Here is a 255,348-nt window from a genome sequence, read left to right on the forward strand (position 1 = left end):
TCCTGCTGCCATTGTACTGTTTTGTTTTTTTAACTAGCATGTGGATGGCCCAGATATATATGTTTTGACCACATGTTAAGAAGTCCTATCCCCTCTATGCATTAAAGTCGCTTCAGTCATGTCTGACTTTTTGCCACCCCCATGGACTGTAGCCCATCAGGCTCCTCTGTCCAAGGGATTCTCCAAGCAAGAATACTGGGGTGGGTTGCCATGCCCTCCTTCAGGGGATCTTCCTGAGTTAGAGATAGAACCCATGTCTCTTCACACCCCCATGGCAGGCAGGTTTCTTTACCACTAGTGTCATCTGGGAAGGGATTTTGTTTCATTCCACAGGTCCATATACCTGAAAAGATGCATAAGAAACTGGAAAGAGAGGCTGTTTTTAGGAAGAGAGGGAGTATGATGGCTTGAGCACAGCAGTGAGAAGGAGACTTACTTTTCACCGTATACTCTTGTACAACTTACATTTTCTGTCATATATATATGGAGCCCTATACCAAAGTCAGTTCAGTTCAGTTCAATTGCTCAGTCACGTCCGATTCTTTGTGACCCCATGGACTGCAACATGCCAGGGTCACAGAACAAAAATCTCTGGAAGTGACCAAGCCCCATAGCAGCTGTTGCCATGAGCCTTAGTATCTAAACCAGCTGGTTCCCTAACCCCATACTAGGTAAAATTCCCACCCTCTAGCATCCTAGCCAATCACCTAATGTCTCCCTTCCAGGAGGAATTTTCTGTCTTGAGGCTATAAAAATGACCTGTGAAAGGGGTGGGCTTTCCCTTGAGCCAGCCCACTGTCCTAACAGTGTCTCTCACTCGTACACTTGGTTTTCCTCTCATTCTGCCTCATGACTGCAAATTCTTTTCCAACCCCCACACAGACCCCGACAATAGATATTTATTAAGATTCAAAATACAAATCATAAAAAATGCTGAAAAATTACTCCCCTTTTAATAGGTATTCATACTAATAGATGGTTAAGAAAATACTCATATGATTTTCTTTAGGTTCTAAGGTTTGTAAACAGTATAATGTGGGACTAAAGGAAGAAATATTTAACCAATTGTCATGTTTTTTATTTATTTTTTATTATTTTTTGGTCACACCATGCAGCATACAGATCTTAATTCCCTGACTAGGGATAGAACCTGTCCCCCCTGCTGTGGAAGCATAGAGTCTTAACCATTGGACAGCCAGGGAAGTTCCTCAGTTGTCATGTTTTTTATCTTAAAATTTATATTCTTTACAAATTATGCTTATTAGCTTGAAATTCATTTTACTTGGCTAGAAAATAGCAGTAGAACTTAATTTTTAAAGTTCATTCCCATTTCTATAATTGCATGAAGACTCTAGAATAAATATTAGAAGTTTTCAATATTTCTTGTCACCCTTAACCAAAAGTCCCCCCAAAAATTAAAGCAAAAGTGGAAATTCCCTGGTGGTCCACTAGTTAGGACTGAACTGAGTGCTTTCACTGTGGGTCCCAGCTCAGTCCCTGGTCAGGGAACTAAGATCCCATAAGCTGAGTGGCAAGACAAAAAAAAAAAAAAAAGCAAAAATCAAAATAGTGTATCACTGAAGGGCATAACAATGGAAAACAATGTCCAATTCCAGGCAACCCTGATGATAACAAAGTATTCTTGGTAAAAATTTGGAAATTTCAACAACCTGCATATGAGCTCTTAGAGTAGACACTGCACTTGCAGCAATACCCAGATTCAGCAGAATTCTGGAGAGAGCGCTGTAAATGAGAGCAAGGCAGTAATTCTTAACAGCTCTCTTAGGAGGTTGGGGTAAATAATTCTTACCCCTGGCTGAAAATTACTATTTGACATGTTATGTTAAAAACAACTTTCCAATTTAGATCATAGGGTCACCTCTCTAAGTGGGAAAGGTATCAATTGGGTTCTAATTAATAGTTACCTACTAATAGATTCTGCTAGCTTTAGAAAACCAAGTAATTTTTTTTTTTACAAATGAATCCTCACTTGAATCTTCAGTTGAATCCTCACTTATTATTTTCTCTATAAAATCTGCTCCAGCCCCTTTCAGTGCAGAGAAATAAAACAGAGAAATGGAAGGGCCAAGTCCTCTCTATACTCTTCCAAACATCTCTCAAAGAATTCTAGTACTCATCATCCCCACTGCCAACAACTCAGTTGGACTCAATTTAATTCACCTGTACTGTAACAGACTTTTAGTTGGTCTTTCAGATGTTAATGTCACTATCAATTCCCCTTCCACATCATTTGCCAGTGATCTTTCTAAGATGAAAATCTGATCATGCAAATTCAAGTGTTTAAAAAAAAACCTTTAATAGCACCAAATTTGTTTAAAAACGGTCTAGTTTCCTTAATATGGTTTTCTAGTCCCTGTTCCTAACTCCCCTATGCCATGTGCCCAGTCGTGTCCAACTCTTTGTGACCCCATGGACTGTAGCCTGCCAGACTCCTGTCCACAGGATTTTCCAGGCAAGAATACTGGAGTGAGTATTTCTCAGTATTTCTCCCTCCAGGGGATCTTTTCAACCCAGGAATCAAATCCGTCTCTCCTGTGTCTCCTGTATTGCAGGCAGATTGTTTACCCTCTGAGCCATCTGGAAGCCCCCTTTCTAACTTAATTTCCCATTATTTTCCTCTCCTTCATTCCTGCCCCTTACACTCTTCTTCCTAAGAAGCTCTTCTGTGTACAGGCCCACAGTTCACACTCAGCCATCCCCTACATACCCTTCAAATGTCAGTTTAGGTGTCACTGGAAAGGAAAGAGAGAAATGTGGAAAGAACAAATACTATTCCTTTACAGAGTTCCATTATAAAAGGAAGGAGAGAAATGGGTCAAGAAATAAGTTTGGAATGGGAGTGGGGTATTGACAAGGGGAGAAATAATAGCATTTTTGAATGTTGATGTTCAGTTCAGTCGTGTCCGACTCTTTGTGACCCCATGAACTGCAACACACCAGGCCTCCCTGTCCATCACCAACTCCTGGAGTCCACCCAAATCCATGTCTATTGAGTCGGTGATGCCATCCAGCCATCTCATCCTCATCTCCTCCTGCCCCCAATCCCTCCTAGCATCACAGTCTTTTCCAATGAGTCAACTCTTCACATGAGGTGGCCAAAGTATTGGAGTTTCAGCTTCAACATCAGTCCTTCCAACGAACACCCAGGGCTGATCTCCTTTAGGATGGACTGGTTGGATCTCCTTGCAGTCCAAGGGACTCTCAAGAGTCTTCTCCAACACCACAGTTCAAAAGCATCAATTCTTCAGCGCTCAGCTTTCTTTATAGTCCAACTCTCACATCCATACATGACCACTGGAAAAACCATAGCCTTGACTAGACGAACCTTTGTTGACAAAGTAATGTCTCTGCTTTTTAATATGCTGTCTAGGTTGGTCATAACTTTCCTTCCAAGGAGCAAGCATCTTTTAACTTCATGGCTGCAATCACCATCTGCAGTGATTTTGGAGCCCCCAAAAATAAAGTCAGCCACTGTTTCCACTGTTTCCCCATCTATTTGCCATGAAGTAATGGGACCGGATGCCATGATCTTAGTTTTCTGAACGTTGAGCTTTAAGCCAACTTTTTCACTCTCCTCTTTCATTTTCATCAAGAGGCTCTTTAGTTCTTCACTTTCTGCCATAAGGGTGGTTTCATCAGCATATCTGAAGTTATTGATATTTCTCCCAGCAAACTTGATTCCAGCTTGTGCTTCTTCCAGCCCAGCGTTTCTCATGATGTACTCTGCATATAAGTTAAATAAGCAGGGTGACAATATACAGCCTTGACGAACTCCTTTTCCTATTTGGAACCAGTCTGTTGTTCCATGTTCAGTTCTAACTGTTGCTTCCTGACCTGCATACAGATTTCTCAAGAGGCGGATCAGCTGGTCTGGTATTCCCATCTGTTTCAGAATTTCCCACAATTTATTGTGATCCACACAGTCAAAGGCTTTGGCATAGTCAATAAAGCAGAAATAGATGTTTTTCTGGCACTCTCTTGCTTTTTCGATGATCCAGTGGATGTTGGCAATTTGATCTCTGGTTCCTCTGCCTTTTCTAAAACCAGCTTGAACATCTGGAAGTTCATGGTTCACATATTGCTGAAGCCTGGCTTGGAGAATTTTAAGCATTACTTTACTAGCATGTTCTATTGCTAAGTCGCTTCAGTCGTGTCCAACTCTGTGTGACCCCACAGACAGCAGCCCACCAGGCTCCCCTGTCCCTGGGATTCTCCAGGCAAGAACACTGGAGTGGGTTGCCATTTCCTTCTCCAATGCGTGAAAGTGAAAAGTCAAAGTGAAGTCACTCAGTTGTGTACGACTCTTAGCGACCCCATGGACTGCAGCCTACCAGCCTCCTCCATCCATGGCATTTTCCAGGCAAGAGTACTGGAGTAGGGTGCCATTGCCTTCTCTGACTAGCATGTGAGATGAGTGCAATTGTGCGGCAGTTTGAGCATTCTTTGGCATTGCCTTTTCTTTGGGAGAATGTTGATGGGGATCCAATAAAAGGAGATATTTTGATGATGTTGGAAAGAAATTGGAGAATTAACTAAGTTCATATACTTAAGTAGGCCAGAGGTGATGGAACCTAGTGTCCAAGTAGAAGGGCTTGCATTAAATAGGATTATGGAGGGTTCGTCCCCAGTAACTGAAGATAAGGTGTAATATTGAATACAACCAGGGCTGTGATTTAGTCAAGCAAATTCCTGAAAGCAAAAGAGGAACCAGGGAATGAATTTAGGATGTGTGTTAAGGAGTGAATATAACTTATTAACCATGAATTCTAACTGGGTAAAGAAGAACATGAGGATTTGAGGCACAGTGCAGGGGGTGGTGGGGTGGTGGTAATGATTGTAAATGATAGTGAAAAGGTGTTAGGTTAAATGCAGGTCCCTATAATAATCATAAGTCCCTATAGTTTTGAATGATTGTTGAGTTTGGGATAGCAGAAAAAATTGAATAGATGGCAGTGGTAGTCCAGGTAAATTGATAGAAATGGAAATTATGAGGAATTGACAATATTGGTAATGATAAGGTCAATGTAGATTTCCCAGATAAAATACAGGGTGCCCATTTAAATTTTAGATAAAAAGTGGATGGTTTAATGGCACCCCACTCCAATACTCTTGCCTGGAAAATCCCATGGACAGAGGATCCTGGTAGGCTGCAGTCCATGGGGTCCCTAAGAGTCGGACACGACTGAGAGACTTCACTTTCACTTTTCTCTTTCATGCATTGGAGAAGGAAATGGCAACCCACTCCAGTGTTCTTGCCTGGAGAATCCCAGGGATGGTGGAGCCTGGTGGGCTGCTGTCTATGGGGTCGCACAGAGTTGGACACGACTGAAGCAACTTAGCAGTAACATGTTCCAAAATATGCTTAGAATGGGTTTATTTTCATCCATTATGCTGATCTTGCCATGGGTCCCTTCAGCCTAGTAACCTCTGTTTTTCAATTGGGGGATATTTTCTTAAATTAGTTGGTTATTCCTTCCCTTCATTTTCTCTGCTTTTTTCTTTCTGGAATCCATAATTATATTGATTTTGTACCTCCTGTCTTACTTTTCTTCTCAAATATTCTACCTTTTATCTTTTTGCCCCATTATCTGGAAGATTTCCTTAACATCTAATCCTTTTATTGAATTTATTTTTGCTATCATGTTAAAATTTCCAAGAGATCATTATTTGTTTTTTGCTCTCTGACATTTTATTTTTTATTGTATCTTACTGCTGTTTCATTAGTGCTGTATATTCTGTTAATGTTTTGAAAATATTAATAGGGTTTTTGTTTGTTTGTTTTTGAAATTGTCCCTTGTATATAAACACCATTTATTTTTTCCAGTTCCATTTTTGTGTGTTATATCTTAGAAGCTTTCTTCAAAGAGAAGATAATCATTAGTTTTCTGCTCATGTTTAATAGTATGATACTAAAAATACAGTTGGACACTCTGAGCACGTAAGTGGATTTATTAAATGACACTTGCATTGTAGGATAATCTGGCTCTGCTATCAGGAAACCCCAACACCAGTATATTTGAATGTTTTCTCTTGGGGCTGATCAGATTGCTCAGAAAAGTGTCTTCTAGTCTCCTGGAATCATGTGGTAGGGAAAGTGTTGACAGTCTCAGCATTCTACTTGCAAACATTCACTGAAACACCATTTTCAGTGTGTTACTGATACACATCCTCTATTTTAACGGGTATCATCCAAGTCGGAGACCTCTGTTTTACTCTCTCCAAAGAACACACCTCGTTTTTCTTCCAGAGCCAGGGGAAAAAAAATTGCCCAGCTACATGAAATAGAGGAGATGTGTGACTCTTCATGAATGATAGGATTAGAAAATAACAATTTTGTAATTCCAAAAGAAATAATTGGTTTAGGCAATGATTATCAGTGTATAAAACCATTAAATGAGAGGAGGGCTTAAGGTGTCAGCACCTGAAATCATTGATAAATGTTAGCATTACTAAAAGGGCTTCCCTGTTGGTAAAGAATTTGCCTGCCAATGCAGAAGACACAGGTTTGATCCCTGGATTGCCAAAATCCCTGGAGAAGGAAATGGTAACCCACTCCAGTGTTCTTGCCTGGAGAATCCCATGGACAGAGGAGCCTGGTGGGCTACAGTCCGTGGGGTCACAGAGTCAGACACGACTGAGTGCAGCATGGCAGCAGTAAGCAGCAGCATTACTAAAAGTGCGACAACAAGACATCACAGGCCTTTCAACATGGTGCAGTGTGAAGTACAAAGCACCATGAAGTGTTCTTGAAAAAAAAAGATTACCTTAAATCTCATCAAATCTAGAGTATGAACTTCTAACAATGGGAAATATGAAGGATGAAGATCTTCAATGATGCTTGAGGGAGGAAACTTAAGAATATGCAACATTCTCAAGGACAATTGAATTGCTCTTGTAATAAATCAATAGCATAGGGGAGAAAATGTGAAACAAAGAGCTGCTCTAAATTAGAAGAAACTTCTGTAATGTGACACCCAAATCTCACATTTATTGAATTGGGATCCAACTTATTTGGATCCCAATTCGATAAACCAACTAAATAAGACATTTGTGAGTCAGTTGGGAAATTTTGGTTGTGAACTAGATATAAAATGATATCAAATAATTATTTTTTTTTCAATGTGATAATGGCACCATGTCCATAGTATATATGCTGCTGCTGCTGCTGCTGCTAAGTCGCTTCAGTCATGTCCGACTCTGTGCAACCCCATAGATGGCAGCCCACCAGGTTCCGCCATCCCTGGGATTCTCCAGGCAAGAACACTGGAGTGGGTTGCCATTTCCTTCTCCAATGCATGAAAGAGAAAAGTGAAAGTGAAGTCTCTCAGTCGTGTCCGACTCTAGCAACCCCATGGACTGCAGCCTACCAGGCTCCTCCATCCATGGGATTTTCTAGGCAAGAGTACTGGAGTGGGGTGCCATACATGCTCTAATTTGAAGAAGCCTGATTTTCACCATCTCAATTATTCAAGAACTATTTATTAAATAACTATGATATGCCAGGCACCATAATAAGCTATTGGGGTTAAAGATTAATATTTGAAACATTCCCGGTATTTTTGGTGCCATTTTATAAGCTTTCCTCTTACAAAACAAGTTAATTATTTTGAAAGAATGTCTAAGAAAGAAAATCCATTAATCCTCAATTCAAAGTACAACAAAATTTCTTGGAACTGCTTTAATCACTCTGCTTATACAAACAAAGGATTTGCCAAACATTTATGAGGGTCTAATTTAAATGACAGGGAAATTGTACATAAAGTAAACATTTCATGTATTGGCTCTCTTTTTAATTGTTTTAATACTTTAATCAATGTTAATTGTTTTAACTCATATGTTGCCCATGTTCTTCAACTTTGAGTCACACTGTTGCCTTCTCAGTTGCCCAGGGACTTAATGCTGGTGGCAAAACCGTTCAGGGAGAAGTCAGAGTGTGATTAATGTGAAAACAATTATGTAAGCCAAATATTTGGACCTAGTGAAGTAAACAAAGAATCTTGATTAGCTGATTAATTAGTTTGAGGAAGAGATTTTGTGAAAGACCGAATCATATATAAACTGATCTCTATTATTAGTGACAGATTTCTCAGTTGTGTTTTACTGCCACAAGAGGTAATACAGCATAAGGGTTAAAGACATAAACTCTGGAATTAGACTGCCTTGGTTGCAACCCTTACTCTGCCTTGTGCCTTAGTTTCCTCCTCTGAACAGTAGGGATGAAAATAACAGTATCCAGTTCATAGAGTTCAGAGGACTTAATATACATTTAGTGAATAGAGCAATACCTGAAAGATAGAAACCACCCAACAAAAGCTCACTATTCAATGTTCAGAAGTAAGGACTCCTGATGCTTTCCAATTGTTTTACTATGGAGCTTACTTTTACTTATCTGCATATAAACCTCTATACTTATTTGTGTCAATGTCAAGGTGAAACATGTTTAAAATAATTATAGGAAATCATAAAACCTGGCTAGTGTCAGAGATAGTCATCATTTATAAACTGTACTACTTATTGGTCGCTTTAGATGTAACTTACAGTAAACTTACAGCATTCCAAAGATATATTTTTCTAGGTTAAAATTAAGCCTCTTTACTGTTAAATACCCGAAAGCCACAAAGAATTTGCTAATGTTTAAATAGTTGCTTTACAGTTGCCACATCCCTACTGTAGCTGTTGATGAGTTTAAATCAACAAAATGTGCTTCTGAAAATTTCCAAATGTAAATGGAACACCAAATACTGTATATATTTGTTAACAAATTTAAATTATAAAAACAAAGAAGAAATTGTGGGCTAATCATTGACATTATTTTGATTGAGCTTTTGTTTTTGTTTTAATCCATTTCTCCTCTTTACAGTTTGAGAGCTATATAATCTATTTCTTTTCTCTCGGTTCTTAATTTTTTTAATGTACTTATGAAACTGGAAGTCTAAAAACAGAATGGCTGTCTCTATTTCCTTCCAAAACAATGAAAGAGCTTTGAAATAATGGTCTTCAGATATTTTTGTTTGCATATCACTTAAAATAAATTTGAAAAGCTACTAGGGATGGATGGGTTAACTATACTTATTGTGGTAAACATTCTGTAATATATACATATATTAAATCATTATGTTGTACTCCTGAAACTAATAAAACCTTACATGTCAATTATATCTCAATAAAATATGTTTCAGTGTAAAAAAAGCACTATGTAACTCACACATTTTATCATAATTTAAAATATTTGCAATAAATGTAATTAACAAAATAAAATTTAGAAACTTTTAAATATAAACTTTATCACTTGGATTTTAAATATTATTTGATACTCATCGCCATTCACTTAAAAAAAGTAAACTCTTCTTCAAAATTAGAAAAAAAAATTTTTTTTGGCCTTGCATGCAGCATGTGGAATCTTATTTGCCTGACCAGAAATTGCACCCATGCCTCTTGCATTGGAAGTATGGAGCTTACACACTGGACTGTCAGGGAAGTGTCCCAAGTAAGAAATTTTACGTTATTCTTTTTCTGTCCTTGACTTGTGTTTCTATTCTACTTTCCCCATATGATTTTTTTAAAAATTAATATATTTTATCTTTAGTTTTACATTTATGGAAAAATTGAGTGAGAAAGTATAGAGAGTTCTCTTACACCCCTTTCAAAACCCTCCCCCCTCCCGAGTTTCCCCTACTATTAACATCTTGCATTAGTGTTGTACATTAGTCACAATTGATAAGCCAACATTGATACCTTATTATTAATTAAAGCTCATTATTTACACTGAGATTCACTCTGTGTTGTATATTCTATGGTTTTGACAAATGTATAATGACATGTATCCTCATTACTATATCATACAGACTAGTTTATTGCTTAAACATGCCCTATCCTCCATCTATACATCCCTCCCTCTCTCCTTTCAAACCTCTGGCAATCACTAACTTTTAAACATTTCCCTAATTTTGCCTTTTCCAGAATGACACGGAATTGGAATCATACAGTTTTTAGCCTTTCAGACTGGCTTCTTTCTCTTAAAAAATATTTGTTTCCTCTATGTCTTTTCATGGCATGATAATTCATTTATCACAGAATAATATTCTACTGTGTGGATGTACTACAGTTAGTTTCTCTATCCGTTTAATGAAACACATCTCGATTTCTTTGATTATTTGGCAATCATGAATAAGGCTGTTGTTAACAACTATTTGCATATTTTTACATGGACAAAAGTTTTTACCTCATTTGGGTAAATACCAAAGATCACAACTGCTGGATCCTAACAAAAGAGTATGTTTAGTTTTTGTCATACTATCTTCCAAAGTGTCAGTACTATTTTCCATTCCTGCAGCTACACATTTTTTGCCAGTAAGTGGTATTGGTTGTTGGGAGGTCTCAGTCCCTTGTCACATGTTCCACTTCAGAGGCTGCTTGAGTCATGACATGGCAGCTGGTTTTCCCCAGAATTAGTGATCTAAAAGAGTCAGGGGGAAGCCAAAAATGTCTCTTATGGCCAAGCTTAGAAGTCACACATTGCCATTTTCACAGTATCCCATTGATTACACTGATGAGCCCTATTCATTGTGGGAGGAAACTACACAAGAGTGAGAATACCAGGAAATGAGGAACACTGAGGGTCCTACGGGAGGTTGACTAACACAGCTACTAAGACATTTATTTTTGGTATAAGTTAGGCTTGTATCCATCTCTAGTCCCACTAGACCAGTGTTTCTCATCCTTTTTCTCATGATCACTCCACTATGGAGTCTTTTTAGAGATGTTTTTCCTAATTCCATGCTCCCTTCATGAAATGTTAATGTTTATGTATTGTGTGTATATCTGTGCTAGATATATATGTGTGTATATATACACACATATATAAAGTAATATTTTTCACCACTCCCCCAAGAAGCAATTTTCACTACCTTGAAGGAGGTGATGTCATCCCCTCTGAGGTTAAGAATGTATACACTAAACTGAAAGCTAAAAATCCAAGAGTTGGTACAATACCAAAGCTTTACATCTTTTTATATTTCATGAACTTCACTTGATGTTTTAAATAGAGTATAGTAGTAAATGTTTAATTGTTGCAAATAACTGGGCAAAGGTAGGGAGGAGAATGAGTATGTGATCCAGTGAGAGTGGAAAATAAAGATGCCATTGACCAAAATGGAAACAGAGCCTCTATGAGAAAGAAGTGAGAGAAGAGAGCATTTAATGAACTTTTTCTGAAATATTGCATTTCTCCATCTTGTTCAGCACTGAATATTGAATAGGACTGTTCTTGATATATTCTTAGGAATTCAACACTTTTTTTTGGAATGAATAAATTCATCCAGCAGAACTGACAGCTCATTGAAGGTCAGCATATGTGAACTTCAGGGCTGTCTGGTCACCTGTAAACTACAGAATTTATTTTCAGTAGTTCAATTAAGGTATTGGCTGGAAAAAAAAAAGCACAACATAAAAGTTGAGAATTAGGTTTTATTTGAGGACATTACTGAGTACTATAGCCTGGAAACAGCCTCTTTGACAGCTCCGAGAAACTGTTCCAAAAAGGTAAGGGAGGAGTCAGGTTACATTGGAGTTTTGCTGAAAAAAAAAAAAAAATAAGTAACTGAACATCAAAATATTACTGCTAATTACAAAAAACAGACATCTTAAGTTAAGGATCCTATGTATGGGAAGATGCAAGAGTCTGGGCTCATTGAAGTAATTCCTTTGATCCGCATCTTAACTATCTGGAGCCAATATCCTGTCTTTCTCTGTCCTGAATTCCCCTCAGAGCACAAGGTGGTAGTGGCTGATGGCTTGATCATGGGCAATATTTGTTGTTTACTGATATGGAAGGCACAATTTCTAACTCTAGACTAAATGTTCCAATTTTCCAAAAAGTTTTGGATATCAAGTATCATGGGGCGATTCTTATTTCCTTTCTTAAAAAATTCTTTTTATTTATTTGGCTGGGCCAGGTCTTAGTTGTGGTATGCAGGGTCTTTGATCTTCATTGTGGCACTCAGGATCTTTAGTGGTGGCATGGTCAGCATGTGGGATCTAGTTCCCTGACCAGGATTGAACCTGGGCCCCCTGTATTGGGAGCACAGTCTTAGCCAAACTTTCTACACCAGCCAAGCAAGGGGACTTTGGTGTACAAAAAGGCCAGAGACACAAAGACCACGGAGAACAAAGCATTCTTTTCTGGGTTTCTTTTTTTTTTTTTTTTTTTGATCTTCTGCTTTGTTTCTACTTTTCAGATGATAAATTCCCCAAAGGCAGGAAGTATATAGGCCCTGCTGAGATCTAGATGATAAACATTTAGATCCCTTCCCCAAGAGGCTGACAATCTATCTAGTAGCAAGGATATGACACATTTTAAAACATTTTTTTACCTTTGGTCCCACTCAATAAGGTATCTCAGATGGTTAAGAATCTGCCTGTAATGCAGGAGACTTCGATTCGATCCCTGGGTCAGAAAGATCCCCTGGAGAAGGGAATGGCAACCACTCCAGTATTCTTGCCTAGAGAATCCCATGGACAGACCATGGGGTTGCAAAGAGTCAGATACAACTGAGCAACTAACACTTTGTACTTTCTTTTTCTACTTGATGAGGCATACCTTGTTTTATTGCACTTAAAAAATACTGTTTTTTTTTTTTTTAAACAAATCGAAGGTTTGTGGCAACACTGTGTTGTCAGATGCTTAATATTTTTTAAGGAATAAAGTATTTTTAAATTAAAGTATGTGCTTTTTAAAGACATAACGCTACTGTATACTTAACAGATCATCAGATCAGATCATATCAGTCGCTCAGTCGTGTCCAACTCTTTGCGACCCCATGAATCGCAGCACGCCAGGCCTCCCTGTCCATCACCAACTCCCAGAGTTCACTCAGACTCACGTCCATGGAGTCAGTGATGCCATCCAGCCATCTCATCCTCTGTCATCCCCTTCTCCTCCTGCCCCCAATCCCTCCCAGCATCAGAGTCTTTTCCAATGAGTCAACTCTTCGCATGAGGTGGCCAAGTACTGGAGTTTCAGCTTTAGCATCATTCCTTCCAAAGAAATCCCAGGGCTGATCTCCTTCAGAATGGGCTGGGCTGATCTCCTTCAGAATGGGCTGGTTGGATCTCCTTGCAGTCCAAGGGACCCTCAAGAGTCTTCTCCAACACCACAGTTCAAAAGCATCAATTCTTCGGGCTCAGCCTTCTTCACAGTCCAACTCTCACATCCATACATGACCACAGGAAAAACCATAGCCTTGACTAGATGAACCTTTGTTGACAAAGTAATGTTTCTGCTTTTGAATATGCTATCTAGGTTGGTCATAACTTTCCTTCCAAGGAGTAAGTGTCTTTTAATTTCATGGCTGCAGTCACCATCTGCAGTGATTTTGGAGCCCAGAAAAATAGTCTGACACTGTTTCCACTGTTTCCCCATCTATTTCCCATGAAGTGGTGGGACCGGATACCATGATCTTCGTTTTCTGAATGTTGAGCTTTAAGCCAACATTTTCACTCTCCTCTTTCACTTTCCTCAAGAGGCTTTTTAGTTCCTCTTCACTTTCTGCCATAAGGGTGGTGTCATCTGCATATCTGAGGTTATTGATATTTCTCCCGGCAATCTTGATTCCAGCTTGTGTTTCTTTCAGTCCAGCGTTTCTCATGATGTACTCTGCATATAAGTTAAATAAACAGGGTGACAATATACAGCCTTGACGAACTCCTTTTCCTATTTGGAACCAGTCTGTTGTTCCATGTCCAGTTCTAACTGTTGCTTCAGATCATAGTATAGGGTAAATACATCTTTTATATGCTCTGGATAACAAAAAAATTGTATGACACAGATTATTGCAATATTCACTTTATTGCAGCGATCTGGAATGGAACTTGAAATATCTCCAGGGTACATTTGTACTTAAAGCTTGTTCACAAGTATAGCGAAAGCCTGTTAGGAAAAACAATGGGTGGATCAATTTTGTTGAAGAGAATTGCCTACTTCAGGGACTTCCCTGGTGGTCCAGTGGCTAAGACTCCAAGGTCCCAATGCAGGGGTGCCCAAGTTCCAGTCTTCTTTGGGGAACTAGATCTCATGTGCTGCAACCAACAGATCACACGTTGCAACTAACAGTTCACATGCAGCAACTAAAGATCCTGCATACTGCAACTTAAGTTTCCATATGCCACACTAAGACCTGGTACAGTCAAAGAAATAAACTTTTAAAAATATTTAAGAAAAGAATATTCTACTTCAGTGAATTGAAAGTTATAGCTATGCTGGCTGAAAGAAGCCAGATTCCCCTTGTCCCTCAAAAGTACATAGGGCATAATTTCATTACATAAAACTCTATGCTGGAGAAGGGCTTCCCAGGTGGCGTTAGCAGTAAAGAAGTGAAAGTCGATCAGACGTGTCCGGCCCTTTGAGACCCAATGCACTACACAGTTCATGGAATACTCCAGGCCAGAATACTGGAGTGTGTAGCCTTCCCCTTCTCCAGGGGATCTTCCCAACCCAGGGATCAAACCCGTCTCCAGTATTGCGGGCGGATTCTTTACCAGCTGAGCCACAAGGGAAGCCCAAGTGGTAAAGAACCTGCATGTTAACACCAGTGATACAAAAGATGCAAGGTTCGAGCTCTGGGTGAGGAAGATCCCCTGGACAAGGGCACGGCAACCCACCTCAGTATTATTGCCTGGAGAATCCCATGGGCAAAAGAGCCTGGTGAGCTACCGTCCTCCATGGGCTCACAAATAGTCGGACACGATTTAGTGACTGAGCACGAGAATGTGCAAACTGATCTATAGTGACTGAAAGCACATTAGTGGTTGTTAAGAGGGCTTCCCCAGTGGCTCAGGTGGTAAAGAATCAGCCTGCAATGCAGGAGACCCCGGTTCCATTCCTGGTTCAGGAAGATCCCCTGCAGAAAGGGAAAGGCTACCCATTCTAGTATTCTGGCCCAGAGAATTCCACGGCCTGTATAGTTCATGGGGTCGCAAACACATAAATGACTGACTGCCTTTCACTTAAGAGGCGGTGATGGGGAGGGACAAGATGGAGGAATTAAAAAGAGTGGAAGGAAATTTGGGGGTAATGAATACGTTCACAATCTTGAGTGTGATGATATCCTGGATATATCAATATGTCAACACTCGTCAAATTGTATATTTAACTACGCATAGGTTATTGTAGGTCAATTATTCCTCAAGAAAGCAGTTTTTAAAAGATTTAACAAAGAATCACATCACACACGATCAGACACAGGAACTCCTGACGCTTTTCTGGAGTATGAAAAGCAACATTTAATAAATTATCCCTAATTGTCAAACCTGGGCTGGTGCAAGAGCAAAAGAAAAAAACCCTGCACTCTGGTTTAGGTGTATGCGTGCCTGTGGGTGATTTCTGAGGAAGGAAAGGCTAGTGCCCACAGTTAAAGACAGAAGAATTCTTGCTAGCAGAAACAGAGGAAGCTAGAGGAAGAACATGATTTGGGGTAAGACAATTTTGCATTTTGGACGAGGAGAGAATAACTTCTAAGGCCTCCACCCTCGCTGAGGCACAGCCAAAGGGCTAGGGAAAGCTGCTCAGAATGCAGACAGGGGCCAGGCCGAGTAAGCAGAGATGTGACCATGTCGCAACTCCGCCAGGGTCCCAGAGGTCTGGAACCTTAACCCTCAGCTATCGCTTCCTTAAGTTCCACTCCCCAAGCTGAGATAGACTTTTGTAGAAGTCCGGCCTACGTAGTCCACGCAGCCCTGGGGAGAACAACCTACCCAACTCGGCTAACACGGGGCGGTGCGGGTAGGGCGCTCGTGCCCAGCGCGTGCGCGCGCGGCGCGCTAAGACGCGGCCTGGAAACGAGGGAGCGCGCGCCCTCCACGTGACCCGGCCCGCGGGCGGCGACGCACACGACGCGCCCCTCACGTGGTCTGTCTCCAGCCCCGTCGCCGGCGGAGGCGGGCGCGGGCGCGTCCCTGTGGCCAGTCACCCGGAGGAGTTGGTCGCACAATTATGAAAGACTCGGTTTCTGCTGCTAGCGCCGGAGCTGAGTTAGTTCTGAGAAGGTTTCCCTGGGCTGTCCTTGTCCGGCGGCCTCTGCTGCCGCCTCCGGAGACGCTTCCCGATAGATGGCTACAGGCCGCGGAGGAGGAGGAGGTGGAGTTGCTGCCCTTCCGGAGTCCGCCCCGTGAGGAGAATGGTACTGGACCCACTCAGGCCCCGGTTGGGGAATGGCCCGGGGGTTGCGATCAGGGAAGCGGGAGGACTCGGCTGGCAAGTGTGTGAGCGGGGCCGCTCTTTCTGGGGCGAAGGATCTCGGATTTGCGTTGAGGCTTCCGGACTTGCCCTGACGGGACAGGAGTGCGGATCTTTTCGCGGGTGAGGGGCAGGAAGCAGGTAGCAAATCTGGCGCCACAGCTTATTGCGGGAATCCCCTGAGCGGAGCCTGGGCTCCGGGGAGGGCCCCTCGAGGCGGCAGAGGCGCGAGCCGGGGAGGACCTGGCGGAGCTGAGCGGCCGCAGCGCGCCAGACGCAGCGCTCAGCCTCCAAGCTCCGCATCTCCCGGGAACGTGTTCCTCCTGGCGCTTGTTGCTGGCTGATAAGGGAGCCAAATGCTCTGCTCAAGTTCCGCAAGGAAGGGGAGGGAGGGCTGAGAAGGGAACAAAAAAGGGATAGAGGATACGGGTTTGGAACTGTGCCTTGTTTGCTGCGCAACGTGTACTCCACAGGTACATTTTCTTTTAGAGCCAAAGAGGAGGGATTTGACGATATTGACGCTAGCTCTGATTTGGAATTTTCTTTAGCAGGAATTAAGGGTTTTTATTGGGCTTCCCAGGTGGCTCAGTAGTAAAAAATCCGCTTGCCAACGGAGGAGACGCGGGTTCGATCCTTGGTGTCGGGAAGATTTCCTGGAGGAGGAAATGGCAACCCACTCAAGTAGTCTTGCCTGGGAAATCCTATAGACAGAGGAGCTTGGCGGGCTACAGTTTATAGGATCGCAAAGAGTGCGACACGACTGACCGACTAAAACAATAATAAGGGTTTTATTGGGGCGCTGCTGTAGGTACGCGAGACGATGCGTTGTCTGGGTTTGTGTCGAACCACCTCATCCGTTGCCGTAGAGAAGGGTTGGTCGTGTTTTAAACCAAAGGTGCGGAGAGGGATGCGGCGCATTGCAGCTTTTTGATAGAAGTTTTTGTTAAGGCCAGGAATAAATTAGAAAATTTCTTACAAAAAAAGTCATTTAGATCAGGGACTTGAAAGAGCGGGTAGGTGTTCCTGGTCAGTACTTGAACTAGATAGGCTTCAGGCGAACAACTCTCCCTCTGCTGGAATCTGGCAGGTATACTTTTCTCTAGAAACTAATTCAAATGCCATACAAAACTGAAACCACGAATATAGTTACACTGACTAAATAGTACATCTTTCCATTATTTTCCACCTTTTTGGGTAAATGTAAAGTCAATAAAAATGTCATTTTACCTTTTTTCATAAATTTTAAAAAGAAGGATTTAAGTTCATCTACCAACACTAAACTTTAACATTTATTAGTTAAGTGGATTTTAAGGGAAGCTTTTTTTTTTTGGTGGTGGTGAGGGGTTGAATCAAACTGGTTTTTATAAAAAAAAAAAAAAAACAGCAAAGCATTAATAATGACTCTTCAGTGATGTGTCTCATTTTCTTAAATGGTAAATAGCATACATTGAACATACCATTTAAGTATTTAGAAAAAATTTAGATACATTAGAAAAAGGAAATGGAGGTGATTCATCATCTTCAAAACCATTGCTTCCTACTGTTTTGTTAAAGCAACCAGATGACTTTATTTCTAGTGACTTTCTAGTGAAAGTCAATGTCTTAGTCTTACCTTAGGTCCTGTTCTTAAGTCCAGCCTCTTAATGTCTTGCTGTTTACATACATTGAAATGCAGCTTTCAAAATTTAAGATGTGTTTTTCTTGTGTTTGCTGTGTTTCCACTTTGTCCTGTCCTTTATATATGTATATATAGCAAATGCACTCTCCCAGACAACATGTTTGTATACAACATTGTTGTTTCTACAGGGAGAAATTCTCACTTTAAAATTTGACAAGAAGAATCTGGTTTTATTTTTTATGTTTCTTGGGTCCTGACTGCTGTTGAGTCCTGTGATTTTCCCTACAATTTCCAATTATAGTGAAACCTTCGGATAACCTAAGACTGAGGTTCTCCAATAATGATAATTTGTTGAGCCTCCTGCACTTTAAAGTCAACGTTGTGACCTGAAGGTTTCCCGAAGTATGCTGTAGTTATAATTCCTACTATAAAATCTTCTGTTTCTGGTAGTCATTTTCTTCTTTGACACTAAGAGAAAGTGTACAAGAATGTTCTGTACTGCTTTGAAACTAATCAGCCAAATGACCAAAAAAAAAAACCAATAAATACAAGTTAAACTGGCATGGAATAAAATTTCTTACAAAATTAAAAACTATGGTTATTAGAAGTATTTGTTTTATTCATTTGGTTAACACTTAGTATTTACTAAGGAGAAGGAAATGGCAACTCCAGTATTGCCTGGAGAATCCCATGGATGGAGGAGCTTGGTGGGCTACAGTCCTCGGGTTGCAAAGAGTTGGACACGACTGAGCAACTTCATTTCACTTTAGTATTTACTATATTCTAAGTACAAAGAGTAGGACATGACTTGAAATGACTTAGCATGCAGCATGAACAAGCACTGGAGTGGCAGAGATGTGATAGACAAGCTTCTACTTTCAAACCACTTACATTCTGGTTATTTATATAAGAACTATCTGTCTGTTGTCAAAGGAAGATGCCTACCTTACTTCACAAAACAAATACTTAAGTGTCTACTGTGTTGTAGATTCTATGATACTCTGTCTTGAAGGGCAGTATAGATATGCAGAAAAGCAAGAGAGTTCAGTCTTTCAGCCATGTCTGACCCTTTGCTATCCCATGGACTGTGACACTCCAGGCTTCCCTGTCCATCACCAACTCCCATCGCGTGCTCAAACGCATGTCCATTGAGTCGGCGATGCCATCCAACCATCTCATCCTGTCCTCCCTTTCTCCTCCTGCCTTCAGTCTTTCCCACCATCAGGGTCTTTTCTAGTGAGTCAGTTCTTCGCATCAGGAGGCCAAAGTATTCAAGGTTCAGCTTCAGCATCAGTCCTTCCAATGAATATTCAGGACTGATTTCCCTTAGAATTGACTGGTTTGATTATTGCACAGATTACTGTGAAAGTATAGGGTAATCAGACAGAAAAGAAAGTCTGGATAGGCTTGCAAAGGAGCTGATATTAAAGGTGAGTCTTGTACCATGTGTGCTAAGTTGCTTCAGTCGTGTCCAACTTTTTGTAACCCCCCAGACTGTAACCTGCCAGACTCCTTTTTTCCATGGGATTCTCCAGGCAAGAATACTGGAGTGGATTGCTATGCCCTCATCCAGGGGATCTTCCTTACCCAGCGATCGAACCAGTGTCTCTTACATCTGCATTGGCTGACAGGTTCTTTACCAGTAGGGCCACCAGAGAAAAGGCAATACTAATTAATTAACCTGGAAGTAGAAGAGATGTAGAATTGGTGGTTTTAGTTTGAGGGAACTGAGCTTTAGAAGAGAAGCATCCATAGTTCATCTGACATCTATTATACTGTACATAGTTTAGAATGAATAGAGTATGAGATGATATAGTGTACTAGTGCGAGTGTTATAAAGATAGGCAGGGACCAGTTTTCTGAGGGCAATGTATGTCAGGAAGAGAAGTCTTGATTTTGTTCTGGAGATTAAGGATCCACTGAAGGAACAGTATGGAAGGTGAATTGCTGTGTGTTTAAACTAAAAACGGAGATCATAAGAAGTCTTTAGCAAGACTCTGAGCAAAATATTTAGGACTTGAAATGAAGATGGAAAGAAGGAACCAACTGAGGTGTTTAGTAGGAGTTAGAATATTCAGTACTTGGTTCCTTCCGGGAAGGGTGTTTGTGTGTGTGTCGGCAAATGTCAGTAGTAAGAACCAGATGTAAAATGAAAACATGAAATAGTTGAAGTCATTACTTTAATACGTGCACAGTGTAATGTTTAAAGGCAGTACTTAAAATATGTATTTTTGATTTTGATTTTTAAATAAAGATCTATTGATGCAATAACCTCTTAAGATTTAATTTTGAGAATTTTGCCAGTCATAGATATTTTTGATACAGTGCTCTGACATTCTCTTTCTTTAACATTCTAATGTGGGAAATTTGTAACATATAAAGGTGTAATAGTAAAATGAATCACCATATACCCATGACCCATTTCAACAGTTTGAAACATGTGAATATTGTTTCTTTTATTAACTCTCTCATTCTCCATCAACTGGATAATTTAAAAACAAATCCCAGACATGGTCCATCTATAAATACTTCATTATGTCTATCTGTAAATCCACAGTACTGTTGTGCTCAGTCGTGTTCCATTCTTAGCTTCCCCATGGACTGTATCCCACTAGGCTCCTTGTCCATGGGTTTTTGCAGGCAAGAATACTGGAGTGGGTTGCCATTTCCTATTTGCAGGGATCCTCCCAACCCAGGGATCAAACCTGAGTCTCTTGCATCTCCTGCATTGGCAGGCGGGTTCTTTACCACTGCACTTCCTGGGAATCTCTTACAGCACTATTAGCACACTCAAAATTAATAATTCTTTAATATCATTAAATATTCAGCATATTGCCTTAATTCTTTTTTTTTTTTTTCCCCATTTGATTTGTTTGAATCAGGATCCAAAGAAGTCTACATAGCATTTGGTTTGATAAATAATTCTCAGTCTCCGTATCCCCCTGCCCACTGCTTTTTTTCCAGTCTTGTGATTTACCATTTAATAGGGGGAAAAATGCATTTCCTTTGCCCTGCAGAATTTCTCACAGTTGGGATTTTGTTGCATGTGTCCGTGTGGCATTGTGTAGCATGTTCCTTTCTCCTCTGTATTTCCTGTGAAGTCGTGGTTGATCTTAAGACTCTTAGATTCTTGTTTGATTTTTGGTAAAACTACTTAACAGGTAGTGAAGTATTTTGTATTGAATTACATTAATAGGCACATACCGTGTGGCAGTTTTTCTCTTTTAGGTGTTAAAGATTATCTAGTGGGTTGCTCAGAGAAGGCAATGGCACCCCACTCCAGTACTCTTGCCTGGAGAATCCCATGGACGGAGGAGCCTGGTAGGCTACAGTCCATGGGGTCACTAAGAGTCAGACATGACTGAGCGACTTCACTTTCACTTTTCACTTTCATGCATTGGAGAAGGAAATGGCAACCCACTCCAGTATTCTTGCCTGGGGAGAATCCCAGGGACAGAGTAGCCTGTTGGGCTGCCATCTATGGTGTCGCACAGAGTCGGACACGACTGACTCGACTTAGCAGCAGCAGCAGTAGCAGCAGCAGTGGGTTGCTGTTGTCAGCTGCCTGATCTTTTAATCGTGAAGTTTCCCATCATATGTTCACATAATAGTCGCAATTGGTGATTATTGCCATTGCTTAGTTATTTCATTCTAGATATCTCTTTCTCCTTTTTGGCAGGGGTGATGGGGGGAGCCTTTCAGCATGTGATTAAATTGTACAGTTTTTTGGGGGGTGGGTAACAGCTTTTGAAATACCTGTTTTAAGTTTGGTGCCTGAAAACACTTCAGAGTGGTTGAGATTTGTTTAGAATATGAGCAACATTTGGCTGTCTATGGGAATTTGAACTGAGTCATTTATGTGAGTTAGTATTAAAAAAAACTTAGATGTGTATCACTTTTATAGCGTACTTTGCAAATTATTAGATTAGTTTGAATATGAGTAAAAAGTGTGACTTGGAGAATTGGACCTCTTCTAGTTTATAAAAACAATTGGTTTAATTTGGTTTAAGCTCATACATTTAGATATTTTGTTCACCCTTTGGTTTGGTTCACCTTGGATTTAGAAAATTATTCTGAATCTTTTGGGGGAACATGTATTTAGTTTCCTGACCATTTAAAGGTTTTAGAACCCTGTTAAAGAAATTTTAGATATGGAGGTAAGCAGTTCTTTGAAACTGATAAGACATGCCTATTCACTGAAGCATTTTTTGCCAAGTCACACTCTTTTACGAGCATCACTGTTACTGTGTCTGTGAAAGGCAGATGATAATCTTTTTTCTACTTGACCTCAGGAGCAGTACTCGGATTAAAGTCTGTGAAACACTGTCCTTCCTTGCGTCATGAAAACATGTTCGTAACACCTCAAGTATCCCAGCTACCACACTTCTGGAAACTTCAACCTTTGGAAACCCAACTCCTCATAGAAGGGAAAAAAAGATTTTGAGCCAAGCCATTATCAGAAATATGGCAACCTTGAGCCCAGAGTTCACTGGTTGAAAAATATGTGCAAAGTGAAATTTAATAGGCTTACTTACCTACTTTGCTCTGACAGTTTGGTAGTACACTAGAAACGATAGAAGTTATCTGGGAAGCAGACTGCTACTGCAAGGAGGAGACTGGAGAAACATTCACTAGAATAGAAAAATAGGACTGTAAATTACCCTTTAGTATGTGAACCAGTTCTTCCTTGTTTTTGAGTATTTTACCATACCCAATACCTGGAAGGGCTTCCCTGTAGCTCAGGTAGTAAAGAATCTGCCTGCAATGCAGGAGACCCTGGTTTGATTTCTGAGTTAGAAAGATCCTCTGAAAAAGAGATAGGCTACCCACTCCAGTATTCTTGGGCTTCCCTTGTGGCTTAGCTGGTAAAGAATCTGCCTGCAATGTGGGAGACCTAGGATTGATCCCTGAGTTGGGAAGATCCCTTGGAGAAGGGAAAGGCTACCCACTCCAGTATTCTGGCCTGGAATATTCCATGGACTGTATAGTCCATGGGATCGAAAGGAGTTGGGCATGAATGAGCCACTTTCACTTTCTTTCACATTTTCAGTACCTGGAAGATACTCTACCCAGAAGGTACTCCTGACTAAAAAAACTGTGTGATAGGCTTTAGACAAATTTTCACAATATTAGCTAACATGTATTAGCATTTTGGAGAAGGAAATGGCAACCCACTCCAGTATTCTTGGCTAGAGAATCCCATGGACAGAGATTCTAGCAGGCTACAGTCCATGGTGTCACAAAGAGTTGGACACGACTAAGGGTCTAATATTAGCATTTAGCTGTCATTGTTCTAAGTGCTTTGAAAAAGTGAAAGTGTGCCTGGCTCTTTGTGACCTCATGGACTGTCGCCCACCAGGCTCCTCTGTCCATGGAGTTGTCCAGGCAAGCAAACTGGAGTATGCCTTTGGATGCTTTTGTAGTGTTGCTACATAGAGTATATATACTATGTTATGGTCCTTTGGTGTTCCTAAGTTTGGTATATATAGAATTATGTACATCTTTTTATGGATCTTGGTTTTTTATTGAAGTATAGTTGATTTAAAATACTGTACTAATTTCTCCAAAGAAGACATACAGATGGCTAACAAACACATGAAAAGATGCTCAACATCACTCATTATCAGAGAAATGCAAATCAAAACCACTATGAGGTACCATTTCACACCAGTCAGAATGGCTGCCATCCAAAAGTCTACAAATAATAAATGCTGGAGAGGGTGTGGAGAAAAGGGAACCCTCTTACACTGTTGGTGGGAATGCAAACTAGTACAGCCACTATGGAGAACAGTGTGGAGATTCCTTAAAAAACTGGAAATAGAACTGCCTTATGATCCAGCAATCCCACTGCTGGGCATACACACTGAGGAAACCAGAAGGGAAAGAGACACGTGTACCCCAATGTTCATCGCAGCACTGTTTATAATAGCCAGGACATGGAAACAACCTAGATGTCCATCAGCAGATGAATGGATAAGAAAGCAGTGGTACATATACACAATGGAGTATTACTCAGCCATTAAAAAGAATACATTTGAATCAGTTCTAATGAGGTGGATGAAACTGGAGCCTATTATACAGAGTGAAGTAAGCCAGAAGGAAAAACATAAATACAGTATACTAACGCATATATATGGAATTTAGAAAGATGGTAACAATAACCCTGTGTACGAGACAGCAAAAGAGACACTGATGTATAGAACAGTCTTATGGACTCTGTGGGAGAGGGAGAGGGTGGGAAGATTTGGGAGAATGACATTGAAACATGTAAAATATCATGTATGAAACGAGTTGCCAGTCCAGGTTCGATGCACGATACTGGATGCTTGGGGCTAGTGCACTGGGACGACCCAGAGGGATGGTATGGGGAGGGAGGAGGGAGGAGGGTTCAGGATGGGGAACACATGTATACCTGTAGTGGATTCATTTCGATATTTGGCAAAACTAATACAATTATGTAAAGTTTAAAAATAAAATTAAATTAAAAAAAAAAAACCATAAAAAAAATAAATAAAATACTGTACTAGTTTCATGTGTACAGCATAGTGATGCAATATTTTTATAGATTATACTCCATTTAAAGTTATTATAAAATACAGGATATAGTCCCTGTGCTGCACAATATATCCTTATAGCTTATTGTTTTGTTTTGTTTTTTCATTTTAATGAAATTAGGTTTTGGAGATTGTCATGTTGATACATGTAAGGTTTAGTTTATCCCTTTGAGCTGCTATATATTATTCCATTGTAGGAATAAAAATAAATAAATATAAAATGTTATCCATTTTACTATTGGGCATTTAGGTTGTTTGCAGTTTTTTATTACTGATGTAACATTCTTGTGTATCGTGAGAATTTTTCTAGGAAGTATATAAATAGAATTGCTGGGTCACAGGGTAGGTGCATCTTGAACTTTGTAGGTATTGCTGGAGTGTTGAGTAAAGTAGTTGTGCAGTTTCCACTCCCTCTAGAACTGTGTAAAATTCCCTTTCTTTTTTCCAACATCTTTGCCAACGTTTAATTGCTTAGGTTCTTCTGTTTTGCCCGACCCATAAATGTAAAGTAGTTCCTCATTGTTCTAATTTACATGTCCCTGGCCATGAATAATGTTGGTTTTTTTTTGGGAATGAATAATGTTGTGTGTCATTTCAGGTTAAAAGTTTTTGGCTATGGTTACTTTCCTTCTGGTGAATTCCCTTTGCTCAGTTTTCTAATGAATTACATTTTTCTTCTTTACTTGTAGAAGTTCTGTATGTAGTCTGGACAGTATTTTTTATTGTTTGTTTTTTGTTTTATGAGCTACAAATATCTTCTCCAGTCTCTAACTTGTTAAGTTTTTATTTTGTTAATGGTGGACTATTTACTTGTTTTTAGATTGTTGATGTATATTGGTTTTTAGTGTAATAAGTTATCAGTATTTGAGCGACTGATCTGATCTGATCTGATCTGATTTTCTTTATAGCCTGAACTTTCGCTTATTTTGAAGTCATAAAGCTATTTATTTATTTTTGGTAGAAGTTGTAAAGTTTTGCTTTTTCACATTATGACTTAACCCATCTAGTATTCATTTTGGATTCTAGTGTAGTGGTTCGTATACATATAATAATCATACTGTCTCCTGATTTGTACTGCTCTCTCTGAAATCGCTGGGTCGTGTCCAACTCTTTGCAACCCCATGGATGGTAGCCTACAAGGCTCCTCTGTCCATGGGATTCGCCAGGCAAGAATACTGGAGTGGATTGCCATTTCTTCCTCCAGGGGATCTTCCCACCCAGGGATCGAACCCAGGTCTCCTGAATTGCAGGCAGATGCTTTACCCTCCAAGCCATCAGGGAAGCCCATTGCTCTCTCTAGCACTCACCAACTTTTCTTAAGTGCAAGTTCCTGTTTTCCAAGTGATATATTCCATTATTCTGTTTGTCTTTTTTGTCAATGTATTTATTTGGATTTTTAGTAATCTTTAGGTGTCTACATAAAATTTCTTGACTTTGTATAAGAAATTAAATTTTTTGCCAACATATGTATCATCCTTTTTCTCATAAAACAATAAGTTTTGATCCCTTTTCATTTTAATAAAAGTTCTTTATGGTAAAATGATAAATTATTCTGAGTTAGACTTTATTTAGAATACTTGAGAAATAAATTACTGCTGTTTGAGCTAAATTAAAGTTGGTCACTTTTTAGACTCAGTGTCTGATCTTCAGTTATTTAATATGTTGGACTCCATGGAATGACACAGTGGCAACTGCTCATACTTAGCTTTATCAGACATTTTCTATCTTTTAAATTGGAGCAGTACTGTAGTGGTAAGCAGGTAGGGTAGCAATCTCCATGAGGTCAGCAGGGCAGCAAAACCAACAGAAAATAAGATTAAATGTAGAAGTTGGACTCTCTTTGCAGACACAGTCATGGTATGAATCTGATTCTTTTTATTTATTTTTGGCAAAAGTCTAACAGTTTATTGGAGCAGACTAGAAAAGTAGTCACTAAAATGACAAAAACAATTTTTTAAAAAACTTTTGATTTTATATTGAAAACAATTAACCAAGTTTTATTTTTTAATGTGTAAAACTTTGCCAACTATTTATTACTCCACAGAAGCTTTTCAGCAGTGTCTTTAAAACCTGTTCGGAGAGTTCACATCTGAATTATCAGTAATATCTAATTAGTTAAGTGATTGGCAGCCTTTTAAGCATAAGAGCAGAACTCTATAGAGTAGGGGCCTGAGTGCCAGGTCTCCTACAGAGGAAATCAAAGAATGCCAGCCATTTTCAACATTTTGCTTCAAGCTAGCCTTAAGTTTTCTTTGTCATTATGCCTTTGCTGACGGACATGTTGTCCAATGTACAGAATTACCACAGAACTCAGAATTTCTACATCTGTAGTTTCATTTAACTTTTGTAAGCTGTTGCAGTTTATTAGTAGGCAAGCTTCCTTTTAATTTGATTGGCTTTTCTTTTGAATATGGTCACATTTTCCTGTTTCTTCTTATATCTACTAATTTTTGATTATATCATAGATGTTGTGAATGTTATCTTGGAGAGACTGTGAGTTCTGTTTTAGTCCTCTGAAGATTATTGATTTTCTCTTTTAAAGTAGTTGCTACCGATTGAATGTTTATGTCTTCCCAAAATTCAGTGTTGATGTTATTTAAAGACAGGGCTTTGGGAAAGTAGTTAGAATTAGAGGGGGTCATGAAGGTGGGGTCATTATACAAAGAGACCAGAGAGCTTGCTCCCTATCCCCACCTTGTGAGGACACAGTGAAAAGACAGCTGTCTGCAATCCAGGGAGGGGGCTCTCAGATGCAGACCTTATTGGCCCCTTAATCTTGAATTCCAGTTTCTAGAACTTGGAGCAAATGAGTTTTGGTTGTTGAAACCAAAGTTGTCTTATTGTATTTGTATGGCAGTCAGGCTTCCCCACTCCAGTACTCTTGCCTGGAAAATCCCATGGATGGAGGAGCCTGGTAGGCTACAGTCCATGGGGTCGCTAAGAGTCGGACACGACTAAGCGACTTCACTTTCACTCTTCACTTTCATGCATTGGAGAAGGAAATGGCAACCCACTCCAGTGTTCTTGCCTGGAGAATCCCAGGGACGGGGAAGCCTGGTTGGGCTGCTGTCTATGGGGTCGCACAGAGTTGGACACGACTGATGCGACGCGGCAGCAGCAGCAGCAGGCTTCCCTGGTGGCTCAGAGGTTAAAGCGTCTGCCTCCAATGCGGGAGACCCGGGTTCCATCCTGGGTCGGGAAGATCCCCCGGAGAAGGAAATGTTAACCCACTCCAGTATTCTTGCCTGGAGAATCCCATGGACAGAGGAGCCTGGTAGGCTACAGTCCACGGGATCTCAAAGAGTCAGACACGACTGAGCGACTTCACTTCACTTCACTTTTCACTTCATTGCAGTCAGAGCACATTAGGATAGTAGTTGATTAACCTGACTGTACTCAAATTCCAAACTCTGACTCCTTCAATGGGCAGTAAAAATATCTGTTCAGTTAGTTACTCTATTCTTAACTGACCTGCTTGGAATCTGCCCCATGTATGCATGCTTCATGGGTCAGCTAGATTTCAGCAGTGTTAATATGCAGTATTTAGGGTTCCCTTTTTTTGTGACTCTGTCCTATGCAGGACTTTTCCCATCACTTTCCAGCTGCTGTTGTCACCTCTAAGTTTGTATTCTGGTTCTTCAAGCCAGTAAAACTATGGAATTTCTATTGGAGTTTTAGCTACTTAAGTAGGTATGCAGTGGGGCCTCTCTTAGCCATAAAATAGGAAACTCACTCAGTACTGTTCCTTTATCCTGAATACAAACTTCATCTGATTCCTTCCTGCTTTTGGTTGCCTGTTCAGTGCTGCTAAGTAGTTTTCTTTTTTTTAATTTTTATTTTATCCTGAGTTTATGGTTATTATCTTTGGAGCTTTAGTCCAATAGAAGCTCCATAGCTGGAGGCTCCTTTCTAATATTAATATATAGAATTGTTGGGTGTATTTAGTTGTAAAAATAGATTGATTTTCAGTGTTACCTTGAAGTAGAACTTTTAAAGCAGTCCTTTTTTTTCCCCCTCAATTTTCACTATCAGTATCTAGTCAAGAAGGATGTGCTGGTACTGATTTGTTTGAAGAGTAGAATGTGGTTAGCAGACTTCTTTGTAGCATATATGCCCCTTATTACTAGGAGACAGGAGGAATCTAAAATTGAATTTTGAAGCATTGTTGAGATATGACTGTGTGGGGCGCATTTTGCTAAAAACATGGATCATAATCTTCAGAGCAACTTTGTGAGATAGGTATATTATTCTATTTTATGGGTGAGGAAACAGAAGTTCAGACACTTAAGGTTGCATTAATAGAATAACCAACAATGAACAGGTTATTCTGAACTCCAGAATCTGATCTCTTTTACCACTGAAGATCACGTTTCCTTCTTTTGCTAACATTCTGTGGTTATAGTTTTTACTTTATCTAGAACATTTAAGTTTAGGAATTTTCAGATTTGTGTTTGTAGTGTGCCATCTTTTGGTAAAATACAGTAATGCAGTCTAGCAAAATAAGGATAAAATTAGGAATTTTTATATGTATTTATAATCCAGGGCACATTTTATTGGATTCTTGATTGTAGAGCAGAAGCTCAGAATTTCAAAAATTGTAGAAACCTATTATTGGGAATGATTTGCCATTATCAGCTGGGATATGTCACTGTCAGGCATAGGAAGCCAATCCCTAATGTAATCAATGAATGCCATAAATGACAAAACTGCTGTGTATGGGGAGAATATATTTATATTTGGTGTTTACACAAACAGGAGAGATGGTAAACTCTTGAAATAAACTTGGTGAATAATGAAGGTAGGGGAAACTGTGATAGTCTTGAAGCGTGGTAATGTTTCTGTATGTCTCTGTAGGCACAAAATTTGATAAAAATTTGTGAACATCAGAGTGACACTATTTAAGTGACTTAACCAGTTCAGTTCAGTTCAGTCGCTCAGTCGTGTCCGACTCTGCATGTGACCCCATGAATCGCAGCACGCCAGGCCTCCCTGTCCATCACCATCTCCCGGAGTTCACTCAAACTCACGTCCATCGAGTCAGTGATACCATCCAGCCATCTCATCCTCTATCGTCCCCTTCTCCTCCTGCCCCCATCCCTCCCAGCATCAGAGTCTTTTCCAATGAGTCAACTCTTTGCATGAAGTGCCCAAAGTACTGGAGTTTCAGCTTTAGCATCAGTCCTTCCAAAGAAATCCCAGGGCTGATCTCCTTCAGAATGGACTGGTTGGATCTCCTTGCAGTCCAAGGGACTCTCAAGAGTCTTCTCCAACACCACAGTTCAAAAGCATCAATTCTTCAGTGCTCAGCTTTCTTCACAGTTCAACTCTCACATCCATACATGACCACAGGAAAAACCATAGCCTTGACTAGACGGACCTTTGTTGGCAAGGGTTTACTAAAGTTTTGGATGGATTTGTCAGAGACTACTATGAAAGATTTGAAGTTGTGAAGAGATAGTACTGGCTGTTTGTTTATTATTTTTAATAAGAGTGATAAAATGAAACTAACTATGAGTACATTTGTACCAGTCCTGCAATTTAACAATGTACCTGTTTGGGTAGTTTTATATTTTATCATAATAGACAAATGAGTACCGAAAGAAAGTGAAAGTGTTAGCTGCTCAGTTGTGTCCCACTCTTTGCCACCTCATGGACTGTAGCCCGCCAGGCTCCTCTGTCCATGGAATTCTCCAGACAAGAATACTGGAGTAGTTAGCCATTCTCTTCTCCAGGGGATCTTCCTAACACAGGCATTGAACCCATGTCTCTGCATTGCAGCCAGATCCTTTACCGTCTGAGGCACCAGGGAAGCCCTAAATGAGTACTAGAAGGGACTCAAGTGTTTTAAGTTGTTGGTGATTGAAAGTGACCATTTCTGGGGAAAGAAGCTAGGTATATGTACTCGAACGCTGGATATTTTTTTCCTCAGTAATGTTTACATTTCATGTTTACATCTATTTATTTAATGCCTTTTCTATTGAAATTCCTGCAGAAAAAAATAACTTTGTTCATGTACATCTGAGACTCTTTAGCCCCTTCTTGTTTTTCCTGTCTTTAGAAAGCAACTCTTAATACAAGGGTCTACTGGGATTGTAGGCCTGGTAGAAGGGACGCTAATTATATCCAAGAAACAGTGCAGGGGAAGACTCTGAAGGACATAGCATAGACTTGTTAGATGGAATTGGCTCAGTGGAATTGTGAGATTTTTTTGTGGGACGCTTTTGTGAGATTTAGAGCATGGGTTGGCAAACTATGCCATGTATACCAACTCTGGCCAAGGCCTGTTCTGGCCAGGGCCTGAGCTCAGAATGGTTCCTATATTTTTTAGTGGTTGAAAAACAAAACAGTAGGTGATAGAGGCAGTAAGTGGTCCAAAAAGCCTAAAATATTTACCATTTGGCTCTTAATAGAAAAAATTTGTTGATTGCCCATATAGAGTATAGCCGTACTTCTCTAAGTGCAAGTCGCTCAGTCGTGTCCGACTCTTTGCGACCCTATGCCTGAATACTGGGGTGGGTGGCTGTGTCCTCCTCCAGGGGATCTTCCTGAACCAGCATCTCTTCTACTGCATTGGCAGGGAGGTTTTTTACCGCTAGTGTGCCCCTTGGAAACCCCACTGTTGTGAATGGAGTATTCTATGAGTTCCATCAGGTAAAACTGACTGATAGTGTTTAAGTCTACTCTGTTCTTTCTAGTTTTCTGCCTACTTATCCAATCAAGAAAAAGAGGAGGGGGGAAAAAGGGGCTGTGAATTGTACAAGATTGCATTTCTTAACCTTTATCTAAGCCGTATATTTTCAAGTTCTCCCTAAGATGTTTTCCTCTTGACAAAACTCCTTAAAAAGGTCCACTGTATTGTTAATTAATAAATTTGCTCCTGTTGTGTTCACTTTTCACCCATCTTTCATTCATGCTGTAGGCTTTAGGCCTATGCTCATGAATTGCAAATAATTTAGTTTTTTAAAAAACATGTAGTTCATACTGAAGCAATCTGAGTGCGTCTCATGCTTGTATATTGCTGCTGTTTTAGTGTGTTATTTGCATATGTTGAATGTTTAGTTCTAGAGTCTGATTTTGATGGACTTCATTACTGTATCATGGGACTGAGCTGCCTTTTTGTTTGCAAATAAGCTCACAGAGAGAAATTCCAAACAAATCTTTTGTCTTGCTTTAACAACCAGTAAAAATATAGCAGTAAGTACAATCACTGAGCTGTTCTCCCCCACCCCAGCACAGTTCCAGTTTTTCTAAAAGAGAGAAGCAACCCTTTAAAAGATAAATCACAGTATAATTTTTGTTATTATAAACCCTTTTTATAATTTAAAATTTTATTTATTAATTTGGCCGTGCCAGGTCTTAGTTGCAGCACTCAGAATCTTTAGGTGCAACGTGTGAAGAAATGTAGTTTTCTTGGCCAGGGATTGAACCCAGGCCCCCTACATTGGGACACGGAGTCTTTAGCCACTGGACCACCAGGGAAGTCCTTGCATTTAAAAAATATGTATTTATTTATTTTTGGCTCTGGTGCATCTTTGTTGCTGAGAGGGCTTTTCTTTAGTTGTGGCGAGCAGGGGCTACTCTCTAGTTGCGGCTTCTCATTGTGGCTGCCTTTCTTGTTGAGAGCACAGGCTCTAGGGCACATGGGCTTTAGTAGTTGCAGCACGTGGGCTCATCCTCTGTGGCACCCGGGCTCTAGCGCACAGGCTCAGTAGTTGTGGCGCACCGGCTTAGTTGCTCCGTGGCATATGGGATCTTCCCAGACCGTGGAGAGAACCTGTGTCTTTGGCACTGGCAGGCAGATTCTTTACCCCTGAGCCACCAGGGAAGCCCCCTGTGATTTTTAATAATAGAAGAGGAGCATGATAAAAATTTCATGAGTTTAAAGTGTAAGTTAGTTTTAGTAAAAATTCAACCTCACATCATCATGTATTAGAACAGCCTACCAAATGATTATTTTTAAAGTTACAAACAGAAGTCACATGAATAAATGTCTCCCAGTCCAGATGCGCTGCCTACCTTCAGTGTACTATGGTTCTGGAGTGGGAGAAGGGTGTAGGATAGCAGTAATATCAGAAATCTGACTGACATGGCCAGATCTTTTGGTTGTCAGGACAGTGCTCTCACTGTGATCCTGGGGATGGTTCCATTGTTCTGTAGTTGCATAAGCAGTAGAGGGAATCGTGATTGCATATCCTAAATAGTGTAAGCCTCTTTGGTGGGCACATTTGCTTCAATTTTCTGAGTGAAATGAGAAGTAGGTCATCAGTTGAGAATAAGAATGGTGAATGAGGGTTGGAGGTTTGAGGAGAGGAGGAGATAGTGTGAAATCGTATAGGAGAATGAGAAAATGGACATCATTAAGGGATGTTTGTGGTTTTAAAGTGAAATCAAAAGGTGTTGTTTTGTTTGTTTTTTCCTGTAGTCGTATTAACATAGGCAGTTATGGAATGGATGAGGAATTGGATTGAATCAGGATTGGGTTTGCCGGGTGTATTCTTAGTTCAGTAAAACTGAAGAGAGTCCTATTTTTTTTTTTTCCCCCATGAGAGATATGTAGGTAAAGCAGATTCTTCAAAGGAATATCAGACTTTAGTTAGAATAAGAATGTGGTGGAGGGACTGTGTTAATTGAGCTTTAGGGTGTAGGACATTTTCCTGATGAAGGGTCATGGGTTCTAGAGGGCATTCTGTGAGTTTTAAAAAATTTGTTTATTTACTTTTGACTGTACTGGGTCTTCAGTCACTGTGCACAGGGTTTCTTTAGTTGTGGCAAGTGGGGGCTACTCTTCTTTGAATTGCATGACTTCTCATTGCACAATGGGCTCTAGGCACATGGGCTTCAGTAGTTGGAGCTGCCAAGCTCTAGAGCATAGGCTCAATAGTTGTGGCACACTGGCTTAAAAGCTCTGTGGCATGTGGGATCTTCCCAGATCAGGAATCAGACCCGTGTCCCCTGCATTGGCAGGTGGATTCTTAACCATTGGACCACCAGGGAAGTCCCCATCCTGTGGTTTTTGTAACTAGGGGATCATGGTACACTGCTTAAGTGTACCATTCACTTAAGCATGGATCACTGCTTTAGTGAATGTATTTAAAGGAGAACCATTGACCTAGAAAATGGACATTTTGAATGAAGAGACAGAATTTTGCAACCAGAATTAGATTAAAGGATATGCTAAGGTTTATGATTAGAATATCTAAAGGATTTGAGAGGAACCTGCAAACTTCACCATCATAATTCTGTTTAGAATATCTCTTCTCCTAGGGGCTTCTTTTTTTGTTGTTTTTGATTTGGCCCCCTGGTTGGCTTATGGGATCTAATTTTTCCAACTAGGCTTGTACCCTTTGCATTGGAAACTCCCCTGCCTAACCACTGAACTGTAGAGGTTTCATTAAGGAATATAGGCTCTTCCTTTTTGTATTGTCCTGGTAAGAAAGAGGCAGATAGAGAAGGGAAAAGAGATTCTGATAGAGAGCATGCTAATATCTATATTTAATATATAGTAATATCTATAGACATATTAGATATATAATTAATATTTTCTATATATCTAACATATATGTTATATGGAGGATGAAGCTCAAGATCTTTAATCTACTCAGTCCTAATTTGTGGAGTTTCACCTTTTTCAATATATAATGCCCCATCTCTTTCTAATCAGTCACCAGTAGTAGGGTACAGAGGCTAGGGATCCAAGCAAAAACTTAAGTAGTGGTATAAACAGTAATTTTTAAAAACCTTTTAAACTTGAAATTGTTTCAGACTTACAGTAATTGAAGGAAATGTGTTAATCTTCCACTGTGATCCTAGATTTGTCTTACTCTCCCTGTTAATTTTTGTGCTGTATTCATTTTAGGACTGTCATATATAAGATTGTTCTAACAATCTGGTGAATCATACATTTGAAATCATGTAGTAACCTATTGCTGTCTAGCATCTCTTTTTTTCTAGTATTATTTTTCTTTTGATTAGAATTTGCTTGATGCATTTTTGGGTGCCTGTGCCATTAGCCATTCCATGCCCCTGTACTTTAGGTATTTATCTTAGAAACAGAACAGAATATATCTAGGGGTTTCTTTTGGCTGTGTCATGCAGCCTGTGGGATCTTAGTTCCCAGACCAGGGCTCAGAGGACCCAACTTGCGCCCCCTTCAGTGGAAGCACAAAGTCTTAGCCACGGGAATGCTTGGCAGGTCTCTGACAGTCACTTCTAATTGGCTGTAAAATGATCCACTTCCCAGGATCGTACCAGCCCCTCTTGAGGTTTTTGGCTCTGCATAGCACTGTTGATTTAGTATCTGCATAGTACTGTTGATTAGTAGTCTCAAACTCAGTGGATTTAAATGGAATGATTCTCATATTTTAGGTGTGCTGTCATCAGTAAACATGTTATATGTAATAAATAGTGAACTAAAAATGGAATTTTTTAATGTATTTTTTATTAAATTTTTCTTTGTAATATTAATTGGTTAATTTATAAACAGTCTTTTTAAACTTTCTGTTTTAGTCCCAGAAATCCTGGATAGAAAGCACTTTGACCAAGAGGGAATGTGTATATATCATACCAAGTTCCAAAGACCCTCACAGGTAAGTATACTTCTCTTTATTCTGAATTCTTATAGAAATTTAGATGTAAATTACATTGCTATTTTATTAAAAACTAAAGTTATTAATTATTTGTAGTTACTGTTGGGTGAAGGAAATGGCAACCCACTTCAGTATCCTTGCCTAGAGAATCCTGTGGACAGAGGAACTTGGTGGGCTGCTGTCCATAGAGTCGCAAAGAGTCGGACACAACTGAAGCGACTTAGCATGCATGCATGCATTGGAGAAGGAAATGGCGACCCACTCCAGTGTTCTTGCCTGGAAAATCCCAGGAACAGAGGGGCCTGGTGGGCTGCTGTCTATGGGGTTGCACAGAGTTGGATATGACTGAAGCGACTTAGCAGCAGCAGTAGTTACTGTTAATTTTTGTGTTTACTGTTAATCTTTTAGGATTAGGAGGAGATAGTAGTAGCAAGATATCAGCATTCTGCAGTTCTTAATTGGAGAAGGCAATGGCATCCCACTTCAGTGCTCTTGCCTGGAAAACCCCATGGACAGAGAAGCCTGGTAGGCTGCAGTCCATGGGGTCGCTAAGAGTCGGGAACTACTGAGCAACTTCACTTTCACTTTTCACTTTCATGCATTGGAGAAGGAAATGGCAACCCACTCCAGTGTTCTGGCCTGGAGAATCCCAGGGACAGGGGAGCCTGGTGGGCTGCCGTCTATGGGGTCTCACAGAGTCGGACACGACTGAAGTGACTTAGCAGTAGCAGCAGTTCTTAATGACATTTCACAACATGAAACCTCTCATTCAGAGTATTCTTCCTTCCCTGATCTTCCCCCATATCATACTAGTGTATTACAAAGATCAGACAGTTAAGTCTCTTTTTTAAAAATTTGATTTATTGATACTGAGAACTTAAAAAGTTTATGTATCTGTTTAAGGGGCATCTATTGAGTACCCAACACTATAGTTTATGCTGAAGAAACCAGTATGAACCTAATGGTTGCTATTTTTGTTTGCCAGTATGTAGCTGCAGATGAGCACCTATTGGAAAACCCGTCACCAGGAATTTGTTGGCATTTCTGATTGTCCTTTGGTCTTAAAAATGGCATTGATACTAGAAAAAAAAATTAAGTAAAGGACATGAGTTAGAATTCAAGAAAAAGATCTCTTGAGGTATTTATTGAAGAAACATTTTTCCTAATTTTCTTCTTTTTTCTGAGACCTAAAAATAGCAAAAAGCTTAAAAGGGTACCTCAAAGATATACTTACTTCCTGGACTACAAAGCACTTTTCTTCACAGGCACTTAGGACAAATTAATTGAAAAAGGTGTTTACTGGAGTTTTTAGTCATCTTACCGTTCCTGTCTCCTGTTAAACCTTGTCTTCTATGCAGTTATCTTCTCTACAGCTTTTACTTCCATTTGATATATGGCTCTTATGCCAAGTAAGCAATCTTTTATTAACTATTTTAAGTTACAGTATGTGTGTGTTCAGTCGCTCAGTCATGTCTGACTCTTTGCTGCCCTATGGATTGTAGCCCGCCAGGCTCCTCTGTCCATGGGATTCTCCAGGCCAGGAGTACTAGAGTGGGTTGCCATTTCCTTCTTCAGGGGATCTTCTCGACCCAGGGATCAAACTGGTGTTTCCTGCGTTGGCAGGCAGGTTCTTTTACCACTGAGCCACCTGGGAAGCCCAGTCTTTTATTAATTGATGTATATTAAGTTATAGCACCTGTCCCTATTATTATGATATCATAGTGAATTCTCGGTAAATGTTTGTTGAATAGAATTTCTAAATATTTTGTTTGTATATTACATAAACCTTCTGTTTGAAATTCAACATTTCTTTTTATATTAATGGCAAAAAAATTTTAGTATCTGTCTCATTTATACAAATTTTCATTATAAGAGAAATGTGCATGATAAATTTTGCAAACTTGAGATGTAGAAAGTTGGCTGAATATTCAGAGTATCAAAACATGAAGACAGTCATTAATAACATTTATTGCGCCTATTTTTAATCTTTATTCAATGCATAGCTTTTGTTTTTAAAATATTGCTAAATTCAGTCTATATGTAAAACATTGTATCTGTTTTTTTTTTAACAAAATGTTATAGTAACTTTATTTTTCCATAATATCCCTTTAAGAGTAGTAGTTAATACTCTGTTGGTCTATATACAGTTCATGTGCATATCCTGCTATTGGGCACTTGAGTTGTTTTCAATTTTGAGCCTATTTTAAATTAAAATTAGGTCGTAATGGAGGTCTTAGTGGATAAAAACTATTTTTGTGTTTCAAGTTTTATTCCCCCTTAATATATATAATGCCAAAAAACTTTCCAAAAGATTAAAGAATATGACGTACATTGTCACCAGTAGTGACGAGAATGCCTGAATATTGATTAATGTTAGCCCTCATCTTCAAGAAAGTGATTAACAGAAAATTACGTATTAAATTTGCATTTATTTGATCACCATTAAGAAAACATTTTTTGTATTCTTTAATATTCCCCCAATTTTTAGTAATTTCTGTAAATGTCTTTTTAGATCGTTAAAATAGATAACCTTAGTGTCTCTTTCAATCATTACTCTGTGATTTATCTGAATTTCATACTAGTTATTAAAGATGGGTTTTGTTATAATATCATGTTTTTTAATCAGAGAGCACCAATGACATTTCCCAGGTCACATTGTTCTTTGTTCTTAATTGTTGCATCCTTACTAATTATATATCTGGATCATAATTTTAATATTCCCTGATTGATGGACATTTTAGCTAACCTGTTTTCTTTTTTGCTATTAGACAAAAGTATTCTGTAGTGAATAACTTTATTTTACACATATTCTATAGATATTTTTAACCTTTACTCTTAAGTACTGGAATTAAAGTTTGAGAGTACATTTTTCGTTTTGATGAGTTTTGCCAAATTGCCCTCCATTTGTACTCCTACCAGCAGATATAAGACTACTTTCTTCTATATTCATACCAAGACATTGTCTTAAAGGATTAAATAATTTTCTTCCAATCAAATATCTTTTCATATGTATGTTTTTACTTTGAATTATCTGTTCATATGGACTTCCTAGGTGGCTCTGTGGTAAAGAGTCCATCTGCCAGTGCAGGAGATGCAGGGGACATTGGTTCAATTCTTGGGTCAGGAAGATCCCCTGGAACAGGAAATGACAGCCCACTCCAGTATTCTTGCCTGAGAAATACCATGGACAGAGAAGCCTGGTGGGCCACAGTCCAGGGGTTGCAGAGTGTACACGACCGAGTGACTGAGCACACATGCATATATCTGTTCATATATTTTCCCATTTTATATTGATTTGATAAATATATTAGGGAAGCAAATACACTTTTTATATTATATATTCAATTCAGTCTCTCAGTCGTGTCTGACTCTTTGCGACCCCATGAATCGCAGCATGCCAGGCCTCCCTGTCCATCACCAACTCCCGAAGTTCACTGAGACTCATGTCCATCGAGTCAGTGATGCCATCCAGCCATCTCATCCTCTGTCGTCCCCTTCTCCTCCTGCCCCAATCCCTCCCAGCATCAGAGTCTTTTCCAGTGAGTCAACTCTTTGCATGGGGTGGCCAAAGTGCTGGAGTTTCAGCTTTAGCATCATTCCTTCCAAGGAACACCCAGGACTCATCTCCTTTAGAATGGACTGGTTGGATCTCCTTGAAGTCCAAAGGACTCTCAAGAGTCTTCTCCAACACCACAGTTCAAAAGCATCAACTCTTTAGCGTTCAGCTTTCTTCACAGTCCAACTCTCACATCCATACATGACCACTGGAAAAACCATAGCCATTAGGGAAACTTTATATATTATATTTATATTTAATATATTATATTATTAGGGAAGCTAACCTTTTTTCTATAAATATTTTTTCTCAGTTTATCTTTGGACTTTTATTAGTGACGTGTTTTTGCCATATAAATTTTTTTTTTTTTTAATGTAGTTAAATCTGTCTTTTGTGGTTTCTGGGTTTTATGACACAACTAATTGTATTTAAAAAATGAAAACTGAGTTTTTAAAAAAGGTACAAATGACCTAAGATATCTCTTGAAAAATATATAATATTCCTTTGTTTTGTACTTTTTTAAATGGATTATTATAGTTTAGTTTAAATGAGAAGAAAAATGATTTTTCCTTTAAGTAATAGATTTACCTTGTTTTATAGATGCCTTCCAGGATGTCAGATTTGTCAGCAACTTGTCAGGTAAGTATCATAACAATAACAGTATCACACACATTTTGGAAAATAAAACTAGTATATGAAAAAAGTCAGAATACACTGGGATAAAATTCACAGGCCATTATGTTTAAGCATTACTTAACTCACACTTGGGAGATAAAGGATTAGGCAGAGTTACTTGAAACTCAAGTGCAGGTGCCTGAGCAGAGTGCTAAAGTTGAATATGAATTAGCTGGTTAAAGATTGAGGAAAGGGATTTGAAGCAGAGAGAACAGTTTGTGGGCAGGCTTGGCAGTGAAAGAGATTATGGTTATGTCAGGAAACTGCAAGCTGTAGAAGGTATTAATAGGATGGATATTGAAAAGATCTGAGTCTTGAGAAATAAATAGGGCCAGATCATTTTAACTTTTTGTATACTATGCCACACAGTTTTGATTTCATGTTAAAAAGATATTATATAGGGAAGTAGATTTTCTTTTTTTTCCCCTCAATAAAAGCAGTTGGCATTTTGAGGAGATTGGATTGAGAGGAAAATATAGTTTGGAAGTTTTTAGAGTAATTCTGGCAAAAAATAAGAGCCTGAATTAAGATACCTATGGTAATGAAGAGAAATAGGCATATTTGAAAAGGGGGATCAATCAGATAAACTCAGTAGGATTGGTGGTGTGTGGGGAAAGGGAACATTTGAGGACAGTACCTAAGTTTCTTACTCGGGCAACTAATTAAAGAGTAATGTTATTCTTTAAGATGTGATGAAGGAATGTAAGAGAAAGAAGAGAAGGTCTCCGGTTGGCAGGCTGAACAGCAGAAGTGTATAGAATGAGTTCATTTACATATATTGAATTGTTGTACCATTTCCAGGCCTATTCATTCCTTCCTCTAGATGGGTAGTTCGATCTGGCGTCTGTCTTCAGGCTGAAGAGCTTCCTTTAGCTTTTGGTATAATGCTGGTATACTCGATGGACATGGGTTTGGGTGGACTCTGGGAGTTGGTGACGGACAGGGATGCCTGGTGTGCTGCGGTTCATGGGGTTGCAAAGAGTCAGACACGACTGAGTGACTGAACTGAACTGGTATACTGGAGATGAGTTTTCTCAGCTTGGTTTATCTGAAAATATGTTTATTTTAGTCATTTTTGAAGGATGTTTTCCCTGAATATGAAATTTTGAGTTTTCTCATTCCAATGATTTGAAGATACCATTCTGTTGTCTTCTGGCTCTTGTTTCTAGTGGGAAGTCAGCTGTCATTAGTGCAGTGGTTCGTCTGTGTGTAATGGGTCTCTTTTTCCTCTGGCTGTTTTAAGGATTTTTTCCCCTATAATTTTGGTTTTTAACAGCAGGCCTGTGATGTGCCTGAGAATGGTTCTCTTTTTCCTTCTTTTTGAATAAATCTTGAATCAATTCAGTTCAGTTCAGTCTCTCAGTTGTGTCCGACTCTTTGCGACCCCATGAACTGGAGCACTCCAGGCCTCCCTGTCCATCACCAACTCACGGAGTTCACTCAAACTCCTGTCCATCGAGTCGGTGATGCCATCCAGCCATCTCATCCTCTGTCGTCCCCTTCTCCTCCTGCCCCCAATCCCTCCCAGCATCAGAGTCTTTTCCAATGAGTCAACTCTTCACATCAGGTGGCCAAAGTATTGGAGTTTCAGCTTTAGCATCATTCCTTCCAAAGAACACCCAGGACTGATCTCCTTTAGAATGGACTGGTTGGATCTCCTTGCAGTCCAAGGAACTCTCAAGAGTCTTCTCCAACACCACAGTTCAAAAGCATCAATTCTTTAGCTCTCAGCTTTCTTCACAGTCCAACTTTCACATCCATACATGACCACTGGAAAAACCATAGCCTTGACTAGACGGACCTTTGTTGGCAAAGTAATGTCTCTGCTTTTTAATAAGCTATCTAGGTTGGTCATAACTTTGCTTCCAAAGAGTAAGCGTCTTTTAATTTCATGGCTATAGTCACCATCTGCAGTGATTTTGGAGTCCAGAAAAATAAAGTCTGACACTGTTTCCACTGTTTCCCCATCTATTTCCTATGAAGTGATGGGACCGGATGCCATGATCTTAGTTTTCTGAATGTTGAGCTTTAAGCCAACTTTTTCGCTCTCCTCATTCACTTTCATCAAGAGGCTTTTTAGTTCCTCTTCACTTTCTGCCATAAGGGTGGTGTCATCTGCATATCTGAGGTTATTGATATTTCTCCCGGAAAACTTGATTCCAGCTTGTGCTTCTTCCAGCCCAGCGTTTCTTATGATGTACTCTGCATATAAGTTAAATAAGCAGGGTGACAGTATACAGCCTTGACGTACTCCTTTTCCTATTTGGAACCAGTCTGTTGTTCCATGTCTAGTTCTAACTGTTGCTTCCTGACCTGCATATAGGTTTCTCAAGAGGCCGATCAGGTGGTCTGGTATTCCCATCTCTTTGAGAATTTTCCACAGTTTATTGTGATCCACACAGTCAAAGGCTTTGACATAGTCAGTAAAGCAGAAATCTTGAATAAATATCTGCAAGTTCGTGTTTTTCACCAAATTTTAGCCACTGTTTCTTAAGATCCTTTTCTGCCCCTTCTCTGACTCCAGTACTCTTCCCTGGAAAATCCCATGGATGAAGGAACCTGATAGGCTGCAGTCCATGGGGTTGCTAAGAGTCGGACACGACTGAGGGACTTCACTTTCACTTTTCCCTTTCATGCATTGGAGAGGGAAATGGCAACCCACTCCAGTGTTCTTGCCTGGAGAATCCCAGGGATGGGGGAGCTTGGTGGGCTGGCGTCTATGGGGTCGCACAGAGTCGGACACGACTGAAGCAACTTAGCATCAGCAGCAGCAGCCCCTTCTCTGTCTCTCCTCCCTCTGGGAGTCTGGGTATATTAGGTTGCTTGATATTTCCTGCAGGTCACTGAGGCCCTGTTTTATTTTTGTTTAATTAAAATAATTTTTTCCCATTTATCAAATTATATCATTTGTATTGATCTGTCTTCAGGTTCACTAACATTTATACATTCTCCAAAGCTGTAGATGGGGAAACAGTGGAAACAGTGTCAGACTTTATTTTTTGGGGTTCTAAAATCACTGCAGATGGTGACTGCAGCCATGAAATTAAAAGAGGCTTACTCCTTGGAAGAAAAGTTATGACCAACCTAGATAGCATATTGAAAAGCAGAGACATTACTTTGCCAACATCCGTCTAGTCAAGGCTGTGGTTTTTCCAGTGGTCATGTATGGATGTGAGAGTTGAACTGTGAAGAAAGCTGAGCACCGAAGAATTGATGCTTTTGAACTGTGATGTTGGAGAAGACTCTTGAGAGTCCATTGGACTGCAAGGAGATCCAACCAGTCCATTCTGAAGGAGATCAGCCCTGGGTGTTCTTTGGAAGGAATGATGCTAAAGCTGAAACTCCAGTACTTTGGCCACCTCATGGAAGAGCTGACTCATTGGAAAAGTCTTTGATGCTGGGAGAGGTTGGGGGCAGGAGGAGAAGGGGACGACAGAGGATGAGATGGCTGGATGGCATCACTGACTCAATGGACCTGAGTCTGAGTGAACTCCGTGAGTTGGTGATGGACAGGGAGGCCTGGCGTGCTGCGATTCATGGGGTCGCAAAGAGTCGTACACGACTGAGCCATTGAACTGAACTGAACTGAAGTAGATGCCTCGAACTAAGTTTATTAATAGAAGCCTGTATCATCAAATATTAATGTATTTATAGTATTTTAATGCTATGGTTAACATATTAACTTACTGATATCCTAAAATCAAAAAGAGTATTTTCATATTCTTCAAAAGTTCCTTTATTTTCAAACAGTTTTTCATTGACTGATTTTTTTAAAAGATCTTTTAAAAGTTTTATTATTTTTTTCCCTTAGGTGTTTTTGTGGTCGCTTGGTCAAGCAACATGCTTGTTTTACTGCAAGTCTTGCCATGAAATACTCAGATGTGAAATTGGGTGACCATTTTAATCAGACATTAGAAGAGTGGTCTGTGGAAAAACATACAGAACAGAGCCCAACGGATGCTTATGGAGTCATAAATTTTCAAGGGGGTTCTCATTCCTACAGAGCTAAGGTATATTGTGTATTAAAGTGTCTTACTTCATTTACCTTTTAATTAATTCCAGCTCTTTGCAACTCCATGGACTAGAGCCCACCAGGCTCCTCTGTCTGTGGAATTCTCCAGGTAAGAATACTAGAGTGGGTTGCCATGCCCTTCTCCAAGGGATCTTCCCGACCCAGGGATCAAACCCAGGTGTCCCACATTGCAGGAAGATTCTTTACCATTTGAGCTACCCAGGAAGCCAGTTAATTAAATAATGTATGTTTATTATCTGACAGCTTATATAATAGTGTGTCAGAAAATCAGTTTTAGTCATTTCTTTATTTTGAAGTTCTTTGTATTGGTACACACAAATACAGAATGTGTTTTGGTGCATTGAACCTTTTTTAGTTTCATTTACTATTTCACTTTCTCTTTGTTCCCTTTTTTAATCTTTTTGGTTAACGTATTTTTAATTATTGCTTTTCTTTATAGCATCTTATTTATATATTTTTCTGTTCTGCAGGTTAATTTTATAAATACTATAAAATACATCTTTAACTGGTTACTGTTACAGATTAGTACTTTTACTACTTCCTGGTCAATGCAAGAACCTTTAAAATACTTGTGACTGCATTTATTTCCCTCATGACTTACGTGCCTTTGTTGGCATAAATTTTATTTGTGTGTGTGTGTGTGTTTTTTGAAAACTCCCAAATTGATCCTCTTTGGTGGATCAGTGGTAAAGAATCTGCCCGCCAATGCAGGAGACACAGATTCGATTCCTGATCCTGGAAGATCCCACATGCCACAGAGCAGCTAAGCCCATGTGCCACAACTATTGAGCCTGTGCTTCAGTGCCCAGGAACCACAAGTGCTGCACCCACATGCTGCAGCTACTGAAGCCTACATGCCCTAGAGCCAGTGCTCAGCAACAAAAGAAGGTACCACAGTGAGGAGCCCAGAGCACTGAGGGAAGAGTAGCCCCCGCTCGCTTCAACTAGAGAAAGCCTACGCAGAACAAAGACCTGGCACAGCCAAATATAAATAAATAAAAATGTTTAAATCCCCAAATAATAATTTATGATTCATTTAGACTTGTCTACATTTTACCTTTTAAGTTACTGTCCCTGGCTCCCTCCCCGTCTTGATTTGCTAAGCAGTGTCATATGATGGGCCTGTCTCTCTGGGTTTTTCTGTTCTTTTGGATCCTGACACGACAAGTTGTCACAACTTTGGTAGCTTACTGATGTCTTAATAACAGGGGTCGTTAATCTAGTTTGTCTAGTTCCTAGGGGCAGAGTTGGTCCAAAACAACATAGTCCATCATTGTTGAAAATGGAATTCCTCATTTATTACTAACATAATCTCTTTTTTTTAAATTTTATTTATTCATTTATGACTGTGATGGGTCTTCATTGCTGCGTGAGGGCTTTCTCTAGTTGCTGCAAGCAGGGGCTACTCTTTTTTGCAGAGTGTGGCCTCAGTAGTTGTGGCACACAGGCTCATTTGCCTCACAGTATGTGAAATCCTCTTGGACCAAGAATCAAACCCATGTCCCTGCATTGGCAGGTGGACTCCCAACCTCTGGACCACCAGGGAAGTCCCATAATCTGCTTTTTAAATTTATTAACTTTAGATTATTTTCCAAGCACCACTTAATGAACCCAAGTATAATGATAAGTTAAACAAAGCTAATACTTAAAGACTTAGAAGAAATCTCATTACAAATCATTGTTAAGGGAATCTGGAGTCTTCTCAGTTTTATATAACTTATGATATTTGGGGATATTTTCCCTTGGTGTTTGATCTCTGTAAAGGAATGGCTAATATATTGTTTTGGAAAGAACCTTTATTAGAGAAGATTAAAAGTGTTTTTTTCCCCCCAACATCTGAGTATTATAAGATTTGATATGAATATTTTTGATTTCTTCTTACAAGGCAAGAAATACTGTGGACAAATCTGTAAACCAGGTGAATGGTAATTTGGTTTATATAATCAGAAGGAGTAACAAATTTACATCTTAAAGTTTGAAAATTAGAGTGCCACTATTTCTCTAGCTCTTACAGAATGATTTTCCAACCTTAAAATTGTTTGTTTGTTATTGCTTATTCTTAGGAGTATAAATATATTACAAGTAGCCTATGAAATCTACTTTATAATAATCTTATGCAAATAAAGTTTTTCTTAAGTCATGTGATGCTGCATTATGAAACTTATGAATTATTATTTTTTAAAAATCTTTCTTGTTAGTATGTGAGGCTATCATATGACACCAAACCTGAAATCATTCTACAACTTCTGCTTAAAGAATGGCAAATGGAATTACCCAAACTTGTTATCTCTGTGCATGGTGGCATGCAGAAGTTTGAGCTTCACCCACGAATCAAGCAGTTGCTTGGAAAGGGTCTTATTAAAGCTGCAGTTACAACCGGAGCCTGGATTTTAACTGGAGGAGTAAACACAGGTAAACAGTAATAAAATTGGTATAATATTTATTTGATGTGTTTGTAAATTTTTCATATCAGATATTTGAAAAGTCAACACAGTATAAATGTATACTAGTCTTCTGTTAAGTAATCTATAGTTCTTAAGTATAAATGCTAACTGAAAAATGAATTTGGTTTTTGTTTGTTCTTTTAAAAGAATAGTATGCTTTATCATTTACTTTTTTTTTTTTTATTAAGACTTTGTTTTTGGCTGTGTCTTGTGGCTTGCAGGATCTTAGTTCCCCAGCCTGGGCCATTGTGATGACAGTGCCAAATCCTAATCATTGGACCGTCAGGGAATTCCCAAGAATAATGTGCTTTGGAGCAAGGGTTTGCAAACTATGGTTCCCTGCACCAAATCCAGCCTACTCCTTGTTTTTGTAGATAAAGGTTTATTGGAACACAGCCACGTTTGTTTTTGTATGGTTTTGTATCACACTTCTGTGCTATAAGAGCAGAGGTGGATAGTTCTTAGATTGTGTGTCTTGCAAAGCCTAAAATGCTTCAAATTTGGTCCTTTATAAAAAGTTTGCTGACCTACTGTATAGCAAAGTGTTATTCTTGTCACTTTGTAACTGCTGGTAAATTGAGAAAAGAATGGCAATTCATTGCCTGCTGCTAAGTCGATTCAGTCGTGTCCGACTCTGTGTGATCCCATAGACGGCAGCCCACCAGGCTTCCCCGTCCCTGGGATTCTCCAGGCAAGAACACTGGAGTGGGTTGCCATTTCCTTCTCCACTGCATGAAAGTGAAATGTGAAAGTGAAGTCGCTCCGTTGTTCCCGACTCTTAGCGACCCCATGGACTGCAGCCTACCAGGTTCCTCTGTCCATGGATTTTCCAGGCAAGAGTACTGGAGTGGGGTGCCATTGCCTTCTCCGATTCATTGCCTAGACAGTGGTAAAAAAATAGCTTTTGAAGTTAATTTTTAATATAATCTTATATTCTAAGTCTTTCCTTTCACATACACAGTTTGGATAGAAGGAAGGCCAATTAATTTTAATATCCAAAGTAAAACGTAGTTATTATTTAAATTAGTTTGCAAAAATATATTTCATTAACAGCAACTGTTTTTTGAACCTTATTGTGGCACTCTTCTAGGCACTGAAAATATATCGTTACACAAAATATTTGCCTTCATGGAGCTTATATTCTAGTGGGAAAGATGTAGAAAACAAACAGATAACTAAGTGTATAATAAATTAAATAATAAGTGCTTTGGGAGACGCATAAAATGTAGAGGAGGGATAGTGAGGGATGGTCAAGGAAGCTTTGTTCATAGGGTAACTTTGAGTAGAAGTGGAAGGAAATGAAGCGAATGAGATGAAGAATAATGTGGGACAGAGCATTTAAAGGAGAAAAAATGGGAAGTATTGGAAAAATAGTAAGAAAGATCCAATGTAGCTTGAGTAGAATGAGCAAGGACTGCTGGGTGATGAGATAAGAAAGTTACAGGTGAGTGGTGATGGTGGGTTTGACAGGGTTTGTGGTGAATATCAGGAGCAACAGATAGATCATCATATAAGGCCTTGCAGGCCATTATAAGCACTTTGACTTTTAATCTGAATTAGAAGGGGAGGTTTTAAACAGAGTTGACAGGAGCAAAGATATCTTGAATGATGGTTTAAAAATAGACTATAAACAGGCAAAGCAGCAATTGGAAGAACAGTAAAGATGCTATTTCAAATATCCCTGTGAGATATGAGATCTAATGTGCTATAAAAATCTAATTGAGTGATGCATTGATTTGCTAGGGCTATTAAAATACCACAGACTGGGAGGCTTAAACAAAAGAAATTTATTTTCTAATAGTTCTGGAGACCCAAGATCAAGATGTTAGCAAGTTTGATACCTCCTGATGCAGCTCTCCTTGACTTACAGATGGCCATCTTTTCACTGTGTCCTCTTGTGGCCTTTCCCATTGCATGTGCATCTCTGGTGTCTCTTTTGTGTCCAAATTTCCCCTTCTCATAAGGACACCAGCCAGATTGGATTAGGGCCTACCCCAACATCCTCATTTTCACACGATATCCTAAAGGATCTATTTCCAAATACTGTCACATTCTAAGGTACTGGGGTTAGAGTATCAACATAGGAATTTTGGGGAGGATACTGTTCAGTCCATAACAAGTGGTAATGAGAAGTTATGTGCTCTTTTGAATTATTTTTTCTGTATACTTTCCTCCCAGTTTTTGACTCAGTTGGAAAACTGTTGTAGTTTTTTCTGAGTTTGTATGTTTTGCTTATAGTCCTGAGCCATACTCTTCTTTTTTTTTAGATGATGTATAGAGCAGTAACAAAAACTACAGTTAACATGAGGAATCTAAGAGAGGAGACTAGGCCTAACAACATGGTAAAAGTTAGTTTTACGTGTGTTTCAGGCAGTTGTAGTGGTTTGACATTGTGGGTTTTTTTTTTTTTTTTTTCCTTTCTTTTTCGTCCTTGTGTTTTCTTTTGAAAGTTTGTCTTTTGGACTTTGTTGCTATTTGTGAAAAAAAAAAAAAAAAACCTAGCATCAGTTGTAACGTTACTGAGAATAGGATTGTTCTGAACACAATAAAGACTTTCAAATAAAGTGAATTTAATTTTATATGAACAGGTGTGGCAAAACATGTTGGTGATGCCCTTAAAGAACATGCTTCCAGATCATCTCGAAAGATTTGCACTATTGGAATAGCTCCATGGGGAGTGATTGAAAACAGAAATGATCTTGTTGGGAGAGATGTAAGAGTGTTTTTAAAAATTTCTTTAAGCTTATGTCAGAACAAAATTAGAGTAAGAATAGTGCAAAGTCAACCTAAAATATTCATGATCATACTACAGTCCTTTTGAAAACACCATCATAGATTTAAACAGTTGTAATTATAGTGTTAGTACATTTGGTTTCTGCCCTTTTTTGTATAACTATTTCACACTTTTTCCATATCATGCCAGTCTGTGTAATTAAGTTTTTGATGATTGCATGATGTTAAGAATTAATTGTATTGTCTGTGAAAGTAGTAATCAAATGCTGGTGTTTTATTCAAGTAGGTTAAAGACATGCGAATTGGTTGTAGATATTTTTTCAAGAGATTGTTAAAAAGGAATTAATTATAATGATCATTTTCAAATGCAGTTGAATTTCTAACATCAATTTTAAAGATTCTACTTATGACTGGAAAAGTAGCAATATGACATTAAACTGCTTTTATTCAATGTCCTTTATATATTGCACGTTATTCCCTAATAATCTAAGAGTTTCTTAACATTCTTTATTTATTTGCTTATTTGCTGCTGTTTCCTTTGCATGGGATGATGAAATATGATATATTCTGCAGTGAGAGCCAAAATATAATTGTTTGGTTTAGCCCATTATTGAATAATCTTCAGTTGCTTAAAAGCTCATGCTTTTTGATACATTCTTTTATATTTTGTATTTTTGCCTTTACAGATTATTTCAAAATTTGTTTTTACTGTATGTTATATTTAATCCTACCCACTAACTCTCATGTTTGTTATTGTTTAGGTGGTTGCTCCTTACCAAACTTTGTTGAACCCTCTGAGCAAATTGAATGTTCTGAATAATCTGCATTCCCATTTCATATTGGTGGATGATGGCACTGTTGGAAAGTATGGAGCAGAAGTCAGACTTAGAAGAGAACTTGAAAAAACTGTTAATCAGCAAAGAATTCATGCTAGTAAGGGCATTTATAAATTTGTTGTTAAAATTATTCTGGGCTGTATTAATTGCCAGCAGCATTCTATGAAAGGTAGAATGTTCTTTTAAGTCCTCATTTCCTTAGTAGCAGGATGACATTAAACAACAAAGAGTAACTGACCCTACACAAAATGAGACCTAGGAAAGGAAGTTTGAGATTAAACAGGATACTCAAATATCAAGGCCAAAGCCACAAAAGTTCATTGGAAGCTTTGTTGCTACTGTAATCCCATTGCATCTCAAGGAATTCAGAAATATTCTTAATGTATGATATATTCCAGTACATGACTTTGAAGTTCAGGATTGAAGAGGAAAAACATACTTTATTGTGAAGTAAGAATCACTTTACATAAAGTTGATAACATAAGTAGGTATCACTCTTTGGTAGATATGTCTTAAAAATTGGTATTCTAGAAACACATCTTTTCTAACCATGGTTAAACTTTCTGGTTCAACATCTAGATTTTTATTTCAAAAAGAAGAAATTTTGTAATTTTAGGACACCAAGAAGGTGAGCTCTATGATGAAGTGAAATATAAGTACAAAAATTACAGGATAGTATTTTCAGATTACGATGGAGTCATAGCATCTCCTAAAACTTAGGAATGTTTTAGAACTTTGAAAATACCTATATTTTGGATTTTTTCACTAGGTATCACTAGACAAGGTATTCCCTAAATTTCTTTTCTGTTACTCTTAATAGAGGTCTTGATTTTATTGATCTGTTCTATTTATGTAATCCTGATTCTGTCATTAATTTCTATACTAATGTCTCATTGCATTTGGAATAAAAAAGTGATTAAAAATAGAAACATTGGAAGTTCAACTCATGCCATATTAAAAAGCAAACTGAAAACCAACTTGGTGTTTTAATTTCTAATCAAGAGTTAAAGTAGAGAAATATGCAAAATAGTTACTGCTTTCCAGTGAATATATGTTTTAGTGTATGCCTTGTTATATATTGAATTTTCTAATTTTGTTACTTAGAATAGACTTAAAAGTCAGTGTAAAAGTAATTGTTTTAGTATTTTATTTATATCAGACTAGTATCATGTTGAGTACTTTAATCCAACACAGTCTTTTAAGAAATTTTATTTTGGCTTTTTATTGTTTTTGATTGAGATAAAAATAAGATTAAATTATTGAATTTTGCCTAATATCATAATTAATCTTTTTACTTTTTTAAGGAATTGGTCAAGGTGTTCCTGTGGTGGCACTTATATTTGAGGGTGGGCCAAATGTTATCCTCACTGTTTTAGAATACCTTCAGGAAAGTCCTCCTGTTCCAGTTGTCGTATGTGAAGGAACAGGCAGAGCTGCAGATCTACTAGCATATATTCATAAGCAAACAGAAGAAGGAGGGTAAGTGTATGATTACAATATATTTTTAATAATTTCACGTAAAGAGGGCTGAGGGGGCTTCCTAGGTAGTGGAGTGGTAAAAAATCTGCCTGCCAGTTCAGGAGACGAACAACATGCAGGTTTGATCCCTGGGTCTGGAGTAGGAAATGGCAACCCACTCCAGTGTTCTTGCCTGGAAAAATTCCATGGACAGAGGAGCCTGATGGGCTACAGTTCATGGGGTCGCAAAGAGTAGGACACAACTGCGCACCCTTGCATAAAGAAGCTTGTGGCTTCTAGAATATTAAATTCATTTCGGTGTTTTATGAACATGAAAATACCTTCCTAAGTGTTGAGGAAAAGGCCTGTCTGACACATTATTAGAATGAGTTAAAATATAACTGTCTTTGTTATGGACAATTTTGCAAGATCTGTTAAATATACAGAGGCACGTATCTTTTGACTTGATAGTTTTATTTCTGGTAATTTTCCTACAAATGTACACATATGAAGTAACTTACATAAAGTTATGCATTACAGTGTGGTTTGTCATAATAAAAGATTGGAACAATATAGAGCATATATCAAGGGGACTAGATAAATAACATGGTACATCTGCACAGTGGAATAGTTTGCAATAGTTTTATGTATGGTTTTAATCTGGTTAGTAGACTTGAGAAGATTAACAATATATATGTAGAAAAAGGAAAATGTACAGTAACATATATATTATGGTGCCTTTCATGTGGGAGAAAAGCAGAATTGTATGTATGGAAAGAGATCCTGGAAAGTTACACAAAATAATAGTGTTTCTTGAGAGCAGTTGAGATGGAATGGACTGATAGAAGACAGTGAAAAGGACACGTTCACTATGAATTTGCACATCTTTATATTTTATATCAAACTTTTGAGCCATGTAAATATATTCCACTTTGAGAAAAAGAAATAAAAATGCAAATGTGCTGATATTTAACACATTTTGGTGAAATACTGGTTTACACATCATAATATCTTAAGATTATACAAAATCTTATAGAATGTGAGTACTGATAATGTACTCACATGCCTTATAAAAAAATGTTGGAAATAATTCAAAGAGAAAAATCACTCCATTTTCCATTTTTCACCCTTGTGATTTGTAGTGGGAGTCTAATGAAGCAGATTTCACTCACGGTTGAGTATTTAGTTTTTTCCCAAGTACTTAATACAGTATCTTTAAATGCCTTGCCTGTCCAATAGTACTTGATGATACTAGATTCTTCAAATTGCAGAATTTGAAATCAGTGGATTAAGTTGTGTTTCCTCTTACTTCAGGAATCTTCCTGATGCAGCAGAGCCCGATATTATTTCAACTATCAAAAAAACATTTAACTTTGGCCAGAGTGAAGCAGTTCATTTATTTCAAACACTAATGGAATGTATGAAAAGAAAGGAGCTCGTAAGTAGATTTCATCAGAATAAGCCTTTTTATTTCATTCAAAGCACATTCTAAACTAGAGAAATACTTTTAAAAAATTAATTTTTGGCCACCTCTGTGGGCTTGTGGGATCTTAGTTTCCCAACCAGAAATTGAACCCAAGCCCTTGGCCATAAAAGCACGGAGTCCTAACCACTGGACTGCAGGGAGAATTCTCAGTTAGAAAAATATTAAAGGTTTGAATATACTTGAATTTTATTTGGTAAATGATACAGATTTTTAATTTTGGGGTTTTTTTATTATAATGAAATTATTTCTGACCTCCCAAAATTGTATATGCCATGTACTTTGAAATTACTTTGTGATTTATGTGTGATTTATTTGCTTTATGCCTTAGCTTTTAAAATGTAAATGCATAATATTATGGATTAATCTTTAAATAGATCACTGTTTTCCACATTGGATCAGATGAACATCAAGATATAGATGTAGCAATACTTACTGCACTGCTTAAAGGTAAGGTTTCAAATTTATTTGTTAGGTCTTTCATTTACAGTCTTTATATAAGTTAGTGTTTGTTAATTTGAGAATTAAATTTTTCAATAATTTTTCTTTGTAAAAGACATAGCATTCACTTTCTATGACAGCAAATTCACTTTTGTCTTTATAGTATATAATTTTTTTAAAAGTTCAAACTAGAATTTATGCCATTAGGCCTGTTATCTTGTTAAGGATGTATAAAATGTGTTACATTTTTAATTGGCTGAAAAATAAGTGTTTAAAGGTAATAAGGTATTAGTTGATAGAAATTAAAGATAGTATTCTTAAATGTGCGATTTTTATTAGGAAGGAACGTTTGGAAAGAAAACTTGTATCTTCTAGGACTGAGGGGTTATTATACTTTCACTTGAATTGTTTTTCTCTCATTATCTTTCCAAAGGCATCCAACTGATAAACAGTATTATAGTGAGAAATCTTTTCAAAAATTATAAACTAAAATGTTGTTCCATCTAAATACCTGACAGTGTGGAATGAGGTAGCAGAAGCAGAGCAAGAGGGTGTTGTCTTATCATTCACAAGAATTTTGCAAATGTTAGGCCATAATAAATTGCCAAAAGATCAAACATTTTAAAAATACTATAATAAATATAGCATGTTTACGTCATCTAAGAATAAAGATCATAAATAATAGGAAGCCTAGAAACCATAAAGGGAAAGGTCAATAAGTATGATTTCATAAGTATAAAAAATAAAAAGAGAGCACTAATATTTGCTATATTCTTTCTGTGAACTAGCTACTGTGCTTTAGTAGTTTATGTTGTTTACTCTTGCAGCAGCCCTAAGAGTTAGATTTCCTATTTTCTTCATTTTATAGATGAGATAACTAAGAACAGGAATGTGGAAAGATCACTGGAAGGTGTTAAAAATTAGTGATAAGCAGATGAATAATCCATGGAAAAATGAGTCAGAATTTATGTAATAGATATTAGCAGAAATGTGGAAATTTGGAAATGATAGAAAGATGTTAAAACAAAGAAACCCTATAAATTGGGGGTGGGGGGAAGCTTTTTATCCTCCTACTGGGTATTTGTATACTCCTGAAGGATGGTATAACATTTCTGGAATTTATTTTGGCAGTGTATCAAAAACTTTATATATCTTTCTACACAGCAGTTTGACTTCTATAAATTCATCCTATTAAACATGTACAAAAATGTACTTGCCAAAAAATTCAAATAAGTTAAATAAACTTGTCAACTGTTTTCTTTATTCAATTAGGCACTAATGCATCTGCATTTGACCAGCTCATCCTTACATTGGCTTGGGATAGAGTTGACATCGCCAAAAATCATGTATTTGTTTATGGACAGCAGTGGCTGGTATGTAAATAATGTATACAAGCAATGTATACATTTAGCTTAGTAATTAAGCTGAATTATAACACAATATTTGCTGAAACTGTGTCCTAACTTGACATTTTACCTGTCAGTCAAAAGTGCAAAATTACTGTAACGAAACATTTCTGCAGCATCCAGATCCATTTAGAATTTAGTAAGTTCCGTTTGCCTCTTGATAAAAACTGTGTTTTTTTAATAAGGTATAGATCTCTAAAAATTCTATAACTTGCATCTGTGTTTGTCTGGAATGTTTTCCTGTAATTGCTTTTTCTGGTGGCGTCCTTGTCTGATTTGGGGCTCAGAGTAACTTTGGGTTCATAAGATAAATTTGGAAGAGTTTGAGAAGGATTGGTATTAATTCTTCTTTGAATGTTTGGTAAAATTTACCAGTGAAGCTGTCTGGTCCTTATTCCTAATTAATCTGTTCACAATTTCTATTTCATCATGATTCAGTTTTGGTAAGTTTATGTTTCTAGGAATTTAACTGTTTCTTCTAGGTTGTCCAGTTTTTTGGCATATAATTTTTATGTTAACCTCTTATGTTCCTTTATATCTCTGGTATCATTTGTAACATCTCTTTCATTTTTTATTTATTTGAGTCCTCTCTGTTTTTCTTCTTGAGTCTAGCTAAAGGCTTGTCAGTTTCTTTTTTTTATTGGAATTATAATAACTTCACACTGTTGTGTCAGTGGAAGCTGTACAACGGAGAATTAGCCATATGCACACATGTATCCCCTCCTCCTTGAGCTTCTCTCCCACTGCCCCGATCCCATCCCTCCAGGTCATTACAGAGCACCGAGCTGAGCTCCCCGTGTTATACAGCAACTTCCCACTAGCTATCTGTTTTACACATGGTAATGTATATTTTTCAGTGCCACACTCCTAATTCGTCCCACCTTCTCTTCCCCCTCTGTGTTCACACATGTCTATTTTCTACATTTGTGCCTCTACTCCTGCCCTGCAAATAGGTTCATCTGTACCAGTTTTCTAGATTCCTTATATATATGTTAATATACAGCATTTGTTTTTCTGACTGACTTCACTCTGTATGACAGACTCTAGGTTGATTCACATTACTACAGATGACTCAATTTCATCCCATTTTATGGCTGAGTAATATTTCACCATACATATGTAGCACATCTTCTTTATCCATGTCTTGGCTGTTGCATATAATGTCTTGGCTGTTTCATACAATGCTGCAATGAACATTGGGGTACAAATGTCTATTTGAATTATTATTTTTCTCTAAGTATATGTCCAGTAGTGGTATTGCTGAGTCATATGGTAGTTCTATTTTCAGTTTTTTAAGGAACCTCCATGCTATTCTCCATCATGGCTGTATCAGTTTACATTACCACCAGTAGGGCAAGAGGGTTCCCTTTTCTTCACACTGTCTCCAGCATTTATTGTTGACAGATTTCTTGATGATGGCCATTCTGACTGGTTGAGGGGATACTTCATTGTAGTTTTGATGTGCATTTCCCTAATAATTGGCTTTTCAGGTGACACAGTGGTAAAAAATCTTCCTGCCAATGCAGGAGATGCAGGTTCAATCCCTGGGTTGAGAAGATCTCCTGAAGGAGAAAATGGCAACCCCAGACAGAGGAGCTTGGCAGTCTGTAGGGTCACAGAGTCAGAGACAATGGAGCATGCGTGCACAGTTGCTTTGTTTGCAGGTATTTTCCTCCATTCTGAGGGTTGTCTTTTTGTTTTGTTTATGGTTTCCTTTGCTCTATAAAAGCTTTTAAGTTCCAAATGTTTGGGCTTTCAGTTTTATCTTTTCGAAGAACTAGCTCTAGTTTCATTATAGTTGTCTTTTCAATCTGTTTCATTTATATCTGTCTAATCTTTGTTACTTTCTTCCATCTGCTGACTTTGAGTATCATTAATTCTTTTTTGTTCTGGTCTCTTGAAGTATAAAGTTATGTTACTTGAGACATTTTTTGTTCTTCTGTGAACTTCCGTTTTAGAACTGCTTTTGCTGTATACCATAAATTTTTGGTATGTCATATTTTCATTTTTGTTTGTCTCAAGATATTTTTTTATTTCTATTTTGATTTCTTCTTTGACCCATTTGTTGTTGAGTAGCATGTTGTTTGATCTTTACACATTTTTAAATTTTCCAGTTTTCTTTGTATGATTAATTTCTAGTTTCATATCACCGTGGCCAGAAAAGATGCTTGGTATGATTTCAGTTTTCTTAAACTTATTAAGACATGTTTTGTGGCTTAACATTGTCTGTCCTATAAAATTTTGTGTACACTGTAGAAGAATGTGTATTTGTTGCTTTGAGGAAGGAACTTTCTGTATATCTGTATTAAATCCTAGGGTCTATTTTGTCATTTAAGGCTTATGATTTCGTACTGATTTTCTATCTGAATGATCTATCCATTTATGTAAGTGGCTATAATTTTGAATTGCTGTCTGTTTCTTCCTTTAAGTCTGTTACTGTTTGCTTTATGCATTTAGGTGCTCCCATGTTAGGTACAAAAATATTTACAAATGCTGTATCTTCTTGTTGAATTGACCACTTTAACATTATGTACCATCCATCTTTGTTTCTTATTACAGTTTTTTATTAAACTCTCCTCTATCTGATATAGGTAAGCTTTTGTTTGGTTTCCATTTGCATGGAATATCCTTTTCCATTTCTTTACTTTCAGTCTGCGTGTCTTTACATCTAAAATGAGTCTGTTATAGACAGCATGTAGATAGGTTCTTACATTTTTATTCATTTAGCTACTCTTTGTCTTTGAATTATTGAATTTAGTCCATACTCCACTCCAGTACTCTTGCCTGGAAAATCCCATGGACGGAGGAGCCTGGTAGGCTGCAGTCCATGGGGTCGCTAGGAGTCGGACACGACTGAGCGACTTCACTTTCACTTTTCACTTTCATGCATTGGAGAAGGAAATGGCAACCCACTCCCATGTTCTTGCCTGGAGAATCCCAGGGACAGGGGAGCCTGGTGGGCTGCCGTCTCTGGGGTTGCACAGAGTCGGGCACGACTGAAGCGACTTAGCAGCAGCAGCAGCAGCAGCACATTTAAAATAATTATTATAAGTATGTACTTACTGACATTTTGTTAACTGATTTCTGGCTGTTTTTGTAATTCCTCTCTGTTCTTTTCTTTTTTTTCCTCTTGCTCTCCTTTTATAGTTTGATGACTTTCTTTAATGATATGTTTATATTCCTTTCTCTTTATCTTTTGCATATTTACTGTAGCTTTTTGCTTTGTGGTTACCATGAGAGTTACAGATAATAACTTATATCTCTTAACAGTCTGTTTTATGTTAATAACCACTTCTTTGATCCCATTCTAAATATTAACATTTTCATATTACCCTTCCTGTTTTGTTTTTGATGTCACATTTTACATCTTTTTACTGTGAGTTTCTCTTAACTAATTACTGTAATCATGGCTGTTTTTACTACTTTTGTCTTTTAACCTTTATTCTAACTTCATAAGTGATTAATTTACTACTTTACTGTATGTTTACCTTTCCACTGAGATTTATTCTTTCATATGTTTTCTTATTACTAAGTACCACCTTTTCTTTTCAGCTTAAAAGAAGCTCCTTTAACATTTCTTGAAAGGCTGGTTTAGTGATGATAGACCCCTTTATTTTTTGCCAGTTTGGAAAAGTCTCTCTCTCCTTCAATTCAGATTAAGAATTTTTGCCAAGTTTAGAGTATTCTTCATTGGAAGTTTTTTCTTTCAGTTCTTTGAATATATCATGCTACTCCCATCTAGCCTGCAGAGTTTCTGCTGAAAAATCTTCTGATAGTCTTATGGAGGTTCCCTTGTGTGTTACAAGTTGTTTTTCTCTTATTGCTTATAATATCCTCTCCTTGTCTTTAACTTTTGGCATTTTCAGTTATGTATCTCTGTGAAGGTCTCTATTAGTTTCAGTTCAGTCACTCAATCGTGTCTGACTCTTTGCAACCCCATGAACTGCAGCGCACCAGGCCTCCCTGTTCATCACCAACTCCTGGAGTCCACTCAAACCCATGTCCATTGAGTCGGTGATGCCATCCAACCATCTTATTCTCTGTCGTCCCCTTCTCCTGCCCTCAGTCTTTCCCAGCATCAGGGTCTTTTCAAATAAGTCAGCTCTTCGCATCAGGTGGCCAAAGTATTAGAGTTTCAGCTTCAACATCAGTCCCTCCAATGAACACCCAGGACTGATCTCCTTTAGGATGGACTGGTTGGATCTCCTTGCAGTTCACCTTATTTGGAACTCTCTGAACTTACTGTATCTGGATGTCTGTTTTCTTCCTGAGATTAGAGACATTTCAGTCATTATTTCTTCAAATATGATTTCTACCCTTTTGTCTCACTCTTTTTCTGGGAAACCTAAAATATGTTAGTCCATTTGATATTGTCTCGTAAGTTTCTTAAGCTAACTTAACTTTTTGAAAAATTCTTTTTGCTACTCTGATTGGGTGAATTCTACTGCTTTATCTTCAAGTTGACTGATCCTTTCTTCTGCTTCATCTAGTCTGCTGTTGAACCCTGTTAGTGTATTTTTCAGTTTAGTCTTTTATTCTTCAGTTCTGTGACTTCTGGTTGATACGGTCCTAGATTTTCCATCTCTTCATTGAAGTTCTTGCTGTGTTCATTCTTCTCCACAGTTTGGTAAGCATCTTTATAATAATTACTTTGAACTCTTTCTCAGGTAAATTACTTACCTCCATTTCATTGTTTTTTCTTACTCTTTCATTTGGAACATATTTCTCTATTTTACTTGACTCTGTACTGGTTTCTATACAGTAGATGAAATAACCATCTCTTCCAATTGTGTGGTTTTTTTTTGGTCATGTGGTGTGTGCAGAATCTTAGTTCCCTACCCAGGAAGCAAACCCACACCACTGGAAGCATGGCATGTTAATCACTGGACTGCCAGGGAAATCCCCCAGCTCTTCTAGTGTTGAAGAGGTAGTCTTGTGTAGGGGATGAACCTTGTCAGTCAACTTTGCCCCAGCTTTTTGTTCTCTCTCAAACCTTTCTGCTTCTTCAAGCAGCATATTATATTTTTACTAGCTCCCAGTAGTTGAGAATGTGCCAGTACCTTTTAGTGTCCTTAAGGGGAGTGTTTTAGCATCCAGATTCAGACAGATGGAACCCAGTTGCTCAGACAACAACTTCTGAGAGAAGATCTTAGAAAAGTGAATTCAACAATATACCATAATCAGGTGGGATTTATTCTGGAGATCTACAAATCAGTCAAGCATGATACATCACAAAAAATGAGTGATAAGGGCTTCCCTGGTGGCTCAGTGGTAAAGAATCCACTTGCCAATGCAAGAGACACAGGTTTGATCTGTGATCTGGGAAGATCCCACGTGCTCTAGACCAACTAAACACATGCATCATGACTATTGAGTTTGTACCCTCTAGCTCGGAAGCATAACTGCTGAGCCCATGGGCCACAACTACTGAAGCTCCATGTTCCCTAGAGCCTGTGCTCTTCAACAAGAGAAGTCACCACAATGAGAAGCCTACAAACTACAACTAGAGAGTAGCCCTCACTCGCCACAACTAAAGAAAAGCCCATGCAACAGTGATGACCCAGCACAGCCAAAAATAAATAAAGTTATTAAAAAAGAAAGTGAATGATAAAAATTGTGTAATCAATTCAATAGATGCAGAAAAAGTATTTCACATAATTCTATATCTGTTTATGATAAAGACTCAACAGAGCAGGTATGGAGAGAATGTCCTTCAATATAATAAAGACATATATGACAAACCTACAGCTAATGTCATACTCAATGATGAAAAGTTGAAAGCTTTTCCTCTAAGATAAAGAATAAAACACCCTTGCTGCTTTTATTGCACATAGTGTTGGAAGCCCTCACTATAGCAGTTAGGCAAGAAAAAGTAATAAAAGGCGTGTAAGTTGGAAAAGAAGTAAAATTGTCACTCTTTGCTGATGATGTGATACCGTATGTAAAAAACCCTGAAGACTTCACCAAAAAACTGTTAGAACTAGTGTGTTCAGCAAAGTTGCAGGATGCAAAATCAGTATGCATAAATATATTGTGTGAAATGCTGGACTGGATGAAGCACAAGCTGGAATCAAGATTGCCAGGAGAAATACCAGTAACCTCAGATATGCAGATGACACCACACTCATGGCAGAAAGCAAAGAGGAACTAACGATCCTCTTGATGAAAGTGAAAGAGGAGACTGAAAAAGTTGGCTTAAAACTCAACATTCAGAAAACTAAGATCATGGCATCCAGTCCCATCACTTCATGACAAATAGATAGTGAAATAATGAAAACAGGGAGAGACTTTATTTTGGGGGGCTCCAAAATTACTGCAGATGGTGACTATAGCCATGAAATTAAAAGACGCTTGCTCCTTGGAAAAAAAGTTATGACCAACCTAAACAGCATTAAAAGCAGAGACATTACTTTGCCAACAAAGGTCTGTCTAGTCAAAGCTATGGTTTTTCCATTAGTCATGTATGGATGTGAGAGTTGGACTATAAAGAAAGCTGAGCGCCGAAGAATTGATGCTTTTGAGCTGTGATGTTGGAGAAGACTCTTGAGAGTCCTTTGGACTGCAAGGAGATCCAACCAGTCCATTCCAAAGGAGATCAGTCCTGGGTGTTCATTGGAAGGACTGATGTTGAAGCTGAAACTCCAATACTTTGGCCACCTGATGTGGAGAACTGACTCATTAGAAAAGACCCTGATGCTGGGAAAAATTGAAGATGGGAGGAGAAGGGGATGACAGGATGAGATGGTTGGATGGCATCACTGACTCAGTGGACATGAGTTTGAGTAAGCTCTGGGAGTTGGTGATGGACAGGTAAGCCTGGCATGCTGCAGTCCATGGGGTCACAAGGAGTCGGACATGACTGAGCGACTGAACTGATTGTGTGAAAATCTCATTCACAATTGCATCAAATAGAATAAATTACCTAGAAATAAATTCAGCCAAGGAAGTGAAAGATGTATGTGCCGAAAACTATAATATGTTGATGAAAGAAATTGAAGAATGTATACAGAAATGGAAAGATATTTCATGCTAATTGATAGAAATCAATATTGCTAAAATGTCTGCACTACTTAAAGCAATCTGTAGATTCTGTGCAGTCCCTATCAAAGTTCCAGTGGCTTCACAGAAATAGAAGAAGCAATTCTAAAATTTGTATAGAACCCCTGAAGATCCTAAGTAGCTGAAAGAGTCTTGAGAAAGAAGAATAAAGCTGAAAGCATTATGCTGCCTGACTTCAAACTTTTCACAAAGCTGTAGTAATTTAAACATGATGGTGGCATAAAAATAGATACATAGATCAATGGAGCAGAATAGAGAGCCCAGATATAAACTTATGCACATATTATGCCAATTAATTTTTGACAGTAGTCAAGACTATACAAAGGGGAAAGGACAGTATTTTTTCAATTATTTGTGTTAGAAAAACTACACAGTTGCATGAAAAGACTGAAACTTGACCACTGTCTTATACCCCACACAAAAATCAATTCAAAATGGATCAAAGACTTAAACATAAGACTTGGAACCATAAAACTTATAGAAGAATACATAGGTGGTAAGCTCCTTGACATAGATTTTAGTGATGATTTTTTTAATCACACCAAAAACACAACCTAAAAGTGCAAACAGGTAAGACTACCTCAAATTAAAAATCTTCTGCACAACAGAAGAAGCCGTCAACAAAATGAAAAGGCAGCCTACTCATGGAAGAACATATTTACAAATCATAAATCTGATAAGTGACTAATATCCATAACACATAAGGGAAAGCAAAAACAAGCAAAAGATAAAAATCAAACAAAACCAAAAAACCCAACTGAAAAATGGACAGAAAATCTGAATAGATATTTTTCCAAAGAAGGCATGCAAATAGCCAATATATTCATGAAAAGACGCTCAGCATTATTAATCATTAGGGGAATGCATATCAAAACCACAATGAACTATCACTTCACACCTGTTCAGTTCAGTTGCTCAGTCATGTCCAACTCTTTGCAACCCTATGAATCTCAGCACGCCAGGCCTCCCTGTCCATCACCAACTCCCGGAGGTTACTCAAACTCATGTCCATTGAGTCGGTGATGCCATCCAGCCATTTCATACTCTGTTGTCCCCTTCTCCTCCTGCCCTCAATCTTTCCCAGCATCTGGGTCTTTTCGAATGAGTCAGCTCTTCGCATCAGGTGGCCAAAGTATTGGAGTTTCAGCTTTAACATCCGTCCTTCCAATGAACACCCAGGACTGATCTCCTTTAGGAGGGACTGGTTGGATCTCCTTGCAATCCGAGGGACTCTCAAGAGTCTTTGTTTTATCTCAGATTTGTTCTACATAGTATTATCTATTTGATTTTATGCTTGTGCTGTGTGCTTAATCACTAAGTCATGTCTGATTCTTTGTGACCTCATGGACTTATAACCCTCCAGGTTCCTTTATCCATGGGATTTCCCAGGCAAGAATACAGGTGTGAATTCTTTGAATACAGATGTAATTCTTCTCCAAAGGATCTTCCTGACTTAGGGATCAAACCTATGTCTCCTTTATCTCCTGCAATACCACTGAACCACCTGGGAAGCCTGATTTTATGCTTCTTCACCCTGAACGTAGTCTGCAGGACAGTTGTTTTATATTTTTTACTTTTATTTTTGTTAGGAGTTCAGTACGCACTGAGTATGTAAACAAATTCTGTTTTACAGACTTGTTTTTTAACTAAGCCTTTTTTCCTCAGGTGTGAAAATTTTGGTAGGCTTTGTTACTGTTCTAGGTCAATGATTATAAACCCAGTTGGCTAGAATACTTCTTTTTTACAACAAAAACTTTGTTATACCTTTTTTTATTATGTGGAAAAGAAATTCGGTAAATACCTACTACACAAATTGTTTTGAAAAATACTATAATGCCCTAATTATATTGAAGATAGGGAAATGAAGATGATTTATAGTAGAAACATATTTCAATAGAGCAAATGTTGTTAATGTTAGAATAAGTTAATTGCAAATCAGATTTGTATGTGATAAGAGAAAGTAGGATGTAATCTTAAACTAACATAGGAATAACATGCTATGATAAGTTACAGACTGTTAATATTTAAGAAAATAAGTGTTACATTCTTATAAGTTGTGCCTTGTTTTTAAGTGCAATGTCAAAATGTATTCCTTCTTATGAGGTAGAACTGAATGGTGAAAAAAATCACAGAAAATATCTTCCATCCATCCATCATGTGTTAGGCATGCATTAATACTTAGTCTGTATACTTAAAAAGATTTTGGAGACCATACCCTTTGCGAAATAATAGAAATCGATGATGGATTGATGAAGAAATAGTACTAGAAGCTGCTGTAAAAAGGTTATATAGTTGTAAACTTTTCTTAAAATTTATTTTTAATTGGAGGATAATTGCTTTACAATGTTGTTGATTTCTGTTCTATAGTAGTGTGAATCAGCTACAAATATACATATACTCCCTTGCTCTAGAGCCTCCCTCCCACCTTCTCCCTCATATAGTAAATTTCTGAAGATAGAATCGGAATAAGATTAAAACACAACAGGTGAAAAAAGCTAATGATTTGCTATTGATTTTCATCAGAGTTTTTTTTATTATATGATACCAAAATATTTTAAAATATGCAAAAGCAATGAAAAGATACTAATATAACAGTAGTATTAAATATACTGTTTTTAATGGATTTTAGATTCTTGGTGAAATTTCTCTATTTGCGTCTCCATTAATTTTAGGGTATTTGATTTAGAGTCTGTTGAAGCCTCTAAAAGAGTCTGTAAACAATTACAAGTGTTGAAAAGTTGTTAGTCACTCAGACGTATCTGATTGTTTGCAACCCCATGGACCTTAGCCCACCAGGCTCCTCTGTCCATGGAATTCTCCAGGCAAGAATACTGGAGTGGGTAGCCATTCTCGTCTCCAGACTCAGGGATCAAACCTGGATCTCCTGCATTGCAGGCAGATTCTTTACCATCTGAGCCATCAGGGGAGTGCCACAAATACTGATACACGTGTTATATTAAACTACAGCGCTGCATGTTATGTTGCTGTTAGAGATGTGACTTTTCTCTAATGGTGAATGGTTTCTTTTAAAATTCTAAAGAAAACTAAATATAATCTTGTCTGATTTATTCAGTAGTTGTATTTTTAGAAAGTCTGTGGCAATACTTTGTGTTTATATGTAAAGCAAAATTACTGGATTTTCATTTGTTCGTCTAACAGGATAATAAAAAGTTGTATAAGTGAAATTATCTGGCATACTGCATGATTTCTGTTGTCTTTTGACCCTGTCCACTAAATGTAGTTGTGGCCCCTAATTATTAAAATGATTCCTCTAAAAAAACCTTTCCTAAACACTAAAAATCATTGCTCTAAGCTATTTCCCCCCAAATTTACTTGATGATGGATTTTTTCTTATACCTCCACCCCCTTGTAACCCTTGATCTGCAGAATGTTCTTTTGGGAATACTACTCTAGATAGGTCTGTTTATCTATTCCCTATATAGTTTAAGTCCTAGCCTTCTAGATTTTGCATCTTTTAAATTTTGTTTTAAGTCTGTTCAGGAATAAATATGTGTAAATCCTAAGGACGTGCACTTAGAACTGTTTGTGTAATCAGAATGTGTGAAACATATTTATTAATTTTGATGCTGTTTTAGGTTGGATCCTTGGAACAAGCTATGCTTGATGCTCTTGTAATGGATAGAGTTGCATTTGTAAAACTTCTTATTGAAAATGGAGTAAGCATGCATAAATTCCTTACCATTCCTAGACTGGAAGAACTTTACAACACTGTAAGTATATGTTAAATTTCTTTGTGGACTGTTTTATCGTCTTTGAAAAGTGTCATTTTACTTGAATATATTCATTCCTATTGGTAAAACCTTTAATATTTTGCTAGATTACCTGAAAAAATTGTATCCAGTCTTTGTATAGATTGTTTATGACAGTCTGAGGCCCTTTCCCTGTTTCTGGAGACCTCCTCTGTTACCATAGCTACATAGGAAAGAGATGTAGTGTTAACAACCCTTTTTTCACCTCACCCCCCTTTTAAAACTTGTAAGATCAGCTTCTTAATCATAGAGCCATTGTATTTCTTCTATTTCTTGGTGGTCATATGTTACACCAAATTTGTTTTCCTTTAACGAATGGAGAAATTACACATTGCTTTTTTCATGTCTCCTTTTTGTTGTTTCTATTTATGATTTTGACCTTGTGGTATCTACTGTTAGCTTACATACTGTTTTCCATTTTTTTCTTTTAAAGAGCTCCTGAAAACTAATTATTCCCTTTACAAAGCTTTTCTCATTATGTTTGAAATATCATGTCACTAACATTCAGAGGTAAATAACTACTACTCTTACAAATTTTTGTTACCAATAGCACTATACCTTGAGGAGTACTATGACCAAATCCTAGTTGTCTAACTTTGACTTCTCTGCTAAGCTGTTTCCCTTTATTCATCATTTTCTACCTCTTTATCTCTACCTTTGCATTCTTAATGTTTTGTACTATTCAATCATTTCTAGCCTTTACTACTTCAATAATCTAATCTCCTTGTCTATCTTCAAATCTTTAACCCAAATATTCTTATAGTCACATATTTTATCATAGCTTTCCCAGTTTAGAGTTTTTTGATGGCTCATTGATATGTATACAATAATACTCAGGCCTTTAGACTAATTTTCAAAGCTCTCTGGCTTTTGAAATTTTGCCTCTGCTATTTCTGTCACTCAGCCTCTCAATTCCTAACTCACATCTTCCTATAGAATGGCTGTTGCAGCTATATCATCTACCTACTATTTCCCTTAAATATAAGCTTCTTTAGAAAGCATTTGCTATTTACACAGTGCTGGTCTGCATTTTTCTTCCAAACTACTTACCCAGTTACTGGATTTTATTCTTTGTTTAAACTTATTTCAAATGCCAAGGCATTGGTACAGTAAACCCCAGTGTCATAGTTTGTTAAGTACAATTTTATTTTCTACTATGGACCGTAAATTTCCTTTGAGTAGGGATTATATCTTTTTTCCCCCCATTTTTTTTCCTTTAATAGTGTCTAACACAGTCAAATTGAACTTTGTTGGCATTATACTGTCTCTAGCGAACAGATATAATATTAAACGGATTATTCATTGTGCTGAAGTAAGGTTTATTCCTGAAATGTAAAGCAAGTATAAAACAGTAAAAATAAAAATTGATCCGATTAGCAAGGCAAGTAATGTTTTAATAGTATAACTCAAAATTATTAAAATAATAGTTAACTTTCAGCACCAATTACTGATAAAATTATTTAAAGTTTAAGGGATTATATATACCATGATACAGCAGTGGTTCTCAAACTTTTTGGTATCAGGGTCCTATTATATGAAAATGGAAAAGTAGATTGAATTGATTACTAATAATACCTCAAAAAATTAACTATAACACAGAGAAAGTTTTTGTTTGAAAAATTTGGTGGGAGAAAATTTTCATTTGATATTTCTTTTAAACATCAGATTTAAAATATTGACAGAAAGTCTCTTGATTTATGCTGCATGGAATTAATTGCAGTAAATTTTATATAGATGAGGGCATTTCTAAAAAGTTTAGAAGAATATATTTTTGACTCTTTTATCTCAGTCTTGATGAGAGAGATAATAGTGGGTATTTTTTCAAAATATAGGATACCCTCAAAATAAGATTATGTAAAAATGAAACTTGTTTAGTCTACTGTAATATTTCATTTACATAGAGTTAAGATAATAGGGAAAAGACAGCATATATAAATGTTAAAGGTTTCTTACCCAAAATATTTAATATATTGCTGAAACTTGATGATTAATAACAGAAACAGAGATGGATATTTTAACAAGAGGAAAGAGAATGTGTGCTTCTACTCTCAGTAAAATATGAATTAAATTTAACATAATTGTGAAGCTTGCAGTGTTTGCATGACTGTTAGAAAACAAAAGCTTTTGTGTTTTTGCGTAAATAAATGTAAGAACATAAGAAAGTATACATCCTGTTTAAGGTAAATATGACAGTGTGAAATGGGTATATCTTTTTCTTTGTTCCATTTTATGAACAGAATTTCTATAACTCAGAAACAGTGTAATTTGTGTAAGAACAAAAGTCCTATAAGTAACAAAAACGTTATTTTAGAAGAAAAATAATAGTTTGCTCTGATTTTTTTTCTCATTAAAGAAACAAGGCCCAACTAATCCAATGCTATTTCATCTTGTTCGAGATGTCAAGCAGGTAAGAGATTATTTTTGTTTCTGAAAAGTGTTGTTTTAAAATCATTTATACTTCATGTGTTTCTAAAAACATTTCTATACATCTTAAAATCAGCAATAAGATCACTTTTTTTAAGATCAAAATAAAATGAGATAAATTTGTGATAATATAGGTGTAGAGAACATAATATATTAGAAATCAAGAAAAATAAAGTTTATGAAATTAAGACCTGAGCTTCTGGTCATCCAGGATAGAGTATGATGAACTTCATGATGCTCATTTGTCCATAAAGGATGATCATTGATAGGATGGATCTTCTTTCTCTGTGTTCAGAAGAAGTTTGTTCCCTGGACATTTAAAGGACATTAAATAAAAGACATTGAGAGAAACACTGATTGATGATCTTCAGTGGCAGATTTGCCAATAAAAAGGCTGAAAATGCTCTCTATCTTTCTCCCTATGTCTGTCCTCGTCCATCCCCCGACTCCACCCCACCCCGCCTATTGCCGCCATCTCTCCTCCTTTCTCCCTCTCCCCCTTTTATATTCAGTATTGGTAGTAATTGCATATGTAACACTGCCCTATGATCTAAAGCCATTCTGTGGTGACTAAATTTGATACACTGATGTTTCTCTTCTCTTCTACTGGATACTCTGTGAGTTAATAGTTTTGAACATTTATTTTTAAAATCTATAACAATGTAAACTATTGATGTCCAACAGTTTTATTTTACTTGATGAAAAAGTACTTGTATTTAGTTAATTGAATTATTTTTAAAGCTTCTGCATGAAAATGCTTACTTTCCAAAATTCTTTACTTTTTACTTGCTAATAAGTGTGAGTGTGCTATTAAATGGTTGAAAACTGGATAGAAGTGTCATTTTCTGTGTTGTATAACATATCTAATAAAACTGACATTTCATAGAAAGAACTTTTAACTTCACTTAAAATGTCTTACTTTAATTCATTTTCCCCCACATGCTTATCTTTTTAGTTTTATTGAAATGTGTTTCACATACCATAAAATTCATCCACTTAAAGTGTATAGTTCAGTGAGTGACGTTTCTGTATTCAGGGTAGTGGCTACCTTTACCACAGTTTTAGAGTATTTGCAGTAGTCCCCTAAAGTAACTTCATATCTATTAGCAGTCTCTCCTCCTTCCTGTTCCTTCTTTACTCCTTACTTCTGACTTCACCCTCAGTTCAGTTCAGTTCAGTCGTGTCTGACTCTTTGCGACCCCATGAATTGCAGCACGCCACACCTCCCTGTCCATTACCAACTCCCAGAGTTCACCCAAACTCATGTCCATCGAGTCAGTGATGCCATCCAGCCATCTCATCCTCTGTCGTCCCCTTCTCCTCCTGCCCCCAATCCCTCCCAGCATCAGAGTCTTTTCCAGTGAGTCAACTCTTCGCATGAGGTGGCCAAAGTATTGGAGTTTCAGCTTTAGCATCAGTCCTTCCAAAGAACACCCAGGGCTGATCTCCTTTAGAATGGACTGGTTGGATCTCCTTGCAGTCCAAGGGACTCTCAAGAGTCTTCTCCAGTACCACAGTTCAAAAGCATCAATTCTTCGGCGCTCAGCTTTCTTCACAGTCCAACTTTCACATCCATACATGGCCACTGGAAAAACCATAGCTTTGACTAGACGGACCTTTGTTGGCAGAGTAATGTCTCTGCTTTTGAATATGCTATCTAGGTTGATCATAACTTTCCTTCCAAGGAGTAAGCGTCTTTTAATTTCATGGCTGCAATCACCATCTGCAGTGATTTTGGAGCCCCCCAAAATAAAATCTGACACTGTTTCCACTGTTTCCCCATCTATTTCCCATGACGTGATGGGGCCAGATGCCATGATCTTAGTTTTCTGAATGTTGAGCTTTAAGCCAACTTTTTCACACTCCTCTTTCACTTTCATCAGGAGGCTTTTTAGTTCCTCTTCACTTTCTGCCATAAGGGTTAATCTCCTTGCCCTCTCTATGGATTTTCCTATTCTGGACATTTCACACTAATTTTTGTTTGTTTAAGTCATTAAAGCTTCTTTTTTATTCTCCCCTTAGAAAGCCTGAGTAATGGGGGAGACTTTCAATACTTTCTTAAACACATTTGCATTGTGATTTACTTAGGTGGTTTAGCAGAGCTATAGTTAATTCTGGAAATCTCACATATGAGATTTGTTATATTAACTACTTTTACATTGATGACTATAGTAATTAGCCTAATTTTTCTACTTCCATAAGTGAAAAATCCTAAAGTACAAGCAGTAACTGAGTATATTCTGATTCAAAAAAAGTTTTATAAGAGCTGTATGTATAGTTTGAAAAATTGAATCTTTTTTTTAGGTAATTCACATTATTTTCCTTAATTTATTGAAAATATTTATTTTATTTGTTTGGCTGTGTTGGGTCTTAGTTGTAGCATGTGGCATCTTCATTGCATTGTGAGGGATATTTCATTGTGGCAGGTAGACTCTAATTGGCACGCGGACTTAGTTGCTCTGTGGCGTGAAGGATCCTAATACCCTGACAAGGGATTGAACTGCATCCCCTGCATTGCAAGGCAGATTCTTAACCCTGGACCACCAGGGAAATCCCTGTTTTTCTTAATTTAAATATTTCCTATTCAATTGAATTCACAACATAAGGGTATTTGTCAGATTTTAAAAAAACAAACTAAGGTATCTATCGTACGTGACATCTTCAGTCATAAAACATATTTTGAGATTGCTTAAGATAAAATAAAAACAAAAATCTTGTATTTAAGGTGAAAATATGTTTTTATTAGTTTTTAAATTGGTGACCTAAAGAACATAGATGTCTAGTTAGAAACTTCACAGGTGTAGCTAAAATATAAAAAGTATAAGCATTTTAAAAAGTACTAAGTTCATAAAATTACAATTAGGGGGATGAAAGAATGTTGACTATAGTAGGGCCGAATTGGTTAATATATATAAATTAACTGATGATTGAACTCTTTTAAGATTATTTAATGAAATTTAACAATACTTCTTTCTGAGACAGTCTTTCCAAACTCAAAAATGGCTTATGTTCCAATTCATAAATTGATGCCCTAAAAAGATGTCTTAACTCTGAACAGTGTTGTAGGTGGTAGTTGAATTTTAGTCAAGGCTATACAAATTTGTGTAATCTATAATATAGCCAATATAATTTTGGTTTAAAAATAGTAATAAGTGTTAATGGTCCCAACTGAAAACATTTATAGCATTATTTTTGCAGGAAAATACAACTTATGTGCCATGGTGAGATGGAACACTTGGCACTTAGAGCTTTCTTTGCTTCTGTGTGAAGTATTATTACAGTGGAGAGATCAAATTTTCTTCCTACTGTAAGTCATACTCTTGTCCTGAGCCACACTGTTGGGACCTCAAACTTCAGAATCCCTGTTCTTACAAAAGGAAACAGAAGCAAGTCACTCTTTTCTGTAAAGGTAGCTGCTGGCAACTCCAGCTTTCTGTAGCAAGTGAACATTTGTTATTTTGGAGAATAATAGACAGGTTGCTAGGCATGGCTTGGAAACATTGAGAAATACAATTTTGCCTTTTTAAAATTAATGTTTTGTTTCCAGGGGAATCTTCCTCCAGGATATAAGATCACTCTAATTGATATAGGACTTGTTATTGAATATCTTATGGGAGGAACCTATAGATGCACCTACACTCGGAAACGTTTTCGATTAATATATAATAGTCTTGGTGGAAATAATCGGGTATGTAATATTTGGGGGAAGTGCTATAGATGTTCTTTAAAATGAGCTTTTAAAAATTAACTCAGAATGGTAAAAGTATTGACAGAATTGTCTTAAAAACAAGATTTTCAACTAAGAGTACTTAGAAATATTTTCTAATTGAAATTCTAAAGAAATCATGTTGGGTTTTGTTTTTTTTTGGTGTGTGTATATGCACATTTATATATACATGTATATGTAAAAATAGATTTTTAATTTTTATAGCATAACAGTGTATTTAAAATAGATTTTTAATTTTTATAGCATAACAGTGTATTTAAATCTGTAAAAACTGATAAACTTTTGCTTTCAGAGGTCTGGCCGAAATACCTCCAGCAGCACTCCTCAGTTGCGAAAGAGTCAGGAATCTTTTGGCAATAGAGCAGATAAAAAGGAAAAAACGAGGCATAATCATTTCATTAAAACAGCACAGCCCTACCGACCAAAGGTATTTTTGTTTAAATATTACCTGTTCTGGCTTTTGGATTTTATTCTTTTTAAGTTACTTGGTATTATGAAACAAAAAAGTCACTTGTTTTAGTAAGAATTATCTTTTGTTTTTAGATGTTTTATAGTATTCCTCAATTTTTCATTTTCCTATATACCAAAAAATAATATGAGGTAATAATTCTATTAAGCTTTTCATATTTAGCTATGATAATCAAAATTTTTAGATATTTTGGTCAGTGCTTAACTGCCTTCTTTTATTCCATATTTACTTGATTACCAGCATGCAAGACAAAGGTGGTACCAAACTTTTCCTTCATTAGAACTGTGTTTTATCGGATGTTAGTGGAAATATTGAGGCCCTTTCTCTCATCTTGGAAAACTTTTACAAAGACATTTTTGTGGAATAACATTTCTATAAAATGAATTTGAATTGTAATAAAAATCAAATATATAAAGTTTATTCTATTTTCATTTGTACATTTATCTGAAAAATCAAATAAAGGACATTTCATTAAAATTCTTACATGAGTGTCATATGGCCTTATTTTAATGAGCCTTATAATTATTTCCTCTTGAAGATTGATACAGCTGTGGAAGAAGGAAAGAAGAAAAGAACCAAAGATGAAATTGTAGATATTGATGATCCAGAAACCAAGCGCTTTCCTTATCCACTTAATGAACTATTAATTTGGGCTTGCCTCATGAAGAGGCAGGTTATGGCCCGTTTTTTATGGCAGCATGGTGAAGAATCAATGGCTAAAGCATTAGTTGCCTGTAAGATCTATCGTTCAATGGCATATGAAGCAAAGCAGAGTGACCTTGTAGATGATACTTCAGAGGAATTGAAACAATATTCCAAGTAAGTTATATTTTATCATTTGAAACATTTTAAAAATACAAAATAGATGGGGTTTAAGTGGAGATTATAGTGCCATGCACTAATTGGGTATGTGTATATATAATTTTATTGGTAAAATTAGGAGAAATCCACTTTCTAAATGTTTTAAGTCTTTTTTAAAAAAATTCAACAGTATACTAACGCATATATATGGAATTTAGAAAGATGGTAACAATAACCCTGTATTCGAGACAGCAAAAGAGACACTGATGTATAGAACAGTCTTTTGGACTCTGTGGGAGAGGGAGAGGGTGAGATGATATGGGAGAATGGCATTGAAACATGTATAATATCATGTATGAAATGAGTCGCCAGTCCAGGTTTGATGCACGATGCTGGATGCTTGGGGCTGGTGCACTGGGACGACCCAGACGGATGGTATGGGGAGGGGGGGGGTTCAGGATGGGGAACACATGTATACCTGTGGCAGATTCATTTTGATGTATGGCAAAACCAATACAATATTGTAAAGTTAAAAAATAAAATTTTAAAAAATAAATAAAAATTAAAAAAATATTCAGAGACCTAGGCATGTAATAAAGAGGTTATTATATCATTTACAATTCAAGAGTTAAATATTTCAGCAAGAAAGAAGAAATGCCAGATGTCAGTTTATTAATTAGTTGCACATAATAGCAATTAGATTAGGTAAACTTCCATTTGAAGTGGTAGAGGAAGGAAGGAAGGGAAGCTTAAGCTGTTTTCTAAGGAAATAAATTTAGTTCAACTGGAAAGGCATTGCATATGGTGGAGCTACATGTGTAGAAGACTGAAACAATTCCCAGAAGTTCTACAGTTTACTTAGGGGAGTAATGGAATATTAAGCTAGAACAGTAGTTTGTATTGATAGAAAGCTTTATAATAGAGAATAGGACCTCCCTCCCTGCAAATGGCCTCTCTTTGGAAGAGAATAGGAGTTATTAGGAAAATAGCTAAAACAGAGATCCTATGATCAACTCACCAGGGATTGAAGATTAGGATATTTTTCATACTAGGTTAGTCCGTATTGACATTCTTTTTCTCTATTAGGTACCAACCTTTTCTACTCTTTGAAATACTACATAGAGACTTTTTGAACAGAGCATCTGAACATTGTCAGTTTTAGTTTCCTGTGAGTCTGTAGGTTTATTTCTATGACCAGGGGAAAGTGCTCTGAAGTCACATTTTCAGTCTTGTTCCTAATGTGACATATTTTAATACTTTGTAATTTCCATAGAGTAGTGGATATCTGAAAACATAGGGCTATTCTGATGCTTCACAATTCCCCAAGTGTGTCTGAAGATATTAAAAAATTGGAACATGTTATGAATGACCCTAAAGATAATGGTTTAAAACTGCAATGTGGTAATTTGAATATGTTTTGGCTTTTATCTTTTGATAGTGATTTTGGTCAACTGGCAGTTGAATTACTGGAACAATCCTTCAGACAAGATGAAACAATGGCTATGAAATTGCTCACTTATGAACTGAAAAATTGGAGTAATTCTACCTGTCTTAAGTTAGCAGTTTCTTCAAGACTTAGACCTTTTGTAGCTCACACATGTACGCAGATGTTGTTATCTGATATGTGGATGGGAAGGCTGAATATGAGGAAAAATTCCTGGTACAAGGTATACTTTGGAAATAATTTAATATTAAGTATGTGATTAGATAAAAAGAACAGAGGAATTAGCCCACCAGTACAGTAGAATGTAAGGGCAGTAAGAGTTGTTGTGTTGGCATTTTATTTTAAGTGGCATTAAATGGCCTCCTTTTTCCCCCTTCACTCTGAATTCTTTTCAGATGTGGTGTATAATGATTATTTTCCCAGTTTGAGCCAGATGCATGATTGCAACAAATGGGAGTGGGAGTGTTGGCATTTATATAGCCCTGTGCAGCCATGAAAAAAAGTTGGTGTTTTATGAAAAGATGATTCCTAGATTCTAAAATTCTAGATCCTGGCCCATATCTACTAACTTAATAATCTGTTACTTTTCATTTTTACTTCACACATACTAGATCTGCTTGGTTTTTATGGTTAAAATTTTGGGTAAAATATTAACTGGTACTCTCAGTTTCATTATAGTGAGAGATTTTGCTTTAAACTTTCCTTTTTGTTGTATCTTAAATAAGGCACAGAAATACGGGAGGCAGAGATCATGCAAGAAGTTTAATCACAGACCATTATAAGTGGATAATAAATACTAATCATACATTAAAAATAATGGTGAAAGATTAACCTTGATATACAGTTATCATAGAAACCCTGATACACAATTATAATTTCTTTGTGCTTTTAAGATTTTGCAAATAATACATACAAGTTTAGAAATAAGCCTTTTTGTTTATAGGATACAACTTGAGTAATCACATTACGAATGGAACACTTGCAGAGAGATTTAGGGTAAAATTAAGCACATAGCAATTTCATAAGGCTTGAATTTTATTTATAACAAAAATGTATTCTCTGAACAAATTGTAATCTGATTCTTTAATGGGACAAGTCTATATTAATTATTAATTTTTTTCTATACCCTTCTAATACTAAAATGTTTTGTTATTCCTTAAAGCAGTTCCCCTTGGGCCTCTTTATATATAAGTGAAAAGTGAAGTTTTTTTTTTTCCCTATACTACCAGGGGCAAAATGGCTAACTAATAACCAGGATTTTTATACCTTTTTATTGCTTTTATTATATTCTTGAAAGTCATTAGTTTTAAAATGTGAACTTATCTGTTTCTAAAATTTTTAGGTCATACTAAGCATTTTAGTTCCACCTGCCATATTAATGTTAGAATATAAAACTAAGGCTGAAATGTCTCATATTCCACAATCTCAAGATGCTCATCAAATGACAATGGAAGACAGTGAAAACAACTTTCAAAACATAGCAGAAGAGATTCCCATGGTAAGGAGGAAAAAAAATTTAAAGTAAATGTAAATTTATTGTGAGAAAATGTACCATAATGTTATTTTTATTTTAGGAAGTATTTAAAGAAGTAAGACTATTGGACAAGAATGAAGGGAAGAATGAAATGGAGATACAAATAAAATCAAAAAAGCTTCCAATCACACGAAAGTTTTATGCCTTTTATCATGCACCAATTGTAAAATTCTGGTTTAACACGGTATGGTTTCTTTTTATTGAAGTATAATTGATGTACAATAATATATAAATTATAAATGTATAATATAGCAATTCACAATATGATCCATTTATAGTTATAAAATACTGGCTGTATGTCCCATGTTGTACAGTATATGCTTGTAGCATATTTCATTTTTTGTAGCTTATCTCATACCTAATAGTTTGTACCTCTTGGTCCCCTACCTTTATGTTGCCCCTCCTCTCTTTTCTCTCTGCCCACTGGTAACCACTAGTTTGTTCTCTACAGCTGTGAGTCTGCTGCTTTATTGTTACATTCATTGGTTTGTTGTATTTTTTGGATCCCACATATAAGTAATATCATGCAATTTTTGTTTTTCTGTGTCTGACTTATTTCATTTAAAATAATACTAAGTCCATCCATGTTGCTGCAAATGGCAAAATTTTCATCCTTTTTTATGGCTGAATAGTATTCCATTGTAAATATTTACTACATCTTTGACCATTCATCTGTTGATGGACACTTAGGTTGATACTATATCTTTGCAGTTGTAAATATGCTGCTGTGAACATGGGGTGTATGTATCTTTTTTAATTAGTAATGTGGTATGGTTCAAATAGTATGAGCAAAATAGATTTTTTTTAACCACATTAAAAATCATTCAGTTTTATTAATAAATTCACACATGGTCTAAGCAAACCTTTATTCACCTATGATCCTCTTAACAAAATATAGATTATAGAAATTCAGAAGAATTCTTCTAATAGACTGATGTGAGAATTGTGATTTTTATGGTTTATAGAGAAAAGGCTAGTTATTTGATAAACGTGGATATACAGTAATTTTATAACTTCTAATGGAAGGGTTACCTGTATTTTTCTTAGTTTTCAATGAAAATGTATTGTTTCAAACATGCCAACTAATATTCATGACTTCTGTTGATTTAGTGAATGTTTATCAGGATTTTAATGAACTACCATCTTTTTATCCTTAAAAGCAAGTGGACACAGCTTCTTAAATTTAGAGTGATTCTCTTTCTTTAGAGTAAGTCCCTGAACACTTAACTAATAGTCATCATAAGAATGATTTAAATAAACAACACATGTCATCTCCATTTAGATTTTCATTATACATTTTACCTTATAGTCTTTAAACATACATGGAGTAGTGAAAATAAATGATTGCCCCCTAATATAGAACTTCTTTTATCTCTGAGGCATCAATAGTCAAACACATGAATTTACATTCACACTAGAAAGAAAGGCATATTGTGTAATTTGGGAGTTATATTACTTTCAAATAACCTTAAATAATACTAGTATAAAAAAGATACTGATAATAGTTATACCTGGCTCAACATCAATACCAACAATAAATTGGATCAATATCTGTGATCAGTACAACAAATAAGTTTTACAGGTGCTTCAACTTTAGATTATTTTCTAAATAATAGAAAATATTTCCAGAGTAGTGCTGGAAAGTTATTGATTTTAATGCTTTCTACTGTGTTTGCTGATATTTATTTAGATTTGATTTTTGATTGAGTGCTTTTACATTTTTTTCATCTTTCAAGTTTCTTTCCACTATGAACTCTTTGGCTGTTTTCTGAAGTATATACTTGGGACTAATGTCTTTCACCACTTACTATGTTTGTAGGATTTCTATGATTTTGAGTGAGGTAACAGCTTTGATTAAAATTTTTGTCACATTCTCTGCATTTGTACAGTTTTTTCCTACTATGTTTTTTTTCCTACTTTTCTATGAATTTTGTTATTCTTTGTGAGCCAGTTAAAGGCTTTGCGACATTCTATACATTGGTGAGGTTTCTTCCAGTATGAATTCTTTGATGCTGAGTAAGATATGGATTTAAGGCTGAATTTGGTAATAAGGAGTTCATGATCTGAGCCACAGTCAGCTCCTGGTCTTATTTTTGTTGACTGTATAGAGCTTCTCCATCTTTGGCTGCAAAGAATATAATCAAACTGATTTTGGTGTTGACCATCTGGTGATGTCCATGTGTAGAGTCTTCTCTTGTGTTATTGGAAGAGGGTGTTTGCTATGACCAGTGCATTTTCTTGGCAAAACTCTATTAGTCTTTGCCCTGCTTCATTCCGTATTCCAAGGCCAAATTTGCCTGTTACTCCAGGTGTTTCTTGACTTCCTACTTTTGCATTCCAGTCCCCTATAAAGAAAAGGACATCTTTTTTGGGTGTTAGTTCTAAAAGGTCTTGTAGGTCTTCATAGAACCGTTCAACTTCAGCTTCTTCAGTGTTACTGGTTGGGGCATAGACTTGGATTGCTGTGATATTGAATGGTTTGCCTTGGAAACGAACAGAGATCATTCTGTCATTTTTGAGATTGCATCCAAGTACTGCATTTCAGACTCTTCTGTTGACCATGACGGCTACTCCATTTCTTCTGAGGGATTCCTGCCCGCAGTAGTAGCTATAATGGTCATCTTAGTTAAATTCACCTATTCCGGTCCATTTTAGTTTGCTGATTCCTAGAATGTCAACATTCACTCTTGCCATCACTTCCAATTTGCCTTGATTCATGGACTTGACATTCCAGGTTCCTATGCAGTATTGCTCTTTACAGCATCGAGTAGGGAAAACCACTAGACCATTCAGGTATGACCTAAATCAAATCCCTTATGATTATACAGTGGAAGTGAGAAATAGATTTAAGGGCCTAGATCTTATAGATAGAGTGCCTGATGAACTATGGAGTGAGGTTCATGACATTGTACAGGAGACAGGGATCAAGACCATCCCCGTGGAAAAGAAATGCAAAAAAGCAAAATGGCTGTCTGGGGAGGCCTTACAAATAGCTGTGAAAAGAAGAGAAGCGAAAAGCAAAGGAGAAAAGGAAAGATACAAGCATCTAAATGCAGAGTTCCAAAGAAAAGCAAGAAGAAATAAGAAAGCCTTCCTCAGTGATCAGTGCAAAGAAATAGAGGAAAACAACAGAATGGGAAAGACTAGAGATCTCTTCAAGAAAATTACAGATACCAAGGGAACATTTCATGCAAAGATGGCACAATAAAGGACAGAAATGGTATGGACCTAACAGAAGCAGAAGGTATTAAGAAGAGGTGGCAAGAATGCACAGAAGAACTGTACAAAAAAGATCTTCACGACCCAGATAATCACGATGGTGTGATCACTGACCTAGAGCCAGACATCCTGGAATGTGAAGTCAAGTGGGCCTTAGAAAGCATCACTACGAACAAAGCTAGTGGAGGTGATAGAATTCCAGTTGAGCTATTTCAAATCCTGAAAGATGATGCTGTGAAAGTGTTGCACTCAATATGCCAGCAAATTTGGGAAACTCAGCAGTGGCCACAGGACTGGAAAAGGTCAGTTTTCATTCCAATCCCAAAGAAAGGCAATGCCAAAGAATGCTCAAACTACCACACAATTGCACTCATCTCACATGCTAGTAAAGTAATGCTCAAAATTCTCCAAGCCAGGCTTCAGCAGTACGTGAACTGTGAACTTCTTGATGTTCAAGCTGGTTTTAGAAAAGGCAGAGGAACCAGAGATCAAATTGCCAACATCTGCTGGATCATGGAAAAAGCAAGAGTTCCAGAAAAACATCTATTTCTGCTTTATTAACTATGCCAAAGCCTTTGACTGTGTAGATCACAATAAACTGTGGAAAATTCTGAAAGAGATGGGAATACCAGACCACCTGACCTGCCTCTTGAGAAGCCTACATGCAGGTCAGGAAGCAACAGTTAGAACTGGACATGGAACAACAGACTGGTTCCAAATAGGAAAAGGAGTACGTCGAGGCTGTATATTGTCACCCTGCTTTTTTAACTTATATACAGAGTAGTACATCATGAGAAACACTGGACTGGAAGAAAGACAAGCTGGAATCAAGATTGCCGGGAGAAATATCAATAATGTCAGATATGCAGATGACACCACCCTTATGGCAGAAAGTGAAGAGGAACTAAAAAGCCTCTTGATGAAAGTGAAAGAGGAGAGTGAAAAAGTTGGCTTAAAGCTCAACATTCAGAAAACTAAGATCATGGCATCCGGTCCCATCACTTCATGGGAAATAGATGGGGAAACAGTGGAAACAGTGTCAGACTTTATTTTTGTGGGCTCCAAAATCACTGCAGATGGTGACTGCAGCCATGAAATTAAAAGACACTTACTCCTTGGAAGCAAAGTTAGATAGCATATTCCCAACCTAGATAGTATATTCAAAAACAGAGACATTACTTTGCCAACAAAGGTCCGTCTAGTCAAGGCTGTGGTTTCTCCAGTGGTCATGTATGGATGTGAGAGTTGGACTGTGAAGAAGGCTGAGCGCTGAAGAATTGATGCTTTTGAACTGTGGTGTTGGAGAAGACTCTTGAGAGTCCCTTGGACTGCAAGGAGAGCCAACCAGTCCATTCTAAAGGAGATCAGCCCTGGGATTTCTTGGGAAGGAATGATGCTAAAGCTGAAACTCCAGTACTTGGCCACCTCATGCGAAGAGTTGACTCATTGGAAAAGACTCAGATGCTGGGAGGGATTGGGGGCAGGAGGAGAAGGGGACGACAGAGGATGAGATGGCTGGATGGCATCACCGACTCGATGGACGTGAGTTTGAGTGAACTCCGGGAGACGGTGATGGACAGGGAAGCCTGGCGTGCTGGGATTCATGGGGTTGCAAAGAGTCGGACACAACTGAGCGACTGAACTGAACTAAAGATATGGATGCTGATCAAAGACTCTGCAACATTCTGTACTTGATAAAGCTGTGCAATATGAATTATCTGATACTGCTTAAGATTTAAGCACTGTGTAGAGGCTTTGCGACATTCTTTACATGTGTATGGTTTCTCCCCAGTGTGAATTATCTGATGTCTGGTAAGTTTTGAGCACCATATAAAGGCTTTACCACATTCTTTACATTTATAAAGTTTTCCTCTAGTGTGAATTTTCCTGTGTCTACTTAGATTTTTTTAAAGACTTTCCCAGATTTATTACACTTGTAATGTTCCTCTATAGTATGAACGATTGATTAAAACCCTTATCACATTCACTACATTTGTAAGTCTTTTCTCCATATGAATCCTCTTATATGTAGTAATATTGAGCTTTGATAAAAGACATTTTTTTATTTATTACTTTTAGAATGGTTTTCTGAAAATTCAGTGCCCTGATTCATAAGATTTGAGTCTTGGTCAAAGTTATTGTCTGATTTATTGCAAGGATTGCTTGTCATTCCATTATAAATGCTGTTGTAGTTATTGAATAACAGAGCTCTTGCTTAAGATCTTACACAATTTATTGCAGTTTAAATTTACAAGGTGACAGCTTTCATGTTTTCCCAGCAGCATTTTTTTGAAACAGATCTTCCACACCTACATTTTTGGTCATCAGAACCTGGGTGTCATAATAAGACAAAGCTTGGTATGTGGGCTGTTGTCTCTATTCTCTTCACATCCTAGAGATCCTTCTTTTGTGCACAAAAGGTGACCACATGTCTGGCTGACAGTAAGACCCAAGGAGACCAGGTCCCAGTAGTTCTCTTAACATCACGTTCCTGTGTAATTCCCAGTGATTTTGATCCAGGCATTGCCACTCCTCTTGAGAGAAATCAGTGGCCATATCCTAAACATCCACAGTCCCTGAGAGGCTGCCATTTCCTCCTCTTCTTCCTGCTGCTGTGTGCTGTGTTCTTGTTGGTATCATGGTGAGGAATCACACCAGGATCTTAGAGCACACCTTCCCAGGTGTGTGCACTTCTCCCTCTCTGGCTCCTGTCACACCCACAAGCCAGGCTGTCAAAGCTGACTTTGAAATGCTGAAAGGGCCAGCCTCTCCGAGTGTCCTTTGTCTCAGGAGAGATTCAGGAGTTTGGGTTTTGGGGGGTGTGAACCAAGCATGGCCCTGCAATAAACCTTTCTCTGCTCCAGATTCTCCTGTTTAGGTACTGTTTGGCTGGGAATGTGGCTGCAATGGATACCACTCTACTCAGTTGGGGGCACCCTCTCCAGGACTCCTACCTGCCTTGGGGTGGGGCAATGCATTCTACTCCCAGCTGTTCCCTCCAAGGAGGGCCCCCCACCACCGAGTCACTGAGGGTGGAGCAGCCCTGTCCCTACCACCCAGAATGGAGCCCAGGTCTCCTTGGAGCCAACAAAATGTTTAAAGGATAGGCTTTAAGGGTACTTTTGATTGAGTCCATACTAATCTTGATACAGAACTTATGATACACAAATATAATTTCCTTGTGCTTTGGGACTTTGTAGATAATATTACAATTTTAGAAGTAAACCTTTTTAAAGTGTTAGTTGATGGTGATACAAGTAATCTAGATCATTCATACAGTTTTATTTTTCAGTGGTATAATAGCTTATTTCTTTAACTGTAGTACACGTTTGGTTATCTGTCACATAATTGGTTTTTTCCTTGCCAGTGGAAAGACAGATTTTACTACCAGCTTAAAGAGCATACATGTCAATAGATTAATGGATTCTATCTGAGAAACATGAGATGGGTTACTTTTATCCAGGGGCTGAGTGACTTAAGTTTTTACTCCTCTTACCAAGAAAAATTTTCAGTTGTTTTTAATTTTGTTGTCATGTTTGTTGTGTTTCATTTTCATCGCTGTCAGGCTTTTCTTGAGTTGCCAAAGTAGGCAAATGGTTTTATGCTGAGATGAACATTTGAGAATTTGTTTCTTTGATCATTGCTTTCTCACCCACACACAGGCCCATTAATCTAAGAATAATTCTATACATTTCCTTCTCAGTATGAAGATTTTCTTGCTTGATCTTGTTCTGGTATTAAAATTACAAATCTGGATTATCTAATATAATCCCCAAATTCTTTCTCCACTAATGGAAATAACATAGGTTTCATATGTTTGCATTTGTATGAATGACTAAAAGTGGACAATTCATGGGACTATAGGAATTTCTTTTTTTCTTTCTTATTGCATTGTACTTCCCTTCCCTGCCATAGCTTAAATCAAAGATATGACTTACTTTAAGACTTGTAGATGAGCTACAAGTGATGAGCTACAGTGATGAGCTAAAGTGATGAGCTACAGTTGTTCAGGGGTCAAAGAATTTGGGTTTTTCTCTGAAATGAATTGATTCTTCAGAAGTTATTTTACATTGTTCCTTATTATCTCCTTATAATTTTTCTTGTTAAGAGTCTGAAAGGTGGGATGTTCTTTTACCTAGGAAGAATGTTTTTCATTTTTGTTTCCATTTCTTGGGATTCAGCCTCAGTGACCAGGAGCTAAGAAAATACCAGTTGTCTTTCTTAGGAGTACTACTTGGTTGGAAGAAGGAGGAGCTAGGTAGTATGCATTTCTGAATGATGGTGATGAAATTCTATAGTAAGTTTAAAATGTTATGGTACTTTAGGTATAAGTGAAATTATGTGGACTATACTGAGAACATAAAGCTGGTATTATAAAATTCTTCCTGTGGGAAGTACTAAAAAGTTAACTAAAGTCTAGAATAATACATTTATACCTTGGGGGCCATTTATAAATGACTGGTTGATAAATGGAAAAAGAGTTAACCTCTGAAACTTTTCTAATGGTTAAAGCTGGGAGATACTTCACAGGGACTAGTTTAGTCTCTTTTTGTGTGTATGTTTAGAAATTTTCATAGTAAATTACATTTTATAATCAATTTTATTCATATCTTGTTTTTTTGTTTTGTTTTTTTACTAGTTGGCATACTTAGGATTTCTGATGCTTTATACATTTGTGGTTCTTGTACAAATGGAACGATTACCTTCAGTTCAAGAATGGATTGTTATTGCTTATATTTTTACCTATGCTATTGAGAAAGTCCGTGAGGTATGTCTTTAGTTTTTCCTACCAGTAACTTAGTTTGTAATTAGAGGGTGTTTTGTTTGTTTCAGTTATGTGTATGGGTATGTGTAGGTGTTATTCATAATTTCAGTAGGTGATGATATTATTAAAGTGTAGAATGTTTGGTTTTGCTATTCTAAAAGTGATGACCAAAGAATAGAGATTAGTGTGTTGTTAACTTTGTCCTAATTACAAAGATAGTGATTGTCTCAAAAAGTAGATTAGATTTTTATTTCCTCAACATTCATATTTATGATCTTTGCCACTCTCAAAGAATTTTAAATATACTAGCTAATCAGTTAGGTAAGTTATAAGTAGTTTCTTATTGTACACTCCTCTAAAGCATCTTGTGGACTTCCCAGGTGGCTTAGTGGTAAAGAATTCTCCTGCCAGTGTGGAGTTGGGAAGATTCCCTGGAGTAGGAAATGGTAGCCTACTCGAGTATTCTTGCCTGGAAAATTCCATGGACAGAGGAGAGTCGTGGGCTACACAGCCCATGGAGTCACAAAGAGTCAGTCTGAGCGACTAAGCAAAGTGTACTATATTGCCCATTGAATTGTCATTTAGATTTAGATCCCTGTGTCTATCAGAGTTTTCAGTGTAAAATTGTAAATTTTCTAATACCCTGACTTCGGGGGGAAAAAAGTTTTAAAAATCTTTTTACAATTTTCTGTTTAAAATGATACCTATATATATGTTGTTTTATAACATACTTATTTAAATACATCAGAATTATTTCATGTCTCTGTGCTTTACATTTAGAGAATACATGAAATTGCAAAAATAGAAGGCATTGTACTTCTCTCCCACTTAAGTATTGTAGGATTTTATCTTATTAAATAACTTACTATGCATTTTAAATTCCTTTGAGTGCCATGGCCACTATATTTATGAAATCTATTGTTTTACTAATATGTTTAAAGAAATTAAGTTGTTAAATGGTAAAAGCAAGTTGCAAAGAATTCTTTTAAATGTATATTCATAAAACAGCTCTGCAAGAATTCATTAGATAATAATAAAAGTGGTTGCCTCTAGTCGGAAGGGGAATCAGTTGACTAGTGGAGAAGAATGGGAGACTTTTCAATATTTATGATTCACTATGATTTTGAAGCTGTAAATGTACTACCATTTCCCACATAAAAAAATTTTTTTTCATTTTATATCAAAGAGAAGAGCTAAGTATAGCATTTTAAACCATTGAGTTGTTTACTTTCTGCAAATAAGGCACTTTTGGAAGATCCTGCTTGAATGTCCTGGTGTTGTTTCAGTGAAAAATAAAACAACTTTTCAAAAGTATCTCACATTCCAAGCCTAGGGATCTTTGTTCTAATCCAGAATTTACAGCGTCTTAATTGGATGATCTTGGTTGAACAGGTTATTTATTTGTGGGTCTTTTTCCCCCCACACACAGAAAATGAGGATAAGAACTGTGTCTCTGATATCTTACTGAATTGTTTTGGTGATCAAATACCAAGACAGTCAAAAATACTTTGAAATATTAAAAGATATATAAAATTTTATTGTGCTGTTATAACTGAATTCTGTTTTAATAGGAAGAAATTGATTATTATTATTTTTTAACCTTTAGATTTTTATGTCTGAAGCTGGAAAAATAAGCCAGAAGATTAAAGTGTGGTTTAGTGATTACTTCAATATCAGTGATACAATTGCCATAATTTCTTTCTTCATTGGATTTGGACTAAGATTTGGAGCAAAATGGAACTTTGAGAATGCATATGATAATCATGTTTTTGTGGCTGGAAGATTAATTTACTGTCTTAACATAATATTTTGGTATGTGCGTTTGCTAGATTTTCTAGCTGTAAATCAACAGGCAGGACCTTATGTAATGATGATTGGAAAAATGGTAAGTTGGGAGGTGTCTGATAATACTTGTGGGTTTATTGGTATTTTTTTCTTAGAATCATAAAAATGTTGCTAATACAGTTTTACTTGAATCAGAGAATAGATAGTTCATGTTTATTTGCCTCATATTCGAAATAAACCATTTCTTAGGATGTTAACTTTTGAAGAAACTGTTTAATAGGATAAGGTTACAAAATCTTACTTGTTTTATCTTGAAATACTTTAATTTTTAAATGCTACTTTTAAATGTTAGGACTGTTTGAAAAAAATAGACATTTGCCAGGTCTAATCTGTGAATTTCTTTTCATCTTTACTGCCACCACACTAATCCAATCTGTCATCATCTGGTAGCAGCAATAGTCTAGTAATCTGTTTATTCATAAGCAGTCTGGCCTGTCTTCAATCTATATAATAGCTAGAGTAATATTTCAAAATGCCAATCTGAACATGTTACTTCTCATTCTTAAAAAAATGTTTTTTTTGATGGTTTTCCATTACTCCTAGAATCAGTGTACTTAATGAAACACATAAGCTCTGCCCAGTTTGACTGTTGGTTTCCTTCCTTTCTTCCTATCTCTCTCCCCTCCTTCCCTCCCTTTAAATTTTGAAGTAATTACAGATTTACATGCAGTTGTAAGAAATAAGAGCAATTGTGTGTACTCTTTAGTTTCCACCAGTAGTAACATCTCCTTGCTTTCTTTCTGAACCTTACTTACCCTTACGTTTTTGACCTCTTTCCTGTGCTCTAGTCACACGTGCCTTTGTCATTTTTCTTTAACAGAGCCCCTACCAGAGAACCAAGAATAGCTCTTTTTTTTTTTTCCTGTGTAAAATGGTCATACTCATCTACACTCATATCCTTAGGATTTTTGAGTAATTAGTTTTGTTCTTCAGATCTTGACTCTTAACATGATTTTTTTTCAGAGAATTTTTTGTCTTTTTCAACTGGATGAAGTTTATTATCTGTATAATTTTATGGCACCCATGTTCTTCCTTTTAGAATATTTATCTGTGTCTAACTTTATTTTAAACTACATTTTTATTGGGTTATTTACATTCTCCTCTAGACTTTAAATTCATTGGAGTAGGAACTTTGGTGTTGATCTATAGTGCTTATCATAGTCCCTGTCACATAGAATCTCCTTACTAAATATTTGTTGTTTGGATGGATAAAGCCATTTCAAGTAGTAAAAAAACAATGTAAAAATAGTGAACATTAATTGTACTTTAAAAGGTTGGTTCTTAAGATTTTTTTCTCTGATTTTTATATCCTTAACAGATTATGCATTTAAAAAACAGTAAAAATTCAACAAGTAGTTTTTAGTGTTCATTATATTCTCACTGCTATGCAAGACAGTGCAAAGGTATTAGGGATATTGTCCCTGAACTTTGTGAAATCACATTTTTCTTTTTTGACTTTATGAGTCCTGTCATTATTTTTAACAGTTACATAATCTAGCTTGAGGGGCCTGTCCTACATAAGGGATTTTAGGAAATATGAGATATTAGTAAACTATCAATGTGGTTGATTAAGTTAATGAGTAGGGGATATAGGGATTCATGGAAAAAGAAAAGTCTATAGAGGTTTTTCTTATAAAGCAATGAAATGTGAACTAATCTTCGAAAGCTTGAGATAGATGGGAATAAAAAGGAGCAGCCTGTCTGGAACTTCTTTTATGATAAGGTACAGTTTGTTAGCACATTGGATAGAAGAGAGGGCATAGCTTCGAGTATATAGAACATTGAAAAGTAGGACTTTAGAGAAGAAAAATACAGGGAAACCATTGAAGAATTTTCCCCCTAAATTTTGATTTTTCTTTACCATAAAAGAAGTACGGTGACACTTTTCTGTCTTTCCTTATCATTTTGAAGTTACTTTTCAGTGTGTGGATTTGAAAGCAGGTAAGTCAGGTTGTTATGATGATTTTTAACCAGAGGGTCAGTCTGAAAAAGTCTTGCAAGGATTATGTGCAACTCCAATTCACCGCACTAATCTTGTCCCTTTAAACAAATACCGTCATGGTTTATATCTTTAGATAACTCTTTCTTCCTCTCTTTACTGATCCAGACTATTTTTAAAGTTTATAACCAGAACGTCTAATCTTTTCCTGATATAATATGCCCACTATTTTGCTCTTTCTCATAGGCTTAACCAACTGGCAGATTCTGTTTTTTAAATATAGATGTCAGATTTAATGTGCAATCTTTATGCATTGAACTGAAAAAATCTAAAATGTATTGGGCCTACTCCTGCCATAAATAGCTTTCAGATTTTAGGGTATAAACTTTGTTATGCTTCTGTTGCTTTTGTGAAAGTAACTTCTTTCCTTGTTCTAAAATTACTATTCAAAATTTTAGCAAGAGCAGACAGACTACCCTCCAGAGATATTCAGTGTTAACAATTTGAAGTAAACCTTTCCATTCTTCAGGAGATATATAGGGAAAAAAAGACGTGTATATGAATACATGTGTTTATTTGTGTTAAATTTCACAAATGGGCTTATATATTATGCTTTTTCTCAATTCTTTTAAAATATCTACCCCTTTATAAAAATCTGTTCCTAGAATTTTTGAAACCCTTTTCCTTAATCTTGGAAGATTGGTTTTCTATATTAAATTTATCTTCTAAGTGACCCTTCTAAGTAATCCAATACAGGATTACCTGCATTGCTTTAAATTATGAAAACAGAATTTTTACAGTTTTTGAATATAAAGTTTTATTATTATATTTGCTTTTTCACACTATACTTTTTCCCTCTAGGAGAGTGTATCCAGCTCTCCCCAGTTAAAAATTACTAGTTTACTATTTGTTACATTAAAGGAGTACTTACTATTCATCATTTTGCATTATTTCATGAAGTAGTGGTATTTCCAGGAAAAGCAGGGGAATTAAGATTGTCAAATAGGCTTTACATGAATAGGTATGAAGTTCTGAGACCTCTGAATCATCAGCCAATACACCTTGTATAATTTTAGGATATTTCAGGTTTGGGTTTTGATCTGGGCATTTTCTTTAATTACAGATATATATTTGGGTTTCAAATTATAGCGACTGCCATGAATAATGTTTTGATGAATTATTTGCCTTTTAAAATCTTTTATCCCAAGATTTTGTTTATTGAATGCATACATTCTCTTAGTAGTGCTCTTAAATGGTCAACTAAGATATTATTTAACTATTTTATAAGTAAAAAAACTGCATCTTGGGAGAGTGTATTAGGATTCTTTGATTGCAAGTTACAGAGACCCTGACTTAATTTTAAAAGGAAATTTATTAGCAGATCTAACAATTTTAAAGCTAAAGGATCAAGACAAAATGATTATATTTAAGTAAATGTTTTATAATTTCTCCATCTATTCTAGATTTACTGTCCTCTTTACTTTTCACAGTCTCACCTTCCATTTCTACTTTCACTGTATACTTGTTCAAAACATATATGAAAATGTTATAATAACTTACTTTAGGTTGATTTATTACTGCAATTATTTTTAGTTCATAGTAGATTAAAATACAGACTTATTATACATGTAGTCTCTTGAATGGGATTTTCCCCTTATTTTCTGTGGATGAATACTACTACATATTGCTAGAGTGAGACTACATTCACTTTTTTATATGTAATTGCTGAATACATGTATATATAATAAGTGGATAGAAATTAAAGTTTTCTTATTACATTTCACTTAATTATTTGAATTCCTGAGTAATGATGTCAAAATTCACATTGTGATTTAGCAGTAAAAATTGTTTTTTAATGATTTATTGTGTGATAGCTCAGTTAGGCTCTTTTTAATTTTGTTGAAATTAAATAGTTGCAAACCATCTGACTTGCAAAAGGGTTTTTTAACCAGATATGGGGATCAGTTCTTTTTTAGACACACATACTGATAATTCAGTTTGTTGTTGTATTTACCTCTTAGAAGGTTTCACAGCCCAGGAGACAAAGCACCATGATAGAGTTCAGGATGGAAGAACATTCACGGAAATTGATTCCTTGCATCTGCCCCTTATGTCTATACTTCTTTAAAAGGCTTCATGGACATGAGATAGGCAGACTCTGGTTTCAGCCTGTGTTATGGTTCAGTATATAGAAGATGCCTATGAGTTGCCTGATGTCACAGATCAGTTTTTATATAATTTCCTTTATGTTCAGGCTTATATAGTGATGAGATTTCCTGAATGTTACTGCTAGGAATAAAAAGAAACTCAAAGATTCAAACTATCTATTGGAATGTTAGAAACTTTTTTAAGATGAAGAATTATCTGTGTGTATAAATCCCCATGTATTTTAACAGTGTTCATTTTTTAACAGGTGGCCAATATGTTCTACATTGTAGTGATTATGGCTCTTGTATTACTTAGTTTTGGTGTTCCCAGAAAGGCAATACTTTATCCTCGTGAAGCACCATCTTGGACTCTTGCTAAAGATATAGTTTTTCATCCATACTGGATGATTTTTGGTGAAGTTTATGCCTATGAAATTGATGGTAAGGATTTAATGTGTATGAATTTATCTTATGTTAAAGTCAGAATTGCATTTTAATAATACTGTGTATTTGCAAAAATTAAGGTGTTACAACCTTAGCCTTCTCACAATATATTAATCTCAGAAGAAACATAAACATTAATTGAAAAAAGTATTTCAGATTTTTTTTTTTTAGTTGCAAATAATGGAATTTAGCCTAAACTGGCTTACACAGTAAGGACATATATTAATTCACATAACAGAAAGTGCTAGAGTGTCTTTGTGATGGGTTACCTGATAGCTAAGGACACCTGTTCTTTTTCATCCCAGTGCTCTGTAATCAGTGTCTGATTCAAAAAGGGTTTCCTTTACAATTTTAAGACTCTCTAATTAGTGGCGGGAGGAAAGAGACACTGTTTTCCATAGTTCTCTCCAGAGGAAAATGTCTCATATCCAAGATGCTCCCTATTGAACCTGTATTTTTATCTCATTAGCTCAAATTGGCTTCAGGTTACCTATGTCTAAACAAGGCAAGCATAATGGAATTGATTAGTTGATTGTATCAATCAGTATATACTATTGAATTTTAAAATTCACCTTTCAATACATTCTCTGCATAAGGTTATTCTGTTCTTTTAAAGAGGCAAGTGGGCCTTAGGAAGCATTACTATGAACAAAGCTAGTGAAGGTGATGAAATTCCAGCTGAGCTATTTCAAATCTAAAAGATGATGCTCTTAAAGTGCTGCACTCAATATGCCAGCAAATTTGGAAAACTCAGCAGTGGCCACAAGACTGGAAAAGATCAGTTTTCATTCCAGTCCCAAAGATGGGCAAGGCCAAAGAAAGTTCAAAATACCACACAGTTGCACTTATGTCATGCTTGCAAGGTAATGCTCAAATCCTTCAAGCTCGGCTTCAACAGTATGTGAACCAAGAACTTGCAGATGTACAAGCTGCATTTAGAAAAGGCAGAGGAACTAGAAATCAAATTGCCAACATCTGTTGGGTCATAGAAAAAGCAACAGAATTCCAGAAAAACATCTTGTTTCATTGACCATGCTAAAGTCTTTGACTCTGTGGATCACAACAAAATGAAAAATTCTTAAAGAGATGGGAATACCAGACCACTTTACCTGCCTCCTGAGAAGTCTGTATGCAGGTCAAGAAGCAACAGTTAGAACTGGACATGGAGCAATGTACTGGTTCAAGATTGGGAAAGGAATACATCAAGGCTGTATATTGTCACCCAGCTTATTTAACTTATATGCAGAGTACATCATGCGAAATGCTGGGCTGGATGAAGCAAAAGCTGTAATCAAGATTGCTGGGAGAAATATCAATAACCTCAGATATGCAGATGACACCACCCTAATGACAGAAAGCTAAAAGGAACTAAAGAACCTCTTGATGAGGGTGAAAGAGAAGAATGAAAAAGCTGGCTTAATACTCAACACTCAAAAAACTAAGATCAGGGTATCTGGTCCCATCACTTCATGGCAAATACATGGAGAAACAATGGAAACAGTGACAGACTTTATTTTCTTGGGCTCCAAAATCTCTGCAGACGGTGACTGCAGCCATGAAATTAAAAGATGCTTGCTTCTTGAAGGAAAAGCTATAATGAACCTAGACAGCGAATTGAAAAGCAGAAACATCACTTTGCAGAGAAAGGTTAAAGGTCTGTGTAGTTAAAGCTCTCGTTTTTCCAGTACTGATGTACAGGTATGAGAGTTGGACCCTAAGGAAGGCTGAGCGCTGAAGAATTGATGCTTTCAAATTGTGGTGTTGGGGAAGACTCTTGAGAGTCCCTTGGTCAGCAAGGAGATCGAACCAGTCAATTCTAAAGGAAATCAACCCTGAATATTCATTGAAAGGAGTGGTGCTGAAGCTGACACTCCAATACTTTGGCCACCTGATGTGAAAAGCTGACTCATTGTAAAAGACCCTGATACTGGGAAAGTTTAAGGGCAGGAGGAAAAGGGGGTTACAGGATGAGATGGTTGGATGGCATCACTGACTCAGTGGGCTTGAGTTTGAGCAACTCCAGGAGGTAGTGAAGGTCAGGGAAGCCTGGCATGCTGCAGTCCCTGGTTTTGCAAAGAGTCAGACACAACTGAGCAGCTGAATGAGAAGACAACTTGAGAACATAGATGATAATGCAAACTTTCAGGGATGTTCTTCTGACCTCCACATTGAGTTACAGAATCTTATTTTTGTTAGTTTGCTTGTGTTCTGTCTTGCTCTTTCTCTTCCGTCTTACTTTACTCCTCCCTCTCCCTATTCCTGTGTTGTTCTTTACCCACCTATTTATAGGTGATTGGAACAGGGGATGGTAACATAGTGGTCACCAGTTGTTACCAGATGTTGATTAAAACAGATTTTACCAGCCTGGTAAAATTTTGTGTTTAATGGTTTCCTTTTTGGTTTCTTTTCCAGGTTTTTATTGTCTGTTCTTTTTCTGATGTGGTTCTAGTTTAGTTATAAAGCATTAGATAAAGTTTTTTAGTCTCCTGCATTCTCTTTCTTGGGTATTTGCTTCATCAAACTAATCCAAATAGAATAGAAATAGTTTGGAAAATTTTTTTAAGAGTGAAAGGACTATATGCATCAGTTTGCCCATAAAACCATTTATTTGAAAGGAATGATACAGCCATGATGAGAATTTCAGTGGTGTATATTTTTAAAATGCATACAAGCACTTCCCTGGCAGTCCAGTTAAGACAGCCCTTCCACTGCAGAAGGGATAGGTTCGATCCTTGGTCAGGAAGCTAAGATCCTGCATGCTGCAAGATGAGGCCAAATTAAGTAAAATGCTTAGACAGTACCAGGTGCTAAGTGTATTATAAATATTTGTATAAAACTTGTCACTAATTGATGATTATTTAATTTTAATCCTTGCCATACTTGAATTTATTTTATCTTATTCCTCATAACTCTCTGGTGGGTATTAAAGCTCTTCCCTTCCTTAATCCAGGTATGTTATAGCTTCAGAAACATTCCAGGTGGAGGCAATAAAAAGCAAGGAATTAAAATCTAATCATTGTGTATTTGGGAGACCCTTTAACCATTCCTTCAACCCTGTTTTGTGGCATTATAAACTAAACTCAGTAGTCTACATGTTTGTAAATGTACCATGAGTTTATCATACTCTTTTATGGTTCAGTTATTTTTCTTATAGAATGTGTGGCTGAATCTCAGAATTTTATTCTCCTTAATGTTCCTCTGGCTAAACCCTACCTTGAAGGGTGGACATAATATGGAAATACACTTCCTTGTGTGGAATAGAGTGGTAAAATTGTACCTGCGTCCCTCACAAAATTCTTCTGTGTTTATATGGCTGCCTGCCCAGAAACTTTTGCTAGAATCTGTGAAACAGATTTATACTTAATCAAAACTTCCTTCAAACAAATATAATCTAATACTGACTAGAAGCAGTTAACTGCTAAATTACTGTGTTTTAATTCTTTTTTCTTTGTCTCTAAAGTTTGTGCAAATGATTCCAGTATCTCTCATATCTGTGGCCCTGGGACATGGTTGACTCCATTTCTTCAAGCAGTCTACCTCTTTGTACAGTATATCATTATGGTCAATCTTCTCATTGCATTTTTCAAGTAAGAATTTTACTCAGCTGCTTATTGTAATGAGATCATTTAATATACAGTTTTCTTTTTGAAGGAACTATACAAAATTTTAAATATGATTATACTGAGGCTTAAGCTACTAAGAATTATTTCTGACAAATATAAATAAAGCATGCTTTTTCAAAATCACATCAGCTCTAAGTTTGAGACGCTACCTTTCAGCATTCCATTCTTTTATAAATTTAATATTTATTTGGGATTTATTACTCAATGGTCAGAGAACACATGTACAGTATACAAAACAGAAAGGCAAATAGAAAATTCGTAAGTAATCCCATTCTTAATATTTTGATGTACATCTTTATCTTTTATGAACATATATGAACCATTTTTTTCCTTCAAAAACAATGTTCTTATAGTTTTGTGTACTATTTTTAAATAAGCAGAACATGAATTTTTCCTACATTAATAAATACTCCTCTCCAGTTTTTTAATGGCTGGCTAGTATTCCATGATACAGATCATGAGTTTTAAGCTAGTATGTTTTATTGCTGCATTTGATTATTTATAATTTTTTCTTCCCCAAGACCACATTGTGGTTAAATTTTTGATCAGTCCTTATGTATTTTCTTAGAGTGTTTTCCTGAAAGTAGAACTATTCAGTATATTTATATTTTGGGCTTCTTGCACGTAAGTCAAAATCTGCCTGTTTCCCCAAATCTGTGCTAATAGGAGGTGTTATCTTTTTGATGGTTGCTTATTTTTTATAGCACATAAGAGTCTTATTTTTATTTGCAGTTAGTGTGTTACTTCAGATTGAATATTTTCTTTTGTTTTTGTCATTTATATACCATTTTAAAAGCTTAAAATCATATTTTCTGCCTATTTTATGTTGGTTTGTAATTAAGACCCTCAACAATATCAATATGTTTATGTTTTTGCTGCGTATGTTTTTTCCAGTTTCTCATTTGCCTTTTAGTCTTTTTTATATTGGGATACTTCTTTGAATCCTTGTTTAGAACATAATTACAGTAAAATTTTAGTACTTCAAACTTTAAAATGTGCTTATCTAAGTTTGTTTATTCTTTGTTATTTAAGCAATGTGTATTTGCAAGTGAAGGCAATTTCCAATATTGTATGGAAGTACCAACGTTATCATTTCATTATGGCTTATCATGAGAAACCAGTTCTGCCTCCACCACTTATCATTCTCAGCCATATAGTTTCTCTTTTTTGCTGCATATGTAAAAGAAGAAAAAAAGATAAGACTTCGGATGGACCAAGTAAGTAAAGTATATTAAGGCAAATGTTTTTATCACATGCCAGTATTATACTGAAAGATAAATATTGATTTTAGTCAGAAGACTTAATTGGTTAATGTTATTGTAAAGGCTTTTGGATTTGCCTAAGCATAAAGTATTTTTAAGTGCAATATGGTTATCTTTAAAAGTAAATTTAGTATTAAACTTGCTTTTTGATATGGCATCTCAATTTAGTTTTCTTAAAATGCTAATATAAACCATAACACTTGCTGTTTTACAAACCATTTTGACTGCTACATAAAGAATAACACTTTTAGTATATTTTGTAGACTACATGATACAAAGTCAAACTCTGCCTAAAAATTTACAGTGACTTTTTGTTCTACCAATTCAGTGTTTAAATTCTTCTACCTGAGGGAGAGGTGAGGGAGAGGTGAGAGAGACAGATGAGAAAGGGTGTTTCACAGGAAAAGGAAATTAGAAAAGGGGGAAATACCATTTTCTGCTGACATCACACTGTGAGTGAAGAAAGAAGTAGAAATGACTTATGTATGGCTTCAGAAACAGTAAGTTGTTTAATAAGAAAACATTTGCAGATGATTTACATGATCTTATGAGCTCTTATTGACTTCCCTGGTGGCTCAGACAGTAAAGCGTCTGTCTACAATGCGGGAGACCTGGTTTCAATCCCTGGGTTGGGAAGATCCCCTGGAGAAGGAAATGGCAATCGACTCCAGTACTATTGCCTGGAAAATCCCATGGAGAGAGGAGTCTGATAGGCTACAGTCCATGGGGTCACAAAGAGTTGGACACAACTGAGTGACTTCACTTTCACTTTCATGAACTCTTCAGCTAAAGTTTATCTTGATGTCTTTATGTTTTTTTTTTCCTTTTCCCTCCATAGAACTTTTTTTAACGGAAGAAGATCAAAAGAAACTTCATGATTTTGAAGAGCAGTGTGTTGAGATGTATTTTAATGAAAAAGATGACAAATTTCATTCTGGGAGTGAAGAGAGAATTCGTGTCACTTTTGAAAGGTTCAGAAACTCTTTAATTATAACTGATTTTATGTCAGAGTGGGTTCTGTTAGTTATGTCTCTCTTACATGGTCATTTTGCAATTTGTGTTTGTCAAACAAGTAAGTTTAGTAATGGTTTTACATTATATATTGGGAGACAGATCAGTTGTTTACTTCATGTAAGTCAGTCAGTCTCTTAATGTTTTTGGACCCTTGTTACAGGGGGCAGAAAAGAGTTAATATTCTTTACTAGTTGGTGGAGAAAAATTACTGTTTAATTATTTTAAATAATTATGTCTTAATTATTATATCTTTAATTATTTAAAACATGTGTTTCTTTCCATTAGCTTTGCTACATTCTAAAAGTATATGGTGTTTGTGTAGTTACAGTAGTGGTAATAATAGTTCTATATTATATGTAGAATATAGAATATGTATATTCAATATATGTAGCTGAATACTCTTGTGTTACTCTGATGTGGGAATAAATAGCCTGTGGCACAAAAGCGTGTTTTGAAATCTTGTATTTTTATTGCAATAGGATTTTTCTTAAACATAAGGTATGCCTTGTTATAAATGAATAATTGTACAAGATTTTATATTTTACCTTGTTTGAGTGCATGTAAAATTTCTTTTTACCAACATCATTTATTAAGATTACAGAAATAATTTCTAAACTAATAATTTTTAACATTTGTAAAATGCCTGTGTTTCCGTTACAGAGTGGAACAGATGTGCATTCAGGTTAAAGAAGTTGGAGATCGTGTCAACTATATTAAAAGATCGTTACAATCATTAGATTCTCAAATTGGCCATTTGCAAGATCTTTCAGCCCTGACTGTAGATACATTAAAAACACTCACTGCCCAGAAAGCTTCAGAAGCTAGCAAAGTTCACAATGAAATCACACGCGAATTGAGCATTTCCAAACACTTAGCTCAAAACCTTATTGATGATGGTCCTGTAAGACCTTCTGTATGGAAAAAGCACAGTGTTGTAAATACACTTAGTTCCTCTCTTCCTCAAGGTGGTCTTGAAAGTAATAATCCTTTTCTTTGTAATATTTTTATGAAAGATGAAAAAGATTCCCAGTGTAACATATTTGGTCAGGATTTACCTGTAATACCCCAGAAAAAAGAATTCAATTTTCCAGAGGCTGGTTCCTCTTCCAGTGCCTTATTCCCAAGTGCTGTCTCTCCTCCAGAACTGCGACAGAGAATACATGGAGTAGAAACCTTAAAAATGTTTAGTAAAAATCAAAAACCAGGCAGTTCATCTAACAGTATACCACATCTATCATCCCCACCAACCAAATTTTTTGTTAGTACACCATCTCAGCCAAGTTGTAAAGGCCACTTGGAAACTGTAACCAAAGATCAAGAAACTGTTTGTTCCAAAGCTGCAGAGGGAGATAACATAGAATTTGGAGCGTTTGTAGGTAAGTTTTGAAAAACTGATATTTGTCGTCAACAGTATTTTTATAAAATTACGATTATCACCATAGAAATAAAAGTAAATTGCTGATTAATAAAATTATGTAATTGTGTGAAAAGTGCACTATCTTTTCATAGAATATAGTCCTGAAGTTTTTAAAGGAATCAGAAGTAGGGGAAATAGGTTGAATTGGGCTGTAATAGTTATATTAGCACATAACCTCTTTGGTGCAACTTACTATGATAGTGATTGTGTGGAAAACTTATTTGTACTCTGTCTTTTCTTTTCAATGTAGGATAGTCTCTTAATAATCAACTTTCATTGAAAGAACTAGAGTGATGTGTAAGTAAGTTTCAAATACTGAGGGAAAGAGGAGGCTAAAAGTAACTGGCAAAGAACAGTGTTTTATAAATAGGATGACCATATAGTTTTTCATTCAAACTAGTACACCTTTGAGAATGAAAGGTTATATTATTTATATAATATATTTACATTAGGACTATAGGGAAAGCTAAGATTCTGCTTGAAAAATGAGTATTTATGGCCAACCCATTTATGTACCCAGAGGAGAGCATTTCAGAAAGGAATGATTCAGTCTTATACCTCACCTGAAATAAAATGAGGACTGAAAATATGTATCTTTTGGCAATGATAACATATCAATGACCTTGGTGAAAACTGTTCTGGTGAAGGAAGTGATGTAGGGAGAAGCCAGATTATAGTGAAATATAGTGTGAATGGGAGGAGAGAAAGTAAAGTACCAGTGGAAAGGGGGCTGCTCAAAAACTTGGCAGTTAAGGCAAGAAGAAAGAAATAAGTAATATTTTGATTTGTATATTTAAGGCTTTATTTGTTTTGTTTTTGATAATGGTTTGTTATTTAAATGTTGACATTATGCCACATGAAAGGAAAAGGTGAAGAGAGGATGCTTTACAGAGCTAACCAGATCCCAGATATGTGTAGAATAACATATCTAACAGCCTTCCTCTTAGATTATTAAAGATAAAAAGTATTTAAGAAAGAATTCTTAGAAAACAACTGGAGTTGTTTGTGGACATAACCAGAGTGTTCCAAGGATTGAAGGAGGCCCTCTGTCTCTTTGGGTTTGAATTTTTCCATGAGGTGGCTTCTTAGCCTTGTTTTTAACACCGTATGTAGCTTCCCAGCCTAGGAATTTACCTAGTCATGGAACATGTATAGAGATTGTTCAGAGAATATGTTACATCTATGTGAAGTCTCCACATTAGGGCCAACCCCATGATTTATCTAGGTACTGAGCATGCTGGTCTTTATTGCTAGACTGTGGTTTATAGAGACGATTTTTCCTACATTAAATATATCCCATTTCATTTTTAAAAAACACATTTTAGTCTATTTGTTAATATATTGCCACTGGGATGGATACAGATATCCTTACGTTTGATGTCTGTATATGTAATATGCATGTGTCATATGTATAATAAGCATCTTAATATATAATGCTTTTTTATTGATAATAAAAGCTTCCCTGATGACTTAGACGGTAAATCTGCCTGCAGTGTGGGAGACCCGTGTTTGATCCCTGGGTCAGGAAGATCCCCTGGAGGAGGGAATGCAACCCACTTCAATGTTCTTGCCTGAAAATTGTGTGGACAGAGGAGCCTGGCAGACTATAGTCGCAAAGAGTCAGACACGACTGAGCGACTGACACACACACACACACACACACACACACACACACACACTCTGATAATATAATGATTGTTCCCCTCTTCTTTTAAATTTTAAGCAATTCACTTCATATCACTTGTAGGACTCTTAGGATCCTGTTACTATAAACTGAACAGCTCATGTTCTCCAACTTTTAACAAGTATTTTCACTATCAGGAAAGCTACAGAAAACGGCAGAGCCATCAAAACTACTTACAACATAACGTAAATCATGTGTTTGAATAGACTAGGCAATCAGATTATTTTGATAGATCAAAATAAACAAGTACTTTTTGTTGTAATATTTCTCCCTCCTCTTTTTAAGGACACAGAGATAGCATGGATTTACAGAGGTTTAAAGAAACATCAAACAAGATAAAAGAAATGTTATCTGTAAGTAAATCCTTACAGCAGTGCAATTTATTTGGTTGTTTTGGGGTTTAGTTCAAAATAGAATTAAACATGTTTTTCAGTAAAAACAGTTTTAGCAGAGACCATCCATCATCATGATGATCTGAAATATGTTAAGCTCAGCAGACATATTTCTTTTCCTCCTGTATTTCCTGCCTCTGTTAATAATGTCAGCATTCTAGTTTACGAGGGCAAACTTGCACTCTTACTCCTCCCTTCCAATCAACAGCCAGGTCTAACTGGTTTTGCTTCCTAAATGTTTTTTTAGTACTTCTGCTTCTCTTCGATTGTTAGTAGTAGTTACCCTGACTTAGGCTGTTATTCTCTAACTTATACTTCATTGAGCTCTTAATATATCTTTAACAAGGTGTTACAGCAACAGTTGAAAGAATTTATCATTACACTCTGATGGCATCATTTTGCTGTTATGAAGTACTTGTTATATATGGGAAATCATTTAGGATAAATGGACATTTCCTAGTGGGAAACGGTAAATGTTAGGGTTTCCCCACAGATTGCACCTTTTAACAGTGACCCTATTAAATGAGCTTAAAGCCAAAATATACTGAAAAATTTTAAGTGTGCAGATAGCTTCCTGCTAAAAACAAAAAGAAATAAGTTTCTCTGAGTGGCAAGAAAAGTGGTGGCTATGTTTTCAGTTTAACAATTTTGAGTAACCTACTTAGAGAAAAAGAACTATGCTAATAGAATAATGAGTTCTAGCTCATGTTGGTCAGAGACTTTGAGTTCTTAAACATTTGTGGGTTACATCCCTTTGAAAATCTAATAAAAACTTTAGATCACTCCAGGAAAAAATGCACATATGTTTCTGCTTTTAAGGTATAGAGTTTACAGATACCTGAAGTTCACTCTTCAGTCCCATACTGGAATTTCTGTCAAACATGATTCTATAAAATTGATGTGTCACTGCATCAAAGAGTATATCAAGGAAAGTATTTAAGCAAAACAGAAACAAAAAATAACTAGAACTGGTTCCAAAAGAAGCAACTAAAATCAGAAAGGAAATTAGAGTTGCTTTGTGACAAAAGGAAGATTAACACTTTTTGTTCGCTAAGTAAATCAGCTGTAATGTGAAGAATGTGAAGCATCAAAGGTAGAAAAGTTTAATTTTCTTGAGATATGTTAAATTTGTTAATGAAAGTAATAGTTTATTTTGGTAGTAATATTTTAAAACCCATTGTTTCTGAGGGGTGGTAGAGGTTTAGAAATATTTTAAAGTCATAATAGTGTGACCTGTTTATAGTTAAAAAGAAACAAAATGAATTTATCAGCTTACCCTCATTAGTTTAATGAAATTCATTAGTTCATCTGGAAAAATGAATAGGTAAAAAGAAAATGAGGGGGAATTAGTTGTTAGATACTAAAATATCTATACAGGTGGTACAGTTGAAACATGAATATTTAGTAAAACATTTTAATGACTCTGAAATAACTCTTCTACAAATTAGAATTTAGTAAGGGTAAAATTAGAAATCAATGAGAAAAGGAATGCTTCGTCAGTAAACACACAAATTGGACAACTGGGTGGAAATTTGGAAATACCTGTTTCATATCACTTTATAAACTCAATGAATTCCAGATTTAATGTAAAAATTCAAATCATAAAAAAACCTAAGAAAATAGAAATATTAAGTCAGTAAGTCAGGAATGCTTTTTAAACAAATATTATGGGAACGATGTAGAGAGATGAGTACTTAAAAATATGAAGCACAGATAAATCTTAAAAAAATAGAAATCTGACAAATAATGATCAGATAAATCTTTGGTATACAAATCGCTTATACAGATCAATAAGAAAGCTACTGAAAATCCCCCAAATAAATTTCCCCTCCACTCCTTTACCTTCCAAATTGTTATCACTTTTAATTTTAGTGTAAAATAGTAGTTTTTTTCTTTTTTAGGTTAACTGATAATGTTTTATTATTTTCCAAATTGTTTCCTTTTTTTTCCCAAACTTTTTTATGAACTTGTATTACTATGGAAAAGGATTCATTCAGGTGGATTTATGAACAGTAAGCAAGTAGGTTATTTTGATGGCAGTTTTTGAGATTGATATTGAAGAAAATAATTGTAACTTGTAATATACTCTTTGGAGTCCAGGTAGATTAAAACATACTGAGCTAAATACATCCAGAGACTCTTATACTACTTAGAACAGTGATTTGAAATTTAGTTAAATTGTTTTAAAATTGTGTATGTGTACCCTGTGCAGAATGATATTCCTTCTGAAAACACTTTGAAACATGTGAGTTCTCACGCTGGATTTACTGAGTGTCACAAAACTTCTATTCCTCTTCATTCAGAACAAGGTGAGTGTTTTGACTACGTGAGTTATATTAAATAAAAGATATTTTATGTATGTCACACACCTGAGCAGTGAATGTTTCAGGAGTCAGAAAATGAAGATTCTGGTCCGTCATTGTTGCTCTCAACCTTGAATAGAACATAATCTTAACATTCTAATAGTTTTTCTTTTTTAACCAATTGTTTAGTCCTAAAAGAAATGCAGACTTACTTTTTACAAATCTGCTGATTTTAACTTTTACGAATGCATCTGCTCTGTTTTAATCTGTATAGTCATTTAGTCAACTTGTTTTTCTGATTTAATCTTTAAAAATAGCTAATACATTTATTGACTCAAAATTAAAATACACACAAGCACTTGGAAAATCGTTGTCAGTTTCTCACTTTAGCCCCATACGTAACTACTGTTATTTTTGCTTTTCCTCTAGAGTTTCATGCTTATATAATCATATATGACAATAAGTCTTTTCTGCCTCTCATTTTTAATACAAAATGTAGCATACTGTACATGCCCTGAACCTTTAGTTTTTTATCTAAAAATCAAATGGCCTGGGGATGTTTCCATATCATGCTTTTTTTTTAGTCATAGTTATCAATATTATATGTATATAAGTTTATTGTTACCTAAGTTTTCAGTTAGGTACATATAATCTTTTTAAGATTTCTTAAGAAAAGCAGTACTACTATATCGCCCTCCCCATCATTTCTCCTTTCTCTTCAATTTAGGTTTACTCTAGGAGTGCAAATGGGTTTAACATTCAAATATAATTAAGGCATGATGATAACAAATTAAAGGAAAAAAAATTATCTGATCATCTTAATAGATGCAAAAAGGCTGACTTTGATGAAATTCAACATCCGTTCATGATTAAAAACTCTTAGCAGATTAAAAATAGAATGGAGTTCCTTAATCTAAATAAAAGGTATCTTAACAAAAATTTACCACAGATACCATACTTCATAATGAAATATTAAAAGCCCCAGAAGGGAAAAAGGATTCTGGCTTTTATCATTTCTATTTAACATTTTAGCCAAAGGAAGAAAAGGAAGAAAAATTGGTAGAAGGATTGAGAGGGAAGAAATAAAACTCTTATTTTCAGATAACTTGGATATTATTACTATCATTAGAATGCCTGTAGTTTTACATCCTCGTGTTTCAGTTTTTGGCAGTATCTATTGACCTCCCAGTAAAGAAGATAAGGGCTAGGATTATAGCAAGAATTTGAAATCAGGCCAAATGTCCATTAATTGTAGTTTGGTTAAACAAATCATTGTATGTCCTTTGTATGAAGTTCAATGTAGCATCCAAGTAGAATAGAAGAATCTTCTGTGTATTGATACTGAAAGATCTCCAAGCTTAAAGTTCAAAATCCAACAACAGGGACTTCCCTGGTGATTCAGTGGTTAAGACTCCATGCTCCTGATTGAGGGGGCCTGGGTTTGATCCCTGATCAGGGAGCTAGATCACACATGTCACAAGTAAGAGTTTGCATGCTGCAACTAAGACCTGGCACAGCCAAATAAATATTTTTAAAAACCACCAACAAAAAAAAGTCTGTAAATTAATTAAAAAAAAAAGTCTGAAGATATATGATTAGCATTTATGTTTAAATAAAAAAAAGGAAAGGCAGGGGTATATATACAAACACAAAGTATCTGGAAGGATACACAAGAAATTTGGAAACAGAAAGAGCAGGGTTTTTTTTTTTTTATACTATTCTGTTTCATGTTGCCTATTCACAGAAAAACTGAATAATTTGGATATCCTGTCAAGAGACCCACGGGCCTCGTGTAATTCTTATGTTTAGCACTGTTAGGGAAAGGATACTTAGCCTTGGAAATTTTTATATTATGCCTTGAAATGCTTGTGTTTCGTTCAGTTCAGTTCAGTCGCTCAGTCGTGTCTGACTCTTTGCAACCCCATGAAGCGCAGCACACCAGGCCTCCCTGTCCATCACCAGGTCCCAGAGTTCACTCAGACTCACGTCCATCGAGTCAGTGATGCCATCCAGCCATTTCATCCTCTGTCGTCCCCTTCTCCTCCTGTCCCCAATCCGTCCCAGCATCAGAGTCTTTTCCAGTGAGTCAACTCATTGAGTCAACTCAACTCATGAGGTGGCCAAAGTACTGGAGTTTCAGCTTTAGCATCATTCCTTCCAAAGAAATCCCAGGGCTGATCTCCTTCAGAATGGACTGGTTGGATCTCCTTGCAGTCCAAGGGACTCTCAAGAGTCTTCTCCAACACCACAGTTCAAAGGCATCAATTCTTTGGTGCTCAGCTTTCTTCACAGTCCAACTCTCACATCCATACATGACCAGAGGAAAAACCATAGCCTTGACTGCTGCTGCTGCTGCTAAGTCGCTTCAGTTGTGTCTGACTCTGTGCAACCCCATAGACAGCAGCTCACTAGTCTCCTCTGTCCCTGGGATTCTCCAGGCAAGAATACTGGAGTGGGTTGCCATTTCCTTCTCCATTGCATAGAAGTGAAAAGTGAAAGTGAACGGACCTTTGTTGGCAAAGTAATGTTTCTGCTTTTGAATATGCTATCTAGGTTGGTCATAACTTTGCTTCCAAGGAGTAAGCGTCTTTTAATTTCATTAGTTGGTATTAAAAGTTTGTTTTAGTTGTAAAACTTTTTTTTTTTTAATTTTCTCTTAGTGGAAAGTAGCAGCAGAAGGTCATCTGCAGAAGAAACTCATGAAGTAGATTCCAAAGCAGCTTTGCTACCGGTTTGTACATTTCAATTAAACATATGCATAGTATAAAATCATATTTATTAGAAAAGAGCTAAAACATGGTGATATTTTATTTGAGATGATGTGTAGCTTTAAAAAAAATTTTTTTTAACTGAAGGATAATTGCTCTACAGTGTTATGGTGGTCTCTGTCATGCATCAACATGAATCATTCATAATTACTTATATATATATATATTTATATATAATATATATATTTTGAGCCTCCCTCCCTCTTGAGCCTCCCTCCCTGAGCCACATCCCACCCCTGTAAGTTACACAGAGTACCAGGCTGGCTCCTTGTGTATAGCACCTTACTAGTTATCTGTTTAACACATTATAGTGTATAGATGTCAATGCTCCTTTCTCAAGTCATCCCACCCTCTTATTCCCTCACTGGGTCCACACGTCTGTTCTCTACATCTGCACCTCCATTTCTTCAATACTGTTTTTCTAGATTCCATATATATGTGTTAATATACGATACTTTTCTTTCTCTCACTGACTTACTTCACTCTGTATACAATGAAATAATACTCAGCCACAGTGTAACATAGCTTATAATTAGATGGAAAATGTGTTAAACATTAAAAATATGGAAAATACTTCTGAATTGACCTTGGGAGACTAGATAGAATTTGAAGAGATTATAAACAACTTACAGTTTTCCAAAATCATGAAATGTATGATGATTCAAATTCAGGAAACATGAGTCCCAAACTGGGAAAGTAACAATAAATTGACACTTAGAAACGTAAAACAGCTGAATAAAACCCACTACATACACACATAATATGCCTGTTACTAGTGATTTCTTTGTCACAGTTTGCATGATTTTAATTTTTTTTCTTTATACTTTGATACATTTTTCTTTTGGCAGCAAACACATTTTTTTCAGAGTCATAGAAACAAATGTGTATTTTAAGAAGAGAAAATTGTTAACCGACAACTATAATTATAGGAAATAACACTTGTAAAATTCTTTATTCTACTTTGTGGAATGGCCTTATGGTAGCTTTTATAGCTATTTTTTATTCTATTGGCTCAGTTGTATAAACAAAATTCATAGTAACTTCTCAGCCCTTTATTCATAAAACGTATTATAGGATACAAAGCAGAGATAAACAGTTATGCTTTGTCTAGAGACTTTTTCTTTTAACTTTTCATTTGTGTTTGTTTCTGTCTAAAGGACTGGTTACAAGATAGACCATTGAATAGAGAAATGTAAGTAAGCCTTGTCTCACCGTTAGTGTGAAAAGTACTCCAGTTACTGAATGTTGTCTTTTTTCTGCTCTTTGCATAGTAATCTCTTTAATACTTCTTGCAAGTGTTGATGATTTATTTTGGGATCTCCTGTCTTTACATTGAAAAGATTGGGGAATCATTTGTTATGAGTCAATGTATATATTTTATGATTTTATATAATTATACTATAATTATGTGCATATTGTAGTCACAACTTGACTAAGATTTTCCTTATAATGATAGAATTATGATTTTATTATTTAGTCCTATTTCCAGGTTTCTTGCAAAGACCTAGTTTGACACCTTAGTTAATTTCTCTGCCCATTGTTCCAATCAACAAGTCTTTCTTCTTGCCTTTGGAAAGCTTAGGTGATTAGAGCAGTAATACACAGTGTACCTTAGAAAGCCTGCATGCAGGGAAATGCCCTAGAAAGCTGATGTGGTAGAAACAGAAGACCATCTGACAAGTAGTCATCCCGAGAAAGTAAAAAATTTCAGTACAGATTAAGCATAAGAATCAAAGATTATGTGTTTCCCAGCCTAGAAATTAGTATTTTAGGATTCCAAAGGACATTAAAGTAATCTTGTTTTGATACCTATTTGATATAGGAAGCATGCTTAAGAAGGGAAGCCAGTTTGAGGGAAATTATTATATATTATACAGTGTTTAGCCTATTTCCTTCTCTATATCAGACATAGATGCAAGAGTATAGAGAAGAAAATAAACCAGATGTTACATATGTATGCAGCTGGTCAAATTTTGGAGATATCCTGGTCCTGACTGGTACTTGAAAGACCTGTTTATAATGAAACCGCTTCAGAGAATAAATGTCTTTTGTAACTAGAACTGTAGGGTGTAAGTACAGATTTGGTACTTAAAGTTGGTATTAGTTTAGCTAATGAGAGAAAATTGAATTACAGAATCTTGACCCAGAGAAGTACCCACAAAGGTAGAGTTGGCAATACTCTTTGGGTGGTAAGAAAAGAGTGCTTTATCAATAGTAGAGAAAGGGCTAATGCTCGGTCAGAGTATTTCCTGTAAGAAAATATTTGTGTTATTAAGGTGAAAACCAAACATCAGAATCAGAATGTTAAAGCTAGAAAGAGATTACCAAGTTTCTACTTCTTCTACTCTGTAGGTCCTTTCAGGATCTAGTCCTTTAGTCCTGAGCAAAGCCACATAACTGTTTAATGGGAGAACGAAGCTTCTAATCCATTTTCTTTATTCCATTCCACTCTCTTTTCCACTATACCTGTCTCTCTAATCTGGACTGTAATCTGTGGGATTAATAGACCCTCTACTTGGTACCAGTATATGTTATAAATAAATTATGTTCAACATTGGAAAGAAATGTTTTTCAACTTTAGCAGTTGAGTTTTGCAAAATGATACTTAATTACTATTCTTTCAGTTCTTTGCCTATCAATTCTGTTGAATTTTTATAGTCTTGCACAGTCATTTCAAGGCATTGTATAAAAGTACTGGAGTGAACCTCTATAATAGAGGAGTCATGGAATATATTACTCTATTAGTACTCAACCTTCAGTTTGGCTCCAGACTACTACTGATATTTATGTAGGCTTGAATTGGAGGTATGAGTTATTGATAATGGGTTTATACATATCTGTGTGTGAATTTGATGCTAACTTAAGGGAAATGGCAAATACTCAAACAAAAATGAATCTGAATCTCAGAATTATTTTAATAATGTTATATTAAGAATTTATAATAACTTCATAAAATAAAGTTTTATGGTAGCCAAAACTAAAGCTGTAACTTAACTTATTATATTTTTTGGTGTTTTCCTTAAGGCCGCCTGAAGAAGGAACCTTAAATGGTGAGTGTGCAGTAAATATAATGTGAAAAGCTAAGGATTGTATATAATGTATTTTATTTTAGCAAATACTAACATTGTCCTAGAAAAGAAATATTAGGCTTCGTATTTGAAAAAAGCCAAGGAAGTAGAAAGTTGTTCCCTCAATTCATTTCTCTTTATTATATGTGTTTCACAAATATGGTAATTCACCATGTAAATGATGATCTTTTTGCAGTCTTCCGACTTCCCTTCATCCTTGCTGCCCAAACTGCTTCTTCCTTATATTCCCTGTGTTACTGAATGGTACTCTTTCATTCAGCTAGGTGAAATCTGAGAGGACGGTATTCTTGACCCCCTTGACCTTGCACTCACAAAGTCCTATTATATTTACCTCTTAAAACATTTCTGGAATCCATCTTCCACTCTGCATCCTGCTGCTGCTTTCAGTTCAGACTGTCGTCATTTTTAAATCCTTTTATTGATGCATATACAGAAAATATGTAGTAAGTGAGCAATCCCATGTAATCGGCACCCAGATCACAAAATACACGTTGTCAGTATCTGAGCTACTGTATCATCTTATAACCTCTGCCCCTTAAACAACACAGATTGATTTTATCTGTGTGTATGTACATGTTTATCTATTTTTCTTTATTTTATGTATATACATTTGTGTGTATTTATATAAAATATATAAATGGAATCTTACAGTGTGCACTCTTCTTTTGTGTCTGACTTTTGTCCTAACACATGCTTATGAGATTCATAAACATTGTTGTATGTAGTGATGGTTTGTGCATTCTCACTACTATATAGTATTTTCTTATATGAATATATTCAGTTTATATATCGATTCTACCATTTGATGGGTATTTCAGTAGCTTCCAGTATATGGCTCATATTGATAGTGCTGCATGAGCATTCTTGTTCATGTTGTTTGGTAAACGGGATGTATTTATTTTCATTGGGTATGTACACAGGAGTGGAATTGCTGGTGGTAGGGTGCATGTGTTCACATTCAGTAGTTACTGCCAAAGAGGGTTTCAAAGTAATTGTGCCAGTTTGGGCTCCTTTCCAGTCTCTTTTCTACTCTACCACCAAAATGATTCTTTTCAAAAGATCTGATCTTGTCACTACTCTACTTTCCATTTTTCCACTGTTTTTGGATAAAATCAGCATCTTTTCATTTTTAAAGTATTTTAAAAGTTTTATTTATTTATTTTTGGCAGTGCTGGGTCTTTGTTGCTGTGCGGGCTTTTCTCTAGTTGTAGAAAGCAGAGGCTAATCTCTAATTGTGTTGCATGAGTTTCTCATTGTGGTGGCTTCTCTTGTGGAGCACAGGCTTTAGGGTGCGTGGGCTTCAGTGGTTGCAGCACATAGGCTCAGTAGTTGCAGTTTCTGGGCGCTAGAGCTCAGCTCAGTAGTTGTGGCATACTGACTGAATTGCTCCGAGGCATATGGCATCTTCCTGTATCAGGGTACCCATGTCTCCTGCATTGGCAAGCAGATTCTTTACCACTGAGTCACTAGGGAAGCTCCCGGTGTCTTTTCTTAACATTGCATATTTGGCTTTTAACAATTTGGTATTCCCTGCTTCTGTAGCTTTATTTCCTACTGGTATGCCTGTACTTTTGCTCATTAATGTAAGATCTTGGTTGCATATCCAGATACGTGGTTATAAATCCAAATCAGTTGTATGCTGACACATACCTGAAGAGTTAGAATATTTTGGAGTGAGATCTGGGTAAGTCTATGTTTGAAAAGCCAGACAGGTGATTCTGATATATGGATAGGTAGGTAGATTGGTAGGTAGGTAGGTAGATAAATAAATAGATAGATGGTGTTGAAAACCACTGTTCTATTCATATTAAACAGGTTTCTGTTTCTCAAGTGTAGCAAATGTTACCCTGACCATGCCACACCTTCCAAACTACTCGCTTTTCCCTTCCTCTTTTCTCTGAGACATTCTTCAACCTTTCTTCAACCAGGAGACATTTGGTACCTCTCCTCCACAGTCCTATACTCTGTGTGTGAGAGAATATGCATACACACACTATATTTTATACAGTTTATCACACAGTGTTATAACTGTTAACTGACTTCCTTCTCCTGTAAGAATGTAAATAAAAAAGAACCTATTCTTGCACTTACATTCTAGAAATTTCTAGAAGCTTAACACGTAGCAGGTTCAATGTATTCTCCATCTTTCTCACTATAGTTAAGTGAAGTCCTCACAGAAATTAACATAACATTGTAAATCAACTATACTTCAATAAAGAAAATTTTTTAAAAAGTGAAGTCCTCAAATATATCTAGAGATGGAGGAAGGGGTTTTTTTGTTACCTTTCACATTTGTTCGTGGTTAACCTGCTAAAATGGTTACAGGGCTATGTCTCCACACCCTGAAGATATGACACTTCTCTGACACTTTGAGTAGGAAATAAAGGGAAGAATGTAGTTTATGACAGGAGAGTGTGAACTATCATATGCTTTTTGAGTGCACAGTTACCACTAATCTGCCTTATCTGGCAAAATAAAATATGGTAATAAAGCACATGAAGGACATAATTTATCACTTTTTTTTATTGCAGAGAGCTTACCTGCAGACAGCTTGGAATGATTAAATGAGAATGCCTGAGCAAAAATTTATGCTGTATTATTATTTTTAAAAGGGTCTCATTTGTTTATTTGCTATTTTAGGTCTTGCTTCTCCATTTAAGCCAGTTATGGATACAAATTACTATTACTCAGGTTAGTAATAGTAAATATTAAAAACAAAATTTAGTAATGCTTTGAGCTTTGGGGGATTTCATTATTTCTCTCTCATTTTTTTATGCAGCTGTGGAAAGAAATAACTTGATGAGATTATCCCAGAGTATTCCATTTACACCTGTGCCTCCAAGAGGTAAAACCAAGAAGTAAAAATAAAAGGAGAAATAAACCCTTAATTAGTATGTGGGTTTAAACTGTAATATAGAACATAGGTGGTGACAGAAAGAGGAGAAATTGCATTAAGAAGTGTTAACTTCATGTAAGTTTTAATCAGCCTGATTACAAGAGTCAGGTATATTTAAATAGACGAAGGCATCAGAAGTATTGATTTTTCTTTAATCTGACATATCCAGAAGCAGTGGTGTATTTTAATTCAGAAAAGCTCTTGATCTTTAGTAAGATCTTGATCTTTAGTAATGAAAGCACTGATAAATTGATATCACAGGATTTGTGGAACAGATCTAACCTCCTGTCTGAAAGTTTAGCTTACAAATGCTTAGAAGTCTAGTTACTTTCTAAAAATTTTTCTCCAAAATGTTCATGATTTCAAAAATGCTTATCATTACCAAATACATGTGAACTTAGAGATATTAGATCTTGGTTTCTGAATATTTCTTGTCCTTAAACTTCTTTTATAAAACTACAACCTGGTCCATCTCATTTTCTATTCCTTACTTAATCTTAACCAAAGATACCTGCCAATTGTTGCTCCATGCTTTTTAGAGTCATATTTTGACCTTAAAATGTGTCCATTCATCTTGCAGGTGAACCTGTCACAGTGTATCGCTTGGAAGAGAGTTCTCCCAACATACTGAATAACAGCATGTCGTCTTGGTCACAGCTGGGCCTCTGTGCCAAAATAGAATTTTTAAGTAAAGAGGAGATGGGAGGAGGTTTACGAAGAGCTGTCAAAGTACAGTGTACTTGGTCAGAACATGATATCCTCAAATCAGGACATCTTTATATTATCAAATCTTTTCTTCCTGAAGTGATTAACACATGGTCAAGTATTTATAAAGAAGATACAGTTCTGCATCTCTGTCTTAGAGTAAGTGCTAGTGAATGCATACAGTGAAGCATTGTTTGAGCTTCTTGTTTTCACTGCTAAAGTATAATTAATAAAGTCTTAATGTCAATGTTGAACAAGGGTTTCTTTTTTTCTGTTCTGTAGGAAATTCAACAACAGAGAGCAGCACAAAAACTTACATTTGCCTTCAACCAAATGAAACCCAAATCCATACCATATTCTCCAAGGTAAATCTTTACAAACTTCTGAGATCTTTTAGTGGATAGCATTCTCTTTTGACCTTCATTATAGATGCTGAATTTCATTATTTACCCATTTTACAGATTGATTAGAATTTTATTAACAAAACTGCTAGTAATATCTCTAACTTTCTCATAAGGTTCCTTGAAGTTTTCCTGCTGTATTGCCATTCAGCAGGACAGTGGTTTGCTGTGGAAGAATGTATGACTGGAGAATTTAGAAAATACAACAACAATAATGGTGATGAGATTATTCCAACTAATACACTGGAAGAAATTATGCTGGCCTTTAGCCACTGGACTTACGAATATACAAGAGGGGAGTTACTGGTACTTGATTTACAAGGTAAATTTATTAAAATATTGCTGAAAGGAAATTATGCATCAGGTTCTCATCTATTCAATGTACAGAAATCTGCTTATCTGTAGATACGTAAAATCTTAGGTCAGTAAAAGCTGTTAAAACAGCAAGTCAATAATGGCCGTAGTATATGGCTATCAGGGCCCTGAAGAATAGGGTCTGGCTATTTTAATTGTTATCTAGGCAGTGCAGATGTTTTAATAAGCAAAAACATGTGAAATCCCCTATTTTACTCATAGATCTATAGCCTTAGTTTTTTAAAAGTATAAAGATTATTTCTTTAAAACAATAAGTAATCTTTATTGTTTCTGGAGTACCTGCTATTACTGTCAATTAAACTACCTAAATATTTAGTGGATTAAAAAAAATTTTGCTTTCACTTTTTTGGTTCAAGAATTTGGGGCTGGGTTATCTCTGCTGTACCCTTGGAGAATTTGAATGGCTGGATACTAGTTTGGACAGCTTGACTGAAGCCAAATGTTTTAAGTCTCTGTTTAAGACAGCTGAATTCTTCAGTTCTCTACCCAGTGATCTCTCTACATGGCTCGCTAGCTTGGACTTTTCTTATAGCATGGTAGTTTGGGGTAATTAGACTTTTTAGGTCTCATTTAGCTGGCTTCTCCAGAGAGAAAGCAGGAATTCTTACGTTAGGCCCAGAATGGGCCCAGATCCCTTCTGCCACATTTTACTGGTGAAGGTAAGCTGTAAGGACAGATCAGATTTAAGAGGTAAGGAATAGATTCCAGCACTTGGTTGGTGGAGCAGCATGTATACTAGGAGGGAAAAACTGATCGTAGCCTCTTTGTAGACAGATTGTTTCGTATCTGTAAAAAAAAAAGAAGAAACTGGCTGCGAAAGAGCAGTGATTTGCTTTTTTCCTAAAGAGTAGCTTTAATTTCAACTGTTAACAGAGATCAGAATTCAAGTCACCTAAGAACAATTGTTCAGAATATTTATTACTTGATGACTTCTTTCATTATATAGATATAAGATTTATTGACAAGCCAACATTTGTTATTTCAATACCAACTCAGGAAAATTGTATAAAAATAGCTATTGTTTTTTCAGTTATTCATTTTACATAAATGATTAAGTGGTGTATATATAGTGAAAACTCTGATATATTTTATTAGATGGGCCAATCCATTTCAAGTGTGCCTAGGAAGTAAGGCCAAACTATGAATATTGATTAAGAGAAGGCAGTTACTTTTAATAATCAGGGTAATTTTGATGTTCTCTATAAAATTAATGTTATGGAGCCATTTTTAAATAAAAATATTGTAAGATAATTACTACAAACAAACGACATAGAAATGTATAAAGAACAGAATGCTCCCATCTTTACTGTTTCTGTACTTTTGTGAAGACAGATTCACAAATTTTTTTTTCTTTAATCATTTTGTGTTGTGATTTTTCTCCAACTGGAATCATGCTATATGTGTGTGTGTGTGTATGAGTATGTGTTTGTGTTTCACTTGTTTTTTTCCCTACCTAACAGTATATGATAAACATCTTCTGGGTTATTACTGATAAATTTGAGTCATTCCTTTTAACAGCTGTAGTATGAAAGCATAGAATGATTTAAATCCTCTGTTGTCACACAGTCACCCTATTTTTTAGGTTTAGAGAGTGCAATTTTAAGAGTGCCTGCCATATTAACTTCCAAAAGGTTGTAGGAATTCATACGCAGCACTGTGCAAGCACTCATCACTGCCCATGTCTTCATCTGTTCAGTATGGAATATCTTTGCCAGTCTGAGAAGAAATTAGTATCATATTTTAATTCTAGATTTTTCTGTTGTGAAATTCTAACCAGTTTATTAGATTTCATTCTAATGGGTAAAATATTTTATGATTGTTCAAGTATCAGTAGTTGTTCTTTCTTTATGTGAATGAATAGGTAAGACTGAAGAGATTTAATCTCACATTTAACACCTCTGGAGAGGACTGGAGGTGAAAAAAAATGTTCACAATCTTATTCTTTATGTAGTCTGAATCTTTTTTGAGCCAGGTGTATTCATATGTTAGTGATTTTTAAAACTCCAGGATACTTTTAAAATGGCTTGTAGATCATGCCTTCATGTACTTAATTGTTTTTTGCTAACTAAGGTGAAACAAGGGCAAATTGTAAATAAGGAAATATTTACTTGCAACCTTGGCCTTGTTGCATCAGAAACTGGTGCAATCAGGAACTTTCGTTGTCTCCCTGCCAACTCTGACATTTAACTGTTGTTCATATTGCAGGAACTGTACTTGTTGCTAGTGCAATGTTGAGGTCAAAAGAGAAAAACTATACTCTTTTTGAACAGCTTAAAACTGTGTAATGGTAGATGATACTGTAGAATCTCCTGTGACCTTTTTATTATGTATGTATTAGTATTTTATATCAATTACATAATATGAATTGTCTTCTTTGTATATACATATAAAGGTGTGGGTGAAAGTTTGACTGACCCATCTGTGATAAAGGCAGAAGAAAAGAGGTAATAAGTTTTAATAATTTCATGAAAATCTTTTTATAATTTCAGACTGTACATTTCTGTTTGCATCAACTGACTTTTTCTTTTAACTACCAATTCCACAGATCCTGTGATATGGTTTTTGGCCCAGCAAATCTAGGAGAAGATGCTATAAAAAACTTCAGAGCAAAACATCACTGTAATTCTTGCTGTAGAAAACTTAAACTTCCAGGTAAGCGTTTTCTTAATCAGTATAAAGTATATAAATTGTTAGCAGTTAGTTACTGCAGAACTTCATAAGGCCAGAAACATAAATGAATCTGTGCTTTCTTTCATTACTTACAGAAATATAGAGTTCATTCTCTTGATATATATTTATTATGTGTCTGGTGGATGCTAGAAATTGTGTTAGATTTTGACGATATGATAGTGAATGAGGCAAACTAGGTCCGTGCTCTCAGTGGAGTTTAGTCAAATCTTAAATACTAAAAGATTAACAGAATTATAGGACTATCATAAATATCAAGCAGAAAAAATAGACCAGGTAAACAGATCACTTAACACAAAGTTAAAGGTCAAGGAATGTTACCTATGGAACTAACAGATTTGCCTAAAACCGAAGGAGAAGGCAGTGGCAACCCACTCCAGTACTCTTGCCTGGAAAATCCCATGGACGGAGGAACCTGGTAGGCTGCAGTCCATGGGGTCGCACAGAGTCGGACACGACTGAAGCGACTTAGCAGCAGCAGCAGAAGGATGCATAGACTTTCAAGTTGGCCTGGAAAAGAGTATTTCATGAAACAGAAACAAGGAATTGCAGATACAGTTTCTCATTATAGTAATTTCATCTTTATATTTGAGAATTACAAGTTATTATTGAATTGTAAGTTGTTTCACAGACCAGTGGTTCTCACTCTTTGGTGTGCATCATCATCCTCTGTGGAACTTTTCCAAAATTACAGGTGCTTGGCACTTTCCCTGGACCTGTATTTCTGAAAGTTCCTCTCATTATGACCAGTAATGTCGTAATGAAGAACTTGGGCCTGGGAGCCAGACTCCAGGTCCTCAAAGAATATCTACATCATGGAGGTTTGTAGTTTTTTGTTTGTTTGAGGTTTAAACAAGTTGGTATTTGTGAAGTACTTCTGGAGCAGTGCCAGGGACATAGTAAGTATGTTACTACTACTGTCCGTAATTTTTTTTAATCGTTCATGTTAACAGATTCAGAAATTATTTATTTTTGTATATTGACCTTGTATCCTGCATTCTTGCTGAACTCACTTAGTTCTACGAAGCTTTTTGATTTGGTTTAGTTTTGTTTTTTGTTTGTAAATTCTGTGTAGACAGTAGAGACAGTTTTGTTACTTCCTTTGTGATTTGTATCCCTTTTATTTATTTTTCTTGACTTTTTTCACTGGCCAGGAATTCTAGTACAGTGTTCAATATGAATAGTGAGAGTAGACATCCTCTTTCACACCTTATTCCTTGAAGATGCTTATCCTGAATGGACCTTGAATTAGTCAGATGTTTTTTCTGCATCTGTATTTTTTGTTTGATCATTTGGTTTTTCTTCTTTAATTGGTTACTGTTACATTGAATTACACTAATTGTCTTTTTAAAATGTTGAGCCAGTCTTATATTCCTAGGAAAAACTCCACTTCATCTTGATATATTATCTTTTTTTGTGTTCATTTGTGTGTTCAAATTGTATATGGATTCAATTTTTTAATGTTTTGTTGATCATTTTTATATCTATGTTCATGAAGAATGTTGATCTGTGAGATTTTTTTCCCCCCTTGTACTGTCATTCTTGTTTTCGGATAATACCTTAAAAATAAGTTGGAATTATTTACACCTCTTCTGTTTTGGGGAATAGATTGTATAGAATTGATACTATCCCCACTTCAAATGTTTGATGGAATTATCTAGCAAAACCATCTGTCTGAAGTTTTCTTCATCAGATACTTTTTAACTAAGAGTTTATTTTTTTAGATAGATACTGGTTTTTTGAGTGAGTTTTAATAGTTTGTGTCTTTCAAGGGGTTGGTCCATTTTATTTGTTTTGAGAAATAGTTAATAATACACCTGTGTAAGTTTAAGGCATACAGACAGCATGATGGTTTGATTTACACAAACTGAAGTGATTTTACCACAATAGATTCAGCTAACATTCATCTTTTCATATACATAGAATAGAAATTAAAGAAAGAAAATATTTTTCCTCATGGTGACTCTTGGTATTTATTTACTCTCTTAACAACTTTCCTATGTATCATACATCAGTGTTAGCATAGTCATGGTATTCTACATTATATCCCTAGTGCTTATTTATTGTGTAACTGAAAGTTTGTACCTTATGACCGCCTGCTTCCAGTTCTTCCTCACCTCACCCTCCACCTCTGGTAACCACAAGTCATCTCTTCCTGTCAGTTTGTTTTCTTAGGTTCCATATACAAATGAGATTGTGTAGTATTTGACTCTGTTTTATTTAAATTGGCAAATTTATGAGCATAGTTCGTTTTGTGATACTATTTTTTAAAACGTCTGGGATTCTGGTGAATCCTCTCTTTTATGGTATTATATGCTTTTTTTTTTTCAATCTGGCTAAAGTGTATCTGTGTTATTGGTACTTTAAAAGAACCAGTTTTTGTTTTCATTGTTTTATTCTATTACCTGTTGTCAGTTTCTTTGATTTTTTTTTCTCTATTATTTCCATTTTTCTGCCTGCTTGCTCTGGGTTTAGTTTGTTTTTTCTCTAGTTAGGGTAAAAATTTAGATTATTGAGACTAGTGCTATAGATTTTCCTGTAAGCATTGTGTTAGCTGCATTTCATAAATTTTGTGTTAAAAAATATAGAGGAATATGTATTATTTTTGTTTTTAATTTTTTTAAATATAGCTTATTTCCCTTGAGATTTCCTCTTTGACCTATAGATTATTTACAAATGTCTTTTTTAGTTCTCGAATGTTTGTAATTTTTCCTGGTAAACTGATTTCTTGCTTAATTCCATTATGATAAGAGAACATTCTTTGTATGAATTTGATTTAAAGAAAAATTGTAAACCTTATAAAGATACTGTCTGTAGTGAATGAATGTTATATTTCAAGAGAATAGTCTCTTCTTGGATAAAGTATTTGATTAATGTTAATGACAAAGTTTTTTGATAGTGTTGTAGTGCTTTTTTATATCCTTGCTGATTTTCTGTGTACTTACTCTGTTTGTTACTTAGAAAGGAGGTCTTTAATTGTGAATTTGTCTGCTTTGCTTTCAGTTTTCTCAGTTTTTCCTGCATATATTTTGAAGCTTTGCTACACTGATTTACAGTATATATAAAGATTTTTATATATATACAAAGATTTTTACCAAGACGTTAAGGCTTCTTGATTTAATTTTTATCATTATGTAATGCTATGGTAATTTCCCTTGTTCTAAAGTCTACTTTGTCTGATATTAGCATAGCTTTTGATTGGTGGTTCCATCAGATATCTTTTCCTATTATTTTTACCTGTATATATTAACTATTTTTAAAGTGATTTTCTTATAGACAGCATAAAGTAGTTAGTTCCTAGGTTTAATCTGTTTTTCTTAAATCTAGCAATTTCTATCTTTTAATCGCTGTTTTAGACCCTTTATGTTGAATGTAATTATTGGTACCGTTAGGTTTTTATCTGCTGTTCTGTTGTTTTCTGATTGACGTCTCTGGTGTGTTTTGTTGTTGTTCCCCCTCCTTTTTATTTTAGTATTCTCTTTTATCTTTATGTTGTTGTTTTTTAGTGGTTGGTCATAGGTTCCCTTACCTAAGAACATATTTTGCTTTCATTCCTGAAGGGTATTTTCACTGGATCTGGAATTTTAGGTTGACGCTTTTTCTGTCAAAACTTAAAAAATGTTCTGCTGTCTTCTGGCCTCTCTAATTTCTGATGAAAACTCCACAGTCGTTTGAGTTATTCTTCCTTTTTACATGATATATCATTATAATATATCTCCTTTCAAGATTTATTGCTTATTTTTGGTTTTGAGCAGTTTGACAGTTTGATTTTATGTCTAGTTGTAACTTTCTCTGAGTTTAATCTTGTTTCAACTTTACTAAGCTTCTTAAGTTTGCAAATAGATGACTTCTGTCAAATTTGGGGAGTTTTTAGTTACTAGTTCATCAAATATGTGTCATCAACCTTTTCATCTGTTCCTGGACTCTCATAAAAAGAATGTTAGACCTTTTGATAATTGTCACCCAGGAACTTGAGACTCTGGGGACTAACTTAAAAATTAATTTTTCTCTTTTGTTCAGATTAGATAATTTCTACTGATCAATATACACATTCACTGACTCCTTATTCTTTCTTTATTCTGATATTAAGCTTTGCACTGAATTTTTTATTTCACGTAAATTTTTCAGAACTATAATTTCCTTTTGGTTCTTTTTGTGCTGACTATTTCTCTTCTGAAAACTTGTTTTCCTTTCATTTCAGGTCTTTTGTCCTATATCATGGAGTATGGTTATAACAGTAGCTAAAGTCTTTAATTCTTCCATCTGGGTTATCTTGGGATTGGCATCTCTTGGTTGTCTTTTTCTTTGAGAATCTTTTAAATGTTTCTGTTTTTTGTATCTCTAGTAATTTTAGAATATGTCCAGGATATCTAGAATATTATGAGATTTGAGATCTGATTAAAAATTCTCTAGAGAATTTTGAATTGTTGAATCCTCTTGAGATTTTTGATGTTGTTATATAACCATTTCAGTTAAATTCAAATCACAGTCTGTCTTTTGTGTGACTGTGAGTCCAATGTTGGTTTGGTTTTTAAAACCTTTGCATTATCATTCAAGTTTCTCTAATGTGTGTCAAACAGGGTCAAGTCTGGAACATGAACAAAGGCCTGCACCATAGTTTAATTCTCAAAGCCTATGCTGTGCTATCTTTCTACATATGTGCCACTCGGGGGGTATCATGCACAAATTGAGGGTGTCTCTCCATTTTCCTCTTCTCCATGATCTTCCATACTTCGTGATTCCCAAGGGCTTCTTTTTTTCTTTTTTGGTACACTGACTAGAAAGCCAGAATTTTGGCCTCCCTGTGCTATCATATACTTTCTGTAATGTAGTCCATTTCTGGTGCTGACAGTAATACTTTTTGGATCATCAGATCAGATCAGTTGCTCAGTCGTGTCCATGAATTTGTGACCCCATGAATCGCAGCACGCCAGGCCTCCTTGTCTATCACCAACTCCCGGAGTTTACGCAGACTCACGTCCATCGAGTCAGTGATGCCATCCAGCCATCTCATTCTCTGTCGTCCCAGGGCTGATCTCCTTCAGAATGGACTGATTGGATCTCCTTGCAGTCCAAGGGACTCTCAAGAGTCTTCTCCAACACCACAGTTCAAAAGCATCAATTCTTGGGCGGTCAGCCTTCTTCACAGTCCAACTCTCACATCCATACATGACCACAGGAAAAACCATAGCCTTGACTAGATGGACTTTTGTTGGCAAAGTAATGTCTCTGCTTTTGAATATGCTATCTAGGTTGGTCATAACTTTGCTTCCAAGGAGTAAGCGTCTTTTAATTTCATGGCTGCAGTCACCATTTGCAGTGATTTTGGAGCCCAAAAAAATAAAGTCTGACACTGTTTCCACTGTTTCCCCATCTATTTCCCACGAAGTGATGGGACCGGATGCCATGATCTTCGTTTTCTGAATGTTGAGCTTTAAGCCAACTTTTTCACTCTCCACTTTCACTTTCATCAAGAGGCTTTTGAGTTCCTCTTCACTTTCTGCCATGAGGGTGGTGTCATCTACATATCTGAGGTTTACTGATATTTCTCCCGGCAATCTTGATTCCAACTTGTGTTTCTTCCAGTCCAGCATTTCTCATGATGTACTCTGCATATAGGTTAAATAAACAGGGTGACAATATACAGCCTTGACATACTCCTTTTCCTATTTGGAACCAGTCTGTTGTTCCATGTCTAGTTCTAACTGTTGCTTCCTGACCTGCATACAATACAGGTTTCTCAAGAGGCAGGTCAGGTGATCTGGTATTCCTATCTCTTTCAGAATTTTCCACAGTTTATTGTGATCCACACAGTCAAAGGCTTTGGCATAGTCAGTAAAGCAGAAATAGATGTTTTTCTGGAACTCTCTTGCTTTTTCCATGATCCAGCGGATGTTGGCAATTTGATCTCTGGTTCCTCTGCCTTTTCTAAAACCAGCTTGAACATCAGGAAGTTCATGGTTCACATATTGCTGAAGCCTGGCTTGGAGAATTTTGAGCATTACTTTACTAGCGTGTGAGATGAGTGCAATTGTGCGGTAGTTTGAGCATTCTTTGGCATTGCCTTTCTTTGGGATCGGAATGAAAACTGACCTTTTCCAGTCCTGTGGCCACTGCTGAGTTTTCCAAATGTGCTGGCATATTGAGTGCAGCACTTTCACAGAATCATCTTTCAGGATTTGGAATAGCTCAACTAGAATTCTATCAACTCACTAGCTTTGTTCGTAGTGATGCTTCCTCGGGCCCACTTGACTTCATATTCCAGGATGTCTGGCTCTAGGTGAGTGATCACACCATTGTGATTTTCTGGGTCGTGAAGGTCTTTTTTGTACAGTTCTTCTGTGTATTCTTGCCATCTCTTCTTAATATCTTCTGCTTCTGTTAGGTCCATACCATTTCTGTCCTTTATCGAGCCCATCTTTGCATGAAATATTCCTTTGGTATCTCTAATTTTCTTGATTTTTTTTTTTTTGGATCATAGAGGTATCTATTCTCAGTTCTTCTGGTCAGAGAGGTTTTTCTCTTGGAGTTGTGGGTGCTTTCCCTGCTTCCACCAGTGTAGGAATGCCTCTTCTTGACTAGAGCTTGTCTTAGGTAAAGGGCAGAAGAGCAAAAAGAAAAATTAAAAAGAGCATTCCCCTCAACATTTTCCATCCCACAGGACCTCCTTCTTATCCTCAAGCTGGGAACTCTTGGAGCTTTTTTGTCCACATTCATTCTGTGATTGAGCTATCTTCAAGTCTAAGCCTAAAATAAGAGATGAAAAAAAAAAACCAAAAACAGGAAATTCACCACCATATAGCTCATTCTTCAAGTTCAGATTTTCCTTCCTATATATCTGCTGTTACTTTTCAGAAATCTCAGGTAGTTGCTTTATATATCATGTAAAAGGTTGTAATCAGTGAAAGAGAAGATGGAATATACTTGTCTGTTTTAGCCAGAAGTGGAACATGCAGTGGTGAATTTAACAGGCAGCCCAAATACAGTTTTTATTTGGTTTTTGATATAGTGCAATTTTAATAGCATATCTGTTTTTTAAATTATCATTATAAGCAGGATTTCACAGCTTAATAGGGACATTAAAAGCAGTCCAGTCCAAATCCATTGTTTTGCAGAATATAAAATAAGAGTTTACATGATTTGCACATGGTTACACCATTAGTTAACACTGCAGTTGTGAATTGAATTATAATTATGTTTCTGTCCATTGTTCTTTGTGTACAGTTCATCTGCAAATTAATTTGCATTCCTTAGGCCTAATGCAAAGTCTTAAATTTAAAGTTTATCAAAAATTGTTCATACTGTAGTAAGTATGTATTTGGATCATTGAACATAGACTGTTGCTGAAATTAAAATTAGCAGTTTATATTCTGAGTGTTAGTTACCTCTTATTTTTTAATTGGAGTATATTTGCCTAACTGTGAGCGTAAGTTCGGTTTTATATGGAAATAAAAGTAGAAGAGTTTATGGACAACTCTGGTTTAAAATATAAATTTGATTCTACTCCCTTAAGTTTTTCAATTCTGCAACCATTGTCATATGTGTCTGTAATGTCAAGTTCATCCTATCCCATAGCTATATATGCAGTTCCCATGCTATTAGTACCAAATTTAACTGAAGACTAACTTTTTTGCTGAGCTCCTGTTTCTATATTCCCTTTCTTTCATTGGTACTTGAATTACCTTTTTTTTTTTAATTGGAGGATAATTGCTTAACAGTGTTGTATTGTTTTCTACCATACAACAATGTGAATTAGCGAAAAGTATACATATATCCCTTCCCTTTTGAGCCTCCCTCCCACCTCTCCCCAATCCCACCCTTCTTGGTTGCCACAGAGCACTGAGCTGAGCTCCCTGTGTTGTATAGCAGCTTCCCACTAGCTATCTGTTTTATACATGGTAGTGTATATATGTCAGTGCTACTTTCTCAGTTCATCCCACCCTCTCCTTCCCCTGCTGTGTCCACAAATCTGTTGTCTGTCTATGTCTCTATTCCTGCCTTGCAGATAAGTTCATCAGTGCCATTTTTCTAGATTGCATAAGTATATCCATTATTTGTTCTTCTCTTTCTAATATACTTCACTCTGTATAACAGGCTCCAGATTCAAGTAACATTTTCACTTCAGAATTCTTGACTTTCATTTCCCTTCCCCACAAAACTCTACTTCCCTGTCTCATTAATGGTTACCAAGTTGCTCAGGCTCAAAACCTAAAAGCTAGCCAGTTCCTTTTTTCTCTCACTTTTCATAACCAATCTGTCAAATTCTGTCTGCTCAAATTCTGAAATCTCCCTAGAATTTATCAATTTCTTTTCATCGTCATTGCCACTATTTTGTTTCCTAGAATCTTACCATGTGACAATTGGAATGGTCATTTTAAATAAATGTGATTATGTTGCATTCCTCCCTTAAGACTGCTTAATACCTTCCAGTGGATTTTACTGTAATGTGTACTTAGCTTTGCTTGTGTCCCCTGAATCAGAGGTCAGCAGAGTTTTCTGTAAAAGGCAAAAGAAATAGGGACTTCCCTGGTGGTCCAGTGGTGAAGACTCCACACTTCCAATGCAAGGGGTATGGATTCAATCCCTGGTTGAGGAACTAGGATCCTGCATGCTGCATGGTGCAGCCAGGAAAAAAAAAAAAGCAAAGTATGTATTTTAGGCTTTGTGGGCCATGTGACTTACGTCACAGCTACCCAGCTCTCCCATTGTAGTACAGAAACGGCCATAGACAATCTATAAACAAATTTGTATGGCTGCATTCCAATAAAACTATGTACAAAAACAGGGCAGACCAGATTTGGCCCACGGGCTGTAGTTTGACGACTATTGGTCATTAACTGTTGCTTGACCTCATTTTTTCCTAGTCTTTCCCTATTTGCAAGCCATGCTGCTTCTTGTCATTCTTGGAACACACCAAGTCTATTTCCTTTTTATAGTCTGTAATCAACTTTCTCTCTGCATAGAGTACTCTTCTTCCTGGGACTTTGATAGGTCATTTCTCAATTGATGTTATTGTTCAGTTGCCAAGTTGTCTGACTCTTTGCAACCGCATGTACTGCAGCACTCTAGGCTTCCCTGTCCCTCACTGTCTCCCAGAGTTTGCCCAAGTTCACATCCATTGCATTGGTGATGCCATCTAACCATCTCATCCTCTGTTGCCCACTTCTCCTTCTGCCTTCAGTCTTTCCCAGAATCAGGGTCTTTTTCCAGTGAATTGGCTGTTTATATCAGTTGGCCAAAGTATTGGAGCTTCAGCTTTAGCATCAGTCCTTCCAACGAATATTCTCAGTATTTCTCAATATTCAAGTCTTTACTCATATGTTATCTCCTGCAGCTCTTCTGCCCAGCCCTGTCTAAAAGAATCACCATATACCATCTCCCACTTGACCCTCTTCACACTGTTTTCTTCAAGGCACTTGTTACTGCTTATAATTCTGTTATTTTTCTGTTTGTTTTTCTTCACCCTTAAGAACATAAGCTCCATTAGAACAGGGACCTTATCTGCCTTGTTCAGTGCTGCATTTCTATACTTACATGAGTTATTAACTCATAGTCAGAACATAATTATTTGCTGAATGATTTCGTTTTTATGCATATACATTTTGTGACTTTTGAATTTATGACAATATTGTAAAAAATAGATCTGGCATGTTTCGAGGGAAATTGGTTTAGGAAATGTTCTTAATTTTCTTTTTCTAAGTAATACTGACTCTTTTTTTCTTTTTTTGTTGGGGTTGTGAATATAGATCTGAAGAGGAATGACTATACACCTGATAAAATAATATTTCCTCAGGATGAGCCTTCTGATTTGACCCTTCAGCCTGGAAATTCCACCAAAGAATCAGAATCAACTAATTCTATTCGTCTGATGTTATAATATTACTGAATCATTGGTTTTGATTACACCTCACAAAAATGTTACTGTGTCACTTTTCATTAGGAGGAAATTGTTTGATAATACAGAAAAGTGTGTGCTGAATCTAGCACAGTTAAAAGGTCAATATTCTTTTGGCCCAATTAAACTAGTCAGTCAAGAACTCCCTATATGATACAGCTGGCAGCTGTTAAATTTTAAAGGTAAAGAAAAATTAGTATTTATACCTTTTTAAAGGGCTCTTTTTAACAGAGAATTTCATTTGACTTTGTTCTGATGAGGGTAATAACCCTCTCTTTGTGTGGTGCAATACCATTAACCAAAGTTAGGTGTCTGTGCAGATTTTCTTGGCAGCTGGTTTACTGCCATTCAGCGAGTGAAATGAAGTCACCAAGTCTTTTGGTTAAATGGCAGTCAGATGTCTTCCTCAATGTGTTTTAGTGTGTTCAGTGATAGTGTCACTAGTGCCCAACTAGATGCTTGTTGGCCATGGGAAAGGAGAAGGCTTCTTATATAATTCTAGATCTACAGGGATATAGGAAGCCCAGGCTGAAAACCATTTTCTAAGAGGGACTTTATGAATCAGGGTTAGGCTCCTATTTAAAAGATAGAGCCAGTTTTTTGTTAAATAGAGCCCAAATTGTGCAAAAGTATAATTTTTTTTAAAAACATTGTTTTCTCAAGACATTGTTAAATAGAAGAAAGCCATGTTAGATTGCTATAACCTAAATATATCAAAGGAAAAACTTAACTCACTGTTCAAGAGAAGTTCCCTTGTGAGAAAAGTTAAAGTGCTTTTTTCCTATCATATATATAGTGACAACTTGGAAGTTACATACTTCTCAAAAGATTTTATTGACCAGTATATCAAATCAGAATGTAAACATGAATTCTTGCATATATTTAAAATTGTGTAGGATCATTTGAACATGAATATTGTCTGTGGTACTTAAGAAATTGAATTGGATTATCATTATCTGATGTTGGGAGATTGCAATGCAACTTTATGCCAATAAAATGTAATTTAACTGCCCCAGATATTGTTGAATGCTCAACAATAAGAAAAGCTTTTCATCTGTCTAAAGTTCTGTGCTTTGATTTTTTTTTTCTTTCCTTTTTTTTCCCCCTAGGTACTAATTTTAATTTTTATTTGGGAGGGAGCAGTGTAAATCTTATTTGTATTCAGTAGTGTATCTCATAGATACAGACAAGGCAAAAAGAGATAAGCTGTTCAAATAGTGTTTAATATTGATGAGGGGGGAGAAAGAAAATGTATTAAAAATATACTATATACATTTTGTATATCATTAAATCTTTAAAAGAAATTAAATAAATTTATTCTTGTTTACAGATGTTTTACTGAGTTTAATCATTCTGAAAAACAGTATTTTCAGTGTTAATTTTTTCGATTTTTTGTTGATTATATCCACATGAAAATAACAGTAATAGAACATTTATTTAGTACTTAATATGTATCTGATATTACTCTAAATACTTTACATATATTAACCCATTTAATCCTTAAAACAATCTTATGAAATAGGTGTTATTGTTATCCTGTTATGCTGGTAACAGGATAACAAGGCATTAAGTAAAGTAACTTTTCTCAGATTCTTACACTTACTAAGGAGCAGCACTAGTATTTGAACCCAAACAGGCTTTTATCTACATTCTTCAGCCCCATGGTATATTGACTTTCAAGTATAATGACTGATGATTTCTGTACCAATTCCTAGTCATTTTTTGGAAACAAATCTATTCATTAACTTTTTTGACTAATTCTAGAAAGTAACAGTTTACCTGAAAACTGCATTTCTCATTCAAAGAAGTGTTGTTTTTAGATTACTCAAGTTCATCAGTATTACTCCATGGTCTAAAAGTGTCATTTGCTGTCATCTCTTTGATACTTCTCAGTCTCATCCTTCTCAAAACAGAATTCCACCTCTTTACCAAATTACTTCATAAAACATCTTCTGCAAGTGTTCTCTAATAATATGCCTTCCTCAGTGTGGTGGTATATGTAAGCTACTATTATTTTTAAAGTAATGCATGTTGATTGTTGGGACATACAGAAACAATTTTAAATGTAAACAAAAATATAAAATTACCCTCCTTTCCCACCTTGAAGTTGAAATACGCTGTTTTCATAGTCACTGTCTTTCTTTTTACCCCCATTAGACTGTACAATTCACAAAGGAAAAGAGACCCCTAAAATTTTTCACTCCTTTAACACCCACTCCCTACTTGTATACTGCATGCTTTGTGATAGACATTCCATAAAATTATGAGTTTTTAAATGTGTTTCTACAATATCAAAATTTCTCTAGGAAGATAGATCAAAATGATAAAATATTACGTATTTAAGCAGACAGTCAAGGCAAGAGCACCCAATAAATAGCTGTTATCACTTATAGTATATATCACATTATTTATTTGCAGGAAGGAGATGTATCATTGAGCAGGGATTTTTGTGATCCTCCTCATTTATCATATCTGTTCTGATTGTTTCCTAGGTAGTTGTCACACAAAGCATCTGTCTTTGAGGAACCCAGATATTCAGATCTGTCACAATTACCACGTAGTTAAATAAATAACTCAGTAATTACGTATTAGAGTAAAACTATACAACCACTGTGTGTCTCTCTCAAAACTAGATTGTCTGTATTACCAACTAAGAGATGTCTTATTTTTGTATTTCCCTTAGAGCCTTGCTGGAGCTTGTAGCAAACAAAATATAGGTACTAAATAAGTACGTGTTGAAGAAGTACCACAGAATATTTTCAACATTAGATGATCTGTGAGCTTTTTCTTAGAAAAAAAATCCCAGGTAAGGTTCTAATTCTCTCTAGAATATGTTTTCCTTCTAGGTTTATTGGAATTCCTCAAAGCAGAGTTTTTTCTTGGGGTCCTTGATTCTACTTTAGTGGATATGAGAGGGGCTGGGAGAAGGTATGGTTATTCTTCAGAAAAGTTACAATACATATACCAGTTTACAATAAACAGCACCTTTTAGTAGGGTACTTTCTTTAGTGCCCTGTCCTAACCTACAGTTAGCACTTGTTTTTTACTTGGAATTTCTGAAGTCCTGGAATTTTATGAAGTCCTGAATTATGGAACTTAACTTTCACTTTAAATGTTTTAGTATGTGTTTCTAAAATACCAGAACTATAGTATCTTCATATCTAACAATTTAACAGTTAGTTAATATCAGAGAATGTAATCATTCTCAAAACAAATTTTTAAAAATAATTTGCTTGAATCAGGACACAGATAAGCTTCATATATTGCAGTTGCTTGATTTGTCTTTAAAGCCTCTCTTAATATATAGGTTTCTGCTTCCACTTTCTTTTTTTTCCAGTTTATTTTTTGAAGAACCAGCTCTTTTGTTCTAAAAAGTTTCCCACATAAAAGGTTTTGTTGATTACTTCCGTAGTTGTCGTTTTATGTTTCCTGTTTAGTCCATAAACTAGTTGTTACGTATAGAGACTTGGTCACATTCAAGATTGATTGTCTGACAGGAATGCTTCACTGGTGGCATTGTGTACTTCCACTAGGAAACACAGGTCTTAACTGTCTTTTGGGTGGTCATTGCCTAGATTTCTTCAATAGATCAGTGGTTCTCAGTGTGGACCACAGCCCCTGACATTCCCCACTACACTTTCTTTGGCCTACAAGGTCAAAACTTCTCATAACTGTAAGTTATTATTTGTCTTTTTCAATGTGTTCAAAGTTTTACTGTTGTTGCAAAATCATTGATGGGTAAAAATGCTGCTACCTTAGCATGAATCAAGGAAGTAGCATCAAACTGAACTAGTTGGTTGTTACAGTCTTCACCATCATGCCAGTTTTTCTTTTTTTAATCCATTTCATTTCAAATGTCACTGATGAAGGAATAAGTCAATTTTTAATTAATTTTAACCTTAAAACATGCCTTTAATATTCTGTGGGGCAAAATGAAAAATAGGCATAAAGTACTTTGCTTCATAAGGAAATGGGATGATTGTTTTAGGAAAAGGCAATTATGCAATTGTGTGAGTTACAAACTGGACTAGTCACTTTTTTCATTGAACATGTCTGCTTGGAAGAATAATAGACAAACCAGGGTTCTTCACACTGGGAGTGTTTGGTGGAAAACTAACAGTACTTACTAAAATTTGAGCTTTCAAGAGAAAGTTGCAGTTTTGGAAAACTTGCCTCTTAACATGGTAGCATGACAACATCCCGATACTTTTCCAATAAAATCATTGCTGATTTAACAATTTATTTTTTATAGTGTATAAAGAAATGTGTCAACATTTGTATAATCTGTGAAACAATCAATATTCTCCAAATGCTCTCTGCATGGATTACAAAATGGTCCATGAGTGGAAAAGGGAGTAAAACTCTAGCAGGGTAGAAGTTTACAGAATTCCAGATTCTACACTGCAGCTGACCTTTAGGAAACCACCATTTGTCCATTTTGGTACTGTTTCAAATATGAATATCTAGGTGTTCAGTCGTGGCTGACTCTTTGTAATACCATGGACTGTAGCCTGCCAGGCCTCTCTGTCCGTGGAATTTTCCAGGCAAGAATACTGGAGTGGTTTGCCATTTTCTACTCCAGTGAATATCTATGGCTGTCTAAAAAGGCTATTAAAATGTTCCTTCCCATGTAAACTTGACAAATGAAGACAGTGTATTGTGGCATATAGATTAATAAAATAGAATTGAGAGTCCAGAAATTTGTGGTTAATTGATTTTCAACAAAGGTGCCAGAGCAGTTTGATGAGGGAAGAATAGACTTTTCATGAAATTGTTTTGAAACAACTAGATACCCACATGCAAAAGAATGAAGTTGAACCCATACCTCACATCATATACAAAAGTAAACTTAAAATGGATTGCAAACCTAAACTTCAGAGCCTGCATCTTGAAACTCTTAGACAAAAATGTAGGGGTAAATTTTTATGACTTTGTATTAGATGATAGTTTCTTAGATATGACACCAACAGCAAAGGCAATGAAAGAAAAATGGACAAATTGAGATTCATCAAAATTTTTAAAATTTTTGCTTCGAAGTACACAATCTGCAGTGAAAAAACAACTCTTATGGTGGGAGAAAAATTTTGCAAGTAATGTATCTGGTAAAGGATTTGTGTAAAGAACTTGCAACACAAGAATAAAAATATAGCTCATAGGACAAGGCAGTTTTCATCTTTCATGTATGTTTATACTCAACAGAAGTGGAAATATCTACACAAAGCCTTGTACACGGATGTTCATAGCAATTACTGATAATAGCCCAAAAGTGGAACAACACACATGTCCATTAGATGAATGGATTAATAAAATATGATATATCTAAAAGTAGAATATTCTCTGCCTATAAAAAGGAAGTATGGTATATCCTACAACATCCCTTTCAGTTCTGGAGCTACTGTGTATGCACGCAAAATGAAGCTGGATAGACTTGGATTCTTGTTCTGTCACTTCATGATTAACCAACTGATTGAGCAAGCCTCTGTGACAGTGTTTGTCCCATACTGTAAAGATTCAGTGAGTTACTGCTGCCGCTGGTCAGTCAGTAAGTCATGTCTGATTCTGCAACCCCAAGGACTGTAGCAAACCAGGCTCCATGGGGTTCTCCAGGCAAGAATACTGGAGTGGGTTGCTATTTCTTTCTGCAGGGGATCTTCCCAATGCAGGGACTGAACCTGCATCTCCTGCACTGGCAGGCAGATTCTTTATCTGAGCCACCCAGGAAAGCCATATACTCGGCAAACAACAGTACTCAAATAATAGATCTGTTCATGCTACCCTTTTTTCTTAGAAGTTCCAAGAAAGAGAAGAGGGTATGATGGAGAATCAAGAACATTCTGAGAGTGATTTTTTTCTTTATAAAGGAACTTATTATCTTGCAGATTCTTTTGTTAGTGTAGTCAAAATAACAGCCCACGCTCAAAAGATATGTGTATGTGTATAATGTGCTCAAAGTGTGTAAATTTTTTCCATATTCATCTCTTAACATTTGAAGCATTTTAGGTTACCCTTTAAGATTTTTTAAGAGTGAGAGAAGGAAAAAAAAAGTTGTCAGAAAACAAGTGTAAAACTAAAACAACAAGAAAATTCAAGTAAACTAACCATAAAAGTGCTTGGTCATATACTAGTTCAGTTCAGTTCAGTCGCTCAGTCATGTCCGACTCTTTGCGACCCCATGAATCTCAGCACTCCAGGCCTCCCTGTCCATCACCAACTCCCAGAGTTCACTCAGACTCACGTCCATCGAGTCAGTGATGCCATCCAGCCATCTCATCCTCTGGCGTCCCCTTCTCCTCCTGCCCCCAATCCCTCCCAGCATCAGAGTCTTTTCCAATGAGTCAACTCTTCGCATGAGGTGCCCAAAGTACTGGAGTTTCAGCTTTAGCATCATTCCTTCCCAAGAAATCCCAGGGCTGATCTCGTTCAGAATGGACTGGTTGGATCTCCTTGCAGTCCAAGGGACTCTCAAGAGTCTTCTCCAACACCGCAGTTCAAAAGCATCAGTTCTTCGGCGCTTAGCTTTCTTCACAGTCCAACCCTCACATCCATACGTGACCACTGGAAAAACCATAGCCTTGACTAGACGGACCTTTGTTGGCAAAGTAATGTCTCTGCTTTTCCAATATGCTATCTAGGTTGGTCATAACTTTTCTTCCAAGGAGTAAGCGTCCTTTAATTTTATGGCTGCAGTCACCATCTGCAGTGATTTTGGAGCACCCAAAAATAAAGTCTGACACTGTTTCCACTGTTTCCCCATCTATTTCCCATGAAGTGATGGGACCAGAATGCCATGATCTTCGTTTTCTGAATGTTGAGTTTTAAGCCAGCTTTTTCACTCTCCTCTTTCACCTTCGTCAAGAGGCTTTTTAGTTCCTCTTCTCTTTCTGCCATAAGGGTGGTGTCATCTGCATATCTGAGGTTAAGTACAGAATAACTAGTACAGGTGTACAAAAGTCAGAGTAACTGTTCTGTGGGAAGAGTTGGAGCCACAGAGAATAAAAGTAGTTAATAGAGGGTGAACTATATATATGAAAGTGAGATGTGTATTTTATTCACTATCAAATACCCAGCACAACGACTGGCACAAAGTAGATTTACAATAAATATCTTCTAGATTAGTGAATGAGATATAGTGACTATTTAATAAAGCATTCCAGATTAAAAGATTAGAAGAGAGGAAATAAGTGAGAAAACTGCATAATTAATTGCATTTATGTTACTCTGCAAGAAGCAAAAAGAAGTATACAAAGGAAAAAAACATCAGATTGACACAAGAATTTTTTTTACCTGTACTATAATATTTGGGGGAGACAAAGCAATATGAAGACAAAGGGAAGAGTTTGAACCAAGCTATTTAATGGTATTCTCAGAAAATGTACAGTTTTCTTGGAAAATATTAAGGATAAAATCAGAAAAATAAGGTCTAATTCTTGCTGCAGTAGTGCATATTCTAAAGTTGGAATGATAAAGGGCATGGCTCCTGCCCAAGGATGACACAAATTTTGAACTGTTCCACATTTCCCCTCAAGCCCTGGCCATACCTCTGTCTCCCTCTACCCCGCTCCCCCCTCCCCCCGGTAGATTTCCATTGCTCCTAGGAGAAGCCCAGCTCCCTCAGGGCCCCTTGGGTCATGGACTTGCCCACATAATGGCAGCAACCACCACTGAACTAGGAAGAAGCGATTGCTTGCAACTGAGAAGATGTGGCACCTGTTCATTTCATGTCCAGCTCTCCAACTAAAGCAACTGGGCACACACACTGCATAGGGCTACTCCCACCCAATGATACACCAGGAAGACATTTGATTTCATAGAGACAAACAGAATTCAAAGCAATATGTTCCAAACAAAAGAGCAAAATCTCAGGGTGGAAAAAAACTAATGAAATGAAGGTAAGTAATTTACCTGATAAAGAGTATAAAGACAGGGTCATTAAAATGCTCATTGAACAGGATGAGATGGTTGGATGGCATCACCAACGTGATGGACGTGAGTTTGAGGAGGCTCCAGGTTTGGTGATAAACAGGGAAGCCTGGTAGTCCATGGGGTTGCAAAGAGTCAGACATGACTGAGCGACTGAACTGAAGTGAACTCAAGAGAAGAATGGAGGAACTCAGAGCTTCAACAAAGACTTAGAACATAAAAGAATGAATCCCTCCTGTGATCCCTCCTGTGCTCCCTCTGATACTTCGGTTCCCTGTGTTTACAGTCCAGGAATATGGATAGGGACTTACTGTTTAACACATCAGTGTTACAAACTACAATGGCGTCGATTCCCTCTTCAGTGACTCTCTGCATTATTCAAAGGATAATGGTGTTTCCAGCTTGTTTTTAAACTCCTAAAGACACATCGTGTTTGAATAAACAGACAAAAGCTTGAAAAAAAAAAAAATCAGAACTGAAGAATAAATAGCTGAAATGAAAATTATACACTGGAAGTCATTAATAGCAGATTAGATGATACAGAAAAATGCACAAGTGATCTGGAAATTATGTAGAACAGTGGGAATCACCCAATCAGAACAGAAAAACAAAAATTTAGTGATAATTAAAGGGACTTCTGGGACAACATCAAGTGTACTAACATTCACATTATAGGGATCTCAGAAGGAGAAATGAGAGAGGAAGGGCTAGAAAATGTATTTAATGAAATTATGACTGAAAACTTCCCAAACCCAGGATACCCAGGTCCAGTAAACACAGACTGTCCCAAACAAGATGAACCCAAAGAGACATCAAGAAATACCATAACTAAGGATGGCAGGAATTAAAGAGAATGTTAAAGGCAGCAACAGAAAAAGAGCCACATCTGAGGTATCCCCACTAAGGCTATCAACTGATACTTCAACAGAAACATTGCAGACCAGAAAAGGGTAGCACGATATATTTAAAGTGGTGAAAGGAAATAATCTACAATCTAGGATACTCTACCCAGCAAGATTACCATTCAGATTTGGAGAGAATATCCCTGACAATCAAAAACAATTGAGTTCATCATCACTAAGCTGACCTTAATAGAAATGTTAACATGGTAGTATTCTTTTAAGAAAAAAAAGGCTATAATAAGAAATACAATACACGAAAGGAAAAATCTTACTGGCAAGTGCAAGTAACAATAAAGGCAATGGATCTGCCAATGAAACAAGCTGATATGAAGATTAAAACACAAAACTGTAAAATCAACTGTAACTACAGTAAAGTACGATAAAGTGGGCTTCTTTGGTGGCTCAGACGGTAAAAGAATCCACCTGCAATGCGGGAGACCAGAGTTTGATCCCTGGGTTGGGAAGATCCCCTGGAGGAGGGCATGGCAACCCCCTCCAGTATTCTTGCCTGGGGAATCCCCTGGACAGAGGAGCCTGGCGAGGCTATAGTCCATGGAGTTATAAGGAGTTGGAAACAACAAAGCACAGCACAGCACAATATACAGTAAATGGATAGACATAAAGATGTAAAATATGACATCTAAAACATAAAATGTGACAGGGAGTGAATTTTAAAATGTTTTGAACTGAAATGACTTAGTTTAAAAAAAAGTAGGTATAGATCAATATATGTGAAATTCATGATAGGCACAGATCAAAAATCTAAAATACATGTGAAAATTAAAAAGAGGAGGCCAAACAACAATAAAAATCATTAAACCACAAAGAAGAGACTAAAAAAACAAAAGAACTACAAAAATAACCAGAGAAGTAACAAAATGGCAATAAATACTTATCTATCAATAATCACTTTAAGTGGACTAAACACTCCAAAAGACACACAGTGGCTGATTGGATTTTTGAAATGTCGAACAAGACCCATGTGTATGCTGCCTACAAAAACTCACTTCAGAGCTAAAAAACAGACTGAAAATGAAGATACGGAAAGAATGTTCCATGCAAATGGAAAGAAAAAAAGCTATGGTAGCAGTACTCAGATTAGACAAAGTAGACTTTAAAACAAAGTCTATTTTCTATAATAAAAGATAAAGGAGTCAATACAAGAAGAGGCTATTAATTTGTAAATGTGCACCTGTCTGCACTTAATATAGTAGCATCTAGGTATGTAAAGCAAATATTAACAGATACCAAGAAAGAAATTGACAGTAATATAGTAACAGTAGGGGACTTTATTATCTGACTTATATCAATGACATGTTAAATGACATGTTAGAAGAACTTAACAGATATGTACAAGTTTCAGTTCAGTCTCTCAGTCGTGTCCGACTCTTTGCAACCCCATGAATCGCAGCACGCCAGGCCTCCCTGTGCATCACCAACTCCCGGAGCCTACCCAAACCCATGTCCATTGAGTTAGTGATGCCATCCAGCCATCTCATCCTCTGTTGTCCCATTCTCCTCCTGCCTCCAACCCCTCCCAGCATCAAGGTCTTTTCCAATGAGTCAACTCTTTGCATGAGGTGGCCAAAGTATTGGGAGTTTCAGCTTCAGCATCAGTCCTTCCAATGAACACACAGGACTGATCTCCTTTAGGATGGACTGGTTGGATCTCCTTGCAGTCCAAGGGACTCTCAAGAGTCTTCTCCAACACCGCAGTTCAAAAGCATCAATTCTTCGGGCTCAGCTTTCTTCACAGTCCAATTCTCACATCCATACATGACCACTGGAAAAACCATAGCCTTGACTAGATGGACCTTTGTTGGCAAAGTAATGTCTCTGCTTTTGAATATGCTATATAGGTTGGTTGTAACTTTCCTTCCAAGGAGTAAGCATCTTTTAATTTCATGGCTGCAATCACCATCTGCAGTGATTTTGGAACCCAAGAAAATAAAGCCTGACACTGTTTCCACTGTTTCCCCATCTATTTCCTATGAAGTGATGGGACCAGATGTCATGATCTTCGTTTTCTGAATGTTGAGTTTTAAGCCAACTTTTTCACTCTTCTCTTTCACCTTCAAGAGTCTTTTTAGTTCTTCACTTTCTGCCATAAGGGTGCTGTCATCTGCATACCTGAGGTTATTGATATTTCTCCCGGCCATCTTGACTCCAGCACAAGCTATTCCATCCCAAAACAGCAGAATACACCTTATTTTCAAGTACATGTGGAACTTTCTCCAGAGTAGATTACATGCTAGGTCATAAAACAATTAGCAGTAAATTTAAGAAGACTGAAACTATATCAAGATTCTTTTCCAGTTACAACAGTATAATACTAGAAATCAAGAGAAGAAAAAATGGAAAAGCATACAGAAACTAAACAACTTGTCCCCAAAAAAGAAAGAAGCCAATGGGTTCATGAAGAAATTGAAGGGGAAAACAAATACCTTGAGACAAATGAAAATAAAAACACAACTTCCCAAAATCTATAGGAAGCAGCAAAAGCTGTTCTAAGGAGGAAGGTTATATTGATACAGGCTTAACTCAAGACATAAAAAAAATCTCAGACAAAATGGCAGGCTTGTGGTGAGCAGTAGTCAAGAAGCAGATTTTAAGAACAGTTTCTCTTCAAATTATTTCATGCTGACAAGCATCTTGATTCCATGGCAATGGCAGCAGTAAAATGGGCAATGTCAAACAGAACTAGCTTGAAACATTATTTTCGAGTTCAAGATGGAACCTTATATTGTGTTTGTCATAAATCTACATAGTCTTCTCTTCCAGATGACTATAATTGCAAAGTAGACAATTTTGTGACATCTGATGGCAGGATAATAGTATGCTATTACCCTTCCATGGACATCCCATATGAACACACAAAACCTATGCCTCAGCCAGATCCTGTACGTAATGAAGAAACACATGATCTAGGGCTGAAAACCAAATTAGAAGAAAAAAGGGAACACTTTGAGCAAGGACCCACGATAGAACAACTTAGCAAAATGTTCTTTACTACTAAGCACCATTGGTATCCTCATGGACAGAATCATAGACATTGTAAGAAACCCAGTCCTCCAAAAGACAGGTGATAATGAGGTTTTCAGGATCCAAAGGGAAATATTATCCTTAATCTCATTTGCCGTTTGAGAAAATACAATTGGGTATGCACATGTGTGTGTGTGCTCAGTCGCTTCAGTTGTGTCCAACTCTTTGCAACCCGGTTGACTGTAGCCAGCCAAGCTCCTCTGTCCATGGGATTCTCCAGGCAAGAATGCTGAAGTGGGTTGCCCTACCCTCCTCTGGGGAATCTTCCCGACCCGGGGACAAACCCAGGTTTCCTGCATTGCAGGCAGATTGTTTACCCGTGAGCCACCGGGGAAGCCCACAATTGGGTTTATCACTAATATATAGTAAAATCATCATAAAATGTCTTCACATACAAAAAATAAGAAAAAACTCAAATAAGTGACCTGATTTAGAACAAGCAAAGCCCAAAATCAACAGAAAGAAGGAAATATCAGAGTGGAAATACATAAAACAGCAAAAAAAAAAGAAAACAAAACCAAGAGCTCAATTTTTGAGAAGATAAGCAAAATCAATAAACCTTTATTTAGCCAGACTCATTAAGAAAAATGAGAGAGGGCCCAAATTAGAAGTGAAAAAAGTTATTAATGTAACCAATATCACAGATATGTAAACAATCATAAGAGAATACTACTAATAGCTATATACCAACAAATTGGACAGCCTGGAAAAAGTGAATAAGGTTTTCAAAATATACAATCTTCCAAGACTAAACCAAGAAGGATATAAAAAATTTGAACAGACCAATTTCTAGTATTAAAATTGAATCAGTAACCAACAAACTTCTAACAAAAGTCCAGGACTAGAGAGCTTCCCAGAGGAATTCTACCAAACATTTACAGAATAGTTAATACCTTTCCTCAAACTATCAAAAAAATTGCAGAGCAGAGAACACTTCAAACTTCTCCTATGAGGCCCGCATTACCCTGGTACCAAAACAGAAGACACTTTAAAGAAAATTACAGGCCAATATCCCTAATAAACAGAAATGCAAAAATCCTCAACAAAATAATAGTGAATGAAATTCAACAATACATGAAAAGGATCATACATCAGTCATGATCAAGTGAGATTTATTCCAGGGATACAAGAATGGTTCAATATCCATAAGTCAGTTATTGTGGTATATCACATTAACAATACCAAGACTAAAAATCACATGATCATCTCAATAGATGCAGGAAAAGAATTTGACAAAATTCAACACCCATTCAAAGGTGACATAGAGGAAACATACTTCAACATAATAAAAGCCATTTATAATAAACTTACAGTTAACATCCTCTAACATCAAGAACAAGAGAAGGATGCCTACTCTCAGCATTTCTGTTTAACATGATATTGGAAGTCCTTGCCATGGCAATCAAACAAGGAAAAGAAAAGGCATTCATATTGGAAGGAAAGAAAGAAAACGGTCACTATTTGGAAATGACATGATAGAATGGAATATTATTCAACCATAAAAAGGATGAAATTTTGCCATTTGCAACAACATGGATAGACCTGGAAGGTATTGTTCTTAGTGAAATTGGTCAGAGAAAGACAAATACGGCATGTTTTCACTTACATGTGGACTGAAAAATAAATAAAACAGACTCACACATACAGAGAACAAACGAGCGGTTGGTTACCAGAGGAGAGGGATGAAGGAAAGGGCAAGACTGGTTAAGGGAATTAAGAGGTACAAACTATTATTAGATGTAAAATAAGATCCAAGGATATAATAGCACAGGGAATATAGCCAATACTTTGTAATAACTTTTTATATGAGTATAATCTGTAAAATACCAGGTCACAGAATTCCTTGGCTGTCCAGTGGTTAGGAGTTGGCAACTTTCACTGCCATGTCCCTGGTTCAGTCCCTGGGCAGGAAACTTAAGATTCCACAAGCTGCTCAGTGTGGCCAAAAACAAATCACTGTGTTCCATACCTGAAGTTAATATGTCAACTACACTTCACTTAAAATATAGGATTGAAATAGGAAGACCTGAAATAAAAGATACAGAGGTGAGCAAAAGGTTATGAAGTATACAGATTTAAATACTTGCTGAGAAGTGTTTATGTGTGACTTAATCTTTTTAAGTAAATTAGAATAAAATTTTTTTAATTTGTAAAGAGTATTCAGGGGAAGGTGTAGTAAAGCATATTTATCTCACCTTTTGGGGTAAAGTTATATATTTTAATTTTTGACATTGAAAAATAATTTTAAGTATGAGTAGCCCTTGCTATCCTGACTTTCACTGTATTATCTCAAGACACTGGATAAACTTAGTTTTCACACAAACTCATTACAAACCATCCACAGGTTCAAAACTAAATAGTTTGGGATAATACAGTATCCCTTGGTATTCAAACCTTGGATCCAAATATATTAAGGTAATAAGGGCTACTTGTATATTTGTTGAAATATGTAAAGGAAACATAGAACATAAAAATAATGTACAGCTTCCAGAAAGTTAGAAAAAAGGAAAAATGGGAGAGGAGAAAAGAGGAAGTTTTAAAAAAGGTAATCCATCCTTTCACTCTTCTTTGCTTGGTTCATGTCTTGATGTAACAGTAGCTCTGAGTCTGAAGGGAGACTCCCCAGACCACTAAGGACTTGGCAGGGTGTATGCACACACTTGTCAGGGCCAGCTGTGTGCACTCACTGTGTCCGAGTTCTGGCTGAGGCCTCCCTGTCCTGGACTACGGTGAGGATGGATGCTGTGCACAGGGTCTAAACTGGCTGTAGTGTGAGAATGTGTGTGGACATCTGCTTTGAATGTCCTCAGTCCAAGGTGGGCACAGACATTGGCAAGGACATGGAGGGCACAATTTGCAGGAGAGACCTGTGTTTTTTGGACTCCTCGCATGACACACTGTGAGTGGGCATTACTGGCCTCTGTCAGAACACCTGCAGTCTATCCAAGTGTGTCACAGTTCTGCTCCCACACTTTTCTATAGACTGTTCTCCTTGGAAAATCCACTAAAGCATTCCTACAGTTGCCGACAGCCGTATCCCACCCCCACACCTGAATGCTCATTCTCAGGTTAAAAAGCTCTGTTACTTATGTTTCTGTAGCAGTTTAGTGAACTTAAAGCAATCTGAGAAGAGACACACACGAAAGGTAATCCATCAAAATGAGAAGCAGAAAATAACAGGGAAAGCCTGCTTGCTTTCTTCTCTTCCATTATTTATTCACACTTTGATCTAAAAAAAAGCCATAGTTGAGACCAATCTAGTTAGGCTTCATATTGTGGGGCAGCAGTGGCTTGACGTTGGGTATCAGAGAAGCAGAGTAAGTAAGGATGGTGTCTGTGTGTAGTGTAGTGGGATGGGGATCAGGGGTAGTAGCAGCAACAGGAGATAAGTTGCATGCAGGGAAGCTGATCAAATAAGGAAACAAAGAGAGGATAATGGGAGCCTGTGATACTGCAGTAGCATGAGTACACCTAGCTCCCAGATCTTGGTTTCTAAATACTGTTCTCTTCCAACAGGAACCAGGGCTCTCTGAGAAATGGCTGACTTCAGGACTGGTACAGAGTTAGTAACAAGGTAAGTGAAAGATCTTGCTGTGTTAAAAAGTAAGAAGGTGCTCCAAGAGTCAAGTGGGTACAGAAAACATTTTGAAGGGCCTCCTGCTGGCTAATCTTGAGACTCTTTGTACATCAAAAATAAATGATGGTAATAACAGATTCTAGTCCAGTGAATTTTAAAGTGGAAATTTGTGAGTCCACAAAGATGAAAACTTTTTAAAAATAAATAAGGAAAAGGGAAAACTTCTCTTTATAGTAGAGGACCAACTGATGAATGTAGTTGGAATTATGGCATTAGAAAATCGCCATTTGGCAACCCCTGTAGTGTTGTAAGTCTTCCCTACAAAACACTGATTATGTAAAGGAGAATATAACTAGAAATTCCCTGATGGTCCAGTGGTTAGGATTTTGCACTTTAAAACTGCTGAGTGTTCGGGTTTAATCCCTGGTCAGGGACCTAAGATCCCACAAGCTACACAGTGCAGCCAAAAAAAAAAAAGGAAAAGTAACTATGATGGAGAAACCTGGCAGGCCCCACTTTGAGTGATTTAGAGTTAACATTGCCAGTGTTGGGACAGATCAAAATTGTGTTGCACCTAATATCTAATGTGAGGCAGTAAGAAAACATTATCACTTCTGTGATATTTGTATGTTACAAATGCATGAAGTGAATCTGATCATGAGGAAAATCAGACAAACCCAGATTGAGGGATATTCTTCAAAATACTTGGCCAGTAATCTTCAAAGGTGTAAATTCTTGAAAGTCAAGGAGATTTATAAGAACTGTTTCAGGTTGAAGGATCCTAAAGACACTTGACAACAAAATGAAATATGTGATCCCAGCTAAGCCATGCCTGGACTCCGACCTACAGAAACCTTAGTGGTTTTAAACCACTTAGTGGTTTAAACTACCTTAGTGGTTTTAAACCACTAGGTATTTGGTAATTTGTGACATGGTAAAGAATACTAATCTGTAGGAGATTTTACTCAGTGAACGTAGATACAAAAATCTTGAACAAAAGATTAGCAGACAGAACCCAGCAATTCATGAAGATGATACTATGTCACAAATAAGATAGATTTCTCTTAAATGTCATGCCCTCCTCCAGGGGATCTTCCCAACCCAGGGATCGAACCCAGGTCTCCTGCATTGCAGGCGGATTCGAGAAATAGAAAGTGAGTTTAATGTATGACCATCATCAATAATTAACCACCGTAACAGAATAAAGAAGATAGAATCTCATGATTACCACAAAAGATACAGAAAAACCTCATCACACTCACAATCCATTCATGATTGCTACTCTCAAAAAACAAATTATGCCTTTAGTAAGTATTATTTTTATTTATTTTTTTTTAGTAAGTATTATTTTTAATGGTGAATTATTTAATACTTTTCCTCAGTTCAGGAATGAGCTATGGATACCTACTATCTCACTTTTATTCAGCATTTTATGAGAGGTGCTAGCTAGTTTGAAAGATAAAAAATAAAATGCATAAGAATTGAAAGGAAAAAATCTAAATAACCTATATATTAATAAAAATTATACTAAAGTTTAGAAAGCTTCCTGGATATAAGATCAATATGTGAATATGAAGTTTATTTTTATCTTCCAGCATCAAATATAAAATGAAATTTTAAACCAGACTACATTGATTAGGAGAAACAAGGTCTTGGGAGAAATTAATCTACAAAAAGAGCAGGATGATAGTATTCAAGTCCTCCAGAACCACCACTGTGGTGACTTCAAGAAACTCATCTGTAAATAGACTGCAAAGTTCAAATAACTGCAAGAGTTAGCCTCTCTAGTTGCCAGGATCCCTTTTTCAGGCGTCATAAATGATGCCTGAATTCTTAATGTCTTAATGTATTCTTAATGTCTTTGTGTAGCCTGAACATAAATATAAAGGTATATATTAATGTACAAATATCTATATAGATAGATAACCATTTGGATATACTACACGCAACTCTAAAGCATCTTGCTTTTTGACTTAACGGTAATATATCTTGGCAATAAATCCAAATGACAAGTATATCTACTACATTCTTAATTTTGTAACTGTTTGAGATAATTCAAGCTTACAGAAGAATTGCAAGAAGAGTACAATGAACTGTAGTATACCTTCACTCAGATTCACCAGTTGTAGGCATTTGGGCTACATTTGCTTCATATTTGCTTTATCACTCCCTTTTCCCTTCTTTCATTATGTTTCTGTGTCTGTGTATTTTTCTGATCCATTTGAAAGCAGGTTGCTTAAATCATGCGCCTTTACCCCTTAATCTTTCAGTATGTAGTTCTTAAAAACAAGGACATTCTCTTTAATAAACAGAATACAATGTTATAAAATTCAGAAGATTCAACAAAATACAAAATTACTCATATATAATCCATATTCTGATTTTATCAATTGTCCTAATAATACCCTTTTATACTAATTTTCTTCCTGATCCAGGATCCCACTCAGGATTGAGTATTTGGTCTTGTTTCTCTAGTTTCTTTTAAATCTGAAATAGTTGTCAGCCTACTTTCTTTCCTGATAATGACATTTTTGAAGAGCTTTTTCCATTTGTATGCTTGTATAACTGATGCTTAGTCACTCAGTTGTGTCCAATTCTTTGCAACCCCATGGACTGTATCCCATCAGGCTCCTCTGTCCATCAGATTTCCCAGGCAAGAATACTGGAGTGGGTTGCCATTTCCTCCTCCAGGGGATCTTCCCGACCCAGGAATCAAACCCATGTCTCTTGTGTCTCCTGCATTGGCATGTGGGTTCTCTACCACTGAGCCACCTGGGAAGCCCCTTCTGTAATCTCATTCATTTTACTTGATGTAGAGTTGAGAAAAAAGGAATTGAATTGGCCCTGATGGCTCTTTCTTTACCTACTGCTTACAGATTCTGTTTGCTTAGAGGAAGAACAGGTTGGTATTAGCTTTGTAGACAGAGCATAAGGTGGGGGGTTCTTTGCAAGGGGTTCCCTCTCTACTGAAGTTCTTTCTTATGCATGGTTCTCTATGAATAAAATGAGAGCTCAGGAGACCATGTGTGCTTTGCTATTTCTCAGCTTATAAATTCTTCTATGATGAACACTTTATTTGCCCCGTGTGGCACTAGTGTGGTGTGTGTGTGTGAATATGAACCTCTTTTGCACTCTAGTTGATGAGCATGAAGGGAAATACTCTAGTCTGTCCTAATGTTATATGTTTTGGGAAGCAGCAAAAACTGCTGTCTCCCTTTCCACCATGGGAAACAGTCCCTCAAAGGCCTAGAAGAGGTGTGGTCACTGGGTAAGTGGATGAGTGCCCTAAGCACTCATAGGGTAGGGTTGCCATAGTGTCCACTGATGTGGAGGCAAATCCTCTGTGAATGTGTGTTTGTGAGAATGTATAATATATACATACAATAAACACTTGGAAAGATGGAGGAAAAGGGGTCATATGTTCTGTAAATTCTCTGAAATCTAACCTTTGAAAGTTTTAAAGCAGCCAAGTTAACAGTATCAATGGCAACATTGCAGAATCTTGAAGTATAATGTAAAGGATTATGATGTATGGGAAATCCAAGTTGGAATGTAACTGAAGTACAGATGAAATCAGTTTGCAGCTACTGAAAGTAGAGAGGAACATACAAGTTGTTTATTAGAAACAGAAAGAACCCGAGTAACAGGCTTGGAGAAATGAAGCTAAAAGGATTAGACACAGCTCCTAAATAGAAGTGAAAGACCAATGTGGTTTCATGAAATGGCTTCACAGCGGTCTTTCCCTGAAGACGACTTCAGTATCTACTATGTCCTGTGAGCTTCTGTCTACTATAGTTTTTTAGATAAGCTTAGTTAGGGTGGTAGGAGGAAGCCATGCTTAAGGGGTCAGGAGGTACATGCCGCATTTTGAATGATTTTTCCAGGTTTGACTCATTGGGGGTTCCCCAAATGGAAGGGAAGATGTTATTTAATATCCAGCTAATAGTTATGCCTAAAGAGTGACAGGTCTAGGCCTCCCATGATATTGATAAATAAAAGGGAAATGTCCATCCAGGTAACAGAGAGAACTTGTCAAACTGGCAGAATTGTAAGTAGAGGTACTGAGGTGAGGTAGCTGTCTCCTGGAGACCCAATTTGAGATAGTAAGCGTGGAAAGAAGAATCGAGGGGACAAAGATACTGGGCTGCCTGGTGCAGTAGCCCAATCACAGAAAGCAGCTCTGTGTGGAGAAAGGACTCTCTTCTGTGCGGGTCTGGTTGATCCATATGGACATATGAATTCCATAGCTACTGTTAAGGATATTCTGGATCAGTCATTTCTTTAAAAATTTAGGTTAAGTTGCCATTTATTAACTATGTAATCTGTGCTTCACACCTTGCATCATTTAATCCAATCCTTAGAACAGTCCTGTAAGCCAAGTAACACTATCCTGTTTTATAGATGAGAAACAGACATATAAAAGTCCCAGATCATGTAACCAGTAAGTGCAAGAGTCAGAATTTAAAGTAAGATCTATTTTTTTTTTTGCAAAGTATGTGCTCTTTCTCTCCCTCTATGTATGTTTGTGTGTTTATATGTATATGTGTATAATTTATATTATATTCTTGAATGTATATATGGCATATACATGTGTACACACACATATAGACTCCTAATATTTGATATATAAATCCAAATAACTTGACAGACAGATAATGGGTAGGTAGATAGATAAATATCCCTTCTCTCTACAAGTCACTGCACATGCCTTAGTATATTACCATGAGCAAATGACTAGCCCATTTACATATGATATCTCACCTGTAAAACAGGATTCAAAAATAACTGTACTACCCCATAGAATTGTTGCAAGAATTAAATAGGAAAGTTCATATTAAATGCTTAACATAGTGCCAGTTAATACATGATAGCTGGCTTCTTTGGTGGCTCAGACAGTAAAGAATCTGCCTGCAATGTGGGAGACCCAGATTCGATCCCTGGATCTGGAAGATCCCTTGGAGAAGGGAATGGCTACCCACTCCAGTGTTCTTCCCTGGTGAATTCCATGGACAGAGGAGCCTGGCAGCCTACAGTTCTTGGGCTCACAAGTGACTAACACTTTCACTTTCATTTTTACTCTGCACATGCTCTTGGTTGTGTCTGACTCTGTGACCCCATGGACTGCAGCCTGCTAGGCTCTTCTGTCCATGGGATTTCTCAGGCAAGAATACTGGAGTGGGTTGCCATTTCCTTCTCCATCATTGTTATTAACTGCTATCTATTATTATTATTACTAGTAGTAATAATTAAATTACTTGTCCAGCAAAAATGTAAATACTCTAAATAGTATTTAGAAAGAAAGTCTGCATTTTTAGCAGATTCTAGGACCCTGAAAAGGCAGTGTTTTCTGTCCTCTTGCTTTGGTTTTAGGAAGAAATTTTATCTCTGTTTATTTGGCTGCAGGCACTGTTCAGAGTTTCCTGGTGGCTCAGATGGTAAAGCGTCTGCCTACAGTGTGGGAATCCTGGGTTCAATCCCTGGTTTGGGAAGATCTCCTGGAGAAGGAAATGGCAACCCACTCCAGTATTCTTGCCTGGAAAATCCCATGGACAGAGGAACCTGGTAGACTGCAGTCCATGAAGTCGCAAAGAGTTGGACACCACTGAGCGATTTCACTTTCACTGTTTAGAGAGTCCTGAGCCAAGTAACACAGTTTTAGACTCCAAGTCCAAATACTTCTGTCTTTGATAGGGAATGTATTTGGTATAAATTTTATGAAGAACTCTTTTTTGTGTCATGAGGCTGAGAGGGCCTGATTTCATTTGTGCATATTTTGTTTCTTCAAAATGCTTTCCTTTCTTTCCACATGGCACCGACACAGTTCAGAGTGCGCAGATCACTATGACCCGTGCCCAGTTAACGAGGCTGAAGAGAACCAGCCGCATCTCCAGGGGGTGACTGGCCTGCGGAACCTGGGCAACACATGCTACATGAACGCCATCTTACAGTGTCTCTGCAGCATCTCACCACTGGTGGAGTACTTTCTCTCGGGAAAGTACATTAATGCTCTTCAAAAGTAAGACCATTTGCCTTACCTGTGGCCCGGCCCCCACCCCTGCTCTCCAAGGTGAGGTTAGGGAAGGGACCTTCTGGAAAGGGCTAAACCAGTTAGTAGAGGCTGCAGCGCCCCAGATCCCATTTCTAGGGTGAGTAAAACGAGAAGGTCAACCAAGAAATGAATCGAGCTTGGGGTCTGATGCCACATGATCAGCCAGAAACATTTCCCCTCCTTCTTAGGGACTGCAGTGAGGTTGCCACTGCCTTTGCATATGTGATGACAGACATGTGGCTTGGAGACTCTGACTGTGTCTCACCAGAAATATTTCGGTCAGCTCTTGGCAACCTCTACCCGGTATTTATGAAAAAGACGCAGCAAGATGCTCAGGAATTCTTGATTTATGTCCTGAATGAACTTCATGAAGCTCTGAAAAAGGTAGGTAGAATTAATGGTGGGAGACGTGGGCAGGAGGTGTGATGAAATAAGCTGCCAAAGCAGAACCGACTGAAAGCATAGCGCCTTTAGAACATTTCGCTAAGGCTGTAGAATCACTGGACAGTCAGAATGTGCTCCCAGAAATGCTGTTCCTGGGCATCAGCTAGATTCACATCAGGCTTGTAGCCTAACAAAATTGGGCCATCTCAGGAGTTTAACATTTGCTCTTTAAGAAACTTTTTTTTTTTCCCCTAACAATAGGAGGCTAGAGAACATAACCTGAAGGGACTGGAGGAAAGATCCAATTCCTTTATCTTACCGCTAGATAAACTTGCATGACCGGAAGCCAGTTTGCAGCTTACCCTCTTCCCAGGAAAACCCGCCTCCAGAGCCCCATATCACAGGATCATTGGCTGTCAGCTTATGGCACCATGGACATGGATTTTACCAGGGTTAGGGTATCCTCATCCTCAGCTTCACTTAAAGAGGCAAATCAATGAATTATCAGAAATTATACCTATTATATACTCTTAAGATCTTATTCTATTTATTATCTGAATCCAAAACTAAAGTTTTGGGTAGCATTTTGATAGAAAAATCGGGTCATTCTATTAAAACAACTTTGATAACCAATAGTTGATTTGGCATGAATTTGTCCCTTGATTAGTACCACCGGAGAAAAGCATATGAAAAAAGATCCATTCCAAGATGCTGCAGGAAGATGATCGCCAATGAGTCCTCCATCATCACCCGGCTGTTTGAAGGGCAGCTTAGTTATAGCATCGTATGTTTAAAGTGTGAGAACTGCACCTACAAGAACGAAGTTTTCACCATCATCTCCCTCCCCATTCCATCCGAATACGAGTGCTCTCTTCAGGTAAGAATTCTTACTCCTGGAGACCTCTTTTGTCTCTTTCTGCCCCAGCCCTGGATTTTTCTCAGCGTTGTTTCCTATAGTTTCTAGTATAAGGGGAGCCACTTTATAACTAAAAAAAATTGGAAGCCGATGATGACAGTGTTTTATAGAAAAGCGACATATAGCCAAAAGTTACTGTGAATTCAGTTGTATCTCTGATGACGTTCAGTAAAACAGCCTCACCGTAAAATAGATAGGTGGGCTTTATTCAACCTATTGAGATGGCTTGGTGCATACAGGAAATTTAAACTTATAAAAATTCTATGGCCCCTTTTCATCCCAGAGGTCTGTAGGTCTAGATTGAAAACTAGATAGAAATAAATCTGACTTTTAGTCTTGAGCCACTTATATTTGGACATAAGCTGAGGAATTTGAGGGGGAAGATAGAATGGAATGGTGTCTTAGTTTACCTCTTGAATTTTCTTTATTGTAATACCAAAAGTTAATATGTAAATGGAGTGGGGAGGGTCAGGGAGTGGGTGGGGGGTTGGCAGGGGTGGGAGGTGTTGGTGAAAGGTAGGTGGCTGTTAGGAGGCAGGGAGCAGTAAGTTTCCTTGCAGAAAAACACACATTAATATTTTTTTCCTGCAATTATGAAAGCACATCTATTGCTAAAACTTTTTTCACATACCAGAATTAGAGAAAAGAATTCTGCTTATTCAGACCTGGACTTTTTCCTCAGATCAAACTGCTAAAGCCTGCTGGAGATGAATTCCAAAGCCTCTAAATGAGGCGCTGGCAATCTGTGCTCACTTCTTTAGGCCAGTGGTTTGCAGAGCAGGGGGCTTGGATGGTTGGTGATGTCTCCTGTGGGCATGAGATCTGATTCTCTCTGTTCTGCTGTCTTTTTTATGGGCCACCCCCAGATACTGGGATACAGCCATTTTTAGTCACCAGATCACTTTTGTGATGAGACAAATAAAGCCTGACTTGGTTAGTGGAAATTGCATAGTTGGTATTATTCTGAAACAAATCAGAAATAGTAAAATGATGATTCAGAGATTAGAAATGAGATGGACATTTGGATCCCTTGCAGTAACTAAGTGAGAAAGCAGCACCTCCTTTGCCAGGAGGATTCTATCCAAACTGCATCTTGTGGTGCTGGCATCTCTTGAACTTGACTTTGAGAAAAGCACCGGGGATTACGTTTCTGCAGCTCTTTCAGAGTTCTAATATAGACAGTAGCCCAGATTGCTGTGGATCCAATTTGGTCATCAAATGCGTTTTTCCTCAATAGGACTGTCTCCAATGTTTTTTCCAACAAGACACATTGACCTGGAACAACCAGATTCACTGTTCCTTTTGTGAAACCAAGCAAGAAGCAGCTGTGAGGGCCACTATTTCCAAAGTGCCAAAAACAATTGTCTTTCACCTAAAAAGGTATGGATTTTAACATTTTGTGAGCAGATTTTTGGAACAGCTTTAACATGTAACTCACATACCATGCATTTTACCCATTTAAGTATACAATTCGATGGTGTTGGGTATATTAATTTTTTTAAATCTGTGGTAAAATATACATAATAAAATTTGCCATTTGGGCCATTTTAAGTGTATAATTTCACTGGCATTAATTACAATTCACAATGTTGTATATCAGTATTTCCGAAACTTTTTCATCACCCTCTACAAATACTCTGAAATCATTAACCACCCCTCATTCCTTTTCCCTTTAGCCTCTGGTAACCTCCAGTCTGCTTTCTGTGTCTGTAAATTTGCCTATTCTGATACTGAACATAAGTATAGTCACACAACATTTGTCCTTTTTGCTGACCTGTTTCACTTAGCATAATGTTTCCAAGGTCGGATATCCTTGTAGCAGAATTTCATTCCTTTTTACACCTATGTAATACTCCATCATATATATGTACATCATGTTTTCTTTATCTTTTTAACTGTTGATAGACATTTTGGAGCTCACTTTGAGTGCTTTTTAAAGATAGATTCCCTAGCTCCACTGGAGACTCTAATCCCATAAGTCTGACGTGGAATCTGAGCATCACTATTTTAATTTTTAATCTCTACCCCCAGCTCAGTTTTTATTTTTAAAAGTTTTATATATACAGAAACATTGAAAAGGTATACAATGAGTATCCATATACCCTAAAATCTTCACTAGTTGGTGCCACTTTTTGACATTTCCTTCCATTCTTCCAGTCTTTCTCCCTCCAGCTCTCCCTTTCTCTGTCCCTTCCATTTTATTGGCTGAACCGTCTAATGTAAGATGCAAACACCAAGGTATTCCATGCTTAAATACTTTAGCATGTATCTATCACCTGAGAAAAAGGACATTCTCCTACATAATCACAACACCATTATCAAATAGTCCAAAAAATGTAACAATAATTTTGTATCACCTAAGATACAGTCCGTATCTAAATTCCCCCATCCCCAAAATGTCTTTCATTACTTTTTTTCCAATCCGTCCAGTCAAGGGTCATACATTGCATTTGGCTATCTCTTCAGCCTCTTTTAATCTGGACTGATCCTTCCCTCTTTTTTAATAGTTAAACTTTTTTTTCCTCCTGTTGAGCCATTTTTGCCTCCTCCTGAATTTGTTTGATTGTTTCCCCTTGGTTAGATTCAGGCTAAGCTGTTTTATTGTAGCAAGAATCTGCCACAGCTGATGTTATGGACTTGTCATTACATTACATCAGGAGGCAAATCACGAAAATTTGCCCAGTTTCCCAAAAAATATTTGGAAAATTTGTCCACAAATTATTGGTAATGTTAAATTTGATCCCTTAGTTATGGTAGCAACTGTAAGATCTCACCATTTAAAGGTATAGTTTTCCTCTCTGCAACTAGTATCACTTTGAACTCATGGATATTTTAAATTTTAATGGGTTTAATATCCATTACTATTATCATTCTTTTTTAAAAAAAATGATTTATTTATTTATTTTTGCTGTGCTGGGTCTTCATTGCTTCATGGGCTTTTTTCTAGTTGTGGAGAGAGAGGACTACTCTCTAGTGTGCCGGCTTCTCACTGCCACGGCTTTTCTTGTTGTAGACCACAGATTCTAGGGCATATGAGCTTCAGTAGTTATGGCTCCTGGGCTGTAGAGACAGGCTCAGTAGCTACAGCACACAAGTTTAGTTGCTCCATGGCTTGTGGGGATCTTCCGAGATCAGGGATTGAATCCATGTCTCCTACGTTGTCAGGTGGATTCTTTACCACTGAGCCACCAGGGAAGCCCTATTATTCTTCTTGATGTTCAAATTGTTCAGGTTGGCCAGTGGGATCCGCTTCAAGCCATCTCCTGTGAGCACCTGATTAGATAATTTAAGTTTATTAAACTATAATTAAATATATAAAATGTATCCTTAAGTGTATAGTTCTATGAATTTTGACAAGTGTAATATAACCATTGCTGCCAACAGAGAGATCATTTCCATCACCCCAAAAAGTTTTCTCATGTTCCTTTATAGTCAATCACTTCTTCCACCTTCAGCCCCTAGAAACTTTATTTTTTTAATTGGAGGATAATTGCTTCCCTTGTGTTGTGTTAGTTTCTGCTGTACAACAACATGAATCAACTATATGTATACATGAACTAAAGAAACTTGTGATATGATTTCCACTGTTATAGTTTCACCTTTTCCAGAATGTCCTATGTTACACCATATGTGACCTTTTGAGTTTGGCTTCTTTCACTTAGAACAATGAGACTAATCCATGCTGTGGAATGTAGCTGTGGTTCCTTCTTTTGATTGCTGTGTAGTATATACCCTTTTATGAATGTAACAAAATTGTTACATTCACCAGTTGATGAACATTCAGGTTGTTTCCAGTTTGGGGCAGATAAGAATACAACTGCTATAAACATTTGCATATAGGTTTTTATGTGGATATAAAACCTCTTCGTTTCTTTTGAGCTGATACCTAGGCATGGGATCATATGATAACGATATTCCTTTCAGTTCAGTCGCTCAGTTGTGTCCGACTCTTTACGATCCCCTGGACTGCAGCACGCCAGGATTCCCTGTCCATCACCAACTGTCCTGGAGCTTGCTCAAACTCATGTCCATCAAGTTGGTGATGCCATCCAACCATCTCATCCTGTCATCCCCTTCTCCTCCTGCCTTCAATCTTTCCCCCTTTTCCCCTTGATATTCCTTTAGGTTTTGCAAACAAGATTCTTTACTTTCTGGCACAAGAATATCTTAGGCTCATCCAGTAATTTCCCTCCTCTAGAAGGAAAGTTATGACCAACCTAGATAGCATATTCAAAAGCAGAGACATTACTTTGCCAACAAAGGTTCGTCTAGTCAAGGCTATGGTTTTTCCTGTGGTCATGTATGGATGTGAGAGTTAGCCTGTGAAGAAGGCTGAGCGCCGAAGAATTGATGCTTTTGAACTGTGGTGTTGGAGAAGGCTCTTGAGAGTCCCTTGGACTGCAAGGAGATCCAACCAGTCCATTCTGAAGGAGATCAGCCCTGGGATTTCTTTGGAAGGAATGATGCTAAAGCTGAAACTCCAGTACTTTGGCTACCTCATGTGAAGAGTTGACTCATTGGAAAAGACTCTGATGCTGGGAGGGATTGGGGGCAGGAGGAGAAGGGGACGACAGAGGATGAGATGGCTGGATGGCATCACTGACTCGATGGACGTGAGTCTTGAGTGAACTCCGGGAGTTGGTGATGGACAGGGAGGCCTGGTGTGCTGCAATTCATGGGGTCTCAAAGAGTCGGACACGACTGAGCGACTGATCTGATCTGATCTGAGACCTAAGTCAGCCATTTTTCCAAAATGAACATAATGGATTTTTTAAAAAGCTCTGGAGTGATTCTGATATGACCTCAGATTTGCTGATCTATGTAACACCTAGAAAATGTGACAAGATTTTCACCAAGTTTTATCTTATTAAAGATGTATTAAAACCTCAGAGCTGGAAAACAGGACACTGCCAAGACAGTGTGTGCGGAAAGCAAGATAAGAAAAAGCTGAGTCAGCTTGGTTAGGGTAAACAGCATCCACTGGAGGAAAGACTTCAGGAAGCCACCAGCATGATTTCTACTCCTCCAGTGCTGATCCTGGCTTTAATTCCATTTTTTAACTCCTGCTAGATTGACTCTAATCCATCTCATTCCTTGACTCAGGCCCTTGGCCCACTCCAGCCTCAGTTTTGGTAAGGCTTATGGATGTGAAGATTCTAAATATATGTAGATGAGACAAAGTAATTTTTGTAAAGGTCAGCACCAAATAATCTTTCCAAGAAATTACTTTTAACTACGAACTTGTGAAAGTATGTGCACTTCATTCATGAGTGATTTACAAACTTACTATCTCACATATTTATTTTCTCTCTCCAGGTTTGACATTCTGGGTACAATGAAAAGGAAACTGAGGACAGATATTCATTACCCGCTCACTAACTTGGACCTTACTCCTTACATTTGCCCAATTTTTCGGAAACATCCTAAATATAACCTCTGTGCAGTGGTGGTGAGTAAAATGCTGAAACTATATAAAGTAACACAGGTTTAAAGAAAACTGTAGAATTATTTGCTTGAATGACTACTCCTATCACTTCCTGACTTCTACTGTACTGTTCTTTTAAAAACAAAAGAGAGAGCCTGGAAACTGCCTGCTTTGACCTTGAACAGTACCAGAGTTAAAGAATACAATGTCCTCTACTCTGGCTCCTTACTGTCCCACTGCTCCATGGTTATTTCAGATCTAGAGACATTTGTGAGCTGTGCTCTGGGCAGTGGGCAGCACAAGTTGGTTCTAGTAGCTTTATGTTGAATAATCATGAGCCTCTCTATGGTGAAAGCCCCCCAAACATAATCCCTGCCTGTGAGCATCAGTCCTGAGGAAACTCTGGGGATTCCATTGGCTCTGAATCAACTGTCATCATTGAGGATTCCCTGAAGGAAAGAAATCATGGAGTATAATTCAGACCATACCTTCTACAACTTCCCACAGCATCAACCCACCCCAAGCACAAGGCCATCTCTGGGTTTCTGTTCTGGATCACAGTGTTATCTTCTTCAGAACATTCAGGTTTCACTGGAACATTCCAGTTTCACTTGAACTTAGAGGTCCAGTTGTGTCCGGTGTCAGATGGGCAAGGCTCCCACTCGATCCCAGTGTGACTCACCAGAGTCTTCTGGTGTGCTGAAGTCTAATTTGCTATTAAGCTTATCGCCGAATTAATATAAAATATTGTTTCAACTGGTCTTTCTCTTTAACATCTCTCAACTGAGAACCATACTTCAAACTTAAAAAAGATCCTTCTTTACTTTATCCTTTTTATGTTGATCCTTGACATTCTTCTTCTTTCTAATTTATCTTGCCCTTTAATATGGTTTTCCTTCTCTAACTTGCCAATTTGGAAATCTAGAGTGACATCCTCTTCTCTATCATAATAGACTCTAATGTGAATTCCAAAATGATATAGGAATTGCTCCACCTCCGTATTTTACTGTTTTAACTTCTCATTATAACTGTTTCTGCTTTAAATAAAAAATCCAAAAGCAGAATTTATAAAAACTTGTATGATAATTATCTGCAGTATGAAAAGGTACATGTTTATATTAAAAGAGACAAGCTTTGTTTAAATGATTACTAGTTAATTGAAGGGTAAAAATTGATTTTGAAAGAAATATACCTAGAATTTACTGAAAATTGGTGATTGATCAGAAGCAAGAACTAAGCATCTTAGAAACTGTGATGTATGGTCGTGGGGAAAGGCCATCCAGAACTCGGCTACACAAGGTGTCATTCCCCAGGAAACACCTGATAGAAATAAGAAATATCAGGCTCCACCCAACACTTACTGACTAGAAATTTGCAAGATCCCCATGTGATTGGAATGCATACTGAAGTTTGAGAAGTATTCAACCCTGGCCCAAAAAGGAAAGATTGCCTTCACACCATCCTTAGCAGATATTTATCCAGCTTTCGAATAAACCCTTAAAGAGCTCTCTGCTTTACAAGGAAGGCTCTTTATCTGCCAGATTTGTTTGATTTTACAAATATATAGTGCTTGCTATGTACCAGATAGTGTTCCAAGCACTTTATAAATAATCAACCATTTAATTCTTATGTAGCCCTGTGAGGCATGGGCACTATTATCATCCCCATGTTACAGAATGGGAAACAGGAACAGAGGTTAAATAAATCTGCTCCAATCTAATACCTACAAAGGGCAGAGCCAGGGTCTGCAGCCAGGCAGGCTGCTCCAAACAGTCCTGCTCTCACTACTATGTCATGCTGCCTCTGACTGTTAACTTGTCTCTCTACATCGGGCCCAAACTCTTTGGGCTTCCCAGGTGGTACAGTGGTAAAGAGTCCACTTCCCAGTGCAGGAGATGCAAGAGAAGTGGGTTTGATCCCTAGAGAAGGAAATGGCGACCCACTCCAGTGTTCTTGCCTGGAAAATGCCATGGGCAGAGGAGCCTGGCAGGGTACAGTCCACAGGGTCGCAAGAGTCGGACACAACTGAACACAGCACAGTTAATACCTATGTGACTTTTTGGTTAACAAATGATTGTACGTATGTGTTAGCCAAACAGAACTCATTCCTTTTTTTTTTTTTTTTGAGATATCTGCTTTTCTTTAATAAACAGTAATATTTTGATGGGCTTCCCCAGTGAATAACAGGTTTTTCTAATAGCTGATTAATAGGTTTTTCTAATGGCTGTCTTATGAGGTTTGCTTCATACACAGAAGCTCAGCAGTACTAGACAAGAAAGCAAAGATGAATACTTTTAACTAAAGGTATCTCTTCCTCAGTCTTATCAAAGTACCAGAGAATGTTTTGGCAGTAGATGCCTCAGAACTTTCTTAGAGCAGCCTCTGCACACCACCTGTAAGCACCAAACCAACACTTTGTGGCCAGTTTTAAAACTCGTGTAAGAGACTCTTTTGCCCTGAGAGGGGGTCTGAAAGTTATTAAAGGACTTACTATGTAAAAGTAAAGAATGGAGGAATTGAGGTGTTTTTGCAGCATTTGGACAAGTCTAGAATTGCTTCCCCAGAGAAGGCAACGGCACCCCACTCCAGTACTCTTGCCTGGAAAACCCCATGGACGGAGGAGCCTGGTAGGCTGCAGTCCATGGGGTCGCTAGGAGTCGGACACGACTGAGCGACTTCACTTTCACTTTTCACTTTCATGCACTGGAGAAGGAAATAGCAACCCACTCCAGTGTTCTTGCCTGGAGAATCCCAGGGACAGGGGAGCCTGGTGGGCTGCTGTCTCTGGGGTCACACAGAGTCGGACATGACTGAAGCGACTTAGCAGCAGCAGCAACAGAATTGCTTCCCAGGTGGCTCAATGGTAAAGAATCCATCTGCAGATGCAGGAGATGTAGGTTTAATCCCTGGGTCAGGAAGATCACCTGAAGAAGGAAATTGCAACCCATTCCAGTATTCTCGCCCGGGAAATCCCCTGGACAGAGGAGCCTGGAGGCCTACAGTACATGGTGTCACAAAAGAGTCAGACATGATCGAGTGGCTAAACAACAACAAGAACAATCTTTTGATATTCCAACTACCTGGTCTTTGCTACAAAAACTATGGGTTTTTTTTTTAGTTTTTTTTTTTTTAAAGGAATCTCCATACTGTTTTCCATAGTGGCTGTTATCAATTTACATTCCCAGCAACAGTGCAAGAGGGTTCCCTTTTCTCCACATCCTACGTAGCATTCACTGTTTGTAGATTTTTTGGTGACGGGAAGCTGCTGCATAGCACAGGGAGCTCTGCTGGGTGCTCTGTGATGACGGTTGCATGGGAGCAGGAAACCGCAAGCAGATTAGCCATTTCCTTCAGTTTCTGATCCTGGAAATGAACTCCTCTAAATCCAATTTGGAAGACAGGCCTCTGGGGTACCGGTTTTGGATGTTTGATTTGAGCTGATCCTGGTATTGTTTTCTTTCTGACATGTGTCACCGACTATGGGTTCAGGAGCTTTCCGGGTGGAATCCATCCATATCCAGAGGGCAGGGAGAGACTGATGGAAGAGGTAGCCACTCCAGATGGACAGGTGGCGGTTTAACTAGCAGGTAACTTCCTCCAGGGCTGGTCTTCAGTGCCCAGGGACCAGGTCTTCACCTCCCCTCTGCCAGCCTGTGGCATCTGAGAGTTTATAGAGAGGCCTTCCTGGGGTTCAGTCACCCTCAGCATCCCAGGTCATTATTCCTGCTCTCTTGAGGTGCATCCTTGAAATGGCTCTCAGGAAAGGGCAAACAGTCCTTCTAACTACTAATCTCTTCTTGGCAGCAGAGCTCCATTTGATCCTATAGCATGTGAATGTCCTTGATCTCAGAAAAATTACTCCCTTCTGTAGCTCAAAACATCAATCATAATCAGTGTCAGCCAACAAGGGTAACTTCGGTTCTCCAGGGCAATGATCTGCTGGAGTCAGGCTCAGCTCTGGCCAATGATATACGATCGGAAGTCTTATGGAATGCCTTTGCCTTCCTCTGCTCCTGCTTCTCCCGCCGCCTCCCCAAACCCCAGGGCGTCACTAGCATTCGAGTCACCGGCCTTGCTGCTTCTGCGATGTCCGTGCCCAGCCCAGTCCGCCTCCCGTCGGAAGACCAATTCCCGTACACCCGGACCCCTAAAGCGGTTGCGGGTGACCCCCAGCTCCCAGGAGCGGCTAGACTTCACGCGCTTTGGGCCAGACCACCCCCCAGAACTCATTCTTATTTTTTATATGTGTTGTTGTTGTTCAGTCACTCAGTTGTGTCCGATTCTTGGCAACCCCATGGACTGCAGCATACTAGGCTTCCCTGTCCTTGTATCTTATACGTCTTATATGTGACAGTCCTTCACATATTTGAAAATAGTGATCATACACTAACAGCATTTACCCCCTTCAACCCTCTTCAAATGATTGGTTTCTAGGAAAACTTTTTAAAATTATGAAATATTTCAGGCAAAGAAAACACAATATGTACACACACAGATGTTAAGAATACAATATTGTAGAAAAAAATCAAGCCTCTGTGTATCTTTAACAACTCCACTTCGCTCCCTTCTCAGTTGTAAGCACTGTCCTGAATTTGGAAGGAATTACTCCCATGCAGGGTTTCCCAGGTGGTGCTAGTGATAAAGAACGTGCCAGCCAATGCAGGAGGTATGAGACACGGATTCGATCCCTGGGTTGGGAAGGTCCCCTGGAGAAGGGCATGACAACCCACTCCAGTATTTTTGCCTACAGAATCCCATGGACAGAGGAGCCTGGCGGGCTGTCATTCATGGGGTTGCAGAGTCAGACATGATTGAGGGACTAAACAACATAATTGAATTGTCACTTCTCCCTTTGTTTATCCTTAACACTATAGTCTGTCTATTTTATTATCTGAAAGAACCAGCTTATGGTTTTTTGATTATTTCTTTGTGTTCTATTTCATTGATTTCTGGTCTTTATTTCCCATCTTCAACTTCCTTTGATTTCCATCAACTTGTTATTTAGAGGTGCATTTCAAAAATTCCAAACATAATTTTACATAGTCATACTTCTGTCACTAGTTTCTAACTATAGTGCATTCTTATCAGAAAATATGGTCCAGTATTACCCATTCCTAGTACGGGTTGATACTTGCTTTCTGTACTAGTTTTATGTGTGCTTGAAAAGAATTTTTAAATTAGGTTCAGAGTTCCATATGTCCATTAAATAAAACTTGTTGTGTTGTTCAAGTATATATTCTTAAGTTTTTATCTGCTTTAACAAAATGAATAACTGAAAGATATGTATCAATTTTTTGTCTTTTTTTAACTTTGGGCTGGGTCTCCACTGCCACTTGCAGGCTTTCCCTAGTTGCAGCGAGGAGGAGCTACTCTGTAATTGCGGTGCGCAGGCTTCTCACTGTGGTTGTCTGTCTTGTTGAGAGCACAGGCCCTAGGGTGCATGAGTTTCAGTGGTTGCAGCACACAGACTAAGCGGTTCTGGCGCACAGGCTCTGGGGCGTGCGGGCTTCAGTAGTTTCGGCATCCGTTCTCAGGAGTTGTGGCGCATGGGCTTATTAGTTGCTCCACGGGCATGTGGAATTTTCCTAGACCAGGGGTCAAACCCATATCCCCTGCATTGGCAGGTGGATTCTTAACCACTGGGCCACCAGGGAAGTCCTCAGGCTCTCTTACGTATCACTTTTTCACTTGTACTCAATTTTGTTTGTGTAGGACATACTTCAGTGGACTTTACATCAAGTCTCTTATCCTGAAGTCTTAAGTCTCTGACTGAAAAAAATCTTTTGATTCTTGAATGCTTTAACTAGAGAGCAAATTCTGGATGCAGTTATGTTTTATTGTTTTAAAACTATTATTTCAGGTTTATATGGCTGCCGTGGAGTTCTGCCATCATGTTATTCTTTTGTGGATAATCCTTTTTTCCTGTTGACTTTAAAACTTTGTGTTTGTTGTCTTGCAGTATTATTTTTATTTATCCTTGGTTCACCGTATTTTCTAAATTTGAAGATTCATGTCTTTCCTTAATTATTTCTAGTCATTGTCACTTTCAATAATGCCTTGTTCCTGTGCTCTATTCTCTAGCACTTCTAGGTATATGCTGAATGTTCTCTTTCAACTTCTTGCCACTACTCCATTCAGGGTAATTTCCTCAGTTTCATCTGTATAATTTATTCATTATCTGTTCAATTCTATGTACTATGTACTCTCAACACTTGACATTCTTAATTTCAAGTATTTATCATTTCTGTAAGTTCTTTTGACGTTTCCAGAGTTTGCTTCCTGTTCTTAAATGTTTGTATACTTTCCGTATAGTCTCTATTACCTAAAGTGCTTGGGGTTTAATCTTGTTATTTATTGCCTTTTCTTACTCATTGTTTCCTTGTGTGTTCTGTAATACTGAATTGTGAGTTCAGCATCACTGGCTTTTTTTTCTTAATGTGTGTTTATCCTGTACAGCTTGAATTAAGGTCCATCAATCTAGAAAGTTAATTCTTTTTGCCAAGCAACCCCAAAATAATTCTCATTCTCACATTAAATTTACAGGATTCTGACACACACAGGTATTAACAGTTTAAATGTGAATCCCCAAAAGCCAGGTCTGTGGTAACAAATTTCTAGGAATTTCTTTTATTCTTTGTACCCAGAGCCTAAGCTAAGCTAAACACTGGAGGATAGACTTCCCCCGTTATTTATTCTTTTCTAAAAATAAAATATTTATTTAGCTGTGTCAGGTCTTAGTTGCAGCATGGCATGCAGGATCTTTTGGTGCAGCAACAGGCTTCTCTGTGGTTGTGGTGCACGGGCTCTAGAGCTCAGGCTCAGTTAGTTACGGCCCTCAGGCTTGGTTGGCCTCCAGCATGTAGGATCCTAATTCCCCCACCAGGGATCTCACCTGCATCCTCTGCATTGCAAGGTGGATTCTTAACCACTGGACCACCAGGGAAGTCCCATTTGTTCTGTTATCAAGGGTCAATCTCTTTTAAGAGGTTGTGGCTATATGTGTGAATCTCATTCCAACGCCTCACCTTGCAGGGACTTAAGACTTTACCTCCAACCCTTGTGCTACCTTTAAAACCCAAGCACAGTGGTTCCAGAGTCCAGGAACTGCCTTTACTCCCAGTCACAGCATCAACCATATATCACACTCATCTTTTATTTCCTCTGTACTTGGCCCCTTGAGATTACTCTGACTATACCATCTTTAAAGTTACCCATATATTCCAATGGGTATTTATCGGGTTTCATTCAGCATTCCTTACAGTTTCATACGAAGGCTTTCAGGCTAGCTGTTTGCTGAAAATACTGGGAATGGAAGTCAAGAATGATGCTTCACCTGCTTCCGCTATGTTCATTTTTTTTTTGTTTTTTACAGCAAGCCATCAAAACTGAACATATTCTACCCATGATCTGTCTAGTCACTTTAGAACATTACTCATCATCTGTATCCACCAGACATTTTGTTTTTCTCAACCAAATTACATCAGACTATTATGGACATTTTAAGTATTTATCTTAGTTATTGGGCTGTGCTGGGTCTTAGTTGTGACCTGGGGATCTTTCAATCTTTGTTGGAGCATGTGGGTTCTAGTTCCCTGACCAGGGATTGAACCTGCCCTCCCTGTATTGGGAGCACAGTGTCTTAACCACTAGACCACCAGGAAGTCTCTGGGCACCATTTTATAAATAAGGAAATTTAAGCGAATCCGCTTAAGGTCACATGGCCAACATCAGGACCAGAGCTTGAATCTTTTAAATATTAGCTTTGGGATATTTCTCTAATGTATAAGGGGAGATGTGAGGAAGATGAAGGTCTAAGGGGACACTTAAAAAGTACCTCCTATGTGCTTGCATTACAAGAGAAACAGTAGTTGTACATAAGACATATATACAATAGTAGTTGTATATAAGGTCTTCTTACCCATCTTAAAAGATAGGGGAATTAAAGCTCAGAAAGGTTAAGTAATTTCCTTAAGGTCATTGTGTAGTATTAAAGCTGAATTCATAGTCAGAATTGACTAGAAAAATCCATTTTCCTCCCCCTACCCCACGGATCAGCAAACTTATTCTGTAAAAAGCTAGACAGTAAATATTTTATGCTTTGCAGGCCATGTATCTAGTTGCTATTCAACTTTACTGTAGTAGTGTGAAAGCAGCCACTTATAAACAAGTGAGCATGGCTGTATTTCCATAGAACTTTATTTAAGGACATTGAAAAATTTGAATTTCATATAACTTCCACATGTCACAAGTTTTTTTTTTTTTTTTACTTTTTTCAACCATGTAAAAATATAAAATGCATTCTTAATTCACAGGCCATACAGAAACAGGCAGTGGGCTGGCTCTGACCCATGGCCAGATACAGTTTGCTGACCCCTGCTATATGCCATACTACCTTCTGAGAAATGAGGTTCTCCATTGTGTTTGTTTCAAACATTCATGTACTGGGTTTGGAAAGACAAATGGAACAGATTCTTCTTTAGGCCTTGGATGACTGAGGGAGCTGTTGCTGTGCACCCCCCTCAAATTGTGTGGTCACAATATGCAGTCGTCTTATGTCTTGTTGCCACGTTACATGTCTTTTTTCATGTCTAATCTTAGCCTATCTTCAAAATTACACTATAAGCTCATTTAGGAGAGATGATTATTATTTTAAAATTTCCTTTGATGTTTAATAGTCTGTCTATCGGAGAAGGCAATGGCACCCCACTCCAGTACTCTTGCCTGGAAAATCCCATGGATGGAGGAGCCTGGTGGGCTGCAGTCCATGGGGTTGCTAGTCGGACACAACTGAGCGACTTCACTTTCACTTTTCACTTTCACACACTGGAGAAGGAAATGGCAACCTACTCCATTGTTCTTGCCTGGAGAATCACAGGGATGGCGGAGCCTGGTGGGCTGCCATCTATGGAGTCGCACAGAGTTGGACACGACTGAAGCGACTTAGCAGCAGCAGCAGCAGCAGCAGTCTGTGTTTGGTAGGTGCTCTTGACTCCAGGTATCTCTTGGAGTAACAGGCAACTCCTGACTCCCAAGAGATACCTGGAACTTAGGCACAGGACTGGAAAAGGTCAGTTTTCATTCCAATCCCAAAGAAAGGCAATGCCAAAGGATGTTCAAACTACTGAAAAATTACACTCACCTCACATACTAGCAAAGTAATGCTCAAAATTCTCCAAGCCAGGCTTCAACAGTATGTGAACTATGAATTTCCACATGTTCAAGCTGGATTTAGAAAAGGCAGAGGAACCAGAGATCAAATTGCCAATATCTGTTGGATCATCGAAAAGCAAGAGTTCCAGAAAGATATTTACTTCTGCTTTATTGACTACACCAAATCCTTTGACTGTGTGGATCACAACAAACTGTGGAAAATTCTTCAAGAGACGGGAATACCAGACCACCTGACCTGCCTCCTGAGAAACCTGTATGCAGGTCAAGAAGCAACAGTTAGAACTGGACATGGAACAACAGACTAGTTCCAAATCGGGAAAGGAATACGTCAAGGCTGTATATTGTCACCCTGCTTATTTAACTTATACGCAGAGTACATCATGTGAAATGCTGGGCTATATAAAGCACAAGCTGGAATCAAGATTGCTGGGAGAAATATCAGTAACCCACCAACTCTCATGTCAGAAAGTGAAGAACTAAAGAACCTCTTGATGAAAGTGAAAGAGGAGAGTGAAAAAGTTGGCTTAAAGTTCAAATTTCAGAAAATTAAGATCATGGCATCAGGTCCCACCACTTCATGGCAAATAGATGGGGAAACAATGGAAACAGTGAGAAACTTTATTTTGGGGGGCTCCAAAATCACTGCAGATGGTGACTGCAGCCATGAAATTAAAAGACATTTGCTCCTTGGAAGAGAAGTTATGACCAACCTAGACAGCATATTAAAAAGCAGAGACATTACTTTGCCAACAAAGGTCCATCTAGTCAAAATACGGTTTTTCCAGTAGTCGTATATGGATATGAGAGTTGGACTATAAAGAAAGCTAAGCACCAAAGAATTGACGCTTTTGAACTGTGGTGCTGGAGAAGACTCTTGAGAGTCCCTTGGACTGCAAGGAGATCCAACCAGTCCATCCTAAAGGAACTCAGTCCTGAATATTCATTGGAAGGACTGATGCAGAAGGTGAAACTCCAATACTTTGGCCACCTGATTCGAAGAACTGACTCATTGGAAAAGACCCTGGTGCTCACTTCGGCAGCACATATACTAAAATTGGAACGATACAGAGATTAGCATGGCCCCTGTGCAAGGATGACACGCAAATTCGTGAAGCATTCCATATTTTTTTGAAACATGTGTAATATCATATATGAAACGTGTCGCCAGTCCAGGTTCAATGCACGATACTGGATGCTTGGGGCTGGTGCACTGGGACGACCCAGAGGGATGGTATGGGGAGGGAGGAGGTAGGAGGGTTCAGGATGGGGAACACATGTATACCTGTGGCAGATTCATTTTGATATATGGCAAAACCAATACAATATTGTAAAGTTAAAAAATAAAATTAAAAAAAAAAAAGGAAAAGACGCTGATGCTGGGAAAGATTGAAGGCAGGAGAAGGGCATGACAGAGGATGAGATGGTTGGATGGCATCACCAGCTCAATGGACATGAGTTTGAATAAGCTCCAGGAGTTGGTGATGGACAGGAAAACCTGGCCTGCTGCAGTCCACGGGGTTGCAAAGAGTCGGACACGACTGAGCAACTGAACTGATGGTAGGTGCTCTGTATTAATTGATAAATACTAGCTGCTGTCAAATACTATCCTGTTTCATTCACATATTCTATTAAATAGTCAATGAACATAATGTATAACCATTTCAGTGACACAAAAAATAAAGAAGTCAGGCTATATGTATGATTTGACTTAAAATTGTCATTTCCTTTTAATCCAGTATAAAGGACAATTATTAAAAATATTTTGTGGCCCTACATTTTTGGCTGTAACAGTTAAGTATTTGAATGTAAACACTAAGTGTGACGTTTCCTCTTTCCCCCAGAACCACTTTGGTGATCTGGATGGTGGCCACTACACTGCTTTCTCCAAGAACTCAGTGACCCAGGCCTGGTACAGCTTTGATGACACACGAGTCAGTGAGATTCCAGATACTGCAGTCCAAACTGCTGCAGCATATCTCCTGTTCTACAGCTGTCAGCCCTTTTCTATACCTACACAAAAATGCAAGACCTAAGAAAATGGTGTTTCCTGAAAACTGCAAAACTAGCAGTGAGAACCTGGTACTTAAGTTTTGCTTTGTCATTAAAAGTCTTGCAACTTACTTGCATTCGCTGACATTTTTAAGTCTTTCTGGCATATTATGCAACATTTTACAAGGTAAGTTTGTAACAAACATGGGTCCTAGCCTATTGAAAAAGGCAGCAAAGAAATGATGCGGTACTAACAGATGGGGACCTTTAAAGCACTCAGATTATGTACTGTGTGCATATTTCAAAGTGCATTGTTTAGTAATGTGTATTTTTATCATAGATTATCTCATAATTAGATATATCCAACAAACTTACTTTCCAAGGATACTTCATGGAGCTAAACCGAAATAACTTTCGTTCAAGTGGCTCTGTGATTTGAAAATATTAATTGATCTGATAATTTAGCCAAGAAGCTATAAGTCACTCAGACTAATTGCAGAACATGAGAAGTCGTCCATTTCACAATTCAAAACTGATTCTTGCATCTTCTTCCTGGGAATCCAGTAATGGTGACATCTTTCAGGAGCACCTTTATAATCTTGTTTTTTATGTGGAGTGTTTATATTGATTTTACCTGTAACAACCGAGTCCCTGAGGTAAATGATAAATTCTACGCTCCTCTATCCCTTTTAATACATCAGTTGTTAAAGATGTGGTTTATAATGCAGTTCACTTTGCAGTTATCTTTTTACGTTAATCCTAAGAATTCTACTACTCGTGATAGAATAAGTCTGCCTGGGTGTTAAGGTTTTATATCCTACTTTGACTTTCAACTCTTGAGAGAATCATAAGTGCTATATGCAGTTCATGGTCAAGGTGAAGGAAGAATGGAATCAAGTGATGCAACAGAGTAAGTGTACTAAATTTTAAGTCACTGTATTGGGATAAAGTGTGTGTAAAAATTATAATTCTGCTGTCCTGTGCAACAATAAAAATTAAAGACAGAACACTTAATAAAAATTAAAGACAGAACACTTATAGGGTTTTAAATTATTTTTCTCATTAAGATTTTAATGTAGGTGTAAATGAAAATTCTCATTTAAAAAATTAAAGAAAAGTTTCCATTTATTTTTTTAGAATAAAGATTTAGTGCACAAATACAGCCCAAAGCCAACAGAAAAATAGCTTTGCTCTGTCATGTCCCTAAGAAAGCACTGCAGTTACTCAGAATAGGCCAAAAGTCGGGGGGGAGCAATCCTCTGAGTTCTAGGCTTCACAAAAGGACCACATATTATACTATGTACATTGATTTGATGTGCAAGTGTGCAATAAATATATACACATACATTCCTATCTGCTTTACATCATTCTAGAGTATTCAGTAGATCAAGCTGGGATTTAGAAATGTGAAAAGGCCGTAACAGTGAATAGGAAAATAAAGGATACAATGATTTTTAGACCAGCAGAATAATAATGCTTAGCTAGTTAATTATTTTAACTTTGGAGCAAACTAAAAAACTTGTTTTGAAATAAATGGTACCTGTAAGGAATGCTTACTGCAATACTTGTTAAATGTTCTTGGTCAGTTTTTTGATAATGGCGCTGACCAGAAGTATATGGTATAGTAACACAGCTCTCATTGTCCTACAAGTCCTTTAAATGGTCAGCTATGCCTATCCAGAATCTTTACAAGCAATTCAAGAGTTGTGTTGCTCAGCCTGTTAAAAGATAACTAGCTTAAAACCTACTTCTCCTTACGTGGCTACATCAGTTATTCGTGGTCCCAGTGACGTATAAAAGAGGATATAAGCTGCTGAAGATTTCACCGAAGAAATGGAAATATCAGAAACCTCATGATCGTCAAATTTAAACCACCGCTGTCTTGCTGCATTTTTACAATAGGCAGTGTAGTGGCCACCGTCCAGCCCACCGTAGTGATTCTGTGCCAAACAAGACAGAAAATCAGTTCAAGTTGAATTATTTAAAATATGTCAATAATTTCAAAGCCTTAATGTAGTTCCTACTTTCCTCTGAGGAAAGGAACAACCTGAAACTTGTTTTTTCAGTTTGCTTCGAAAGAAAAAGTATTCTGGTCAATGAGATACTTACTGAAACAGAAAACAAGTTGTATTTCTTCAGATTGTTCTTTGGGCCAATAACATACTGCGACAAGTCAAGATTTTCTAATGGAAAGTCCACAGATGTCTGTAATTTTTGTTTCCACCTGCCATCATAGGAAAAACTGCAGAGCAAAACATTACAGCAGTTACACTGACAGACCAAAGACATCAAAATGAACCCTAATTCATTCATTAACAATCCAGAGTTTTAGACAGTTTTTATGTTTAGACATAAAATCTATTTCAAACACACACCCAGCATTTTAATAGTGGAGGGACTTGTCTAAAGATACTTGGTTTCATTTGTTTTACAAATGAAACTGAGGTGCATAAAAGTCTTGGCCCAGGTAAACAGTGATGGAGGTAGAGCCACACGTTGGTCCCTTAATCCCCAGACCAGCTAGAGCCATTAGATGAGTCTTAGACAAAGGCAAGAAGTCAGTAACACCCCCATTTATAATGCTAATCACCACAAAGAACAGAGAAGTAACAGAAGACAGTGGCTCCAGATTTAAGCTTGTACTTTGAGATCCAACCAGTCCATCCTAAATGAGATCAGTCCTGGGTGTTCATTGGATGGGCAAATGTTGAAGCTGAAACTCCAATACTTTGGCCACCTGATGCAAAGAGCTGACTCATTTGAAAAGACCCCGATGCTGGGAAAGATTGAGGGCAGGAGGAGAAGGGGACGACAGAGGATGAGATAGTTGGATGGCATCACCAACTCAATGGACATGAGTTTGGGTAAACTCCAGGAGCTGGTGATGGACAGGGAGGCCTGGCGTGCTGCAGTTCATGGGGTTGCAAAGAGTTGGACACGACTGAGCGACTGAACTGAACTTGAAAAAACTAGAGCCAGAAACTGCATGCACACAGCCTAGTGACTGAAATAATGGCATTCCATCATCCTAACACACACTGCTTTAAACACCAAAATACTGGTTGGTGTAATATGGTTATTTCAAAATTATTTTTTAAAGAGTGAACTCTGAACCATTTATACTTTAAGATATTTTCCAAGAATAATACACAGCACTAATAATCTTAACAGAACAAATGTGTAATCATTTGTAGAATGTTTATCTATACCTTTGCAATCTGCAACAAGCAGTAAAGGACAACCGATATAATAAGCTTTTGTAGAAAATCTACACAAGAGATTTGAATATATCAGTGTTGAAATTAACATAAATAACTGCCTAAGAATCTCCAATAATTTGAAAATAATTTTGTTTCACTGATTTGTAAAAATGTTTATATTGGAGTATCATTGATTAACAATGTGTTAGTTTCAGGTGTACAGCAAAGTGATTCAGTTATACTTCTATCTTCTTTTTCAAATTCTTTTCCCATTTAGGTTATCAAAGAATACTGAACAGTGTTCCCTGTGCTATACAGTAGGTTATCTGTTTTAAATACAGCAGTGTTTATATGTCAATCTCAAACTCCCAATCTATCCCTCCTGCCCCAGTTTCAGTGATTTTTAAAGACAGAGTTACATGAAAAAGCGGTGCTGTCATTTTGCAGTTATTGCAAAAATGCAAGTGAACGAGCCTCTTCATTTCTGCCTAATTTTCCTGCTGCTGCTGCTGCTAAATTGCTTCAGTCGTGTCTGACTCTGTGAGACCCCCGTAGAGGGCAGCCCACCAGGCTCCCCCGTCCCTAGGATTTTCCAGGCAAGAACACTGGAGTGGGTTGCCATTTCCTTCTCCAATGCATGAAAGTGAAAAGTGAAAGTGAAGTCGCTCAGTCATGTCCGACTCTTAGCGACCCCATGGACTGCAGCCCACCAGGCTCCTCCGCCCATGTGAGTTTCCAGGCAAGAGGACTAGAGTGGGGTGCCATTGCCTTCTCTGCTAATTTCCCCCTAGAAGTACCCTAACCTGATAATCTTTGTTATACATCCTAAGCAGACAGCACAATAAAGTTTAGAATAAAATACACAGAAATCCTTCATCTAAAAAGTACTAAACAGGTAGAAAAATGTGGCCCTTTTACCGTTTCAGATGCACTAAAAGCACAGGTGGCAGCTTCCAGATTTCTATCTTTTTTAGGGAATCCCGACGAGCTCTGCAATGACTGCAATAAAACCTGTTGTTATCTGTGAGTTTTTCTTCTTTGGAAAATAACCTAAGGCAATCCTGGAGGCAAAAATAAGTAGTAGATATTTGTTAACTTATTTTTTTTTATTACTGAGCATCTATTCAATAAGTTACTTTGTCAGGCATGAGGAATAAGCTATTTACAAAGCAGCTCCTGTTCCCCCACCCCAACCCCCCACCTTCAGAGTTATGATCTACTGAGGAAGCAGATGGGAGGAGTTGATAGGGACAAATTACGGAGAGTGATGGTGCTGTGCCCATGGAGGAGGGAAGACGTCTGCATGTCCTGAGAGCATCAAGGGGTAACTTCTACCTGGTGGCTCAGGACGTTCTGACTAACAAGAGGCTAACACTAAAAGCGTCAACAAGCTCTCTAAATCACACTGCTGTTGTGTGCAAAATAGGATATTTATTTGATACCTCATGTAGAACAATTTCTTCTAAAAAGTGTACCTGAATTAAAGTCAACATACAGTTTCCCAAATTAACTTCTAAAACTTCAATACAGACTTTGAAAAACATTATCAACTCTAAAAGAATATTTAATAGGAAAATATTTTGAAAATTTCTTTTAAAAATGCATATTTTCTTCAAATCTGCATAGGCCTAATTAAAACAATTTTTCTGTGAGTTTTAACCTATAAAATGTTTACAGGGATAAAGAGCAGAAATCAATTACCAAGTAAAGTACAACTCTATGTGCATATAAAAAATGTTTTCCTTCAATAAATCATTTTCTCTCAATCCTAATTTACCTGTAATGTACATTTACTTGTAGATGCTAGTGGGAGAGACAAATACATGAAGGCCTCAAATGTCCTGGACTTTTTGTGACAGGTGAGGCACTGTACTGTGGATTTGAATTGACCCTGAAAAAGTGCAACAATGATAGATTCATTGAGCTGCTTGTGTTTCTGCCATGCATGTTCTGCAGCTTTAAAGTCATCGAGATGATCATTATTTTCTTCTTTATGTCTCTTCCGATTATCAGCCTGAAAATAAGATTTAAACTCTGTATTAATATCTCAAAGTCAACATTTAAATATAAAACAAAGTATATTCAATATAAATCTTGGCATCACTGACTTGATGGATGTGAGTCGGGGTGAACTCCGGGAGCTGGTGATAGACAGGGAGGCCTGGCGTGCTGCGATTCATGGGGTCGCAAAGAGTCAGACATGACTGAGCGACTGAACTGAACTGACTGAATCAAAAAATTTGATGCTACAAAAAAATGCTAATCAAAAATATCTCCCCAAAAAACCAAAACCCACTTTATCAAAAGGGTGTAACTAGTTTCAATTTCTTAATAAATTTTTATTTAAAAAGCTGAAAAGTCTGATTTTGAAAAGACATTCCACATATACCTGGGAGTTAGGGTTACAACTAGATGTCGTTTTTCTGGTCCTAGTCTCACAGATGGATACACACTATCTTCATAAACATACACATACAGACATACACATATATGTGTGTGTCTATATGTGTACGTCTATGTTCGCTGGTAAGAGAGGTGATAGCAAAAGTATTTGAAAGAGAAGACAGCTTGGTGCTAAAAAGAAGCCATTGTATACAAATAGTAACTTTTCACATGAATCCTTTGGTCATATGGGTCACAAACGCAGGATCTCTGACAACTGTGTTTACAAATTTACAATGTTTATAAATTCCTCACAATAATACAGCCTGTTAACATTTTCACAAGTAAATACAAATTGTATATACTTCCATTCAAATAGTCAGAGAAGGTAATGGCACCCCACTCCAGTACTCTTGCCTGGAAAATCCCATGGATGGAGGAGCCTGGTGGCCTGCAGTCCATGGGGTCGCTAGTAGTCGGACACGACTGAGCGACTTCACTTTCACTTTTCACTTTCATGCATTGGAGAAGGAAATGGCAACCCACTCCTGTGTTCTTGCCTGGAGAATCCCAGGGATGGGGGAGCCTGGTGGCTGCCGTCTATGGGGTCACACAGAGTCGGACACGACTGAAGTGACTTAGCAGCCATTCAAATAGTAAACCTAACAGATGTATTTATTTTAAAGTTTCATGCTGTAGTCCCTAGATTTGAATAAATTAGCACTGAACAATCAACAGCTATAATTTTAAATTGCTATAAAAATGAGTGCAACACTGAGCAACCCTAAAGAGCCTTCGCAACTTAGAAAAATACAATCTTACTTTATTAAGATCTTCATGGAGACCATCCATTAGGAACAGAAGCAGTTCTTGTGAATCTTGCTGGCTGTATCCTGCAAACTGGTCATTGATCTTCCCAATGGTGATTTTAAAGTCTTTTGGACTGATGTACCGGTACTGTCCCGTCCACAGGGCTTTCATGATTATGCCAAATTCTTCTGCAACTTCACCTTTATGCCCCAACAAATTTGACCTTTGCAAACATAATTAAAGTTACAAAACACAAATTATAAAAAGCTAAGATACAGCAGGTTCTTGATATCAACATTAAACTACTCACATACTGTAATATGTGACCCTACACTAAAATGCTTATTCATAGGTTTATCACCAAATACTTACCTGAATCTTACTTTGATGACACCCCTCCAAGTTGCTTCTTTTTGGCTACCAGCCCTCCGCAGTCTCCCGTTCCTTACCAGTAGGCTCCAATTTATGACAGTGAGGTTCTGCCTTCCTGCACTGTTCCTTTCCTGTCTGTCCTTCACCAATCAAAGAAGGCTTTTCTTTACATTTTTCTTAAGAACAATGTTCTATACATTGTTCTTTCCTAATCTGACATCTCTGGAGCTGGGTGGTAAGGAAGTGTGGTTAGAGCACCCTTTTAATATGATATTGCAGAAAAGTATGATATTTCTTTACCTATTAATATCATCCTGGTAACAGTTGCGGTTGAAATAATCAGCCAGATGTGGCGTATTGCACAGGCACTGTAATATTGAGTTCATGTAACAAGTATTTCCTAAATTACGAAGTCCAGTGAGAGCTGGTCCAGATCCTCCAAAAACAGGATTGAGGTTCCGAATTTGAGAAGCAGAAAGTCTTGTGATCTCAGCTTTAGGATAGCTTGTTGGCCTAAGGAAGAAAAAGTGCACATGACTTCTTAAAATGCAGGGCATGTGACATGAAGGTTCATACTTCAAAGGGCAGCAAACTCCAGCATCTGTAATGGTATATGGTAATCCTGCAGATAGTTACTAAGGTCATAAGGTACTGGGTCTTAAAGAACATTTAGTATCTAAGTGATGCGGGTGATGCTCCCATGAAGGTCTTTAACTTCTTACGTGAGCACATGTTTCTTACAGATACCCTGAGATATCAATAGGTTCTCTGGTTTCTCATGAACAGGTAGAGTGTTCTAATACAGAAGGCTCTTTCAAATGTTTTAAATGATCCCAGGAAGTTTAGCATTACCAAATGTTGAATTCAACCAGAATGCCAGTAACTGCGGAGCACACACAGGAGGTAGAGGTTATTTGGGTACTATAACCTGAAGTCTAGAGCTGTGCTGACAAATATGGTAGCAACCACTAGCCACAATAAATTTAAAATTTTATAGCTCTTATAGTAGCCACAATTCAAAATAGCCACTACCATGCTGGACAAAACAGGTAAAGAACATGTCTATCAACATGGCCACTGGAAGCACTGAACTAGAGAATGCCTACACGACTTTGTCATGCAGTATATTTGATTTATATATGTAATTTTTAGAACTTTAAGGACACTAAGAAAACTAATTGGTAAGTCTTTCTTTTATTACTGATCCTAAGTATATCTCCACCTCTGAAAGGAATACTGAGAACAGATTAAACATTATATTCCAACCAGTTTTTGTTTACACATGGCTCAGGTATATGCACTCTGTTCAATATATATTTAAAAATATACAAACTACATATGCTGTAGTTTTTAAATTGTCAAATTAACAAACTTTAATAAGAATGATGATTCAAGAAAGAATTAAATTCTTACCAGTTTTAATAGTGAGCCCTGAAATCTATAGATTTTCCGAATTTACAAAATCTCCTCCAGTTCAAGCTTCTACCTGGCAGGGTAAGTTCTTAGGAGGAAAATATATTAACTACTTTTGGGGAAAGTGATTCTGAAGAGGCCAAAAGGACAGCCTAGTTAGAATTCCTCAGCAATTAAGAGTGTATTTAACAAATCAAAAAATCCCATTTATTTTCACCTCTATCTACCCTACATCCCCCAAAATTAATGGTCAGAAGTGACAGACTAGAAAACTATCTCATAAACCTACCCTACATCCCCCAAAATTAATGGTCAGACGTGACAGACTAGAAAACTATCTCATAAACCTATCAATCATCAGCCAGGAGCACTGGAGTATTCAATAACTGATAAAGCCAGGAATACATCTAAATGAGATACTGTTTTGGGAAAACTTAAATGAACCTATTCATCACCACTGGTGAACAGAGGAACAGAAATGCAATAAAGAAAAGGGAACAGAATAAGGATTAGAAGCTGATACACACTATAATGCTCATTATTTTAATACATTAAGTTTGCCCCCATGTTACTGAGTTTTTTTTAAGTTTGGAATTTAAGAGCTACAACAAGACATATTCAACAATCCTGTAAATTATAGTTCTCAAAGGGAAATCTAGGGATCTTATGAAGTTTATAAAAACATCTATGTAGTCGCACACTGAAAAGATAACAAGGTGCACACTTTTATATCTACATTAATACATATGCATTAGCGAACGAGTCACAGAATCCTTTTTGACACATTTAAGTTAGTCTGTGACATTTGGGAGAAAAACCAAGGACATTTAATCCATTTATTTTTTTCCTCTACAGTAAACAAAAACAGTTGGGTTAGCCATCCACAGAATTTTCTGTCTCCCTGATATTAGTAAACTGGTATGTTTAAGAAGTTTTCAAATACAGCAGATGATTCTGTTCCTAGAAGTTAGGATAAACTTACTTGTTTTCCCGATTAACTGCTGGAGTTACTGTTGGCCTCCTCTTCTCTTCCTCTTGAATGGCCTGGGTGATATCTGGGGAGGAGTAGGAGCGCTTCAGTTTAGACGGTTCCCTATCCCGCTCAGCAGGAATCTGTGGCTTGGCTTTATGAGTTGGAGGGGTGGAAGGAGGTGCAGATGAAGGAGCCATTTCCGGTGGATACATATGAACAGTGTTGGTAGGCGAATGATAGTAACGAAAAGTTCCAGTGATGGGATCAAGAAACTTAGGCGGGGAAAGAAAGCACAGGTCAAAAAACAATGAACATTCAATAAACAACAACAAAAACTCAAAAGTATTCCACTACTAAGTTTACTTTTGGATTAAAATAATTTGAATAAAATGGTGATAATCACTTCTATAATTAAACTTTCAAAGAACCTGAGGTTTTAAAATGATAACACTGTTTTTAAATGACATGCCAGAATGCTCATATATTATAGCCAGCATCCCTGACTGGCTATCCAGAAATCTAACCATGCTGTAATTAGGGAAATGAGCTATGTCCTTTATAATGAAGAAACAGAGTCAACTCTGCGTTAGAGAAGATGCAGAATAAACAAGTTCATAAGTTGTTTTTTTTTTTTTTAAACAAAACAGTGCCATGTAATTTCTTTCTGTGCTAATTTGGAGTTTTACCTTGGCCCAGCCTGACGGCAGTCCTGGTACAACCCTCCCCATTTCTTCACTTCTCGCTCTTGTCAAAGGCTCTCGAGACTTGTTTTAAAAAGAGAAGGAAAAGGATTTTTAAATTAAATTTTGCCATAGCAAAGAACCACAAACCTGGTGTTGGCTGCCCTTAATATTTTTTAAAAGATGAAGAACTATACATGTTTTCTTAAAGTCCTAAAATTATCATAGCAAGGGGAAGGAGTATGTGTGCACAGCTTATAAAGATGGTGGCTTTTTAAAGTTCCTCAAAAAAAACACAACACAATTTCACTTCTAAGTGTCAACTCCAAAGATAAGAAAATTTATTTCCACACAAAGACTTGGATGCAAATGTTCATGGAATTATTATTCGTAATAGCCCCCAAACAGAAGCAATCCAGTGTCCATCAAATGTAGTATATCCACACAAGGAGGATTATACAGTGAAGAAAAGTCAACCTCTTCAATGAATGGTATTAAAGATGCACCACACTTTTGAGCTATATAGGCAAGCATATAATTTTTTCCACATCTCTTTTTATTGAACAAAATAATTCAAAATATGTAGGCATTCTAAATTTCAGCATACAAAGAGCACTGACATTTTATTAATTTTAAAAACAAACCAGGAGTTCCCTGGTAGTTCAGTGGTTAGGATTCAACGCTTTCACTGCCATGGCCCCAGGTTCAATCTCTGGTCAGGAAACTAAGAGCCTTCGAGCTGCATGAAGCAGCCAAAACAAACAAAAACAAAAAAGCCAAGAGAGAAGACGTAAAACAAATGAAAAAACCCCAAAATATTTTTAAAACCTAGTTTTGGAAAAACTGGACAGCTACATGCAAAAGAATCAAACTAGTCTATCCTCTCATACATACACAAAAATAAATTCAAAATGGATGAAAGACTTAAATGTAAAACCCGAAACCATAAAACTTCTAGAAGAAAACAATGGAGGAACACTCTGACATTCGTCTTAGTAATAATTTTTGGCATATGTCTTCTCAGGCAAAGGTAACAAAAGCAAAGACAGAAAAATGGGACTACATCAAATTAAAAAGCTTTTTGCACAGAGAAGGAAACTACCAACAAAATGAAAAGGCCACCTATACTGAATGGGAGAAGATATCTGCAAACAATATATCTGATAAGGGGTCAATGTCCAAATTATACAAAGAACTCATACAACTCAACATCAAAGAAACAAAAATCTGATTTAAAAATGGGCACAGGATCTGAATAGACATTTTTCCAAAGACAGATGGCCAATAGGCGCATGAAAAGATGCTCAACATCACTGGTCATCAGGGAAAAGCATCAAAACCACAATGAGGTAACACCTCACACCCATCAGAATGGCTATTATCAAAAAGATGACATATAACAAGTGTTGGCAAATGCAAAGAAAAAGGAACCCTAGTACAACACTGTTGATGGGAATGTAAATTGGTGTAGTCACTATGGAAAACAGTATGGAGATTGTTAAAAAAGAATTTAAAATAGAACTACCATATGATCCAGCAATTCCACTCCTGGTTATTTATCCAAAGAAATAAAAAACACTGATTAGAAAAGATATATGTACCCCTTTGTTCATTACATCATTATTTACAATAGCCACGAATATGGAAGCAACCCAGATGCCCATAGATGAATGGATAAAGAAGATGTATAGTATATATACACAATGGAATATTACCCATAAAAAAGTGAAATTTTGTCATTTGTGACAACATGGATGGATCTAGAGGGTATTATGCTAAGCAAAAAGTCAGCCTCAAAAGACAAATATATGATTTCACTTACATGCAGAATCTCAAAAACAAATGAACAAGGCAAAACAAAGTTATAGATACGAGAACAAACAAGTGGTTACCACCAGAGGTGAGGAGTAGGGCGGCGGGTTGGTGGGGTGGTGGCAGTGAGGAAAAGAAATAGATGAGGAAAATTAAGAGGTACAAACTTTCAGTTGCAAAATAAATGAGTCACAGGGATGAAATATACATTGTGGGAATGTAGTCAATAGCTGTGTATCCTTGTATGATGACATAGTATAACTAGACTTACTATGGTGATCATTTGGAAATGTATAGAAACACCAAATGGCTACGTTGTGTAACAGGAACTAACATAGTATTATAAGTCATTTATACTTCAAAAACAAATACAAAGGAAAAAGGATCAGACTTGTGGTTATCAGAGGTAGGTAGAACAGGAAATTGGAGGAAGGTAGTCGAACAAACTTCCAGTTATAAGTGGATATAAGGTACTACATGACTAATTAACGCTGCTGTATGTTACATATGATAGTTGTTAAGTAAATCCTAAGAGTTCTTATCACAAGTTATTTTTTTACTCTTTTAAATTTTGTATTTCCGTGAGATACAATCATTATATTGTACATCTTAAACTTATACAGTGCTATATGTCAACTGTATCTCAATAAAACTGGAAGGAAAAGAATAAAGTAGGATTTTTAAAAGCCCAAGACACTTAAGAGTTCAAAAGGAAAAGGCACTATTAATTGCATAATAGACAAAAAAAAAAAAGCCCATGAAAAGCACACATGACATTATTAGGTTAAAAAAATCTTCTCTGGTAGGGCTGAATCTCTTTGCGGTTCACCTGAAACTATCATAGCACTGTTTACTAACTGGCTGTATCCCAATACAAAGAAAAAGTGGAGCTCCCTAGTGTCTAGCAGTTACGATTTGGCACTTTCATTGCCGAGGCCCAGGTTCAGTCCCTGGCTGGGGAACTGAGATCCTACAAGTTGTGTGGGGTAGCCAAAAAGAAAAGAAAAAAACATCTCCAAAATTATGAAAATCAATGAAGAGTAATAGCCAAGGGTAGGAAAAGGCAACATTAATGGGATTACTGTCAATATTTTTGATCAGGTGAATGAACAAACAAATGACACAGACGACAAATAAAACCATTACACGCAAAGATAAACTGGGCATATTCTAAGCAGACACAAACTTCATCATATAAATATTTGGCACCTAATTCCTCCATTGTGAGATCAGAAGATTATATTTCACTCTAGTCTTTTGATGATCACACATCAAGCATAAAAATGAAGAATGCAGCTATTTATCTCAAATAGCAAAATTATGTTGCATTCCATAGACGTGAAAAGCAATTCCAGTCCCAAATAATCAAGAGCAGGTAAGCAAATGTAATTGGATCAGTACAAATCTATCATCTCCTAGAAAATCAACTGAAATGTCTACCCTGTTTATGGAATGCTACTGATGTCACTTTTTACGTATGTTTTTTTACACTTAGTTGGCAGTCTGTACTGTTTCCGCTTACCTTGCCTGAACTTGAATCTCCTGCCACAGAGGCATGAGGCACATCTGCTGACCTCTTCTGCACTTCCGGGGTTGGACACCTCTTCCCCCTATCTTCTACAGACTTCTTGGCATCGGTAGTCTCATGTTCACTTTTACTTTGTCTTTTTACTCCTGTTATTTCTCTGCCCCTCTTTGCTGAAGTTTCTTTATCTTCTTTCCTGGCCTGTTCACTTTCTTTCTTTTCCATTTGTTCTGCTTTTTGTTGCTTCTCTGTAATTTCATTTTCTTCAGCTTCTTGTTCCTTTCTGTCTTTTTGTTCTTGTTCTTCCCTCCTCAGTCTCTCTTTCTGTTCCTCTTGCTGCCTTTCTCTAAGTTCTTTTTCTTGTTTGTTTTTTTCCATTAGAAGAACAGTTTCTGCGTGAATACGAGCTTTTTCTTCGTCTGTTAGCATAGCAGTTGGAGGGGGAAATACCGGTTTTGTGGAACGATCAGGAACAACTTTTTCACTCTGAGGAGACTGTTCCTCATGATCTGTACTTTCATATTTTATTCTATGATCTTCAGGCAATTTGATTGCCGGTTTTTTACTACGATCAATCTGTATCAACAAATAACAGAGAAAAACATCCTTTTGTTGAAATCCAGGAACACAATAACCTCAGTTCTTGATATCAAGTTGTGATAAAAAGAACCATCACTCTGTGGAGACAGTATCTGCCAAAAACATCCATTTGTAAATGACCTAATGTCAAGATTTCTCATAAGGCACTTGGCACTTACATCCTCTTGATTCCACACTTTAATATGTTCTGTGTATGAAGATTTCATTCTATAACATAAAAGAACCAGACCTGAGCACCCCTAAAGTTCCATTTCCACATACCCAACTGCCTACTCAGTGTCTTCACATGAGTATCTCACATATACCACAAACCTCATACGGCCAAAACCAAATTCATGATTTCCCCCAACAAACACATGGGTGTGCCCACTATGTCTTGCTCAAATAAAAAAACTCAGAGTTTCATATATTTCAGATTTGTTTCTCCATTCTGTTACCAGAGTAATCATTTTAAAACATAGATCTGACCACTGACTTAAAATCTTACTGTCAAAAACCACTGACTGTACCTAGATTACACAGACTTAGATCTAAATGTCTTGCCATGACTGTGTGGTCTCTCTTCTGCCTATCTCCCCAATCTTATCTCATACTACTTGATATACCAGCCATACTTACCCTGCCCCCATCTTTAATTCCTCAAAGATGCCATGCTTCTTCCCAAGTCAGGCCTTTATACTAGTTGTTTGGCTAGATAATGCCCACAACATTAAGTTTTAGCTTAAATATCTCTCCCTTAGAAAAGACTTCCCTGATCCCTAAGGACCAGCTAAGCCTCTTGATATATGCTGTCATAATACTCTATTCTTTTCCTTCTAAGTAGTTACTGGGATTCTGATTAAACAACTTTAATTGTTTAAAATCTTCCCTTTTAGCACATAAGCTCCAGGAGGGTAGAGACTGTGCCTGACAGTAAATAAAATGTTGCAGAGAGAATGAATAAAATATTCCAGAACAACTTTCATAAGAGATAAGATACTAATTAAAATTGAGTAATTTACCTCAATTTAACAATATACTAACCCTACAAAATTGTTAAAAATGACCCTAACATCATTTCTTGAGACGTTCACTGAAATAAAAATGAGACTGTCTGCCAGTAACAACCTGTATAGTGTTCCTACAAAATGAACTGTATGTTTTTCCCATTAGAAAACACCACTACAAGAAGGAATCATTTCTCTGCTCTGCTCTTTTTGCCTCTTCATTTAAAAAAAAAAAACCTTCCCTGCCCCCACCCTTTTCTAAATTTATTTGTGAATAAAGTTAGAACAAACACTATGAGGATGAGGTTAACAATAAAAGGTGAACAGGGATCAAAATAAATGTTTTCATCCACATTTTCCACTCATCTTAAAAGCATAGCTATGATCATGTTACTTTCAAGTTTAAAATTCTTTCAAGATTTCCTTTCGCCTACATGACAAAATTCCAAGAGAGATCAAAGTCTCTCTTGATGACTTCTGTCCACTTTTCCAATCTTATCTATCATCACACTCACCTCTCTCCGAGAGCTGTGCCCAAGCCTGTCAGAACTACTTACCAATCCCAGAACATGCTTTGTGCCTTCAGTCATAAAATTTTTCCACTTGTTTCTTTCATCCTTAAATCCTACTCCACTCTTAAAGCCCAGATAAAACTACTACCTCCATGAAGACCTCCCTGATGATACCCACTCTCAGTCAGAACTTCTCTTCTTGATGTGTGTGTGCTCCAGTGACTATTAAACAGTATATATTATTGATACATATTACTGATTGTATTAAATAGTACATGTTTATCAAGGTACAATTCATAAATTGTACATATCTCAGAAAGTCACACAGGGATTATGGTTTAAATAACATGATTAAATTGAAAGGAAGTGCAATGTCATAAGCTCTTTTTAAAATTTCTTAAATTTTCATTGTAAGAAAAAATTATTCAAATAATTAGTCTTAAGATTTAATCCGAAATATTAAAAGTAGGCCTTAAAACATGAGGAAATGAACTGCTTTATTTTATATCCCCCAAAAATGACTAAATTTTCTAATCAGAGCCTGCTCCACAAACCAGATGTTACCTATTTCAAATATGAAATATTATTTAAATATCTGAGAAAAAAAATTAAAAATGGTAAAAAAAAATGTTACTGGAAAACACACAGGAAAGAATTTTAAGTAAAATCTAATGACAAGAAAGATGTTATAATTTTTTATTATAACATCTTTTATGTAAACTCTTTTAGACAATTATTGTTAAAATATGCCTGTAATTTATGTGTCAAAGTCTAAGGAAATCAAACTAAAGAACTATTTCAAAACCAAAATACTGACATCATACATCTATCATCTGTAAGCCAAACCATCTGGGAAAATACTATGAATTAAATTTATAATATACACCTGCAAGTGTTGTTCAAGTTCATTGTGCTAATACTGTCTTTGGAAGGAATGATGCTAAAGCTGAAACTCCAGTACTTTGGCCACTTCATGCGAAGAGCTGACTCATTGGAAAAGACTCTGATGCTGGGAGGGATTGGGGGCAGGAGGAGAAGGGGATGACAGAGGACGAGATGGCTGGATGGCATCACTGACTCGATGGACATGAGTCTCAGTGAACTCTGGGAGTTGGTGATGGACAGGGAGGCCTGGTGTGCTGCGATTCATGGGGTCGCAAAGAGTCGGACACGACTGAACAACTGATCTGATCTGATCTGATCAGATACTAAATGGATGGAGTTAGGTTTAAAATTCTTTCAATTATCTATTCTGAAATTGCTGTGGCAGTAAGACAATTACAATGAAGTTTTTTTAATGGCAAAAATGTACCAATATACCAAAAATAGAGGAATATAGATTTTTTCAATCTTTTTCTTTCTAAAATACTGAAGGTACATATACACTGGATACATATTGCTATACTATATACTTAATATAATATTAAAAGAAAAGACATAATAAAATTAAAAGAAAACCAAAAACATACCTGTGGAATATTCTTTAAAATAGGCACTGGCTGAATTATGGGTGAAACATCATATTTAGAAGCAGCAATTGGTTCAACTGGAGCTGATATATTCAGTGGTCCCATTCTCTCATCTTGACTGTTTATCAATTCTGTATTTTCACTGATTTCTATAGGAGGTATCATCTGGGCAGTAGGTTTAGAAGGAACTGATTCTTCCAGTGAAGGGTAAGTAAAGTCCACTAAAATCCCCAAAAGATAAAAATATTATTGAAAGAAGAGCAAACCCCATAAACAGTACTTCATGTCTCATGCATGTTCTATGTCGTAGTTAAAGTAAGCAGTGACAACCACAACAGTCTTAATGAATTGATAAACATTAACTTTCAGACTGTGGACATCTTGTATTTTTTTATGCCTAAAAGCAACTGCTATCTAACAGGACAAATGCACACACAACCAAGAACACTACCCTGAGAACAGAAAATGTTTAAAATTTTACCAAAGCAATTTTAAACAAAAATTTTCACATACATACATGAGACAGACACCTCTTCATTCTTGCCTCGTGGGGGTGGCGTAACTTTAGCATTTGTTGTATACTGTGGATAACAAAGGAGCCAGTTTTCATAGCCTCCTTCTAAAACCAAAGGTTCACTGCGCAGGACAGCTTTACTTTCCCACTATAAAATAAGGAAATAGTATGTTTAATAATATGGCAGCAGTCTCTTGACAGCTAAAAACACAACAAACCTGAATATTAAACTGTTCTTAAAAGATCCATTTCTTATCAATGATTACCAAAAAAAAGAGACAGCTGAATTCAAAATTCAGCATTTAATGAAACAAATGGATAGATCGGGTTTTTAAAATCACACAAGTAATCCATGATCTTAAAAGAAAAATAGGAACACAACTTAACATACAATAAAAATCTTCTGTGATATAACCTCATCACCCAGAAATAACACTCCAACATTTTAGTTTATTCTTACTGTTTTCTATATATACTTTTTCATTTTTTAAATAATGAAACTTATGCTGCTTTTCTTTTATACGATCATCTATTATCCATAAAGAGCTATATCATCATCTGTAATGACCAGATAATATTCTGTTTTATACAGACACATACACACACACACACCAAAACTGAATCAACTGTTTCAACAATTATTATTTTTCCTAATTATAAAAAATGCTGAGATAAATGCTAAAGATCCTATACATATGCCTAATTGACTCCATTAGGAAAAGTTCCCAGAAGTAAAGAGGGTAGGCCAAGAACATTTTAAGGCTTTTAATACATATTGCTCATCTTTGAAATGAACTTTTAAAAATATGTTTGTGTATTTCTGTACAATAATTTCCTAAAACCATTGGCTTAAAAGATGCCATCAAACTGCCCTTCAAAAAGCAATGTCAATATACAGATTTACCATCAGTGTATGAGAACGCCCATTGTAAGTCTTTATAGTTTTTACCAAACTGGGGGACATACAATGAGTTGTATTAGCATTTATATGTGAAGTTTAACATCTTTTAATACATTTAGTAACCCTTTATAGTCTATGGCTTAATCTCATCTTTTGCCCATTTTTCTACAGACTGCTATTTTTCTTAGTAAACAGTGAATGTACTCTGAGTATTAAGGAAAATAGGTTTTTGTCTTGTTACAAATATTTCCTCTGACTTTTTATTTGTGGTATTTTCAGTACAGTCAAATATATGAGCCTCTTTGGTTCAGCATCAAGGTAATAAAAACATTTATCAACGGTTCTTCCTGGTAGTTCATTGTTTGATTCAACATATTTATGTCTTTTACCCATTTGGAATCTAGTGTGGTCTAAGAAATAAGGCAGAGATCCTCTTTCTTTTACTTACAGGCTAGCCAGCTCTCCTCAAACCAGTTATTTCAATCCATCTTTTCCTCACTGATCTGTTATGTCATCTTTATCATACACTAAACTTACAGGTACCTTAGGCTTACCTTTATGAAACTGTCACTTTTTTAGTGAAAAGTAGGTAAATACTGGCAATTTCATATATCAGCCTATACCTGGGTATATTCTGCAATTTCCTACTTTGAAGCATGATTGTTTCAAGGCTTTTAAGACCGCTGTCCTGGAGGACAATGTTCCATCAACTGACCCTCCGACCAGCACACCGAGTTTTATTCTTACCACATGCTTACCAGCATTTAGTGCTATTCAATAATTTAACATATTAAACCAAGTATTATTTTTATCTCCGTTAATCTGATCGAGACAGTGACAGTAACTGTTTGGATCTGCATTTCTGATTACTAGCATGCTGGTATTTTTATGTCTTGTCACTTTCACATCTTCTATCTATGTCTATCTGTGTCTACTACTTACTTCAGCATTTTATCTTAAGTAATTGTATTTATTTGCAAAAACTCTTCAGATTTTAGGTGTTCTAAATCAGTGCCATATCTGTTGCAAATATTTTTACCTTCTGCCTTCAAATCGGTACATTTTTTCACACCTAAGTTTTTATTTTATTGTCGTATCTATCAGTCTTTTTTTCTTAGTGATTTCTTCCTTTATGTTTCATAACAAAAACAGCATTTTCTAAATAATTTACATTTCTGAAAGTTCTAATTATCCTATTAAGATAATTTTAATATTATTGGGTTATTCAAAACTAGTCTTTTAAATTTGAATTTTTTAAAAGTCTACAACCAAAGCATGATGGGTCTTGATGTCGTTAAGATAATCAACTAGTCAACATACCCTTCTAACAACCAGAGAAGGCTTGCAATTACAGTAAACTAACAAGGAAACTTGCTAACCTTGAAAAGTGCATCTTTCAGACTCCGTAGAGTTGTCCCAAGTTGTAAATCTTTTGCAGAACTAAACCAGTCAAGAAGGACCACATAATCCACACTCCCCCTCTTCTTCCATGTGTCTTTAGAATCATCTGGGAGGTTTGCTTCAATCCAACTAGCAGTGACTCTGAAATGTATTAACATTTGTATTGGGGCAAAAGTAGATGAGAGGTCCTAATATACTATTATAAGACACCAAGTTTTGTTCTACAGTCTTTATCATACCATAGCAAACGTTTTTTCTTTTTTGGCCATGTCATGGGGCTTCTGGGATTTTAATTCCCCAACCAGGGACTGAACCCAGAGCCCTTGGCAATAAAAGCAGAGTCCTAACCACTGGACCGCCAGGGAACTCCTCATATCATAGCAAACTTTAAGACAGCTTCCTTTCTAAGGTCAGACTATATGTTAAGAATAGCCTAAAATGTTTAACACCTTCACTAATGCATAATATTAAAATATATTTTAGTAATTATTAGAGACTGAAAGAAACAGACTCACTTGACCCTTAATATTAAAAAAAGGGGTGGGGAGGCAAAAAATAAAAACATAGGAACTCATTTGACTACATCTCAGTCAAATATAAATAATGGAGGAGAGGGGGTAACACTTTTATATTTCAGTTCTCTTATACCTATACAGGTAATTAAAGTAACCAAATACCAAAATGCTTATTTAACAAACACATACAGCATTTACCATATGCCAGGTGCTATTCTAAATGTTTTATTCTCATTGACTCTCACTAGATCCTCACTATACTCCTATAAAATAGGCATTATCCTTATAGATGGGGAAACTGCGGCACAAAGGGGTTAGTATCCAAGGTTACAGTTGCCGCTAGCTCAGGTGTACACTCTTAACTGTTGTGCTGTGCTGCCTACTACATCATCATCTGTGAATCATACCAAGTCTACACTAAAGCACGTTCTTCACTTCCTCCTTCGCTCACACAAAAGCTTAAATTCTTACCTGAAGAGCCCGATGCATGGCTCCTACCTCAAATCCTATTACCTGAACATCCTTATCCCTGCTTAACTAACTTATTCCCCTCAACTCCACTGCACTCTTCGCTGCCTTGTGATTCCTGGTTTTTGCAGGCATGCTCCTGCCTAAGCACCTCTGCTCCTACTGTCCCCTCTGTCTGGAACCCTTTTTCCTCAGGTAAGTGCATCACTCATTTCCCTTATATCAAGGTTAGCTGAGGGATAGCTTCTCCATGAAACGTTCATGGATTAAAATGTGTAATACTCACCCCAACATACACACTTAATACAATCATCTCCATAGCACTTATCAGTGGCAGATGTACATTTTAAGCTTTATTGTCTGTCTCACCTATCCTACCATCCTGTTAAAACATAAGCTCCACGAAGCAAAGATTCCTGTCTGTTCAGTGATTTAGCCCCAGCTCTTAGAACCACAGTAACTCAGCCCATCATGAATGCTCAGTAAATATCTGCTGAAATGATGGAATGAATAATAGAGATTTGTACCTCCAGGTAAGGAATTCCACATTATTCCTAACAAGGCATTTCAGTATTTAACTGGTGATGTTGTCAACCTGGGCAGAAACTTGTATTCTAAGTAAAACTAAATGGTTTAGATAATTTAAGAGAAAAAAATCCTGTTCCTATATAATAATGTTGGTTACCATATCTTCTAGGAAATAAGGGGAAAAAAAGAAATATAAAATACTGTTTTATAGTTAAGTCCCACTTGATATACAAAGATTAGAGATTAAAAGGATGCTTGGTCAACAAAGGAGGAGGAAAACTGAAACATGATATTCTTAAGGACAATTTCTGACTCTAAGGATATATTTGCCTAAATACACTTTGTCTAAAAACTCATTAGTATTCTTTAGAACTCTAGTTTAGAAAACAATAAAATCAGTCAGTACTCCTCAAACTCCAGTCTTTCAGGTACCCCCTTCACAAGTTGCTACAATTCTGCTCTCCTTTGTCTACTGTGTAATGTTTTAACTATTTAATTGAAAGTAAAACTTTACTTGAATTGTTTTTAACAGGAAAGTGTATGTTCCTATATGCATGAAAAAACAGCATCATGTCCAATAAATAAAGGATAATCCTAAAAGTAAATAAAACAGATCAGTGAATTATGCTATGTTCACATAATAGATCACCAAAGAGCAATGAGAATAAACAAATTACAACCGCACACAATAATATACATGACTCTCACAAACACAAGGTCAAGTACAAGAAGCCAGACATTGAAGACTTTAGACTGTATAATTCCATTTATAGAAACTACAAAAACAAATCTGTTGGTGGTTCCCTTGGGTGGATGGGGTATATGGATAGCCACAGATAGGTAGCATAAGGGGGGCCTCCTAGTGTGATGGTAATGTTCTGTTTCTTGGTCCAGACACTAGCTAAATGGATACATTCAGTTTTTGAAAACTGACTGGGCTAAATACTTAGGATAAAAGTGGTTTTGTATGTATACAATACTAGTAAAATAGGTATTCACCACCAGCTAGCTGTAGATACTGTTACCTGTAGAGAACTCTGAGGCCTGCCCTCTGGCAAGAAGGGGATATTAACAAATACTAAAAAGGAAAGCTAGCACCAACTGAAACATCTTTTAACTAATTCAGAAGGACTGAAACAGAAATTAAAAGGTAATCATTTTCTTGGTATGCAATTCATTGATCTTCAGTCTTCAATCTAAACTCACCTTGAGTTTCACATTAGTCAAATTCTTGCATTTTGGGAAACAGTTAAACTCAACAAAAGTCACCAGCGTTCTGTTAGTATAGGTAAGACCATTGAAGATTAATCATAACTCTGTCTTTTAAAATCCTAGAAAAAAATATTCATACCTACTTGATTAGACTATGCACTCTAATCTCATTTTTTTCCTTTTTAAAAAGTTCTTATTTTATTTAAAAATTTTTTTTCTTCTTTCCCCCACTTTGTCTTTCTTTCTAATCTCATTTTTAAATAGCATATTTGCAAAGTACTCTATTCTTCAGGTTGAGCAATTATAAGCCTCAGCAATGTGCTAGAAACTGCGCAAATTTTATTACCGAACTTTAAAAATGTATCTTTTTAAGATTCCTTAAGTTACACCGTAGATTTTAACTAATTCAGTAGCATAAACTAAGACCTAGAGAAGTTATATAATTTTTATAACACTCATAATAATGAAAATAGCCATGGAACTGGAGTTTTAGCTCTGTCACTATTATAATAATAGTTTCTAATATACAATATATTCATGCAAGTGACTTTAAATTCTTTTACAGGTTAAAGGCTTTTAAAAAAAGAAAGAAAAAGATTAGTAGGTCCTTACTAGTGCCAGACACTGTGCTAAATGTATGCATATGTAAAATCTGTCATTTAAACTTCTCAAAACTTCTCAGATAGGTGGTACTATGGGCTTAGAGAGGTTAGATTACTAGCTAGAAGTAATGTAGCTAATAAGTGACAGAGTTACACAGTCTGAACACAGCCTGATTTTAGAACCCGTATTTTTTCCTTAATCACTTAGCTAACCTGCTACTTCTTCAAGAAAGTATTTGTGTATCTCTTACCACAGGTAACAGTATGGGGAACTTAAAAACAGAAAACAATTCAACTAGTTTATCAGTTTAGTCAGTTTTGTAGATATGATTCACAAGCTCAAAAATAAAAAACAGGAGCAATTACTCAACAAACACCTGGGGAAAGAAGACACACAAAAGCAGTTTCATTCCTCTTCTAATAAGGCTCCAAATGCCACAGACAGGAAACAACAGCTGAACGGAATGTCTTTTACACTACCCCACAGAAAGCGTAAGGTGTGCCACTGAGGAACGAAGAATGAAAAGGACCACAGGAAAAGAAAAGACCCACATTTAGCATGGATGCTAAGTTGCAACATTTACTACTGTCCACAGCTTACCATTTTATCTAAATATACAATGACTCACCCTGGACTGATGGCTTCTTCAGGAACACTGAGAGAATCTGAAATATGGGAATCCAGATAATCCTGCATTCTCCGAGCATCCATTATAATCAAGCTGATGTTTTTATCCATCATCATTGTGTATAGCTCCTTCGCTGTGATTGCTCCTTGGAATTGAGAGAGACAATGTAAGTGACAAGAAGCACCCAGCTCCATGTGCTGTCATATCACTGACCACACGGCAAGCATAGTTTTCCTGGAAGTGTCGTATACTTGCTGTCCCATCACATTATTTATTACCTTTTAAACTAACTTTATACACAATTTGCTTTTGGCATTTATCAAGAAACTAGTTCAAAGCCTTTTTATAAAGACTTAAATACCAAAACTTGCTGGTGAATATTACAACTACATCTGGTGTTGGCTCTGTTGCTGTATAAAATATTAATAATATGTGTCTCATGAAAATATTCTAGTTTAAAAAATTAAGTCATTTGAGAAATGTCAACCAGAAAAAAAAATTTATGAATCAAAAGTTCTTGAAAGGTTCTAAATTTTTTAAAAGTCTCCTTGGGGTCTTTTCGGGGCTATCTGAAAACCTTGTAGATTTCCTAGAATAATAAGCCAAAAGTTTGTTATCTGTGTCCCACATGGGGTTGGTTAACCACGGTCACCTGTTTTCATTGGAACACAGCTACACTCATTTGTTTACATTGTCTATGGCTGCTTTCATGCAAGGCCCACAGGGCTCCTTAAGCATAAAATGTTTAATATTGAGCCCTTTAATATTTAGCAAAAATAAATACTCCCTATGTTGCTATTTTCCTTCCAGGTTCTACCACCTGAAGTGAAGATTACAAAGTACTACCAGGAGGCTTAAATACATACAGAACTATTTCACCTGTGTGAAGAACATAGTCACGCTACCGCCAAAGCTAAAATACCCAGTTGCTAATAACCATCTTACTTCCTTTTCTAACCACCAAGATCACTTTGACAGCAAAACAGTCCAAAGGGTGAAAACAAACCACCAAGAAGGGTAAAATCTAAGCAGGGTGAGATAGAAAAGAACATATGGATAAAAACTATCTTAGAATGAATTGGTAACAGCTTTCAGGAAGGTACCTCACTACACTCAGTTTTACTTTTTAAACTGTTGTATGGCAATATTTTAAATAGATAATTTTAGTGTTACAAACAATCACTGTTGAAGTTAAATCTTTTCTGAGAGAGGAAAACTTAGGTAACTGCCTAAGTCTTATTGTTTAGGTCACACCCTTGTTACTGGCACGTCAACACCACCTATGGATAACATCCAAATTACTGGTTCAGATTTTTTTTGAGGGGAATGAAAGAGGCTTTGAATAATTAAGTCTACCACTCAGAGTCATAAGTACTAACAGTTACTTATATGACGTTTACTGTGTTCTAAGAGTATCACAGGCATTAACTCGATCACTCCTTACAATAACCCTAAGAAATAGATGCAATTATTATCCCCATCGTATGGGGGCAGGGGTGGGGGGGTGGGGAACTGAAGTAGAAAGGCGAAGTAATAAGCTCAAAGTGAAACTCAGAAGAGTGTACTCAAATCTGAGAAGTCTGACTTCTGAGAGTCCAGGCTCTCACCCACTATGCTAAGGTACATCTTGGGGGGTAAAAATGACAAGTACCAACTGTAATTTTGATGTTTTCAAATGTATATTACCAAAAATATTCCCTATGATATCTAAGTATAGACTATAGTGCATTTTCAGTATTACTGTACAAGTTAGGAAAAATGATAGAAGCTCACATATAGATGAAACGAAATGCTAAGATCTCACTGTGTAAAATCTGAGATCAAGAGATCTCAATAACCTAAAAACTCTCTCTTTCTGAACACACTTACCTTTCTCTGTAGTCTCATTTTTTTCACTCTTTTCACCATTTATCTATTTCATAGGGAAAAAAAAGTTTCAACTTTAATAGAAACAAAAATTTTTACAGAAAGAAAAAGTCCAACTTTTAATACTTCTTTGAAACTGAAAGCCTTCTAGAAAATGCAATGTGCAGGGTATTGGCATTTTATAAAAATACAGATGAACAGTAACGGCATTAGCAGGCTACTCTGACAACAGCTGAAACAACTAGTAACATCACATTCATACGTCATTTCCTCAAATTTTTCTCCAGTTAAAGGTGAAATATAATTTCAAAGCACAAATTATTAGAGAAACTTAGTCTTTAACTTAACAAGACAGCACTTCTTACAGTGAAATAAAAATTCCATTCCCTTCAGCATCCTCCAGTATAGACTTAAAGGAAAATGAATTAATACAAAATTTGTATTTCCTAACCAAGATAAAATGGGATAATTCTCTAAGGCAGTAGTCCCCAGCCTTCTTGGCATCAGGGACTGGTTTCGTGGAAGACAATTTTTCCATGGACCAGGGCGGGGGTATGGATGGTTTCAGGATGATTCAAGTGCATTACATTTATTGTGTACTTCATTTCTATTATTATTATGTCAGCTTCCACTCAGATCATCAGCCATTAGATCCCAGAGGCTGTGGACCCCTGCTCTAAAGTACTAACTTATTTTGCAGATGGGAAAACTAAGGACCCACAAGAATTTATAGATCTATTTCTGCATCACTAAAAGTAAAAAAAGAAATGTAGATTATGTGCCTCCTAATATGATATAATATAAAGTACACAGTATCACCTATAAGCATTCTTGTCAAAAAAAAAAAAAAACTGAACCTGAATCTAACTGAGCTCTTAGGCTGAACTACCAGCCTACAGGAAATATAGGAGACAGAGGAACAAGCTAAGTGACACAAGGAGGAAGTAATCAGATAAATCCAGAATGTGGTTCATTTTATAGAACTGATCTAGTATTAAAAAGCCAAATGCAAGAAATGAAAAATGAGAAGGAGACTCAAGTACAGGATGCTATAGAGACTTAAGACACATTGCAACCAAAAGAAAATGAGTGGACCTTGTTTGGATCCTGATTCAAACCGATCAACTCTAAAAAATCATGAGACAAGTGGGTAAATATTAGACTGGGCTTTATTTTATATCAGGGAGTTATTGTTAATTTTGTGAGGTAGGAAAACAACATGGTAGTTATTAAGAAAAACGGTCCTTTCTTTGAGATGCACACTAAAATACTTAGCGGTAACATGATATGTCATCCAGAATTTGATTGAAGAAAGAAGAGGTGCAGATAAAAACCAAAGCAAACGTTAGTTGATTATTGAAGCTGTGTTAACAGAATTTAATTGTATTCTCTTTTCAATATAAAAAGACTAAACAAAAGTAAAAGTAATGAAAGATAGCCTCGCTGTTGGAAAAGCAGCAAAATCAAAGTTTAAAAGTTCCTTTCATATAAGTCTTGGGAATCTTGACTTTTTTTTTATTAGCCATTTGACCTATAAATGAGTATGTCTCTACAGCAGTACTATTTATCTTACATTATGAGTTCCTAAAATCAAAAGATTGGATTTCTTCACTTCTTTTTACATAGTACCTCACCCACTATCAGAAGCAATTCAACTACTACTTCTTAATGAAATCAGTGATGACCCACATACAAATGATAGGTGAAAGCTACAAAATGCTTAGGAAAAATTAAAGCAGAAAATTTTACATGAATTTCAAACGTGCTTAAGGAATTATATTTTACAAAGAATAGCTTCTGAGGAGGTTAAAGGCAGGGAGTTATATTGATAACTGGTAGGTATCACTAACAGTTTCTGGCAAACAAATGATACAGCTGAAAAAACTACAAGTAATCGTTGAACAAAATGGAACCCAGAAGAAGGCAAAGAGGAAGGGGAACCTGGGACAGAGAAAAGAAGAAAAAGTAAAAGGGAAAAAATAAGAATAGAAAAAAGGTTTCATACCAAAGAAACAGTGTACCCAATCTTTCCCTAATGTAAATTACATTTATTAAAAAGGAGAGACCTTAAAGATCATCTATTTTAAGACCTTCATTGGCCAAACTAAGTCCCAAAACAGTTAAGCAAGACTTGATATGGGACCCGAACTCAGATATACTGAATCACAGTTCAAATGCCCTTTCCACAACTCTAGTAAAGTCTATAATGACTGCTAAAACCTAATAATATACACAACATATTTCTGTAGAAGCATCAAAAAAAAATCTGGAATCTACTAAAGCTAGAATTAATTAATTCACTTTCTAGTGAAAACCCATTAAATATTATCCTTACTGCCTAAAAAGAAAAGACACAGTGAGTGGTATTTCAATCCCTCTTACGCAAATCACGTGACAAGAAGAACCAGTCTTTCTAGCTCACAGAATAAACCTGAAATACCTTTTGGGTTTTGTCTTTGGCATCCAGTACATTTTCCAAAGAACTTTTATCTGATGTGCTATCATCCTCTCTTTCTGCTTCCTGCTTTTTCTGTTTCTGTAGCTGCTCTTTCTCCTGTCTGTCCTTTTCTTCAAGTTTTTTCCGAACTTCAGCTTCTTCATATCTAGTTGAAAAAAGAAGTCAAGATGTCTTTTATTGGCATAATGGTGGAAAGTAAAACATATCCAGTTCCTCACCTTGAAATATTTTATGGCTGTATTCTTTCAACTGAAATTCAATTCCGCCAGTGTTGTTACAAATCACAAATTTGCCCTCTGTAGATTTATTTCAAATTGCTCAAAAAGCTTGAAAAGATACTCTATGCTCTCACGTGGAAGTTGTTTAATATTCTTTTTGCTCTTTGCCTCTCACTAATTTCAATCCTTTGAAGATTCAAATATGCTGCCATTTCCTTTTCAAAGGATTTACAGTTCTAAAATCCTAAAGCTAACTATAAAGCCTTATTATTCAATACCTCAAAATACAAAAGTACAGACTTTAAATAAGTGAAAGAACCTAAAGCCCCAAAGATCGAGGAATAAAGAACATGATTATTGCTATTAGTAGTATGATTAGGTAAATCTAGGCAATACAAGAGTAAACAATAATGGGTAATCCCAAAATTAGAAGAAACTCTAATTCTACTTGGTTGATTAACTGGCTAAAGGAGAAAGGGAATAGTGATTCTAAATGATTTCATCCACCTTAACATATTTCAACCCCAAGATTAGCAATTCTGGAAAGGACCAAGGGAACACATTAGTTGGAAAAGATAATGTCTAAGTAAAGGCTATGATGTATACAAGTATCCCTGCTTTTCCAAAGTTTTCTTTATGCCACTTCACTTTTACAAAAGACTTATCCCATGGACGGAGGAGCCTGGTAGGCTGCAGTCCATGGGGTCGGGAAGAGTCGGACACGAATGAGGGACTTTCCTTTCACTTTTCACTTTCATGCATTGGAGAAGGAAATGGCAACCCACTCCCATGTTCTTGCCTGGAGAATCCCAGGGAGGGCGGAGCCTGGTGGGCTGCCGTCTATGGGGTCACAGAGAGGTGGACACGACTGAAGTGACTTAGCAGTATACATGAGTACCTGTTTTTACTAACTGAAACAAATCTGAAGATGATTTTCACTTATAGAAAAAGGTGAAAAATGAAAAACAAGTGCTTAGCAGTTTTTTTCAGCAAGCTGTTAGAGAAGTAGTGTACACCCTGGGCAGAGCTGGCACTGCCAAGCTCCTTCCCCAGGAACTACACTAGCATCTCAGCACCAAACTGTTATAACTTTGCACTGTGTCTGTGAGCATCTGTGCTGTACCTCGATTATTTGTTTTGTGCATCTGGTAACAAGACGTCTTCTAAGGTATTGCTTCTTCGCCCTCTGCCATTTCAGCTTAGGTATGGTTTCACAGAACACTTTACTTTCAGATAGCAAGGGAAAACCTGTTTAACTATAATAGGTTGGTGCTATTAACTGATCTAAGTACTGAAAATCCATTGAGAAAAAATAGTGAATTAAAAATAGTTCCCTTTTAATTTTGTTATTTAAAGAGTGACTAATGACTAAAAACTGAAACATATGGTGTTACAACATGTCACTGCAACATGAAGCATATGAGAAAATCATGTTTTTCTGAAGAATCCTGTCAGAAACTTAGAAAAAAATGGACTTGAGTTATAATCTAATACACCAATGCTTATCTTAACAATGTATCAGTCTAAACATTTAAAATTTTCAGTAAAGAATATTAATGGTAACACACAAGTAAGACTTTTTCCCCAGGAACTGAAATTTATATGCATGGTCATATATAAATGAACAAATTCTAAACATTATTTTTATCTTCTAAATATACATTTTTCTAAAGATTTCATAATAGTGTCCATACCTGAGTTTAAGGCTTTCAGAGAGTCTCTCAGCTTCTTCAATAGCTTTTTTGATGTTTGCAGGTCCAAGTATAGAATGAAAGTGGTCCTAAAATTATATGAAAACCATTTCATACTGTTGGTACTAGCTACTGCACATAGCACTAATGCTAAAACAGAAAATCATGCTGTGTATATAAACAAGTTTAGATAAAAATATGACGACTGAATAAAATCCTTTGTAAAACTTTAAACCTACATTAATGCATGACTTCTCCAGTTGTTTCAAAAATATTTCTTCATATCATTAGTATGCTTAAAAGTAAGTACTTGGTAACACATCTTTAAGGAGTGTAAATACTATTTTCATTGCTTATGAATAAGTGCCAAAAAAGCAAACTACATATTTTAGAAGCAATATATATTTTCCTACTGTAAATTTGTTACTTAGTTTTTTTAGTCTCAGAAGCAGTAAAGCAAATTCTATACCGATCTACAGCATAGCATTTTTCTTATTTTATTTATTTATTTTTTAATTTTATTTTTAAACTTTACAATATTGTATTAGTTTTGCCAAATATCGAAATGAATCCGCCACAGGTATACCCACGTTCCACATTGTGAACCCTCCTCCCACCTCCCTCCCCTCCCCCCCCTCTGGGTGGTCCCAGTGCACCATTTTTCTTATTTTAAACTGAGATGTTTCCTTCTGCTGCTGCTGCTGCTAAGTTGCTTCAGTCGTGTCTGACTCTGCACAACCCCATAGACAGCAGCCCACCAGGCTCCCTCGTCCCTGGGATTCTCCAGGCAAGAACACTGGAGTGGGTTGCCATTTCCTTCTCCAATGCATGAAAGTGAAAAGTGAAAGGGAAGTCGCTCAGTCATGTCCGACTCTTAGCGACCCCATGGACTGTAGCCTACCAGGCTCCTCCATCCATGGGATTTTCCAGGCAAGAGTACTGGAGTGGGGTGCCTTTGCCTTCTCCGATGTTTCCTCCTACCTGTATTTTATACCTACCTACCTCCCAACTGGAGGTAAATCACTGTAGACATAAAACAAGTTTTACACTTGAGGAAACCATAACAAAAAATCAAATGCCAGGAAATAAATCATCAATAATATAATCTATGTATCTACGTTAAAACACACACAGACACACACACACAGGTTTAGTACATAAATTATTAACAAGTACAATGAAGTTTAAAAAAAAAATCACTTCCCTAAGGGGACATTCACTGGATCTTGCAATCAGAGATATTTTCAAATCACGGCTGGTTTGACATGACAGTAGTATAGTGAGACTCAGCTAACTAAGTAATGGAACTAATTCGCCACAGCTTATCACTATGACTTTGCAAACAGAGCCTACTAGCACAATTCATCACAAATGATATTGTACTCAAAAGTTATGGAAGAGCTGGTAGGATAAATTTTTTGATAACAACTATCATATGTCTATCTAACCTAAAAGCAGATTGTATTTTAGTTGATTTTATTCTTCTAGATTAAATAAATAAAAGGGCATTCACCATGTAATTTTAATAAAAGTATAGTTTATTCAACATTATATCAACTAAAAATTGTAGTGGAAGGGAAGTGGAATTACTTCCATTATCACAATGTTCTGACTATTGATGTACTACTTTAAGAGAAAATAAAATATAATCATTAACATTTCTCTGATAAAAACAAAATATAAAGTACAACCAAAAAAACACTATGAGTTGCTTTGTTAATTTTTTGGTATGAACTCATTTAAAAGCCTGACTTAACACTGTTGAAATGCTGAAAAAATTATGTTTGGGCATGGCTGTTAAAAACTCCCAGAAGACATTCCCCTAATATCAGTGAGGTTTCTTGTCAATAATTATCTCTCTCTGTGCTCTTAAAGGAACACAGCTCAAGTAAGTATAACATTTTTCCAACTTTTCAATAGCATTGATAATTAGCAGAATAATGAAAAAAATGTCCAATAGTTATACAACTAAAAGCATTTGCTTCTTGGTTTACCTATTCCTGAACACACAAATTCAAGCAATTCTAATGCTTCCCGAACAAAATGGTTTACTAATAATAATATTTAGGATTAATTATCAAGATCACCATGGAGATGTAAAAAAATTTTTTTAAAAAGGAATAAAAATATTCTAACTGCATCTAGACTTTGCTGTACTAATATTTTCAGTATATCTGCCTTCCCTTTTTTTCAGATAACCCTAAAAAATTGTTCATAAACTGATATTTGTCAATGAATAAATAATAAACATGTTTTCTACTATTGAACTTGCTACATTAACAAGTTTTCTCTAAATCTTGGTGTAAAACCAGTGAAAAATGTTTAAGTTTCTGAAGAAGGCTTGGATTTAAAGGATGAAAACCAGAAAATATGTAGTTACTAAAATTAATACTTCATATACTTAAACTGCACCAGAGAAGCTGAGCTAAATGAAACAAAAAACAGTTCTACGACTGAAGCAGATGTGGTACCCCAGACAGAGCAAATAGAAAAAAACAATCCCTTTACAGAAAACCAAGAACTGAACATCTGCAGCATATGAAGTAAAAGCTTGGGTTACTTGAGCCTTTGCAGGGAGCTTCCTCACCTGAACAAGTCCTGCCACTTTCAACTATTAATGATACATTCTTCAGAAATGCAACAGATACTCTGTGGAAATGGAAAAATTTCTAACTGATTAAAATTTACTCCAACCTCTTCAAGCTTTAAAAAAAAAAAAAGTAAATACATAACCACTCCCAATCTTGTCAAAGAAAAAAAAAGTAACCACTAAGTTAGAAAAATAAAGCAAAAGTTAAGTAAGTACATAAAAAAATTGGCTCTACCACAAAAGACAAAAACGCAGACACCAAAACTACTGCAGTTCTCCAAATCTTCAAATCTTTCAGTATCTTTTTTATATTTCTGACAGAATTCAGATTTATGTTTTAATGAATAAAACATGTTTACAATAGAAATAAGCAGAATAACTGCCACCATTTATTCAATCACCCATCCAATATTTATAGAATACTTACAGTATGATAGGAATGATAATACAAGACTTATCTCTGATTCTTACCGCAACCCACCAAGAAGTTCCCCTTTACAGGAACTGGGGGTGCTCAGGATAGATGAAGGAACTTGCTCAGGAGCCCAAAGTGAGAGAGCGCAATCCCAACCCATGTATGTTCCACCCCAGTCTGTGAGGTTTTTGTGATGCCACCAGGGTCTTCCAGCACTGGGTTCTTTTTTATTATTTCATAAATAAGCCAAAGCTTTTAGTTGTGGGTAGCCCTTCATAACCCATACGTATGTATTTAGCAGAATGGCTTTTCTTCAATTTTATGTTGAGCAGAAACAACATGACTCAAAGACCCTCTGAGTAAAATGTCCATTACATAATTGTTATTTTCAGAAATCTTCCAGTGGAGTTAGGAAACACATCAGGGATGACAGGAAGTATTAAATACATGAATTATTTACTGGTTCTAAGCAGCATCTTTTTAACAGATATGGTAAAAACCATCAAAGAGGGTGCAAAATAGGGCTCCATCTTTATCTGAAGGTAAGTATGTTCAAGAATGTTCCAAGGGCAGGACCATTCCACCCACCTCTAGACAGGAAGATGAAGCTCCAAATGCAAGGGGCTACCTTTCCAAAGCTAGATCTAAAACCCTGTAAAGATTACTAGCATAATTTTGCTGGTGAGAAGAAACACCAGCAATCATTTGCCACCATTAAAGAAAATAGTAAAATTATCCCATAACCCACAACCAAAAGAAATCATCAGTCCCATTACTGTGGACAACAAAAAAAAAGGTTATTTTGAAGAGTAAGAGAACTTCTCTTTTTATGCTTCTATAAGTCAATTTAAATGAAACAAGCTAATTCTGCCACTAGTGAATCAAAGTAAAAATCACAATATTAATTCAAGAATGGCTTGTCTACCAGGTAAGAAATCTATGAGCAGGATTTTGCTACTATTCTCTAGTAGCAAGATCATTCCTACGTTAAAGGTAGAACCATGAACACAATATTCTTCCCATTTCTTTAACCCAGTTTCTGTTTTCTTCTTTCGTTTGTTTCTGGTGTGATAAAAATGCAATCATCTTCTCCAGCAACACTTATCCCAACCAAAAATTCTCTTTACCCACTAACACCTCTCCCACCATCCCTCCTGGTGCTTCAGCAAATTCAAAGAAAGGCACCTGGCTCAAAGGACTGAAAATAATAAATATATAAAAATGGAAGCGGTCAACATTAATTTTGCAAGCTGAGATCTTTAATATGGCTATGATGTCAATTAAATACAAGAGCTATCACATAAAAACAAGTGACTAAACCCTGACTCTTGAAAAAGTATAACTACAGTCATATATTTCTTACTTAATGCATGAATAAACTGAATCCTTCCATTTGACCTGGCAATAATTACAACAGAAAACTAACTACAAGTCTGTATGTTGCTATAAACTTGTTCTAATGCAAAGCAAATGAAGTGTGTGTATACAGTGCGAGTATGTACACACACACACACATATAAACTTGCAAATAATTAAAGTAAATCTTTAGTTAGCTTTTTCTGCTTGCAGAAGAATTTGAATTTGCTGCTTAATTTCAGGGTTAGTTAAAAATTTTAGAGATCAACAGCTCCACCATGTGATAATAACTTAGCAAATAAAAGCTTAGAAATAAAGGGTACCTGCTGTTGCATGAAATCAGGCCTTTTTTTGATAAGATTATAAACAGTCACATATTTCATATATAGCACATAGGCCCTTTCCTCATCACGATCTAATCTGCTTTCTTCTGCAGTCTTGAAGATCTTCAGGGCACTCTGTACATAACTTAAAATCAGAGGAAAACATAATTATAACACTTGACATCTGGGAGGAAAAAGTCATGTATAAAGTCTACAGAGAATCTCAATACATTTCATAATTTAGACTGCACTACTTCAGAATTGATACAAAGTTAGATATAAGTTTGGATACAACATGAAAATTTCCCTTATGCTACAATTAAATACTTACGTTTCCTAAATTTTTTGTATGTCACCAAACTGTTCAAAATGCACCTAAGACTAGTTTTTTGTTTTTTTTTAAACTTTACATAATTGTATTAGTTTTGCCAAATATCAAAATGAATCCGCCACAGGTATACATGTGTTCCCCATCCTGAACCCTCCTCCCTCCTCCCTCCCCATACCATCCCTCTGGGTTGTCCCAGTGCACTAGCCCCAAGCATCCAGTATCGTGCATCAAACCTGGACTGGCATCTTGTTTCATACATGATATTTTACATGTTTCAATGCCATTCTCCCAAATCTTCCCACCCTCTCCCTCTCCCATAGAGTCCATGAGACTGTTCTATACATCAGTGTCTCTTTTGCTGCTAAGACTAGTTTTTAAAAGATTACTACAAAAGATAATCCTGAGGCAAACAGTCCTCCAGCATCCATATAATAGTCATACTCTACAACAGAGCTGTATACTACTCGTATTGAAGTAGGGGAGATAAAATAGTTACTATTTTAAAGTTAAATACTTTTCAATTCTCCTTACTCTTTTCTAATTAACCATGATGTAAAATTCTCCCCACCCAAGAAACTAGAGCCAGGAAAGGGGACATGAGTTTAATCTTTTAGAGTTTTCTACACAATAGCTGAATGATTCACTGGCCCTAAAAGGAAAAGAGATTTAAAGTCTAAAAACATGTCATCTTAAAACTCCACTTCAATAAAATAATTTGAGGATTCTATGGCATTCATTCTAAGGACATTTTCCTGATTTAACAGTCCTCTGAAAGCAAATTAATAAAACAAACATTTCTACAAGAGGAATTCATTCACCTACAACTAAAGTTTCACCAACCAAGTTACAATACCGATCTTATACACGATATGCTTTATCAATAATTTATTTCTACAAAGCAGTGCATCCGGTTTTCTATATTTTTCAAACTATGCTCTAAGACTGAGACATGGATTAATGATGAAGTTGGTCAGGTGAAGGAATTAGAAAACCACAGAAAGGAACAGGGGCCAAAGCAGTCTCTAAGACGGAAGGCAGTCCTACACAAGGACAATCTGTCAGTGTGTATGCCCTCTCAAGCATAGCAGTGAAGGCCTAGAATAGAGGTAAACCAAACCAGAGCTTAGTAAGGAGATTCTCTAAGAGTTTAGGAGTGGGTGCAATAGCCCTTAGGTTTTTCCAAATTTCTTTTCACTAAGATGCACGTAAATCTCATGGGCCCATACATACCAGATCTAGCTGAGACGGCTGCAATGCCTGTGTGAGTCCAGTGAACCAGCCACACATCTTAAAAGGATTCTAGCATCCGCTAGACTAGTACTATGACATTGTAACAGTATGAGTTGTGGTGGTACATTTAGGAAGTTCCTCCAAGATACCACTTCCTGTGGGGTCAGGGTAGTCCTAGAGCTAAAGCAGACACTGCTAAAACAGATTTATCTATTTTAAAATTAGATGAAGCTCTCTGAGAAAGCTTCAAGATGGTTTTATCCTTCCCACTATTTCCTATTTGAAAATCATTCCAAGCGAGTGTAACAGAGCTACTTTCTCTATCACCCCATCAACACCAACTTGGCTCAAGAAGTAGGCCAGTCACTCTCATTCTTCCGACCCCTTCCCCACCCAAAAATCTTTTTGAAAGCCCATATTATCTTCAGTAACCTTTAAGAGTATCAGTTCATTCTAGACTTTTCTTTCCTGATCCTCTTTAAAGTTCTTACTATTCTGTCTTCATCCATGTTGTATTGATATTTTCTTCCCATCTTGTTCATTTCCTCTACAAAATGACTTATAAAGATGTCCCAGTGCAATCACAGGTTTAAGATGCCTCTTCACAGGTTCATTTAGAATCATATATATTATTTTTTAGAGCCTTACATTTATCTCCAGTCACAGGACACGTGTTTTCCCCCAATTTCTAAAATCTGACTGCCTCAAGTGTAGGGTATAAGGCTGGCAAGACCCACCTTTCTTTCTGAAACTCTCTCAACTCTGTAATAATATAGTTACATATGTCCAAATCGTCTCCTTTGTTGGTCAAAATAAATTCAGAAGAAAAGTTCCCCTACTGCCTCCTGTCCTTACCGGAGATAAAACTATCAACAAGTTAACAATTTTAGTGATATCCCATTTTAAGCTAAATAACTTCCAGTAAGTATCAAAATACCCAGACTTCTCCATCTCTACTATATTTTATCTCAGGGCAAATTCAGGAAGGTATTATCTCTAGCCTCTACTACAACATACAGTTGACTTCAACATAAACAGACTGCATGTCCTCAAAAACAGACACACAAAAAATAAACCATTATGTTAAAAGTTCATGTCAAATTGGCACAAATATGGTGCTGAATACGGCATAAAAAATACATATTTCTTTTTTTTTTAATCAAAGAAAGACTGCTGCTAAGTCACTTCAGTCTTCTCTGACTCTGTGCGACCCATAGATGGCAGCCCGTGAAGCTCCCCCATCTCTGGGATTCTCCAGGCAAGAATACTGGAGTGGGTTGCCATTTCCTTCTCCAATGCATGAAAAGTGAAAAGTGAAAGTGAAAACACTCAGTCATGTCCGACTTTCAGCGACCCCATGGACTGTAGCCTACCAGGCTCCTCCGTCCATGGGATTTTCCAGGCAAGAGTACTGGAGTGGGGTGCCATTGCCTTCTCTAAGAAAGACTATGCTAGAACCATATTTTATATATGAGATACACAAGAATAAAAATGATCTTCAATTAAGTACATTTATACTGTTGCAAAGACATTAACTGTGGCTGAATGAGGTTTGTAGAATCCTTGCAGACTTTACCTCTTAAACTTACAATGTGATACATTTGTCCAGAGAACAGATAATATGCATATTAGCAGAATATGTATGTATTTTGCCAAGATAAAATTAAGAACTTCTCTAACTCATTTAATAAAATGGAAATAAATTAAAAGTTAATAGCTATCCCCCACATTTCATAAAGTTATTTTATATCACTTTGCTTTTACAGAAGACCTAACTCAATACTTCTTTTTCAGGAATGGAAAGAAATTCGAAGGGAATTTTTGCTTTCATGAAAAAAAGATAATTGTTTCCTTTCTTTACACCATTTTAGCTTACCAAATACTTCATAGAACACTCTAATTTTCAATAACAGATGATACCTGAATATAACTCAAACTAGCAAAGTATACATACTTCTTAGTGCTTATTTTCTCTGGTTTAACTTCTGTCTTCTTATTGAGGTCTTTTAGTGAAGAACTGAGGTAGAGTTCTTTAGGAACTGAAGCCACGGCAGGCATGATGAATAATCTTTACTCTTCCACTTCCGCAATGAATCGTGTACTTCATTAAAAGGAGTTCTTTTCTGAAACAAAATGAACACATATAATCCTAAATCCACCAACAGATGAATTGATGAAGAAGATACGGTACATACATACAATGGAATACGACTCAGCCATTAAAAGAATGAAACTGCCATTTGTAGCAACATGAATGCAACTAGAGATTATTATACTAAGTGAAGTAAGTCAGAAAGAGAAAGACGAATACCATATGATATCCCTTATATGTGGAATCTAAAATACGGCACAATAGAACCTATCTAAAAACAGAAACAGATTCATAGACATAAAGAACGGACTTGCGATCGTGGCGGGGAAGGCACAGTAGAGAGGAGGGCCGGGGGGAGGGACGGACTGGGAGTTTGGGGTTGGTGGGTGCAAACTATTACATTTTGATAGGTAACAACAGGCGCTAGCACAGGGAACTAAATTCAATATCTGTGATAAACCACAACAGAAAAAATATACAGAAAGATGTAGGATATATATATGTATGACTGAGTCACTTTGCTGTACAGCAGAGACTGGCACAACAGCTGTAAATCAATTTATACTTCAATCAAAAAAGAGAGAACTTTTTCCCTATCACTTATTTCCACAATCTTAATGCTCTTCATTCTATCAGTTTAGGAATATTAGATGAATGGACATCAATGAACACTGACTCCTATGATGCTGAGTAAGGTACAACTTAAGGGGGGAAAAGGCTTCTGCTCACCTACGTCAAACTCCAAAAGTACCCCAATTTGCTTTGATTCTAGTCACATTTTACATTAAATATTAATGCTTTCTCATTTCTTGATACTCATCCCTTCCAACCTTGTGCCACTAATCCACTCTTATTCACCAAACCTAGCTATTTTTCTCTAAAAGTCATTGTTATAATTTTAAATTTTTTCTATCTATACCATCTCTATGCATCTACAAACACAGATTTAATTAAGCACTTGAATTAGTAGTCTCAGATCTATGCATTTAGAAACAAAGATCTCATATATAAACATTTTCTACTCTCCCCCCTGCCCCCCGCCCTGTGAGTTCTATGTCTAAACATATCAGTGATAGGGGAGAAAAAGCTCTGAACCATACCATAACTCCCAAATGGATTAATCAACATTAAATACATCCTTCTCCTTAGGTATCTAACTCATCAACAATGCATCTCCAGGGGAACACGTGTAAACCCATGGTTGATTCATATCAATGTATGGCAAAAACCACTACAATATTGTAAAGTAATTAGCCTCCAACTAAAATAAATAAATTTTTAAAAATTAAAAAAAAAGAAAAAGAGAGTGACACCACCAGAAAGCAAAAAATAAAAATAAACCAAAAAAAAAAAGAAAAAAAGCAATGCATCACCAAAGCAGCAAAGAGCATCCAATAAAGAAAGAATACGATAGGGATCCCTTGGATTTCCAGATAATAACATTGAGGGTCTTACCTTATAAGAAACATAATGCTACATGTTAAATTCACAAAGGATATATAAGTCATGGCCCCTGATCTCCCAAGATAAACAGTTTAACTGGAGAACATTCCCTAACCCGCTATGCTCAGCACCTCCTCAATCTCTGCTTATGCCCCTAAAGCTGAGTGAAAAAGCATGAATACATACAACATGACACCTTTTGTATGAAGTTTTAAAACAAACTAAAACTAGCAATATATTGCTTAAGGATAAAAATCAGATAAACCTATAAATAAAGGTAGGAACAGTAAACATAAAATTCTATTTCTGGAAATGTGGAGGGTATAATGCACACATGGAGCTTCAGGGGTATCAGTAAAGTCAGGTTTTATTTCTCAAGTTGGGTGGTATATTCACAGATGCTCACAGATGATCATTTTATTTATGTATTTATTTAAGTATAATTGATTTACAGTATTATACACTACAGGTGTACAATACAGTGATTCACAGTTTTTAAAGGTTATATTCCATTTATAGTTATTAGAAAATATTGGCTATATACATCCTCTAGCTTATTTTACATATATTAGTTGGTGTGTCGTGCTGAGTCACTTCAGTCACGTCCAACTCTTTGCGACCTCATGGACTGTAAGCCACCAGCCTCCTCTGTCCATGAGATTCTCCAGGCAAGGATACTGAAGTGGGTTGCCATGCCCTCCTCCAGGGGATCCTCCCAATCCAGGGACAGAACCTGAGTCTCTTACATCTCCCGAATGGGCAGCTTGGTTCTTTTACTACTAGCGCCACCTGGGAAGCCCATAATAGTTGGTACAGATGATCATTTTATTGTAAGGCTTTTATAGCATATAAAATAACATGTAATGTACTTAACATTTTAAAATTTTAGAGAAACCAATTATATTAATATTCTATTAACAATGCAAATGTGAATAAAATATCCAGCTGTATAAAAATATGAAAAGAATACCCAGACAGATGTAAGTTAGAAGTTATGGGTGAAACAAGTAAACGTAAAGTTTATGTTTGTAAGCACTCATTAAAAAGACAAGACAGATTTGGAATAGAGTCTGGTATATATAACATCACTGAACACAGCTTCCACACAGTGTTATGACGGGAAGCAAGAGCACAGCATTAAGGAACAAAGGAATGGAAGTAGACTGTAGATAACTTTTTTAAAATGGCAATGAGAAGGAATATGATGGGATAGAGTAGTGCTTCAGAAACATAATTTCTTCTGAAACATAAGCAACGGTTGAGGAATAATACTTCTGACTAAGGAAAAGCACACTAAGGCCAAGAAACTAAGTTTCCTGGAAGGTGCTCAAGGAAATGGGAGGCCTTAGTGATGCTACAACAGAAGGTGACCGAGGGCAAGGAATGTTGGAGCTTGGACTATTCAGGAAGGCTAGAGGACACAGGGCTTCCCTGGTAGCTCAGCTGGTAAAGAATCGCCTGCAATGTAGGAGACCCCGGTTCAATTCCTGGGTCAGGAAGATTCCCTGGAGAAGGGATAGGCTACCCACTCCAGTATTCTTGGGCTTCCCTAGTGGCTCAGATGGTAAAGAATCTGCCTGCAATACAGGAGACCTGGATTTGATCCCTGGGTTGGGAAGATCCCCTGGAGGAGGGCATGGCAACCCACTCTAGTATTCTTGCCTGGAGAATCCCCATGGACAGAGGAGCCCGGCGGGCTACAGTCCATAGAGGGTCGCAAAGAGTTGGACACAACTGAGCAACTAAGCACAGCAGAGGACAGAAGGTTAAGGGTAATAAAACTTATCCTGATTTTTCTACCCCCACCTAGCTCAGCTAGGATTTTAAGCTTACTCAGTCATAAGAAACATTTGCTCCCCCTGATATAGGCTAACTCTTGAAATACAATTTCCAAAAAGCCCAATGATTTTTCACTGGTAACACTAAGTGTACTAAGATAAGGATTAACGCCAGAGATAAACAGAGTAACTTAGCACCAGTCCGATAGTATCTGTTTTTTCCAACTCTATCCTTTTTCTGGGTCATTAAGTATTAGTGGTATAATCACAGAACACACATTCAAAAAGTCAGGTAGAGTCTATTTTGTTGATTCCTGACAATCAAGTTTCTTGGTTGGGAAAGAGAGCTATTTATTTGAACCTTCTAAGTTGAAGGTGGAGAATATGTCTCAGTCAAATCTGTTTCTCATGATTACCTTAAAAGCTTGGATCTCTGAAAGACAAAGAATATTAAAATGTATATGCTATCTAGGCAACTTAAAATAAAAAACCATTAGCTATTTCAAAGTTAAATTCAATTTGAACATTCACAGATATTCTACCATAGAAGATATTGTGCTCCTAGGAACTCAAAAATTATATGCGATCCATTTCCTCACAAAGTTTAAAAACTAACGTGAAAGAGAAAATATTAAGTAGTGTTAATACAACATGTAACCATAAGTATCAAACTATAAAGTATAAATAATGTACAATAAGAAAAATTAAGAAGATCAAGTATAACTAGAGGGATCTTAGGAAGCATCAGGCAAGGGACTGCATTTATGTGAGTCTTGGTGAGAGAAGGCTTTTTGATAGATGAGCAAGTATGAGGAAAAAGTCAAAAAGTAAAGAATATCTTTGGGAACTAGCCAGGATAGAGAATGCACAAGATTTGCTGGTTAGATTATATTCTTTGCAGCCAAAGATGGAGAAGCACTATACAATCAGCAAAAACAAGACTGGGAGTTGACTGTGGCTCGGATCATGAACTCCTTATTGCCAAATTCAGGCTGAAATTGAAGAAAGTGGAGAAAACCACTAGACCATTCAGGTATGACATACAATGGGAGTAAGAAATAGATTTAAGGGACTAGATCTGATAGACAGAGTGCCTGATAAACTATGGATGGAGGTTCATGACATTGTAAAGGAGACAGGAATCAAGACCATCTCCAGGAAAAAGAAATGCAAAAAAGCAAAATGGCTGTCTGAGGAGGCCTTACAGATAGCTGTGAAAAGAAGGGAAGGAAAAAGCAAAAGAGATAAGGAAAGATATACCCATTTGAATGCAGAGTTCCAAAGAATAGCAAGGAGAGATAAGAAAGCCTTCCTCAGTGATCAATGCAAACAAATAGAGGAAAACATAGAATGGGAAAGACTAGGGATCTCTTCAAGAAAATCAGAGATACCAAGGGAACATTTCAGGCAAAGATGGGCTCAATAAAGGACAGAAATGGTATGGACCTAACAGAAGCAGAAGATATTAAGAAGAGGTGGCAAGAACACACAGAAGAACCGTACAAAAAAAAATCTTCACGACTCAGATAATCACGATGGTGTGATCACTGATCTAGAGCCAGACATCCTGGAATGTTAAGTCAAGTGGGCTTTAGGAAGCATCACTACAAAGCTAGTGGAGGTGATAGAATTCCAGCTGAGCTATTTCAAATCCTGAAAGACAATGCTGTGAAACTGTTGCACTCAATATGCCAGCAAATTTGGAAAACTCAGCAGTGGCCACAGGACTGGAAAAGGCCAGTTTTCATTCCAATCCCAAAGAAAGGCAATGCCAAAGAATGCTCAAACTACCGCACAACTGCACTCATCTCACACACTAGTAAAGTAATGCTCAAAATTCTCCAAGCCAGGCTTCAGCAATACGTGAACTTCCAGATGTTCAAGCTGGTTTTAGAAAAGGCAGAAGAATCAGAGGGCAACTTGCCAACATCCGCTGGATCATGGAAAAAGCAAGAGAGTTCCAGAAACACATCTATTTCTGCTTTAATGACTATGCCAAAGCCTTTTGACTGTGTGGATCACAATAAACTGTAGAAAATTCTGAAAGAGATGGGAATACCAGACCACCTGACCTGCCTCTTGAGAAACCCATATGCAGGTCAGGAAGCAACAGTTAGAACTAGACATGGAACAACAGACTGGTTCCAAATAGGAAAAGGAGTACGTCAAGGCTGTATATTGTCACCTGCTTATTTAACTTCTATGCAGAGTACATCATGAGAAACGCTGGGCTGGAAGAAGCACAAGCTGGAATCAAGATTGCCAGGAGAAATATCAGTAACCTCAGATATGTAGATGATACCACCCTTATGGCAGAAAGTGAAGAACTAAAGAGCTTCTAAATGGAAGTGAAAGAGGAGTGAAAAAGTTGGCTTAAAGCTCAACATTCAAAAAACTAAGATCATGGCATCCGGTCCCATCACTTTATGGCAAACAGACGGGGAAACAATGGACACAGTGGCTGACTTTATTTTTCTGGGCTCCAAAATCACTACAGATGGTGACTGCAGCCATGAAATTAAAAGACACTTGCTCCTTGGAAGGAAAGTTATGACCAACCTAGACAACATATTAAAAAGCAGAGACATTACTTTGCCAACAAAGGTCCATCTAGTCAAGTCTATGGTTTTTCCAGTGGTCATGTATGGATGTGAGATTTGGATTATAAAGAAGGCTGAGCGCAAAAGATTTGATGCTTTTGAACTGTGGTGTTGGAGAAGACTCTTGAGAGTCCCTTGGACTGCAAGGAGATCCAACCCGTCCATCCTTAAGGAGATCACTCCTGGGTGTTCATTGGAGGGACTGATGTTGAAGCTTAAACTCTAATACTTTGGCCACCTGATGAGAAGAGCTGACTCATTTGAAAAGACCCTGATGCTGGGAAAGATTGAGGGCAGGAGGAGAAGGGGAAGACAGAGGATGAGATGGTTGGATGGCATCACCGACTCGATGGACATGGGTTTGGGTGGACTCTCGGAGTTGGTGATGGACAGGGAGGCCTGGTGTGCTGTGGTTCATGGGGTCGCAAAGAGTCGAACACGACTGAGCGACTGAACTGAACTGAAGGCCTGAAAAATAGTCTAGAAACATATAAATGGAAGGCTGTGAATGTCATGTTAAAGCATTTAGTTTTTTTCTAAAGGTAACAGAGAGCTATAAGCAAAGATCTAAGAACAGTTACATGATCCAAACTAACAGTACAAGGTTAGGCTTTAAAAGACTAGAGATAAGGAAGACATTAGTTACACATTATAATGATCCTAAGGAAAGATGATGAAGGTCAGAAGTAGGGCAGCAGAGATGGAATGGAGGAGGCAGATAAACATTAGAGACGCCACAAAGGTGTCTTCTGTGACTGAGACAAATACTTGACAGAACTTGACAACTGATTAGACACTCGGGGGCAAAGTACAGGGATAAGATTGTGAGGACATCAAAGTTTTTAATGAGGGTTTCTAGGAGAAAGATTCTGATTTTTTTAAGTTATCTTTTCTGTCCTTATTTGATTTTTGAGAACAGCTGAAACAAAGAACAACTTTCTCTGATGACATCATCAGAGGATCACAGTTGTTTCCATTTTCATTCATTAAGTTGTAAGTTATACTGTCAAACAGATCCTGAGTGTTAAAAACACATCCAGCATTGCCTCAATTTCTATTTCAGCCTCTACAATCACATATATTTCTGGAGAAGTCAAGGCACAAGGTAAAGGTACTTTTCCCTAATTGAATGAGAAAGCAAAGAAAAATACGAATCCAACTTAAATGCATGTAAACTTTAATGAATTATATTTTTGATAAGTCACTCTGCTGCATTTTGCCATTAAAGAAATTTTAAAAGAGAATGACATAAAATAACTCAAGGCCAGAATAACTGAATGGATTTACAATTTCTTACTTTGGCTGCAATAGTAACAACAAACCCACTGATACTTACAATGGGAATGTTCAATAACTACAGAACTCAAATAATTTTAAAAGCTGCTTGTGTAGCTCTAGAACTAAATACAACATATAACCCAAGAAAACTATGTACACTTCAAAAAAGATTTTAAGTACAAAAAAATGCAATAAATGTATGTAAGAAAAAAGGTCTTCTAAAACAAAAAATAAATGCTTAAGACGTGTAAACCTGACAAACACTAAGGACTCCAGCTTAATCAAACAGCAATGCTCCGAAAATGAAAACCAGGCAGTACTGAAAATGAGTTGATAATAGGGAGAAAATGGAAGGCATATATACCCCGCCTCTTCCCTTTTGACATCTTTCTGATCCTTCCAAAGAGAATTAGCGATTGGATAACTTGAACCACAGAGTAAAGACTAAAAAGTAAAAAAAGTAACAACTGAGGTTTCTGGTCATTCAGACTGGTCAAGATACCTGACCTAGGGCTTCACACCAGTTACTGCCAAGGTTGCTGGCAAGACTGAAAAGAAAGTGAAGTTTGTCTTTGTTGGCCGTCCATCATCTCATCTCCCCCCATTTCTGGCCTTCAGACAGCAATAGTATTCATGAGACATCATCTGACTGTCTTAAATTTCATATAATCCATTCAACACCCTTCCAGTTAAAATGCCCAGACAAGTGAGTATTGATGAAATAATCTGTTTCAAAGAAATACTTGAGGGCTGAACTCTTTCAAGGATTAAATCACTGCTAAAAAACAAAACAAAATTTATAGTATTGTCTGAGTATTTACTCTGTGTCCAGTGACAAGCACAGTGTTTTAAACAATCAATTCAGAAGGTCACAATCATCATAAAAAAAAAACAACACACAACTAAATCCTAAAGAGAAAATATCAGACCATGTCACACATAGTAAGGTTAAGAATTGTTTCATGAAACTTTAGTTTAAAAAAAAAAAGAAAGAAATTTTAGTTTAGTCTATGTGTACCTGTGTATGCACCTACAGAGCACTGGGTAGAAACATGAAATGTATTTCTTACTATAGGTTACAACTGAAAAAAGTGAAGAAGTCCTGCAGAGCAATGCTATACTCCAAGTGTGGTCTACAGACCAGTGCTGGTTGAGGAATTGCTGGTTACCAGTCTGTGATAAAATAAGCTTATAACAGGGAGGCCTGGCGTGCTGCTATTTCATGGGGTTGCAAAGAGTCAGACATGACTGAGCAACTGAACTGAACTGAACTGAAACCAATTAAGCACACTGAATTTTTCATAGTATCAAGACTTTCTTTAGGAGGAGAGCAGTGTACTCATTTATATTCTAGTACAAGCTGCAAGCCTATAATAGAGACTGGCTACTTTGAGTAACTGCTCTAGGGGGATAGAGAATACCACAGGGCTTCTGGTCACAAATATCTTGGTCTAGTTACCAAGACCAAACTAATACTCATTAAATAATAAGCCAACAACTAATTCCTACAATATACATTTATATATATATATATAAATGCACAAATATATTAACTCCATTCATTGGGAAGTAAAAAGGAGGGAAAAATTCAGTGTAACTTGGGGTGAGGGGGGAGCTTCTTCCAGCCCAGACTATACTCTTTTATGCTGATCCTTTGTCCTTCAAAAACCAATTTACGTGAAGTCCCTGGAGGTCCAGTGGTTAAGATTCTACACTTCCAGTGCAGGGGGCACAAGTTCGATCCCTACTTAGGGAACTAAGATCCCACATGCCGCAAGGTGTGGCCAAAACAACAATAGCAACAACTTAAGTTTCACCTCTTCCATCCTTGATGGTCTCAGATCTGGAGTTTATTTCTTGGTCTAAATTCTATACTATTTGTTACCTATTTCATTCTTTCAGTACAGAATTTGGACCAGATGCCAAGTGTAACTACACTTTAAGTTACTCATACGTCATAAGCATGCAGTATCATGATGCTGTGATAAAAGACAGCCACCTGCCCTAAGGACAGGAGTTAGCCATGAAGAGAGTCAGAAAGGAGGGCATGCAGAAGAGGAAATCAACACAAACAAAGACACAAAAAGAGGAATCAGGACAAAAAGAGTAAAGTAGTGAGAAAAATAAAGAATACAATAGGGATTATTAGGAAATAATCAATTAGATCAAGGAATTACACTTATTCGTCTTAACAAGTCATTACTCTAACATGCTAGATCTCTAATAATTACTTCAGTAGTCCTTAGAGTCAATCTTTAATAACTGCTGGCTAGCAATAATAAATTCTATTAGGTAAAGCAAGGGAGTTATATGATGGAGAACTTTTGAAACCACCCAAAATTATCTATATTTAATTCAGCCCACAGTAAGAAGCCAGACCTTCCTTGAAAAGGAAAATAGTACTTCTGGGCAGGTCAAAGTGGGACATGTAAGATAGATGTGAAGGAAACAGAAACAAGGGAATGATACTCTAGAAAAGAATAAGGAGCAGGCCACAGAAGAAAGAACATCAACAGGTAGAAAGATGCTTTGACTGAAACAATGTTTTCTCTCTTAAGTGCATACACACACACACTTTGAAACCCTGAGAAATGGGAACAATGGGACTGCTATTAACAAAACAAAGGAATACTGCAGTTTAAAAAACTGACCAGTTTACAGCAGCATCTCTCAACGTGGGCACTACTCACATGTTGGGCTGAAGAACTCTTTGCTGTGGGGCTGCCCTACACATGGTAGTAGGTTTAGCAGCAGCCCTGGCCTCACCCACTAGATGCCAGTAGTATCCACATCTCTCCAGTTGTGACAACCAGAAATGTTTCCTGACGGACAAATGTCCACGATGGCGGTGGGGGGCAGGGGATGCAAAATTAACCCCATATAAGAACCACTGATTTACAAAAAAAATTTGAACATGTTAAGTATATGAAAAAGAAATAGTATCTAAAAAAAGATGCCCTGATAGAGATGTAAATATGTAATTAGATACCAAGTTTACAGAAAGCCAAATAGATATTAAATCAACTATTAAGATGTTAATGTTAACTTTTATAATCCTTATTGTTTTGGGAGATAACAAAGTATTGACATGAATAGGTTATCTAGGATAGTTTAAATAATTCTATTCTCTTCACTTTTATGTATATTTTAAAACTTCTAAAATAGTTTTAAAAACATAATCATCATTCACACTAGTAACTAATATCAGGAGAATGAATCACTAAGGAAATGATATCTTGTTTCTCTACAGCTGACAAGATACCTTAAGGACTGGAACCTGGAGAATTCCAAAGTTACAAAGTTCTTACACTGCTAAAAAGAAAAACAGAGTCAAATAACTAGCCTTAGTTTTGAAGAGTGACTAAAAACTGGCTTCAATCTGGTAACATTTAGAATACAAAGTGCAGGGCTGGGGGCTAGAGAGAATACAAAGAATATACCTCCTCATGTAGTTCTACCTCTTAAGAGGAAAGGTAAGTACACAATGGTAATACAAAGCAACTACCCTAATATAGGCACTAACATACCACGCCGAAAGTTTCTTGGTTTTATTAAGAAGGATCATTCCTAGAAAATAGACAAGGGTAACTGTTTTACACAATAAATAGGTGTCTTTCTACATATGTAACCTTGCTCCATTTCTTATCTCTTCTCCCTCTTTATCTCTTCAATTTTTCTTAACTGATGCCAAATGGATGAGCTGGGAACCCAACTGTACTTAGTAAGTACCAGAAAAAAAGCTATGGTTTGCAACCCTAGCTGTATATTAGAATCACCCAAGAACTCGAAAAAAATACTCATGCCCAGAATCCATTCCTAAATAGTTCAATTAGAATCTGAGTGAGATTTGAACATAAGATTTTTATAAAGCTCCTCAGGTTAATTCTAACATACACTCAAGACAGAGAACCATGAGCACAAACAATGGATATAAGTATGTTGCTGCTGCTGCTGCTAAGTCGCTTCAGTCGTGTCCGACTCTGTGTGACCCCATAGACAGCAGCCCACCAGGCTCCCCCATCCCTGGGATTCTCCAGGCAAGAACACTGGAGTGGGTTGCCATGTCCTTCTCCAATGCATGAAAGTGAAAAAATAAAGTGAAATCGCTCAGTCGTGTCCCACTCCTAGCGACCCCATGGTCTGCAGCCCACCAGGCTCCTCGGTTCATGGGATTCTCCAGGCAAGAGTACTGGAGTGGGGTGCCATTGCCTTCTCCATAAGGATGTTACTAGAAGCAATAAAACAGTCTGAAGATGACAATTAGTTTTCAGCTGAAATCAACATCTTAAGTTATATCATTCCCAACCTACCAAAAATTATGAGAAATCATTTTTATTTTTAATACTTTATAATTAAAAAGCTAAAGTAAAACCTCCAGGATTCCTATACCCACAGCTTTTCAATCTGTTTGAAATTGATATTATAATGTATAATAATTTCATTTCATGACATTAGAGAGACATCAGGACAAATATCATATATCACTTACACGTGGAATCTAAAATAATGATATAGGTGAACTTATTTACAAAACAGAAATAGATTCATAGACATAGAAAACAAGCTTATGATCACCAAAGGGGAAAGGGAGTAGGGAGGAATAAACTTGGAATTAACAGACACACACTACTATATGTAAAATGAATAAACAATGAGGACCTACTGTATAGCACAGGGAACTATACTCTGTATCTTATAATATCCTATAATGCCAACGAATCTAAAAAAAGAATATATATATATATGACTGAATCACTTTACTGTACACCTAAAACACTGTAAATCAACTATACTTCAATTTAAAAAAAGACATGCAGGTTCACATCATTATTGGTACATTTCAGATAATTTAGTATTATGAAAGACTAAACTGTAATGTGTTAGAAAAGACAAAGTTTAGCTCTCTCAACACTAACTTTATTCACTACGCATGAGTACTGTGTTACTTGAATTAGTATGGTTATAAATATGTAATTCCAAAATAAGTTTAATATAATATTTCATATTTACTAATAAATTCTATATTATGAAAGTACTACAAGTCTTAGTTTCATTTCCACTTACTAGCATATAACTCTGGGCAAATTCCTTAAATCCTCCAATGCCACCAGTGCCATTGCTCAGTTTATTTTCATCTGCAAAATGGAAATAATCCATCTGCTTCTATAAAGTTTTCAAAGGTAGCAAATGAAAAAATTTTTTCAAAAAGTGCTCCAAAAATTATAATGTGCCACGAGACGGCTAAAAAAAATCAGAAGTGTAACTTACTCTGCATCTACTATTATATCTAAATATTAGTCTAACACAACCTTGTCAACAAAATTATGGTATGCTCAAGATGGCCACAAGTTATTATCAGCACTGGCTCCTTCAAAAGTCTATTATCTGGTGGAGGGAGGACTCTAACTGCTCTAATGAACAGAGAATGTTGGAAGTAATGCTGTGCCAATTTCTGGGTCCAAGCTTGAAAAGATTTTAAGAGAAAGCTTCCACTCCTTCAAACACTTGCTCCTGGAACTCAGCCTCCATGCTGTGCTATGTCTAAGACACATGAAAAGGCTATACCACAGGCACTCCTGTCGACATCTCAGCTGAACTCTCAGCCAACAGCAACTGCCATCGATGGGAATGAGCCATCCTGGATGTTCTGCCCAGCTGAGTTTTCAGATGACTCCAATCGTAGCTGGATATCGGACTACAATACAAGAAACCTTCATCGAGAAGCAACCAGCTGAATCCAGCTGGCCCAAGAAACATGAGATAATAAACTGTAGCTTTAAGCTACTTTGTTTTAGAGTGAAGTGTTATATAGCAATAGGCAACTGGGACAATAACCAAGATTAAAACAAAAAAGACTCAATAATGTTTAACTTATTATCACCTCATATTTAATGAACACTTTTTCCCTTTCATCTCTCCAAAAATAAGTATATTTTCATGTTCATAATAAAATATAATGTTCATAATAAAATATAATGCCAGACATTTTATGGAAAAAAATCTGATGTACTGACTCTTCTACTTTACAGAAGCCATCCTGGTTCTTTCCTATTGTGTTCATACTAATAAATAAAAGACCATAACAACTGACAAAGTTCAAGTAAATATATTAAAAAATTAAATTACAGAAAGACATCCTTAAAATATTTTTGTTTTTCTCACTCATTGTTTTCTCAAAAACTACAATTCATACCTATGTGCAATTAGTATGTATTTATGTCATTAGTGACAGGTTGTGTGTTCTTACTATCTAATTTAAAAGATGCACCTAATGTGTCACAAGAAATGGAATACTTATTTCAACATGTTAGAAACATAACACAACCTACCGGAAACCTTTCAGACAGATGAGACCAGTATTCTGGAATCATGACAAATGATCTAAATACATCATGAAAGACATTCAACAATGAATCTTAAACAGAATCTGTTGAAATGCAAAATCTGCTTACATAGCAAAGCCACAGAAAAAGCCTACAAGAGGAACACTTCCCTAACAAAGACCACTGGGCATTTTTCATGGCTGCAGTAGAAAGCATACAAAAATTAGGATGTTTGCAGATTTACAGAGAGTAAAATCTTTATTTTGGCATCCCCTATAGTTGAAACCCTCAGGGCTCTTAACAAGTATTAAATTCCTTAGATTCTGCAACACCTCTGTCTTCAGGTAAATATTTTCTTAGTGATTAAGGGACTTGTTTCAAGGTCACAAAATGAACTGGAGGCAAGAAATAAACCGAGAAGTGTGGCCTGCAGCTTTAGGTATAAATTCAGGGTTCTAATAATTTCCAAGGTGGAGTGGAGGTGAAATTAACTTATCCCACAACTCCAGGAGAGAGGGCACATTTTAGGAAAGAAAAGCTTTTATTTGAGGAAGTCACAGTTTTAACTCTGATGCGCTCATAGTTTCTTTAAACGCAATTTTGAACTTCACTAAAAGCAAGTTTGACTGGATCAGAAGACGGACTGAAAAACACTCTGAGAGGTTGTATTAAGGCCTGGGGATGCAGCTCGACAGCAAGTAAATCCGAGAACGGAGGCAAGAGGAAGGAGGTCAAAGTCGGTCTGACTGTCCAAGAAGATGGAAGAATGGTCAAGGCCACCTTTCGAGACCGGAAAACCTGAACCCACGCGGAACTGGCTGGGCAACCCTAGGTGGACAGCAGGAAAGACTTGAGGTTGGGCCCTTCCTCCAAAAGCCGATTGTCCCACCCCTCTCCGAGGACAGAGCTTGTCTCCCGGGTGATCAGCAGCTGGTGTAAGGTAAGGGGCTTCGCTGCGGTCGGATTCCCAAGGATCAAAGGCCAGGACCCAGCCCCGCACTCACCTTGGAGCCCGGCGCACTTCACTAACGCCGGCCTCCTCGCCAAAGGCCCATCTCCCACCAACTCGAGGAAGAATCGCTATCCGGACGGAAGCCAGCCCAGCTCATCCCCGATTCCCAATTTGCACTGCGTTGCGACGCGTCGCGTATCTGACGTCACGTTGCCCGCGCGCGCCCTTGACTATTTGCTCCTCCCCAGTTCCAGCTCTGCCTGTGGCAGCTTCGCCTGAGGGCCGAGGAGGGCTAAAGAGGACGGTTTGGCTGGACGGTCTGGGTAGCGACCAGGCTACGCTTAGTTGGGGCGAGCTTGTCCGCCCGTCCCCTGCGCCCTGCATTTCTCAGACTTAGTTTCATCACCTAGTATTAACTTTCATCCTGGGCCTTGCAGCGCTGGAGGCAGTGCTGCCTTTAACTCTATGCTTCTTTCTCTTCAAATTGGAGGTTTAAGGCTGACTAGAAAGAGGATGTGAATCTCAAATTTTGGCCAAAAGTTTAACATTCTCCGAAGCCACGCCTCTGGTAAGAGAAGAATGGATACGGTTCTAAAGCATATTATATATGCGCAAACACAGTTAAAAGCCTAGTCTAAAAAAGCAAAAAGAGTGGTCCGAACTTTGTCGTGAGGTGATTCTTTATAGGTAATTGAATGCTCCGATTATATGTAAAATAAAGTAGCTTGGATGGAGTGATAGGCCATGGTCACTTAAGTCCTCAGGGACAATCCAAGCGTCTCATGGATGGAAAAGCTGGAAAGTGGGGTCTGTCTACTAAGTGCGTTAAGTAAAAGGGTGTGCCAAATAGGTGTTCAATAAATTCGTAATGAATAAATGAAAGCAACTAGTCAAATAGTGTTTCACACATAGTAGTCTTTCCATTGGATTTCCCAGGTTGGCTCAGTGGTAAATAATCTGCTTGCCGATGCAGGAGATCTGAGTTTGGTGCCTTGGTCAGGGAGATCCCCTGCAGTAGGAAATGGCAACCCTCTCCAGTATTCTTTCCTGGAAAATTTCAAGGACAGAGGAGCCTGGTGGCCCACAGACCATGAGATCACAAGAAGTTGGATACCACTGAGAGATTGAGCATACGCAAACACACACAGTCTTCCCATTAATGTTAATTTCCTTTCTTTTGCAGTGGAATACCTGCAAAAATACAGTACTTCTTTTATATCAAAGATATACACTGTTTTCCCGAAGGATTAAGATTGATATAATATTAGCTGTACTTTATTACTGGAGACTACTAACTAGGAAGCCTTAGCAAATTTTTCATAACTGACGGGGGAAATTGCATATACCTTTGAAAGTGGACCTTAAGAAAGTAAATTGATTGTTGGTTGTTTGGTTTTGGGGGGCCAGGGTGGGAGGGGGAGCATCTGTTGAGCATTTTGATGAATTTGAGTATGCTAATAATCCAGAGTTGAGTTCAGGAGTAGGAACCAAACAAATATAGAGGAAGAATTTGGATTTCGCTGAAGACAATCTGGGAGATAGGACCTAGAAATATAAGGCGATGAAGAAAGGAAGATGCCCATAAGAATGAAACAACCAATGAAAAGAGTCTCCTATGGTGGGATGACAGATTTTAAAAATAGGACTCTTTAACAGCCACCTAAAGTTATTTTTGCTGCTCTGATTTAGTTGTCCCAATCCTGATCCCACCCTCCCAGTAGGTAGAATTCCCCAACTTCCCTAAAACATCAGTCAAGTTTGCTAAAACGCAAGTCATTTGCTTGAGTTCCCACATGTGGGTCAACAGGAGTGGGAGAGAAACAATGCACAAGATGACAAGATGATTCCAAAACTGAACGGAGTTGGTGAAAGCAGAAGAAACGAGAACATTCCTGGGAAACTCCGAGAAATCTGGGGACAGGCTCTGGACTTTTAAAACTTGGTGGAACAAGAGTTCATAAGGAGCAGGGTTACCTAGATGAAACTATGCTTACTAAATGGAATTAGAATCCCTAACTCCTGTTCAAATGTGTACTGTAACAAACCAGACAGCAGTATCTATGATGCCCGGGATCTAAGCAAGTGCCACTAGCTGTTTAGAAGACATGGCCTGTATTTAACCATAGGTTTGATTCCCAGGCCATTTAGCAAAAGCAGCAGTCTGAAACATCACTGAACCTGACTCATCCTCCATCTATTCAAGAGGTATCTACTGAATATATGTACTATGCCACGGGTTATTTTATTTTATTTATAGTGTTTCTTTTTTTAATTTCTTTTTATTAGTTTCTCTGTTTTTGGCTGTGCTGGGTTTTCGTTGCTATGGGGACTTTTGTCTAGTTTCGATGTACAGGCTTCTCGTTGCAATGGATTCTGTTGTGGAGCACAGGCTCTAGGGCCTGCAGTTTTCAGTAGCTGCAGCAGGTGGGCTCAGTAGTTTTGGCTTCCAGGCTCTAGAGCACAAGCGATAGTTGTGGTGCACAGGCCCAGTTGCTCTTCGGCATGTGGGATCCTCCCAGATCAGAGATTGAACCTGTGTCCCCTGTATTGACAAGTAGATTTCCTTACCACTGAACCACCAGAGAAGCCCCAGAGATTGTTCTAGACTTAGGTTATAAAGTCCTTCTTCAACACAGAGCTGACTTACATTCAGATAGGCAAGACATATGATAAGTAAATACATATACAATTGACCCTTGAACAACATAAGTTTGAACTGCCCAGGTCCACTTAAATGTGAATTTTTTTCAGTAATAAATACTACAGTAGTACACAATCTGAGGCTGATCAAATCTGCGGTTGTGGAAGTGAACTAGATCCAGAGGAACCTGGGATTCGGGTGCTCAACTGTAAGTTATACTCAGTTCTTCAATTCTGCAGAGGCTTGGTGCCCTTGGTCCCTATGTTGTTCAAAGGTCAAGTGAAATTGGGTAAAGGGCCAGCAAAGACAGTGGTATTTTTGATGAGATAGTCAGGGAAGAGCTCTCTGACAAAGTGACATTTCCATAAAGCATTTAGTGAAAAGAGGGAACATGCAGTGGATGCTTGTGGGGTAAAGCATCCAGGCAGTGGGAGCAGTACCAGTGAAGGCAGTGAGGCGGGAAAAGGTGAGCGTGCAGGAGGGACAGCAAGGAGGGCAGTGTGGCTGGAATAGAGTGAGTTTGCCTGGGCCTGGGAAAAGTACCAGAAGAGGAATCTCTACTCCCTACCTCCTCACATACTTTTGGAGGAGTGGGGAGGGAGCAGGGATCACCCAGCCAATTTGGAAAACTGAGCTGCAGCTACAATTTTATTGGCTTAAAAAACAAGATTTTTGAGACTAGTAGCCTGTGGAATTTTCCTTATCAATTCTGGTTTCTGTCTGAGGCCTCACAGCACACCCTGCTGAACTAGCTTGTTGCTAGGCTGCAGAAGAATGAGAGCACCCAGGTTATCCAGCAGGCTACATAAGCACCAACTTCTCATTTACACTGAGTAGATAAGGAAAAAACAACAAATTTCCATTTTAAAATATCTATGGCAAGGACTTCCCTGGCAGTCCACTAGTTATGACTTGACACTTCCACTGAAGATGGCACAGGTTCAATCCCTGGTCAGGGAACTAAGATCCCACATGCCATGGGGTCCGGCTGAAACATTAAAATCTATGTATATCTAGTGGAGAATCCCATGAACAGAGGATCCTGGCAGGCCACTGTTCATGGGGTTGCAAGTGTCGGACACGACTTAGCAAGTAAACCACTACCACCACCATATCTAGTGACACTGATGCTGGTGGTCATGAACTCCACCTTTGTTGTTGTTCAGTCACTAACTCGTGTCCACCTGTTAGTGATGCCATGGACTGCAGCGTGCCGGGCTTCCCTGTGCTTCACTATCTCCTGGAGTTTGCTCAAACTCATGTCCACTGAATTGATGATGCTTTTGAACCATCTCATCCTCTGCCATCCCCTTCTCCTTTTGCCTTCAGTCTTTCCCAGCATTAGGGTCTACCTCAAGAAATTAGAAAATAGTCTCTTCAATCTGAATTTATTTTTTAAATAGCTGTGAGAAATCTTATGGAAGGTTTTTGAAATGTTAACCATAGGATGAGATTCTTTATACATTATTCTCTGCAATATTTTAGACTTCTAAATCCATCAGTATGTCATTCTGTAATCTGCAGAAGTACAATGCCCAAGTCATTTTTAATGATCCTCTTTGTGGCAGAGATGTGTAAAAACAGCATGCCATTCTGGTTGATCTTTCTTCCATGTCAGTTATTCTGTTAGAGTTTAATTACAGAGGCATGAATATATAGATATGCAAAAAGAGTCAGAACATTCATCCTCTCAGTGGGTCTTATTGGGCTGTGAACTGCATAAATATCTCAGTGATTAGGCAGTACCTATATGGAGAGATGAGCATATTTCAGAAGGTCATAGAGTGAGTGAATGTTTCTGCCTGTTTTTGTATAGTATGGGGAAGGCGTGCTTTGTATAGTATATTCATAGGTAAAAATGGGATAACTGGATGAGCCTATTCAAAAATCTGTTTCTAGGAGTGTGATGATTTGGAATAAGGTAAAAATGCATAAGTAGATTTTTTTTCCTACTGCTTCATGACTGGACTGTATGGAAAAGATCAAATGATTTATGTTTTTATCCTGTTTAGGATAAATGTGCAAAATGTCGTTGCTGCTGCTGCTGCTAAGTTGCTTCAGTCGTGTCCGATTCTGTGCGACCCCATAGACGGCAGCCCACCAGGCTCCGCCGTCCCTGGGATTCTCCAGGCAAGAACACTGGAGTGGGTTGCCATTGCCTTCTCTGGCAAAATGTCATTACTGGATTATAAAGATGATTCCCACTGTTCCAACTTATGTTTCAACATGGATAAATATAAGGAATCTGGATATTTGAAAAATGGATAAACACATGGATACAGATAGTTGAAAAAAATATCCCATATTTATATTAAACAAGGGTTTAACTAATGCTTGGCGTATAACTGGTCCTCAATGAATATACTGCCCGACTGTGGAGGTGCCTAGCACCTAAGAGGAAAAATTAAGGAGTGGCTTAATACGCTTCACGGAGAAGGCAATGGCACCCCACTCCAGTACTCTTGCCTGGAAAATCCCATGGACGGATGAGCCTGGTGGGCTGCAGTCCATGGGGTTGCTAAGAGTCGGACACGACTGAGCGACTTCACTTTCACTTTTCACTTTCATGCATTGGAGAAGGACATGGCAACCCACTCCAGTGTTCTTGCCTGGAGAATCCCAGGGACGGCGGAGCCTGGTGGGCTGCCATCTATGGGGTCACACAGAGTTGGACACGACTGAAGCGACTTAGCAGCAGCAGCAGCAGCAGCAGCAGTAATACCCTTCAGTAAACTCCATCAGCAACACCCCACCTCATTCTTTAATGGGATCAGTTAACATTTTTATCAATATTTTTGGCAAAGTGCCATGTAAAAGGAATTTTAGGCCTGCTCTTCCAACAGGACTGAATTCCAGTGCCCCCACCCACCCCCCAATACACAAACTGTATGCATCCTTTCAGTGGTTCATATTAGGCTGTGGAATTTCCAGTGGTTCTCTGACTCACCAACATGTATTGCCTTTGAAATAATGTTGCTTTCTTTCCACTATTTGTTTTTCACAATTAGTAAGACAGACAAGGTTTTTTGTTGTTGTTGTTGTTGTCTTGTTTCTTCGATGTCCCAGGTGGCATATAGGACCTTACTTCCCCAACTAGATTAGACCCATACCCCCTCCTTTGGGAGTGCAGAGTCTTAACCACTGGACCACCAGGGAAGTCCCCCAGACAAGGTCATTCTTAATCCCTCCTCTGACTTATCATGGCAACTGAAAGTTACCGTTATTCATTACTTCATATGAAAATGTAGCATTTCTGAGAAAAACCTTCCCTCTTAGCATTTAACTAGTTTCCCAAATCAGGAAGCCTTCTATTAGAGAGAATTAAACAGAGCCGGTGGGGGGTGGGGGGTGGTGAAGAATTGATACTTTTGAACTGTGGTGTTGGAGAAGACTCTTGAGAGTCCCTTGGACTTCAAGGAGATCCAACCAGTCCATCCAAAAATCAGTCCTGGGTGTTCACTGGAAGGACTGATGCTAAAGCTGAGCTCCAATACTTTGGCCGCCTCACGCAAAGAGTTGACTCATTGGAAAAGACCCTGATGCTGGGAGGGGTTAGGGGCAGGAGGGGAAGGGACGACAGAGGATGAGATGGCTGGATGGCATCACCAACTTGATGGACATGAGTTTGAGTGAACTCCGGGAGTTGGTGATGGACAGGGAGGCCTGGTGAGCTGCGATTCACGGGGTTGCAAAGGGTCGGACACGACTGAGCGACTGAACTGAACTGACTGAAACAGAGAACAAACAGATTTGTATAGGATTTTGAAAGTGAAGATAAGATGGGAGTAATGTGAGAAACAAGGTTTCATAGAAGGCTTTGGGTAGCCTAGAGACAGCACAGAGAAATTTGAATATACGTTGTTATTCAATTGCTCAGTCATATCCAACTCTTTGTGACGCCATGGACTGCAGCATACCATAATTCCCTGTCCTTCACTGTCTCCTAGAGTTTCCTCAAACTCTTGTCCATTGAGTCAGTGATGCCATCCAACAATCTCATCGTCTGTTGCCCCCTTCTCCTATTTTCAGTTTTTCCCAGAATCAAGCAGGGTCTTTTCTAGTGAGTCAGCTCTTCACATCAGGTGCCCAAAGTATTGGACCTTCAGCTTCAGCATCAGTTCTTCCAATGAATACTCAAAATTGATTTCCTTTAGGATTGACTGGTTTGATCTTCTTGCTCTCCAAGGGACTCTCAAGAGTCTTCTCCAACACCACAGTTTGAAAACATCAATTCTTTGGTGCTCAGCCTTCTTTATGGTCCATCTCTCACATCCATACAGGACTACTGGAAAAACCATAGCTTTGACTAGATGGACCTTTGTCGGTAAAGTGATGTCATTGCTTTTTAATACACTGTCTAGGTTTGTCATAGCTTTTCTTTCAAGGAGCAAGCATCTTTTGATTTCATGGCTGCAGTCACTGTCCACAGCTATTTTGGAGCCCAAGAAAATAAAATCTGTCACTGTTTCCATTTTTCCCTCATCTGTTTGCCATGAGATATGACCTCCTCCCTAACAAAGGAGAATACTTGAGTGCACAAGGCAAGGCCCATGTGCCGAAGTTCCCTGATTTTTTTGTTTGTAAACAATTTATTTAGTTTATTATACTTGGCAGGTTCACAGCTAAGTGTGCAGTAACATGTGAGGTATTCCTGGGTTATACAGGAGCCAGTGGGTTACACAGCACTGAGCTCTAAGTCCAAGGACAGAGCACCAAGGTTTCAGAGTCAGACCAGGCCAGAGACCCTGAGCCAAGGGTGGGCTAATGTCCAGACAGTGACAGCTGCTTTCTTATCCCATCTGGGCATACTGAAAGGCATGTCTTCAACACTACATCATTTCACTGATATCAGGGAGACATGTTAAAGAAATGGAACCCATGTCCTCATGCATCTCAGCTGTTGTTGCTTTGTAAGTCACATAATAGCGTGAGTGCAAAATTTTTATAATAATCCAGTAACAGTGGGCCACAGAGTGGTAAAACCTCTATGTTTCTCCCTCAGTGCTTCCTTGCCTGTTTTTACTCCCACCATAATTCCCGTCCTCTAGCCATAATTCCCTGATGTTCAAAGTCTCACATACACAACAGAGTTTTCTCAGGTGACAACAGCTATTTCCAAAGCAGCATCTTGTGCAGAAAAATTTATGGCATCAAGAAAGTGTCTCTGGTTAGCTTTCCTCTGTTAAAAGAGTCATCCACCCCTGGCTAATGTCTGATTCAAAACATAATTTAGCAGGCAGATTGGGGAAGTGGAAAATGGCTAAAAACAGGAAACAAACTCCAAACAGCTATAGTCTTTGGGGGCCAGCTAACAAGCTCACTTGAAGACTATAAAATTGTTGCTTACACATTATTAGAAACATATTAGAGTCCACAGCTGATAACCTGCAAACTGCTGGGTAAAACTCCTTGTCTTAGGGTGAGAGGGTCAGAGTCTAGCTCAAACCTCTAATCCCCACAAAAATGCTGACTTGAAAGGGAGTCACACCACCTATAGCATTTCAAAGGCAAGAAAGACCTGTTAGAATGTAGAAGGTACACACAATAGTACACGTTTAGTTTTAAAGAGCACCTTGAATTCCATTTATAACTTCTCTGAATTTATGTGTCAGGAACAGACTGAAGGACATTTTACTGGGATTTAGCTTTTTGGCAAAATAGAAACCTTGTTTATAGCTATGGTTATATAAAAATGTTTTAAAGGAGTTATTATTTCTAATTAAATAATATTTTTCATAAATGATACATATCAATAACAAGGTAAACATCTTCATATCTAATGTAAGAGCAGAACCTCTCTACTAGCATCTTATTTAAATACAGCAAAAGAGTCAGTAGAGCTTACAAATGGTGGTGGGTTCTCTCACAGGGAATCAGGAAAATAGTAAAATAAGGCATAACCTGTTTTTGTCACAGATCTGTGTTAGGCAGTATTGTTCTTTTTGGGAGGCGCATGTCAGCAATCTTATTACCTAAATGTTTAAAATGTGGTTCTGAAGATAAGTGGAAACACTAATGCACTACCTGACTGAAGCCAAAGATATATTTTTTAATTAATTAATTAATTATTGGCTGCGCTGGGTCTTAGTTGCTGCAACCAGGCTTTCTTTAGTTGCGGTGAGCAGGGGTTACTCTCTAGCTCTAGTGTGTGGACTTCCCATTGTGGTGGCTACTCTTGTTGCAGAGAACAGGCTCTAGGTGCACAGGCTTCAGTAGTGGTGGAGCACGGGCTCGATAGTTGTGGCTCGTGGGTTCTAGAGCGTGGGCTCAGTAGTTGTGCTGCACAGGATTAGTTGCCACTCGGCATGTGGAATCCAGCAATCCATGTCTCCTGCACTGGCAGCACTGAAACACAAGGGACATCTTGAAGCTAAAGATATTTTGAAGTTCATTCCAACTCAAGGATTTATTATTCTACTACATGCAGAGAGCTGTCTCTTCCTTGAGAGTTGTTATATATCACCACCCAACCCACTTTCAGTCCTAGGCTACTTGTGTTCTACATCCCATCCCCTCATGCCTCCTCAGGAACCTTGCTTTGTCAATTACCACCCTGCCTTTTTTCCCTTGTAACTTCTGTCTCTGTCTCTCTCTTATTGCCTTTCCTTTCTGAACATGAACATGCTCTTCTATCTCAAACACACACGTCCCCCAAACTTTTTCCATCCTATATCCTCCTTTATCATCACTCTCTTACCCTCCTTCCTTTTCCATACAAGACTCCTTCACATTTTTAATAGAATGCTGAAGTTCAGGGTCTCTCTTTCTTCACCTTTCTCTCAGGAGTAACTCTTCTTGCTAAAGGTCACCAGGGATTTCCTAAATGCAAGATCCAGTGGGGACATTTTAGTCCTTTCCTTCCTTCACTTGTCTCTAGCATCCATTATAACTCTGTCCTGTCTTGATTTCTGTGGCTTAATGGTCTCTTGGTACTTCTCCAGCTTCACGGGTAGCTCTTTCTCAGTCACCTCAACGATACCACTTTCTCCGTCCACCCCTCTAAGATGGTGTTGTCTCCTATCATCCACCATCAGCCCTCTCCCCATCTCACTGTTACTCTCTGCAGGGAATTTCATTCATTCGTTTCATAACTTCAACTACTACTTGGCTCTAAGTTATTCAGCCCAGTTCTCCTTGAAGATCTCTGGATACATAAATATATAAACAGCTCACTAGCCAACTATGCTTGTATGTTTCCCCACTGTGACATTTAATTTTATTTCTTAAGTAGATTATGGGTATTTTTGTAGATGTGACAAACATTTTTTCAACTACTTTATTGAGGTATAATTGAAATACAAAACAGTACATATGTGGGATTTCCGTGGCAGTCCAGTGGTTAAGACTCCATGCTTCCATTGCAGGGGGCATGGGTTGGATCCCTGGTCAGGGAACTAGGATCCCACATGCCACACAGCATGGCCAAAAAAAAAAACCCCAAACCTCCAAACAAACAAAAAACAAACAAAACCAGCACATTTTTAATGTATATAATTTGATGAACTTGTAGGTAAGTATATGTCTGTGATCAGATTGGCTTCAGCAATACATGAAGTGAACTTGCAGACGTTCAAGCTGGTTTTAGAAAAGGCAGAGGAACCAGAGGTCAAATTGCCAATATCCATTGGATCATCGAAAAAGCAAGAGAGTTCCAGAAAAACATCTATTTCTGCTTTATTGACTATGCCAAAGCCTTTGACTGTGTGGATCACAATAATCTGTGGAAAATTCTTCAAGAGATGGAAATACCAGACCACCTGACCTTCCTCTTGAGAAACCTATATACAGGTCAGGAAGCAACAGTTAGAACTGGACATGGAACAACAGACTGGTTCCAAATAGGAAAAGGAGTACGTCAAGGCTGTATATTGTCACCCTGCTTGTTTAACTTATATGCAGAGGACTTTATGAGAAACACTGGGCTGGAAGAAGCACAAGCTGGAATCAAGATTGCTGGGAGAAATATCAATAACCTCAGATATGCAGATGATGCTACCCTAATGGCAGAAAGTGAAGAAGAACTAAAAAGCCTCTTGATGAAAGTGAAAGAGGAGAGTAAAAAAGTTGGCTTAAAGCTCAGCATTCAGAAAACAAAGATCATGGCATCTGGTCCCATCACTTCATGGGAAATAGATGGGGAAACAATGGAAACAGTGTCAGGCTTTATTTTTGGAGCTCCAAAATCACTGCAGATGGTGACTGCAGCCATGAAATTAAGACACTCCTTGGAAGGAAAGTTATGACCAACCTAGATAGCATATTCAAAAGCAGAGACATTACTTTGCCAAAAAGGTCCATCTAGTCAAGTCTATGGTTTTTCCAGTAGTCATGTATGGATGTGAGAGTTGGACTGTGAAGAAAGCTGAGCCCGAAGAATTGATGCTTTTGAACTGTGGTGTTGGAGAAGACTCTTGAGAGTCCCTTGGACTTCAAGGAGATCCAACCAGTCCATCCTAAAGGAAATCAGTCCTGGGTATTCATTGGAAACTGATGCTGAAGCTTAAACTCCAATACTTTGGCCACCTCATGTGAAGAGTTGACTCATTGGAAAAGACTCTGATGCTGGGAGGGATTGGGGGCAGGATAAGAAGGGGATGACAGAGGATGAGATGGCTGGATGGCATCACTGACTCGATGGACATGAGTTTAAGTGAACTCCAGGAGTTGGTGATGGACAGGGAGGCCTGGCGTGCTGCGATTCATGGGGTCGCAAAGAGTCAGACACGACTGAGTGACTGAACTGAATTGATATGTCTGTGAAACTATCACTACAGTCTGTAGTGACATAAACATGCCCATTACATCTAAAAGTTTCCTCTTTTCTTCTTTATTATTATTAATTTTTTTCAAGTGTAAGAACAATTATAAGGTCTACCCTCTCAGTCCATTTTTAGGTATAAAATACAATATTGTTAACTATAGAGTTTATTCTGTACAATAGATCTCTAGGACTTATTTATCTTACATAACTAAAACTTTGTACCCTTAGATCAAAGGAGTACATGGTGCTCTTGTACCTTCACGCTTCCTTCCCTACCCAGCCCCTGGCAACCAATCTGAGTTTGCCTATTTTAGATTCTTCATATAAGTGATGTCAGATGTGATTTGTCCAGATGTGATTAACATTATGCAATCAGCTGTTTTAAAGTAAAGCAGATTATAACATGAGTGGGCCTCATCCTCACCCAATCAGTTGAAGGCCTTAAATGCAAAAGTCTGAGGATTCAAAAAGAAATTAAAACCACTACAATATTGTAAAGTAATTAGCCTCCAATTAAAATAAAGTAATTTAAAAAAGACCCTGATGCTGGGAAAGATTGAGGGCAGGAGGAGAAGGGGATGACAGAGGATGAGATGGAGGGGTGGCATCACCGACTCAATGGACATGGGTTTGTGTGGACTCCAGGAGTTGGTGATGGACAGGGAGGCCTGGCGTGCTGCGGTTCATGGGGTCGCAAAGAGCTGGACACGACTGAGCAACTGAACTGAACTGAATTTAAAAAAAAAAAAAAAAAAGGAATTCTGCTTCCAAACCGCGGCATTAAAATTCTGCCCAAGGTTTCAGCCTTCAAACTCAAAACTGTTATATAACTCACCTGAATCACTAACCTGCCAGCTTGTCCTATGAATTTTAGACTTGCTAGCCTCTACAAATGCATGATCTAAGTCCTTAAAATCCTTTCTTCTTTCCCCATCCTTTCCTCCCTTCCACCTTTCTTTCTTCCTCCCTTTTTTCTCCCTCTCGCTGATTATAGGGATTCCTTGGTGGCTCAGATGGTAAACAATCTGCCTGTAGTACAGGAGAACTGGGTTCGATCCCTGGTTGAGAAGATGCCCTGGAGAAGGGAATGTTTACCCACTACAGTGTTCTTGCCTGGAGAATTCCATGGACAGAGGAGCCCAGCAGGAGCAGTCCATGGAGTTGCAAAGAGTCGGATATGACTGAGTAACTAACACTCTAACTTTCACCTGATTCTGTCACCTCAGTTATAATCCCAGAGCCCCACCTCATACAGTGGCTCAAGGAATTAAATTATTTAGTACCTAAGAGGTGCTTTGGAGAAGGCAATGGCACCCCACTCCAGTACTCTTGCCTGGAAAATCCCATGGACGGAGGAGCCTGGTGGGCTGCAGTCCACGGGGTCGCTAAGAGTCAGACATGACTGAGCCACTTCACTTTCACTTTTCACTTTCATGCATTGGAGAAGGAAATGGCAACCCACTCCAGTGTTCTTGCCTGGAGAATCCCAGGGATGGGGGAGCCTGGTGGGCTACCATCTATGGGGTCACACAGAATCGGACACGACTGAAGCGACTTAGCAGCAGCAGCAAGAGGTGCTTAGCACAAAATTGCTCCCCTGAAATAGTAGCCACGATTAACTGCTGTTCATTCCAGATCACTAATTAGTCATCTAATTAATTAGAAATGCAATTGGCTGCAGGGAGAAAGAGCTTTCTAGATAGAGGAAACATCATATTTGAAGTCCTGAGGTAGGAAGGAGGTGCAGGTTGTTCGGGAGAATTGATAGGATGTGAAAGTGGCTAGAGCAAGCAGGGGTCAGATCATCTGGGGCCTTATAGACCATATGTAGGATTTAGGATTTTGTTTTCATCCTAAAAGCCAAGAAAAACTTCTCAAGGGTTTTAAACAAGGGGATGACATGATCTCATTTGCCACAGTGGGAAAGAATAGTTTGAAGCAGGTGAGAGGAAATATGAAGAGATCAGGTGGGGAGAAAAAATGATGATGCTGACACTATCATCCACTGGGTGGATGATGGAGCCATTCATTAAGATAAGGAGGGACTTCCCTGGTGGTCCAGTGGTTAAGACTCCATGCTCCCAATGCAGAGGCCACAGGTTCAATTACTGATCAGGGAACTAAAATCCTTTGTGCCTCACAATTAGGCTCCCCCCACCAAAAAAAGCTGGGAAACATTGGAAGAGAATCAGGCTTGGATTGGGGAGAAGAGGATCACTTTTGAACATGTGCTATCTTGTAGCAACACTTAATATAATCTGTAAAAATACTGAATCATTCCACTGTACACTTGAAGCTAATATAGTATTATAGTAATATAAAAACTATACTTCAAAAAAAATAAAAATAAAAATTTGTAATTTAGTCAGCCCTGCCTTCCCCCTCCCCATGAACAACTGTATATGTAGTGACTAAGAGACCTCCAAACGGAGATAGATAGTTAAAGAAACTGAATATATGTGTCCAAAGCTTACAGATAAAATTTGATTTGATCTCTCTTGAATTTGCAGGGTCAAGGTGAAAAAGAAAATTCCCATTTAAGTTAAAGTTAACAACTTCAGTTAGGGATGGAACAATGATCACAAAATAAGTACATTTGGTAAGAGGAGAAAAACTTTCCTGTGACTTTTGATTGAAGCACAAGGGACAATTAGCTTAGAAAGATCAGATTTCAAGCAAACATTTCAGCAAGTGACAACTTGCTGCTGCTGCTGCTAAGTCGATTCAGTCGTGTCTGACTCTGCGCGACCCCATAGACGGCAGCCCACCAGGCTCCCCCGTCCCTGGGATTCTCCAGGCAAGAACACTGGAGTGGGTTGCCATTTCCTTCTCTAATGCATGAAAGTGAAAAGTGAAAGTAAAGCTTCTCAGTCGTGCCGACTCTTAGCAACCCCACGGACTGCAGCCCACCAGGCTCCTCCATCCATGGGATTTTCCAGGCAAGAGTACTGGAGTGGGGTGCCATTGCCTTCTCCTAAGTGACAACTTAGGCTTTGATAATTGGCAAATAAATAGCTCATCAATTTAAGGATTTTTTAATTACTCAAAGAAAGGGGGGAAAAGGACAGAGTTTCCGTGTCTAGTTTTGAATACTTTTCTGACGCAGGTCAGAACTATCAACCAAGACCTACTCATCTTTTCAAATCGAAAACCCCCACAGGCTTAGATTTTAAGTGGTACTTGAGGTAAGCATAGTGCTTTGTGGGAATCTAAAAGGTCACTGTTAATCTTGCTGAAACATTGCAAGTTAAATTAACAGTGGCTTGTTTTGCTTCGAAGCTTTAATCTTTTAGAGACTCTTCAGGCTTTGGATTAAGTCAGAGATTTTGAGACCAAAAGCTCCAGTTATGACAAGAGCTATGGATTTAATATTTTAACAAATAGCAAGTTATATAAAGTATTATGTTCATAAGAGTGTCAGAAAAGATATTTTTACTGAAGGAAATGTCAAACACAGGGAGAAAAAGAACAGTGTAATGAATATCCATGTACCCACTCTCCAGCTTCAACTACCATCACTTGTCTGCTTATAAAAAGATATATTTTAAAAATAGTTGTTGTTTTTTTCCACAAAAGTAATACTTGTACATTGATGAAATCCCAGGGCTATCAATAGTCTATCTGATGTTTTTGAACAATTCAGAAAAAAGGTATCTCCTTGCCTTGGCTGTGGGCAGCCCTGTGCCCAAGACGCAACACTAGGTGAACAGAGTAGGAACTTGACCTTTGCTCTAACTCTCCTGCTAAGCTCCCTCTGGAGAATTCGACATGAAATTGGACACGGCACACTTGTCTTCTAACCTCCTTTCTCTACAAGGTATATATATATTTTACAGTACTGTGTCATACTATACCCACTGATTTGTCATATCCTTTTCACTTACTATTTCATGAACACTTTTTTTGGTCACTATCGAATTCTAAAATTCACTTTTAATGACTGCAGAATATTACTCAATAACTTCCTAATTTATTTAACTCTAGCACTGGACACTTAGATTATTCCTTCCTTGGTGGCTCAGTGGTAAAGAATTTGCCTGCCAATGCAGGAGATGCAAGAATTCAATCTGTGGGTCAGGAAAATCTCCTGGAGAAGGAAATGGCAACCTATTCCAGTATTCTTGCCTGGGAAATCCCACAGACAGAGGAGCCTGACAGGCTACAGTCCACAGGATTACAAAGAGTTGGACGTGATTAAGCGACTAAACAACAACAACAAAACAATATTATAAAAAGCATTTAATATGAAAATATACAGCCTTATGGATTTGTAACATAAATATTAGTGTATATCCATGAAAATCTCCTTAGGATAATTTTCAGAAGTGGCATTTCTGGGACAAAGGGCAGGGCAAATCCCAAGATGAGCTCACTAAAAGGCAGTTTGGTAACAGGTACCCCTGAGCTCTTATGAACCAGCTCATACCCCATTATCAAGCATTTTCCCAAAAACTTGATAACATTAAATGTGATGATGAAAGATATGAATTCATATTTTTACAATTAAAAAACCCCAAGAGTTTGTCAGTTTGTTGCTTTATTTGGGTTTTTTTGAGTGGTGATAAAATGAAAAAATGTTTTTATATTAGTCATTCTTTTTCCTGAATTTATCAGGAAATTCATATTCATATGTATCATTTATCCTTTAGCACTTTTCTACTAGCGTATTCTCTGAAATCAGAAGTTTATTTGGGTGAAAGTTGAATATATGTGTCATACTACCCACACACTACTGAAAGAATGAAAAGTATAAAAATTGTTAAGAAGCAATGCATACCATATTTAAAGAAATGTAAGTAATTATTTGACGTATGGGTGCTGAATATTTTGAGGAACAAGATTATGTAAGGTTGAACCATGTGAAGTTGCCAACCCTCTGTGGTAGTGGCTCTCAAATTGTGGTCTGGGGATTGCAGGAAGTTCCCAATTCCATTTGGGAGGTTCACAAAGTCAAAACTACTTTCCTAAGAATACTAAGACATCATCTGCATGTTCATTCCCTTACAGATGTACAATGGAATTTTCTAGAGGCTGCATGATGTGTGCTATTCTAACAAATTGAGTGCAGCAGCAGATGAAAATCCATCTGTCTTCTATTAAGCCAGGCATTGACGAGATCTGCAAAACATAAAACAGTGTCACTTCTCATGAAATTTTTTTGGTTTGGGAAAATATACTTATTTTTCAGAAAAATGTCATCTATATTAACACATAATGGGTTTATTATTATTGCTAAATGATAATTTTTTCAGTTTTAATTTAGATTATGGTGAATGTCAATAGATGTAATCCACATAAACAAAAGCTCTTTAGGGCCCTCAATTTTTAAGAATGTAAAGGGGTCTTGAGTTAAGAAGTTTGAGAATCTCTGCTTTGTGGCATTTGAACATAGTTGCCTTTTATTTCAAAGACAGAGCAACAAATGTGACACGTTTCCCTGAAAACCAAACGGAATTAATCATGCAAGTGACTGTTAAGGGTTTTATACCATCCTGAGTGTCAGAGACACTTCCATGTTCTTTAATAATTTAGTTTTCCTGGGCCTAATGGCAGTACTGTAGAAGAGCAATAATAATGGAAAATTAGCTGATTAGAGAGAACACATTCAGATTTTCACCACCACAACAAAAAAGGCTGAAACACAACCATGTGTTTGTTCCTCTTCTTCCCTTTGTCCTAGCCAAAACTAAAAGACAGATTTATCTGCGACTGTTAGTAGAAAGTCTTTCCTTCCTGAATTATACTAGGAGAGATGTAATTTAAAGAGGAAAATGGGTTCACTTTCTGCCCACTTGGGCTCTCTTGGGAGAACTGAGTCCCCAGGACTTTCAAAGTCATTGCTCGTGTTTATTTAGAAATTAACATTGTAAGAAATGGGCAGGGACTAAATGAGAAATCTTTAAAACGTTACATCAAAGAACAAGAAAATAAATGAAAAGATATATCATGTTCTTGGGTTAGAAATGGAACGTTATTAAAAATGTCATTTATTCCAAATCACATTTTTGGTGAAATGCAATACCAATCAAAATGCGCATGCCCTCTGAACCAGGAATGTAGTATTTTTTGAATCCTAGGAATCCATGACATTAAGCTTGTTTTTATTTTCTACTACTGTGGTAACATGTTTTGTTTTTTTTCCTCTAGTACCTAGATGTCCATATTGAAAGTATTTTTGCATAGTCCGTGGTCTCTTCAGAATGCTGAATAACTAATGAACAAGGAACCCCTGACCTCAACATGCCTCCACTATCATTACTGTTCCTTGAACTTGGTGTTATCACCCAAAATGTTCTCAAGGAGACTGGAAGACTAGAAGGTGGCAACAAAGGCGTCAAGAGAACTGACCAAACCAAGGATTCCATAGCTGTAGGGATTTTATGCTTGTGAATTTCAAACTAAGTGTTTGTTATTACCCATTTGGTTATTTGAGCAATTTCATTAGATTTGTGGATTAAGGGAGATACTCTGTTCTCTATAACACAAAAGCACAGACCACAAAGCACAGAACTTGGCATAATATTCTCCTGTGTGGAAATCATTAAAGGGTTTCAAGATGTGGAGAACTTGCCAGTTAGAGATTTGCAAGGCAGAAACTAATGAGAAATGTGAATAATTTTAATAAATGGATGAAAAAGGAAAGAAAATAATAAATTACAATCCTGATCATGTCTTGATTTGAGCCTATCATGAGGACAAGGTTGACAGACTTGAGATCTCTGTCTTAAAAAATAAATTCTGAAGTATAGCATATACACAGAAGAGTGCATGAATCATAAATGTACATCTCAGTGAATTTCACAAGTTGAAATCACCTGTGTAACTATTGTCAGATCAAGAAAGAAAATGTTATCCCCACTCCAGAAATTTCTCTTGCTCCCCTTTCTGGTTGCTACATTGCTCCCCCATCACACACACCAGGGACAACCACTATCTTCTTTTCTAACTGATTAGATTATCTTTGCCTGTTTCTGAATTCTAATCATACAGTATGAACTCTGACTTCTTAGCCCACTATGATGTGTGTAGTATAATTCATATGTACTGTTGTGTGTAGTTGCGGTTCTTTCATTCCCATTGTTGAGTAGTATTACACTATATAAGTGTGCTACATTTATTCATTCATTCTACTGTAAGACATATGCATAGAACCCAGTTGTTTCTGCTCTATAGATGCTTAGTGCTGGATTTGCTTATGAGATACAAGTAAACTGTTTTTCAAGGTGGTTGTACCAATTTATACTCTCACCAGCTATGTATGAGTATTCTAGTTGCTCCAAATCCTTATCCAACACTTGAATATTTCCTGTTTTCATTTTAGTTGTTTCTTACTGATTTATAGACATTCTTTATGTATTCTGCTGCTGCTGCTGCTGCTGCTAAGTTGCTTCAGTCGTGTCTGACTCTTAGCAACCCCATAGATGGCAGCCCACCAGGCTCCCTTGTCCCTGGGATTCTCCAGGCAAGAACACTGGAGTGGGTTGCCATTTCCTTCTCCAACGCATGAAAGTGAAGTCGCTCAGTCGTGTCCGACTCTTAGCGACCCCATGGACTGCAGCCTCCCAGGCTCCTCCGTCCATGGGATTTTCTAGGCAAGAGTACTGGAGTGGGGTGCCATTGCCTTCTCCTTATGTATTCTGAGTATGTGTCTATTTACATATTGAGGACGTCTTTCACTCTGTGTTTTGGTCTTTTTCTTGTCTTATTGATGTCTTTTGATAAACAAAACTCAACAATTGTTTAATAGTATCCAGTTTATCTTCCCTTTCTTTATGATTAGTGTGTTTTTGTCCTGTTTAAGAAGTCATTGCCTATTCTAAGGTCATGAAGCTATTCTTTTATGTTTTCTTCTAGAAGCTTTATTCTTTTACTCCTGGCTTTTAAAATGTCTGAATTGGGAAAGTTGTGAAAATCAACATCTATCCAGATTGAACAGCTTTTTTTGAAGAGCCAGTCATAGAGTATTGTGATATCAAATCTGAGGTGGTTGAACAAGCGGTTCTCTACAGCAGGAATACTAGGGAAAACAATGACAGAACTCCCATTCTACTTCAACAGTGTCTTTTACTAAGTAGGCTATGTTGCAAGCCAATCTGAAATTGCTTTAATTGCCAAGGGACTGGGGAAAAAAAGCAGGGTGAGATTTTCCATACAGGAAAAAAAATTATCTGCAAATCATCTGAGATCATCTGAAGTAGAAACTGAAATTCTTTATCTCTTATGCTTAGAAATTATTGTCACACAAATAGGTCCTATCTTTTTCTCCACTAATACCTTTGAAACCATAACCTTGCTCTATCATTTACCCCATTCTCTTTTGTCTTCAAGTTTTGGTCGGCTTTTCATTTTCCCTTTCCATCTACAAGTAAGCTCAATCTCTCCAGTTCATCATATGATGAAAACCCTCAATATCTTTCCTCATACACTCTTTTCCTTCACTGCCAAAGTTCACAAGAAGTAGCTGTGTTTGCTGCCTCTTCTTTCTCACTTCCAATTACTCCTTAACCACGTGTCCCATCTTACCTATTGTTTCTATTGCTCTACGGAAACTGATCTCCTGTAGATTCACAAAACTAGTGTGTCCGTTTTTGACTTCCCCCAAGCCTTACATTTCTTATTTCTGTTAATGGTACTGCATCCTCTCAAGCACTCAGGTTGCCAATAACCGCACCCCATGTCTGCAATTCTTCTGTCATTTGGCCTCTCCCTTCTGTTCCTCCTGCCACTTTCTACATGATGTTGGTACTTTTTAGTATTTTATTTATTTATTTTGGCTGCGTTGGGTCTTTGTTGCTGCACACAGGCTTTCTCTAGTTGAGACTAATGGGGGCTACTCTTTGTTGCGGTGTGTGGGGCTCTCATTGCGATGGCTTCTCTTGTGCAGTACAGGCTCTAGGTGTACGGGCTTCAGTGGTTGCAGCACACGGGCTCAGTAGTTGTGGCGCGTGGACTTGGTTGAACCCATGTCCCCTGCATTGGCCTAGGTGAACCCATGCTGGCCTACCAGGGAAGTCTGATTTCGTTACTTCTTACCTAGCTATTTTAATAGTCTCCTACTTGCCCTCCTTGCTCTTAGTGTACCTTAACCAACTTATTCCGTATAAAACTATAAACTTAATATCCTTAATTCAAAGTTCTAACCTTATCCTGTCCCAGTTTGAATATCTTTAATAGTGTCCCTCACTGTCTTTAATCCCACCATAAACTGGATCAGATTCATTAATTTCTACTCACATATCATAGTAAGAACTATTTCACTTCATACTTTCTTCTGATTTTCTGATCTTTGTTGATCAATTCTGGATTTACCCTACTTCTGAATGTTTAGTGTCTTCCCATTTTTCAAAATAAAAAGACAACGTCTTAATAAATATCCTTTCCAATCTTCTCTATCTGGTAAACTCCTCCTTATCCTTCAAGAACCAGCTCAAACATCATTTTTTGCTCAGTCTCTGTACACTGATTTAATCACTCTTGATCTCTACTTCCAAAGCACATTGAACATACCTCTTATAAAGCAGTCCCTACCCCCTAGTACTGCAATTGTTTTTTTCTATGGCTTTCCCCCTTAGTTCTTAGTTCCCCCCGAACAAGTGTGATATAATTTAAATTTTGTATTCTGTGTCTAGCCTAATACCTTGCAGAGACACATCTATGATAAATGTCTAATGAAAGATTGAGTAAACCCATTTTTTATTGTCTCCAGTTGGAAGTAATTTTTCCTTATTAAATCTCCATAGCATTTTCTCTGTACATCTCTTTTGTCCTTAAGGCATACATTACTTTCTGCCTTGTGTAACTGCTATTTATTTAAATATCTTATATTCTCTATAGATGGTTATCATGTAAGGGGCAGAGACTCTGCCTTGTCATACCTGAGGACCTCATGGAAACTTGAGAGATCCTTACAAACCAACTGTCCTTGACAAAGCCAGATTTAACGTTTAAAATCAGGACATAGTGTGACACACCTCAAGAGCACAATGTTCCAAAATTGAAGTGCTATAGACAAGCCAAGGCAAACTTCTAAGAGACCTGGTTTTCCCCTGTGTTTAGAAACTGGTACTACAGGTTTCTATAAATAAGGCAAATATTACTGCTTGGGGGAGCTGTTCACTTGTTTCTTCATTACTTTGTAAATCACTTTGTGGATAAGAAGAGGGATGGGTTTGAGTCAGTTACCATATGCCAGGGATTTTCACATGCCTTATCTCTAAATCACTATAACATTATTAGATGAGCATTATTATTTCTAAATTTAAAAATAAGGAGAACAAGGCTCAGAGTGGTTTGTTAGAAAGTGTTAGTCAGTCATGTCTGACTCTTTGCGACCCAATGGATGGTAACCCGAGGCTCCTCTGTCCATGGAATTCTCCAGACAAGGGTACTGGAGTGGGTAGCCATTCCCTTCTCCAGGGGATCTTCCTTACCCAGGGATTGAACCTGGGTCTCCTGCATTGCAGGCAGATTCTGAGCCACCAGAATGCTTTAGTGATTTGAAATATTCAACATCATTGAACTGGTTGTTGACAAAACTAGGATTTGAAAGACAGTAGTATAAGGGACTGATGGTTAGTTAGCATCACTGACTCAATGGACATGAACTTGAGTGAATTCCAGGAGATAGTGGAAGAAGGTGAAGACTGTACATGCTTTAGTGAAGTGAAAGTCTCTCAGTCGTGTTTGACTCTGTGACCCCATGAACTATACAGTCCATGGCATTCTCTAGGCCAGAATACTGGAGTCGGTAGCCTTTCCCTTCTCCAGGGAATCTTCCCAATCCAGGGATTGAACCCAGGTCTTCCACATTGCAGGTGGATTCTTTACCAGCTGAGCCACAAAGGAAGGCCTTCATGATGTAGTCCATGGGATCACAAAGAGTCACACATGACTCAGCAACCGAACAACAACAATATACGGGAGTCTCAAGCATCTCAAGCGTAAGCTTTCTCCTACTTCATCATGTGATATACTCAGAAGGTTTCTAGAGAAACCACTGGAGAAATCCTTGAGTCTAGGGTAGCATAACCTGCCAGGACCAAGAATCAGGCTTTTTATCAGATTTTTATATGGAGGAAATCTTTGAGGGACAAAAACAAACTTGCCAAGTTTTATCTTTTTCTGAATTGTGGTATAATTGACATTAAATATTAGTTTCAGATGGACAACATAATGATTTTATATTTGTATTTACTGCAGAATGGTCACTAAAATAAATGTAGTTAACACCCATCACCATACATAAAGAATATTTTTTCCTTGCAATAAGAATTTTTAAGATTTACTCTCAACAACTTTCAATATGCAATATAATATTAACTATATTTGCCATTCTGTACATTACATTCCCCTTACCTATTTATGTTATAACTAACTGAAAGTTTGTTTGACTTCCTTCATCCATTTTGCCCATCCTTCACTCCTTGCCTCTGACAACCACTAATCTGTTCTCTGTGAGTTTTTAAGACTCCACATATAAAAAGATTACACAGTATCTGTCTTTCTCTTAAAAAATTGTTTTGTTTTTTTTGAATTTGGTTGTGCCATTTGGCTGTGGCATGTGGTGATCTTAATTCCCAACCAGGGATCGAACCTGTGGCCCCTGCATAGAAAGCATGGTCTTAAACACTTTTGTTTCTGTTGAAGTATAGTTGATTTATGTTATTGTATTAGTTTCAGATATATCAGCATAGTGACCCAGTCGTTTTTAAAATTTTTTATTTATTTAGGCCGTGTTTTGTCTTCGTTGCTGCATGGGCTTTTCTCTAGTTGCAGTGAGTAGGGGCTCCCCTCTAGTTGTGATGCACAAGCTTCTCATTGCGGTGGTTTCTCCTGTTGCAGAGTACAGGCTCTAGGTGTGTAGGCTTCAGTAGTTGTGGCACATGGGCTCAGGAGTTTCAGCTCCCGAGCCATAGCGCACAGGCTCAATAGTGGAGGCACATGGCCTTAGTTACTCCGCAGCATATGGTCTCTGCCCAGACCAGGGATTGAACCCATGTTCCCTGCACTGGCAGGAGGATTCTTTACCACTGAGCCACCAGGGAAACCTGTGATTTAGTATTTTTACAGATTATACTCCATTTAAAATTATTATAAGATATTGAATATAATTCCTTGTGGTATTTAATATATCCTTGATATTTTATACATAGTAGTTTTTAAGTAGTTTAATTAATTAATTAATTTTTGGTTGCACTGGATTTTCTTTGCTGTGCCCGGACTTCCTCTAGTTGCAGCAAACTGGGGCTATTCTTTGTTGCCGTGCATGGGCTTCTCATTGCAGTGGACTTTCTCATTGCAGAGCATGGGCTTCGGAGTGTGGACTCAGTAGTTGTGGTGCAGGGGTTTAGTTGCCCTGTGGCACGTGGAATCTTGGTTCCCCAACCATTGTGGTGACTTCTCTTGCTGCGGAGCATGGGCTCTGGGTGTGCAGGCTTCAGTAGTTGTAGCATGTGGGCTCAGTAGTTGAGGCTCCCAGGCCCTAGAGCAGGCCCTTTCCTATGTCTCCTGCCGTGGATGTCAGATTCTCAACTGCTGAACTACCAGACGAGTCCTCTTCCCAACTCTTAAATTTCTGTTTATAGTTAGGAAGGCATTATCTTCTTTAAAAAAAGGTAATAAAAAAAATTTAAAAAAAGTAATACACTTTACTCATATGGTTTGAAAAACAAAACAATATCAAAAGGTATACACTGAAAAGTCCTGCTTGCATTACTGTCCTCGTGGGTATGTATATTTATCTATATAGCTTCTCTTTTTATTAAAAGGTAGCACAGTATATTGGAGAAGGTGATGGCACCCCACTCCAGTACTCTTGCCTGGAAAATCCCATGGACAGAAGAGCCTGGTAGGCTGCAGTCCATGGGGTCACTAAGAGTCGGACACGACTGAGCGACTTCACTTTCCCTTTTCACTTTCATGCATTGGAGAAGGAAATGGCAACCCACTCCAGTGTTCTTGCCTGGAGAATCCCAGGGACGGGGGAGCCTGGTGGGCTGCCGTCTATGGGGTCACACAGAGTCGGACACGACTGAAGCGACTTAGCAGCAGCAGCAGCAGCAGCAGCACAGTATATACACTTTCTACACCTTACTTCTTAATGATATATCGCTTACATTATACTATCACTGCTTTTTTTTTTTTTCTTCTGTAGTTCCCTATCCCAAACATTTGGTGCTACAGACTGAAGTTTTTGTCCTCCCCAAATTCTTATGTTGAAACCTAATCCTCAATGTATTTGTATTTGGAGCTGATATGTTTGGGAAGTGTTTAGGTCCTGAGGATGGACTAGTGCCCTTACTGAGGCTTTATCGTCTAATATCTACCAGATGCTCATCTCCCTTTATCACTCTTCTTTGCCAGTTTTCTGGCCGTTCTTGTTTATTTTTTCCATACGAGCTTTCGAATCAGCCTTGCTGGCTCCCCTCCTCCCATTTCTTTTGTTCCTCCTAGAACCTTATTAGTATTTTTGGATATGTTAAATAACATTATTTTTATGATGTTGAATTTCTTAGCCAAAAATAAGGTGTGGTTTTCCATTTGCTCCTACTTCTGTGACCTTCAAGGTAGTTTTAAAGTTTGAACATAGAATTTGAATTTGTTCACATTTGCTAGATTTGGAGAAGCAGAAGGTTGAAGTGAATACACTTCTTGGAGGGAGAATACAGAAATATTTCATTTTATTGAGCTTTATTGCAATTTACATATATTGTGTTTTTTATAAATTGAAGGCTTGTGGCATCAAACAAGTGCACTGGTGCCATTTTTGCCACAGCATTTGCTCATTTCATGTCTCGGTGTCCCATTTTGGCATCCTTGCAATACTTCAAACTTTCATTACATTTGTTATGGTGATCACATTTTATTTGTGATCTTTGATATTAATACAACTCGCTGAAGGCATAAATGATGGGTAGCATTTAAAAATATATTTTTAAGTTTATTTTTGGCTGTACTGGCCCTTTGTTGCTGTGCAGGCTTTTCTCTAGTTGCGGCAAGTGGAGGGCGACTCTGCGTTATGGTGCTTGGGCTCCTCATTGTGTTGGCTTCTCTCATTGGGGAGTATGGGCTCCACAATGCCTGGACTTCAATAGTTGTGCATGGGCTTGGTAGTTTGGTTCCCAGGCTCTAGAGCACAGGTTCAATAATTGTGGCACACGGGCTTAGTTGCTCTGCTGCATGTGGGATCATCCCAGATCAGAGATCAAACCTGTGTTTCCTGCATTGGAATGAGGATTATTTATCACTGAGCCACAAGGGAAGCCCGATGGGTGGCATTTTTTAGTAATAAAATATTTTTAAATTAAGGTATGTATTTTTAAGATACAATGCTTTGCACACTTCATAGACTACAGGATAGTGTAAATATAACTCATAGGCACTGAGAAACCAAAAAACTCATGTGATTTACTTTATTGTGATGGTCTGGAACCAAATCTGCAATATCTCCAAGGTAGGCCTCGGACTACCACTGGTAGTCTTTGGGACAGTAAAGAAACTAGCTTGATAAAAAGAAAAAGAAGTCAACAGTGCCTGCTATATGCCAGGGATGATGCTAAGTATTTTCACATGCTATCATCCTTGTCCACAAGCCTGCTCAAACCCAGGGTTGGATAGGGCCTAGACACTCTGTAGGGTAATTCTCAGAGGAGTCTCAAGATGAAAGCAATATTTGAAGACGATCACAATGAAAGTCAGGCAAGATAGTCGGGACAGACAGGAAAGGTTAAATTCAAAGAGGGCAATAAGACTCAGTCATCTTAAGGAAATATGGTAGAGTTGTTTGAGTTGAAGTCCTTACTTGTGAAGATAAAGGTTAAAATGCAAAAGAGGTTCCTTTCCAGGAGGACAAGCAATTTGCACTAAAGAATGAAGAAAGTTTGGCTTTGCAGACACTATCACCTCCCAGCCAGTCAACTCCGCTGTTTTCTTTGATAACGCTGTGCATGGTAAGCCCTTGGACCATGTCTTTTTCAAGCTGTTTGTAGACAAAGTTGCAAAGACAGCAGAAAACTTTCATACTCTGAGCACTGGGGAGAAAGGACTTCATTAAAAAGGTTCCTGCTTTCACAGATTGTGAAAAGATTGTGAATGATTGTGGGCTTTATGTGCCAGGTGGTGACTTCACACACTATAATGGCACTAATGGCAAATCCATCTGTGGGGAGAGATATGATGATGAGAGTCTCATCCCGAAGCACATGGGTCCTAGCATCTTGTCCATGGCAAATGCTGGATCCGACACAAACTGTTCCCAGTTTGCACTGTCAAGACTGAATGGTTGGATGGCAAAGCTGTGGTCTTTGGCAAGGCAGAAGAGGACATGAATATCGTGGAAGCCATGGAGTGCTATGGTCCAGGAATGGCAGAACCACCAAGAAGCTCTTTAATGCTGACTGTGGACAACTCGGCCTTCCCAGGTGGCACTAGTGGTAAAGAACTCACCAGCCAGTGCAGAGACATAAGAGACGCAGGTTTGATCTCTGTGTTGGGAATATCCCCTGGAAGAGGGCACGGCAACCCACTCCAGTATTCTTGCCTGGGAAATCCTATGAACAGAGGAGCCTGGTGGGCTACAGTCCATGGGGTCACAAAGAGTCACACACAACTGAAGTGACTTAACATGCATGCACGAATGAACAACTCCGATAAATGACTCGTGTTTTAGCTTCTGTACCATTCCTTCTGTAGCTCAGGAGTGTACCCCACCAACTTCATCTCTTCACTCCATCCTATAATCTCTGTGCTATTTGAAAATACTCAACATCTATTCATGTGCTGCAGCTTTTTGGGTTCTATAGTTTCCTTATTTCCCTCCTAGTCTAGTTGGATTGCAGAATTAAGTTTAGGATTATGAAATAAAAACTAAATCAGAAAAATGAAGATAAAGTTTTGAGCCTGGACTATTTACAAAAGGCGGTACCTTGCTAAAGATAAAAAAGTTGGGGAGGGGAAAAGCAAAATGAGTTTCATTTGAAGAGCTCAAGGGGAAGAGGGATACCTGAGTACTTCCTTCTAGATCTTGTGCACATGTGTACAGATGGCAGAAGGATGGAAAAATCAGGTTTTAGTACATATGAAAAACTAAATATCTAAATTTAAATCAAGGTATGGGCTTCAGTTCTTTACTAAATAATACCTCGTGCTGTGTGCTAAGTCACTTCAGTAGTGTCCAACTCATTGCGACCCCATGGACTGTAGCCCTCCAGGTTCCTCTGTTCATGGGGTTTTCCAGGCAAGAATATTGGAGTGGGTTGCCATGCCCACCTCCAGGGGATCTCCCCAGCTCAGGGATCAAACTCACATTTCTTCTGTCTCCTGCATTGGCAGGTGGGTTCTTTACCACTAGCGCTACCCGGGAAGTCCCAAATAATACCTTACCCTAGCTATTAATTTTCTGCTGTCAGAGAGATGTGTTAGCCAGGGGAAAAGGCAGCTCTCACCTTTTCATCCTACTGAAAGCCTTCTCAATAGGTTAGGCAGGGGCATTTTTGAGTTTATGCCCTTAAATAATCTGTAGGTATTCTCTCACTCTTACTTGAAATTCTCAGTTTCTCATTTTTTGGTTTTCCAACTCTTAAGGTTCAAGCATCTAATATTTTTTAAAAAGAATCAAATATGTTATAGCCTCTCTGGTGACTCAGTATATTCTTGCTAGGTCAAAGTTCAGCTCTCTGGATAAAACTGGAGTTTGTGCTCTTACTCTGTCATCTTAGGTTTTTCTGGCCCAGAGTTGCAGAAATCCAGGGGCAGGGAAAGTACACCATGGAGTTAAAAGTCTACCCCACATGACCCACTCTGTAGGCTAGTCAGATGGGGTTATTTTAAGCATAGGTAAGTCTAGATTTGCCTAAGTATGGTGATTTTTATTTGCAGGATGGGTAGGTGATGGAGAATAAAGGGAATGTAAATACCCAGATCCCACATAAGGCCTTTCTTTGATTCAAGTCTTGCTTTAACCAGGAGTGCTTATAAAATCTGGTCTCTTTCCTCCACACACTTTATGATGGGGCTTTTAAACTGTGTCACACTCTATATTATGTATTCTTAAAGGTCCACTGTTAATAACTGGTTTGGAATTAGGGAGCTGTCCCAAGCTCCCTCAGATTGCAAACTTGGTATGTTCTTACTAAGAGAAAGGAGAAAGCAAGGGGCGGCTGGCCAGGCTACTCCGTTCCTATCTTGTACCTTGTCCATTTCCTGAACTGTGTAGGTGCTGCTTCCGACTGAGGGTGGAGTGGGGATATGTTAGGCGGGAGGAGAGAGGTAATTGTGTTAGGATTAAGACCTCCATCCCCACCAGCTTTACTGAAATCTAACTGATGTATAACATTAAGTTTAAGGCACACATGATGATTGACATAAGTTTATATTGCAAAGTGTTTTCCACAGTAAGTTTAGTCAACACATCCATCACCTTACAGTTACCATTTTTTTTCCTGCCTTGAGAACTTTTAAGATTTATTCTCTTAGTAACTTTCAACTATACAGTACAGAATTAACCATAGTCACAATTCTGTACATTAGATCCCCAGAACTCATCTATCTTATAACTGAAGGATGCACACTTTGACCACCTTTACCCATTCTTCTCTCTTTCACCACACCCCTGCCCCTCAGTACACCCCTGGCAATTGCAAATCTGCTCTAAGAGTTTGGTATTTATGTATGTATGTGTTTGTTTGGCTGCACCGGGTCTTAGTTGCAGCCTGTGGGATCTAGTTTCCTGATCAGGGATCGAACCTGGGCCCCCTGTGTTGAGTCTTAGCCAAGGGACCACCAGGGAAGTCCCTGAGTTTGGTTATTTTAGATTCCAAATATTAAGTGAGATTATACAGATTTTGTCTTTATCTGACTTATTTCACTTAGCATAATGCTCTCAAGGTTAGCATAAAGTCCTCAAGGTTGAGCTCTTAATTTATGTTCTGAAAGTGAGATGAGGATATCAGCTTGGCATCTTGAACAGTAACTGACACAAATGTATGCAATAATGGTCAAATGAACTCTTGGAGAACAAAAGCTTGGTGAGTTAGGTCTAGAATTTTATCAATTCTTTGTTTCATGGTTTCCTTTAGGTGCTTTGGAACTCAGGGCTTCCCTGCTGGCTCAGCTGGTAAAGAATCTGCCTGCAAGACGGGAGACCTGGGTTTGATTCCTGGGTTGGGAAGATCTCCTGAAGAAGGGAAAGGCTACCATTCCAGTATTCTGGTCTGGAGAATTCCATGGACTGTATAGTTCATGGGGTTGCAAAGAATCACACATGTCTGAGCGACTTTCACTTTTCACCTACACTTTTTTTGGGACCTCTAGCTGCCTTAACAGGAAAGGAGAGGACAAAGACTCCAGAAATCTTCCACACGTTTGTCCCCTTGTTGTGCCAGGCTTTCACTACTAAAAGAAAAACAGCATGGAGGAAAAGGTGGTCAGATATGTCTGAGAAGCAGCATGGTATAGCAGAAATAAAACATGAATTTGGGGAGACAGACTAAATGAAGGAAAAATTCCAATTATGCTATTTTCTACCTGTGTATTACTTATCTAGAGTCTGCATTTCCCTCCTTTGTAAAATGGGGATGACACCTACCTTTGCAGAAATTAAATGAGAAAAATCTACAGGAAAGCATTTAGTGGCTGCTGGATAAATGCATGGTAAGTGAAGTTCAATTCATGCTAATGGCCAGGATTTAAATTTCCATGCTTCAGAAGACATTTGAATAGATGATTCTTTATATGTTAATTTCAGCAGGTATAAGTCACTAGTTATACATAATCATATTTTAACAACATTTTAGTACAGAAAATGTCAACATATACAGATGTAGAAAAGAATACAAAGAACACCCTGTATCCATCATCTAGCTTTTGCAGTTAAGCTGAGTGCTGAAGAATTGATGCTTTTGAACTGTGGTGTTGGAGAAGACTCTTGAGAGTCCCTTGGACTGCAAGGGGATCCAACCAGTCCATTCTGAAGGAGATCAGCCCTGGGTACTCTTTGGAAGGAATGATGCTAAAGCTGAAACTCCAGTACTTTGGCCACCTCATGCGAAGAGTTGACTCATTGGAAAAGACTCTGATGCTGGGAGGGATTGGGGGCAGGAGGAAAAGGGGACGACAGAAGATGAGATGGCTGGATGGCATCACCGACTCAATGGACGTGAGTTTGAGTGAACTCCAGGAGATGGTGATGGACAGGGAGGCCTGGCATGCTGCGATTCATGGGGTTGCAAAGAGTCGGACACGACTGAGTGACTGAACTGAACTGAGACCACTATCCGGAGAAGGCAATGGCACCCTACTCCAGTACTCTTGCCTGGAAAATCCCATGGACGGAGGAGCCTGGTGGGCTGCAGTCCATGGGGTCGATAGGAGTCAGACACAACTGAGCGACTTCACTTTCACTTTTCACTTTCATGTATTGGAGAAGGAAATGGCAACCCACTCCAGTGTTCTTGCCTGGAGAATCCCAGGGACGGGAGAGCCTGGTGGGCTGCTGTCTACGGGGATGCACATAGTTGGACATGACTGAAGCGACTTAGCAGCAGCAGCAGCAGCAGCACCACTACTTATAGTCCATCGAGTGAATGAGTTTAGACCTGCATTTATATGCCTCTTATTTCAACTCTAGAGACAGAATGGTTGTCAGGTTGATTTATTTCTCTCCCTTGTTCATTGCAACAAAAATTTGGAACAATGGACTAAAGGGTTTGAACCAACAGAAAAGTTACAGCTCAGTTACAGTTTAAGTAGACAGATCTTTTATTAAACAGGTACTCCCAAGACATGGGAACAAGCCAGCCCCAAAGGAGTTATAAAGATCCCTCTTGGCATCACCCTTTTCTTACTTCCTGTCTCGTCCTTTTGGTTGTGCCCTGTGCAAAATAGGGCTTATACCTGCCACCAGTCAAGAAAGGGAATGCAAATGGACATATGCTAAAGGCCAATTGACAGTTGCAAGCTACATAACAGGCTTTGTTGTTCACATCTTCCCATAATTCAGTCAGAGGGATTGGGGGCAGGAGGAGAAGGGGACGCCAGAGGATGAGATGGCTGGATGGCATCACTGACTCAATGGACGTGAGTCTGAGTGAACTCTGGGAGTTGGTGATGGACAGGGAGGCCTGGCGTGCTGTGATTCGTGGGGTCGCGAAGAGTCGGACACAGCTGAGTGACTGAACTGAACTGATAATCAGATGTATGTATGTAAACAATGTTTATGAACCAGTCATGGGCCCCTAGTTGCCTAAGGTTACTTGAGGAAGCCCCTGTGGTTAGTTTGTATCCAGTGTATGCCTAGAGCTAGTGTGTTGGGAGTTGGAAAAGCCCCCGTGGTTAATTTGTATCTACTGTGTGCCTAGGGTGCATGTGCAGGAGTTGGATAAGTCTCTGGTTATTTTTGTAGCATATCTGTGAGCTTTTCTGGTCCTCTCTGGGATGGGGTTTAGAGATCAGCTTGCACCCTTTTCCATCCCCTCCTTGCTCATGCCTAACTTCCTACCTAACAATTCCAAATTCCAGGTCACTCCTGAGATGCAAGCCACTCCTGAGATGCAAATTTGGGTATATTAAATAAACTGAAGAATTCCCCAATAGTTACCTGCCATGCCTAAAGAGGTAACAGTTTCCAAATTTTGGAAAAACTACACAATGTGTTGTTTGCAGTCAATTTAAAGAAAGACAGAACACTATTAAGAGTTATGACAATTTTCTTTCCGATGGACTTTCATGAATCTGGAAAACTAGAGATACAGAACTGTGGTGCTGGAGAAGACTCTTTAGAGTCCCTTGGACAGCAAGGAGATCAAACCAGTCAATCCTAAAGGAAATCAATCCTGAATATTCATTGGAAGGACTAATGCTAAAGGTGAAGCTCCAATACTTTGGCCACCTGAGGTAAAGAGCCAACTGATTGGAAAAGACTCTGATGCTGGGAAAGATTGAAGGAGGGAGGAGAAGGGGACAACAGAGGTTGAGATGGTTGGATGGCATCACTGACTCGATGGACATGAGTTTGAGCAAACTCTGGGAGACTAAATGACAGGGAAGCCTTGCGTACTGCAGTCCATGGAGTTACAAAGATTCGGACATGACTGAGCTGCTGCTGCTGCTGCTAAGTCGCTTCAGTCGTGTCCGACTCTGTGCGACCCCATAGACAGCAGCCCACCAGGTTTCCTGTCCCTGGGATTCTCCAGGCAAGAACACTGGAGTGGGTTGCCATTTGCTTCTCCAATGCATGAAAGTGAGAAGTCAAAATGAAGTCGATCAGTCATGTCCGACTCTAGCGACCCCATGGACTGCAGCCTACCAGGCTCCAAAAGAAATACTCTTAGCCAACTTTGGCTGCCACAACAAACTACCACAGACTGGGTGGTTTAAACAACACAAATTTATTCCTCACAGTTCTAGAGGCTGGGAAGTCCAAGATCAAGGTGCTGGCCATTTCAGTTCTTCTCTTCCTGGCTGGAAGATGGCCTCCTCACTGGGTCCTTGCATGGCCTTTCCTCTGTGTCTCCCAGTGCAGATGGACCCTATAGCCTAGTAGCTCTACTTTCTTCCTCTCAGTGCCACTTCAGCACTGAAGCAAAATGAAATAAAAATCATTTTCAGCTCCTATCATATTAGAGGAATTTTTCATGAAATGAATAACTCCCTCCCTCTTATCAGGTTGATTCTCTGTATTTCAAAGGCTGAGGGATCTTTTAGATACTGCTAAGCTTGCAAATTTGCCACACACACAAAAAAAAGTGTAGGTGGAGGTGTTTGCAGTCACTCTTGGCACTTTCCCAGGTTTTGCTAGCTGCTTTGACTGCATAAGCAACCATGTTTCTACTAGTTGTGGGTGTGTAGCTGCAGGAGCTGCAGCAAGGAATTTGTGTCCTGAACAAATTGTGTAAACCAAATCTCATTCCCCCCAGTTAACCAAAGGATTCTGTTATTGGGCCTGAAAAATATTAGGTAGGACTTGAAATAATCTACCCTTCCAAAGTTCACAGGGAAAAATCCAAAAATTTGGTAATGCTCTGTGGAGAAACATTTGGTACATGGAGGCAAGACATCAGTACTTATCAAAATTAAAAATCCCAGATGCCCTTCTGCAGAGTAAATCCACTCTGGGAACTGAGATGAGACATGCTTAAATATATAAGAAGACGTATATACAAAGATGTTCATCCAAACACTAATTAGAATATGAAAAATTAGAAACTCACGTCCTTCAATTGGATAATGACTAGTTAAATAATCTGCAGGGGTAAGAGTATGCATTTTATGCATTTTCAGGGAAAAGCCCAAGATGTCTTAAGTACAAAGAGCAGAATAATATATATGGTCTTCTGTAGAACTCAGAAAGAGGGAGTAAATAAAAACAGAAGACATCATGCTCCTGCAATCAAAAATTCCACAGCAGTCTCTGCCAAAAATGCACACATTATTCATCTGCAAATCTAAAAACATGCAGTAAGAAACCAGTAATTATACTGGAGTGGAACATTCTTTTATTTATTTATTTATTTAAATGTTAAGATGCTATTCCAAGAGTAAATAGTTTTAATAAACTTAGTAGGGAAAAGTTTTCCTCATAGATACGGTGAATTACTCTAAATTTTGAGGAGATATTGCTGCTTTCCAAAAGCCATGTGTTTATCACCAGCAAAATTACCTTTCATTCTAAGTTATAATGTCCTTGGCTGGCAAAGCCATCTCAATCTTTTTCCTTAAAAATTCAGGTGACTGAAAGTGCACTCCAAACAGTGAATATTATTATATAACTTCTCAGTGTTTTCCAAAGTGAAGGACTCATACTACTGGTGATATTCAAGATAGTTCTCGGCAGTACATGAACAAAGCAGCAAACAACACTGAATCATGTCTGAGTTATTCCCATTTCTCTTTCAAGCTTCGGCATGATTTAAAGCACTTGGCAAAAAAAGTATCTAGCTAGGCTTTAATAAGTGACTTTGTTTTCATTACACTGATTTTCACAGTTACCATCTTGACTTTTTTTCTTATTGCCAGAGGTCTAGGACACAAATGTTTGTCTGGATTAACCATGCTCACAGAAGCACAACAGATGGAGTACAGACACTGCTCTGGGTTCCAGAAACTCCTTGGTCACAAATCATGTAAATCCAATGGTCTTTTCTCAGGGCTTATTCTTCCTTGACTCAGATTTTTGCCAGGACTTCTATGAGATACACTTGGCTCTAGGAATGGTGTAGTGCACCATACAAGCTGGAGTCAAGCTGGTTTGAAATGCTGGTTCTTTACCTTATTGTGAGTCTACACAGGCAGTTGGCCAAATGAGGCTTCATTCATTATCTTGGAATTTGAGGGGAATAGATGAGACAATAAATGTAGAGCAGTGGGCATACAGTTCAGTAGGTGCTCAATAAAGGCTGATTTCCTCTCCTCCTCCTTTTTCTGTCCTCAGTACTGTTTTTCTGTATTCTCTTCCAACGATACGAAGTCACTCCTATGGCTTTAATTATTACCCTTATGCAGGTAATTTCTAATTTCTTTCACCAATTCTGACCTTTTTTTCAGAGTACCAAAACTTAGGTTCTTAATCTGTTTGATAATTCCACCTTGATGTTCTGGCATAAACACATAAACAGAGTATCTTTTCCAAATCATTTAGTTCATGCTATTACCAAAACCTTCATCACTCTGACTCAAAATCTCAGTCATCCTCACTCCTTCCCCTTTCCGATCACACTGAATCAAAAATTTGCAAAATTTTATATGGCATTTTAATAGCTTACAAAGTGGTATAAACAAAACAAAAACATCCATTTTATCAAACTTCCCTCAGCCCCAGGTGAGAAAAGTGAAATTAAGGCAAGTTAGGAGATATACCTGGGTCATAAGCTAGAGAGTGGTTACAGCCTAGGTTGAAAAATCAGTTAAGTCCTGAACTTGGAGCTTCTTACTCTAACGGCCATCCTCTTTCAGCTTCTCAAACTGCCTCATATTTTGCAGTATTTTTTTGCATCTTTCTCTCCTCTCCTTCACCATTGCCATCCCCAGAAATCAGACCTACCTTATCTTTCACATTTTAATGCTTGGCTCAGACTGGCTCAGTCAGCAAGGTAATAGTTGGTAGTTGACACCTAAACAGACAGCTCAACAAAAAAGTGAACACCTGCAACCCTCACCCAGGTTAAGAAACAGAACATTGCTAGCACCCTAGAAGCGCCCCTACATACCCGCCCAGGCATCACTCCCCACCGAAAGACAATCATTTTCTTTCTTTATAGATTTTACTACCTAAGCCTAAATCCCTATGTCAAGTTTGGTTTCATGTGTTTTTTTTAAGTTTGCATTTTCCAAATTGGCTATACCAATATACACTCTCACCAACAGTGTATATTTTCATTTGTTCCCGTACCGACATTGCCTGTGTTTTCCATTTTAACCATTATCGTGGGTGTGCAACAGTACCTCATGATTTTAATTTACATTTCCCTAGTGATGGAAGTTGAGCATCTTTATATGTTTACTGGTCATTTAGATACCCTCTTTTTTGAAGTGACTGTTTAAATCTCTTACCAGTGTCTACTGTGTTGTCTTTTTATTTTTTATTGATTTGTGGGAGTCAGTACATTCTGAATAGGAGCAAACACATATTTGTATTATAAAAATAAATGCATTTTTCTGATACTATTAGAATACCACGAACTCCCCTTACTTTGGCCCCAATTTCACTAATGATTCTCTGGGAGGTAATGTAGTCGACTTCATATTCTCTCTAAAACAATGTGTGCCAGGGAATCTGTTAGATACTTGAATTATAATGGCAAAAAAAAGTGATTAAAGACAATAGCTTTGAAAAGAGACCTGTATTAGAATCCTGTCTCTAACATTTACCAACTTGATGACTTTAGGCAAGTTATTTACCTATTTTAGACTCAGTTTCCTCTTTGGAAAAATGGGGTTAATAATACCTATTTTAAGAGTTATTATGAAGGTTAAATGAGACAGTAATATGTTAACATTCTTCTCATAATGACTGGCAAATAAGAATAATTAATAAGTGGTAGCCATTGTAAATTTGGTTATTTCCATGTAGTCTTCAATTTAGATAGGGCAGGAACAGCTGAGCGTACATCTATTTCCCTCTTAGCCATTATGAGTGAATGCATGCTCACCTGTTTCAGTCGTGTTCAACTCTTTTCAACCCTATGGACTGTAGCCTGCCAGGTTCCTCTGTCCTTGAGATTCTCCAGGCAAGAATCCTGGAGTGGGTTGCCATGCCCTTCTCTAGGGATCTTCCCAACACAGGGATCAAACTGGCATCTGTCTGCATCTCCTGCATTGCAGGCAGATTCTTTACCCACTGAGCTACCTGGGAAGCCCTCTTAGCTATTATAGTTCTCACTATAAAGGGAAAAAAAAAACCACAGAAAAATCATGAGTTTAGATAAGTCGCCTGGGAACTTACTTGGTCATTCTGACTCCCCTCAGCTGACTGTCTCTAGAGCAGTGCTTCACAATTTATCTGTTGTGAAAGATCATAGACGCTTTTATAAAATATAAAAATAAATGACTAGAAAAGGGAAAAAAGAAAACAAAGGCATATACAACAATACAAACCCTCAATTTTTATTACAACCACAGATGTAAAACTACTGTAACACTAATTGCTCTAAGTTTCTAAATTCTTACTCTTGATTTCTATAATCAAACAATGCTGTGTTACTCCCTAGCTTAAAAACTATCCACTATTCCCTTTCTCTCTAGGGTAAGATCCCAATCCTTTAACATGACACCAAAGGCCTTCCAGGCTGGTTCCACACTTTTTTGGTCTCATTTTTTACTATTCTTTATTCCAGTAGACCTACAGTGTCCAATGTAGTAGCAACTAGCCACAAGTGGCTATGGAATAGCTGAAATGTGGCTAATTTAGGAAGCAAGATTTTAATTTTTACATAAGTCAATTACTGCACAATTTTTGAAATGTTTGGAATGATTTGAGTATGTGAATCTACTTTTTCAACTGTAAATTTTAAACTGTAAATATCTCAATTACTGAGATATACTATAAATGTAAAAAACATACCAGATTTTGAACACTTACTTAGTAATAACAGAAAGAATGCAAAACATTTTAAAATATTTAATACTTTTAAATATTGATCACACAGGAAATAGTACTATTTTGGATACATTGGGTCAAATAAAAGATTATTAATTTTTAATCATTTAACTTTTTCAATGTGGCTACTATAAAATTACATATATGCCTTATGTTATGTTTATACTGGACAGTGCTAGACTAGATAATCAAGTCCCAAACCTGATTTTTCCCTTTCCCTGTTTGACTCATTAGCAATATAGGTTAGGTCTAATGACAAAATATCTCTTCAATACATTCACTTTATCTCTACTGCTATTTATGTTACTCCATTGTGGCTCAGTGGTAAAGAATCTGCCTGCCAGTGCAGGAGATGTAGGTTCCATCCCTGGGTTGGGAAGATCCCCTTGGAGAAGGAAATGGCAACCCACTCCAGTATTCCTGCCTGGGAAATCCCACGGACAGAGGAGCCTGACAAGAGTTGGACATGACTGAGTGACTAAACAACCACTATTCCTTAAAATTCTTCAATGGCTTTAAAGCTCTGAAACTTACTAAGGATGTAAACTTCTACTATTCCTTTCTTTGCTCTCTAGACCTGAGCCACATTGCCTTTCTTGCTTTCTCACCTTAGGATTTTTGCCTTACTATTCCTTTGGTCTCGAATACTGGCCTCAACTAACTTATTCCCATTCCAGTCTTAGCTCCAAATAATATTTTCTCAGAGGCCATGCAGCCTACAGGATGTCAGTTCCCCAACCAGGGACTGAACCTGGGCCCACTCAGTAAAGCCTAGCTACTAGGCTATCAGGGAACTCTGAGAGAGGCCATTTCTGAACAATCTCCAAAATTCTGCCGGCTCTCTCTCCCAGAGAAATGCTTCATCCAAATACCCTTTCATTTTCTTCATGAAAGATATTGTGATATTATCTTCCCTCTTCTTTTATAAAACTTTATAGTCTGTTCCCTCCACAGAAACAGGAGCAGGAAATTTGTTGGTCTTTTCCCTGCTTAATCTGCCTAAATGAGCAGAGTGCCAGTTACAGTTTTTCTCAAAACAACTTAAATGAAAGAATACCTAACTACCTACTAGATATACCTGCTTGGTTGCCTCATAAGCACTTCAAATTCTACATGGTCAAAACAGAACCATCTTCCTCCCCTAATATGTATTCCTCTTCTCTTGTTTCTAATCTCCATAAAGATATCCTTCAGACTGCTCCTCCAAGACACTTGGGAGTCATTTTTGACATGACCCTCTGTCATTCCCCATTCAGTCAACCAAATCACCAAGCTCTTAGCAACATCTTTGGTCATACTTTTCACTCCTGTTTGCCACCATTCAGTTCAAGTCATTAATCTCTCACAGACTGTTCTCTCTGCCTCTGACTTTTACCTAATAGTGATCTAAAATACAAATCTGATCTTACTATGCTTCTACTTAAAATCTTTCAACATCTTCCTCTTAGCTCTCAAAAGCTCTCAGCTGTTTTGCACATGGCGCTCAAGGCTTTTATGACTAGACGTCTTCAGATACATCTCTAGGCATTTCTGAAAAGTCTTCCGCACACAGGATTTCTGCAAAATCTTCCACACACAAGATTTCTGAAAAATCTTCCACACACTCAACCATTTCTAGTGTTTGCCTCCTAACCTTTGCATTCATTACTTCTGTCTGGAAAGTCTCCCCAAATCCCTTACTAAAGCTAACTGCTTTTCCTGCAACATGCCATGCCTCCTTCACAGGTAAATAAGGGATTCCTCCTGTATGAAATTCTCAGCATTCAGCAGTTTACCCTCATTATACTCCTGATGATGTCTATCTACTTGTTCACATTCTGCAGCATAAAAACGACAGCAAAGATTCTATTGCAACCATTA

The 255,348-nt window shown here is 37.5% G+C and overlaps 3 protein-coding genes, 1 non-coding gene and 2 pseudogenes across 6 annotated transcripts; 5 read left to right on the top strand and 1 right to left on the bottom strand.

Moving 5' to 3' along the window:
- Positions 1 to 15,920: 15,920 nt before the first annotated feature.
- TRPM7 (transient receptor potential cation channel subfamily M member 7) lies at positions 15,921 to 125,503 on the top strand. Of its 2 annotated transcripts, XR_003513122.1 has the most exons (40): positions 15,928 to 16,196; positions 34,931 to 35,010; positions 39,167 to 39,205; positions 43,053 to 43,251; positions 45,473 to 45,686; positions 48,307 to 48,431; positions 49,213 to 49,384; positions 50,592 to 50,766; positions 52,060 to 52,183; positions 52,606 to 52,678; positions 53,942 to 54,042; positions 64,731 to 64,865; positions 67,258 to 67,311; positions 70,876 to 71,016; positions 71,348 to 71,482; positions 72,063 to 72,343; positions 73,764 to 73,992; positions 75,112 to 75,267; positions 75,344 to 75,487; positions 83,162 to 83,290; positions 84,894 to 85,172; positions 89,485 to 89,659; positions 93,123 to 93,249; positions 94,318 to 94,502; positions 95,386 to 95,518; positions 96,222 to 96,937; positions 98,948 to 99,015; positions 101,267 to 101,363; positions 104,018 to 104,088; positions 105,283 to 105,317; positions 107,150 to 107,175; positions 109,855 to 109,905; positions 109,994 to 110,059; positions 110,691 to 110,974; positions 111,098 to 111,180; positions 111,333 to 111,538; positions 113,984 to 114,035; positions 114,137 to 114,243; positions 114,974 to 115,100; positions 124,026 to 124,113. XR_003513122.1 is itself a non-coding variant. In XM_027554025.1 (39 exons), exons 1-39 carry the CDS (start codon positions 16,194 to 16,196, stop codon positions 124,154 to 124,156), a joined length of 5,601 nt encoding a protein of 1,866 aa, XP_027409826.1. In that variant the 5' UTR covers positions 15,921 to 16,193; the 3' UTR covers positions 124,157 to 125,503. The 2 variants fall into 2 exon arrangements, 1 of the variants encoding a protein (XP_027409826.1); XM_027554025.1 differs by lacking the exon at positions 114,974 to 115,100 and having other exon boundaries at positions 15,921 to 16,196; positions 124,026 to 125,503.
- Positions 125,504 to 125,595: 92 nt separating this feature from the next.
- Positions 125,596 to 165,492, top strand: USP50 (ubiquitin specific peptidase 50). 2 transcript variants are annotated; one of them, XM_027554027.1, is made up of 8 exons: positions 125,596 to 126,980; positions 139,555 to 139,612; positions 145,437 to 145,631; positions 145,853 to 146,048; positions 146,716 to 146,925; positions 148,202 to 148,344; positions 152,281 to 152,413; positions 163,402 to 165,492. In XM_027554027.1, the coding sequence occupies exons 2-8, from the start codon at positions 139,575 to 139,577 to the stop codon at positions 163,591 to 163,593; spliced, it is 1,107 nt and encodes a 368-aa protein (XP_027409828.1). In that variant the 5' UTR covers positions 125,596 to 126,980; positions 139,555 to 139,574; the 3' UTR covers positions 163,594 to 165,492. The 2 variants fall into 2 exon arrangements, with proteins under 2 accessions (XP_027409828.1, XP_027409829.1); XM_027554028.1 differs by lacking the exons at positions 125,596 to 126,980; positions 139,555 to 139,612 and adding an exon at positions 140,715 to 140,922.
- Positions 135,100 to 136,197, top strand: LOC113900346 (annotated as a pseudogene).
- LOC113900577 lies at positions 162,585 to 162,688 on the top strand. The gene has a single exon (XR_003513207.1). It is a non-coding gene; the product is annotated as a U6 spliceosomal RNA (small nuclear RNA).
- Positions 164,600 to 216,198, bottom strand: USP8 (ubiquitin specific peptidase 8). The gene is made up of 19 exons (XM_027554026.1): positions 216,050 to 216,198; positions 201,486 to 201,654; positions 197,971 to 198,115; positions 193,290 to 193,375; positions 191,360 to 191,522; positions 188,923 to 188,965; positions 187,054 to 187,198; positions 183,078 to 183,240; positions 180,801 to 180,945; positions 180,284 to 180,504; positions 176,714 to 177,292; positions 173,386 to 173,463; positions 172,709 to 172,971; positions 170,614 to 170,826; positions 169,954 to 170,164; positions 168,527 to 168,763; positions 167,668 to 167,810; positions 165,659 to 165,791; positions 164,600 to 165,489 (listed from the first exon to the last, which is right to left on the bottom strand). Exons 2-19 carry the CDS (start codon positions 201,587 to 201,589, stop codon positions 165,304 to 165,306), a joined length of 3,258 nt encoding a protein of 1,085 aa, XP_027409827.1. The 5' UTR covers positions 201,590 to 201,654; positions 216,050 to 216,198; the 3' UTR covers positions 164,600 to 165,303.
- Positions 216,199 to 242,057: 25,859 nt separating this feature from the next.
- Positions 242,058 to 242,828, top strand: LOC113899639 (annotated as a pseudogene).
- Positions 242,829 to 255,348: the final 12,520 nt, after the last annotated feature.

This window comes from Bos indicus x Bos taurus, chromosome 10 (genome assembly GCF_003369695.1).
Source record: "Bos indicus x Bos taurus breed Angus x Brahman F1 hybrid chromosome 10, Bos_hybrid_MaternalHap_v2.0, whole genome shotgun sequence".
Classification (NCBI taxonomy): Eukaryota; Metazoa; Chordata; class Mammalia; order Artiodactyla; family Bovidae; genus Bos; species Bos indicus x Bos taurus.

Excerpts from the sequence above, each read along its gene's own strand:
- TRPM7 (XM_027554025.1), top strand. Across the intron at positions 85,173-89,484 it reads TAATGATGATTGGAAAAATG|GTGGCCAATATGTTCTACAT; the intron begins GTAAGTTGGGAG and ends ATTTTTTAACAG. Across the intron at positions 110,975-111,097 it reads TTCTGCATCTCTGTCTTAGA|GAAATTCAACAACAGAGAGC; the intron begins GTAAGTGCTAGT and ends TCTGTTCTGTAG.
- USP50 (XM_027554027.1), top strand. The coding sequence starts at position 139,575 with ATGGCTGACTTCAGGACTGGTACAGAGTTAGTAACAAG. Across the intron at positions 146,049-146,715 it reads TTCATGAAGCTCTGAAAAAG|TACCACCGGAGAAAAGCATA; the intron begins GTAGGTAGAATT and ends TCCCTTGATTAG. Across the intron at positions 152,414-163,401 it reads ATAACCTCTGTGCAGTGGTG|AACCACTTTGGTGATCTGGA; the intron begins GTGAGTAAAATG and ends TCTTTCCCCCAG.
- USP8 (XM_027554026.1), bottom strand. The coding sequence starts at position 201,589 with ATGCCTGCCGTGGCTTCAGTTCCTAAAGAACTCTACCTCAGTTCTTCA. Across the intron at positions 173,464-176,713 it reads GAGATTCAAGTTCAGGCAAG|TCTCGAGAGCCTTTGACAAG; the intron begins GTAAGCGGAAAC and ends TTTTAAAACAAG. Across the intron at positions 168,764-169,953 it reads TCCATGAAGATCTTAATAAA|GCTGATAATCGGAAGAGACA; the intron begins GTAAGATTGTAT and ends TCTTATTTTCAG.